This window comes from Urocampus carinirostris, chromosome 19 (assembly GCF_059441175.1).
Source record: "Urocampus carinirostris isolate Australia breed hairy pipefish chromosome 19, RoL_Ucar_1.0, whole genome shotgun sequence".
In the NCBI taxonomy this organism is placed as follows: domain Eukaryota; kingdom Metazoa; phylum Chordata; class Actinopteri; order Syngnathiformes; family Syngnathidae; genus Urocampus; species Urocampus carinirostris.
This window is the reverse complement of record NC_142367.1, coordinates 5,128,484-5,360,048: the sequence shown is the minus strand read 5'-3', so window position 1 is coordinate 5,360,048 and position 231,565 is coordinate 5,128,484. Positions and strand designations below refer to the sequence as shown.

The following is a 231,565-nucleotide window of genomic DNA, read 5'->3' as shown; positions in this document are numbered from 1 at the left end:
GTCTAGCATTAAAAGTTTGCAGCTGGTTCAGAATGCGGCAGCTAGACTTTTGACTAAGACTAAAAAGTTTGAGCATATTACACCTGTATTGGCCAACTTGCACTGGCTCCCAGTCCACTTAAGATGTGACTTTAAGGTTCTCTTATTAACATATAAATGTTTGCATGGGCTTGCACCCTCTTATCTCTCTGATTTGATTTCCCCCTATGTTCCTGCACGGAGTCTGCGCTCGGAAAATGCCGGTCTACTTGTGACTCCGAGAGCCAAGAAGTCTGCGGGCTCGAGAGCGTTCTCCATCCGGGCCCCGGTGTTATGGAACGCCCTGCCTCTGGAGATAAGATCTGCAACCTCAACGGAAGTTTTTAAATTGAGGCTTAAGACACACTTCTATTCCAAAGCATATGATTGATGCCCACCTCGTATTCTGTTTTGTCCTGTCTTTTTCTGAGGCCTGCCTGGCTGATACGAAGGAGAAGGATGATTTGGGATGGGTCAGCGGACCGGGGTCTGACCTGCAGCATGTCAACCCCTGCATTTACCAGCTGGCGTCGTCGTTGATGTCATGCTCTTTCCGGACATTTTCAACATCTTACCTAGTGTTTACTATTCTGTGTACAGTAATGCTAATTGTAATTCACCCTGTTCAATCCTGGAAGGGGGATTACCACATGTGAGGTCCTTTCTCAAGGTTTCTCTTTTCTCCTCACACTGAGGTTTTTGAGTTTTTCCTTGCCCGCATGCTGGTTTGCTAGTTTAAGATCAGGTAATTGTGTAATTTTGTAACTGTAATCCTGTGCAGTCCTTTGAGACATTTTTGTGATTAAGGGCTATATAAATAAATTTGACTTGACTTGACTATGATAAAAATGTACGATACCTGATGTATTTAACGTAAAAATTGGGCAAACGTCAAAAGGAAAATCCCAAAATAGTTTATGAAGATAAATGAAATAGAACTTTAACATTGAGTGTAACTTTAAAATACATCATAACCTGTATTATTTGTATAAGGCATTTTGAGTGAGCTGTATTTTTATTTTGGATTGCAACCACAATTGTCACGTCTTAAGAGATTAAAGACAAGTCCGGAAACCTGATCATTTTTATTGGAACTTTATTTGTAATTTCAAGATGTAAAATGTATTCTTAGCAGTCCATCAAACCACAAGGAAGCAAGTCTGATGCATTTTCAAATTTGGAAAGACCCCCTAGCTTAGGAAGCTATGTCTAGAAAGTCATTTTCATGATTGAAAGAGGGAAACACTTGAACCTATTCAGAGCTAAGCTAGTGAGCTTTTCTAATGTTTATATTAGTTCTTAAAGTTTTTATTTTACTAAAAGCATTTATTTTATGTAAAAGAAAAAAACGTGTTTTCCCATCTACTGCCGTAACACCAGTGTCTGAGACTCATGACAAAAAGTTACCGGACACCAGGGCAGACAACTCTGAAAAGTTGCCTGCCCCATTTTTCACAACTTGGAACCCAATAAGACTAATCGCAAAAAAACCCTGTTGTTGCAAAGTATTGAGGATTGATAATCAGACTATATAACAGAGTAGCACTTTAAAATTAAATTTGTTATAAATCTAATAACATTCATTGCATGTATATGACATCACTTTTTTCCATCTGCCATCAGTATGTAGCTGTATTTACTCATCTTCTTTCATGCAATGTTTGTGTGGCGTCGTCTGCTACAAGCCACGTGAACTCTTATTTCCAAGATGCTTCTAAGGTACGTTTACATTTTGTGGCGTCATAAATTTAGTTAGCTTCTTTTGAATATTTCTTCTGGGGCTGAGGTTTTGCCTTGATTCCTCAACACTTATCCATTTTTCTTGTGTTCTCTGTCTACTATGGAAAATGTATTGCAAATGCACGACATAACGCTCAGGAAAGTCCGGAGGCACAAAGTTATTTGATGCCACGTATGCAAATTGCCAAACGAACCGAAATTTCCAAACCGAACTAAGATTTCGAAATCTGAATAAAGCAAACGTTTTATTTGAAAAAAAAAAAAAAAATAAATAAAAATTTTATATATATATATATATATATATATATATATATTTATTTATTTATTTATTTATTTTTTTCCAACGAAAAAGTTGTCGGCCACCCGGGCGGAGACGTTTTGTAAGTTGTACGCCCAAAGTAAAAGATGCACACCCCGGGCAGACGTTATTTCAGACACTGGTAACATTTTTATTTTCTGCTTTGGAAAAAAGATATTGTGCTGTACAAAATTGTAATTGGATGGAACTTCGTTTTATTACAGATGCTGCCCTACTTACAAATGAGATTCCGGACAATGGTTCGTAAGTTGAATTTGTAAGTTGCTCCAGTGCTATATTTTGTATGTAATGTATGTTTAAGGTTTATATAAGTATATTAAAGGCATTTATAAGTAACCTATGTTGTTTTGAAACTGAAAAATAACTGTTTAATAAAATAATATCCTATAATATAACATTACAAAGCAGGCTGAATGATAAAGCATAGTACTTGAAAAACAAAGCTACACATTAGGCGATGACATTCTGTGGTCTGTGAAACCCTTTGAGACTCCTTGTGATTAAAGGCTATACAAATAAACATGACTTAATTTGACTATGAAGATAAAGTTAAGTTTAACTTACTTTTGGAAGAGTTATGCAACTTCCTCCTCCGTGGTAAAAAGTGGACCAAAAAAAAAGATCCAACCATTTTCTCAACCGTATCATGCTTTCTTATTCCACTTTCATTTCAAAAGAAACATCTCGCCTCATCTTTACACTTTACACCAACCATACTGAATGGATGCACAAGATAGCAAACAATAAAAATGTCAAAGTTCTTAGAGTTGGAGATACATTATAGAATGTTTACACACGAACTAGGAAGAGAAAGTGGATTTCTTCTTCACGGGGGATGCTGGGTGACCTCTCATACCACCAAACGCCGGTAGCGGTGGAAAGAAGCACTACAGCACTGTCCTCTACTCCGATAAAGGTGGACACAATTCAAAATCGATCTTACAGCAATATTCGGATATTTTCCGACATCCCGAAAATTGTTTTCGCATCTACCGTTTTTCGTAAGTCGAATGGTCGTAAGTAGGGGAGCGTCTGTATTACATTATAAGACTGTTCCTAATGTCAAGTCAAGTCATTTTTATTTGTTTAGCCCTAAATCACGAAGAGTCTCAAAGGGCTTCACAGATTATTACACTATATTACACAGACTATTTTTCAGCCGACGAGAAGAGTAGGTTATTCATATGCTATGGAGTAGAAGTGAGTTTTAAGCTTAGATTAAAACATTTCCACTGAGGTTGCAGATCGGATCTCAGGGGGAAGAGCATTCCACAGCACCGGTGCCCGGATGGAGAACGCTCTCGAACCAGCAGAACACTTCTTTGCTCTTGGGATCACCAGAAGACCGGCACTCTCAGATCGTAGGGACATAGGGGGAAATCAGATCTGAAAGATAAGAGGGAGCAAGTCCATGTATGATTTTGTATAATACTAAGAGAACCTTGAAATCACATCTAAGGCTAACTGGGAGCCAATGCAGGTTAGCCAAAATCGGTGTTATGTGATCGCACTTTTTTGTCCTAGTTAAAAGCCTCGCTGCGGCATTTTGTACCAGCTGAAGAGACTTGATTCTAGACTTCGGGAGACCAGAGAGTAGTGCATTACAGTAATCGAGACAGGAGGTAACAAACGCATGAATTATAATTTCCGCATCCGACTGAGACAGTATTGAACGGATTTTAGCAATGTTACGAAGATGGAAGAAAGCGGTTCTAATACAGGTCAGTTTTTTTTTTGAAACCTTATGAAAATGAGCAGCCCAGTTGCCTGCAATATAGACGTAGGAGCATCAGACATCTTCCCTGAATCCTTGGATTTCATTTCTCAAGATTTATGGTGAGCCACCAATTTTGAGGCTGAAACCCTAGTAGTGCTAGTATATATCTTTTCTGAATTCCCTAGACTGTGAATAGACCGCCAACTGGATTTTTAATGCGGCTTACAATGTTTAACTTCTCATACTGTACTGTTCTTTACTTTTATTTACATTTACGTTTTTTTCTGCTGCTGTCTTTATTCTTAATCTCTTATTTTATATTCTAGTGTTTCCATCCAGAGGCCATGGGCTGCCATTGTCACGATTGCTGATTGCCCTCACCTGGGCCCGCTCGTTTGGCGCCATCTGCTGCTCATTTCCTGATTGGCCCCCCCTCCTATTTAAACTCAGTTCTCCCATTCACTCCTTGTCATTACGTCAACGGACCTCTGCACTTGCAAGACGTGTATTTTGACTCTGTCCTGTATCCTGCTTGTGTATCCAGTATCCGGTATCGATCCTGCCTGTCCCGTCCTGTCCAGTATCATGCTCCAGTATCCGGTATCAATCCCGTCTGTCCCGTTCTGTCCGGTATCTTGCTCCAGTATCCGGTATCTATCCCATCTGTCCCATCCTGTCCGGTATCTTGCTCGTGTATCCAGTATTGATCTTGTCTTTCCCGTCCTGTATCTTGCTCCAGTATCCGGTATCGATCCAGTCTTTCCCGTCCTGTACGGTATCTTGCTCGTGTAACCGGTGTTGATCCTGTCTGTCTCGTCCTGTATCTTGCTCCAGTATCCGGTATCGATCCCTTCTTTCCCGTCCTGTCTGGTATCTTGCTCGTGTATCCAGTATCAGGTATCGATTCTGTCTGTCCTGTCCTGTCCGGTAATGTGCTCATGTATCCAGTACCAAGTATCTATCCTGTCTGTCCTGTCCGGTTTCGATCTCGTCTGTCTCTGGCTTCCTTTTTTCCCGGGCCTGACTTCTCTGTCTCATTTCTTCCGCCCAGCGATCGCCGAATCACTGGCGTTTGTCTTCACGCGCATGACTGCCCCATTTACGTAAAATAACGCTTGTGTGAAAACGTTACGCATCTGGGTCTGCCGTCTGTTTGGGTTCTGACAGCCATCGCTGTCAGATTGGATAAGCCTCCCTACGGTCCCTTTCCTCACATGGCTGGGCCGTGCCTTGCCGTAATATTTTATTTCCATCACTACTTAATTAGTTTCAATGTTATTTTAATAATTTTGTGTGCATATGTATGAGTTGTTTTGGTGGGGAGGTTACTGTCTTGTTGAATGCTAAATGTTTTACTTATCCTTTGTCGAGGGTAACTGGCCGTTACCAGCTAACAAGCTTCTTGTTGATCGTGAAGACTAACCTCTTCTGTGATGGATGAGCCTGCAGTTGGTGTTTTTTGTGTGTGTGTGTGCAGTAAAGGCCCCACAGGAAGGGACTTGGGACCAGCTGGATAGGGGATACATCCGTCACCCCACTTCAATTGACACTTCACGTTTGACATTGCAGACGTAAGAAATTTCTCGCATGTCTGTTTTTGCTGCAATTTATTATTTATTTATCACCTATAATCACTTGAAGCAATGCGTAAACCTAATTTACATACGCACGATTACACTCAAACACAATAAAATGTGCACAGACAGACTTAGAAATATTACACACTTAACTAAACTGACTAATTGACAATACACACGGTGTGTTTGACGCTTGTCTGGAGATGAAAGTTGCTTCAATAGGGGTGTTGCCCCTTTAAGAGGCTGCAGGCAGAGGGGTGGGGGAATCGTTGCATCCATAAAAGCAGACTTGATTTCTGCGGCTTGTCTCGACAGCCGCACTGAATGAATCCAGCTGGCATGAAGAGGATGGAGAGACCATGAAGAGCATGGCGGCCGGAGCGGCGTGAAAGACGACGGGAAGGAGGGAGCTTACCCCGGAATGGGCAACTCGTCATTCCCAGGCATGTAGCCGTCCGCCGAAGGTACTGTAAACTTTGACGCTGTGTCGGACTTTCCCGCTTTCACGTGCGCGCTCACGTGCGCGCCTCCGCCACCCGCGGATCGTTGCGGTGGAAAGTAAAGCCCCCGGCGCCGCTTCATTTACCGCGCGTTAATTCCCTTTCCTCCAGCCTCGGGGTAATAATACAGAGGTACCCATTTGTACGAGCTTAATTCGTGCTCGTAGCTCAAATTGCTCTTGTATCGAGCGGAATTTCCAGATACGAAATAATTAAAAACGAGTTGGTCCGTTCCTGTCCTCCCAAAAGCATCCAAGTGAATCCCAAATAGCTATAGAAAGCTTCTTGATCACTGAAAACACATTCAGATAGTAAACATATAAAATGCAGTAATGATACAAAAATGAAATGGGAGTTTATTAAGACGAATGTGTGTACATGGTACTGAGTAGGACTGCACGATTTTTTGTGAAAAAAAAATTGCGATCTTTCTGACCAGTATTGCAATTTCGATGGGATTTTCAATTTTTAAACGAAATGATCTGCATTTATATAGCGCTTTTTAAGTCATGACTTCCCAAAGCGTTGTACAGTGTGCTTCACATTTCCCAATAGCGGCCGTGCTGCCATATAAGGCGCTAACCTGCTTATTGGGGGTATTAGGGGTTCAGAGTCTTACCCAAGGACACTTCGACGTGTAACACGGAGGAGCCGGGATTCGAACTGCGATCTCTTGATCTATTAACGAGCGCTCTACCTCCTGAGCCTCAAAGTAAATTTTCTGTGTTAATTGTTTTTATGTGAGTACCCTTTGATGGATGATCTACCAGTCCGCACATCTTCCATGAGTGGGGTTGAAAATTATTGGGGGAAATTGTGGACGCCAAATAACTTGTTTTTTATATGGGAAAAAAAATAAACTCCCATTTCGATTCTAATCCGGACTCTTCAGTGACTGGTAGCAGACGACAACGTCACCGTAGACTGCTAATGTTGTTGCGGTATTCATTATAGTCTTGCTGTGAATAAATAGGAGCCACTTTGTGTTATAAGGGATATTGTATTGGAGCAGAGAAACCTCCAAAAACAAAGGACATGCAGCCCTCATGGACCGAGTGGCCCACCTCTGATCAATACGGTTGCTAGACCAGACCAGACCATGTGTCCATGTCCACAGGACAAACCGGTACTGTTGAATGTGCTTGCTGGGCTTTGTGATGGGAGGGCGCTGGGAAGACCATTATCCTGCCTTTATGTGATGAGCTGGCATCTTTTGCTGGTGGCGGCCATCTTTTTTGAGCACACAGCGAAATTTGTGACAATTTTTTGGAATGGTTTCAATTTGTGTGTGTGTGTTCTTCAGTACAACTCTTCATAAGACTTTGGCCATTCCCGTGTAATTTCGACTACTAGCTGACTCAAGTAGTCAGGAAACCTGCATAGGTTAATTTTAGATGTCGCAGTGTGATACCAGACTCCATCATCATTATCAACTTAGCATTCTGAAAGACAAGCGCAAAAAATGCAAGGGGCAGAAGTGGTTGGTCAGTGGAGCATGAAGTAGTCTTCTTCTTCTACTTCAAGTTTAATGGCGGTTGGCACCATCATAAAAGTGCATTACAGTCCCAGCATGTAATCTTCACCTGGTTTGTCATCAGATGCAATGTTTCATCGAGGTCAGTTCCTCTCTTTTAAAACTAAGAGGAATGAGAACGAGATTAGCCGAGGCATATCGTTAACCATAAAGACCCGTATTATCTAAGTTAGTGGTCGACAACGTTTTTGTACCACTGACCAGTTTAATGTCTGAATATATTCTCACTGGTCGGCCAAATAATAACATTAGTAATAATAACAACAACAATAATAACAATCCCAAACCCAATGTGTAATTACTTGAACACTATGGATGTAGATGACATAGGAAAAGGCTTTACATTGTCTTTCATCACACTGTATAGTCACAGTAGCAATGTTGTACGTGTTTTGGCTCAACTCTTTCCCATAATGCTCTTTACCGTAATTCTCATTATACGAGGTTATACAACATAGTGAGTGGGTGGGTGGGTGCTTGGATCCCTTAACCCAGGGTTCTTAAACTTGCGGCTCGGGGGCCAATTGCGGCCGCCAGTATGATAGTTTAATACCCTGCCTTAATATGAAATTTAAACGGACGGTGTGCATTATTTTCCCCACTAGATGTTGCTGTATTCTGTCGTGCCCCCGAAAGCAAGTGCTAAAAGCACAATGTAAGAAAACATAATACAGAATCACAAAGTGACCAAAATGCACCTTACTACTTTTGAAAATAAAAGAAAAAAGGAAAGAAAAAAGGAAAACAAATGAAAAATTTGAGAAAATTGAGTTTTTTTTTCATTTGTCTTTTTTCTCTTTAATTCCTTTTTTTCCTAATTTCTTTTTCTCAGTGTTCATTTTTGCTTTCCTTTCCCCTACATTTCTTTTTATTCTAGTTTTGCCCTTTTTTGTTTCTTCTTACCTATTTTTCATTCTTTTAAAAAAATGTTTTTTTTCTTCTTTTTGTCTTTAAGAAAGGCTGGGCAAACATTGGACGAAAAGGGGGCTTTTGGAGTAATAGCCTTACATATGAATGGTACCTGCCAATATCCCAAATCCTATCGTTCTATTACATATTGTTCTCTTCGTTGTGTGGAGTTCAAGTTTCTTCTGCAGATCAGTAAAAGAAAACTCCAAAAATCCGAGTGTGTGTGTGTTTGGATCAAAGCTGAACTATCAAAAATAGTAAAAATATATCACTGAAAAATAATTGACTAAAATTGCTATGTAGTCAATCCTTCAAATTATGAGACTAAAAAGTGTTTTAAATTCTGTTTCCTTGTTATACTTATATAAAATCAAATGTGGTCCTCCAAAAAGGCAACACAAGTTGAAAAAGAAAATAAACTCTGCTCTTTCATTTAATTGGTCAGCCTAGTGGTTAGGATTTTGCCCTTTCACCGCCACGATCCAGGTTCAATTCCTGTTGCAAATGAGGTCAACCCGTAAAATACTACTGTAAAACCTTGGTACTACTCGCACCCATACTTTAAGGTTTTTTTGGGGTGAAAGAAGTACCTCTAACGCCAATGTATACGGAATATGCAATAACTAGAGAAAATTATTTTTCTTTCGGTGCCGCCGGTGCCAAACGACCCGCGGCTTGCTACAGGTTTTTGGCCTGTGGTTGTCGACTACTGGGCTAAGTCACAAGTGTCAAACTTATGGCCCGCAGACCAAATGTGGCCTGCCACATCATTCTATGTGACTTCTGAGACAATGCTGAGAAAAGCACAGGAGAAAAATCAACGTTGTATGCTGACTTCCATTTTGGATGTCACCAAACCTGTGCGCCACTCACATTAATCAACTGACTACTGTTAATCAACCCGAGAACTGTCAAAGCCACAACATATGGTAGACCCAAACGCGTAATGTTTCACACGAAAGTTTGTTGAATAATTGAGGAAGTCAGGTGCGGGGAAACAAACGCCAGCGATTCGGTACTCGCTGGGCAGGAGGAGCAAGGAGCTCACGGGATCCGAGCATGGTCAAAATGCGGAAACTAGTAGTTTCCGAGGCGGGAGATTGGAGCATGGTCGACATGCAAAAGGAGTCAAGTAGCCGGGGCGGGAGATCGGAGCTTGGTCAATGGGCAAAACGGGTCGAGTAGCCGGAGCGGCAGATCGGAGCATGGTTGGTGGGCAAAAAAAAGTCGCTAGCCGGAGCGGGAGATCAGAGCGTTGTCGAAGGAATGGAAAAGACAGGGAGCCAGAGTCGATCGGAAGATCTGGGACAGATGAGCAGGATAAAGGATAAGGACAGGACAGACGGGAGCCAGAGTCAAAGTGCTTGCCTTGCGTATACAGAGGTTCGCGGATGGACTGACAAGGAGTTACTGGAGTACTGGATTAGGGGAATCAATCAGGCAACGAGCAGCAGCTGGCGCCAAACGAGCGGGCACAGGTGAGGGTAATGTGTAATTATAACAGAGAAGAGTGAAGAAACCTGTTCCAATAATATTTTACCTAAACATCTCAGATGCCCTGTTTAAGGCAATATGAAAAATAGAAAACAAAAAAATACAGAAGTTTAACAAGCACAGTTGATAAACACTACACAAAGGTTTTAGTGAAACAATAAAAATACTGAAGAAGAAAACCCTTCAACAATTGAATCCTAATCTAATTGTGAGCCTTTGAAAGATCTCCAGCCCTCCAGTTTTTTATTCCATTAATTTGCTAGTTTTGCCCATTTGAGAGTGTTTTTCTACCACGAGGCCCCCCAAGCTAAATCAATTTGACACACCCGGTAATCGTGGTGAGACAAACATGCAAGAACACCATGTCAAAGGTGCAGAATCTTCAACCTAACCAACTCCGAGGCCCTGGTATAGCACTGGGGCATGCCAATGCCACTTCCGAGTGCACCGCCAGCCCTGAGAAGACCACCCCCATGTGCCTACTCTTACCTTACCTCCTGGCACCGGCCTCTACAATACCATTATCAATACACCCAGCTATGCCAAAAACCCCCGACCCTCTCGCTCATGTATTTTTGCTAATTATTTAAATCACTATTCTTTTTTTAACGAATGACATTTTTTCATCACGAGGAGGCACTGAACAATAATAAAAATAATAATTATAATTATAACACTGTCGCTTTAAGTGAAGCCTTAGTTGATTATGAATAAATTTGTTACTGATTGATTTAAAAAAAAAAATACAATTCTAAATATTTTTGTAAATTTTCCAATATATTTGAATGGAATGGAATGTTTTTATCCAAACTTTTTTATGTGGAAAACCCAATTTGGCCCAACCTTACCCAGACTCTAGTGCCAACGGCCTCCACGTAAATTCAGTGCAAGAGCCCTGCCATAAACAAATTAATCTGTAGATTATTTAGTGCACCATTTTAGTCTTTTAAAGATGTATAACTTGATTAGGTTTTTCAGACTTTCTTGTCATAAACATTCCTACTTCTCAATTTATACGTTTTCCCAGTATTTTATACATTTGATGATCATTTCAAATTGTGTACACTGTATGAAAATATTTGAACAGAATTTCTTTTGTAAAACCGTTTGTCTCGCCCATTTTGGTTCTGATCCCAAGAGCAAAGTAATTATGTTATTAACAAAATAAAATGTGAGTTTATTATGCGCATTTACGGACATACCACTCTGAGAAAGCTTGATTTTGGGAAGCTAAGCTGGGCCGGGCCTGGTTAGTACTGGGATGGGTGACCGTCTGGGAATACCAGGTGCTGTTGATCGCTGCTTTAACGCACGACCCTCGTTGACAGCACTGACTGTACCCTGCTAGTACAGTCAGTGAAAATAAATTTTACTTAGAGGGTCAAATGAAGACGACAATTTCATTGTGGATTGCTAATGCTGTTGCAATATTCTACAGTTTTGTTGCGAGTAAATAGGTGATACGTTATGTTAATAGGCTTTATTATCGCTTGCTAAAGGGAATTGCAATCATTCATAAGAGAAGCGATTGGCTGAGGAAGGCACTGCGACATCTTTCAAGACAGCGAGGGAGCGCCAATGTGGAGGGAAGGGGGGAGTGCTTGCGGGGGAGGGCACATGTGCAGCGCCCAGATAGCGAAGTAAAAGGGAGGAGAAAGGAGTAGGAAAAGTGGCACGGGCGATAGAAGCGCTTCATTCTCCGCCAGAGAGGATTAAAGAGGCTGGGAGGAGGGGAGGGCAGAGCCAAGGAGCACATGACCAAAACGCTCATCCAGCAGGGGGGGCCCCCACCCCATCCAGACCGCCTACCAGGTACGCCCCCGTTTCTCCTCCCTGGTGAGCCGCCAAGGGGTGAGACCGTGTCTAAAAAGTCCGACCCAGGCCCGCGGGTATTAAAGCCCTACTTTATTTTCAGGTAGCATTTCCCTTTTTGGCTGGGTCATCCACCTTTAGAGTAACCTACCTGAATGTTTGTAAACGAGTGTGATCCTGGCCAAACTTGAGAGACCCGAGAGAGTAAAATGTATTTTTGAGAAAGCTGATTTGTCAGCAAAACCAAATATTCCAAGTAAGCTTTTTTGGGCACTTTTCACATCTGGGAGGAGTTATCTGACTCCCTGTAAAATATAGTGTTGAGGTTCATTGTCATTCTGGTCTGGAAGAGTGGAATGTCTTTCTGTGAAACATTCTAAATCAGCAATACCAAAAATACATAGTCAACCTTGTTTTGACATCTTTCGCACCTAGGTCAACCCTTTTAACCTTGCAAGACATTGTGTTGAAATTGAAGGTCATTCTGGTCTATAAGAGGGGAATGTTTCTGGACTAACTGATATGTCCTCAGTAGTAAAAATTCATTTTAACCTCTAGCGTGATCTATCTGATTGATTGCGAAAGTTTGTGATCCTGGCCTAACTGGGAAAGCTTTTGAAACAGCAAAACCCAAATGCTGAGTCAGCTTTTTTGTGCACTTTTCACATCTGGGGTAACCTTACCTGACTGACTTTGAAAGATGGTGATCACATCTAAACTCCCTTCCGCTTTTCTTGACTGACACACAAAACAGATGTGTGTGTGTGTGTGTGTGTGTGTGTGTATATATATATATATATATATATATATATAAATTCATCATCATCGCTTTGCGCACGGGTATCTAAGACGGTATTTAAAGCCTCTGTGTTTAAAATGTAGCAAAAAAGCAGCGGCTGCTGGTCCAAAAATTTACTTTTATTTTATTTTATGCAGTTTTGGTGTTTATTCCATACCCAAAATCTGTACATTTTGTTTCACATTAGGGCGCCGCCAGCCGGATTAAGACATAAAAGCTAACGAATAGCGGCTGTCTCCGGCAGAAAAACACACACACGTAGAGTGTGGACGTTTGGCCTTGAGTAGCTGTGAAATACGAGTCACACTGAGTAATCGTCTCGCAAGAAGATGAAACATCCGTCATGACACCAGCTGACATCTTTATATGAGCGTGCGCGCCAGTCTGCACTTTAATTTCAACTCTGTGAACAGATGAAAGTCTCACACACCTATGAGAGGTCGTTTGAGAAGTAAATCAAACTTGCTCTCATATAACATCATACTCTTACACATGCGCAACCAAAATCTTATACAGTCATACCAATGCACAAACACTACTCTTTTACGCATTACTATACTGTACTCTCATACACTATAATGCTGTCACTTACTTACCACTATACTCTCACATACTGTATACTACTATACTCTCTAACACATACTACTATACTGTCATTAACACATCTTACTATACTCCCATACACACAATACAATGTTGTCGCAAACATACTACTGTACTCTCATACACACACACTACTATACTGTCTCACACACACCACCAAAACACTACTCTCTCACGTATGCGACTATACTCTCATGCAAACATTGCTTTACGCTCACACGTACTACTATACTCTCCTACACACATTATTATACTCTCTTAACAAAACCAGTATAATCTCATACATGGACAATTATAATGTGCAGTATAAAACAAGAAGTTGGTTTGGTGTATACACTGTATCTAGTAATAGCAATTTCATGGCATGTAAGAAAGAACAGTAGTGCGTGTGTGTGTGTGTACAATAGTGTGTGAGTCTGCAGAGGTGTGTGTTTGGAAGTATAGTAGTGTGTGTGAGAGAGTATAATATTTTATATGTGAAAGCATGGTAGAGAATGAGAGAATAGAAGTATTAGGATATAGTAGTGGGTGTATTACATTATATTATGTGTTACAGAGTATAGTACCGCGACCCTACAGAGGATAAGCGGTGAAGATAATGAATGAATGAATGAGTATAGTAGAGGGGTCTCCAACCTTTTTCACGCTGAGAGCTACTTTTTGTTACTAATCAGCGCAAAGGGCACCCAGTTCTATATGCATTTCTAAAACAACAACTTATCTTAAGTTTTCTCTATATGTTTACTTTGTTGTTACCGGTGTCTGAAACTCATGACAAAAAGTTACTGGACACCAGGGCAGACAACTCTGAAAAGTTGCCTGCCCAGCCATAAAGTTGCCTGCCCCATTTTTCACAACTTGAAACACAAGTCGACTAATCGCAAAAAAAAACCCATTCTTGCAAAGTATTAAGGATTGAAAATCAGAATATATAACAGAACAACACTTTAAGATTAAGTTTATTATATATCTACTTATAACATTCATTGCGTGCATAGGACATTGCTGTTTTCCATCTGCCATTAGTATGTACCTATATTTACTCATCTTCATTCACGCAATGTTTGCGTTGTGTCGTCTGCCACAAGCCACGTGAACTCCTCTTTCCCCGATGCTTTTAAAGTACGTTTACATTTTGTAGCGTCAGATTTTGTTAGCTTCTTTTGAATATTTCTTCTGGGGCTGAGGTTTTGGCTTGATTCCTAACCACTTCTCCATTTTTCTTATGTTTTCTGTAATTCTACTTTGGAAAATGATATGCAAATGCACGACGTTATAATGCTCGGAAAAGTCTGGAAGCACGAAGTTATTCAATGCAGGTTTCTGATTGGCTGCCGATTATGCAAATTGCCAAATGAACCGAAATTCAGAAATTTCCAAACTGAACGAAGATTTTGAAATCAGAATAAATCAAACGCTTGATGTGACATTTTTTTTTTTTTTCGTTTTTTTTTTTTTTTTTTTTCTGGAAAAAGTTGTCGGCCACCCGGGCGGAGACGTTTTGTAAGTTGTACGCCCTTTGTAAAAGATGCACGGGCGTCTGGGCAGACGTTATTTCAGACACTTATTACGAAATTATTTATTACAACTAGGGTTAAATAGACTCAGTTAACCACTAAAAAATTATTTTACTAGAAAGTCGCAATGACCCAGTACTGGTGGGCTATTTTCAGTACAGGTTTGTGGGCACCTCAGCTGTTTTAGGGGGCATCCTGGTGCCCGCCGGAAACAAGTTGGAGACCCCTGTTATCGTAGTATGCATGGGAAATTATCGTTGGTTTTGTGCATGGGTATGACTGTCTTTTTGAGAGTATGATGTTACATTTGGGAGCAGTTATAGACATAAAAACTAGAGCAAGGCTATCTGAGGGTCATGTGGCGCTCTGATTGGTCGGTTACTCCAGTAAACACATTATGAGTGTGTGTGTTTGTGTGTTGGTATCCGTGTGCCCCCGTCGGCTGCATTTTGCCAGGCAACACGCTCGATACTTGTAAATCGGGAGTCCTCCCCCACACATAAAAAAATGAGGTATTTTTGGATTTTCCGTATCAAAGGGTTCCTCAACCTTTATTTATTAGCGCCATATTTTAAACAAAATTTCCTCAACATAGTCAGGGGTTGATGCTCGTATTAGTTTGCAAAAGCGATCACACGAAAAAGATATCGTTAGACACGGAAGTCATGGTAAATATGAAGTCTAACCAATGGATATCTTAAAGGAACAGCGTGTATGTAGCATTAAGAGCCTCCTAGTGGTGGAAAAAATATTGATATAAACACTAAGCAAAAGTACCTGAACCTTCAAACGAACATAATTTTTTTTAAATACTTATAGGTCGAAAAGTTAAAAAAAGCAACATTTAACATTGAGTTATAAAACAAGGTGACTTTTGGACACCTTGAGTATTCTTTCTTGTGCATTTTAGCACTCATTTTCAGTTGCACCACACTCTAGTGCACAGGTGTCAAACAGGCGGCCCGTGGGCCAGATCAGGCCCGCTAAGGGTTGAATCCGGCCTGCGAGACAACAGAAAAACAAGCTGCAGGTTAAAATATGTCAACTTGATGTTGCCAAAGCTAGGTGCCTCTCACAAAGACACTATACTTGTATGTTTCTCTCTCTTTCTCTCTCTCCCTCACCCTTTTTCTCCCACTCTGTCTCTCTCTCTTCATACCCTTCGCGCTTTCTTTTCTCTTTTCTCTCCTGTCTTTCTATTTCTCTTTGGATTTCTTTCTTCGTCTCCCTTTTTTCCCCTCTCACGACTTTTTATCTTTTGTTTCTCATGCTCTCTACCTCTCTCTCTTTTTCTTTCTTTGTCCTGCCCTCTCTCCCTTTCCCTCCCTCTTTCTCTTATTTCTTTATCCCTCTTTTTCTTTCTCTTTAATCTACTAGTCCGGCCCCCGACAGAATGTTTGTTCTATTGTGTGGCCCCCGAGTTAAAATGAGTTTGACACCCCTGCTCTAGTGTGACATCTATTCGTCAACTAATCCATGCTATCTCCTTGCAACATATTTTTGTATGATCTTACGCTCGTCCAAACTTGACGTTTGGAAATTTCTGTAGAAAAGGGGTCACCAACGTGTTGCCTGCGGGCATCAGGGTGGCCTTTAAGAACAGCTGAGGTTGCCGCGGACTTGTTCTGAAAATAGCCTACCAGTACTGGGTCATTGTGACTCTCTAGTAAAAAAAATGTTTTTTTGGTTGAGTGAGTCTAGTTAACCCTGCTTCATCTGGTAATAACACAGTAAAGACATAGTAGTAACATGATAAGTTTTTATTTTAGAAATGGAAATCAAAGTGGGTGCCGTTTGCACTAATTAGTACCAAAAAGTTGCTCCCATCGTAAAAAAAGGTTGAAGACCCATGTCTTAGAATGAAAAATGAGAAGCGAAATCCATCTAGTATCCATTTTAAAACTTAAATTTGGTGTAAAGATGGCGTTGAAGTTGCCCAAAACTCCGCTATCGACCAATCACAGTTGACCTGCTTAATTAAGCTCAGCCATGATTGGACATTTGCCGAGCATTCTCAAAATTGATTTTTTTCTACTCACATTTTGAAAACGTAATAAATCAAAATGCCATGTTTACATCAAAAGGACCCAGACACAAAAAATGTAAGGAAATTTCACTTCTCATCTCATCTCATTAGCTGCACCGCTTATCCTCAGTAGGGTCGCGGGAAATTTCACTTCTATAAGACTAGTTTTGGCTACAGTCCAAATCCAGATGTACTGTTTTTTTGCAACAATGTCACCATGATAGGCTACAAAAAAGTAGTACCCTAGCCATTTTAGTCATTAGGTGACCAAACCCCCCAATTCCAACCCTTAATGCCGAGCGCCAAGCAGGGAGGCAATGAGTACCAATGTTGTAAGTCTTAGGTATAACTCGGCCGAGGCTTGAACCAGCGACCTCCCAGTCTCGGAGCGGGTGCCTTACCATCTAGGCTACCGAGCTATCGTTATGGGTTTTAACGCACAAAAATTGCGTTTATTTGAGGAATCAACTCCTTGCCCTGCAGAATTCTCGTGCCGACGTGATGAGGATGCAGAGCCAGAGCTAAGGTCAAGGCTAAGCGGCAAGCGGCGTTATAAGCCTTCGGTACCGTCTGTATTCATGATAAATGTGAACTACCAAATAAGACCGACGAACTGGTACTCGTGAAAAACATCAAAGCGTACAGGGAGTCCAGTTTGCTGTGTTTTACGGAAACATGGCTGACGCCTAGCAATCCCGGACGCTAAGGTGGAGCTACCCGGATTCAGCGCTGTTACGAGAGACACAACAGCCTGCGGGAAGCGGAGAGGAGGTGGACTCGCTATCTACGTGAACACGAGGTGGTGTAACCCTGGGCACAAAGATGTCCATCTGTTGCAGGGATGTCGAACTTTTGGCCTAGCGTGTGACGTCATCCACTCCGCTGTTGCTAAACTACTACACAGCACCCTTCGGCCATCCTGTTAATCTTTTAATAAACAACAAAAGGATACTGCTGAACACATGCACATTGAAGCAATCCAAACGCAAATATTTATCCATATCAGGCGTCTCCAACTCGTTGCTAATGGACGTTGGAAAGACCGTGAAAAAGAAAGTTTGAGATTGAGCTACCTATTCTTCAATTGTGATCTTGGCCTAACTTGTTCTGGCCTTGGAGAAAGAATAACTTTCTGGGAAAGCTTTTGAGTCAGCAAAACCAAAAATACCGAGTCAGCTTCTTGTGTACACTTTTTACATCTAGGGTAACCCACCCGTCGGCTCTAGTCTGCATGCCGTTTGTTTGACTAATTACAATTTTCTTATTTTTTTGTTGTTGTAAAGTAACAAACTATTTTGGGGGGAAATAAAGACTAAAATGCTTCATTTAATTTAAATATAAATGGAATGTGGTTGAGGGCAGTGTAAAGACCCTCAATCATGCGCAACATAAGGGTTCATGGTCACTCTGTTTATTGCCTGCATTCAGTAAACAAAACAATACAAAAGTCAGGGCATCTGTTCACGACTGCAATCATCTTCAGCGCGATGCTATTTAGCTGACGCTTCGGCAAGCAGACAACATGCGAGCACATTATTAGTGAAACTTTGATAATAACAATGAACATAGCTTTCCCACGTACCTGCATTCAGTAAACAAAACAATACAAAAGTCAGGGCATCTGCTTACGACTGCAATCATCTAAAACATTAAAAATACAAAAATGTGACATCACTCAACAGGCCGCACCTCGTGGCGTGTTTGCATCAAAACATGTTGCATCATCGTTTCAAGCTGCATTACTTTACTTTTAATTTAGTGCTTTTTTATATACATCATTTAGCACAACTTATATATCTTTATATACAAAAATGATTTGTGAAAGCAGCTCCTATATCTAGCAAAATATGCATTTTTTTCATCCAACTGATATTGGGCATATCTTACCTTCAGCGCGATGCGATTTAGCTGAAGCTACGGCAAGCGCTGAAGCCCATAAAGTGCCAAATGAAAAAGACAGTCGCAGACGCCCATGACCTAACAATTTAATGAGGTACTGGAATTTTATAACAGTAATACAACAAAAACACAGATTTTTTTGAGAATTCAAAAAATATTCAAAACAATCAAATTTCAACTTTGTTACACCAGCATGGCGGCGCAGTTGTTAGCGCGTGTGCCGCACAGTTCTGAGGTCGTGCATCAAACCTTCTGTTTGGAGGTTGCATGTTCTCCCCGTGCTTGCCTGGGTTTACTCCGGGCACTCCGGTTTCCTCCCACATTCCAAAAACATGCATGTCAGATGAATTGGCCGGTCCAAATTGTCCCTAGGTGTTAATGAGAGAGTGAATTGTCTGTCCCTGTGTGCGACTGGCTGGCAACCAGTTCAGGGTGTCCCCTGCCCACTGCCTGAAGATAGCACCCCCGTCACCCTACTGCGGATAAGGGGTGCAGATAATGGATGGATGGATGGAATGCGGTTGAGTAAATGTGATTTAAAAACTAGCAAATGCAACAGAAAGGTTCAAGTCACATTTATTTTCGGGTTCCCATAGGTCCTTGAAAAGTCTTAAAAGGCATTGGATTCCTTATTTTAAAAACAAGACCTTAATTGGCAATAAAATGTCCAATTTTGAAAGTCTTAAAAAAGGTGAACACACCAAAATGATTTATATCTAGTGACATTATCAATTGTCTTTTTAAATAATTCGCTTTTTTACTGTCGTCACAGCATCGCGTGGAATCGAAGAGAAAATTGAAATTCTGCAACCGAAGGCAGATGATTTTCACTAATGTGCTAGTCTCAATGATTTAATCATTACAGGACTAAAATACCAACCCAAACCAAAACAGGAAAACAGTGGCTCTACAGGTAATTTTTAAACTCAGAAATTTCAACATAACAGTAAATAAAGACTTTGTTGACCTCTGTTTTGCCTCGGGTTTCCAACCCATTGGACGAGTGTGCGATTTTGAAGCAAGGACCTAAAGGGTCGAAAAGTCTACATCCGCAAAAGTCTCCCCATTCTGAACGCTGACAGACAGCAACTGGACGGCAATTTTTATGTTTTTGTTAAGACAAAAGGAAGTCTCTGATCAAATTAAAACGCGACTGATCTAGAGGATTGAAGACCTGGACAAATTCGTAAACAACTGAACACAAATTATGTTCGAATATCTCTTTTACTTATATGAGTGATTGAAGGAGCGTCCGAAGCGTTTTTGGGGATGTGTGTCATCCCTTGCTTCTTTTCAGGTGTTTTGTTCATTCTGTGATGGGATGTTTGTAGCAATATGGCCCAAAAATAAAAAATAAATGAGAAATACAAATAAATACAATAACTTGACGATCAGAACATGATGTAGTTTCAGTCAGGCCTTATTAAGCAGGCACATTTCTTATGTCCACCCGCAATACACGTAGCAACTTCGGACAGAGACGTTTATTTTGGAGCATGGTAAAGAGTAGATTTAATAAGAAGTGGCAGTCCCACGAACACTTTTTGTCATAGCTAAAAGCTATGCTAGGTAATGTGTACGAATTTTGTGCAAGAATTTGTTTTTCTTTGGCAATTCGGTCTTAAAGTTGAAGTCAAAATGCTTTAAAAATTCTCATAAAGTCTTCAGTTGAAATTGCCTTAAGCTGAACTAGGAACCCTGTTATTTGTATAGCCCTTAATCACAAAAAGTCTCAAAAAGGCTCCACATGGGGATTCAAATGTTTCCATAATGGTGGCTCCAGCGGCTATTATTAATACCCAACCCATCTGGCTTCCCGTGTAGGCCGCGAGAAGAGAAAGAATCCCATGATATCCACCAGCGATGCCGAATTCCCGCGAGATTACCTCTCGCCAGCCAGATCCCGGCGGGGACTGCGTTTCGCCTCCAATGGGAGATCCGCGTCGGCGTCCCCATCGCCGGACCGGCGTCGTGCCGGCAGTTCCGACAACTTGAACGGCATCCAAGAATCGGAGCGGCCGAGGGACGCCGGGAACGAGATGAAGCTAGGTGGCACTGCTCAAGGACGGCAGGTACGCTAACCGTTAACGCACTTGATGGAAGCAACAAAATGCAGCTGTTTTGTTAAGTTCTGTAAATAAAGTCATTAAAATACGTCATTGTAAATTCTGTATTACAAGCTGCTATTAATTTGCTACATTTTGAACACTGCACAGTTAGCTACGGTTCAGCTTATTCTTTTTTTATGTGGCGGGAGAAACATTTTGCCCAGCAACAATAAACCAAGAAAATGAATGAGAGGTCCAAATAAATCTGGTAAGCCACCTTCTCCCAGAGGGCGCCAACCGGGTTTAGAACTGCACACACCTAAGCCCGATCACCTTTCACCTTACCCTAATTATACCAAGCCTTTAATTCGAATGTTGGGACAGAACACTATCTTTTGTAACTCAGGTTTGGCTTTTTGTTTCAGTGTTGGACACCTTGAAAAAAAGAGAAAGAAAAAAGGGATTGCCATAGGTAGTGAGAAATAGAGAGAAAGAGAAGGGACGAATGGGAAAAAACAGAAAAAGAGAAAGAAAAAAGAGTAAAGATGAAACGAAAGGAAACAAGACAAAAAGAAAGAGAGATGAGAGAGGGGAAAGAAGAGGGATGAAAGAGAAAAAAGAGATGAGAGTGAAAAGAGAGACAAGTGAGAGAATCAGAGAAGAGAAATCAGAGAAAGTATGAGAGAAGAGAAAAATGAGAACAATTGAGAGAAAAGAAAAAGACGGGGAGACGAGAGAGGGAGGGAGAGAGAAAGCTCAAGTTAAAGAAAGAAAAAAAAAGAGAACGTAAGAAAGACAGAAAGAAATACAGTACCAGTTGCTTAGTGAGTGGCAACCGACTTTGGCACCACCCAGTGGACATATTTCAAACTGCAAGTCATTTTTCTCTTGTGCTTCTCTCAGCTAGCTCCTGCTATCCGGTTTAAAACCCTTGCCCAGCTTATCCCCTGCACTCACTGAACAGGGATTTTCGATAAGCTCCTGATAACCAGACGAAAGAAAGTCACAAGTGACTTCTTTATGCTACGAGTCGCAAAGTACATGCTAATAGTGTAGATTTCCCATGTGTAGTACTCTTAGCGTGAAACATGCCAAGGTTTTTGCGTGAATTCCACCTTAAAAAGACAATGAGCAGTGTTAGGCATGTTAATGAAAAACAGTAGTTAGGTACTTCAAAGTATTTCAGTTACCCCCTCATTACTGACTGCCCCTTGATTTCAGTAATTTGTTTCATAGTTGTGAATTTGTTTTAGAATAAAATGTATAGTAAAGAGAATATCTCCGTGAGGTAAAATTCAGCGTTCTCGTGCCCTGTGCTTTATTCAGTTATACTTTGTCGGTAAAGATAAAAAGGACCAACTTTCAAGGAATTTGGCTGGAGGATTGAGGGTTTTATGTGACAACATAAGTGCAATGGGAGTAAATAGCAGTCAGAGGACTCTAATCATTGCTGTATGTTTAAAAAGCGGAATAACGCAGTAACACAGTGTATTAAAATAAAGTTACAACACATTATCTCGTAATGGAACTCTCGCTACCGAAAAAGTACAGTCCCTCGTTTTTCGCATAGGTTGCGTTAAAAAAATATCCTCCGACAGTCGAAACCTGCTTGGTAGAAATATTTATTTATTTATTAAATGTATTATTCAAAAACAAACCCAGTTAAAAGGCTCTAGCATTTGACAAATAAAAATTTCGGGTTTTTCGAAGTTTTTTTCTAAACGTATATAATAACTTCACTTTTATTGTACGACTAGTATGGGATATGATGAACCAGTCAACTTTACAAGATACTTTGCTGCCTTCATGTGGCTCTTATGGAAAACCTGGCTCCAGAGCAAGTTTAGCGGGTGTACAGGTGTAAGTTTGTTGACGATAGAAAGCGTCTCTCTGTTTAGCCAGTCAAAATGCAGAACACATTGCAAGATGAAAAGTAAATGATAAGTAAACCGTGATACAGCAAGGGATTACTGTCATTTTCTAACATGTTAATCCCATCACTGACAATGAGCGCAATGAACTTCCCAACACATGATTGGGTATTGTCATCGATTAGTGTCGCTTAACCGGTATTACTCCAAGGTGCGTTGTTGTTAGCCGCATTACGGGACCGACGTTGCGTTAAATTGCGTTGGCGTGATGCGATTGGTCGGAATCGTTGGGGGGGGGGGGGGGTGGGGGTGTAGGAGGTTGGCGGGGCTTTTTTGTCAGGGGATGAGAAACGGTGACAGACAGCTGAGAGAGCGCGAGAGGAGGGGCAGGGGGTGCCAGAGCGGGATGCGGATCGCCTCCAAGGTGTCGCCGCCGTAGAGACGTGCGGGGAGGAACTCCGCCACGGGGGAAAAAAAATGGAGGTAGAGGAAGAGGTAGGACGAAGGAGGCAGCAGGCGCGATCGCCGAGTAACCACGGTAACCGTCTCCGCTCTGTTCATCATCCTGGAAGGATGCTTCTCTGTGGCGTGGTTTGGATGACGTTCCTATGTACGTGTGAAAACATTACACTTGCGCGTCCGGTTGTGTGCATGGTCATGTCTGCGTGTTCGTGCGTGTTTGGCCGCAGAGGAAAAGAAAGGGTGTGTACCAAGATGGCCGCTCGTGTTGTGAGGGTTTGTGGTCAGAATGATGTCACTTCCTGGCGTGGATGCAATAAAACTAACAAAACAGGGAGGAATATCTCCTTTACAGTCAGCCATATGTGACTCTTTTGATGCATACATATGGCTTGGACATAAAATTGTACTCATGCTATTCGCATCTGTAGTGTTCTAAATCTCATGTGCTCAAAGTCAAATCTATTGCGCTCTTAGCTGATGTAGCGCTAGTTTTTATAACATTTGGGTCCAGTATGTAAAGAGCATATGCTCTACTACAGTTTACAGTCAAGGTGTCACATCAACAAACCCCTGACACTTCATGAAAACCCCCAAAAAACCTGTAGACAGCCAGAAATGCCAGCCTACCACACAGAGCAATTTAATTGGGTGAGCGGTAGGAGTGGGTGGAGCTATCCACACTGCCCACTCCTGTCTGCACCAAAGGCAAATACATCATTATCCTCGTTTTTAGTGTTTACAAAAGTACTCCGCTTGCACCTTGTTTTGAAATCATTTGTGGAAAAAAATGAAGGTCAAAATGAGCCTCAACGACATTTAAAGTGGTATATTTGTCAATATGGGACACAGGTTCTGGCATTATACTTATTTCATTCATTTTATTTATTTGTTCAACGTCACACAGTGAAATATAATGCTCTAAAAAAATTGATTTAGTCTGGAAAACGAGTGTGGCAGTTTTGCTGAAATTTGTCTTAAAATATGTGGTATGGCTCTCTCCCTCCCAAAAAAAAAAATCTAAATATTTTGCTATTACGGCTCTTTGGGTCAAAAAGGTTCCCAATCCCTCATTTATATACTGTATATTTATTCACAAGGTTATGGCCTGGCTTTAACGGGCCAGTAAAAGATCGCTTTCGGCTGCTTGGAGTGGTACAGCGGCTCAGTTCTGAGGTCATGAGATTGAACCTTCATGTATGGAGTTTGCATGTTCTCCCCGTGCTTGCGTGGGTTTCCTCCGGGCACTCCGGTTTCGTCCCAAATTCCAAAGACATGCTGATTAGGTTAATTGGCCAGGTCCAAATTGCCCCTAGGTGTGAATGAGCGAATGAGTTCTCCGTCTTGTCCTGCGATTGACTGGCAACCAGTTCAGGGTGTCCCCTGCCCACTGCCCGAAGATAGCTTGGATGGGTTCATGCACCCCCGCGACCCTACTGAGGATAAGTGGTGCGGATAATGGATGGATTTGGATGAGTTAGATCAGATTTAGATCGATGGACTATTTTACAATGAAGCCAAAGAACAAACCCTATTTTCGGGATTTAAGCACTTGTTTTTATTCGATTTAGAGTAAATTACATTTCGAAAGATTAGACTGGATAGTTAATTATACATTAACACCAAAGAACAAACTCTATTTACAGGCTCAAGCATTTGTTCTAAATACATTCAGACATTCAGGAGGTAGAGCGCTCTTCTTGGGATCAAGAGATCGCAGGTTGGGCAAGACACTGAATCCCTAATGCCCCCAATAAGCAGGTCGGCGCCTTGCATGGCTGCATGACCGCTTTTGGTGTGTGGGTGTGTAAGTGTGTGTGAAGCACATTGTAAAGCGCTTTGGGAGGTCTTCATTGACATGAATAGCGCTATGTAAATGCAGACCATTTATCATTTAGATAATTAGATTACAAACTCTAATGTTCTTTAAAACCAAAGAACAAACCCTTTATCGAGGCTCAAGCATTTGTTTTGATTAGATTTTAAATACATAATATTAGATTTAGATTAGATTTAGAGAAATTAGATAAAATATTCTCTTATACTTCGAAACCAAGGAACGAACCCTGTTTACTAGTTTCAAAGTCGTAACTGAAGACACGCACCTAACATCGATTAAAGGACAAAAGATAGCTTACTTTTGATCATGTTTAACAAAACATTCGACTGATAACTTGTTTGTAACAACTTACCTGAAACATGCTGTGCAAAGATGAAGGCACTAGCAGTGTTAAGATTATCGATACCAAGCAAGTACTCGATCGGATCGATACTAATATCTTAGAATTGATACTTCGCCCGGCCACTAATTTTTTCAAAGCGCCGCTTTTCAATGTGGACTGAGCAGCCAATTTCTCTCTCACCCAGTGCCCTTGCCAGAGTTTGTGTTTGACAGGCACAACTTTTAGCACCTCTTCCTACCAGGCCTGCTGCTGCGTTCTGTCTGCCAGGCAGAAGAGAGGGTCTAATGATGTGCACACCAGCAACCAAAAGCTAAAAATAAGGCAAACAAGAAGCACAGAATAGTTCAAACAACAGAAAAGGACAATACTAGGTGTGATTCCTGCGGTAAAGTGATTTGCTCCTTGGGCAAATTTACACAAACACATGAACAAAGTTCACTCTACAGAGGGCATCGAGCTGCAACCAAGATGTAAACATTTTACTGTTCCTGAACAAAACTGTAATTCCATTATCACAATGGCAACAAATTCAAAAGTTCTTCTTTGTTACATAGCTGATTTTTTGGGGGGTTTGGCTCTCTTGGTTTTTTGTTCTGAAACGGTTGTAATTTTAAATATAAAGTTGAAATTGTAGTTCTTTAATAAATGCATTTTTATTGTCCGAAAACGTTGTGGCGTATTTATATTAAAAATAAGCTAACTTGGGGGGAGGGTTCAATTATTCAATGATCATGACATTTCTAAGAAGATTTATCATAATTGTCCATTGGATCAATACCAATATTCAATATTTTTGAGAAAGACAGTGTAAACCCTGTGTAAAGTCTATTTTTTTTTCACTAACAAGGGGAGATCATTATGTACCCTTTTACAGGGTTCTTATGGGTCCTTGAAATCCTTGAAAATGCTTTAATTTGAATGTTGAGTTTTCAAGCATTGAAAAATGCTTACATTTTGGGTGAAGTGCTTGTAAATGCTTGAAATATTGCAATGTTTCTAAACAAGTCTGCTAAAAATGACACAGACACTACTCTCTGGTGGCTTCGCTTTGCGATTGCATTTCTTATTCCCTCATTTATAACTGCAGCTGGAATTAGTTTGTACGGCATTGTTCTATGAAGCGTCATCGCCCCCTTCGGGTCGTACCTAAGAGGACGGGTGCATGCTACATCTAAACGGGTAATTAAAAATGTCTATTGGTGCAAAGATTAAATATCAATCATGTACATCTATTATGGGCCATGCAAAAAATTAGGCTAGTGTTTCCTTGTGGTAAATTGTAATGGGAGGAACTTCCTGCAACTGAAAATATAAGCTACATATTACTATAATTTTTACATTATTATTCACAATTTACTCAAGAGCTCAAAATAAAATGCCCTAATAAATCCACAGATAAGATAAAAACTCTCATATGTAAATCGCAACTATATTTGTAGCTCTGCAAAATACATGATTCACACTGAATTCTTTCTTTAAATGGTACTGGAGAACCTGGAAAATAGTTTGTGAAAGTCCTTAAAAAGTGCTTGAATTTGGCCTTGAAAAAGGTATTACGAACCAGATGAGTTCAAAGAAATATTGTGTAGCAGCAGTCTTCACAAGTCTTCAATCGGTTGGTGAAACATTATACTTTGATTTAAATTTCATTCTATAAACTTGCCTTTGTTTGGAGCATGTTGCTAGGAAAATTCTCTGACTAAGTGTTCCGTGTTCTTCTTGTTCCTCAGCAACAAGCTAACTACTGGAGCTTCAAGGTCAGCAGTCTTTTTCTTAATTCATCATCTTTATGACATTGTCCATTTGTTTTAACTTAAATAATTAATTAAAATCATGTAAACATGTTTTATGCCTGTCACCCAGGTGTGTCAAAACTGTTTGACCTCAGTGGCCACATGGTAGAAAAAAAGCACTCTTGCAGGGGCCGGACTAATAGATGGGAGAGGAAGAGAGAAAAGTGGGGGGAAGAGAGAACGAGGACAAAAAAATAGGAAAAAAAAAGAAATTTAAAGAGAGAAAAAAAAGAAAGAGATGAAGAATGAAAGAAAGAGAAATACAGATGAAAAGGGAAATGAGAGGGAAAGAAAAGGAGAGAGACGGACAGCGATATAGTAAGATAGTGAAAAGGAGAAAGAGAAAGAGAGAAATATAAAGATGGGGGAATGGGAAGAGAGAGAGAGAGAGAGAGAAGGAAAGGAGAGAAAGACATAAAAAGACTAGGAGAGACAGAGAAATATATAGGGAGAGAGAAAGAAAGAAAGAAATACAGACAAAATAATTTGAAAGAGAGATGGGCAATGAGAGGCAGAGGAAGAGAGAGAGAAAAAAAAGAGATGGGGAGAGAGGATGGACTGAAAAAGGGAGAGAAACAAAGAAAATAGAGAAAGACATGTAGGAGGAAAAAGTGAGAGGCAATGAGATAAAGAGATAAAAAAGAGAGAGTACATTAGTGAGAAAGATAAAAAGAGTGAATGAGAGAGAGAGGAACCAAGGGAGATTTGGGAAAGAGAGAGCAAAATAAAGAAAATGAGAGGGAGAGAAAGAAAAAGTGACAATGGAAGAGAGAGAGGGGGGAGAAAGTAGGGGTGGGCTAGAGAGAGAGAAAGAGAGAAGGAACCAACCATTCCATCAAAGAAGCTCTCTGATTCAAATGTGTGCAATCACCCGGTGATCTTGTGATGGCTCCAGGCCTCCTCCCAGTGCAGATTTATAGACATGCTCGTGCGGACGCTGGACCGCAACCATTTCGGTTGCGGTTGCAGGAGGAAAGAGCCCGACTTATCGGTCCCAGCGAGCCGGCTCTCGGATTTAAGGATTTGGAGTCCTTCGAGCTGCCCTCGAGCTGATATCTGCTCGCTTTGTATTGTGAATTGCTATTCTCGTGTTGGAAGCTGGGATATCGTCCATTAGCCTTTGCATGAAGGTCGCGGACAAGAACACGCCATAGCATCGTTTTTCCATGTGTTTATGGCTGACCATGAGAAGCCGTTTGAGAATTATGTCAAACTTGCTCTCACATATAACCTCATACTCTCACGCTTACACAACTATACAGACACATACGGACACAATCACACACACTATACACCCTACTATACTCTTATACATGCGTGCAGTTGTCCATCGAAGGCTACTTCTAGCAGTGAGTTATTTGGTGACTATCGAGTCCTATCCTGGACACATGTCCTACATACAACTGTGCTATCATACTAATACTCACACACATACCACTATACTCTCATAGACACACTGTTATACTTTCATACACACTACTATACTCTCTTACACATACTACTATACTCTCATAAACACTGGCGCGGCCCCCCGGGCCTGGTTTTACCCATAACCTTGTCCCGGACCAGGGCCGCACCGCCACTAGCCCACTGGCGGCAAATCACAACCAGCTCGGTAGCCTAGATGGTAGGACGCCCGCTTCGGGACTGGAAGGTCGCTGGTTCAAGCCTCGGCTGAGTCATACCTAAGACTTACAACATTGGTACTCATTGCCTCCCTACTTGGCGCTCGGCATTAAGGGTTGAAATTGGGGGGTTTGGTCACTTAATGACTCCCAACACAGTAGTTGGGTCTAAAAACACGGCGCCGATCGATTTTCCTGTATATATCATGTTTATGGTTTATACTGGCTGAATAAATACAAAATACAACAATACAATACAAAATACTACTCTCTCACATGTACTACTATACTCTCATACACACACTAGTAGACTCTCTCAATTCTACCATATTCTCATACACAAACAACCATACTCTGAACATATATTACTATTTTCATATACATATTACTATGTTGTCACACATAAATTACTGTACTCTTTCACTACATTACTATACTCTCTCATACCTGCTTGCAGTTTTCCATCGAAGACTCAAACTTGTACGACTATACTCTCATAAGCACACTACTCTCATACATACTACTACGCTCTCTTACACTTACTACTATACTCTCATAAACACTACTCCCTCACATGTACTACTATACTCTCATACACACACTAGTAGACTCTCACATGATTCTACCATACTCTCAAACACAACCATACTCTTAACATATATTACTATTTTCATATACACATTACTATGTTGTCACACATAAATTACTATAATCTTTCACTATACTACTATACTCATACATGCTTGCAGTTGTCCATCGATGACTCGAACTTGTACTACTATACTCGCATACACACACTACTATAGTTTTTCACTCATTCCATCATTCTCACATACACACTACTATACTCACAAACATTACTACTGTATAGTCTCATACACACTTCTATTCTGTCGTACATATATTACTATGTTCTCTCACTTACACCACTATATTTTCTCACACGTACTACTATACTCTCATATTCACTACTATACTCCTTCACACACAACACTATACTCTCATCAACACTCATCTCTCACACTACTATACCCTCATAAACACACTACTATACCCTCACTCACATATTCCACCATACTCTCATACACACACTACTATACTCGCACACATGTCACCATACTCTCAAACAAAAATGACTATACTTTCCCATTTCCTACCAGACTCTCATACATACAACTATCTTTGGAGCAACTCCAGTTTGACATCGAACTGTACAACATTAACACACGGTTCAGTGTGCATCGCCATGGTACTCAAGGTTAAACAACAACAATTAGTATGGTGATCATTACACTCGGTGTGAAAAAACTATTGTAATAGCAATTTTCATGGTGTGTGAGAACGAATAATGGTGTGTGTGAGAGAAAGTGTAGTAGTGTGTGTATGGGATTATAGTATTGTGTAGAGAGAGTATAATATTGTGTGTGACAGTCTGTAGTAGCATGTGTGTGAGAGAGTAAAGTGGTGTGTATAAAAGGGGTATTGTACGTGGGTATGACTGTGCCTGTATGAGAGTGTGGTTGTGCATATGTGAGAGTTTGGTGTTATATGTTAAAACAAGTATGATTTACTTCTCAAACAGCCTCTCATAGCTGACAGGTTTGCCAATCTTGCATTCATTCCTACTCACTCGCCATTTTACATTTCCACAAACAACCTATCAGGGTTAACCATAATTTTTTCTTTCATTTCTTTCTTTTGTTCGTTCATCCTTCCTTTCTTTCTTTCTTTCTTTATTTCTTTCATCCCTACCCTCTTTCTTCTGTCTTTTCTTTCGTCCCTCCTCTCTCTCATCACTCCTATCTTTCCATTTTTCCTTACTTCCCTCCATCACCTCCCACCGTCTTACCTCCCCAGGGAAATTCTAAAGCATTAGTAAAGAGCTACTCTCCAATACCTAGAAAAGGTTTTCAGTTTCAGGGACTATCTTGGTCCTCTATCAAGATCCAAGTTTTGACGATAACTTGTGTTGTCGCCGCCCTCCTGGCAGAGCCGATCTCCTCGCACCAGCCACCTGAGCCCGACGCGAGGCGGCAGAGTTTTCTTCTCCTCTGCCGAGCACCTGGACACCATGTCGGACCGTGAGCTTCCCGTGGCCTTCAACCGCATGAACCGACTGCGCCAGAGTCTCCCGCTAGCTCGGACCTCCGCCGGCCAGGCCAAGATGCACACGCCAGGTCGCCCGCTCGGCAAATAAACGGCCACTGAGAAATTTCCCTGCCACCTGACTTCCTCTGTTGTTGTCTCTCGCTTTCTGGCTCCGTCCACTCCAAGTAGGGATGTTGTTCCTGCAGCTTGGCGAGGAGACTCGCCGCGTGCACCTGACGCATGAACTGAGCAGCCTGGACACACTTCGAGCGCTCATCGTCCACATGTTCCCTCAAAGGCTCAGCATGGCTACGCTCAGGTAGGAATTGAGTTGGTTCATTACCGCGGTAACTGCCAATTACAAAAACACAGACTACTTGTCACGTCTTTGTTGCAATCTGGCACTATTCTCCATCGTATTATGTTCTAGAGCTCAAATATTCAACACCACAGGGCTCTCATTCGCGTTTTCTTTGAGCGCAGGAGTAAACACGTGAATGCTCTCTTGCCATCCTAAAAGGTCACATGATCTGAAACCACCATTTGCTACCAGTGACACACAACCAAATATGAACATATAAGCTAACCTTTTGATTCCAGTATTCTATTTTATAGTTGAAAATATGGATGCAAGTATATACGGTAGGGAGAATATCTCTGCATCTGTGTTGTATTACACTGGGTATTTGTATATTGTATTCTTTTTGCTTTATTATTGTATTGTTCTCAGCTCAGGGATGCTGCTGGAAATGTGAATTTCCCTTCAGGTATGAATAAAGTATCTCTCTCTCTCTCTCTCGCTCTCTCGCGCGCGCTCTCTCGCACGCTCTCTCGCTCTCTCTCTCGCGCGCGCTCTTGCTCTCTCTCTCTCGTCTGTGTTCAAGACGGCGCCGCCATAACTGTATGCAGTTATACTTTGTGGTTAAATATAAACACCCTTTAGTACGTATGATCGTTGGATTTAGGACTAAATGTTACAATATGAGAAATGCAGGTATATTCAGCAATCAGGGGAGACCATAATTCATGATCTTCATAAAATATGTAGTTAAAATAACCCTTTAACGCACCATGTAATAATGACAGTAGAATTCCAAAATTGTATTGATATTGCGTTACAGTACTCGTTACCGAGAAAAGTATTTGTCTTCCAGAAAGGTGTTAGTCTTAACACTTTGGTCCGACCCGTGTCTGTCTTCTCGTTGACCCCAGTGGACGTGATGAAGATAGGGAGTTGAAAAATGGGCCTTAAAGACAGTCAATGTTTGGAAACATGCACTTTAGGTTTGGGGGCGGTTTTCAGGTCTCCAAGCACGGCACTTCTTATCAAGGACGAGAGCCGTAATGTGTTCTACGAACTGGAGGATCCTCGAGATGTTCGGGACCGTTGCATCATCAAAATTTACTGCAAGGAGCCCGTCTATGGGACCTACCCGGGCCAGCGACACAACTCGCATCTGCTGGCCAATGGGGACCTGAGAGTGAGTGCCGACGTTCCTACAACATTCATTAGCATATAAACATATTTTCATCCTGCACCCAAATATTTATTATTTTCTTCCTTCCATTCATCACATCTCCCTTCTTTCCTTTCTTTTAAACTTAGTTTTGTCATTTGTTCCTTCCTTCTTTTCTTCTTTCGTTCCTTCTTTCCTTCCTTTCACAAACCCCATTTCTTTCCTTCCTTCCACCCTATCATCCTTCCTTCTTTCCTTCCTCCCTATCTTCCTTCCTTTATCCTATCTTCCTTCTTTCCTTTCTTCTTCCCTTTCTGTCTTCCTTCCTTCCTTCTTTTGTTTCTTTCCTTCTCTTCCTTCTTTCCTTTCTTCTTCTCTCACTTCCCTATTTCCTTCATTCTTCCATTTCTTTCTTCCATTTTCCATTCCTTCTTTTCTTCCCTTGCTTCCTTCCTTGCATTGCTTCCTTCCTTCCCTTTTCCAGTCAAGTCACATTTATTTGTAGCCCTTAATCACAACATGTCTCAAAGGACTGCACAGGTTACAATTACATCATCCTCTGATCTCAAATCAACATGCGGACAAGGAAAAACTCAAAGTCTCAAGATGAGAAAAATACTAAACTTTGAGAAGGGGTCTCACAAGTGGTAATCCCCCTTCCAGGATGACCATAGTGGAATAGATTTGCCCAAAACATGCATGCACAAAAACAACACCTCGAAAAGTCCATGAAAGCAAAGACGCAGCTTCCCATCTCTGCCGGCCGGCCGGTCAATGCAGACGTTGACATGCTTCAGGTCCAGGCACTGGCCCGCTGACTCATATCGATACATCATTTTCCCTTATTTCACCAGCAGCCAGGCAGCCAAATGAAGTATGATCTGGGCGTCAATCATAAGCTATAGAAAATAAGTTTGTCTTAAAGCTAGATTTAAAAACTTCTATTGAGGTTGCAGACCTTATCTCCGGAGGCAAAGCATTCCACTGCACAGATGCCCAAATAGAGAATGCATTTGAGCATGCAAATATTTTCTTGGCCCTTGAAGTCACAAGTAGACCAGCATATTCTGAATGAAGGCTTTGTGCAGGAACATAGGGGGAAATCAAATCAGAGAGATAAGAGGGCGCAAGTCCATGCTAACATTTGTATGTTAATAAGAGAACCTTAAAGTTACATCTTGGAGCCGGGACAAGTTAGCTAATATAGGAGTGATATGGTCAAACTTTTTTGTCTTAGTCAAAAGTCTCCCTGCCGCATTTTCATCCAGCTTCAAACTTTTGATGCTAGACATCAGGATACCAGAAAGCAATACATTAAAGTAATCAAGAAGAAATAAACGCATGAGTTATAATCTCAGCATCTGATTGCGAAAACATTGGGCGAATCTACGCAATATTCGGAAGGTGGTAGTAAGCTATTCTAGTAATATTTTTCACATGTAACTGAAACTACAGATTATGATCAAATATAAGACCTAAATTTTTGACCGAGGCATTATGCGTGATATTACATTTGTTGAGGTTCAGAGCAGCGTTTGAGAACAAATCACAAAAATGAGCTGGACCAACAATTAACATTTCATTTTTTCTGGGTCAAGGCGCCAAAAATTAAGTGTCATTTATGTTTGTATCTCAGTAAGGCAGGCCTCAACATTTTTACAACATAACACAGTGGTTGCCTCCCGTGGCAGATACCATTGAGTGTCATCTGCATAGCAATGGAAACTAATATTATACTTGCGGATAATATCATTAAGCGGAAGCATATACATACTAATGAGAAGGGGGCCAAGTACAGACCCTGTGGAACACCACAGGTGACATCAAATTGTTCAGAGGTCAAATTGCCATAGACATTGCGTCCTATCTGACAGGTAGGACCTAAACCACAAGAGTATGGTTCCTGAGATACCAATGAATTTTTCCAGACAAACAAGCAATGTATTTGTGGTCCACAGTATCAAAAGCAGCACTGAGATCCAGCAGCAGTAGCATAGATAAGGCACCAGATACCATCGCTAAGAGAAAATCCTTGGTTACTTTAGCCAGGGCTGTCTCAATAAAGTGATTTGCTCTAAACGCTGACTGGATAGATTAAAAGATATTTTTTTCAGTCATAAAGTCCTTTATCTGCTGTGCAACAACTTTTTCAAGTCATTTTGTAGATGTGACACTGGCCTACAATAAAATAGGCTTTCCGGGTCAAGGTTAGGTCACTTAAGCATGGGTTTAATGACAGCAGTGTTGAAGGCTACCAGAGCCCGAGGAGAGCCATATATAAATCATTTTTACAAATGAAGGTCCTAAGATCTCTAACAGATCTTCACCAGGTCAACCAGGCAACCAGTTCGTTTGGCCCTACTGACCATCTTTGTAACATTTCTGATTGACCACTGACACAGACAAAGTTGCAAAATGTTTATTTAAAATTTCTTTCTGGACGAGTTGAATCTTTTTATAAAAAATACCATAAAATCATGGGCAGAAAAGGTAGAAGTATTAGGGTTAAATTGCTGTCTAGTAAGTGTCGCCATTGTGTAGAACATTTTTGATTGTTTTTATGTACAGCAATAATCTTCGAGATAAACGATGCCTTAGCAGAGGCAAGAGCTACTTTAGAATTTAGCAAACTGTCACACCGGGCTTGTCGGAAAACCTCAAGCTTTGTAGTGTGCCATTTTCGTTCAAGTTTCCAGCAACCTTGTTTGAGTGACCTGGTTTCTTCAGTAAACCAAGGCGTATGCTTCTTTTCAGATTCAGATTCAGATTCAGATTCAGATCTACTTTATTGTCATTCTAGTACACGTGTATACAGAACGAAATGTCGATGCATCTGACCCCCACAGTTTCCTTGAATGTACAGATATGAATAAAGTTGTATTGTAATTGGCTACGTATAGTATTTTACCATAGTGCCGATAGTGCAAGAAGAGTAGCTAACCAGATGTGCAAAATGGGCAGTCAGGTTAACAAGTCAGGTACACAGTAACATTAACACTGTAACAATAACGCTGTAATTACCATAGTGCAGAGAGCAATGTGCAATGAGTGGCAAGCTATAAAAAACTGCCAGTAGTGCAAAAAGACAGATTAGCAGCCGTTTAGATTTAAGTTAACTATATGTTAGATTGACCATTTAACAGTCTAATGGCCAGGGGGACTAGACTATTGCGGAGCCTGGTGGTCCTGCACCGCACACTGCAGAACCTCTTCCCAGAGGCTAGCAGAGTGAACAGTCCATGATGGGGGTGAGAGGGGTCCCCGGTAATGTTCTTAGCATGGGATAGGCAGCGCTTCTGGCCAATGTCCTGAATGGAGGGAAGTGTAGTCCCGATTATTTTCTCTGCTGTCCTCGTTACCCTCCTCACACTACCCCAGTCGGTAGCGCTGCAGCCTCCACACCACACAGAGATACAGCTGGTCAGGATACTCTCTATGGTGCCCCTGTAGAATGTGATGAGGGAGGGTGGGGGCAGGTGGGCTCTCCTCATCCTCCGCAGGAAGTACAGGCGCTGCTGTGCCCTCTTAACCAGTGATGCAGTGTTCACGGACCAGGTGAGTTTGTTTGTAAGGTGCACCCCTAGGAACTTGATACTGCTGACAACCTCCACAGCCTTGTTGTTGATGCAAAGTGGGGCATGGTTGGGAATTTTGGCATTTTGTCAAAATGTATGCTGTAGGGGTGCCACAGTGTTAAGGACGTTAACCAAAGCGGTCTTAAAGTCATTTTTTAGTGACTCAACAGGCCCAACATTCGAAGGGAAGGACTCAGTTGCCACTGGTAATAGTTCTTTTAGAGCTAATGCTGTTGCAGGGTGGATATTGTTGCTTATAAAATCTAAATTTTCCTTGTCACAGTAAACATTCAACCAGGTCTCACAAAGGCGAATTAGGTTAAGATTGTGATAACTAATAAGGTAATTGACAAGTAAAGCTTTGAAAGCAAGTGATCTAATATTCAGAAGACCAAGCTTCAGCACTGTAAACCGAGCGGAACCCTTTACCGAATTTTGAACCTTAGTGGTAACCTCCACAAGATTTTGCTGGCTGTCCAGGATCTTTTGCCTTGAATCGTGACAGATACAGCCCAGATTCGACACCCAAGAATATTGTAGACAGGCTGAGCAAAAGGAGAAATAACAGTAGAAAATAATGTTATTTCTTCTTCCTCATAACCTACCAAGTGAGAATCAGAGGTTAGGATCCCAGAAGAGGATGCTGCATACAGAAACTAGCCAGCCACCGGTTGAGTGAGACTAGTCTGCTAAACCTCTCATTATTGCCTCTCGCAGGCAAGGGGACAGAGATAATAAATTGATGCAGACTCATTTTTATGGCAAGATTACAAGTCCCAGCTATATTTTTCTTTGTAATTTCGGATTGCCTCATCCTAGTATCATTGGAGCCAACGTGAATGACTATATTGGTGTAGCTAGCCCTGTCCTGGTGTCTTGGTTTGCATGTCAGCTCCTTTAAGTTAGTCTCAATGTCCGGTGCTCTGGCCCCAGACGTACACATAACCGTGGCTGGAGTGATAAGCTTTATGATACAGGTGATGGAGTCACCTATAACTAGGGTGTGGGAGCAAGTAGACCTGGGGGAAGCTGGAGTATTTAGGAGGCTAAACTTCTTATGGTCTCGATTAGCTCACCCTGGTTAGCAGGCCGTTTAGAGCTAATGCTATCTGGACTAGCAGGTTCACTAGAATTCACGCTGACAGTGGTGTCTGTGGCCCATAACATTTTCCTTTTAAACTGCTCAAGCTCACAGACACATCCCTCTAGAAGGGCTACCTGCCTACGGTAGAGGAAAGAACCTTTAAAACAACCCATACTTACTTGTGAGGAGTCAGAAGCAGAGCAGCGTCTTAGCAGTCGAGGAGGGGTTGCTCCGATATCGGCGTTTGGCAGTGGTGCAACAATAAACAATTGTGCGTGGCACCTACCTTTTGTCAGTCTTCTAAGATACTTACCAGAGACTTTTCAAGCTGTTTGGGATGAAAAATCTCAGTCCAGAATTCTAGTAGAGCAGGAATCTAAATTGATTTTGAAGTCTTGACGACAGAGTAGCACAAAAACTGCCGCCAATTCGAAACTTTCATCCTTTTTGTCACAGTAAAAGATGTGCCGCTTCGTCTTTCCACCTCTTCAAGCTTTACAAACCTTTTTACTGCTTTTCGGTCAAGTATTTCACTATTTGCAGCCTGTAATCTGCAGAATATGATTTTCTTTTCGGGGTCATTTCGCTCAGTTTAATTTCGCTGCATCTTTCTAAAATGCGCACTTCGGCGCCAAATTTGTCATTTCGGTGCTGCACATCGAAGTGCACGCTTGATTTGTGGGACTCGGCCCCAGTAAACCCCAAGCTGTGTACTTCAGACGAAATGCACTCTGGTTTACTTCGGCGCCAAAGTAAAGCTTCAGGTTTATTTCGTGCTCGGTCCCTCAAATCAAGTTAATCGGTCGGTTTCAGCCGGGTCAGGTCGGGAACGATTTTACCTCTAATCCTGTTCATTGATTCATCCATTCCTGTTTATCTCTTCCTTAGACTATCTGTCACTTTTTGTTATCTTTCCTTCTTTTATTCTCTCCCTCTCCAACATTACATAGTCGTTCCTACACAACTTACAACTTTTCACTTTTCACTTTTCTGTTTTTTTTTCCTTCTCTATTTTTTCTGTTTCTCTTTCTCTTTTGCTCGTCCTTTGTTTTTCTCTTTATGTCTTCTTACTATGTTATCATTATAATATTACTATGAGAAGTGAGCCGTTTTCTGAACCTGTCCGTTGGATACTCAGGTTTTCCATGTTGCCGACCCTTGGTTTAGAGGGATGCTATGTTTTTTGTGGGTCCCTCTAGCGTGAGATGGTGTATGCCCCCCAAGACCCTCCCCCCAGCCGTCGCCTGGGGGCACCAGCGACGTCCTCCCAGCATCGCTCCGCCTCCTCTTCTCCGCCTCAGGGCTCCCCATCTCGGACACGACTCCTCTACAGCGGGGTCGGGGGCGGCGCCCGCCCCTCCTCATACGCCGGACCGCCACCCAACATGGTGCACCAGTCCCCCCAGGTGCCGGCCTTCGGCGCCTCCTCCAGCGCCATCCTGGAACGTCGTGACGTGAAGCCGGACGACGGCGTGATGCTTCTGCGGACAGATGAGCGTGGGGGCGGCGGCATCTATGCAGACCCCTACTCCCTGGGGCACCACTCGCCGCTTCCTGTCCGTAGTGACCCGTACGACTCATTGTACCGGAGAGGAGCCGGTGGTGCTGTCTGTTCCTTGATGGAGGGAGGCAGCCTCTACAGAACCTCTTACAATGACGCTTATACGGCATCTATGTTGGCCATGGGCTTGCGCCTGCCTCCGCCTTCTTCGCCACAGAAGATTCCGGACACCCGTGACACATATGCTAGCACGCTGCCGTCCCGCGGTTCTCCTGCCAGGAGGGAACAGCGCCGGGACTCTGTGATGTCGTCTGTGGGCGGAGACAGTCCCCGAAGTCGGGGCCTGACTTCCGAGCAACTTTGCCTGATGGCGGCGGCAGGCGACGTGGGTCGAGGAGACGAGACGGAAACAAGGTGCAGTGATGTAAGGAGGAGGAGGAGAATGTTGGTGACATAATGGTAAAGATGATGTGCACTGATGTGAAGGGAGCGCATGGAGGTGATGGAGAAGCAAATTGCAAGTCTGACAGGCCTACTGCAACGAGTCCTCAGTAGAGCACCTGAAGACCAAAGCCCGTAAGATACATCCTTCCTTCCAATGTTCATTCATTACATTCTTCATTTGTTCATTCCTTCCCTTATCGCTTTCTTTGTTACATTTGTCTTTTGTTCTTCCTTTCTTACCTTTGACATTTGGTCCTTCCTTGAATTTGTCATGTCTCCCCCCTCTTCCTTCCTTCCTTACTTTTCTTCCTACCTACCTACCTACCTACCTACCTAAAGTCCCTACCTTTCTTCTTTCCTTATATTGGTCTTGACTTCCCTCCTTCATACCTTGTTTCCTTCCTTCCATCCTAATTTTTTTTGTTCCTTTTCATCATTCCATTCCTCACTTCTCGCCTCTTTAATTTCTTCCATTCTTTCTTTCTTCCCTAATTCCTAAATCCATCCCTTCCTCCCGATGTATGACGCTAACATGCAGACCACAACCTTTGGCCTTCCCTTCATTCCTCCTGTTCTTCCTTCCCTACTGCATCCTTGGCCTCTTCCACTTGTGTTTCTGGCCAGGGACAAAATGGAGTCAGCTAGCGACGGCTCGGGAACAGGACGTAAGTAAATGGAATGGACCTGTAAGCATGTTGCCCTTGTGTGCTGCTATCTTTTAGCTGCTAATTGCTGTTAGTATGCAACTGCTCGCTTGAAAAAGCTAAAATGTACCGAGCGCACATCCTCACTGCTTACTGCTCTTGGCATGTAACTGCTGCTCATGCTTTTTGTTCTAGCTGGACCCACTAGAAAAAAGAAAGGTAAAAACTGTCATTTGGCAAGCTTATTTGCATTTGTGTTTTGTGTGAACGGGAGTGTGTACATGCTTACATTTGCACTTGTTAAAGAATGCACCTTTAGGTTGTTTTGGTGAGAGTCGCTTTGTGAATGAGGTTTTTGATTAAAATGAACTTGTTTGTCAGTTTTACTTCTAACAAAGTGGCCTGTAGCAAGGCTCAGAGTTCGGAGAACTGTGTATAGAGGGAACCTGATTCTAAGCCGCTCCCAGTACATTTTTAAAGGAAAAACCACATTGTTCATACATAAGCCGCACCTGACTTTAAGCTGCACCTGACTATAAGCTGCATGTGCCCACATTGAAATATGAGATATTTACAGAAGGAGTTTTAATAATACACGGTACCTCAACCCCAATAATGGTCAGGAGGTCACCTGACTTTTGATAAACAAATACGTGTCCGTACGATATCACCAGTCACTGAAATAACTTCATGTCACACAGCATCTCAAAATATACTCATCAAAGGCACATCAGAATCAGTAAGAAAACAAAATACCCGAAAACTATAAAGCTGGCTTACCTCACCATTACATCCCCTGGCCATCTTTAAATTTTTGAATGTCTGCTAAAATGGCTTTGTTACATCAAGGAGAATCCATAGAATTCAACCGGGTTAAACATTTACTCCAGAACACACGATAATGCTGACTGATGAATAGGAATCCGCCTTAAACAATTTTGCTTCGCTGGACGTTCGTTCTTGTAATCCGTTTGTTCTGACACATTATTTCCGTTTGAAAATAAACAAACTCTTAAAAATATTCCCAATATTGTATTGCTATTTTTATTCATGCAAAAACCGCAAAGTTACACTAAACTTTCATCTTCCTTGACACATACATTCCACCTGTCTCACTCTTACCTTTACTGCTCGGGTGCCCCTGGCAGCCGTTGAAAAAAAATTCATAAATTAGCTGAATCATTGCATAAGCCGAAGGGTTAAAAGCTTGGGAAAAAAGTTGCGGCTTATAGTTCCAACTTTATGGTAATCTCATGATCTATTTTTGGAGGGAGTTTCTCATGGCTATACAATACATTTGTAAATTCTATATAATCTTAAAAGTACAGTAATCCCTCATTTTTTGCAGAGGTTGCGTTCCATAAAAAACTTGCGATAGACAACCAGTGCAACGCAGCTGGGTTACACAATTATTATGCTCCCCTGCGTGGATGTGGATGGTGCGAGAGTCCATCATGTGACGGCTGCAACTCTGAACGCGTACAACGCCCTTCCCGCGGATCACCCCAGATGCAGCGCCATCAGGTCCCCATGTCCAGGCGGAGGCCTCGTGCAGCCGTAGCTGGAGAGATTCGCAGAAAGGGCCATTACTGCCGTCACGCGGCAACCCTGGCTGTGCATTCCTGCCCGGCGAGCAAAGCCGCCACTTTCAAATGGGGCCCAGAGCGCAATAGCCAGGGAAATCGTGCGGCCCAGGGGATCTGACTGTTGAATCAAAACAAAGCATTGCGATCTCTGCTATGAAAATGTTAAAGGGAAGAAATTCAGTAAAGTGTGAGCAAACAGCAGGAGTTACCATACCTGTCATTGCATTTTAAGACGTGTACGGCGTACAAGAAAACCTGTACAAAAAAACGCAAATTTGTCACTTATGGGTACCATCCGGTGTACACCGACTATCACGAAACGGCAAATCAATCAAGACAAACAAGTTTGCCGCAGTAGCCTCTATCTCTGTATCGTTTTTTTTTTGTTCCAAACAAAGCAAGCGGTTTGATGCTACTGTGCGCATGCGTCTGCCTCCTCGGATTTCATGTCGAGCAACTCAGTATCTCAGTAAAATATTAATTAACAATATATATGATATAACGAAACACATGGACAATATAACATGTTAAACTAAATAAATAAACACGTTTAAAAAAAATAAGGTGTAAGATTATTTTGTATTTTGTAAGGGAAAATACTACATTTTGTAAGGGCATGGAGCTCTGGAGGTTGACAGGTATGTGAGCCAATCATATTGCAGAACACAATGCCACTGTATAGCAAGGGATCACTGTACGCTGGTAAACATATTCAAATTTACATTGGGGATAGAGCATTGCACCAATGTAAAATGTAAAAAAAAATATTTGACTCGTTTTACTCTTTTTGTGCTTGTGTATGTTTGTTTTTGAGTATGTGAAAAATGTCCTTCAGTCCAAATATTGAGAATCGGTCCATAATGAAAATCAAAGTTCCATGAAGGCCTAAGACAGCTTGATATTTTGTGGCAGCGGTGACACCGTCCGGCCCTTTGGCACTGATGCCGCCACCGCTCCTGGGCGCCGATGCCAGCCACTCGCTGACCGTGTCCCGCGTGCAGATGCAGCGCCATCTGCAGGGCCTTCAGCAGAGCACCAATGTGCTACGCACGCAACTCTTGCAACTGCGCAACATGCAGGTAAGCGGCTATTATGAGTGAGTTGTAGCTGCATATGTGTGTTCAACCGAGTTGTCTTCGTGTGGTCAGCTGGAGAACCAGGATTGTGTGGTAGCGCTGCTGAGAAAGACGGAGGAGGAGCTTGGTGTGCTGATGCAGGACGCATCCCGCACTCAAGAAGATCCCCTGCAGCGGCAGCGTCTCCTGGTGGAGGAGGAGCGCCTCAAATACCTCAACCAAGAGGAGACGCTAGGGGAAAAGCTGCAGTCAGTGCATCTTCTTTCTGTCTGTTATCATAAATTTTATCCCTCTGTCTGCCTTCCTTCATTCCTTCTACTACTGCCTTCTATCAAACAATCCGTCCGACCTTCTGATTATTTCCATCTTTAAAATCCCCTTCATTCCTTCCTCAAACCCACTTTCCTTTCTTATTTCCTCCAGACAAACCCACTTCCTTGATACCTCAATGTAATGTCTCAAAAGTGAAGCAGAGTTCAGTCTGGTCCCAAATAATGTAATGATGGTCAGAGAGGATCTATACGCGGCCGCACGAGTCGAGGTGACCGTTTTAATTGGGACAAAATGAATCACAAAAAAAACGCTCCGCAAAGGGAGAGGGAAAGAGAATGGACTACACTAACACAATTCAAATATTGAATTGTCTTTATTGTCATTGATATCAAAGTTGTGAAAACATTGTATCCTCAGTGGTTAGCACATTTGTCTAACGCGCGAAAGGGCCCCGCTGCGAAACCAGGAGGAAACATTTGTTGCCCTTCCGAGGGATGTGCGCCACCAGGCTGTACTTACCTATGACACATCACAGGAAATAGTGCCCCCAAGGGATACACCCACCCATGCACTGAAGGGTAAACATGTAATAAAGACTTAAAAGAAGAAAAAAGGATTGAAGAATGTCAGGATAAGTCAGCAAAAAATAGGCACTAAGTAGTGCCTAGAGTCTGGCCTTTGTTATGATAATAGTGCAATGTTTATGAATGAAAAATGAGAGTGCATTATAACAATAGCGCAGTGCAAAACCATTTAGCAGCAACAAAAATCTTCAGGCGAGACCAACAAAAAGTCTTACTAGGGCACAGTGCAGGCATCAAAGCCTCAGAGAAGAGGCACAGACATGTGGTAATGTCAAAGATCTGACACTAGGGATCTGTCCGTGCTCTCATTATATACGGGTGGTGAAAGAGCGTGAATTGTGCTTAATCAGTTAATTAGTCTTCTGGCACCCTCTTGAGGGTGTTGTCTTGCTGGCTCCTCACTGATGGATTTTCTTGCTATTGTTTTGTAATTGGTATAAAAAAAATGCCTGACCTCCAAAGTTGGGTCAACTAGACCCAACTAGCTTCATTTGTCTTAAGTGGTTTGGTAACTCTGTGTTTTGACCAAATTTGGTTAATTTTTGATCAGGCTGCACCTTCCTATTCTTTCTTGATCTCTATTCATACTCTACAATATCCACGAATTAATACACGACAAAATACTCAACAATATCCAAGACATGATAAACGGCAATATACACGACAAAATACTCGACAATATCCACGACATAATACACGGCAATATACACGACAAAATACTCGACAATATCCCTGACATAATACACGACAAAATACTCGACAATATCCACGATATAATACACGGCAATATACACGACAAAATACTCGACAATATCCATGACATAATACACGGCAATATACACGACGAAATACTCGACAATATCACGACATAATACACTGCAATATACTCGACAATATCCACGATATAATATACGGCAATATACACGACAAAATACTCGACAATATCCTCGACATAATACTCGACAAAATACTCGACAATATCCACGATATAATACACGGCAATATACACGACAAAATACTCGACAATATCCATGACATAATACACGGCAATATACACGACAAAAGACAATATCCACGATATAATACACGGCAATATACTCGACAATATCCATGATATAATATACGGCAATATACACGACAAAATACTCGACAATATCCACAACATAATACACGACAAAATACTCGACAATATCCACGATATAATACACGGCAATATACACGACAAAATACTCGACAATATCCATGACATAATACACGGCAATATACACGACAAAATACTCGACAATATCCACGACATAATACACTGCAATATACTCGACAATATCCACGATATAATATACGGCAATATACACGACAATATACTCGACAATATCCACGACATAATACTCGACAAAATACTCGACAATATCCACGATATAATACACGGCAATATACACGACAAAATACTCGACAATATCCATTAGTTTCAGGAGTGAGCAGCAGCAAGTCAACTGCAGGAGAGAGAGTGGGAAAGGTGAGATGGCACAACATTCATTTGGACAGGTAACTTAAAATTAGTTTTATCTGGTTATATCAGTATCAGAAATATTTTATTAACACTCCACTTATTGAAACATGAATATTTTGTTTGTTTGTTTGTACATGATTCAATTGTTTGTTTGTTTGTAAATGATTCAAATTGAATCTTTTCTTCCGGCGCCGTCACGAATGGCAGCCACTCCAGCAGCTCCCGTGTTATTTTCGATTGTTCTCGATTGTTCTCAGCTCAGGGATGCTGCTGGAAATGTGAATTTCCCTTCGGGGATGAACAAAGTATCTATCTATCTATCTATCTATCTATCTATTCCATTACTTGGCCCTTCTTCTGCCTTGCCAATGTACATACGAGATAAATTTGTTCCCAGATCAAATTTGTATCTAAAATTTCTCCTATTTTGAGGGATTTTTTTTCTAATCAGAAAAAACTTAAAACCTATTAATCCATTCCTAGTCAACCAAAATCTATCCTAAATAGCTTTAAAACACGTCTTTTTGATCACTAAAAACATATTAAAATAATAATAATTGAATGTAAAAAAATAAGTAATGAAATAAACAGGATGATAATAAAATGACTTTAATAATAATAATAATAATTTCCTTGTATTGTCATTCTGTGTAACAATGTACACAGAACGAAATGTCGATTGCACCTGACCCGTTGTAGCGAGCCGATGCAGCCGCAGCCAACAGAGGGCGCCGCCGACCACTTTTTAAGTCTTAGGAATGACTCGGCCGGGGCGCGAACCACCGACCTCCCAGTCTCAAAGCGGGCGCCTTACCATCTAGGCTACTGAGCTGGCTTAACGCTTCGCCTCGCGCCAAAGGAGCGGCAAAGGTGTTGCATATCCGGTGGCTGGATTTAGGCTCCGATGTTGGTTTGCGCAGACTCGGAACGTACTAAGCAGAGATAGTACAAGATATTCTTTTTCTTTTTTTTTTTCAAAAACGAAAATGACGAGCAAAACGACTTCAAGAACTGTATATCTTCGTATAAAAGCCTACATCGCATATAAGCGACCCCCTAAAACATTGAGAAATATTTTATCATGTAGTTAATTAAGATTGATATTGTGGTAAAATGCTAAAAAAATATAACATATTAAACCAATTACTGTACTTTACAGCATTATTTCAATGGGAGACACTCTTTTTCAATCGTTTCCTTTCATACATTCTATCATTCAATCACTTTTGTCACTGTTGTTTCTTTTCCGTTATCATTATCTTTCTTGGGACTCATTTATTATTGGCAGAAAAAGGAAATAAAACCAACAAAATCACAATAAAACAAGTTGTGGTCCCTCTAAAACATGCAGATTAACTCAACAGGAAGAAAAGATCGAGCAGGGCATTATCCCATTCTACTGTTAAAGAGTGTACTCAACCCTCCGTTTTTCTTCGTCTTAGTATTATTTTGCTAAGGCAAAGACCCACAACCCACTGAAAACGGGTTTGTGACCCACTTTTGGGTCCCGACTGACCCGTTGAGATCCACTGATGTAGTAGGGCCACTTTATTTCTATGTATGTCACCGTTTTCACTGTGCACGGCAGTGATCTGGAGCAGTGGGTGGAGGAGCTTCAGAAATCGAACATGGCGACGCTCCTGGTGACCCAGCAGGACCTACGGCAGAAGACGCAAGAACTCAAAGCACTGGCTGACACTCTCGGCAACCTCAAGAGTGAGTTCCTGAGTGCCTGGAATTGAACATCTGTCTCCTGCTTTTTTCGTGTTTTCCTGCCTCCTCTTCCTTTTCTTTCTCCCCTCCTTTAACCTCTTTCCTGTCTTCCTTCTCCTTTCCTCTTGCTTTTTTCGTATTTGCCCCCCTTCCTTACTCCTGCCAGGCCAATTCCCAGGTCTTCAAAGTAAGATGCGTGTGGTCCTGCGCGTGGAGGTGGAGGCTGTGAAGTTCCTGAAGGAGGAGCCTCATCGTCTGGACGCGCTGCTGCAGCGTTGCAACAACGTCCGAGACACGCTCAGCACGCTTCGAAGGTAAGCTTCTGAATTTTTACTACACCCGTTTCACATATACTATTATTTCTTTCTTTTTTTTTTCATTTCCCTCCCTCCTTTTTTTCATTGCCTCCCTTATTTGTTCTTTATTTCCCTACATTCCTTGCTTCCTTTCTCCATCACATTTTTCTTTTGTATTTTTCTACTCTATTCTTCTTCCTTCCTTCCCTCTTTCCTTCTTTCCTTCTTTCCTTGTGTCATGTGTTCTTTCCTACCTTCCTTATATCAGTCATGCCTTCCTTCCTTTCTTTCTTACTCCCTCTCTCATTATCACCTTCCTCCTTCTCTTTTTCCTCAAATTTACTCATTTTCCTAGATTTTTGTTCCAATTTCATTATTTTGCTCTACAAATCTCCCATTTTTTTCAAATTGTCCAGTTATAAAAGTGTAATAAAAATATACAAAACTCTTTTTAAGTAAGATTTCAAATTGATTATTTCTATTTTAGTGTATCGTAAAAATTAGCTGTTTCTTTTCTTTTATATATATATATATATATATATATATATATATATATATATATATATAAAACTTTTTTTTAATTAAAATGCAAAATCTAATCCTTAAAAAAATAGCAATGAAATATAATCCTTAAAAATGACCAACAAGATCTTACATTTCAGATTATTATTTTTACTTATTTCAGTAGAAAACAACAGCAACTTCTAGTAAGATAAAAAAAAAAAAATCAAAATGATTGTTTTCTAGAAAAACAACATATTGAATAAGACAGTAATTAAAGTGGAGTAGGTATAGTTATATCTAAAATGCTTACCACAAAAATAACCAAAAAATATCTAAATATAATAAAATGTAAGAAAATTATACTTAAAATGAGAACAATTATCTGCCTTTTTATGAAAGTTGGTTATTATTCCCGTTGCTTGGACAATTTCTAACTGCAAAGACGAATAAATGCTTCGTATAACAAAAGTTCCTTCATTTGTGCATTCCTTTTTTGTCTGTCTTTCCTGCTTCCTTTTTTGTCTTCTTTTCCCCCTACCCCATCTACTTTCTTCCTTCTCTCTTGCCATTATATCTTCCTGCTCTTCTGCCCCTGTTCCAGGCAGGCAAGCGAAAAGGAGCAAGAAGATGGCAACGAGTCGCCAACAGGCTCCACCTTCAGCCTGACTGATGGGCTGACCGAGGGACGGATGTCCAGCGGCCCCGAACCGGACAAGACGCCTCCACTGAGCTTTCGAAGTCGTATTGCGGCTGAGAAAAGCCTCAATGCGCACGTGTCGGCGGATGTCACCTTGGTGAGTCCCCGCCTCTATGCCAAAAGCCCTTATGATGTGTTTGATTGATTTTCATTTATATTTTTTTTCTAATGATCATTATACCTGTATCTATCCATCTATCCTGGTCATATCCCTCGAGAGGGGTGACCGACAGCAAGACAAACACATACAAAAACAAAGAAAATAAAAAAGGGAAAAAGTAGCAAAAACACACGCACACACAAAAATGTTTGGACCCTGGCCAACCCAAACACCCAAACACCCAAACAAGTTAAGCACCTCGGCACCCAAGTTGGTCATGCTTTCGTCCCTCCAGATAAAACGGGACACAAGAAAGCGGCCATGTCACCCGGGTAAGGGTGACATAACTCACTCTTCTGTTCAACAGCAGGGCCCGACAGCTTTCACTGGTTTACCACTGTCGCATCATACAGGTGCCCTGCCCATCCCTTAGAACACGTCTAAACATACCGTTATCCTTTTATAACACCTCTCCACTCATTCCTATCACCAACAAGAGCTCTAGCTTAGACCTCTTTCCTGCGGTGCAATCATAACACCATCGTCAATCGCGGCCTTCCTCTTGGTCTCCTCCAATTCCATCCTCTCCATATGTCCAAACCAACTGAGTACTCTCTTATCCACACGCTTGCTCAGTTCCACTACTACTCCAGTTCTGTCTCTCTTTCATTTCTCAATCCATCCAATCTTGTCGCTCCTAACCTACTCCTCAAACACTTCATCTCAAAAACATTTAATTTCCTTCTCAAATCTGCGTTCAGGCTCCAAGTCCCTGCACCATACAACACGGTCGGCACAATCACACTCTCATGCAGTCCCCTCTTAACAACCATACTCATACTCTTGTTGCTCATCACTCTCCTCAGAGCACTCAAAACCTTGTTGTTTCGGCTTTGCATGTACCAAATTCAGGATGGAATCACTTATCTACTGTCCGCGTATCCTTAGAAGGATCGCGAGGGTGCTGGAGCCCATCGCAGCCATCTTCAGGCAGTGGGCATGGGACACCCTGAACCAGTTTTTAAATTGCTGCATTCTGTCCCTAAGCATTTCAGGATCGATTTTAAGTTTCTTTTACTAGTTTATAAATGTCTTAATGCTCTTAGGCCATCTGATCGACAGACTGCTGTCACTGACTTGTACCACGGACAGACTGAAGAGATCTTTTCTTCCTCATGCCATGAGGCTCTTTAACTCTACCCGGCGGAGTAAAGGCCCACATTAAACCACACCTCCTACATTGCATATTACCGTACTTTTATTGCAGTGTGTATTTAATGTAGCACTATTTAAATGTGTCCCGACGGATCACCACCTTATCGTGGTGGGGCACTTTGCGCGTCTCCATGACCCCTAGAGCTATGTTGGCGGGAGTCTCGTACTCTTGGTAGGGTTACCCAAGCCGAACAGGTCGAAGGGTAGAGTCCATACTAAGAGTGATCCCAAAAGCTGGTGGCGGCACGCTTTGAGGCGGCTTCCTACAGACCTGGATCCCGTTAGCCGCCTGCAGTTGTAGAAAGATGCCGGTCGTCTAGGGTCTCCCTTGCCACTGGGACCATCTTCTTTACAATCAAGATAGTGCCGTTGGGGAAAGCGCACCCCTTACGCCACTTTAAAAACCATCATTGCGCAGGTATCCTCTTTTACGTGAGTCTCCGACTACAATCCAGGATCGGACTGTTCAAACATCAGCAGACTCACAAATAAAAGAAGATGGTCATCATCGAATCGATGGACAACCCTAACTATTTAAATACTCTATACAACACGCTACAGTGGGTATTAGCACGTCACATTGGGTATTTGTATATTGTATTCCTTTTGCTTTATTATTGTATTGTTCTCAGCGAAGGGATGCTGCTGGAAATGTGAATTTCCCTGCGGGGATGAATAAAGTATCTATCTATCTATCTCTCTATCTCTCTATCTATCTCTCTATCTATCTCTCTCTCTCTCTATCTCTCTCTCTCTATCTCTCTCTCTATCTCTCGCGCTCTCGCGCTCTCGCGCTCTCTCGCTCTAGCTCTAGCTCTAGCTCTCTCTCTATCTATCTGCTTTTATTATATCAGCCCTTGCAGTCTGAGGTCCTCTGGCGGCGGTTTAAGTTTTTCTAGGGCAGGGCTTCTCAATTATTTTCTGTCAGCATCCACAAAGTGTGGTTTAATGGCTGCAAATCCTTCCTGAGGTTGTCTGCTGCCATCCCTGTCAGTGTGGATGAGCCTTTCTCAGAGTCCTTTCCTCACATGGTTAGTCTGTGCCCTGTCATTATTGTATTTTTTCAATTATTTCATTTTTGATCAATATTTATTTTTAAAAACATATTGCTTTATCCATTGTGTGTGTCTGTGTATTTGGTGTTCCAGACTGTTGGTTGGGGAATGTCGTGTCCTGATAAGTGCTTTACAAAAAAAAATTGTATTTGATATAATTTGATGATGATTTGGTCCCAGGCGGCGGAGCGCGACTGGGAAGAGAAACGGGCCAGCCTGACACAGTTCAGCGCTCAGGACATCAACCGACTTCTGGAAGAGACGCAGGCCGAGCTGCTCAAGGCCCTCCCAGACTTGGAATTGGCCGCAAAAAACGTCACCAAACCGGTTGTACCCCCCAAACCGCTAATGTCCTCGTCCGGGGAACCGCCAGCGCCTGGCAAAGTTCAGCTTGCAGCGCAGAAGCTCAACAACATGGAGGGCACCGCTGCCCATCGAGGCTCAGGTTAGTGACAAAAAGTAACATATTTTCACAACTATAGTTTTGCTGAGAGCATCCAAACGCAGACACATAAGTTAAGTTCAGAGCTTTATTAACAAAAAGTGCTTCAGGAATAAAAGGAATAAAATGGGCACCACAAAACTTACAGCAGATAGAATAAAGAAAGTCTTTTGTGGGCACAGGTTAACCGATTGTCAGGCGGACCGATTATCAAGCAGGCTGATTATTGGCACAGATATTTAGAATTTTGACGTATACTGGTATTGGCATTTCCATTTATTCGACGGGCCAATCTAATACATTTAAAACTGGGTTATGTTGGTTCAGATGCAGTTGAGCTTCTCTTTCACTCTTCTCTCCTTTTGTCTCAGATGCTACCCATGCCACCCCATCTGATTGTACAAGCAGCCAAGGGCAGAGCAACTGAAGCAGGAAGAATAACGTTAGAGCAGTGTAAACACTGGCAGCTCTGCTAACACCTGAGTCCCGACATGCCTGTGACTCAAGACCACTGATAATATTAAAATTTTAAAAAGTCGATGGTAGAAAAGCGTGTGTGTGATTAAGAGGTAGCATAAAGAGTGTAGTTAACTTGTTTTAGGAAAGCACTTCAGGTTGAGACTGATATATTGGCTCTTATCATAACATTAATCTGTCAATGGGCTGTTAGTGATGTCATGCTAGTCCCCGCATTTTCTTTTTTTGTGTAGAATACTACACTGCATAGAGAAATACGGCCAACTTTCAACAATCATGGAAAAGTCTGAAAGTAACAAGATGCTTACTTCAAGTACATTAGTAGGAGATAGCCATTAAATGCCTGTCCTTAATTCAAACTGGTCTTGTAACTCAGTATCAACCCTGTTAGCACCCTGAACGTATCCACAATTATCCAAAATTTCGTAGCATTTTGCTATTTTTCATAACACATGTGTTTGAGAAATCAAGTCTCCCTATTGCATTTATTATGATACAAATTACTAAGGTGTCATTTTTGTGCTCTCGCATCCTTGTCCAACATCCCAGTTTTGGTTTAACTTTTTCCTTCATGCCATTTAGCCATACCTGTTCTTTCATATAGAACGGCCACGCTTCCCCTTTAACGTTCTCATGGTGTCCTTTACTACGTCAACTTTACAACAAGACTCACACACAATAGAAGTAAGATCAAGCCCAAAACATTCAGCCAGATTCGACCCGGCATGCAGGTATCAAAGCCCGAACCAGCCCAAATCCGACCAATTTATTTCTATTTGAGGGGCATAGCTCGTAACAAACATACATTTTCAGATTTTATTTGTCAGGACAACGTGTCTGCATGCTGCGCTGCATGGATCATCCTCAGAGAAAAAGAAACATAAAATAAATGTTGGGTGGATAGTTGAAAAAAAAAATCAGCAAGTGAGAAGCCCGGCCTAATCCCAAACGTAATGATTGACATTGTAGGACCGATCTGAAAATTGGGCCAGGCTCTTTCCTCATACACACTGCTTGCTTTTATTGAAAAATAGTTTTTCAATCATTTATAATGAAAGCTTGTCACGTTATGTGCACAGTGGATGCCGGCGTGTCTCGGTGCCGCACAGACAAACCCTCCAAATCTCCGCCTCCACCGCCGCCCCGCAGGAGCTTCCCGTCTGCGCTCGTCGGTAACCGCTCTGGCGCAGACGACAAGTGCAAGGTAAGCTCTGGCACCGCCGCCGGTTTGTCGCAGCCCCGCTGTTTTAGGTAACGCCACCGTCTGCTTTTTTTTTTTTAAAGGCGGATGATGGCGAGCCACCCGCGACGCTTGTCAAGTTGAGACGGACCGGCCCTTCTGATATGCCCCGCCCTGCCTCCACGCCACCACAGGTGGCGCCAACGGGCCTTCAGGAGAACAAGGACAGAGTCGAGAAGGAGGTAGTCTCCAATTTAATACTGTGTATGTCTGTCCCAACTCAGTCAGTCTCTGATGCATGGGCGTAGTTTTGGCGTGGACAGAGGGGACGTGTTTTTAATAAATAAATAAATATATAATAAGTAATGTTCCTCCCCACAAATATGTTGCAAAATATTCCACGCGCTTGGGGACTCAAGGAATTTAGTCGCAGAGTTGACTCAACTGAGTTGTTTGTTGTAGAGCTGTGATGTCAATGAAGGAACACACCGCTTTTAAAATGGCAAATCCCATTAACACAACATGTAGGTGTGCGCATTGTGACTGTTTTGTTGGAGTTATATGCTTCGATTTCCAAAAGCTATGTGGCGTGAGTTTACCTGCTGCTCTTACAGCATGCGTTCCTTCTTTGTATTTGCCTACTATTAGGTAGGCTATTGTGGCTTTTTCCCCTTTCGCCACCTGTCGCGGTTTGTATAATATTGTTGCTTTAGCTCCCTGTAGGCGGTCTGCAGAGGACATCATGTTTTGTTTGCTCCACACAGTGCGTTGTTTGGCCACCTACCCAGCTAGCCTGCTATGTCCGCGAGTTTATTCCCTGACGGGTTTGCGTTTGTCTCTGTAGCTGTTTTTTTTGGTTTCCCGGTTAGCCTGGCTAATACTTTGATTTTTTTGTTTATGGCCAACCTCGTGTTTTTGCCTCTCATTCTTTGGTCCTGGTTAGCCCTTGTTATCTCTCGTTGTCTTATCGTTGCCAGTAAGACCCTTTTTGGTTCTCGCCCTTTGTTATACCATTACTGCATCCTCCTGCGACACAACACCTTGGCATTCTACACAAAAACTATCAAAACTTGACTCTCTCTTAACCCCTTTGACTAATTAACATGTAAAACAATATGGCAACTGGCTTGCTAGGGTGCCGGTGATCCTAAAATGACGTCACAGCTTAGGAAGAAAGGAGAGGAGAAAAAAATCATAAAAAATACTTTACTGGTTCTCTGCAGGTGGCCGGCACTTCTTCGCCCCCAGTCATTGGTCCGACAGTCGCGGCCCGCCTCAAGAATCTGGAACAAGGAAGACGCAAGTCCAAAGAGGACTTGTATGGGTATCCGGGAGGCCAGCAGCAGGTTTTCCACTTCTAGAAGCCGGCAGTGTTCGCCGGTGTGCCGTATTCTTCTCCGCCTTTTAGACGCAAACTGTCTTATTTCCTTTGTTGAGAATTAGCATATCGCTAACGTGCAATAATCTCCTTCTGACTGTGTTTGAAATGATTAAAAAAGAGGCGGGAAACTGCATATATCTTGTCTCCTAGCATTTGTTGAGACAGGAATGAAAGATAAGCACAAAAGACCGTCTTTGGCTATTCCCGCAGACAACGACGGCATTTCAACTCATTTGCATGATCAATAATTCCGTGATCATGTATTTCGTCACGGTTTTTGGCTTTTGGCGGATTATGTAACGTGGCGATGACGTCAGAGGAGAGGAGGAGCTTAGACGCCGGAACGTGTTGATGTTGTCGTGTTCTCGAAATGTAGAAAAAAACACAAATGTCATCTATGTTTTCTACTTGTTTTCTATTTTTATACGCATGTAACACATCGATTGTGTAAATGATTATTTTTATGATTTAGAGATGTTTTATTTTTTCTGACAACCATCAAGCTGCGTCGGCGATGTCGCCCGCAAATCGACTTTTTCCTCAAAGAGCTTATATGGAGTTGATGTTCTCCATCGTTACAATCATCAACAAGATCCAAGTACCGTATTTCCGCACCAGATTATAAGGCGCCCTCAAAAAGATTGTCCTTTGTCATTTTTTTTTATATACAAGGTGCACTGGACTATAAGGCGCATGGAATAAAAACTACAGTTAGAACACCTACGGTATATGTTAATGCAATGATTGATCAGTTGGAAAAAAGCTCTTACCAAAATAGCAAAATATTGCATGCAACGGGAATCAAACTCTGGTCGCTGCAGTGAGAGCGCTGAAACCTAATGACTAGACCACCAGTGGTACAGATGACGAGTTGAATAAATTGAAATTGAATTGACTTCATTGTCATCAATAACATACTTTATATAAGAGGCCTTATTTACTCACTATTTTTACACTCTGTGCCGGAAACGAATGTTAAATGTACGGGTAGGCTGATTGATTCAAAAATCTATATTATCGGTACTAACCAAATAATGATACAATCGTCCAGGGAATAGTACTCTCCTCTACACAAATTTCTTCAAAGCGCCACTTCTCTATGTAGTTAGCACAGCCCTTCTCTCTCTCGCCCAGCGCTATAGGCCATTCTCCAAGTGTTTGCCTGAGTGTGTGACAGAAAGGCACAATGTTAGCACCTCTAACTACCTGCAGCTGCATTCTGTCTGCCAGGGAGGGAAGAGAGCTACCTAAAAATGACAGATGCAAATAGGAAGCACTGCGCTGTAAGATTTTTTTTTTAACTACAGAAAAGGGCAATTCCAGGTGTAACTTGTGGTGTAAAGTGGTCTGACATTGTGGCAACACCACAAATTGACACAAACTCATGAAAAAAGAGCAACAAGCTGCAACAAAAAATCTTAACATGTGGCTGTTTCTGAACAAAAACCTGGGAATACATTGTAACTACGGCAACAGCGCCAATGAGACACAATTGGTAGTTTATTTGCATAACTGACATTATTTTAAAAATATTCTGCAATGTTGCAATGTAACGTACTTTAGTTTTCTTGTTGACATTGTCATACAGTATTTGTATTCCCAATGCCTTCTTTTTAGTTTGACTCTTGGCTTTTGTTCTAAAACAGTTTTAATATAAATATTTCTTCATATTTTTTTATACTTTTAAGGTGTAGTTATTCAATAAAAATATTTTTTTTAAAAACGCCTAAAATATTTGCGCTGCGTTTAACGAAATTGTAAACTAACTCAAGAGCGGAGGGCTCAATTATTCAATGATCATGACATTTCCAAACAAAAAGTCGGTATTAGATACTACCCTGTATTTACTTGGATTGTATCGATACCAAAATTCTCAGTGTGGCCCAGCCCTCATTAAAGAATGGAGAAAACAGAAAGTCGTCCTGAAAGATATAAATAAACGCGAAAAAGCTCAATGGGGCGAACAACTCTTTGATGTATATGATGATGAGTAGAACTTTTAAACATATATTTCAGAACAACTTGTCTTTTTCATACTCTAACATTAATCTCTGGCACTGTGAAATAGTGTGATAATGAGATGAGATCTAACGCCTTTTCATTTGACCTGTATCAATGTGGTTACGTTTTGGCGCTCACCACATCCTTACAATGTTTCGTAATTTTGGTCAGCGATTATTTTCGATTGATCTATCGTTGCAAAAATATGATGATATACCGTAAAACCTGGTGTAGTGTCGCACGGGAATAACCACTGTATGCATTTCTAATTTTATCCACATATAAGGTTATAAGGCGCACTTTTCAATTACTGACCAGTTTAGGGTTTTTAGGTGCGCCTTCTAGTCCGGTAATTACGGTAGCATGCAAACTGTAGACGTGCACGCTGACTACTTGTAACGATAAGAATTATGAAAATCATCATAGTATCAATCATAACGTCACCATATACAGTGTCAAATTTTGGATGTATCATTGAGTCCAATGTACAGCCGGATAGAATTTTATAAACGGTTATAAAAGTGGATATAAAAGCAAAAAAATTGGTGTGAAATCGTGATGCTCGCTGTGTGGGTCCCCTGTAACACGTCGCCCCCAAAAGCATTCTGATTACAGAGCCGGTAAAAAAAAACAAAAACTTGTACTTTTCTATGTTCTCGTGTTTTGTGACAATAAACGTAACCGGCTCATCTGAACGCTTGTCTGTTCTCAACTGGTCTGACTTCAGCACACACTGTCCCACCTAATCAACAGATACCACCCAAGTCAACAAAACAATTCCACTTTAAAATTTATTGATGAAAGGTTTGTGCATTTTATAACAAAGGTAACTTAATTTCCAGCAAATTTGGGAGGCGAATAAATAATTGAACAAATAATAATAAGAGTAATTGATCGACCAATTATGTTGAGAGACGAGTTCTTGCAAACTCGGCTGTCCTTTTAGGAGTACCACATAGGTTTTCTAGATATTTTTATCAGGAACACAGATGAAAAACATTTGAGTTATTCTGAAGGGTTGACAACCCAAAATGTCCTCTGTTTCCACAGACCAACGCTCACCCAGGAGCGGATTCACAAGATAATTCAATTACCATAAATAGTTGAATTCGAGTATAGTATTCAGTGCACATCTTAAATCATTTTTTTGACATTTGCAAAACAGAATTCTGACCCAACATTGAATTTCCTACAAATAATATTATTTTTAATGCCTAATTATCTGCCTTTTTTAAAATAAAATCCAGAATGCTTCACTACTTTGGCTTTTTTTTCAAGATATTAAAATATATATCTCACTTTTGTGAGCCGTGAGACCCTGCAAGGCTTTCTCTGCTAGCATTAAAAATATCTGAAGCATGTCAATTTAATTCTATTTCATTCATCCCTCATACAATAATTCCAAAATATCATCTTTCTTTCATTGCTTTTCTCCCTGGTTGTGCTTTTAAATTTAGGCATTTAACCAATCGCATTTCAGCCACTAGTTGTTGTTAGGCTTAGGAATCTACCCTGAGGCCTGCAGAAGAATATCTGCAGGCTCTCATGAGATCAAACTAATAAGAGTGAAACTGTTAATCTAGCCAATCATTTTAAGAGTTGGTATCTTCACAATTTTTAAGTCTACGGGGCGGTAATGCACCAAATTGATCGTGCCAACAGCTATTAAACAAGGAAATACACTGTTGTGTTGATTTAATATAGAAAGGTTGGACAGCTCCAAAGCCAGCAAGCTTTGTGTAAGCGGGTAGAGGTTTTGTCACCACTTTCAACCTGGAGGTAAGATCTGAATTTCGTTGAGCTTCTCTCTTGCTGACCTTTTAAAAATCTATCCTCATGTCATTCTTTTTCTGTTTATACAGTCTTGTTTAACTTGGATTTCATTACAAACGACTGTCTTTCGCAACTGTTCCTAACCACCAGTTAAGAAATATGGCTTTAAAGCACCTGCTCATACCACACAAGTAAGACCCCTTTCATGCTGCTTTTGTATCTATCTATCTATCTATCTATCTATCTATCTATCTATCTATCTCTTTCTCTTTCTCTTTCTCTTTCTTTCTCTGTCTACCTATCTATCTATCTATATCTCTATCTCTTCTTCCATCCAATCCATACCCTCTCTCTTTGCCTCTCTGTCACTGTCTCTCTCTCCACATACCTACCTACCTACATACATACACCGGAGCCGTATCCCCCTAGTGGGAGGTGGCTAGAGTCAAGAACGCATTTACTCTTTCTGAGAGAATGATAAAGAGGAAGGGATTCCCAGCTTCCTCGCTCAACCCAACTGATGTGTTGTAACATCTCGTTTGGAGTCATTAAGTGACCAAACCCCCAATTTCAACCCCTAATGCCGAGCGCCAAGCAGGGAGGCAATGGGTACCAATGTTGTAAGTCTATGGTATGACTCGGCCGAGGCTCAAACCAGCAACCTCCCAGTCTTGAGGCGGGCGCCCTACCCCTAAAGCCACCGAGCTGTTTCCGCTCTAGTCTGGCACATCTACTATTGGAATCATAACACTGGATATTGCCGGAAATTCTACTTCGAGGCCGGGATTTGCTGGCCATTGGACTCGCTCATTTGCATCCATTCGCTCTGTGCGGCGCTTCTTTCACAGCTAAGTAGGAAGCCACACTCATGCAAGCTGTTACTGGGCCGCAGAGTGATGAGACTGCCAGGCAGGATGGGTTGTTCAGCTCACAAGTTAGTAACACCAGGTCCTTTTCGGAAAAGTGGCCCTATGTCAAGTCAAGTCAAGTCAAATTTATTTATATAGCCCTTAATCACAAAAATGTCTCAAAGGACTGCACAGGATTACAGTTACAAAGTTACACAATTACACAATTACCTGATCTTAAACCAGCATGCGGGCAAGGAAAACTCAAAAACCTCAGTGTGAGGAGAAAAGAGAAACCTTGAGAAAGGACCTCACATGTGGTAATCCCCCTTCCAGGATTGACCAGGGTGAATTACAATTAGCATTACTGTACACATCATAGTAAACATAAGGTAAGATGTTGAAAATGTCCAAAAAGTGCATGACATCAACGACGCCCCCAGCCTGCAAACCAGTCCAGAAGGTCTATGACGGCCACGACGCTGCCTCCCGTCTCTGCCAGCTGGTAAATGCAGGGGTTGACATGCTGCAGGTCAGACGCCGGTCCGCTGACCCATCCCAAATCATCCTTCTCCTTCGTATCAGCCAGGCAGGCGTCGGAAAAAGACAGGACAAAACAGAATATGAGGTGGGCATCAATCATATGCTTTGGAATAGAAGTGTGTCTTAAGCCTCGATTTAAAAACTTCCGTTGAGGTTGCAGATCTTATCTCCAGAGGCAGGGCGTTCCATAACACCGGGGCCCGGATGGAGAACGCTCTCGAGCCCGCAGACTTCTTGGCTCTCGGAGTCACAAGTAGACCGGCATTTTCCGAGCGCAGACTCCGTGCAGGAACATAGGGGGAAATCAAATCGGAGAGATAAGAGGGTGCAAGCCCATGCAAACATTTATATGTTAATAAGAGAACCTTAAAGTCACATCTTAAGTGGACTGGGAGCCAGTGCAAGTTGGCCAATACAGGAGTAATATGCTCAAACTTTTTGGTCTTAGTCAAAAGTCTAGCTGCCGCATTCTGAACCAGCTGCAAACTTTTAATGCTAGACATCGGGAGACCAGAAAGCAATACATTACAGTAATCAAGCCGAGAAGTAATAAACGCATGAATTAAAATCTCTGCATCTGATTGGGACAGCATCGAACGAATCTTCGCAATATTACGGAGGTGGTAGAAAGCTATTCTAGTAATATTTTTCACGTGTAACTGAAACGACAGATTAGGATCAAATATAACACCTAGATTTTTGACCGAGTCACTATGGGTGATATTACATTTGTCTAGGTTCAGTGTAGTGTTTGAAAACAACTGACGACAGTGAGCTGGACCAATAATCAACATTTCAGTTTTTTCTGGGTTAAGGCGTAAAAAATTATTTGACATCCATCTTTGAATCTCAGTAAGGCAAGCCTCCAGATTTCTAAAACTTAAATGTCCAGTTTTTTCCAGTGGTACATACAGTTGAGTGTCATCTGCATAGCAATGGAAACTAATATTATACTTGTGGATAATGTCACCAAGCGGGATCATATAAATACTAAAAAGAAGGGGGCCAAGTACAGAGCCTTGAGGAACACCACAAGGGACATTAGATTGTATCTGCTCGGCTTGCTAACAAACCCGACAACCTCGCCCAAGGAGAATGCCCGGTAGCAAATAAAAAAATATGCACACCTTTCTGTTAGAACTGTTGTGCGAATTTGATTGTGTTAGGCTCAAACTTTCAACTGTGCAGCCCTTTAAGACTGTGCTATACAAATAAATATAACTTGTTTTAAGTCATCTACCTCTCTCTTTCTTTCTCTTTAATCGGCATTAGCTCAGGAGGTAGAGCGCTCGTCTGGGGTTCAAGAGATCGCAGGTTCGATTCCCAGCTCCTTCGTGTTATATGTATATGTATAAGTATCCTTGGGCAAGACACTGAATCCCTAATGCCCCCTATAAGCAGTTTGGCGCCTTGCATGGGTGCACGACCTCTATTGGTGTGTGAGTGAGTGTGAATGGGTAAGTGTGAAGCACATTGTAAGCGCTTTGGGAAGTCTTCATTGACTTGAAAAGCACTATATAAATGCAGATCATTTCATTTTCATTTAATAATCTACAAGTCTGGTCCACGTAAGAGTGTTTCGTCTACCTCCCCCTACGCCCCCTGACCTGAAATGAGTTCGACACCCCTGACTTACACGTTAACATCCTGCACTTAAACAACAACAACCGGGTTGTGTGTGTGCATAAACACACACATGTTACTTAGCCACTTAGTGGGAGGAAATCCCTTAAGAAGTTATCAGGGTATCTAAGCGCCAACAGGAAGTTGAGGTGCCGCCCTCGCCCACTAGAGCGCCACGTTGTCTGCCACACAAACTTAAAACTTGTTTCTTTTCTTTCACTGTTCGCGCATTCCCTCCACAACACCTCACACGTCTTGGTGTACACCTACTGCAGATAAAACGATATCCAAAGTTGATACCAATTACGATCGTTGTTTTTTGGGATCAAATTTGAATTGGTAAATGCTTTGGATAGTTACAGCTGAAATTCACTATGATAGAATTTCTCAAAACACAAATGTATAAGAAGATAAATGCTGAATAAATGGTAAATGCTCCAGAGGTGTGCTTGCTGGAGTGTTTCGGATCGTTGTCCTGCTGCACAATTAAAGAGCATTGAGTCCGAGGACACGAACTGATGACCTATGTTCACCTTCAAGATTTTTTGGTAAAAACCAGAATTTATTATTCTGTCAACCACGGGAGGTTTTCCTGGTCCTGGGGCAGCAAAGGAGCCCCAGACCATTTACGACACCGGCCAAAAACGGCATCCACTGGAGAGTTCCAAGGCAAAACCACTGCTGCCACAAAGGAAAGCCAAGTGTCCTCTCACATTTGCTAAAAAGCATCTTGATTATCCTCGAGAATTTTTGAGAAATATCCTGTGGGCTGATGAGTCAAAATTTGTTTTTTTGGGGAAGTAGTGTGGCCTGTTACATCTGGCGTAGGAATGTCACAGCATTTGACAAAAATAACTTTATGCCAAGAGTAAAGCATAGTGGTGGCAGTGGAGGCACTTCGTAAGGTGTGTCTTGTACAGCGTGACGGTGCCCATCCCTCTTCAGGCCATTTTCTTTGGTAGGGGTTAGCTACCCCACATGTATGAGATACTACTGGTTTACATGTTTACGAGTAGCAGGAGAAGCCTCGTGATCCGACTCATATACAGCTCCTTCATCATCTGTTCGCCGGTGTTCTGTGTAAAGCGTCATCCTGCTCTTCGGAAATAAGCCATACCTCGGCATTGATTGGCAGCAGCGTGTACCAATACTAATATAAGTTTATGAATCACAGAGGAAAAACTGTTGGTTTTTTTTTTAGTTATGAGTATATTACCAATGTAAAACACTTTATTTTAATCTTGGTACTTGGTGCTCGGTGGTATTCCTCACCCCCTCCTATTGTTTCTGTGTAATTCATTTTGGCTGATAACATAGAGATTCTTTTTTATGAAAAACGTGTGCTTTGGCTCAAAAAAAGGTTGAAAAACATAGATTTAGAAAACCAATCAGATGTGAGCATTCACCGGAGAGGGCCGGCCTTTCCCCACCCTCGCCTCTTTCAGATTTCTGACCCGTCCAGATGATATCATCTCTCCGTGGTGTTGTTCTGCATCTGTGCATTGAAATTCTAATGGCATCGGCAGGGTTAATTTCCATGATCATGGCTGGTAAGTTCAAATGCACATTTATCTTCAATGGAGTTTTGATACTTTTGCATGTTTTAAGAGCTGCAGCTCACTATAATTTTAGTATTCGATAAATCAGTCGATTCTTTTTTATTTATTTATTGTTTTTTTTTTTTTTAAAAACACTTTAATTAATATTGAGTTTTTGGACAAATGGTAAAATCTGCACAAAACAACAGCATATTCTATCATACAAAACTATGAAAAAAATGTAACAATAAACAAAAATACATACAAATGTATGCCATACACCTACAAATCAACTCTATTCCTACCACCTTATCCAAAGAGTATATTACATTTGGGATTATCATGCAAATCAAAAAAGAATAATGGGATATACATTTCATTTTAAGTCTAGCAAATGTTTATGTTCATAAAAAAAAAAAACAGGAATGTATACCCAACCTATAAAATGTCAAAGAATTTGTTTTTGTTTTTCAGGGGGGGTTAAATATTTCAATCTGACAAACATTCCCAATGTGCAAATGATATATAATATGCATAAGAATCTGCCCCATAGACATATCATTATTATTATTTTTCTTTTTATTTTATTAATCAATTAATTATTTTATGTTTTTAATTGTTATCTTTGTAATGCTTGACTTATTGAGCCAATTTAGTTTGTAATTATGTTATGTTCAATAAAAAATGATTTTAAAATGTGTAATACTTTTTTTAACCATAACCTTCAACATCACAAGCAAATTAAACACATTTATTTGCATTGATTTAACTTAGTTATTACATCTCGACACAAAAACTCGATGATGCAACTAGTTCCCAACGCTTTTAATAATTAATTTTATCGATTTGTTGTCACGGCCGTAATTTCTGTGTAGTTTACAATGGAATTGAATAGAATATAATATAATAATAATAATAATAATAATTTCCTTGTATTGTCAGTCTGTGTAACAATGTACACAGAACGAAATGTCGATTGCATCTGACCCGATGCAGCCGCAGCCAAGAGAGGGCGCCGCCGACCACTTTTTAAGTCTTAGGAATGACTCGGCCGGGGCGCGAACCCGAACCTCCCAGTCTACCTTTATTGTCATTGTTACAAAATGGGTTGAACATATTTTGACAACGAAATCGGACGTGGCACTCCAGTTCACATTTTACGGTGAGGATAAAAGAAAACAAAGAAGATAAAGGTTATAATTTACACAATGTTTACACAAGAAAGTGTGGGCATGTAGTTTCAGTCTGAATCGCCGAAAAGTTAAATCGTAAATAATTAAAATGTCCTTATTTATTGTTTATTTATAGCACCGAAAAGTGAATCCTTTTAATCTATATTTTATTCTTCTTTTTTTTGTGTATTTGATCTTTTGTTTGAAGTAATACAATGAGTAGGTTGTGTCTTTTTTTAGGGACCCTTCTATTTAAATGTGTTACGTATAAAAACAAACACAAAGTTTATTCTCGTGGTTGGACTAAAAATTACATATTTTGAATTTACATGTTTTAAATGGTGTGTATTTCAGGGATTCTCTCTTCATCTTTAGTTGTAAGTTTAAATTATTGAAAAGTTCATTGTAAAGTGAAAAAAACCAATTCATATTACAGTGGTATAATACAAATCAATCATGAATTCATTTTATGCATCGTGTCAAATGATATTTGGCAGTATAGTGATAATATGGATCCAAAAGTCCTGGAGTCCCCATCATCAGTATGGAGGACCAAAACTTCCCAAATTAATATATATATATATATATATATATATATATATATATATATATATATATATATATATATGCTGCTCTACGTATGAACGAGAGATAGGTTTCCTTGTAAATTGCTTCAGTGCTAAATTTTGTATGGAATGTATGTTTAAGGTTTGTATAAGTGTGTTTAAGGCTTGTATACACAGCCTGTATTGTTTTGTATTAAAAATAAATAAACATTTCATAAAATAATATGCTCCAAAAATATAAAGTTAAGTTCAATTTACCTTTGGAAGATAAACTTCAAGAATTAGGCCCTCTTCTCCGCCGTGGTAGAAAGTGGATGAAAAAAAAGCAATCCAACCATTTGTTCAACCGCATCAAGCTTTCTTATTCCACTTTCATTTCAAAAGAAACGGCTCGCCACTTCTTTACACTTTACAACCACCATATTGAAAGGATGCACAAGATATTAAACAATAAAAATGTCAAAGTTCTTAGCGCGCTGGACATTCAGGATAGAATGTTTACACACGAACTAGGAAGAGGAAGCGGATTTCTTCTTCTTCTCAAGGCGGCGGAAAGAAGCACTACAATAATGTCCTTTACTCGGAAAAACGTGCACACACTACGAAATCTAACTTACAACAATGTCCAAGTCTTTTTCGACATCCCGAAAATAATGTTCGTATCTACTGTTTTTCGTAAGTTCAACGGTCGTAAGTAGGGGAACGTCTGTATTTATATACATTGACTATACACACACACATATATATATATATATATATATATATATATATATATATATAATCACCTTATTAGCCCGTGGACTGGGTATTTGTAATTTTTGGGGAAATTTGAGATCCAACTGGGATGGGAGATCTTTGACATGATTATTATGTTTTGTTGGTCGACTGTGCTTATGTTGACCTTTTAATGATGACAATATGATAATAACATAGTAACAACTTATTTTTAACATAAGTTGCTGTTTTATAAATACTCAAACTGGTCGTTCTTCGAGCTCATCGATCACAAAAAAAAAGCAGCTCTCAGGTTAAAAAAGAATGGTGTTCCCTGTGCTAAATAATACACAATGTCACTTGAATTTTTTGGTATTCTTGTTTTTATCAGTTTGTATTTGCACTTTTATTCATTTCTGAACATTATACACGATTGTATTTTAAGGGCATATTTGGTACTCCATCTCTTTGTAGCTTTTGTGAGCGTGTGCACGGCCCAACAGACACAAGTCCAACCGACTGTACAAATCTTACTGGAGCTAAGTAAAGTATTTGCATATTTTTTCCTCTTTCCTCTTTCATTAGCTGATGTCTCATGTCTCTTTCCAGCCACCGTCCAGAATCTTTCACATCATTCGCCTGACTGGTATCGCTTAGGCACAAGTGAGTACACGCAAATTGTCGCAGTTTTGTGTGATGGGGTTCCAAGCTCAAACCTTCCTGTGTGGAGTTTGCATGTTCTCCCCGTGCACTCCAGTTTCCTCCCACATTTCAAAAACATGCATGTCGGGTTAATTGATCGGTCCAAATTCTTCATAGGTGCGAATGAGCGAGTGAGTGTTCTGTCTCTGTGTGCCCTGCAACTGGCTGGCACCCAGTTCAGGGTGTCCCCTGCCAACTGCCTGAAATTACCTGGGATGGGCTCCAGCACCCCCGTGACCCTACTGAGGATAAGGGCCGTAGATAATGGATGGATGGATGTTTTCCAAGCTTACAGATTTTGCTCTTTTAAAAAAATGAACTGCAGTTTTAAATATGTCCACTTGATGTCACTCAAGCCAGGCAACATTCGCAAAGCAACTGTAGTAATATTTATCTCTCTTTTTTCTTTTTTTGTCTTTCTTTATTCTCTCTTTCTCTCTATATTCCTCTCTTTTTTTTCTCTCACTCTCTTTTTTCTTTCTTTCGCTCTTTCCTTATTTCCTCGCTTTCTCTCTGTCCTTTACAATGCCTTTCTTTTTGCTCTCTTTCTAATGCTCACTTTTTTATCTCTCTCATTCTTTTGATCTTTCCTGCTTTCTCACTATCTTTCTCTTTCTTTCTTTTTCTTTCTCACCCCCCTTGTTTCTGTATTGTGCTTTCTCTCTCTCTCTCTCTCTCCCACCCACCCTTTATCCCTTTTTCTGCCTCTCTTACTTTCACTTACTAATCTCTCTCTCTCTCTCTCTCTCTCTCTCTTTATCTCTATCCCTCTGTCTTTTCTCCCTCTCTCTTTCTTTCTCTCTTTCTCTTAAGCCTACTATACTGGCCCCGTGAGATTTTTTTTCCTAGCACGTGACCCCCAGATAAAATGATTTCGACACGCTGTACACACAATTTTCCATTGTGTGTTTGATTGGACTGTTTCCGTAAAGTGCAGTGGTTAGCACATTCGCCTAACATGCAGAAGGTCCCCGGTTTGAGAAAAGGTGGAAACATTTGTCAGCCTGGAGAGAGATGGGTGCCACCGGGCTGTATTTACCCAAGACACACCACAAGAAATGGTGCCTCACAACCCATGTGGTAATGGGATCCAACCAACCATTTTCATTGTGCAGTCTGACTTTAATGCTTCAATGCAAAGATGTTTTGTCTCGGTTTGTCTTGAAAATTATAGTTTGTTCAATTCAATACAAAAATATTGATGACTTTCTCTTGATGTACAGTTTCTTAAAAACGTGTTTGTCTTCTTCCTGATTTCTGTGTTTTTTGCATATGTATCACTCCCAAAGGTTTCAGATCATCAAACCAATTTTAATATCACCCATAGACAACACAAGGAAACACAGGATGCAGTTTGGATATGTTGATTCCATTTAGTAAGGCACCAAACAGATGAAGTTGAGTTGTAAACTGTGAGATGTGGGCCTGTTTAGTTGAGCAAAACTATTATTCCATCGCTTGAAGGGTGACGGAAGTATGCACAGGTTCATTGTGTGAAATGTTAGTGTCTGTGTTTATGAACATCAAGTTAAGAAAGCTCTTTAATCACGAGTATCTATGTTGATGTCTCTGGCCATCTTGATGGGTTTTGTTATGTTTCTGCAGATGCAGGAATGCGAAACGCAAGCTTGTCTGAAGACGACCTGATGGGAGTGCAGCAGAAAATTGAGGAGGAAATCTTTATCACTGAAGACGATGGTCAGTATTAGCCAGGGGTCTTATACTCGCAACCCGTGGGCTGATTGCGGCCCATGAGATGATGATTTAAAGGGATAATGTGTATTATTAGTCACCTTTTGGTGTTAGAAAATTGCATCCTTTCAATCTGGACCAACCAAGTACTTGAGTCATTTTGACCCAATTTTCTGGGCTGTTTGACATAAAACGAGACAATTTTTTGGACGGTTCTAAACCAGTTGCTTCAAACTCATCGCCCAGTGGCCAGTTGAGGCCCACGAGATGATAATTTGAGGCCCTGTCTCAATATAAAAGTTAAAAGGGACAGTGTATATTATTAGTCACCTTCTAGTCGTAAAAAATGTATCCTGTCAAACGGGACAAAACTAGTACAGAACTTAGGTAATTGACCCAATTTTCTGGGTTATTTGACATAAAACTAGCCAATTTCTTAGGTGGTTCTAAACCAGGTGCTTCAAACTCATAGCACGGGGGCCAGTTGAGGCCCACGAGATGATAGTTTGAGGCGCCGCCGTAATATAAAAGTTAAAAGGGACAGTGTGTATTATTAGGAGCCTCCTGGTTCTACTAATACTAAAGAACTACAACTAAATACTATGAAATACTACTGTGGGAATACTGGAAAATACCACTATGAAGATACAAAAAAAATATTACAAAAATAATATACAAATATTACTACAGAAATACAACTACAGTAATACTTGGTTCGTTGGACCCCTTAACCACTAGTGTCGTAGGGGCACCATTGTACTGTGGTGTGTTTTGGGGAAGTACAGCCGGGTGGGACCCATCCCGCTCCAGGCCAACGTATATTTCTACCTGGTCTCGAACTGAGGATTTTTTTCTCGGCAGGTCATTATGCTCATCACTGCCCTACGGAAAAACATAATTATACTGATGACGTGCTTAAAACAAGGAGCTAATGTGCTGTCATTGTGAGTAAACCAATTTTATGAAACTATAACATGTAGCTGTTTGCATGTATTTCTATCAATAAATGAAAAAAATGGATCGACCTCTAGGATTGGCCCTTTGGCCCCATTTTTGGAACCCTCGACTCTAAATAGTTGCCCACAAATTTCTTATAATAATGTATGCAACTTCACAAAAAAGGCCAGAAATTCAGCACACTTTTACCGCAAATCTGGTGCTTATGTTTGTCCCATTGATTTTGTTGTTCCTGAATAAACCACGCCCCTTCCACACAGGTTTGCACTCCATTGGCTACTGGTGATATTAAAACAAATGCGGTAGGTGCATATAAGCTAATCCCCCGATATAAGTATTTTATTTTATATTTATGAATTGAATAATAATAATAATAATAATTTCCTTTGTATTGTCATTCTTTGTAACAATGTACACAGAACGAAATGTCGATACATCTTGGCTTGCATGTGAGTATATACGATAGGGAGAAAATCTCCATGAGGACAAATTCAGCACTCGGTGCTTGAGACGGTACCGCCATAACTATTCAGTTGTACTTTGTAGGTAAAAAAACACAGATAATGTAGTTTTCAGATTGAAGGTTTTATGTGACAACATGAGTGATTCAGTAATTCAGCACCCAATTAGTAACTGAGTAAGGCTCCATGTAGTAACAGCAGTTGAGTAATAAAATTTGATTAAAGGGACAGCGTGTATTATTTAGAGCATCCTAGTGGTAAAACAACTTCATTTATTTAAAAGAAAACAATATTGATCTGAATCATAAGCAAAAACACATAAACCATCGGATACATGATTTTAAAAGAAATTCGTATTTATTCAACATAAGATGAGGATCACCTACAGGGAGCTGACTTATTTGTAAGTTATCTTGTTGCTAAACCTGTTTTTTTTCTCTTTGCTTTCTTTTTTGCATTTTTTCTTATTATTTTTCTGCTTTTTTTCTTTCGTTTTTCTTCTTTTTTTCTTACTTTTTTCTCACTTTATTCTATTTCTTGTCTTTCTTTCATTGTTTTGTCCTCACTTTTTTCTGTACTTGTCACTTTTTCCTTCCCTTTTCTTTTTTTCTTGATTTTCTACATTTTTTTCTGTTTCCATATTTCATCTGTCTTTTCCTTTTTTCGTTCATTTTACATTTTGTTCTTTATTCTTTTTTTGTTCTGTTTTCTGTTTTTCTCCCATTTCTTTTTTTCCTGTCTTCATATTTTTCCATTTTCTATTTTCTTTTTTGCACTTCGTTTTTTTTTTATTTGTTTCCCTTTTACTTTTTTCTTATCGTTTTTCTTCCGCTTACTTCCGTATTTTATTTTCTTTATTCTGACTTTTCTATCTCTTATCTTTCTTTTATTCTCTTTGCCCTCACATTTTCCTCTTTTGTCCCTTCTTTTATTTGATTTTGAATTTTATTTCGTATTTTACCTTTTTTTCATTTTATATTTAGATATTTTTTCTTTCTGTTTTCCTTATTTTCTTCCTGATCCTTCTTTTTTTCTCTTCTTTGTCCGTCTCCTTTCTCTTTTTCTTTTCTGTTTTTTTCTGTTTCTTTCATTTTCTATTTTTTCCTTTTTCTTTTATTGATTATAGTTTTTTCTTTTCATTTTTTTTTCTTTTCCATTCACGAAAGAATGGGCAAAAAATAAATATAAGGATAAAACGATTAAATTTGGTCATTTTGATTATCTGTAGTTTGTAGTTTTCCCTGTGCGTTTTAGCACTCATTTTTCATTTTGCTACACAGTACAGCAACAAGTAGCGGTCAAATATTACTCACTGTCTCTTTAGTAACGCATTACAGTATTTGTTACTGAGAAAAGTAATTGCGTTTCAGGAACGCGTCTTTGAGTGTTTTTTCATGTTTTTGTGTGCTGGTGCAATTGACAGAAAACTTTCAGGAAGTAGAGGAGGTTGCACCAATGGGCGCGGCTTGTCGAGCTGACGTGCTAAGCGAGTTTAGCATTAGCGTTTGCGCATCTCCGTTTGAACAGCAGATGGCGACAATGGACATTGACACCCGCTGCATGCTCCAAAATGTCATCAGGTAGGAAGAAAAATCGCATGATAATGTCCCACATCATTTGATAAAAATATTTGAGTAAAATTTTTTGAAGAACACATCAGATCTAAACTTTGTAAAAAATAATTGTCAGTATATTGCCTGTTCACGCTTCACGGATCCTTTAACCCCTGAGGTCATTGGGGCACCACTTCCTGTAGTGTGTCTTGGGTAAGTACAGCCTGGCAGTGCCCATTCCTCTCCAGGTGCTCCCCCACCTGAAACGGGTATTAGTGGTTTCCATGGATACAAGTAGCAGGAGAAGCTACTTGATCTGACTCAGATACAACACCTTCATCATCTGTTTGCTATTGTTTTTCTGTCCCGCTCTTCAAAATACTACAAATATACACCAAAAATACCACGACAGTCATAGTACAAACATACCACAGAAATACAACAAGAATACCACTAATGATAATAGAAGATTACAGTAATAGAGTAATACTATAAAATACTACGAAATCCCGACAGAAATACTAGAAAAATGCCTTTAACAGGGACGTAATATATAACTCTTTGATTGTGAGTGTTTCAAAAGCAATTTGATGGAATTGGTATATTTAAAAAGAAAGATAAAAATAAATATAACATGTAGCTGTATGCATGTATCTAGTCATTGGATAGGTCCTCAGACCTGGGCCAATGGCCAAATTTTGGAACCCAAGGCAGCCCGCAACTTAAAGCCAAGGGGTTCACGGTCTGGTTTATTCTCAGGGAACTTTACTCTTTTTTATTTTCCAAAGAATCAAGTGCAATAGCACCTCCACTGCATTAAGGAGCAGTGGCATGCTCGTTGGCAGTGATTTGTTTACATTTAACATGCATATAGCACAGAGTTTAAGGGTTGAAGAAGTGGAGCAAACTCTCAAGTGACCCCATGAAAAATTAATCAACCCGGATGAGGAAACGTACTTTTTGGGAGGGCGCGAGAGGATTTCTTCTTCCGAGGGGGTGCGTGACAGAAAATAATTGAGAATCACTGCCCTGTACTAATACATTACCCAATTATCATCAAATTGTAGCCATTTAGATCTGATGTGTTTCTAAAGTTTTCAGTTTTCTGGTTCATTTTTTATCAGTGTATATAAATATTCCTCACAGTGCCTACAACCAGTTGAGCGTGTGCCTGGAGGGCCTTTCCCACTGGTGTGGCTGCTACTACCCCAACGTTGCTACCCACTCAACCTTCTTACGCGTCCACTCAAGCTTTTTCGCCCACTGTCCTGCTGGGTCGCAAGAGCAACATCTAGAGGACGCACCGCACGGCCTGGTCATGGGCTTAACTCTGGCACCTGTTGCCCTTGTCCCCGTGCTAGTCTACATTGTCGGCTATAAGCAGATAAAGAAATGCCGCTCTTGATTTATGCATCCACACTTTTATGTTGACTAAAGGTGCTTTTGGAATCACAGTTTTCAAGTCAGTTTATCTTTAACCGTTATTTTTGGGGGTGAGCGTCATGAGCGAATCATTTTTCATATAAGCAAAAAAATATACAAAATGTTCTGTTTAAAAGGGGTATTTAAGTTTTCTGTTCATTATGTGAAAACCCTTTTTTGATTAAAAATGGCAATAAAGTTAGAACATATACTTTAGATCCGTTCATTTGTTTGTAAATATTGTGACATATCCAGTAGGCGGGGCTCAGCCAGGGGTCAAAACAATACTTGCGCTAGTCAGAAGACAGAGGAAAAGAAAGCTGTAGTCTCCGCTAGTTGTCGACATATTGTGTGTTTGTGTGCCAGAATTGGGGGAAAAAAACGTTACTGATTGTAAATTGAAGCTTGACAGGATTCCAGCGGACGCTACTACCCAAAGAAAAATAAGAGGCGCTCATCAAAAATACTCAGCGTACATTTCATATCAGGTAAAATAAATTAAACCTGTATGATTGTTACTATCGAGTCCATATTACTTATTACATCGGCTAAGTTTCTTGTTATTTTCTTAGCTTCAGCTAACTGTTAGTCTGGGCAGACAATCCAAGTAATTTATTAGATACATTTAATTATTCATGTATTGTTTTTTTAAGAAAATCATCTCTTGATGGCGTTTAGGATGCACGTGAATAGTTAGCTGAGGCCAAGAAAATAGTCAGGTCAAGTTTATTTGTATAGCCCTTTATCACAAGGAGACTCAAAGGGCTGCACAGTAACATTTATGAAAATAGCTACATTAATAATTAAAATAAGCTTAAATCCACATGTGGTCACGTAGAACATTGAGATCAGCATCACACCAAAACCACATACATTATTTTCCGAAACTCTTAACCCAGGTATGTCCAAAGTCCGGCTTGGGGAGGAGTTACGGCCTGTGATCAATTTTTATAGGCCGTACCTTCGGTCATAAAATGAATAATATATGGCCCGCCAGTAATGCTAACTCAAGTATAAAATACATTTGCACTGTTTTTTTTTAATATATAAAATCAAAAATTAAATAAAATCACCATTTCACCAGATGATGGGAGTAGCCCTTTGGCCACTTTGCCCTTGGCTTTCTGTGAGAATCTTAGCCCACCCCATTACGGACATGGCGACTGTAAATAAAAAAGGAAAGTTGACTGTGGAGGCTGCTGCTTCCAGAACAAGTGGAAATTGTGAAGTTTTTTTTCACTGAAATCCGAAAGAACTGCGTCTGCCTAATTTGCCAAAGGACTGGCCGTTTTCAAAGAATATAATATCAGACAAAACATGCTGACTACAAAAAGCTAACTGAAAACTAACATTGTGAAAATGTAAAGCAACTGGAATCTGTTTTAACAGCACAGCAGTGTTTTTTTCGAGGCCCTGCAAGTCAAATGAAAATCCTACAAAGGGCGGGCTACGAGGTTGAATAGCAAGATACTTAGCGATACAATAAGTAATATGGACTCTATCTACAGCAACAGTCATAAATGTTTAATTTCTTTATACCTGATAAGAAGAGTGCGTTACAAACCCAAACACTTTTGATGAGTGCCTTCACCCAATCTTTTCTCTTTAATGCATTTAAGCGGGAGGAGTGTCTGCTGGGATCCTGTAAATCTTCAATTCATGATCACTTATGTTTTTCCTCCAATATTGGTACACAAACACACAACATGAGGACATTTTGACATTGAATTAGCACAAAAGAAAGCTTGGTTTATTTAGTGTTTTGACCAACGCGGAGTATTCTTTTGTCTCCAGCTGTGACTGTGACGTCACGTGTGACATAGGCTATGAATGAGTCTATGGATCAGTTTCAGTACAGAAACTCACAAAAAGACACATGCAAAGCTAAATAAACATGAAAAAGGCTAATAGAATAAAATGAAAACTCATTGGCAGGAAACACTCAGTCTTTGACACACAATTTATCTATGTAGAAGTATTCATTAATACAAACAATAGGGAGACAAACATATTGACCAAATAAAAACCAGTTTTCCAATTTCCAACCAATATATATTGCAAATATACGTGACATATTAGCTTAATTTACATACCAAAGTAAAAATATATATATTTTGTAAACTATTTTTACCATTAGTATTGTAATTATTTTAGTTGTAGCTGTTGTCATGTTTTCAAGTAATCTTTTAAAGGGGCACTGTGTAATATTTGACCACTAGATGTTGCTGTATTGTCTTGTGTCATCGAAAATGAGTACTACAAAGCACAAGTGACTAAATCACATGTTTTTTTCTTTAATTTTTTTACCAAGCCTTTCACAAGGTTTTTGGGGCCCCCTTTAATTGAGCTTCATGTTATATTAAATAAATACAATTTTTCCTGATCTACGGGTATTTCAAAATCAAATCATGATGTTCATGTGTTTTCACGAGGCCCTGCAAGTAGCTCAGGAGGTAGAGCGCTTGTCTTGGAATCAAGGGATCCCAGTTTGAATCCCAGCTCGTCCGTGTTACATGTCGAACTGTCCTTGGGTAAGACACTGAACCCCTAATACCCCCAATAAGCAGGTTAGCGCCTTACATGGCTGCAAGGCCGCTATTGGGAAATGTGGAGCACATTGTAAAGTGCTTTTGGGAAGTCATTGACTTGAAAAGCGCTATATAAATGAAGAACATCTCATTTAATTTCATTTCATTTTTGCTTATTAGTAAAATCTATTATTTTCTTAAGGTTGTGTTTTATTTAGCGCCTCCTAATGGGGAATTAAAAGCTACTTTCATTAAATAGTACCAGGAGTGATTTGAATAATGGGCAAAAATACATGAACTATCATATAGACATGTATTTTTTTATGATATGTCAAGAAATTAGCATACTGTATTTGTTCACCATCTTGCTGCTATAACCCAAAATACTCAAAAAGGCTTGGCAAAAAAAAGAAAAAGATTAAAAAAAGAGTACATTTTGCTCACTTTGAGTACCTGTAGTTTGCCTTTTCCTTGACGCTTTTTAGTAGATGCTTCAGCTACGCTACACAATTTAAGGGTCAAATAATATGCAGTGTACTTTTAATGAACGGTTTTGTTTACCACAAGGGAGCACCAAAAAATGCCCAATTTCCTTTCAAGACATACATTTCTAACCAACATGTTCTGTTATCATCATAGGAATCACAATTTAAAGTTGCATTTTTGTGCTCAATTTGAGACTTGAATGATAGTTGAATAGTTTTAATTTCATTGATTTATTAGCCAAGATTTGTATTTTGACCAAAAAAAAAAACATGCAGCGCATAGTCCGTTACGCAACTGCGCCCTGTCCTTCAGAAGTCTGCGATGTAGACCTGCTGAACTTAGACCCCGACAGCCTCTCCTGCCGGGCCTTCCTGCAAAGTAGCGCTTTGGCATTCCTGCGGAACTTCTCCCCGACGAAGGCGTAAAGCACTGGATTAATGCCGCTGTGCAGCAGCGCCAATGCGTTGGTAAAAACCAGCGCCGCGTTGACCGAACGCCGCGCTTCACAATTGAAGTGGACCAGGTCAGCCCTCATCAGGGTGTCGGTCATCAAAGCCAAGTGGTACGGAAGCCAGCATAGCAGGAAGGCCGCCACCACAACCGTGATGACCCGCATGGCACGGTGTTTCTGGAAACCCCGCGTGCGAAGCAGCCGTGCAACCGTCACCCCGTAACACGCTAGCATCACACTCAGCGGGATCAGAAAACCCAAAACGTGACGGAGGGCGCGGGTGGCCACCCTCCACACGGGGGCACTACCCACGTCGAAATTTTCGGCGCACATCATCCTGTCCGAGTCACCGTCGAGCCGCTTTGCGTCGTTGAAGAGCGCTGGTAGCGCCAGGGCGGTACCCAGGGCCCAAACCCCACCGCAGACCAGACGGCTGCACCTTCTCTGCGGCCGGGCGAATTCCTGGTTGGCGCGCACAATCACCAGGTAGCGGTCGATACTGATGCAAGCCAGGAACAGCACGCTGGTGTAGAAGTTAGCCTCAAAGATCAGGCTTAGCGCTTTGCACATGCCGTCACCGAAGACCCAACCGCGCGTCAGCGCCACCGTCCAGAAGGGGACAGTCAACGCCATCAGGCCATCCGCTGCCGTCAGGTGGAACAGGTAAACGTCGGACGGCGTCAGCGAACGACGGCCACGGGCGATCACCAGCGCCACGAGGAGGTTCCCGGGAATAGCCAGCAGGAAGATGGCTGACAGGAGAACGCTAAGCCCAGCCGACGTCGCCCAGCCCGCCGGTCGCAATTCGCACGAAAGTGTGTCGGGGTCCACCACAAATACTGAAACATTGGGCCGGGGGCCGTGGGAGTCTTTCAGCACGTCTGAGTAATCTTCGTAATCGAAAGTCACAATGATCGACATGGCTGTGGTGGGCGCTCAAGGATCTATACACAGGAAGTTAATTAGATACACAGGAATTTGATGAAGGCTGCACAGTGAATTGACCAGAACATAACGAGAATGAAAACATTTACACAGTAAATTGAGCAAGGCAGTAAACATTTTTGATTTGGATGAACAGGAAGTAGACAAGACATGCTCAGGAAGTTAATAACATCATTCCAGGAAATTTGGAAAGGCAGAATAAGATTTTAATTTAGATGCGCTGGAAGTTGATAATATCCGCACAGTAAATTGAATATGGCTGAAAAATAATCAAATTCAAATGCACAGTAAGTTGATCATTATGCTCGTGGTATTGATTAGGATGCACAGGAGGGTAATGAAGGCTGCTTAGTGAATTGAGTAAGACTGAACAAGATTTTAATTCGGATGAACAGGAAGTTGACAAGAGATTCACAGGAAGTTGACATATTCACAGGAAGTTGATCTGCTGAAAGATAATTTCATTTAATTGCAAAGGAAGTTGATTTGCTCAGGATATTGATTAGGTGACGATATGTACACAGTACATTGAGTGTGTCTGAAAATATTTGAATTAAAATCATAGGAAGTTATTATGCTCATGATATTAATAAGATGCACAGGAAGTTGAGGATATGTACACAGTAAATTGAGTACACCTACAAAATGATATAATTTGAATGTGCGGGAAATTACGGGAAATACAACGCAAAGGAATTGATTATTACGCACAGGAAGTAGGAAAGCAAAGGAAATTGATAACTGCTGTACAGGAAGTTGTATAGGATAGGCCGGGAGCTGATTTAGGCTGCGCTGGACGTTGTAGCAATTGTACAGGAAGTTGATTAGGACGCACGGGAAGTTCTTTACAGGTGCACAGGAAATTGTAAATGTTAAAATAGGTAGAGCAATAAGAACCTTTTTCAATGAAAGATGAATATGGTGCACTGTGTGAATTGGGTATAACAGTCAATAAAATACAAAGAAAGTTGATGGAGATCATCTTTTTGCACCTTATTGCATGAAAACCCATACATCACAATAAGTGAAGTAATGGTGAGTAAGCAATCTTTCGGCCAACCACCGAGGTAAAAATGTCACAAAATGCAGATACAAGGCCAGTTAAAAGCCAAGGAACTTAATTAAAATGGGTTGAAGCAGTTCCTTTCGACCAAAGTCGTGGTTTTTGGTCACCCTCTAAAATCTACAGGCCATTGAAACTCTTTTAGAGAGGTGTCAATGTTTTTAGTTGTAAATCAAAAAGGATCGTTTTTGGAACACATTGTTTGGGAATGCATAGATTAGCGCAAACATGAAGTTAATGTTAGTGTCAAGGGGAAGCGGATTTGGATACCAGCAGAAAAATGTGTCAACTCACCTGCTGATGGATCTTCTGAAGACGAATGTCGCCCAGGAAAGTTGGACACACGAAGCATCTTCCGACGCCTTTCCCAATTTCCTGTTGCCACGCAGCCTCTTCCTCTCTTAAGGCCCACCCAGTTCCTGTCCTGTGGCTATGGTGGCCACCTGAGCAAGTTCCCTTGGCAACAATACCATGGTTGTGATTTTGAGTTTGTTTCTCAATCGACAAACTGTTTTTTGTGCGTGGCTCAATGAATAGGCGGGAATATCTATCGTAGCGTGGCACTGGATACAGAAAATGAACGACGGAGAACACGTCTCACCTACTATTTCAGCGCAGATTTGACGTGACTGTTGGCGGCAACCACGTAAACGAGCAATCACCCTAAACTGCAGTGTTTAAAACCATTTGTTATCCACGTGTTTGGCCTGCCTCTTACTCATCCAACATTACCCAATTTACCAAAGGCCTTCAGTAAAGATAGGAGTGGGATTACTGTGGTATCTCTGCTTACAAATGCCTCTACATACAAAGGTTTCAGGTAACAAATTACCCGAACGGGAAAATATTGCCTCTACTTATAAAGGCGTTTCGGGCTACCAAGTAAAAAATACAGTGCAGTACACGTTGCTATTAGCTGCTCCCGGAGTTTCCTGAACATAAACAAACTGGCTTTCTCCCTTGTAACCCAATGGGCATGCGTGCGCCCAGCATGCTCTTCGTGTCACCGTCAGAGTTCAGAGACAAGAAGGAAGAGGGGTCCCGGCAAGATAGCGCCCAGGAGGACGCAGCCATCATTCAATCAGTCCAATTTAAAGACATTTTAGCTAAATTCAAAAAGTCTTGCAATTTTTGGAAAGGAATCAGCCAGGAAAGTGTTGACAAGTCGGGTTATCGCTATGTCTGCCTCACTGCTTTCCGACGGATTGTCAATAGCAGTCAACATTGGATCAGTTTTTCAGGAAACATGAGGGAAAAAGTTGAATTTTATTCTTTGTTGTTTTACATTATGTTCCTCTTGTTTTATGTTTATTGTGTGGTAATGTAATTTTAACATGTATTTGTTTATTTTTCTGATGCTTTTTAAAATTATTTATCAAAAATATATTGTAATTTGGTGGGCTTAAAACGGATTAGCCCATTTCCGCTCAAAATGGGTCTCTACTTGCTTTCAGGTTAAGGTTACGTAGCTACTCCTATGAACATGATAGATATGATGACAAACAGATTGGCAAACAGACTGATAGACGTGACAATAGAGAGACATGATATATAGGTAGGAAGGTGTAAACTGGTGAATTAAAAAATTTGAACAAAATAAAAATGAAAAAAAGAATACAGCCACAACTGGTCAGAAGCCAGTGTCCTACTTGCTGGTCCAGCATTGGGGGTGCCCCCTCAAGTTTGTAAAAAATGGTGACGTTACCAAATAGTCGCTTGCAGGCGCTCAGAGGCCAACTCGGAATTGTATTGCCTACACCAAAAGCTTTCTCGAAGACTGAATTTACAGTGGAATCTCTGAAAAACAAAATGTTAATTAAAATGTTTGACTTTTCAGTGCAATAACAAATAAACTATGAATACAAGAATAAACTTGAATTTTTTTATGTAAAATACATTATCCCCGGAAAACACATGAAACATAAATTTAAATATTTACAGAGCTACAAAAATATAAAATCCAAAACAGTTGTAACCTTTTTTATACTCAACAAATTTAATGTCAACAATCTAGAACCCCTGAATAAAACATGTATATTGACCAATCACAAGAGAAAAAAAACTTGGTAGGGAACCGGCTCCTGTCATTCATTTATAAAACACGACTCACCATAAAGTCAGTTCGTTCGTAAATGACACATCATTAAAGGCCATCACTGAAGGCCTAGGTATGAAATGCACGATCCGCCACTGGTTAAAAGGAATACAGTTTTAAAACGTATAAAACAGCATTTTGGGGCAACTTGATATTGACTCGGCTACAGCATGCTATAACACCAAAAACTTTCAACAGCTGAACAATCTCTAGATGACTGCACCCTTCTGATATCTGATGGGGCGGCAGTAGTTCAGGAGGTAGAGCGCTCGTCTTGGGATCAAGGGATCCCAGTTCGAATCCCGGCTTGTCCGTGTTACATGTCGAAGTGTCCTTGGGTAAGACACTGAACCCCTAATACCCCCAAAGAGCAGGTTAGCGTCCTACATGGCTACAATACAAGGCCGCTATTGGGAAATGTGAAGCACACTGTAAAGCGCTTTGGGTAGTCATTGACTTGAAAAGCGCTATATAAATGCAGATCATTTCATTTCAAGATGGACTTTCTGTTCATCATTTGACTTCTATATTCAGTATAAGGAAAATGAATAACACTAGAGAAGGGGCCGCACATGAGATAATACCCCTTCCAGGAGAACCAGGTTGTAATGGATATTGCAAGGGCATCAACAGACATCATCAAAATTAACCCTTGATGTATTGCATGTTGTTTCCAGTGAAAAATGTCATGAGTGATGTGTCTCAGTGGCCATTAAATCAAACTACAATGGTTATGGATGCATATAATGTTCATTAGGATGTAATATTGATCATATTCCTTTCTTTTAAATTGACCCGCTAACAACGGTTAGTGGTGCCAATTCCTAACACAACACGAGGGTTAAATATTGGTCGTAACAGAATAACCAGTTGACAGCTTCCTGTCCTGAAATCATGCAGCCGGATCAAGATCAGGAGTCTCAAACTCAGGGCCTGGGGGCCAATCGCAGCCCGCAGGATGATGGTTTGAGGCCCCCGCCCTAATATGTAGGGGCAAAGGGAGAGTGCATATTATTTAGTGCCTCCCAGTGGTAAAAAACAAAAAAACAAAATCAATATTTATTGAATAACTAAGCCAACATGCAGTTATTTGACATAACACGAGACTCGCCTAGAGGGAGCTGGAATCATTGTCGGCCATCTTGCTGCTAAGGGTACCCCCAAAACCGTCTATTTCTTTCTTTTTTTTTTCGTTCATTCTTTATTGTTTTTTCCGTTTATTTTTCTTCTTTGATCCTTTCTTTTCTTTTTTTAATTTTGTCTTACTTGTTTCCCTTTTTTTGGCTTTATTCTTTTCTCTTTTCTGTCAGTGGAAATGTTTAAATCCAAGCTTAAAACACACTGCTACTCTATAGCATATGAATAACCTATATTTTTTGTTGACAATATCTGTGCATTATTTGTTATTGCAACATCCATTGCAGCCTGGTCATTCTGGAAGGGGGATTAACACATGTGCGGTCCCTTCTCAAGGTTTCTTCATTTTCCTCTTATTGAGGTTTTTGAGTTTTTCCTTGCCCTCATGTAGGTTTTAGAACAGGGGATGGTATAATAATAGTCTGTAATAATAGTCCGTGGTTTACAATAACCTGAGCTTTGAGACTCTTTGTGATTAAGGGCTATACAAATAGAAATAACTTGACTTGACTTTCCCCTTTTTCTACTTTTTTCCTTTCGTTTGTCCTTTTTTCTTTTAATTTTCCCTTTGTTCTATTTTCTTTACTTTTTCATTGATTTATTTCCTTTATTTATTTTTTCCCCTTTTGTCTTTCTTTTCCATTTTTCTTCTTTTTTCACAAACAACTGGGCAAACACATAAATGGTCCGCATTTATATAGGGCTTTTCAAGTCACGTTTTGGTCACTCAGTACTTTGTGTTCTCCCATGTGCTTTTTGGCACTCATTTTCGTATGCAATAAACATATTGCATACATTGACATTGAGTGGTCAAACAATACACATGGTCATGTTAATTTAAGTGCAGTGAATGCAAATATGGATTCCTTAATTACAGATTGAGTGATTTTCATATTAATTCTCAATTGGTTTTTTTTTACATTTCCAGATCTTATTTTGTGAAGGAAAATAAGATACTATATTTGGGAGTAGTGAAATGTTTTTAATCAGAGATTTTCTTGCGGAAAACCAGCCTCGACCACACCCTAGCTCCGGCGTCCCCTGAGTAAATTGAGTTTGAGAATAACTGTAATAGATAACGGCATGCCTCGGGTCCCGGTGCCGGTCCGATGCCTCAAAACGCATGTACCATCAAACATCCGACTCATTCTTCTCCCTCAAGGACAAGAAAATAAAAAAGGTCAACATCCCTCATAAGCTGATTAAACACTTCCACTGAAAAATCTCTTTTGCACTTGGTAAATATTAACAAAATCATCATTTCCTCCCATTCAATTTAACAGAAACAACTTATAAATCAAATTGTGATATGATAAGCGTTACTGGATGCCAGTGAGACTAAATCGCTAGAGCAGCATGATGCAGAAAGGCCTGCCTATTTGACAATCCTTCATTTTTAAATGCTCAGACATTATAGAAAGCAAGCTTTAATCTTGCATTTATAGGGACGCTGAGTAATGTTCGACCACTACATGTCACTCTATTATTTAGTGTCACCAAAACAAGTGCTAAAAGCTCAAGCAAGTTTACAAAATACGGAAAATCAAAGTGACCAAATTGCAACATGTTTTTGTCTAGCCTTTAACAAGATTTTTGTTTTTCGTGTCATGAACCAGAATGGAATCTCGGACCCAATTGCGTTTGTTTTAAAGGAATCTTTATTGGATTGAGCTGACAGAGCTTGCTTTGGAAGCCGATGGTTGTCGGTCGCTAGCAGCGTTGGACGGAATGGCAGTTCTGTGACAGGTCGGCAGAATCGATACGGCTTAGTGGGCAGGTCGATGGCCAGGGCAGGAGAGCAGGTCAGAAACGTGGGGCAGAAACAGGTCAAAACAGAAGGCAGGCAGGGTTCAAACAGGAGAGATCTTTGGTACTGGAAACTGGCAAAACATACAGAGAGACACAACTATGGTCTGACACTCTCCCCTGGGCGCTGACAGCTTAAGAGGAGAGTGCCAGCCAATCAGAGAGCGCGCTCCTGCGCGCCGAACAATTGCCCCAGGTGTCTTCATTTTGGCAATCATGACATTTTGGGGGAAAAGGGCCAGCAAATATGTCAGCTCTTTTTAGATGAGGCTCATGTTAAGTAAAATAAATGTAAATTTTCCGCATATGAATACCTTAAAATAGGCATGTTTATGATGGTTCATGTATTATTACTTGTAATTTAAACCATCCATCCATCCATCCATCCATTGTCTGCACCGCTTATCCTCACTAGGGTCGCGGGGGTGCTATCCTTGGGCAGTGGGGAGGGGACACCCTGAACTGGTTGCCAGCCAGTTGCAGGGCACAGAGGGACAGACAACTCACTCGCTTATTCACACCTAGGGACAATTTGGACCGGCCAATTACCCTGACATTCATGTTTTTGGAATTTTCGAGGAAAACCGAGGGCCCACGCAAGCACGTGGAGAACTTGCAAACTCCGCACAAGAAGGCTGGTTGCTGGATTCGATCCCATGACCTTTTTTAATGAATTAAGTTTTTTTTTTACCACTAAATAATAATAATAATAATAATAATTTCCTTGTATTGTCATTCTGTGTAACAATGTACACACTGTCAAGTCAAGTGACATTTATTGTTCATTTCATTACATTTATTGTTATATCTCTTAATCACAGAATGTCTTAAAGGACGGAACTGGTCACAATGACACTATCCCCTGATCTGAAACCGGCATACAGGCAAGGAAAAACTCAAAAACTTCAGCATGAGGAAAATAAAAAACCTTTGAAGGGGCCACAAAAGAGGTAATCCCCCTTCTTGGATGTGATAGATGTTGCATTGGGTAACAATACTCAAATAAACAATAAAAACCCTAGGAAATATGTAAAATTGATCAACAAATCCAAGACAGAAATGGCGCAGCTTACCATTACAGCCAGCTGGTTCATGCAGATGATGATATGCTTTCAGTCCGAGAGTGTGGGTCTCCTGACTCACCCAAATTTGTCCTTCTTCCTCATTTCGCCACTAGTTGGCAGCCAGAAATGACAGGAAAATAAGAGTATGAGATTGGCATCAGTCAAAAGCTGTGGAATAATGGTGTGTTTTAAGACTGGATTTAAACACTTACACTGAGGTTGCATATTTTATCTCAGGGGGGCAGAGTATTCCACAGCACCATGGCCAGGATCGAGAACGTTCCTGGCTAGCAGATTTTTTCTTGTCTCTTGGAGTTACAAGTGGACCATAATCTGAGCAGGAAGATGGGAGCAATCAAATCGGAGAAATCAGAGGGGGCAAGTGCATGCAAACTTTTACATTTTAGTAACAGAACCTTAAAATTACATTTTAAGTGGAGAGGGAGCCAGTAAAAGTTATCTAAAAGTAGAGAGACATGACAAACTTTCTTGCCGTAGTCAAACGTCTCACTTCGCTCTCATATCTCTGGGGTTAAAGTCACTGAGGTGGTTAAAAAGCTCCTCAGTGGCAAGGCCCCAGGGGTGGATGAGATCTGCCCCGAGTTCATTAAGGCTCTGCAACTTTGCATAGACATTGGGGACAGTACCTCTGGACTGGCAGACTGGGGTGTTGGTCCCCCTTTTCAAGAAGGGGGACCGGAGCGTGTGTTCCAACTACACTGGAATCACACTTCACATTCTCAATGGTGAGGTCTATACAGGGGTACTGGAGAGGAGAGTCTTTCAGGAAGTCGAATCTCGGGTCCAAGAGGAGCAGTGTGGTTTTTGTCTGGGCAGTGGAACAGAGGACCAGCTCTACACACCCCGCAGGATGCTCAAAAGTGCATGGGAGTTTGCCTGTCCAGTCGACATGTCTTTTGTGGACTTGGAGAGGCGTTTGACCGTGTCCCTCGGGGAGCCCTGCGAGGGGATGCTCTGAGACTATGGGGTACCGCATAGTCTTATCAGGGTTGTGTGGTCGCTGTATACCCGGTGCCAGAACTTTGTCCGCAATTCCGTCAGTAAGTCGCATTAGTTTCTTGAGGGAGTTGAACTCCGCCAGGGCTGCCTTTTGTCACCGATTCTGTTCATGACATGTATGGACAGAATTTCTAGGCACAGCCTTGGCGAGGAAGGGGTCTGGTTTGAAAGCCTCAGCGTTGCATGTCTGCTTTTTGCATGATGATGTTGTGCTGTTGGTTACCTCAAACCGTGATCTTTAGCTCTCACTGGATCAGTTCACAGCACAGAGTGTGAAGCAGCCAGGATGAAGATCCGCACCTCCTAGTCCGAGACCATGGTACTCAGTCGTGAAAGGGTGGCATGCACTGTCCAGCTCGGGGATGAGATTCTGCCTTAAGTGGAGGAGTTGATGTACCTTGGTGTCTTGTTCACAAGTAAGGGTAGGAAGGAACGGGAGATCGACAGACGGATCGGTGCACCGTCTGCTGTCATGCGGACCCTGTACCGGTCTGTCGTGGTGACAAAGGAGCTGAGCCGAAAAGTCAAAGTTTTCAATTACCGGTCGATCTACGTACCCTCACCTCTGGTTATGAACTGTGGGTCAGGACCGAAAGATTAATATCTCAGATACGAGCGGCTGAAATGGGTTTCCTCCGTATTGTGGCTGGGATCTCCCTTAAGGATAGGGTGAGAAGCTCGGTCATCGCGAGGGACTCAGTCTAGAGCTGCTGCTCTTCCGCAATGAGAGGAGACAGTTAAAGAAGCTCGTGTAGCTGACAAGGATACTTCCTGGATATCTTCTTTGGGAGGTGTTTTCGGGCATCTCCCACCGGCAGGAGGCCTCAAAGATGAGCCAGAACACGCTGGAGAGACTAAGTCTGCAGTCTGGCCTGCGAACAACCAGGGATCACTTTGGATGAGATGGATGAAAGTGGCTGGCAATAGGAAGGTGTGGACTTGTCCTTCTGAGGCTGCTTCTCCTGCAACTCGACCCTGGATAATGGGAACAAAATGGATGGATGGACGGTGTGTTTCAGTGTTTCTCAACGAGGGGATCGAGCTAAAAAGGTGGGCCGCGGACCCCTTTTCATTGGGTCGCAGACCCTTGCCTTGGCAACATAATGCTCGGAAAAGAAAAAATCACTGAGGATCATTTAACTCTTTACCACTAGATACCAATAGCATGCGCAAGTTGCTACCCGCCATTTCAAACCACAGAAAAAGACAGTTAATGTTTGTTTACACATGTTGAGCGTGGCCAATCACAAATAGATTGGATAATATTTGAGATATGGATTTTATTATCTTTAAGACAAAACCCCTGGAGTGAAGCGCTTTGTATTTCATTAAAAAGGCTGCTATTTGAGCATTGAAGGCAATATGATTACTTTAAGTCGTTTCAGTTTTGCTGGTCATTTCGTTTTGCTTTTTCAAATATGTGAATATGTTGTAATATCTCTGGTTTAACCCTCTTGTGTTAGGGTCGTTAACAACATGCTTTGGTTTTTAAAGGGACAGTGGTGTAGTATGTAATGCCCCCAAGTAGTACAAAAAAATGTTCATCCAGTTAAAGAAAAATACTAAGCAAGAATGTATGAACTATCATACCAATGTTAATTTTTATAAAGAACCATAGGTCGAGAAATATGCTATTATGTCGCCGCCATGTTTTTGCAGTATAGTTGCATGGTGTGGCCCTGGTTTTCGTTTGCAATAGACAGCAGTGCCATATCGTGGTCAAATATTACACACTGGGGCTTTATATGAATACAACAACCACATACATTTGTTTATTATCTTGACTTTGTAAGGAATGTCTATTTGAACAGAAACATGTTAAAATGTTTTTATCTGTACATCATAAAATGCTTTAATTAAAGTTGTTCCATTTGTATCGTTAGGGTCGGTTTTGACCCTGTTATAAATACAAGATTATAGTTAAGTTCATGCTTGTGTTCTGTGAAATATATGAAATATGAGTTTCTTAAAGGTACATGGTGTTCTTTGCAGAGGATATGGAATATGTGCATGCGGTTAGCCTGTTTTTATTTGTATCAAAAAAACACTAGTGTGTGTGCTTGAGCATCTTTTTATTAGGGGGGGGGGAAAAAACAGACAAAAGACCAATTTGTACTTTTGTGTTTTATTCAAAGTGGAGTCAGAGTTACGCCCATGTGTTGGCACTGCTTAGCTTTCAGGGGTGGAAGTGCAAGTCCCACAGCTCAACTTTCATTATGGCCTTGCCCATGGGTGACATAGTGACCTTGACATCCATCTTGCCGCTCTCAAAGGTCAGGCCACAGCCGTGGGCCTCCTGGCGCAAGAAGCCCTCCTGCTTCTTGTCTTCATACATCTGCTTGTAGAGCTTCTTGTCGGTTTCAACAGTCAGAGGAAAGATGCCCACTGCCACCCAGTTCTTGTAGAAGGTGTAGTCATAGGGCACCGAAAACATGATGGCTAGCTTGGCAGCAGCCGAGTTGCCCTCAAAGATTTCGTAGGTGAGCAAGCCCACCGCACCCGAGGTGGCGGCGTCTTTCTTGGTGAAGTTGCACACTTCGGTGCGCATGGGCCTCACGGTGGGCTGCGGCGGGCTGTGGCAGTCACCGCTATCCAGGTACACCCTGGATAGATGCAATAACCGCATTTAATGGCAAGCCCTCGGGATCAGATTGTTTCCCAAATGAATCTTTGGTGCCTGGAGGTGCAATATTCTTACTTAGGGTGCCGCAGGACAAAGCCATTGGTCAAGTTGGTAATCTCGATAGTGACGTTTCTGCGGCTCTTCTGGTTGGCTGATAAAGCCTCGGCGGTCTCCATGGTTGTACGACTGCGGCGAGCTCTGAAAATCACAATAACCACAACAAAGTGTCTTGAGATTTTATCAATTTGTCAAGATCCTGCACTTTGAGTTCTCTGCTTCTCTGTATGTTCTTTCTTCCCCCTCTTGCCCTCTTGCTCTCTTATGTTTGATCGTACCTTATTTGGTCGCTCACTACTTGGCAATTGTCTTCATCACGACTCTCCCCTGTCACTACTTGAATACTCTGTCTCTTTGGATCAGTGCTAGTTTGTTGCCTTCCATGTCACATCCCATGCACTCTCGTCTGAGTGTCTTGCCATTCCAGTGTACAGAACCCCATCCTGTCCTTCCAGATCACCAGTAGTGCCTAACAAACTTTTGGACTGTCGCCCTCACTATCTGGGCACACTGGAACACCGAACCCCTGCCTGCATCCTGGACCACGATTATCGCCTTTCGAACACTGCCAGAATAAAAGACCACTGTTTGCTGCACCAACAAGTGTTTCTGAACTTTGCTTCCGTTTCTAAGCTGTGCGCGACTTCCTTAATTGTTGCAAAGGCGGAGTCACACCTACCAAAGGGCATCTTTAGGAGTAATAGACAACAGATGGAAAAACAGAACAAGTGCAAGGATTGTCGCAGCCATGCCAAAAAACTCACAAGCACTTGGTCTGGTTTAACATAAAATATGAGGCAACTGTGCATCCTTGAAGACAAAAGCCAATTAAGAATTTAGCAGCAGATCTACAACCCTCAAATACCAAAACTTGTTTGGAGTTAGAACCTGAACCCCATCTAACAATTTCGTTAAAGCGACATCTACCATCGAAATTTTCCCCGAAAATCAGCAACAAAATCAGCTTACTTGAAAACACAGCACAGGCGCAGGCTGGTTCAGCAACTGTCGATCAGAAAAGCGCAACTCTTCCTCTGCTGTCGAGGGGGCCACATTCGACTCCGCCTGTTCTAGGGTGCGGTCGGGTTCGATGTTGCCTTGCTCCCACACTCGTAAACACACAATTAATTGTGTTGGTTTGGTTGATCCAGTCGAGACGGCATTCCTGTCGGCACCACACCTTCGTGGTCCTTTACGATGTCCCACTAGGCGTTAGACCAGCCGGATAGGGGGCATTCTTGCAATTAGGTCGCCAAAGACTGCCTCGCCTTGATTCGCATGGCAGGAAGGGGAGTATCCAGGCCAGACAATATACATATTTGACGGTTTACCTTTTCAATGAAAAGTAAAACAGAAATTGAAATGTTGGGAAACAAATACCTGCAGAGCAGGGGTCTCAAACTCAATTGAGTGGGGGGACGCCGAAGCCAGGATCCAGGTGAGGTTGAGCCAAATAGGGTTTTCCACAAAAACGTAACTGATAAAAACATTCCACTGTTCTTAGAGGGACACGGTGTTTTATATTTGTCCACTGGATGTTTTTGTAATGTGTAGGAAAACCAAAAAAAGAGTTCAAGGAAGTCTACAAACTATGGAGACTGAAAGTGAGCAAAAACAACCCCTTTTCTTATCATTTTACCCAGCCTTTCACAAGGAAAGACAAAAAGAAGGGAAAACGTTTTGTTTTTAAAGAATTAAAAAATAAGGAGGAAGGAATCAGAAAAAGAAGCAAAAAAGGAATACAGGAATAAAAATAAAAGTAGGGGAAAAGAAACAAAAAAATAAAGAAAAATGGGGGAAAATTATTAGAAAGGAAGGAAAGAAATGAAAGGAAGAAAGAAAAAAAGGCAAAAACGGGAATAAATTTGAAATTACTTCATTTTTTCCTTCTCTTATTTACTTATTTTACCCTTTGTTCCCTTTTTCTCTCAGTTTTACTTTCTGACTTGTTTCTTTTTTTTCATGTTTCTTTTTTTCCGTTTTCTTTTCTTATTTATTTTCTTTTTAAAACAAATTTTGGTCACTTTGAGTGTGCGTTTTGTCTTTTTTCCATTGTGCTTTTAGCACTCGTTTTCGGTGGCACGACAAAATACTGCGACAGCTAGTGGGAAAAGTATACACACTGTCCATTTAACTTTCATAGTAAGGCGGTGGTCTCAAACTATCATCCCGGGGGCTGGAATTGGCCCACGAGCTGCGTGTTTAAAATTCCTGCTGTAGAGAGTATGTCACATACATATGTTAATGAGATGTTTCATGACATTGTGGGTAATTTGTGTCTTGAAGTGTCTGCTATGCTTGTCACTCAATGCTTATGCATGGAACATGGTCACTGATGCTTTGAAACTGAGGTTAAAATAAAACGATACCAGTTTAAAACCCATTTCCTTACTGTATTTATTGTTTTTACTTCAGTTTAATGGGATAATAAGTTGCTGTGTTGATAGTATGTAACTACTATGCTACTAAATAATGTAAAATGTGTTGTTCAGTGACATGCAGTCAGTGGAGGCAGTTGAGGCTATGCCTTAACCTGTCGTCATGGAAATGGAAAATTACGTTTACATTTAATGGTTATATTTATACACTGTTAATGTTCTTTCCAATTCAACTAAACATGTTTTGGGTTTTCTTTTTCAAACTGGCAGAATTTCCACCTGAATTTCACTATGAATATTGTTATTACAATTAGTAAGTAACGTTTTACTATGCTGAGCATCTGCAGAGTGAGGCATGTAATTCCCTAGCCTCTTGGCAGTGATTCTTGCCTATAGGCTTATCAGACGAACTGCATGATTCAGTGTGGAGCAAGACACACCTGACCCCAATCGCCACACAACTGTCCCTAACTAGCCCAAGACTTTAATTGACTGCTCAGACAGCCCACTGCGTTGGGTCATCGCATTCCATTTCAGTCTTTGTTTCTGATGTGGATATGATCAGGTTTGTTTTTTTTGGGACGTGTTTTTTGTTTGGTGACCCATTGTTTGTTTGTTACTTTGTTCCTGGTTATGTGATGAAATAGAAGCCTTCTTTTGAGCATGCCATCCTCAGTTCTTGCTTTGGTCAAGCCAAAGAGTGTAACAGGACTTGTGTAAAGCTAGGATTTGGGTAATTTTCCACTTTCTTTTGTTTTGTTTTTGTCATTGCTCGCGGCTGTGTGTGTGTATATATATACATATATATATTTAGTACCTCCTAGTGATACAAAAAGCTTCATTCAGTATAAAAAAAACATTGATTTGAATACTAGGCAAAAATACCTGAGCTGTCATACCAATGTTATTTTTTTGGAGAGAATCTTAGGTTGTAAAATTTGTATTTCTTTCCATGGTGGAATCCCTTCCTGGGAGCCGTTGCCATGTCTGTCTGCCATTTTGCTTCGACGATGTGCTCATTGGCACTGGTTTCCGTTTGCATCAGACAATACAGTGCCATCTAGGTGTCAAATAGTACACACTGGGGTTTGACTTTAGCATTGGTTAGCTTGTTAAACTAACTAGAGAAAAGTCTGTCCTCTTTCACTTCGAAGCATCCCATGCAGTCTATGTGTTTACTATATGTTTGGTGTGTTTTTTTGCATACACAAAAAAAGAAAAAAAAACAAAGTATCATTTTGGTGCCGGTTTATTGAAACAAAGTTGGTGGCATGCAGGGTCCGGGCGGGGACTGGGCTGGTACTCAGACCCTCCTGTCGTGGATCTCCAGCTTGATGATGGCATGGCCCTCGTTGGACATGCAGGCGGCCACATCCACTTCACGGCCGCGGTGCTCTATGCCAGAACCTTCTGCCTCGTGGCGCACGAAGTCTCCGGGTTTCTCCTTGGTTACCTTGGAGTTGTACATGAAGTCGTAGAGCTCGTGGTCTGTGGCCTTGGTCTTAGGGAAGACGCCGATGGCCATCCAGTTCTTGTAGAAATTGTAGTCGAATGGCACGGAGAACATGACGGCAACCATCTCGTTGCAGTGCTTCTTATGCATGTGGAAGAGCTCGTAGGTGAGCACGCCCACGGCGCCCGAGGCCGTGTTGTCGTCTTTGGTGAAGGAGCACACCTCGCCGCGGCCCAAACGCACAGTAGGCTGAGGGGGGCTATAGGGGAATCCGCTCTCCATATGGACCCTGCATGATTTTAGTAGACATTAGCTTGAACCTTTTCACACATTTTCCAAAGATTTTTCATACCTAGACCTAAGGGTTGGTGGATGTCTTGGGATTGATACCATCTTTCCATTTTAACTATCATTATAATAATGTTGGTACTGGGTCATAAGAATATACATTACTTTCAAATTTAATCTAATCGCGTTTACACTTTCTTTCCACCACTGACCTTGTTTTTAAAATATTGTGAAATGGAATGTGTTTTAGTTGTTAAGTTGATATTGTTATGCAGTGTCACAGTCCTGCAGTCAGATTCCCTTTTTCTCTCAGTTCAGTGCCAGTTTGTTGCCTCTTTTGTCCTGTCTTAAGCCTTTTTGTCACAGCCTTGTGGTTGTCCAATGTACTGAACCCTTGCCTCATTTCCTGACCACAAGTACCGCCTGCTTAACGTTTGGACTGTTGTCCTTGCTAAAGTGAGTTCTCCAGATCACCGACCCATTGCCTGCTTCTTTTTCTGGTGATTTTGATACAGGTGCCCTATTTTCTCATACCCTCAGAGTTCACATTGTAATAATTTAATGGAAAATAGAAACTTTTGGAACCTAATATATTTGTGCTGTGTTTATTTTTATTTGAAACTAACTCTAGAAGGTAGGGGTCTAATACAAGACATTTCCTAGCAATAAAAAAAGTATAGGTATTGATCAATACTACTCTGTATTTACTTGGATCAGATTGATACTGATATTATATATTATATATATTTTTTTAAAGCAGATAATAACTTATTTTTCATTGATTAGGGTTAGGGCTGTATCTTGTTTTTACTATTTTTTTACTTTGTGCTAAAAATTGTATTACTTTGTTATTATTAGGAGTGGATATTGAGTAATTACACACACACTCATATATATATATATATATATATATATATATATATATATATATATATATATATATATATATATATATATATATATATATATAAAATTTGTCGATTATGCGTTTTAAAGACACTGGTCAATGCAGAGGTGGGCAGCCTGGTCCTTGAGGGCTGCATGTCCTTGGAAGTTTCTCCCCTTTAACTGTGGGGATTCTAATCATTGGGATCATTAACATTCTTCTGCCAGCTTCCTGACAAGCTGATGTTTGCCATAACCGATATTTTGTGTCACCTGAGTTGACCAAGAGTAACCTCTAAAAACAGGAAGGACATGCAGCCTTCGACGACCTGGTTTCCCACCTCTAAGTTAAAGCATGTTTCTGGTGAAAGCAGATGGTGGCACTCACTTGGGGTTGGTCAAGCAGAAGCCAGAGGTCAGGTTGAGGACCTCAATGGTGCAGTTGCGGTTGGTGGTCAGGTGAAAGGCATGCGACTCGGCCGTTTCAGGCATTGTTGCCTAAAAAACAGCATCATTGTCATTGTCATAAACAACAACAATTATAAGTTTACTCACTTTGATCCGGTCGCTCGACAACGACAACTGGCTAAGATGATTCGAGGCTGCAGTCTACCAAAGCTGCCTGGCGTTGCGCACCGACTCAATCTCGGAGACACGCCTTGGCCCATGAGACGGGTTTTGCCACTCCCCTCCGCAGTCAAAGACAAAAAAGCAATCAACTCCTCGGACGGGTTAAGACTCAGGTCCAACCGGTTTATCTGAGTTCAATTCATCCATATACATGTTCCTATGTCCGTGTCCATGACCCCTGAAAGGTACATATCAAATGTTTGATGATGCTACAATGGGTTTTATTTTAGCATAATGTAACAGGGATTCTGGACTGCAGAGCCCACTTGATTAAATGCTGAATGCTTGAATTTACGAACGAATGTTGTTGTTGTATGAGGCTTTTCTTACATTTCAAACTGTGTGCGCAAACCAGGTGATTTCTGAACATGTAACCTTTCAATATGGCGATAATGAAGACGAGCACGTATTTAGAGCTGCGCCGAAAGAAAACGTGAATAATTGCACCTGTGCATAAAATGTGGGCCCTATATTTCAAGACAACAGCACCCGGGCAACCATACTTTGAGGAATAGTGCCGGATTTCAACATAGACGTTTCTTTTTGTGTTGTTGTCATTTGTGGTTGCCACAAATATGGACTAATTGGCATTTTCTCATTAACTTACTTTGAGGATTACTATCTGAATGAGTTTTTCGTCATCATTAATACCGGTATGTGTTTTATAGCTTTTTAGGATTCACGTGGATGCTTTTGGGAAGATGGGAACGCACTATTTAATGGGCTAATTATACAATAATACATTATAATTTAAAGCACCTTTCAGGGCACCCAAGGTCACTGTACACAGATTAAAAAAAATAACTATGGAACGAGAACAAAACAAATGACAATAAACACATAAATAAGACAAAGCAATTTGTAGAAGGCCGGAAGGGTAGGGAGGCAAGGTTATGGATGACTTGATACGCGCACAAAAGGACGTGATTCTTTAGTTGATCGGTAGCCTGAAGGACAGGGGTGGCGGGGTGGCCAGAGGGTTTAGGTGATAATGCAAGTAGTAGAGTTCTGGACCAGCTGGAGTTTATGGAGGGACTTTAGAGGTAAGCCGTAGAGGAGGGAATTGCAATAGTCAAGGCAGGAGGTGACACTATTAGTTTTTAATTATTTCATATCGTGAAAAATCACTCATTACACAAGCAATCCTGGCTACAAACACAATCTTGGAACAAATTAAGCTTGTATGAAGAGGTACCACTCTACTTTTACTTATTAAACTGTAAAACTGTTAAACTGTAAACGGAGCCTGTAAATAGAGTTTGTTTCTTTGATTTTATCTGCGTTGTTTTCAGTTCTGCCAGCTGTTGGCGTCAAATGCCAGTTTGCAACGCTGATGTTTCTTTTTATGTTGTTGTCATTGGTGGTTGCCACGGTAATAGACCAAATTGCATTAGCTTAATATCGTTTCTCGAGGATTAAAGGAAACTTCAGCGACCTTACATTGATGCTGATGATACGGAAAGAGAAGTGCAGCATTTGTGATAGATAACTTCCACTGCTGGCCTATATGGATGTATAAATTAAGGACTTGATATGTGGGGGGAAAGTTGAAGTATTGTGAGTATGTTGTACATATTGCATAAACTTCTAACAAACCTCCCATTTTGCTCCTGTTATAAATTATGCAAATAATGTTGGAAAAACATGGACTTATTGCTCTCATCGGGCATCATAAATGCTTTCATATGCCACTGCGGCATCTGTATTGTGAAAAAGAGCAGCTCCCCGTTTACCTCTGTGCTGGCACAAATAAAAAAGTGTATTAAAAGAAGCAGTTTTTAAAATTCTCCAAAAAGAGTGTCTTTTGGGCTGGAGTTTTCAGCATTTATTGTGTAATTATTATGTAATATCAGCAATTGGGGAAAACAGCAATGTTGCTCACAGATATTTGTCAACCCCAAAAATCGAATTCCAAATGTGTCGCGGTTGTATCAATCTATATAAAATGTAAGTCTATGCTTTTACTAGCCACATACTATACTCAGCAATGGAGCTCACTTTTGAAGAATAGTGGAAACAAAAACCGTTATTTGTTGAATTTGATGGCTCACATTAATGAAATAATAATTTATTTAATGTCAAAAGTTTATTGCAGAAACATTTTTTTGGCGAAATAGTGTCTCTTGCTTTGCCCTTGTAGTTGAATATACACAATGCCATTGCTCCAGAAATTTGACTTCTGATTACAGTCAAACAATTGCCTGCAAACAAAGGTAGCTATTATAAGTAGTACGGTACTTTTTCTGTTTGGTGGGTATTTAGGATAGAATAAACTTAACTAGGTAGTATTGTTGGGCCAAACAGTAAAGCAACAGCTACCATTGTTGTATAGCTTCTAGGTGTGTCTCATCCAGGGAGTGTAACTCTGGTCTTATTGTTTCGGGGCGGGCACTTTACCACTCTTCAACCGAGCTGCAAAATTTGTTTGGATTCACACTTGTTAAAGCGTTGATTCACAAATGCAAATTCACTGGTAGAACAATCTCTTTCATCATCTGCATTAAGTAAAATAGTACATGTTGTCCAAGAAAATTTCCCCCAACCAGAAGGCCATTAACTCAGTTGGTCCCATAACGTATACAAATGTTTTTTTGTTTTATTTTAACAAACTATTATAAAGGGTTTGGTCCAGCTCATCAGTAAGTATAACGCCTCTGGGAATTATTTTATTATGATAGATTACCATTAAATGGCAGCAGTGGCTTTGATGTCCACACATTGTTTCATGTTGATTATGTCTATATATTGCAACCTCTATTGCAGCCTGGTTATCCTGAAAGGAGGATTACCTCATGTGCAGTCCCCTCTCAAGGTTTCTTCTTTTTCTTCATGCTGAGGTTTTGAGTTTTTTATTGCCCTCATGTAGGTTTTAGATCAGGGGATAGTGTAATAATAGTCTGTAGTTTGTGCGGCCATTTGAGACTTCTCGTGATTAAGGGCTATACAAATAAACATGACTTGATTTAACATCAAGGAATCCCCCACTTCTTAGTCTTGCTTCCTGTATCAAGCAATTTAAGTGTGTAGGCGGGCCCGTACGGCGAGCAAAGGTGTAGTGAAGCAGTGTGGTCAGAGCAGTGAAGATATAAGCTAAAATACAGACAGTTAACACTTCAAGCTTTTTTTAAAAAAAAAAAAAAAACAGATTACAAAGTCCCTTTGTCATCGTCCGGGCAGAGAGCGATGGAGTTTTGTGCACATCGCAGAAATGCGATTGCCATGGTGACCAGAATCATGTCACCCAAAATATCGCTGAAAAGTACTAGCAAAGTTCATGCATCAATCATGCATAAGTTCAGTGGAGTAAAAGTTTAAGGAAACCATTGTTTGGATCAGGGGTCTCAAACATAGTGCCCGTGGGTACCATGGTGCCCCCTAAGGACACCTGAGTTGCCCACAGACCTGTTCTGAAAAAAGCTCCCCGGTGCTGAGTTATTATGATTTTCTGGTCAGATGCTAGTCTTACTGGTTCACTATTTAACCCTACTTCCCATTATTAAACCGGTAGTAACATAGTAATTACTTATTCACAACATGATAAGGTATTTTAGAAATGCATATCAAAGTGAGTGACCTTTGCGTTAATTAGTAAGAAGCCCTCAGTTTGAATAAGGTTGTGGAGACCTGGTTTAGATATTGGAGGTATCACAAATGTTAGTGTGCAGCCCCACAGTGCAAAGGTCCGGGGTACAATTCCTGCTGCTGCAGCCTCCATGTGTAGTTTGCATGTTCTTCCCGTGCCTGCTTAGGTTTCCTCCAGGCACTCCAGTTTCCTCCTATATTCCAAAGACATGTATGTCAGGTTGATTGGCTGGTCCAAATTGTCCCTAGGTGTGAGTGAGCGAGTGAGATGTCGGTCACTGTGTGCCCTGCGACTTGCTGGCAACCAGTTCAGGGAGTCTCCTCCCCACTGCCGAAGATAGCTGGGACAGGCTCCAGCACCCCCTCGACCCTAGTGAGGCTAAGCGGTGCTGAAAATGGATGGATGAACGGATGGATGGATGGATACATGGATTGATGAATGGTGTCACAAACGCAAAAAAAAAAAAAAAAAAAAAAGAATCACCAAAGTGAAAATTCTGCTTGATATGCACCCTTAAAAAAGCCGTTTTTCTCAGAAGTTTTCTTGGAAACGAGTAGTTACAAGAAAATTAGTAATTTTGAACGGTTGTTAAATTGACAATGGTAGAAACTAGAAACATACTTTTTTTTGGTTGTTATGTGAGCTTAATTTTGGTATGTCCTATTCCTATATGGGTAGATATCAAAGTTTGCTGTATGCCTTCAAAAATGAGTCTAAATGGCAAAAATTGGCTGCCACCGACTCTTCCCATTTCAAAGAAACGGCTCGTATTGAATGAGGTAAAACTAATCAATATATATATATTTTTTAAATCGGTTATTTTAATGTAACTTATGATTTTCCCACCGGCTTATTTGTTTAATTACATTTTATTTTAATTTGTATTGTTGGTATGTTCCTAATGTAAACGCAAGATTGTTTATCTGCGTTTTGTTCAATAAACCACGGAAAGGACAACGCTGCTTCCTACTGGTCAATGTCAGGTACTTGCTCTAATTTAAAGTTTGATCTGAAAGAAAATGTTTTCCAAATCGTCATTCCTTTTTTACAATTAGGATTTAATTAATATATGAATACTGATTATCTCCCGCAACAAACGCAAAAAAAATACAATCATGAGTTCCGTTTTGTTTAATGTTACGTTTTTATTACAAGTCCATGTATGTCAACTTTTTTGACATTAAATGGCTGTAGACGTGGGACACAACCCGTCTAAATATTATTAAACAAACAAACAAATAACATGTGCTAGTTTATAACTGGAAGTGGCTAACATTGACCAATACGGAAACCTCATGCGATCGTGAGAGTGGTTTATTCACGCGCAAATACTACAAGATAAAATAGCCCTAGACTGAAATACTAGTCTAGAGTCAAGCTTCTTTTTGTGTGTTGGGGGCAGGGAGGTGGTCAACGTAGATTTTCTTATTAATCCCATCACCTGGAACCTTCTGCATCTACCGGCCAGTTCAGAATGAAAGTTTCGTCATTAATGTCCTGTGGACTTTTGCACAATTTCAGTTGTTGATGTCAACTATGTGTTGTCTAGTGGTGTCCACTCAACATCCATTGCAGCCCGGTTCTCCAGGAAGGGGGATTACCTCACGTGTGGCCCCAAGGTTTATAATTTTTCCTCATGTTGGGTTTTTTAAGTTTTTTTCATTGCATTTATGAGGGTTGTTTTAACTACCTCAATTTCATGCTTGTGCAGCCCTATGAGGTTGTCTGTGATTAAGGACTATACAAATACATGTGACTTGGTTCACGGTTCCAGATCCTTTAACCGCCTGGGTCGTCGGGGGCACCAATGAGGATGCAGCTTTGGACAGCCTTCTCCACTGAAGATGGTTCTGGCTTGTTCTTGGGTCATGGAGAAGGTGGCACAATTCCTTAATGTTGTCGGCCCCGTTCTTTTTCGGTCTTTCTCTCTTACTAGCCCTCTGGACTGGACTGGACTGGAGAATTATCTTGGTCAGTCCTGATAATCTTGCGACGTGACCATACTACTGAAGTTTCCGTCTGTGCACATTTGACAACAGTTCTTTCTAAGGTCCAATGTGCCCTCTGATGGTGTTGCGCACCATTTCGTTTGTAGGTGATGCATAGACGTTTTCTATTGCATCACATTCCATGGCCTGGATTTCCAATTTTGCTGTGAAAGTCCATGTCTCACAAGCGTAGAGGAAGATGGAAGTGACCAGCACTCGCATGAGTCTGATCTTTGACTTTACTGCTATGTTAATGTCCCCTCCAGATGGGTTTAAGTCTGGTAAGTGCGGCTGTTGTTAGTGCTATCCTGTCCATGATTTATGAATCTGCTTCCTCTTCTGATATAACATCTCCAAGATATTTTAATTTGATGACAGTTTCTAGCTCTTTGTGGTTGATGGTGCGGTTTGTGGTGATACCTTGAGGGTTGTTGGTCATTAATTTTGTACCTATGTTGTATTTAATATGTTCACATGTTACTTGACTTGACATAAATGGGAACGGGCCTGAGTCACGGCCAAGGATTGATTCTCTGACCTCCAAGTTTTAGGGCAAACATTTCAACTTCCGGACACCAAGCAGCTTTCTTAGAAGTATGTTGCAACATGCAACAAGCAAAAAAGCTTGTGTGTCCATCATTATTTTGGTTGCATCCATGGAGTAGCGCAGGTTAATTTTTTTAGGTGTATATAGGTATGAACGTTTTGTTGTCAGACATGTGTCCTACTCAAAGGGGCAAAGGGCTTTGACCGCCTAGCTAAACGCAAAAGCGTATTCTTCTTGTCCCTTTGGCTCATGTGAAGGGTGGGCGGGGAGTAGTTGGATGATGCGATACCCATGGGGATATTTTTCGATCTACACTTAAACTTTTACCCATGGGCATAACCTGCCTGTTCCTGGGGGTGCTCAAGCATCCCCAAATTCAACCCAAGCACCCCTAAAATCATGTCATTTTAAAAACTCTTTTCCATAATGAAGCACCGGATCGGCTTAAATATTATAAAAATGGCTAGATTAGAGGAAAACAAGGAAAACAAAACAAACATGTGAACAACACAGCGTCAGAAATACTCCACTGCCTTGAAATGGCTGAGTCCATTTGATTCCCAGCACTGCTCTGGAGCTAAGTTCCGGGTGAAACTGGGCCAAATCAGGTTTTCCAAAGGAAAAGCTCCGATTTTTTCTCAAATACATTTTAAATTTGCAACAACAAAAATCCAAAGAAAAACAAATAAGAATTATTGTGAAACTATAAATGAATTAATGTGAAAAGGTACAAATTAATATGTAATTTGTATAGGAATTACGCGCATTAAAAGGACAAAGTGTATTATTTGACCACTAGATGTTTCTGTATTGTGTAATGCAACCAAAAACTTGTTCAAGGAAGAAAACAAACTATGGAGACTTAAAGTGACAAATGCACAATTTACCTCCCATTTTCTTGCCAAGCCTTTTTGAGGTTTTTAGTTACCTGTAGCAGCAAGATTGCAAACAATCAGCTTATGTTATGTCAAATAAACGCGTAAGGACACTTTAGTAGTTCCGAATGGTACAGAGCTCCTTTAACAGGACCCATTCTTTTTATAAATAACAACTGAAGTTGAATGGGTTTTAATCTTTTATTATTTTGATGTTTAAAAACCCAAAAGTTCATTGAAAATGTGCTGTATGACTGATTTATTCAATCTTATAAATTGAAAATGGTGCTAAATTCTTGTCAATAAAAGTGTTGAAAAACAACATTTTATTCAACATAAATCTGTTTTTTCCTACTTGAAGTGTGTTGAAATGGGCATTGTAGAGGTACATGTTGGCCAAGGTAACATTTCTATGCCTGTGTGTCTCCACCCTGGCTGTCAGATGCCAGCATGCTGCCTAATCCATGCTCTGTAGTTGCGGACATTGGCGTAGACACCAGTCCGCCGCTGCCGAGCGCATCCCTCACCCCAGCTGACCACACCCACAGCCTGAAAACGTCCATCCACTTGGCAGGCCAGAGGACCACCCGAGTCGCCCTGATCACAACATGACAAAATTGTAAACTAAAAAATCTCCCTGTTGGGATTGTAAACAACTCTGTTCTCAACTTGAGCTCTCGGTCTCTATGCCCTAAAATCTAGGCACTTTTTTATTGTTGGTTACCTCACAAGCATCCTGTGTCCAGTCATCCCGGCCAGCGCACAACATGTTCATGGTGATCTTGTCCCCGTAGTAGTCAGTGCGGGAACACACACCAGGGTCCAGCAGGTTGACATGTGCCCGCCGCAAGGACTGTGAGTGGTACCACAAACCTTGCTTCTCCTTGCCGAAGCCAGCAATCTCACACGGGAGGCCTGCGGGATAGTCCTGGCCCTCCTCAGGCAGGCACACCCTGCGCACGCCCCGACTCTCTCTGGCACAGCGACCGTTTTGTTTGGGCTTCAGCTTTAGCAGGGCTAAGTCAGGTATAAGGGACTGTTTCCTAAACTGAGTGGACGGCTAGGTAGACTGTTGGTAAAAATGCTTACCGATGTCATTGTCGTAGTTTCCTTCTTGGTTGTTGAAATCTGGGTGAAGGATGATTTTGTCCACGCGGAACATCTGCTCGAGGGCATCACTCTGGTTGAGAACGCTCTTCCCGAGGCTCACTATAAAGCGCCGCTCGTTGACACGGGCTCTGCAGGATAAGTTTCTTTCATTTGGGTTCTAACAGAAAGTGACACAGCTGTTGTCCTACCCATCAGGGAAGCAGTGAGCAGCGGTGAGAACCCAGCAGGTGGCGATCAAGCTCCCCCCACAGCGGAAGACCTTCTCTTTGGATCTGCCGCGCCATAGAATAGCTGCCACCCACGGGTGCGTCTCCACCGGCGCCAAAGCCCCGCCCACGATCCGCATCTGCTTCCGCCACGAACGACGCCCGCATGATGCCATTGGTTCTGAGACAAGTAGAGATGTAGGAGTTGAATAAAAATACTTAATGTTCATGCTTCCAGAAAATTGAGTGAGGTGTGGACTTACTTAAGGTGGTTGTCTGTGGTGGTTGAGTGGATGTTGGCACTACAAAATATACATTTTCTCAACGATACTATGGACCTTTTTAGCAACAGGTGTGAGTGCAGAACTTACCTGTTGCTCTGGTGTACTCGCCATTGGTGGGCTGTGGCACTATGAATGGTTGGGCTATGGGTGCACAAGTGTTTTTACACCAAAATAATTTTCACAGACATTTGGAATTTCCAGTTACAAGTGTGCTTAAACAAAACACATACATAACTCAGAGAGACACTGAGGGATTTTACAATATTCCCATTGCAGCCGGTTATCCTTCCAAACGTTACACCAGGGACGACGCTTGAAGCGAATGTTTCTGTTGGTTCACAACACCAGTGATAATTTGATAACAAAGTAAGGATAATTTTAATCCTCTGAAGCAATCAAGAATGTATGTCTAGTTTGCTGCAGTGTCCTTCTGACCAGCAAGATATGGGTACCTGCAGAAGTTGTGTCTGCCAGCATGCACGTCCAAGGTCAGGTAGCGTTCCCTGCTGTCATCGTTCCAAGGCTCACAGCGATGACCGCTCTCAGACTTAGACTGGAACCCTCGGTAGTAAAGTCCGACGCCCTCATAGCAGTCTGAGACGATAGCTGAGAGGAGAAACTAAATTTCAGACAATGACAGTGTTTCTAAAGCCTAATCCAGTCCGTCTCAGGTCTGTGGCAGTTTAACTGCTTAGGCGTCAGCTTCTCCCTAACCATGCCTCGTAAACATTACTACCAGTTGGAAGCAACTGTGGACAGGTAGTAATCCAATTATTCATAAGGTGCTGCAGGGCAAAGGAAAAGCACAGACGCGCAGGAAAAGCACCGCACATATGCCAGACTGCATAATTTCTGGATGCAGTGTGTTTTAAGCATGAGAAAGAGCAACATGCAAGACAGTTTGGAAATTTGGCAAAGTTTGGACAGAAGGAGGTATTGTGTCTATTGTGGACAACATATATCCAACCCAATTTGGTTTTCAATTTAGAATTGTTTTAGCTTAGTGTTTGTTTGTTAGTTTATTCAACCAATAATCTTCACATAAAAATCATCAGAAATTGTCTCGTTGTCTCGCCTCAGTGAGAATTTTAAAATTTAACAACATTCAACATTTATAATATAAAACGAAAAACAGAAATTACAATTTACAATTATTAAAGATTCGGACAGCACTCGGGTAAAAACTGTTTGTAAACCTTTTAGTACCCTTGAATGACTTCAAGCGTCTACCGCTCCGTAACTGATGAAAATGATCATTACCAGGATGACTCTCATCCTTAAGAATATTTGAGGTATTTTTCAAAACTCTATCATTGTTTATAGATTCCAGGGATGGCAGACCGGTGCCCACAATCTTTTCCGCCGTGCGGATTACAGAATTGAACTTCGACAGATCTTTCTTTGTGATTCGACCAACCCAAACAATAATAGAATTTGCTAAAACACTTTCAATAATCGCACGATAAAAATTTACTAGGACTTAGTGGTCGAGACAATTGCTTTCCATTCTGTCCTCAAGTCCTTTTGACATCGGCAAATGTCTAAAGGTGAAGACCAAAAGAGCAAAAATAAACGTAAGACTTGGATGTTGTTGTCGTTTGTTGTGTTGTCACCTCTTTCACAGAAGGTTCCCTCAAAACCGTCCAGACACATGCAGAACATGTGTGTGCCCGTCACCAGACTAGGGACAGACGTTCCTCCATTTCGGCAGATTCCTGTTCATGGATTACAGCACATAGTTAATTTGAATAATGAAGGCTTTCCTGTCCCCATCCACTTTGTAGCAACCTGGGACATTCCCAGACAGATAGACAGTCTCTCCAGCTGTCATGGCCAGCATGGTCGCCGTGGCGACCGGCTGGCCACGCCCCCTGGGCACCAGCTGAAGCAGATCAGCTAATTGCGTGTGTGCTACTTAAGGCTGGGTTGTGGGTTTTGCGGGTGCTGGCTCATTACACATTTTCCCTTCTGTTATGCCCTGTCCTGTCTAGTTTGAGTCGGAGGAAACCTGTACTTGCCCATTCTGAGTGTAAGAATGTTTTTGTTCTGTTTTGTCCCGGCGTTTTCGACCACTTTTATTTTGTTAAATAAAAGTTTTGATCGTCACCGCAATTGAGTTCTCTCTTCCTGCCTCCTGCCTCCGTTCTGGTCCGGTCCACCCTCGTGACACCAGCAAGTCTTGGGTTGTCTTTGTGTTCTCGTTTCGGCTCGGGATTTTATACCTGTGGGCCAGGTTGGGTCACGAGTTTTTAGATCCGGTCGTACCTTAGTTCTCTTTTAAGGGCACGTGTCCTGAACATTTCTCCAGGAGGCATCTGGACCAGATACCCACTGTTACCCCTACTGTATGAGAGAGCAATAAGAGAGCAAAGGAACCCTATCCGACTGAAAATCACTCGCAAAACCTTTCAGTAAGTTGTTGTTATTGTCTTAAAGAGTAGACGAACTGAAGGTTTGACCGGGAAAATTCCCGAGTTGTTTTTCTTGCTACCTTACAAAATGTTTATTTTAATTAGGGAATACATGATTCAGTAAGTTCTTGAATGCTTTAAGTTCAAACAAATTTCACTCTTCTGCTGATGAGCAGCAGACATATCTTGGTCTTGACCTCTCAACCAAATGCCATGGAATCAGAGCATTTTCAATGAAAGACTTGAACTGGTATTTTGGTCCATTGGTCATCTGGGGAACAAACGCTTACTCAAAAAACAATGTTTGGAAAAAACTACTTTTTTGGGGTATAGGACAGATCCAGGCAACCCAGTCCTCAAGGGTCGCATGTCCTGCATGTTGATGAAGGTTTTTCAGCAGGAGTGTTAACGACCTCCTTAATGCTTGCTTATGAGCTGATAATTTGTATTACCTCAGTTAAAAAAAGAGAAACCTTCAAAAACATGCAGGACGTGAGACCCTCGAGAAATTGTGTTGCACACCTTTAGTAGAGGATTGACTGAACTGAAAATCATGTGTAGGAGTGGAATCTAAAACCCACGCACTCAAACAGGATAAAATCGTTCCGCTAAAAAAATAAACGATCTTTGAATCATAATCTGACAGGACAAGGTTTGTATCCAGTCGTGTTTTATAAATTACACAGGTCGTTGAAGGACAGTATATTACCGCCCATTGCCCATTTTGACGTTGGACATGTTGACATGGTGCTCTTGTGGTAAGTAAAACAAAATGAATATATGGCTGAAGTTAAAAAACTTCTTTGTATAGAAGATTCTTCAAGCTAAACCCAATATGTAGCCTTTGTGACACGTAACAAACCTCAGACCACCACCAACTATTTACTGGACAGTTCCATAGAGCCCCAAGACAGTCCATGGCTTCCAATCCATGGCTGAGTGTCTTGGTGTGTATACTAGACCTTGAAGTGTTTGGTGTTGTCACCTATTTCGCAGAAGGTTCCTTCAAAACCGTCCACACATATGCAGAACATGTGTTTTCCCGTCGCCAGACTAGGGACGGACGTTCCTCCATTTTGGCAGATTCCTGTTTATGGATCATAGCACATTAGATGCAACCCGTGGGGCTCATACCTGCTCAAACGCGTCCCGACTTGAGGCCGACCCACCTGAACTCCACGACGATGAAAAAACTGTCTGCCGTTGCGGTCGTTTTTTCCAAAGGGACTGATTTTGAGGGTAGGACAAAAAGCAAATGTTATTAAAAATCTGGACAACCAGCGACCAGAGGACCGACCCAAGCTGCTTACGCTGGTGCCACCTATGGACGAGGAGCAAGACGTCTGCGCCAAAAGGACTAACGCCACAGCTCGCAGCATCGTTTCTTCCATATCCAAGGATCGTGTGGGTGGGGAAATGAGAAGGGGGCCTCCCAGGAAGTTGAAAAACACACTCAAAGACACAAAGACATAAATGTTTGTTAGTAGACCATAATGTACCTCTCAACCCTGACTGACTAAAATGTGCAAATATAAAGCTAAAGAAAATCTAATTTCTAACCCCAAATAGTTTTTTTATTGAAAATAGAAGCTTCCCCTCTTGAAAAGGTTTAAAGGTTTATAATTTTGGTGACTTTGAGTGTCTGTAGGTTTTATTGTTTGTTGTGCTTTGTAGCACTCATTTTTGGTTGCACTACTCCAATATTTACCATATTTTAATGTTTTTCACCTTTAAAAGAGTAAGTCCCTGGTGAGACTCAAATGTGCATTAGTCTAGGGTATGCATGTTTTGTGTCCCTTAAGGGCTTTTCTCATTCTTTGCGCACGCACACACACACACAGTGTCCCCAAAACTTGTTTGTAAGGAAATACTGGAGATTAGAGCCATTGCTGTCCTTGTTTTCAGGTAGCTCCCTAAGAACAACTGAGTAGCCCGCGTACAAGTTCTGAAAATAACTCATTGTCATTTTCTAGTTAATTTGATTTATAACTGAAATTATGTTTTTGTTGTTGACTTACATTTTAATAATTAACCTGGTGATAACATAGTAACAAAATAATAATAATAAATTGTTATAATGAATGTATATCAAAGGGGTAGCCTAGTCATGCCAATCAATAACAAAAGCTAGCTCTCAGCTTCAAAAAGGCTGGTGACCCTTTCTCTACACAATAAAGCGACATCAAGTGGTCAAATGATACACACTATACCATCCAAATTTGTGTCAACAATTTTACATTGTACAAACTCAACATTTATTTGAGATAACATGAGCCTCACTTAAAGGAAAATGATATAATTGTCTGCCATCTTGCTGCTATGGGTCCCCCAAAACCTTAAAAAGGCTGGGGTAAAAAAGAGAAGTAAAATTGTGTGTGTTTTGGTCATTTTGAGTCTCTGTTTATTGTATTCTTCCTTCGTTTTCAGTTGCGCTACCCGATACAGCAAGCTCTTGTGGTTAAATAATACACACTGTCCCTTTAAAAGCTCGGTTGATTGAATTTGCAATCTGCGGAAAACACTAATCATTAAACAAAATATACAGTGCTCAGTGAAATTATTGCCCCCCAATAACTATTAGTCATTTTGCCACATTTCAGGCTTCAAAGATCAAAAGTTCTATTTTCTAAGAATCAACACGAGAGACAAGATTGTTAAGTGGATCCAAATTATTTCAAGGGCTTTCTCCTTGACATTCTTCCACAATGGACATTGTCCCACCTCAGCTGTGTATGCCTGCAGGTCACCCAGTGTGATCATGTGTCTCTTGGTTGCTTCTCTGATTAGTTTTCTCATTATTTGGGCCAAAGGTTTAGCAGGACAGCCAGGTATTGGTAGGTTTGGAGTGATTTTATGCTTCCTTTCTTGAGATATTGTTGCCATCACAGAAAACTGGAAGATTTGTAAAGATGGAAAAATCTTCTTATATCCAATTCCTGCTTGGAACTTTTACTTTACTTTTTAAACATTATTCAATATGTGCCTAGTGTGTTCTTTGGTCTTCACAATGGTGTCTGTTCTGTAGCATCTCATTTCACAGACCCCTGAGTCCATCACAGAGCAGTTGCAGGATAATGAAATGAAATGATCTGCATTTATATAGCGCTTTTCAAGTCATTGAAGACTTCCCAAAGCGCTTTACAATGTGCTTCACATTTTGCCCATTCACACACACAGTCACACACCAATAGCGGCCGTGCAGCCATGCAAGGCGCCAACCTGCTTATTGGGGGCATTAGGGATTCAGAGTCTTACCCAAGGACACTTCGATATGTAAAACGGAGGAGCCGGGATTCGAACTGCGATCTCATGATCCTGAGCTGCTGCTGCATTTTCATTGTTAGTCATTAAGGTCGACATTGTAACATTCAGAAGTCATTTGGCCGAGCTGACTGGTCAAGTTGGCCGAGCTGAAAGAACAGGGGGGCAATATTTTTGCAACACCTTGTTTTCAGTTTTTCGTTATAAAAATAATATGAAATATTGAATTTGTGTGGTTGGTCCTTTTAATATTACATCCTACACAGTTTTTTTCCAACAAAGATTGAAAAAACAGTAATGTCTGTTTTTACCAATTGCATTAAACTAGGATTACAAGATACTTGTGATTCTGAATTTTTTCATCTTTAGCTGAGGAATTTTGGCTTCATTGTGCCGTGTCTTAAAAAACAGATGGGGAAAAAAATATACAAATTCGATCCCGGAAGCTTACACCTGAGATCCTGCTCCTGGCAAGTGATGCCTTCATAGACAGTCAGAATTCAGACCGTCCACATTTGACACATAATAAACACCAAAGTTGATACATGTGACTTTTTTTTGGTCACTTAGAATATTTTATGTTTTTATATTTATTAAGAATTTTTTGAGTCCAATTTAAAGTATAGAAGAAAATAAGTACGTTCCTTTAAATAAATTGACTTAAGTGATTCCAATTACGGTGACCTCAAATTGTGTGGGCAATTCCCTGCAGTTTGTACGAAAAAACTTCAAAATCCCCAGTCACAATGAGGATAAGCGATTCGGTTTAGCTAAAAAAGTAGGGGGAAAAAACACATCAGGTAACGTCAACAATTTTTGTCCGGGCAAACCCTGAACGCCTCCTCATCACCGGTCTGGACTGTCTGTCAGTTGTTAAACGTGCGAGATTCTAGTTCGCGAACTGGAATCGATAGCGCCTTGAAATGGGAAGCGGCGACAGTAAACTTCACTTCAGAAAAGCTGTTATCCAGCTGACCAGCACAACGCAGGTCAGAAAAACACGCATCGGAACCGGAATAGTTTCAGTTAGAGTCGTGGGTTGCAAACAGCTGTCAAATCATGACGCGCGAAGCTGCACATTTTTTGCTTGCGAGACTTAAAAAAAACTTGTGATCAACTAGCAATTGTGAGAAAAGCCAGTTGACTACAAGTATATTTTACTGACAGACTTGCAAGTTGGGCAACTGTATGTTTCTTGACGGAAGCACTTGACACGTAACGTGACTACAGGGTCCGTACGGGTGCTTGAAATCTTTTAAAATTCCTACATTTTAATGATGTATTTTCAAGGATTGAAAACTGCTTGAACTATGATTGAAGTGGTTGTAGTTGCTTGAAATTGTTGCCATGTTCTTATAACCAGTCTGCCGACTGATGACACCAACCCTACTCTCTGGTGGTTTGCTTTGCAATTGCATTTCTTCCTTCATGATTAAAGGAGGTGTGTGTGAGAGTAGGTATAGTGTGTGAGGGTGGGTTTCACATAAATCAGCTGATGTTTGCAGATGACAATGCTTTGGTGGCTGACTCTGCAGAAGGACTGAGTGTTTTGGTTGTGGAGTTTGATAGTGTCTAAGAGAAGGAAGCTTAAGGTGAATGCTGATAAAGGCTTGCATGGCACAGCAACTTACCCCTTGTTGGGCTATGTCAGATTGGGAAGAGCGAATTGTAGTGAATGTTTGGTAAACGTGTTTTTTACTCTAACAACTTTCCCTTAGGGGGATATTGCTTCGGTATATTGATTGATAATTAATGGCAGCAGTCATTAGTTTGTCTGGCATTGTCCAATGAAGCATCGTCATGCTACACCTAAACAAGGCATTGATGCTAGGTCCTTAGCTTGGCCTTCCAAGCCAGGACCTTAACTTGGCTTTTATTGCTAGGACCTTAATTTGGCAACGGCATCTACTTCACGGCCAGAAACTTCTGGCCGTAGCAAGGCTTTGATGCCAGGTCCTTAGCTTGGCCTTGAAGCTAGGTCCTTAGCTTGGCCTTGCTTTGATGCTAGGTCCTTAGCTTGGCCTTTGATTTTTGCATTCCGGAGATGGAATAAGAGCTTGCTCTGTCCACTCCACGCATCGGCCCGGTATTGCAGTACCTCCGGGAACGGTGCATTCGCAATGATCGCAGCAAGGCTTTTGGGCTAGGACCTTAGCTTGGCCTTTTGGCTGAGAGTAAGTGTCCCGGCTCCTAGGCTTTGTAGCGTATTATGAACTGACCGATAACGGATAATGGATAATGAATAACGAAGATAGATCAATAACCCTTTAAAAAAAAACACACCTAAACAAGGTACTATGAAATGTGTATCAGTGCAAGGATAATGTGTAAATTATGGACATTTAATATGGACGATGCAAAAATAAGATCACGTTTCTCAGTGGTAAATTGTATTGGGATCTTACTGCAACTGAAAATGTAAGCTACCCAACAGTTATATGGGAGGAGATTTGTCTCTAAAATATTTGTACACATATTGATATACTGTATTTGCAATTTACCCAAGCTCCCCAAAACATATGTCTTGATAAAGAAACATGCAAGGTTAAAAATTCTAAATATAAAAACACAATTATGTTTCAAGATCTGCAAAATACACCGGGATCATACCGGACTTCTTCTTTTAATGGTACTGGAGAAATTGAAAAAGGTCTTTGAAAGTTGTTAAATAGGGCTTGAATTTGGCCATGAAAAAGGTATATGAACCCTTTGGCTAGAATGTCCCTGTCAGTCATTTTCAAATTGGACTTTTGTGTTTATTTTATGTTGCACTTGTCGGCTACCTGTAAAATTTCTGACGGCCTTCAGCACCCCCACAACCCTACTTAGGATAAGCGGTGCAGATTATGTATGGAGTCATATCTTTGTTGATAAAAATTGCATTTTTTTCGCTTTCCGTATTGGAAAACAAACACATTTTTTGCCAAATCTTTGTCTACATTAACTTTGTATTCAACAATTCAAATGTATAAACACACTCTAAAGCATGCAAAATATGAAAAAATAGAACATGTTTTGGCATAAAATCGCTCTTTATTCAGGGCTAAAAAAGAATGTTTCACATAGGGCCAAAACGCCAACCCGAGCTCCCAAAAAGATGGGAAAACAATGACATGTACGTGCATGATTTCAGCCAGAAGATGGCATGAACACCCCCTTCTAAGAATATTTGTGTCATGTTTATCCTCATACAGTAACCATATCATTTTCCATTTTTAAACATTTTTTAAAAAGTGTCAGAGAGCCACTAGGAAGCGCCAAAGTGCTGTTTGCGGATCCAGAGCCGCTTTTTGAACATTATTGTTGGTGTTGTGTCACAGGTGGATGTAGTAATGTTAGAACAAATAGTGAGCAGCCAAAATGCAGCTAACTGGTTAAAATTACACACAGGGGGCTAACTGGGGCTACCTGGGACGGTTGATAAAAGGCGGCTTCAGCCTCGGCAGAAAACCGCGTGGCTGGTCGACAAAGGCACGCAGCAAGCAGCCATGCTAATGTAGAACCAACAACGAAAAACTGCAATGACAACAAACACCAAAAGACCAATGGACACGGCAGGCTAGGCGGTTAGCCGGCCAAAGAACTCTGCGCAGTAAGTGGGGGTTAAGCTGCAGCAAACAAAACAAGAAGCCTTCGGCAGTCCTGAAAATAACAGGGAACCGAGAGACTCGCGCCTAAAAAGATAAAACACAATTGCACCCCTAAAAGAAGGAGAAGTCAAATAAGGAACATACACTGTAATAGCGGCAGGTTAACTAACCTTAAGCAGCTTTTTGAAGCAAGTAACTCTGACAAAATAGTCACAAGGCCCTTAGCACCAGGTTAAGTAAAGTTCTAATGCAATTGCTGTTCACTGCAATCACCGTCTGTTTTGGGGCTGCCTTATATGTTGTGTTAATGGAATTCACCATTTTAAAAGTCTTGTGTTCATTCGATGACATCGCAGCTCTAGAGGATATAAGCCAAATGGTCAACTTTGAGACTAAATATTCCCCGTGTTGGAATATTTTGCAACATGCAAGCACGATTAACAGACCGAAAAAGAACTGGGCTGACAACATTAAGGAATGGACTGGACCAAAACAGGCCAGGATTTGTCATCAGTGGAGAAGGCTGTCCAGAGTTGCGTCCTCATTGGTGCCCCGACGACCCATGGGGTTAAGTGAGCCGTGAACCATGAATCTGCGTGATTGTAGGGGGTAACACTACACGCTCTGTGATTAAATCAAAGCAAAATATTTCAGAATACCTTTAAACCAATTAGAGGAATTGAAACTTCGTGTTGAGGAAGAGATTTTTATTCCCTACCCCCCAAAAAAAGAAAAACTAGAGTTGTCTGATACTATGTTATACCAGTTCTATATTGATACCTAAACCTCGATTAGCCATTGATACCAATACCAGGTAATGATACTATAACAACCGTTGCTATTGTTGTAAAATAGTCCAAAATAGTCCCAAACAGCAACGAAACCTTGAGCCTGTAAAACTGGCCGGAATATTGTTGAGAAAATTATATTTAATTTTAATTATAGTTTACTTGACAAAATTCAGGAGAGAAGACATCAATTAATGTTGAACTTGCAAAATGAACAGTCAAGTCACATTTATATGTGTAGCTCTTAATCTCAAGATGTCTCAAAGGACTGCACAGGTTACAATTACACCATCCCTTGATGTTAAACCAACATGCGGGCAAGGAAAAACTCAAAACCTCAACATTAAGAAAGTAAGAAACCTTGAGAAGGGGCTTCACAAGTGGGTGAAAACCACTTCAGATAAGAAATGGCCCTAAAGGTCCTCTCTTTGAGCCCTATCTTTTGGTTACATAAGCAGATCCAACCTAAAGGGCATGGGAACCAAAGAACAGTAACATTATTGGCCTATAGTGACAATGATGCAAACAGTGCATAATAGTCCAAAGAACAGTGCGCAATAATAGTCAAAATAACTAAATGGCATCCTATGCAATCTCCCTTGCAGGTGTTCAACATTAAAAACAGAACAAACATATGATTATAAAAAAAGAATGATTTTGACATTAAACTTTCCCTCAACTGTTATTTTCCTGATCTGTGACTGCACTCTGCTCAACCAGCAAATACGAAAATGTGGCCCCTGACTGAAATGAGTTTGACACAACCCATCTAGAGCCATCGTCTAACTTTCCAAGTTTATGTGTTTGTGCACAGCCCGTGGAAGCGTCTGACGATGTTTTCTGGGAGCAGTTTTGGTTTGAGCCATCAATGTCAATCCAGGATGTCTTCGCCTTAGTTCCGGCGGCCGAGATCCGAGCTCTGAGGGAGGAGTCACCGTCAAACCTGGCAACCTTGTGCTACAAGGTGTGTGCAGATTTAAGTTTGAAAATCCCAATACAGTAATGCCTCTTTATACGAGCACCTCTAAATACATGAATTTCATATGCAATCTTGCTCGCTATATACGAACAAAAAAATCAAATTTACAAGCAATCTCGGAGCCTGCTACTTGAGACGGCTCTAGACCGTTGATCGCTTGTGACGGCTCACTGCCAGCATCAGCTTGTCCAGTTTGTGCATGCAAACTACTGCAGGCAAAAACAAAGTGCAGTGGATTTTTGTGTGTGTGTAAATTCATTTAAAGTTAGAGTAACTTTAATTTTAGGTGTACAGTATCACGTACCATCAACAGTCTCTCAATCTTGTTCCTGTCAACTTTTGCCAATTGCTTCCCTTAATAATGATTGCAAATGCTCCTATTAAGTGATGATGAACCATACACACACAATGCGGCACCTATTTACTCACAGCAATATTATTATAAATCTATAATGACATCGTTGTCTGCTACCAGTGACCAAGATGATTAGAGCCAAAATGGGCAAGACAAGATCAATATTTATATATGTATATATATGTATATATATATATATATATATATATATACACACACACAGTGTTCATTTTACCTCTGAAAAGTGATGGGTCCCGGGGACTCGCATGCTCAAAAATCTATGGGTCCCAACAGAGATCTGTGGGTCCCAAAAATTTAGTGTTATTGAGGTTGAAATTGTAAATCGGTGACAAATATATATAATAAAAATCTATATATTCATTCAGTTTTAAACATCAAATCATTAATTCATTTTCTGCATCAAATTATTGTTGGTAATATACCGATTAAAGGGATGACCACAAACCTGTCTTTTTTTCATTTTCTCCTTTTATACTTCCTTTTTTTCTTAAATTCTTTATACAACATAATAATTCGTAATATAATGCATCAAAGCAAGTGAGCCGTTTGAAAGCCGACTCTCTTGAATGAGTTGAACCGAAAAAGCCAGTTCTCTAAAAAGAGACGGACTTTTCACTACACAACTCGAGATCGGCGTGCAGACGAAAACTTGAACCGTGAGACCAAAACAACATCTGCCGGATCTGCCTGACAAAAAGTTTGGAGTGCGGTAAATCTTTGTTTAAAAATAAGTAATCGGGTCATAATGACAATTTTTTGTCCGAAAAGTTGCGTCCTGGGGAGCACGTTGATTTGAGACTATGCGTCCCCTGCAAAGATGATGTGTCTAGGACGCAGGGACACGGGCAAATGAGAACACTGTGTGTATATATATATATATATATATATATATATATATATACTTTTTTTTATTTTATTTTTTTTTTTTTTTTTTATTGTATTTTCAGGTAAAATAATTGTTTTTTTGGCATTAACAAATTGAAATGATCAAAAACCATATCAAATATGGAGAACACGTATAAACAGGTAAGCGATATCTGTCACTCTCCCTCGCAAACGGCTCAGCTGCCATTCCCTTCCCTGCCCCTTTCTTTGCACCACACGCAAACCTTCATTAAAGCGACTGACTCCGGGGTAGGTGTCCATAATAAACTCACATTTTATTTTGTTAATTTCATCTTATTCATCTTATTGCTGTATTTTGTTTTATGTTTAATTACCGTTTGAATGTGTTTTTAGTGATCAGGAAGATGTGTTTTCTATTTAGGATGAACTGGGATGCTTTCAGGAGGCCAGGAACGCCCAATTAGATATTAAACGTTTCATATCGGGAAAATTCGGTAGTTACACGGGCAATTCGAGCTACAAGCACAATACTGGAACAAATTGAGCTCGCATGAGGAGGTACCACTGTAATCAAGTTTCGGACTGGTTGAGTACAAAGTCTGACATCACTTTCTGTGGCAGCTGGTGGAGAAGTTGTCACAGGCGGCGGGCACCCGGTGCCCGTCAGAACGCGAACGGATGACCGCATTAAACTGTGTGCGCTTGTTGACACGGGTACTTCCCTTCATTTTCGAAGACGCCGATTGGCGAGGCTTCTTGTGGGCCGGCCTGCCCCCCGCTCAACAGAATGTAAGCCCCTTTCTACCCTTTTTCTGTCTGTTATCTCTTACCAATGTTGAGTGTGTTACTGAGAAATAGTAATATGTTACATTTGCTTGTTAGTTCATTTGACAAGTAACTCAGTTACCACCCAGTTACTGAGAGCAAAAAGTAGCTCATTACTCTGAAAGTAAAGATCCAGTTACAAATTACCGTGTATACAGAAACCGACCCCTCTAATACTGCTTTAAAATAGCCACATAATAAAAATTATCTATTTATGTATGTACATGTATAATTACCTTTGGAAGCATTGAACTGTTTATATTCCTTAGCTTGTAAAATCTTGACAGCTTGCAAACAAACACTTAGCTGAGACACTCCATAACTGTTTTGTCTCTGGGCTTTAAACCACTCAAAGATCTCCTTCTCCATTTTTGGATGGTTTCAAATACTTTTGGTGTATTGCAAAGATAATTGTAGAAATAAACGGAAAAAATAGAGCACACTTTTACTGTAAATCATGTTTACCCCATTAAATGATTTTTTTTTGTTCCTGTATAAGCCACACACCCTCCCCACATGCAGCCTATCATGCGCATTAAAGCTGGCTCCCTGATTTCAGTATTTTATAGTTGTAAATTTGGCTTAGACCCAAGTCTAAACGTTAGGAAGAATATCTACATGAGGAGAAATTCAGCGTCTACGTACTCGGTGCTTGAGCCGGCACCACCATGACTGTATCAAGTTTTAGTATTTAGGTAGATATAAATACGCCCACCCATTCTACATTGTTGCTGGTGGATTGAGGGTTGTTTATGACAAAATAAATGTGGGATTGTTAAGCAGCCGAGGAGAACATAGCAATTTTTGGTCTGCATTTAATGGGTAACGCTTCATATGGTAAGAACAGTTACTGAATTCTAACACTACTTGTTACTGAGAAGGTTTCTTGCTTTCCAGGAACCCGTTCCTTTTTCAAGCGTTGGTCCCAACACTTTGCTTAGACTTTTCTAGACCCCTATCAAAAAACCTTTCTCTTATTTAAAACACCATATTCACTCCTTGTTCTCCGTTTACCTACTTGGGGGAGGCACAGCCCAAACACAGTTTGTTTTGTTCACCCAAGACTACAAATCCTACCCTATGGAACCGTCTTTGTACGAATGAATTCTTTCTTTCACAAGTAATGGTTGTTCAATCACAGTATCCTGTTTCTGTATGCTTTGTGTTTCCTGCAACTTCGCCAGGATGACGAGGGGGGCCCACAGGCAGGTCGGCCCCTGGCAGAATCGCTCCTCCTGGCCATCGCAGACCTCCTTTTCTGTCCCAATCTCACCGTCCAAGGCCGCAAGCGTGTTGGACAGGTAAATAGTTCTGTTATTTATAATGCACTTCAAACAAGAAGCTAGGCTCAGGGTTCATACGAGTGCTTGAAATCCTTAAAAATGCTTATATGTTATGTTGTGTTTTCAAGGATTAAAAAGTGGTGACATTTTGGGTGAAGTTATAGTAAATGCTTGGAATTGTTGCCAGGTCTCTCAACAAGTCTGGTTAAAAATGACACTGACACTGCTCTCTGGTGGCTTAGCTTTTCCATTACATTTATTCTTCTCTAATGATTAACGCCAGCTGGCAATAGTTTGTACGACATGATTCTATAAAGGTTATTAGCTCTCTTCCTGTTGTGCCGAAGAGGACGGATGCATGCTACACCTAAAAAGGGCAATATGAAATGTGTATTAGCGAAGGATTACTTATCAATCATTGACGTTCATAATGGGCCATGCAAAAATTTAAGTTTGCGTCTCCCATTGATAAACTGTAACGGAAAGAACTTCCTGAAACTGAAAATGTAGGCTTTCATTTTTGCCCAACATCTACATGGAGAGAGATTTGTCTCAAAAATATTTACAAGCTTATAGTTTGGATCCATATTTACGTATTACTCAAGATCTAAAAATCATATGTTTTGATGAATGCACGTGCAAGAATAAAAATGTCCTTTGTGAATCTGCAATATACATGATTTACAACAGATTTAGTTTCTTAATGGTACTAGAGAGTTTGTAAAATCAGCTTTAAAAGTCTTAAAAATGCTTTTAATGGGCCATGGAAAAGATGTGCGAAACCTGTAGGCTAACCATCAGGCAAAACATTGCTAGTTTCCACTGTTTATTTTGTGTTAGCCCTGCAGCTAAAGCTAACAAGGTGTGTTGTTTGCTCACACTGTTAAACTACATATTAGTTTATGGAAGGGGTGTCAAACTCATTTTAGCTTAGTGGCTACGTGGTAGAAAAACATTCTCACTTGAAAATTATTTGCAAAAAAATTGTGCTTTAGCTGGAGGGCTGGGGAACTTTCAGAGGCTCACAAATAAATTAGGATAATGAATCAGGGGTGTAACATTTGATTATGAAATTATTATTGTTTTTTTTCCTTGATAGTTTTTCCTTGACTAAAATGTAAAAATCTCTTGTTGTCCATATCAAATGTACATTTGTCATGTAAGTAAGAAACATATGAGTTATTTCGATCACAATTTATTTAACTCTGACAAACTAATGCAACGTAAAAGTGACAAATTAGCACACAAACACTACTTTAAGTCCAAATGTTTTACAGGATTGATTTAATGATACAAAAGTCCTTTCTACTTTTAATTAATTTTTTCATGAAAGTCTCTACCTACATTTGGGATTTTTGCGGTTTACATTTATTGTAGAAAGAAGATAAGGTTTTAACTTCTGGAAAGACACCCAGGTGAAATCTTTTAATTATTAATCCAGATGCTAATTCATTTTGCAATGACTGAGGATACAAAGTGTAGTTTAGTAGCAAATGAGTTTAAGAAATACATCCATGCACCACATGTCAGTGCAATCGTACTGCCTTAAATTGTGAATCCGTGTCTAGGTAAAATAACATTCGGATGGTTTGTTTCCTCAAATGTTTTCTGGTTGATAAATGTTAGTCAGCAATTACAGCTACAGTGGGTGCTTTGATTTAGTAATAGCGCCCAACTTTGGCAACAACCAGTGCACATATTTAAAACTGCAAGTCATTGTGTGACGTGATTAGGGCTGCAACAAACAACTACTGATTAAATTAGTTGGCGGGCCTTTTCTGGCCCACGGACCGTATGTTTGACATGACTGGTCTATAAGCTTTTTAGCTAAGCGCTTTCGGTGGTTAGGAATCCCTGTTTGACAATCAGGCGGAAATCCTGGACAACCTGAGCAAACATGTTAAGAGCCCAGGGTAGGTGGGCTGGACTTGTCTGCCATCACTCCTGCCACCACCTCCATCCTAGTCCATGTAGTTGAGATAACACTAAAAATAAATAACACTGAAAATAAACTCACAGTGCCAAAACATTCCTCTGATAGCACAACAAATAACACATAGATCAACAAACAATGTTATGCTTTTGGATCTTTTTTTTTCTTAAGAGCCTGCAACTATATTGTCTTAGTGGTTTGTTTACTTCCATGCACATTTATTAAACATGAAAAAGATGATATTATTGTTATAACTCAATACAATAGAAGTTATTTCAACGTTGTCCATAGGTGGGCAAACATATGGCCCATGGGAGGGATCTAGCTCTCCAACAGCTGCCTAAACTGAAAAGCACAAGAGAAAAATGAGCAGTTCACGTCAAACTATGACATGCAGTTTTGAATATGTCCATTGGATGTTGCCAAAGCTAGAACCACTCCCAAAGCTGTATTTTCTGACTACCATTTAACCAGAGTACAGTTTATGAAACAAACAATCCCAAAGTTATATAACTTAAAATAGGAGTCATGGACGTGCTGTTTAAGGCAAAGAGATTGCAAGTCAAGTAGAGTCAAGTCAAGTCATGTTTATTTGTATAGACCTTTATATTGCCTGGATGTGTTTGCAGAAGATAAAAGAAGGTTTAGCTTCTTTCTATAATAGATATGAAATCCAAGAACAAAGGTTCCAAATTCATTAAAAAGAAAAAGAAGAGCAGAAAGACTTTTACAGGGACAATGTGTAATATTTAGTGCCTCCTAGTGGTACTTAACAACTTTCATCCAGTAAAAAAAGAAACTGAATTTTAGGCAAAAATACATGAACTATCATACCCATTTTAATTTTCATTAAAAATTATAGGTCAAGAAATTTGTATTTCTTTCACACGGTAGAATCTCCACTTAGATCGTCGCCAGGTTTGTCAGGCATCCTGCACACACATTGTGCCATGTATCTCTGGCCCTCGCTCGTACCAGACAACACAACCGCATCCATCCATCCATCTGCACTGCTTATCCTCATTTGGGTCGCGGGGGTGCTGGAGCCCATCCCAGCTATCTTCGGGCTGTGGGCAGGGGCCACCCTAAACTGGTTGACAGCCAGTCTCAGGGCACACTGAGACAGACAACTCACTCGCTCATTCACACCTATAGACAATTTGGACCAGCATGCATGTTTTTGGAATGTGGGAAGAAACCGGAGCGCCTGGGGGAAACCTACGCATGCACGGGGAGAACATGCAAAATCCGCACAGGAGGATTCAATCCCATGACCTCAGAACTGTGCTGCGGACGTGCTAACCACTCATCAGCTGTGTCGCCCACAGTCCCTGTGTGCCCTGCCAGTCGCAGGGCACAAAGGGACAGACCATTCGCACGCTCATTCACACCTAGGGACAATTTGGACCGGCCAATTAACCTGACATGTATGTTTTTGAAATGTGGGAGGAAACCGGAGTGCCCAGAGGAAACCCACGCAAGCACGGGGAGAACATCCAAACTGCACACGGGAGGTTTGATCTCATGACCTCAGAACTGTGCCGCACACGCGCTAACTACTGCGCCGCCGTGCTGCCCAAATGAATATCCGCTCCAAATATCTTTATTGGCCTCCTCTTAATACTAATAAGCTTTATTTGCCCTGAAAAACCCATAATGGTCGATCCATAGTTCAGATGTAAACTTTTAAAATAAAAAACGTGTTATTACATTCAAGACCCCTTTTCATCCTTCAAATAGAGGCGAAAATGGTAAAACATAGTATTGAAAACAAGGGTAAATATTTGGTGTTGACATTTTTTTACTGATCCGGCCCACTGGATCTGGCCGCTGAGCCAAACTGAGTTTCACATGCCTGATCTAAACCATCTCGGCCGCGGAAGGTCCCTACAGACCTGGATGGCGTGGACAGTTGTGAGTTGATCTGGGAGGCTGGGGTGGGCTTCTCCCAGTCGGCGCCGCTCAACTCCATCCACGACAGCAACAGGTAAGACGGGCGTAAGACAGACCAGCCACTTTTCTTCTCTATGCTGTCCTTCCGGCGTAAACGGCATTTGTGCGCTTTTGAGGACCGAGCTTCTCAAGCTGTTGCTGACCTGCTTCTCCGAGAGGCTTTACCTGGCGCCTGCTGATCGTCGATCCAACCCTTGGGTGCTCTTCTTCTGCTCTGCCACCAACAGGTATAGCACTCACAAACCATGTATGTGAGATTTTCTGGAGCAAGGACCGTAAATTCTGGGCTACAGAGCGCACCTGATCACTGAATTGTCATGTCCATAAGGCTCACATAAAAGTTTCAGATTGTCTTTCAATTATGCTGCGCGGCTTATTGTGCAGTGCACCCTCTGTGTGATGTAAAGCGGCTTATGTAGCTGAGGACACGGTGAGGCTGCCGTTTACACTGCTTAATGCTTAATTCAGGTCTTTGTTTTGGGTGAAATCCAATGTTTTGTTGAAGTCGTCCTGTATGGTGACTTGATGCGATCTCCTGTGACTTTTATGTGTCTCCTGTGTGAACACGACAAGAGTCCTGTTTGTTCAGAAGAAGACACGTGACGTCACACGCAATGCCTCCATTCATTGCTAACGCCGTAGCGTATCTAGCATTTTTAAAGATACTATGGTATTTAAGGCTGAACAGAATTGCCCCCCCCCCCAATTTTTTTAATTAAATACAAAACCTCACTTTCCCTCCATTCTTCGTGAAAGAACATGGAAAAAACGAGCAGCCGCGAAGAAATTGAAGATTAATAAATCGATGGTTTGCAAGTGGAGGGAATCCTAAAAACGAACTCAGACAAGTTTTTATCTGTGTGTTTTACTTTGTAATCAATACTTAAATAAACCACACGCTAACTCAAGTTCGCTCCAGCTATATTATCAAATACGCACACATTTATGCTTGTCTGTGTTGTTGCAAAGCGGTCACAGCAAAGGGCACACGCGCCCTATTGTGCGGTGCACCCTGTGTATGTGTTAAATATAGAAATGGAACCAGCCAACTGTACTCTCTATGTATGAGCCGCACTGGATTTAGAGCCGCAGTCTTCAACGGCCATAGAAATGAACCCATTCACGTCTATTTCTCACATTTTACAGGTTTCGTACAGGTACTTAAAATCTTTAAAAATTCTTGAATTTTAACGTTGTGTTATCAAGGATGGAAAAGTGCTGGACTTTGAGGTGACCTGCTTGAAAATGCTTGAAATTGTTGCCATTGCTCTACTTCTTGGCGGTCTGCCACGATAGACCACACATTAAATGAAGAAAAAGAATACAAAACAAAAATGATGCCGACATGCTTGCTCTTCCCTAGTGATTATTGGCATATGCCATTACAGTAATTTGTATGTCGTTGTCCTGTAAAGCGTCACCGCCTTCAACTGGTCGCATCCATGCTACTTAAAGTCAAGCATCACAGAAAAACACTCAACAAAACCAAATGTAAAGTAAAAATATTTACTCTTGGGTGCCAAAAGTATGATATATAAAAATAAACTTAAAATTTTACTTAATTCCCTTGCTTTCATATTTTTCTATAACAACATTTGGACCTTTGCTTTTGTTACATACAGCATTGAAAGGTCTTTGTCTTGGTAAAGGATTTTGCATTTGGTATTTTTTGTAGCTATCTTCAAACTATTTATGCATTTATTTCTATGTAATTTAAAGTGAAAGATAAGATCCGTGAAAAACACATTCGATATAAATTAAAATATTTACAGACCTACAAAAAGTAAATTATAAAATAGCAGCTTTTCCACACTGAACAGATTTTAAGTCAAACAACAACACAGAATCCCTGAAAATGCAAAATAATAAATTATAAATCAAAAAATAACTTCAGTCCTGTAAATAATTAATAAATACAAGTAAAATTAACTATTTACAGTTGCATTTTAACCAATTCAGACACAGATTCTCTGAAAAACAAGCAAGAACATATAAACAAAATATGTAAAACAATAAGCAAAAGATGAGCAGTCTCTAATGGAAGATTGAATGGACTTTGTTTTGGAGCCATTAATATCATTAACATGATTCTTCATTTGGCTCATTTTCCTGCTCTTCATACATACGATACTTTCTTTATTTTCTGTCTTCCATATTGAACTTCATTTTTACCCAACACCTACTGTAGTGGAGCCCTTTCTGTAGTTGTAGACAAGAGAGATGAAGCCCATTGACAAAGATTAGAGATCATAGATAGGAACATAGGATCAAACAAGCACAAAGTATGTGCTAACAGCAAGATAGTGACTTTATTTTATTGATAAAAGTAAAAGAAAAAAAATGATTCCTTCTTGTAATGGTTTTGGTTTGAACAAATTTATTGACACTAAAAACAGAAAACAATCATGACAATCTCAACAGCAATTAAGCACATTCACAATATTATATTCCAATATTACGTTTTTAACAGCAAACACAAAGTGAGGTTTGAACAAACCTTCTCGAAAATCAAACATATTCACAATTTCATTATATAACATCTTTGTTAGTGTCAATAGATCCGTCCAGGCCAAAGTCGATTGTCCTCGGTCTGAACAAATCCACTGACACCAACAGCAGCAAAACACAGCCATCAAGCATATTCACAATTTTTTTATATTTGACAATATGACGTGACGATATGACGTTTTAACATTTTTTCCTGACATTTCCAACATCAATTAAACAATTTCAGAGTTATTTTCTTTTAACAGTAGTTAACCAGCGTGTAAAAGGCAATACTATTGTGCAAGGGCATAGCTCTGCCATCCCACCCTCCCAAGCAGCATTCTTCCAGTCCTCTGTGTAATGGTACTGGAAAAATTGGAAAATTGTCCTTGAAAGTCCTAAAAATGTGCCTGATTTTCGCCATGAAAAAGGTGTATGAACCCTGATTTTAAGCCCGGCGCACACTTCGCACCAAGGTTACCTCATGTGGAATTTGGCGTGGATGATTTTGCCAAAAGTGCTGTTCCCACACACGCACTTATTTTTAGCTGTGACATTTTTCAGTTCTGCTCCAAGTGACTTATTCGAGATAGAGATTACAAAGACCAGCACAGCTTTCAACTGCGCCTAAAGAAAACGCGAAACGAGGGTTTTTTCGCATAAAATGTGAGCACTATATTTCTAAGCGACAGCGCCAAGGCGACCCTACAGAGAAAAGTGCCAGATTGTAACACGGACATGAAAGTCGCCTTTTTGTGTTGTAATTGATGGATGCCACAAATTGCATTCGCTTGCTATCATTTCTCAAGGACTAAAGGAAACTTCAGAGACCTGACATTGAGGTAGACGATACGTGAAGAGAAGTGTAGCGTTTTTAATGCTGTTTAATTTAGATGAATAAATTGAGGAGAGCGTTCTCCATCCGGGCACCGGTGATGTGGAATGCTCTTCCCCCTGAGATCCGATCTGCAACCTCAGTGGAAATGTTTAAATCTAGGCTTAAAACTCACTTCTACTCTATAGCATACGAATAACCTAAATTTCTTATATGTAATAACTTGTGGAGCCCTTTGAGACTATTTGTGATTAAGGGCTATACAAATAAAAATGACTTGACTTGACTTGTCTGGCAGCCATAACTTAGTTCAATGAGTTCAGTCTGACAAGAAAGGGTAAATAATTGAGTCGTCGCTTCGAAAATGTGTATACATTTTTTTGGACACTGTATTATCGGTTTGCTTTGGCGCAACCGGCTTTATGCTCAAAACTATGTGAAACTAAAACGTTAATGGTTTTCGAAATGCGTACATGCTTTGGCAGACACGTGTTGCCCCTGTTCACATCGCTGCTGAACGTGGTGTGCGCCTACGACCCTTCGGGATGGGGCCTCCCCTATGACCACCTGCTGTTCTCCGACCAGCGCCGGCTCCTGGTGGAACAAGCACTTCAGGTTCTCATTGTGGCCTTGGAGCATCGCGATCCAAACGTCTCAGCCGTTGAGGATGAGACAGACGTGAGGATGACATCTTTGCTATGTTGGGAATCACTTTTTTTCAAGAAAAACGGGTGTCCAAGTCATAAATATAGAGGGTCAAATCAAAATATTTGACCAGTCTTTGAGGCAATCAGCGTAATTATTGAATATTGAAAATGAAAGAAGATGCTAATACTGTTCTAGTCGCAACCCCTAAAGCAATGCTAGACAATACTTAAGCTAACAGTTAACTGCAAAAGCTTAATATGTGCTCACTTCAAACTGATGACAGCCCATAAAAAGGAGAATACCTAAAGTAGGGAATATAGGGATTTTTGGCTGTGCTTTAGTTTTCAATTTTAAAATGTGAAGCCTATATTTCTAGACAACACCAGAGCAACCATACTGTGGAGATTAGTGCCAGATTGCAACACCTGTCTTTTTGTGGTGTTGTCATTTCCAAGGTAACAAACCATATTGCAAAGATAGCTGCTAATGTTTTGCTAATCGCAGCTAGCGACCCCTAAAGCAAGAGTTAAATGCTAAGGCTAAATATTAGCTTAGTTCATACTGACAACAACCAAAGAACAAAGAAAAATAATAACTAAAATATGAATATTTTTTTTTTGCTGTTCATTAATATGTAAATATTAATTTGTTTGTTCGTTGTTAATGCTAGCTGCTAATGCTAATACGGCTTTAGTATAAAGCTTCTTGCTAATTTTGTGCTAGTTACAGCTAGCAACCCCTAAAGCAATAACAATACAGACACTAAAGCCGAATATTTTCTTTCTTCATGAAATAATTATTTTTTTAGCGGTGTATTTTTTGCAGCTTCAATTTTTCAACTACTTCAGAAGATAGTTGCAAAAAGCTGCCTTAGCGACCCTAGCCACTATCATTCAGACGCCATCAGTAGCCTAGAATTACTATTTTAGCAAAACTGGATGAAATTGACATTCAAAGAAAAAAAATTTGATCCGCACAATGGATCTTTGGTTCGCACTCGCCATACTGCTTCTTTTCCTCCCAAGTCCTCATGAATAAAATATAAAAATTTGGATTTGCCTAGGGCTTGTTTCCTTTAAATTAAGTTAGTTGATCGGACTTGGGCTGGATTTTTTTAAGCCTGAAATTCCCACTACTAGGTGTTTGATACAATAATGTGTCAAAACCATCTCAGAGACTACAGAAAACATTCTCGCGGGTCACATTCGGTGTGCGGGCCTTGACTTTGATATTTGCGATGTTAATCATTCAATTAGAAACATCATTCTATAGAAAATCAATCATAATTCAATTAGTGAACAATTTCTAACACTGCAAAATAACAATATTAACAGGGACACCAAAGGAAGTATCTAACACAATCTTTCTTTCGCAGTCAGGGATTCCTGAGAACCAATTCGTCAACTTTCTGTCCAGGATTCACCGAGAAGAAGTGAGAAACCTCGATTCTCTTTGACCTGGCCATGCATTGTTTTTAATTTATTTTGAAATGTAATCTTCTTTTTTATCTTACTAGGACTTGAGCTTTATCCTAAAAGGTGTGAGCCGCCTCCTCAATAACCCTCTGGTGCAAACCTACCTGCCCAACTCGACCAGGAAGATACCATTCCATCAGGAGCTCCTTGTTTTCTTATGGAAACTCTGCGATTTCAACAAGGTGACACTGAACCCTTCATCAAATGTTATTTTCAATATTAACCCTAATGACAATTTAATTTAGTTTGAACAGAGTAAAAAGTCCACTAGGAAAAACCCTAGCTACTTCACGGTTCAGTTATAGCTGGTTCACTCCATCCTAAAAGACTGAATTAAAGATAATCAGACGGATGCCTCCCGCACCACCTAGGAACGTTTGAGGCAGCCAAGATTCAAGCCGGGTGGCCGTTATTTTGAGAAAAAAAAGAAAAAGATAATCCGATGAAACTTCTTGGACGGCCAAGATTCAAGCCAATTGGCTAGAACCTCTTGAGATCTGGGATGCCGATTGGCTAAGCCTAGATTATATCATATCATCTTTCATACTGTATTGTGACTTGACACCTGCTGTGCTTTCCTATCAATCTCTGCATCTCAGTAAGAACAGATTGTGTCTCGCTCCCTTCGTCATGCCAAACCCCTTGTTTTCTAGGTCGGTCAGTCAATCAGTCGCACCCACTCGCGCTCTTACTCTCCGCCTCAGTCGGCATGTCCGTTTTGATTAAGGCGCGCCCAAAAAACATTGACTAATTTGAAATACTGTTTAAGTTTATAATTGTACTGTTTTCCATTTTGTCTCTCTTTCTCCTCCTTCTCTCTTTCTCCTCTTTTCCTTAACATATCCTCATCTTTCCTGCTCTATCTCTTTCTCCCCCTCTTCCTTTTAAAATAAGTAGAATCGGCTCATTTAACATAAATATGATCATTTTGCTCATTTATTTTTGTAATCTTTCTATTTTTGTGTGTATATATATATATATATATATATATATATATATATATATATATATATATATATATATTATTTTATATTTTTTGTTTTTTTTATTTTATTAGTTTTAGCTCTAGTTTTTGTTCACATTAGTCAATACAGTGCATTCTAGTGGTCAAATATTACACACCGGGGCTTTAAGATCATACTGTACAAACCATATTTGAAATGTGAATGCTAAGGCAAATGCTAAAAGTCCAGTTATTGTACTTGTATCTCAAGACATTACTGTATTTGTCATACAAGCATATTTGCTTATGGTAGCAATAGTTATTCCTAATTGAATGGGGAATTGCAGCGAGAATGCTAATCCCATGGAGAATTGTAATGCAAATAAGAAACTGACACAAATCCACGAATGCTTACACTTACACCTCACATCCAGAAATTCCTCTTCTTCGTTCTGAAGAGCAGCGATGTTCTGGATGTGCTGGTCCCCATCCTGTTTTACCTCAACGAAGCTCGTGCCGATCCCTGTAAGTAACCGAAACAACCCCAAGGCCCGGAAACCCAAGCCGTGTTTACATCTCACGTATTTTCAGCAGCTGCTGCCGGCCTGGTCCACATGGGTATTTTCATCCTGCTGCTGCTGAGCGGCGAAAGGAACTTCGGAGTTCGCCTCAACAAACCTTTCACGCTGCGCATCCCCATGGATATCCCGGTTTTCAGTGGGACGCACGCCGACCTGCTAGTTGTGGTAATGTGTCGCATTAAATCTGTTCTGAGGATGTGGGGCTAAAACAAGTGTCGGGGGCGTTGCATAAAAACAGTATTAGTTTCAGTTACTACAGTAAATTTTGGACTATGGAGCACACCTGATTAAAAGCCACATGAATCTCAATTTCGACTTTGTACGAACCGCAAGGGATTTAAAGCTTAAACAGCCATAAAAATGAACTAAATCATCTCCATTGTTTTCCCTGGAGCTCAGTGCATCTGATCCGAGATCATTCATTATAGCAGGGGTCGGGAACCTATGGTTCTTTTTATGAGAACATGTAGGTTTTGAAATAAAATAGAACTTGAATGATTATTCACGGTATGGTTTCACCAGAAACTGATTGTCTCACATGCGAAGCAGAGACAATGCTGTCCTGAGAAAGGTCTGGTCAAAACATACAGGACACAATTTGAAGTACAGTTTGCAGTAATGGTGTCACACTAACAGACCCTGTTTTGGCTGTAAATTGCCAAATAATATTTTATATGGAAGCTCACTAAGCATTCTATGTTCATTCTTTAGACACTTTACAATGAAAAGCCACACGACAAACTTTGATCCAAAACAAACCTTTTATCCAGAAGCTCTAGCAAAGCACCTAGAGCAGTGTGAGCCATAGGTTCACAACGCCTGACCTAAAGCAATTTGATTGGGTGAGCGTAGCTATATACGTGGGTGCCATCGGTATTGTAGATAATTAAGTTAATATCCTCGACTGCTGTATTTTGTGACAGTTTTACAAAAAAACTTTTCTTGCACTTGAAAACCATAATTTAGGAGAGAAATGACAAAATGAGCCTCAACACTTTTAAGTAAATGCGGGAGGAGCCGCAATTTAAGTGCGATATTTATATTTATATGGAACACAAACTCTGGTATTATTTATTCGGTTTTATTATGTCATCAAACATCACACAGTGAAATAAAATGTGCTGAAGATTTAGCCTTTGTCTGGAGCGGGTTTGGTGATTTTGTTGAATTTTGTCTTAAAGTATATGGTGTGGCTCTCGAAAGATTTGTGGGTGTGTTTTTGTAGGTGTGAGTTGGTTGTGTAATTGTGCTCTTAAGTATATGTCTTTATAGTTCTACGACAATTCCTGCGTATCTTTGACTCTTAGCTGATTCAGGCAGACAGGAACCCACACAGTTGAATAGTAGATAAAGCATTGTCTTACCGGACTTCATCTTCATCAACTCAGCACCCGGGGACGGTAATCCCACCCCCGCCAACAGCATCCACCGGATAGCCGGCCCCAGGACCTGGAGCCATCACCACTGGGACGACCAGCACCCATCCCAGCGACGTGGCACTGGGCCAGTCAACCCCACCTGCCCCCCCACCAGCCCCAGCCCCCATCTCATCCTTTTCTTGCATTTACACTTCGCCCCCAGCGCGGGGGTAATTTCTAGACTACAACACTAAGAAAACCATGATGTGGAGAATAATGCCAGTTTGCTACACGGACGCATCTTTTTGTGTTATTGGTGGTTGCCATGATGGCGAACCAAAATTATATAAGCTTGTTATCTTTCCTCGAGGATTAAAGGAAACTTCCGCAACCTGACATTGACGCCGATGATACAGAAAGTGCTTGATAAATAACTTCCACTGCTGTTCAATTTGGATGTATAAATTGAGGACTTGGATTGTGATTAAAAAGTTGAAATATTGTGAGTATATTGTAAAAATTCCATGAAGTACTCTTAAACCTCCCGTTTTATTGTTGTATTCATGTATTGTCAAAGATATTAACTAATTTGTCTTTTAAAAGGGTGTCATAAATGTTTCCTGACCTCACCACGCTGTTATATATTTAGAGTGCATGCCGCGTGGAAAAGAAAAGCTCGCTGTTTACCTCGCTGCTGCCACGAAAAAAAGGAATAAGCTGCACCATGTTTAAAACCCTACTGTTTAAAACAAAGTAAAATAGTAGCGGCTTGTAGTCAGGAATTTACGGCAGGTAATTCATTTTAAAAGTAATTCAGAGAATGTTAGGCTTGCGAGACAGATATGGCTCTTTTCATAAGTACATCTTTATCTGAAATAAATTAAGGGCTATGGTAATTTTCTCTGTGACATTCCAAATTTAGTGTGTGTGAAGTAGATGCTTCAAAGCAAGTAGAATATCTCGACATTTTCATCAAATCTATGAAACTATAATAATGCCAGAGCCTGTGTCCCATATTTATAAACAGTACACGGTCTGCATTTATATGAGGCTTTTAAACCACTAAAGACCTCCCAATGATATACAGTACCACTTAAAATGTCTCCCTCCCTTATTTACGTCAACTGTGGTCCTGGATTTGTGAACTATCTACTGTCAATGGTGCTAGACTGTGTCGGTATGGAGGTGCATTTGCACTGATCGCTGCTTGGCTCTGTGGCTAGGACCTTGACTCTGCCTCTTGGCTGAGAGCAAGTGTCTCGGCCCCTTGACTTTGTAGTGTATTATGATTTGACCGATAACGGATAATGGATAATTGATAAAGAATATAGAACAATAAACCTTACAAAATCCACCCCCCCCTTATTTACTTCGTAGTGTCAAACCCCATTTTAACTGGCATTTTTGTCCTAAATAATGGTTTCAAAAGATAGTGCAAGCAAAGTTTTTTTTGTAAAAGTGTCACAAAATCCTGCAAACGAGAAGGATATCATCATATTTACCTTTGGCGCAGTCTGCACCGTGCAAGAGAATGAAGGGAGGGCAATGCGCTGTGCGCAGGGATCTGCCCACCTCTACAGCTCACCTAATCAAATTGTTTTGAGTGGTTTGCTGGCATTTCCTCCTGTTTACATTGTGTTTGTGGGTTTTCATCATAAAGTATCTCAACAGTGAACATACATAGTTCAATTATCTTCCATTTAAAAGGTTTCTCAGAGGCCCACTGCCAAAACTGGGTAAGTTGGTGTGACACTCTGACTGTAAACTGTAGTTGAAAAGTGCTCTATTTATAATTTACTGAATTGATGCTATGCAATGCATGTACTAGAATCTGGTCTTTCTCCCCTGACTTTGGTCTGCTGCATAGAAATGATCGGTGGTTTATTTTTATTTCTGAGCCATATGTACTAATGAAAAGAGCCATATCTTTCTGACCACTGGTGCAAAGAGAATATTTGAATGAAGAGAAATTTATCGTCCTCATACTCCGTGCTTGAGACGGCTCATGTGTAAATGTATTAAGTTGTACTCTGTAGGTACCGTAAATATAAACATGCCCATCCTTTTAACAATTTTGCTGGTGCATTGAAGGTTTTATGTGACTGATTGATGCGGGAGTACTCAGCTATCAAATGACACTCATTCAAAATCTGCTTTTCAGAAGTACTGGGTGATTAACTCACTAATGCAACATGTATTAAAGACAGTTTAAATACAAACTTTGATAACGCGTTACAGTACTCGTTTACTGAGAAAAGTGAACGCGTTCCACTATAACACTGCCTATTACTGCTCCGTAATGTCTGCAGGTTTTCCACAGTTTGATGACATCAGGACATCAGAGACTGCAGCCGCTCTACGACTGCATGCTCACCATTATCGTCAACAGTGAGTGAAAGTCCTGTGAGATTCATCAGTCATTGCTGTCGTTCATTCAATCATTTAGTGCTCAATACTGTTGTCTGTGGTAGTTTCCCCATATCTCAAAAGTCTGTCCATGGTGTCGGCCAACAAGCTTCTGCACCTCCTTGAGCTTTTTTCCTGGCCATGGTTCCTGTTCTCAGCCCCGCAAAACCATCAGCTGGTCTTCTTCTTGTTGGAGGTGTTCAACAACATTATCCAGTATCAGTTTGATGGTATGGTCAGCAAACCCTCACACGTTCACCAGACACTGCCTGACCCCAACCACGTTTGCTTTGGACCTCCTTACAGGGAACAGCAACCTGGTCTACTCCTTGATTCGAATGAGGAGCCTTTTCCAGCAACTGGCCAACCTCAAAGCTGATAAGGAGTGCATCCAAAAAGCTATGTTATACAAGAAGAAGATGAAAAAGAAGAAAGTGGGTGACGGCGCTTCACACAATGACACAGAGCCCCGCCCGGAATCTCAACACGATGAGTCGTCCCGACCTCCCAATCCGAATCCTGCACCAGATCCACATCAACACTGTATGGGAAAACGTCTGTCTTTTTCTAGCTTTGCACAGGAAGGCTACTAGCATTGCCAATAAGTTTGTCCTGTTTGTTGGAAAATATTTGCGTAACATAGAGGCATGCATTATTCCAAATTTTGTAGTGGTTTAGTACCCGATTTTAGTTAATGCAAAGCCAAAATGACATTCAAAGAATTCACAATTTTGTCCCATACATACAGGGGACAATTTCAACTACAGTTTACATTTAGGCTGTCACACCCCGTTTTAGCTGTACGTTGCGAAGGAATCCTTTATATAAACGCTCACTAAACAATCTGTTCACTGTTTGGACACGTCATGATGAAAAAAACACAGAAAAAACTGTAAACACATGAAAACGTCAGCAAAGTACCCAGAGCAAATTGATTGAGTGAGCGGTAGGGATGGGTCGAGCTATGCACACATAGCGCAAGCACTCTGATCTTTCTATCGCCCAGTGCTGTCTGTACCGAATGTAAATATGTCAGTATCATTGTTTGCAGTATTTTGTGTTATTTTTACAAAAGATCTTTGGTTACAACTCGTTTTGAAATATATAGTGATATATTTACATTGATACAGGATACAGGACACAGGCTCTGGAATCATAATTATTTGATAGATTTTATCAAATCATCAAACATCACACAGTGAAATAAAATGCGCTGAAGAATTAGCTTTTGTCTGTCGAGGGGATTTGGCAGTTTTGTTGAATTTTCTCGTTGAATATACGGTGTTGCTATTTCTCCCAAACTAAAAATTCTAAAGATTTTGCTCTCATGGCTCTTTTGGGTCAAAAAGGTTCTCAACCTCTGAATTAGAAGAAGGATATTGTCAAAATTTTAAAGTCGTTTTAACCACAGTATTTCTAAAACTACCTGACAATAATTACCTTTTTTGAGAGGGATTTGTTTTTCTCGTCGAATTATTATTTGTGTCCTTTAACATTGTCTTACCTTGGGTTTGGTCGCAGGATGGCTTAATGGGGGAAGCCTGGACATGCTTGTCCCAAGCCTTTTGATATAGCTCCTTCGGCAGGATCTTGAGATATTCCCGGGACAGCCAAAAGACATAGTCTCTCCAAAGTTTCCTGTGTTGCTCTCACGGTCTACTGCTGGCAGGACAAGCTTAAACCATCTCATTAGGGTGGATTCCAGAATAATTGGCCACCTAAAATTGCTCTTCTCAATACAAAGGAGCAGCGGCTTTACTCTGAGCCCCTACCTGATGAACGAGCTTCCCACCCGATTTCTATATAAAAGCACAGACAATCAGTGGAGAAAACTCATCAACAAGCACCTACAAGCTTTCTCACGAGCTGATAAAATTGGTACGACCTAATTTGAAGAAGAGAAAACTCCAAAACATGCAGGAAATGTGGCACTCGAGGATGGGTTAAATTAACTAACTAGATGGCTGACTATATATGAAAGTCCATTGAAAAGTCCCTGGTTGGCCATCCGGGTTTAATTGGTCCCGGCCTGACTCTCAAACTTGTACTGTACTATTAAAAAAATATAATATTCTTAAATACATATAAATGTGAAGTTTATCAAACTAACCTTAAGACATCTCGTATAAAAGATCGTAAACGCTATCGTGTGCTCGCTAGCATCCTTTTTTCGTCCTCTCACTCACTTTTGGTTAATTGGTTGATTGGTTAGTAAAACAACAAAAGAAAATAAAAGCAGGAAATGTATCCTTATTTGGACTCATTTTAACTATATTAATGGTTCCAAAACATTGTCTATAATTGACAAAATAATCTAAATCAGTCCCTCAAAACACTTTTGGTTCCTAAATACCAATCTTCAGTAGAAACTAATGATATTTTTGTTTTACACATTTTCATTTAGATTTTAGCGTGCTTTTCAGAGGTTCTGTGTTTTTTCAGTCAACATTGGTTAGAAGTTGATTTGTAAAAAGTAAAAAGTTGAAGAGTTAATATTTCAATTTTTTTGCTGTTGTTGAGTTTGTTTTTCAGGGATTCTGTGTTGATAGACTCTAAAGTTGCTTGGTATAAAAAAAGTTGTAGTTAGTTAAAATTTGCCTGAATTGTGAAAAAAGGCTAGTATAAAATAGCATTGTTATATGTTTTTTATTCATTAATTTAATGCAAAATATTACGTTTTTATAGGGTTGTATTTCGGTTAAAACAACAAAAAAAGACGGTGGGCATGCCCCCCTAGATTTTCCACCCAGCTGGTTCTTACAAAATTCTATGGGGAACACTATACAACCTCACACTCCTGACTTTGAATAACTAACTAGCTTACTTAAGTTCACGGTTCATAAATCCCTTAACCGCCGGGGTCGTAAGGGCACCACTTTCTGTAGATTGTCTTGGGAAAGTACAGCCTAGTGGCGCCCAACCCTCTTCAGAAGGTTTTTTGGGATAGGGGTTTGCTCCCACACATAAAACAGATAGTCCTGGTTTAGCAAGAGATCAGACTCATCATCCGGTCATCGTTGTTTTGTGGTGTAAAATTTCATCGCGCTCTTCAAAAATGAGCCCGACTTCTGCATTGACTGGCAGCAGCATGTGACAATTGTGATACTAGATCCTAAATCACTGTGGGGAAAAAGTATTTTGTTCTGGAATTTTGAGTATCGCATCGTACAATACACAAAGCATCACTTGTGGCTTTCATATTTTTGTTGAAAACCCAACATTGCAACGATTATGTTATATCCTTTGCTTCTGTGACTAAAGTAGGGGTTTCAAACTTGCGGCCCCCAGGATGATGTTTGAGCCCCCTGCCTTAATGTGAAAGTCAAAAGGACAGTGTGTATTATTTTCACACTGGATGTCGCTGTATTCCGTCGTTTCACCAAAAATGACTGCTAAAAGAACAACAGAAGGAGACAAAATACAGAGACTCGAAAGTGACCAAAAATGCACCTTATTACTTTTGAAAAGAAGACAAATAAGAAAATAAACCGAAGAAAGAAAAAAGGAGGGCTGAATTTCCTTCTTTTTTTTTGTCTTATTTCTCCTCCTTTCCTTTCTTTATTTTTTTATTTTTTTTTGCTTTTCGCCTACTTTTCGTTTGATTCCTGTTTTCCTTTTTGCCTCTTTTTCTTATTTCTTCTTCCCTATTTTTATTCCTTTTCAAAAATTAATCTTTTTCCCTTCTTTGTCCCTTTTGAGAAAGGCTGGGTTACAATTGGAAAAACATGGGTGCTTTTTGCTAACTTTCAGTCTTAGTTTTTGGTCCTCTTTGGACTCGTTTTTAGTTACACTGCACATTACAGCGCCATCTAGTTAACAAAAATAAAACACTGTCCTTTTAAATATAGTTTTTTTAATCAGTGCTGTTTTTGTGGAAAACTCCTTTTTGCCCAAACTCAACCGTACCCTAGCTTTCGCAGCCCCCAACCCCATTTAAGTTTGAGAACCCTGTACTGAAGGCTTAAAAGCTTGTTCTTAGTATCATAACAATACGGATCGGAAGGATTAAAAAGAATAAGGAGACGACTAAAGCAAAGAAATATCCTTGCAAGTGGAAGTTTTAAAAGTTTTAAAATCACCCTCACTCTTAGTTCGCCATCTCCTCCCCTCTTGCATCTTCCTGCTACTCCACTTGACCAGCTCAACTCGATACAACAAACTAAAAAAAAATGATCTTCAAAATCTGTGGAAAAAATATTCTCTGTCTTCTCTACCGCGGTTTCTGTTTCTTGTGAACATCTCAACTTGCTACATGTTTTCACCGGATTCAGCACTTTATATTCTTGTCTGACACGTCAGCGAGAACAAGTGATGTCCGAATCCGCTCAACAGGCTAATTTTCCTGTTCACGTGACCGACACACGCTTCAAGACAGGGCTTTATTTTCCACACCTACTGCTCCTCGATGCAGGCCTCGAAGCTGCGGGTCGCTCAGTCCTAGTGCATGGCTTTAGAACTGGATGAAGTAAATAATCAATGGACTTGCCTGAAATATTTTGACGTTTGACTTCTTATCTTTCAGGCATTACCAACATCACCACCAAATCCCAAGATGGCCTAGATGAGGTGGTGACATCGGACGCTGAATGGAGCAGCTTGGGCGGAGGAAGTGACACTGAGTCCAACTTAGACAGGAATCACAAGGTCTGTGATGCCGCCCAGTGATATGTTTTGGTAGATGCTCAAAAACCCTTGTTTTTACAAAATAAAATTGAGTTTTTGTTGTTGTTTTTTACAGGACACACATATGGGGAGTCAAGCGAGTGCTATATCGGCAGCTTCGTCTTCCTGGATTGCTACATCAGACTGGGTAGGTGTCTCCTGCTGAATTAGTGAGATTGGCACAAAACATGTTCCATTGCTTTATTTTGAACGAAGGCTTAGGTTTGGTCTTGGCATTGGTGTGGACATAGCACAGTTTTTGAAGTGATCACATGTTGGTTGGGACAAATCAATGATTGCATGATATTGGTGGGGACACATCCATGCCACAACTATACCTTTTTCGACCCAAAGAGCCATTAATGCAAAATTAGTTTTCTTTTTACAGGGCTACACCTTATATTTTTAGTCAAAATTTATAGAAACAGCAAAACCCGCTCTCCAGACAATAGCTAATTCTTCAGCACAATTTTTTTCACTGTGTGACGTTTGATGATTTGATCAATCGTAAATGGTAAATGGTCTGCATTTATATAGGGCTTTTCAAGTCAATGACCTCCCAAAGCGCTTTACAATGTGCTTCACATTTACCCATTCACACACACACTCACACACCATAGCGGCCATGCAGCCATGCAAGGCGCCGACCTGCTTATTGGGGGCATTAAGGATTCAGTGTCTTGCCCAAGGACATCGTTTAAAATAATAATAATGCCTGAGCCTGTGTCCCTGTCAATATATAATACAACTTAAAATGTGTCTCCCTGCTACAGTTACTTAAGCGTGTTTAGGCTCATTTTTGTCTAAAATAAGCAGAGTTGTTTTGTAAAAATGTCTCAAAATACTGCACACGAGGATAACAACGTATTTAACTTCTATGAGACTGCACTGAGCGAGTGGAAGAAGTGCTTTGTGTGTAGCTCCGCTCACCCAATCAAACTGATTTAGGTGCTTTGCTAGAGCTTTTGGGTGTTTGAAGTTTTTATGTGGCGTTTTTTCATAAAGTGTCTCCACAATGGACATGGAATTTTTAATGAGCTTCTATATAAAGGAGTATTTTGCGATTTACAGCCAAAATGGGGTCTGTTGGTGTGGCACCTTGACTGTAAACCGTAGTTTAATTGTGTCCTTTATATTCTGGACTGATCCCTGACATGATCAGCATCGTCTCGGTTTCGGCATGCGATAGTCTGTTCACCATGTAATTATGTAATTGTATTTAAGGCTCGCGAGCTATGTTTTCCACTCCTGTTCTAGGCATAGCATTTTGCTACAATTAAAATCGAAAAGCATTGAAATACAAAACAAAATTGGAAAATAACACTCATCATCTTCTTTAATTAAAACTTTAAAGACTAGATAGACTGGTTTCATCGGGTCAAGATTAACTTTTGGCTCTTCTCGTACAAAAATATCCAACACACAATTGAGATCTGATCCAAAAAAGGGGGTATTCTCAAGTCAAACAGATTCAAAGAGTCAATGAAATTAAAGAAAAAAAAGATGATTAAAAAAATGATATCAATCACTTTACTGAAATCTACATGATTATGCTGATTTAGTTTTTTTGTGTTTCTCTTGTGAGATAAGATTTAATTTATGTTACAAAAAGTGCCTTGTTATAAAAATCTGATACATGACATGATTAATGTGAAAAGTGTTTGATTGTCAAGGAGACAGGACCAAGATAAACACCAGCTTTTTCCTGTCAGCCCTTTTTTTCTTCTGTTTTGTCAATTGTTTATTAAATTTGTTGATTTTAAATGCATTATCACCTTGCGTATGATGATAGTGGAAACATGTTGGCCTGGAGAGGAATGGGTGGCACCAGGCTATACTTGCCCAAGATACACCACAGGATACGGTGCTCCTAAGGGATCCAAGCAACCAACCAGTATGATGATCAGTGAAAAAAAATAAAAATCAATCATTGATAAGCAAAACTACACGAACTATCATATAAACAAGTATTTTATTAAATACTCTTAGGTCGAGAATTTTACACAACATTCGGTCACCTAAAGGAAGCTTACATAACTGTTTGCCATCTTGCTGCCACTGGTACCCAAAAACCCCAAAAAGGCTGGGCAAAAAAAAATTGAAAATGGTGCGTTTGGGTCACTTTGAGTTTTCCTTCAGTCTTGTGCCCCTCGTTTTTGGTTGCATTACTATACAGGGACATCTACTGGTCAAGTAATACACAGCTTGTGCTTCTGATTTCAGGTGCAGTCGTGGAAGTCCAAACTTCCACTGCAGACTATAATGAGACTCCTGCAAGTTTTGGTCCCTCAAGTTGAGAAGATTTGCATTGATAAGTAGGCAACACGTCTGTTTTTCTCCAATGTTGTACTTTGATCAGTTTTAATGTGGAAGTCATGTTCAAGTATCTCAACGCACTTTGACAAGTCTACCACAAGGTGGCGCCAAAATCCAAATTTGTGTATTTGCCTCAACATCAAAACAGCACAGATAGCATCAAAGGTCAAGTGTTTTTTTTTATACCCAGAGCATTGCTAACGTTTGTGAATTGGGTTGTAAGCATTTTCTGAGTGTGCATGATTCATTTTCCATTTGAGACATCTGCAGTCCCTTTCTTTCTCAGGCGTCTGACGGATGAGTCTGAAATCCTTAAGTTTCTCCAGCACGGCACTTTAGTGGGCCTGCTTCCCGTGCCGCACCCCATCCTGATCCGCAAGTACCATGTGAATGCCGTCACCTCCTCATGGTTCCTTATATACACGTGGAGCGTCGTCTACTTGCGGTGAGTTTTAGAGAATGTTTGGGCCCCACCCTAAGGAGTCAACGTGGATCTGAGTTTGATGTTTTGGGTCGCTGCAGCAACCTAGATCCTGCCATCTGGTATGACACAGACATCCGACTCTTTGAGATTCAGAGGATTTAAACCTGCAGCTTCACTAATTCTTCAGAACAAATTAAAAAAGTAATGACAATCATCTTCTTTTGGTGTTGCCTTCATGTTAAAGGGGCAGAGGGGTGTTGTTGGGTTGTGTCCTGAAAAAGTTGAAGGTTAAATATTTTCTCTGTTAACCCTCATGTTTTCCTTATTTTAAATACGATTTTTGTACTGTTAATAACTTACATAGAATAAAAACAACTTTTCAATTTTCTACTGTTGGGAACAATGTAGGAAAAGTCATAAAATTTAAAATTAAACAAAATATAATTAAGGGGATTTTTTTTCTATGTTTTCAACAACACAGAAGCGGGTCATTTTGACCCAAGGACAACAGGAGGGTTAAGCTTGTGTTAAAAATGCGTTAGTTCAAATAGCCCTGATGCTTTATATTCCACGGTGCTTATTTGCTTTTATCTTACTTTAACCAGAGTTGTTTGGGTTTCGGGATTCATCCAACCACCTAGCATTAGTATTGTTCCGTCAATGCGGAGCTCTGCTCATCTCTGAATGGTAGGATTAGGCTTCACACTGAAAAACAACAGTGACCAGATGATAAAGGTGCTGTATTTAAGTCAGATCAGGAGGCCTCTCCTGCTACTGGTAAACATGGAAACCAGCACTATCTGTTTCATGTGAGGGAGCAAACCCCTTCCCAAAAAAACAGCCTGGAGAGGGACAGGCACCGCCAGGTTGTACTTGCCTATGACACACCACAGGAAGGGTGCCCCTACTACCCTGGTGGTTAAGGGATCCTTGAACTGACAACCGTAGCATTAATAAGAGAAATTTATAAGAGGCCTTCTTCAAGTACAGTCCAAAAACCAACCTAAACCCCAAAATAGATGATGAAAAGATTTGATTCAAGTGAGTCTAAGAATTGCACGTACTTGTATTGTGCATTATGAATGAGCTGACTAAGGCTGCAATCATGACCTTGAGCTGTGAGATGGCGGCAGGGAGTGATAAAGTTCCGTATTCCATACAGCTTTAATTATCTGAGGAAATCATATAAAAGTACATCAAACATTATTTCACTCAAGATATGTTACATCGAAAAATGCTATAGACACTTGGGTCAGCCAAGTTGCAAGTCCATGCGCAAAATGTGCAGGTAGATTAGAATAACTTGTAAATAAGAGTCCTGTCAAAAGTAAAGGTGGTGAAAAAATGGATAAGTAAAAAAGGAAGACAAAGAAGTAAAAAATATATTTTATGGGAAACCATTAGTCAAAACACAACATTGGTTTTGTGTTTGGAAATATGGATAAATATGATGCAAATTTGAGGTTGACAATGTGCCAATTTTTGGGTATGTATGAAGTCGAAGGTGAAAAAGCAATAAGGCATGGTAATCAGAAATCACTAGAAAATATTAGTTCCAGGTCCAGGCGGAGTTCATTCCAAAAATAGAGATAAATCCAAGTTCAAGGAGGTGGTATGATTCATCGCTCACAGATGGAGATGTTTAGAAAACAAAGGAACAGCATATTGGATGGTTAAAGAAAATCGTCAAGTCAGGGCTGCAGGGAAATCTCAAGTCCTGTCTATTCCAGCACCGTCGACTGCTAAGGCTCTTTAAACTACTGACAATCTGTGAAGTTCTTGTGAAATCAGTGAAAGGAGTGAAAAGCATCCATGAAGCTGGCTTCCAATTTCACCAAGCTTGACATCAATAAGCTTATACATCATGTCTGGTCAGCTACAGTTACCCTTGTCTTCTGTGGGCAAGTAATGCACAGTTGTTAATTGTAGGGCCGAGCGGATGTAATTGAATCCAGCGCTGAAAAAGTCAACTGTAGGAGTCACAAGACAAATAATACAACCGTGCCCCAAGCAGTGGGCACACTGGAGTTGGACATCGGAACCAATGCTAACAACAAGCATTTGGGTCCACACAATTCCAGCAATGGACTAAAGTTGACGTAAGGCAGAGGAGCAGTGTGATCCAACATGAAGGCCTGGACAAATCCAGACATGCCAAAGTGGAGAATGACCTTCTGCATATCGTTCCTGTTCTGATCAGTGTATAATCAGGCTTGGGGAGAAACAGAACACATGTATCCGTGTTAATTAGGAGACAAAAAAATTGTAATTGGGTTAGAGAAAGAAAGACATAGAATACAGGTATATTTAAGAAAAAATATTACTTTGCAGGATTTTAAATTTTACTAAAAAGTATACATACAGTATGTTGCACAATTTCGGGGACAATGATAAAATCCTGTTTGCGTTGGTTTTAACTCTTTATTATTTTCCTCGTTCGCATTTGTTTTGTTTACATACCCGATGTTTGCATCACAAATTCTTCATGTGGAGGACAACAAATTAAAAAAAATAATGACAATCACTCTCTGCTGGTGCACTCACTCTTAGGTCCCAAATGCATGAGTACAAAACATTACTATGTGACCAAAACTAATAGAAACAAGCTGTCTAATGAAAGTGCAACCAACGAGACAACCTCAACCAGCAAGTATGAACATATACTGTAAATTAAAGAACATCAAATTAAACAATGCTTTTTAATGCCTGGGTGTGTGTGCAGTTTTTTACAGCGTCTTTTTAAGCATCAACTCTTTCACTTTATGCACTCATTCAAACGTATCTCACAATTTTAACATACACAATGTGCTGATACAAATTGTGCACCCCTGACATTAGAGAGACGGAGATGACAAAACATCCCAGAGTTTGTTGGAAATTTAAGAAAGTGAAAACTTGATGTGTTTGAAATGTAAACTTTAAAACAATATGTGGTTCTTAATGAGCTCTTAATGTGGAAGAAAACAACATATTCTTTCTGTCTTTTATGTCAAGAGAACGTTTTATTTCTGCTCAATGAGAGGGGGTGGGCGCCACCAGGCTGTATTTGCCCAAGACACACCACAGGAAATGGGGCCCCTGCAACCTGTGGGATTAAGGGAGTCAACACTGCACCACGTGGTTAAAATTTTGTCGGACTACAACTACCTGATCTTGGTTTCCACTTTTTGTTTTTCAATGTTACATTATTCATTTAACTCAAACGTCCATCCATCCATCCATCGTCTGCAAAGCTTAGGGTCTCGGGGGTGCTGGAGCCCATCCCAGCTACCTTCGGGCAGTTGGCAGGGGACACCCTGAACTGGTTGCCAGCCAGTCGCAGGGCACACAGAGACAGATAACTCACTCGCTCATTCATACCTAGGGACAATGTGGACCTGCCAATCAACCTGATATGCATGTTATTTGGGAATGTGGGAGGAAACTGGAGTGCCTGGAAGAAACCCACGCAAGCACGGGGAGAACATGCAAGCTCCAAACAGGAAGGTTCGATCTCATGACCTCAGAACTGCGCCACACATGCACTAACCACTGCGCTGCCGTGCTCACCCTTATCTCAAACAATATTGAGTATTTTGATTCAGAATTAGTTTATTTTGTCTTTTATATGTATTTGGTATTGGATGAATACAAAAGTAGATTGTAATCAAGTTACTATTATACCTCAATATTATGGTACTAGCATTACGTTACTGATGACATTTTTCAACAGGTAACTAGTAACTTTATCGGATTTCTAAAGTAACGCTCCTAACCCAGTTTTTAACAACCTACGATCACCATCAAACCTCCACAGATGGGGGATGAGGTAGGACACAATACTGTATACAAGATCTGTGAAGGAACTATGTTTCTCATAGTGCAAGGTTGGAAGACTTGTATAGGAGGATACACATGGCACCATGATAAGATTCTACAGACACTGGAAGAAATCTTGGAGTGCGACAGACTGAAAAAGTGGCAAAGACCAACATCAACAAAAGGTTCAGATTCAGATTCAGATTCAGATCTACTTTATTGTCATTCTAGTACACGTGTATACAGAACGAAATGTCGATGCATCTGACCCCCACAGTTTCCTTGAATGTACAGATATAAATAATGTTGTATTGTATTTTGGCTACGTATAGTATTTTACCATAGTGCCGATAGTGCAAGAAGAGTAGCTAACCAGATGTGCAAAATGGGCAGTCAGGTTAACAAGTCAGGTACACAGTAACATTAACACTGTAACAATAACGCTGTAGTTACAATAGTGCAGAGAGCAATGTGCAAGGAGTGGCAAGCTTGCAGGGAATAAAAAGTTCAAATATCAAAACCTTGCAAAGGGTTTGGTGGAACTTATAATTAAGTATCAAGCCTCTGACAACAATGTCGGTATGATAAATCACCATAGACGGTAGCAGTGGCTTTTATCAGATTTTTGTCCACACATCGAGGAGCCCCCACTTGCTAGTCTTGCCTCCTGTATCCAGCGATTGTAGTGTGTAGGCAGCCCTGTATGGCGAGTATAGGCGTAGTAAAGCAGTGTGGTCAGTGTGGATGAGTACAGAAAGTTAACGCTTCAAGCTTTTTTTCTTTCTGAAAGGGGACTGTCCCTTTGTCATCTTCTGGGTGGAGAGGTATGACGTTTTGTGCATGTTTGCAGGAATGCAATCGCCATGGTGACCGAACTCATGTGATCACATCACCGAAGACATTAGGTGCTGAAAAGAATAAGTTTAGTGTTCTTGCAATAAAATGTTTTTTTGCAAGCCAAGTGCCCTTGTGTTTAATTAAAAACCGGTTAAAAGCACACTGTAGAGCGCTTTGGGAAGTCTTGACTTGAAAAGCGCTGTAAAAATGCAGATCATTTCATTTTCATTTAATTTCATTTCATTTAAAACGGCAAAAAATATCTGGCACCGGCTATTCCCATTTAAAGAAACGTCTGGCATTGAATGAGTTAACAGAATCCTCGAAAAATATTATATTGACCAATCATCAGAGAGAAAAAAAACGTACTGTATCTCTTGGTTGGTTGGGAGGCGGCTCCCTTCGTTCACGTCCAAGAGCCGGCTATAAAGCCTTTACGTTCGCAAACTACACTACACCACCTATCGTTGGAAGACGTCTCAAGTAGAGGAATGCTCGTGGATACTTGCCTGCGGGTTTGGCACATGGTTTCGGGCTCCGCCCGCGTGACAGCCGAAAGGGCCGAAATGCTCCCCCTTTTTGGGAGTGACGTCGTCGTAAGGCGGTCGCTTCTCCGCTCTCCTCGACTCGTAAGTCAGGAAGTTAGACGAGCGGTAGACGCACCGACATGGAACCCGCGCGAGACGCACCTCGGCAACAGGACGCCGCCCCAAATGGAACCCCCCAGGAAGAACCCCTAGAACCCTCCCCGGGTAGTACTGAAGAAACCCTAAATGGAGACACCAGAGCAGAAGAAGCCCCTGAAGAGAACGTTGGTGAGGGATTTAGAAGTTATTTCTACAGATACTTCTCAGGTTCTATTACAAGTGCAGTTTTACAGACTGTTCAATTAATGAATTTTCTCACGACTCTCTGTGCATTTGCAGGGTTCGTTCTGGTGCGTGAAATCCTTGAAAATACTTAAATTTAAATTTTGTATTTTCAAGGATTAAAAAGTGTGTGGATTTTGGGCGAAAGTGCTTGTAGTTGTTGCCGTGTTTCTAAGCAAGTCTTGATAAAAATGAAACTGACAATGCTATCCGGTGGCTACGCTTTGCCTTTGCTTTTTTTTCCCTCGTGAATAACTGCAGTTGGTATTAGTTTGTATGGCATTGTCCCATGAAGCCTTTTGCCCCCTATGGGACAGGGGCATGGTACACCTGATTCGTCGCACTATGAAATGTGTATTAATGCAAGGATTACTTGTCAATTAGACACAATTATTATAAGCCATGCAAAATGTGAAGTTAGTGTTTCCCAGTGGTATATTTTAATAGGAAGAACTTCATACAACTGGAAAGGTAAGCTAAATATAACGGTCATTTTTACCCATATAGGGAGAGATTTGTCTTGGAAAAACAAATATTTTTGCAAGTTACTCGAGATTTAAAAATCATATGTCTTGATAAATGTACATGCAATATACATTTTTTAATGTAAATCGCAGGTCTATTTCCGTGAGCGGCACAATAGATAATTCACAACAGATTTTCTTTTAATGGTCCTGGAGAAATTGGAAAATAGGCTTTGAAAGTCCTTCAAAAGTGCTTGAATTTTGCCATGAAAAGGTGTGCAACCGTGATTTGTAGATCAACTATAGTAACTCACTTAAAATGGCCAAAACGTTCTCTACTTATTATGTGTTAGTGCAGATTAATTGTATAGTGTCAAGTCAAGTCATGTTTATTTGTATAGCCCTTAATCACGAAGAGTCTCAAAGGGCTGCACAGACCACATATTATTGCAAACCACAGACTATTATGACACCATCCCTGATTTCAAACCTACATGAGTGCAAATGATACACAGATACTGTCAACATAAAATATACGTTATTCATATGCTATAGAATAGAAGTGCGTTTTAGGTTTAGATTTAAACATTCCCACTGAGGTTGCAGATCGAATCTCAGGGGGAAGAGCATTCCACAGCACAGGGGCCCGAATGGAGAACGCTCTCGAACCTGTGGATCTCTTCTTGGCTCTTGGGATCACTAGTTGTGATGCCTTGCTGTATCACAGCTTGTTTATCGAGGTTTCGCTACTTAGCATATTTTCATCCTTCAGTGTGTTTTGCATTCTGATTGTCTTAATAGTGGAAGGTACTTTCTTGCATTAAACTTCTGTCTCGTTTACCATACATTGTGGATGTGGGTTGTTAACTGTGCAGTTGCCATTCATAGCTAGTGTATTTATGATTCTATAGTTTACTTGGGCACACATTTATCATAGATTTAGCTTCTTGGTTTTGCTTTAAAAATGTACCAGATCAATGCGTTTAAATTTAAAACTTACACAACTTTTTTCCGGGGGAGGCGGGGCATGTCCCTAAATGCCCAAGACTGGACCCACAGAGGTCTGACACAATTCTATGAGAAACACTGCATGTTACTTGTGGGAACAATTAAGTCCAGTTTCATGCATATGAGACCCATATGTAAATATTTGTTGGTGTTCTTGCAGAAGAGGAGGCGAAGGCACAGCAGGAGCAGGAGGAGGAGGTGGAGGAAGTGTTGGAGGAAGATGCGGTGGTGTGCGACTCCTGCATGGAGCGTCCAAAGCGGGCACTCAAATCCTGCCTGACGTGCTTGGTGTCGTACTGTGAAGCCCACCTAAGGCCGCACCTGGAGAATGCCAAATTCCACAACCACCGGTTGGTGGCGCCGCTGTGTGACATTGAGCGCCGCACCTGTGAGATCCACAAGTGGCCCCTGGAGCTTTTCTGCTGCTCAGACGCTTGCTGCATGTGCCGCGACTGCCTAGATGATGACCACCACGGCCATGAGGCCCTCAACGTAGCGGAGGCACGGCGGAAGTTCGAGGTAGGTCACACCGCCGCCACAACACTCCCAGAAGACCATATGTCACATAAACCTCTGCAATCATTTCTAGTGTTTTGTTTGTTGGACCGATCCTGCCATATGTATAAATACTTACAAATATATGCCACATACAAAACACATAAATACAGAGCTCCCGCAGATCCTAGGAAAGTCTTAAAAGGCATTAAATTCATTATTCGAAAAATAAGTCCTTAATTGGCATTAAAATGTCTTAAATCCCATTTTTGAATGTCTTAAAAAATGTGAACACCTGTCTGTCCCTGTGTGCCCTGCGACTGGGTGGCAACCAGTTCAGGGTGTCCCCTGCCCACTGCTCGAAAATAGCTGGAATGGGCTCCAGCACCCCCGCGACCCTACTAAGGATAAGCGGTGCAGATAATGGATGGATGGATGGATGAAGTAAAAAGATTTAGCAATATTTATTGATTGTCGTTTTTAATCACCGATTTACTACTGTGGCAACATTGCATGAGCTATCAAAACGTCGAAGTAGTTTCAGAGCAGACACATATCTCGGGTCTATCCACAATACAAAGAACTACTTCGGACAGAGCGGTTTATCCTGGGCCATGGGAAAGTGTCAATTTATTGAGAAGTGGTTGTCTGGCGGACATTTTGCGAGATGGCTAAAGAAATATTTGTGTTCTTTTTATTTTGTTTATGTTAATTGTGTTTTTTTGTCGACTTGGTCTTAAATTTGATTTCAAAACACATTTAAAAGTCTTGAAAATCTTGAATTCAACTTGCCTTAAGCTGTAGGGACCCTGTAAATAAATTACCATGTACCTAATTATATGATATAAATGCAATTTATTCATGTATTTATGCATTTTGTAATTTATTTCGTCGTGTATTTTATCATGTATTTTGTCACAACAAAATAATTCAAACGAGGGGGTTGGGTCAAGTTGGCTTAACCTTTACCTATTGCTTGATTGTCTACAGTATAATAATACCCAGATTGAGCCAAATTATATTTAGCTGTAAGTTTGCAGTTCCACACTGCAAATAGTCAAATGAATCCCGCAAGAAAATTGATTCCTCTGGCAGATCATTTTTGCAATTTTAAGTGTGTACAATATTTTCACCTTGAAGTAACATAAGTCATGCTTCAAATGAGCAAAATAATCCAAATGACCAATGGCAGATAATTTTGCTTTTTATTTTAAGTATATCCTATTTTCCCCTGAATAATTTGTAAAATCTTAAAATATGATAAAGTAAGTGATTGACTATGATAAAGATAGACACAATTATCTGCCAACAAGAGAGTGAAAAAAAATATGTGTATTGTACTTCATTTATTTGTTTCTATGACAAGTGGACTCATTGCAGTAATTATATATATATATATATATATATATATATATATATATATATAATGCATTTCAGGTGGATTAGCCGGTCCAAATTGTCCCTAGGTGTGAATGAGCGAGCGAGTTGTCTGTCCCTGTGTGCCCTGCGATTGGCTGGCAACCAGTTAAGGGTGTCCCAATGATTGCTGGGATGGGCTCCAGCACCCCCGCAAACCCTACTGAGGATAAGCGGTGCAGCTAATGAGATGAGATGATATATATATATATATATATATATATGTTGTTTCCCATTCCAAAAGAAAGAGTTTGATGGGCCACCAGGGTTAAATTAGTCCCACCAGAGTCTGATAGACTTGTAATATTTTAAATATAATAATAGTTTTAAATATAACAATGCATGTTTAATCAAAATAACTTTTAGATCTCTTGGTATATAAATGCTTGTTAACGCCTTAGTGTGTATTTGTGCTAAGTATCTGTCAGTCAGTTGGATTTAACATGTACAATATTTTCTTCCTCCCTGTCCATCCACCAGGGTCTCACAACATTCTTGGGAAAACACATATATATATATATATTTATATATATATATATAACACATTTAATTATTAAAATAAATATTTTACTGTATTTTTTTAATTATTTTTAAAGCTAAACGTTTTGCAGATTATTGTTAATATGTCATCAATAACATTAGCAAATTATAATTTGTGTAACAATAGTGACTCTATCATTTCCTTATTATCGTAATAAAATGAAGAAAAGCCTTTCATCATTTTTGATCATGGCCATCCTAATGCTGAAAAGAGTCTGAATAGAAGTTGATTTCTTTATCTATTTTAGACTGATCTATTCATTTTCAAGTTGATTACGATTTTGTTTTCTTGACCAGTTGATTGTTGAGATAGGCTGAGTGATTAATTGGCCACACAAGATTTTGTTCACACAACAATGCAGCACAGGCAACAAGATCAAGGTTCAGTTATTTTGGTCTCTCGGGATAGTCGTTGACCTTCATGTAGACGCGGATAACATGCAAACACATGTGAACTAGCTTAAATAAGGAATGCGCCGAAGATTTTTACCCCAGATTGTTCACCCGAGGGTGTCGTATGATTGCAGGGTGTCGGATGAAAACGTGTTAAGCTTAGGGTCTGAGATTGACTAGGACTCAAAATTATGTGAATAAAACATTTTTTTGCCATTCTTACTACAAGAAAAATGACACTAGCATGCAAATCACAATTAATATTTTGTTGTTGACACCACTGGCAGTAGGCATTCTGCTCTTGGCGTTTGTGTGCAGAGGCACTTTTTTGGAGAAAAACAGCACGGCAGCAAAAGTGTTGAGTATCAAAAATGTTTCATAATTTTGGTGCTTGGTCGGCAAATTCCTCATGTGTTCCCCAAGCTTCCCATTTCTTAATACATAACACCGAAAGTGATCTGAAAACTTTTATGACGCCCTTCTAGAGGAGAAATTAGTCGCTATTTTTGTCTACATTATTCACATAGTTCACAACAAGAGCAAATCAATGGGTTTGACTGTACTTTATTCAAGATATTTTAACTTTTTTACTCACTGATTAAATCCTTAATTTATACATCCGAATAGAACAGCAGCAGAAATTATCCATAAAAAACGCTACAATTCTCTTTTCGTATCCTCAGTGTCATTGTAAGGTCAAATTTCTTTTATCCTTGAAGAATAATATATTGCAAATGGAATTTGGTCCGTTAACCTGGCAACCACAAATACGACATCATACATCTGTGTTGCAATCTGTCACTGTTCTCTACAGTATGGTTACCCGGGGGCTGTCGTCTAGAAATATAGGGATCATTTATTTACCCGACACAGCCCTCATTCGAGTTTTCTTTCATTACTCTAGTTTTGTAATCATTATCCGACAATCTGGTAGTCACCATCTTGAATTGTCACATGATCCAAACACACGTGATGTAAACAAGTTGGAGTCGAGCTGAAAACCGCTGATAAAGACGGCATTAACCCTTTAGGCATGTGTTCCCTTTCGTGACACTATGCATGTCAGTATACATTATTTGAATGTAAACTTAAAAGTATGATAACTCAGCCATTCATGATATTTTTTTGACATCCAACCACTAAAAACGTTCAGTGGCATCATATCATACCTGTCAACCTCCACGGCTCCATGCCCGTACAAACTGTCGTATTTTCCCGTACAAAATACAAAATAATCGTACACTATATCTTTTTTTTCTGAATGATGCATGATGGGAAATCCCCAGGCGGCAGACGCATGCAATTGACAAATTTGCGTTTTTCCGTACAGATTTCCTTGTACGTCGTACTCATCTTAAAATGCATAAAAAAACTTTTTTTGTACGGCAAAACCATACAGGTTGACAGGTATGTCATATGTATCCATACATCTACAGTTTTAAATTTATTTATTTATTCGCCCCATCCCTAGGACGATATCGGTCCTAAAAGTGACTATAAAGGAAACAAACAGAAGTGTATATACATATACATAAAATGTCTGGGTGAACATTTCAGACGGCCTAAACATATTTTGGAATTAGTCAAAAAGTGGTTACAATATGTTTTTCAAGACATGCCAATACAGTAGCAGTTTCCCCAAAAACCCCACCTGTTAAAATGCCTGTGAGCTACTTTTATCACAGTTTCGGTGTCACCATCTGGTTATAGGGGTGTGAACACTTAACAAAAAGATGTACTTAGCATACAATTGACTCCACGGCGCTGAATAGAAAAATACTAACATCCAGAGAACGGCATTAAAATAAACCGTGTTTATGTTATATCAAAGATTATGAATCATAATGGATGTCTATTAGTCAAAAAAATGTACAGAGCATGTTTTGTGTATAGTATGTGGTTGGCTCCCAAAAGCAATAACATAAAACACAGCACAACGCCATTTTGAACCTCTGAAATTAAATGATCTGCATTTATGTAGGAGTTTTCAAGTCAATGAAGACTTCCCAAAGCGCTTTACAATGTGCACTCACCCATTCACACACACTCACACACCAATAGCGGCTGTGCAGCCATGCAAGGTGCCAACCTGCTTATTGGGGATTCAGTGTTTTGCCCAAGGACACTTCGACGTATAACACGGAGGAGCCGGGAATCGAACCTGTGATCTCTTGATCCCCAGATGAGCGCTCTACCTCCTGACCCAGACGAGCGCTCTACCTCCTGAGCTAATGCCGCCCCATCAACATGTTTTCACAACCCGTGGGGAATTTGAGCTCACAAATGTTTACTTTTCAATGCTCTCTTTTTGACCGAAAATACAAAAAAACATGAAAATGTGCATAATATGTACCTGCATGCCACAAGCGTTAAGTTTGTGGGGGCAAGGTGCGTTGGCGTTCTGCATCTAAAGGCATCCAAGCCACATTCCCCATGCGGTTGGCATCAGGTGTGCACCAGGCTTTATGTTCACAAATGACTAATTACATAATGTTGTTCATCACATATTAAGTGAGTACTCAAGGCTACGTGGGCCGCCAGATTATGGAACACTGAAAAACCCAAGCTTAGATATCGTTCCACTTCCAAGTGTGAACGTCTAATCAATTCCCTGTCAAATCACGTCCCTGAAACTTTCCTATGTCGTTGTTTGTGTGAGAAAAAGTGTGCTTGTGCTCCACAGAGGGAACTGAAAAACAAGCGCTGTGAGATGACCAAGACCGTGACGGCGGCGGAGAACGCCATGGAAAAGCTGCAGCTCAACACCGTTTCCATCCAGAACTCTGTGACGGAGGTGCGTGACGTCATCCGGGCCCAGTTCGAGCAGCTTCGGGCGGCCGTGGAGAAGGCAGAGAGGGAGGTGAGCGAGATCCTGGAGGCAGAGGAGAAGCAAGCCCTGGGCCAGGCTGAAGGGATCCGAGCCCACCTTGAGCAAAGGTGTGGCGAGCTGAAGAAGACCCAAGTCCAGGTGGACAAGCTCTCCAGGAACAAGAATGACGTTGACTTCCTGCAGGTGACGAATCCATATAAAAACACTTCTTCAAAACTTTTTAAAAACTTGAAAATTGTGTTACCATATATACTAGCATAACGGCCGAATTTAAAAATATGATTATACAATACTGAAATCAGGGAGTTGGCTTATAAGTGCATAACACAAAATTAACACCAGAGAGGGTGTGAGACGGGCAGAGCCACCCACTTGTTGGTTTAGCTCCACAGAAATCCATCTTGTGTCCTCATGTCCCCACGGCCGTGACGTTTGCTCTTGCTCCCTCCTCACTGATCTCTTTTTCTTGTTCAATCAGTCGGTGCCGTCCCATTGATATTTCAGTGGGACCACATCTCCCTTTGTTGTAATTTTGTGTGATATATTGCCCTTTTAAGCCCACAACATTGAGTCCCAAGAAGCTTGCTGATAAGGGGAATACAGTGACAACTATGAATAGAATAGATCAGAACACCTTTAATGTCACTGCACAAAGTGTCAATGAAATAAAAAGCTACCCCATACAGTGCACATATACACATATTTTTACCGAATACAATAATAATGTATAAGTGTTTGCTATTGAAGCGCTGCTTAAAGGTACTCTTCATGGATCCCTTAACCGCCTGAGTCGTATTGGCACCACTTCTTGTGGTGTGTCTTAGGCAAGTACAGCCTGGCAGCGCCCTTTCCTTCCTAGTTAATGTTTTGCGTTTGAAACAGAAAGTACTGGTTTCCATGGTTACCAATAGCAGGAGAAGCTTCCATGATCCGACTCAGTAACAGCAACTTCATCTGGTTACCGTGTTGTTAGTGAAGGTGAGTGGGGGCATGGCGCTGTTTGCATTCTGTACCCAAAGACGTAGATTCCAAATTCCCCACACAGTTGGCACCAGGTGTGTGCCGGGCTTGAAATGTAAGAAATGGATGTGAATTAGTAATTTTTTTATGGTTTTGTTAGCGTAAGGCTTAGTCAGGTGCGGCATGCACACAGACAAAATTGAGATATGTTCTTCAATTTTAACATGTGGCTTTTAATCAGGTGCGCTCTGTATTTATCAAAGAAAATCCAAGCATTACGGTATAGGTGGCTCTGTTTATAGACGCTACTCTGACGGTAAAAACAGATTCTTTGATAGCCTTCGTATAAGAACAAGAATTGATTTGTGTGTGTGTGTGTGTCCAGGAGTACTGTGAGTGGAAGAAAGAGGTGTCCGACATCTCTCTGCCTGGCGTGTACATTGGGCTGATGGACGGGCTTAAGTCGGTCAGTCGTGTGATCACCGAGGCCACGCAGCAGCTGTGCGACACATTAGCCACTTCCTACATGGACAAAGTCAAGGAGACGTGCAATGCTGGTGAGATCCCAGAACTTTAGCTCTCCTTAACTTAAAATTAAGAGCAAGGTGGCATGTGTTTTCAACAAACCACATAACTTTGCTGTAGTAAACGTCCTCTTAGTTATAATACTAACGACCAATGGATAAGTACCGTATTTTCCTGTCTATAATGCGTAACTGATTATAAGGCGCACCTTTCAAAATATTCCTTTGTGAAAGATTTTTTTCCACACATAAGGCGCACCGGACTATAAGATGCATGAAAGTAGAACTAAGCAAGAGTGATGTTTGCATTAAGAATTAGGTGGAATTTCCCTTTATCGGGTTATCTATCCGATTGCTTGTTGTGGCCTGAGAGAGTAGAATGTCTTTCTGGGAAAGCTACTGAGTCAGCAAAAAAAGGCAAGTCAGCTTTTGTGGCAGTTTCACACCTGGAATGGCCTACCTAAGTGCCTGTAAAATATGGTGTTGATATTCAATGTCGTTCTGGCCTGGTAGAGTTGAATGTCTTTCTGGGGGAAAATGCTGAGTCAACAAAAACTAAAGTGCCAAGTCATTTTTCACATCAATGTTAACCTATTGGACAGCCTGTGACATTTGGTGGTCCTATATAAATTCATGTCCTCTTTTCCTGTGTGGACAGATACACAAACAAACAGATATACAGTAAATACCTTAAATTCCGGACGATAGAGCGCACCTGATTAAAAGCAGCAACCAGTACATTTTTGAAGGAAAAAACATTTTGTACATACATAACTGTAATTCCTTTGTTTCGCCACATCATTTTTGTTTACAAATAAACGGACTTGTAAAAGTATTCAGAATATTCTAGACAGCGCTCCCCTTTCCATTGACACCTTTTCCAAGATGATGGTCTGTTCATGCTAATATTCTTCATGCACAAAGCGCGAAGTTACATTAAACTTGTGTCTTCCTCAACACATAAATTCCATCCGTCTCACTCTTACCTGTACTGCTCAGGCGTCCCTGCCGGCCATTGGAAAAAAAAATGCATAAATTAACAGCCTTATTGCATAAGCCGCTAGATTCAAAGCTTGTGAAAAAAGTCTCGGCTTGTATATAACATAATAATCACCACCCTTGCTTTTCTCGCAGGTGATAAAAATCATTTGAATCATCTGCCAATGGGCTGAGAAGGATTTTTTTTTGTAGTGTTTTTACTGTCGTGGGATGGTTGATGTGTGCCGTTAAACATTATGACAAAAATCAATCGACTTATTGACCTATGGAGTTCTGAAGCATAGACGTTTAGGAACAGTGTCGGCCCTAAGCTGTGCAAATGGTTACGCAGTGATGCACAGGCTTGAAGCACTGCAGGCATGTCTTTACAGGTGTGGAATGTTCCGTCTGCCTGTCAGAGGCCACGCTCAGGTGTAGAGCGTACCCATGTCCAAATATGTCTCGTCACTCAGGTGAAAAACTATCTGAAGTTTATGCCATGTATCAGCAGTCCAGGTCTCAGTCATTTGCAAACAGTTGAAAGAAAGCCAACTCTTGTTGATTGAGGAATATCAAGATTGTGTGCGACTTTTTATGAAATATTCCACCCAACAACAGAAACTTTCATTTAATTTTTGTGTTGATGTTCAAGATAAGGTAGCCCGGCAGCCTAGTGCTTAGCACAATTGATTCACAAGTTGGAGGTGGGGCGGTAAAATCCAGACCCCGCCTCTCTGTGTTGAGTGGGTGTGTTCTATGGACTCTTCAGGTTTGCTGATAGCCTATTAACTCGATTAAAGGCTTTATATTACAGAGATCTCAAACTTGCAGCAAGATGATAGTTTCAGGTCCCTGCCTTAATATGAAAGTTTAAATGAACAACGTGTATTACTAAACCCAGTGGCGGGCCATGAATTGCACACCAAGGCCTTCAGTAGTGCTATTTCTGAATCAATCCAACACTTAATAACTATTCTATGGCTATAAAAATTTACTGCAGCTACAGCTGCGACATATACAAAAAAAACATTGATAATAACCTCATAAAATTGCTATATTATTTTGAAATATAACCGCCATTTTACTCATCAAAAAGCGTTTTTATTTGTGCACAAAATCCATCCTCCTTTCATTCCTCAAGTAGATTTCAGACTTAAGTAAATTGAATTTGAGACAATTGCTTTATATCAATTTTGATCCAAGGCTTTCGATAGATCATAAACTAATGGTGATTATTATTTTCAGACGAGGTTGGAATCAAGACGACTGTGCAAGCGATCGTTGCTGTAAAACAGCATATGAGCCTTCCTGAGCCGGTCACGAGAGATGATTTCCTCCAGTGTAAGTAGCAGCAATAAGCCAGTATTGTTACGAGGTACAAACGCTCCTACACTTACGAATATTCGAGTAACAAACAAGGGTACATACGAACTTTTTTTTCGGGTGTCAAAATTATCCGGACATTTCTGTAAGTTAGACTTTGTATATTGCACCTTTTTCCGAGTACAGGACAGTACTGTAGTGCTTCTTTCTGCTGCTACTGGTGTGTGGCGCTGTGAGAGCTCACCAAGCATCCACTGGCTTCCTCTTCCTGTCACCGAGCTAAGAACTTTGACATTTTTATTGTTTAATATCTCGTGCATTAATTCAATATGGTTAGTGTAAAGTGTAATGAAGAGGCGAGCCATTTCATTTGAAATGAAAGTGGAATAAGGAAGCTTGATGCGGTTGAGAAAATGGTTGGATCGCTTTTTTTCGTCCCCTTTTTACCACGGAGGAGGATTTACCCTAACTCTTGAAGCCCATCTTTGAAAAGTAAGTTAAACATTACTTTATTGTTTTTTACCGAATACAATAATAATGTATAAGTGTTTGCTATTGAAGCGCTGCTTAAAGGTACTGTTCATGGATCCCTTAACCGCCTGAGTCGTATTGGCACCACTTCTTGAGAGCATATTATTTTATTAAATGTTTATTTTTCAGTACAAAACAATACAGGTTACTTATACAAGCTTTAAACATACTTATATAAACGTTAAACATACTTTTAGAAACCTTAAGCATCCATTCCATACAAAATAAAGCTCTGGAGACAATTACGAACAAATTCAACTTACAAACGATGGCCTAGAACGTATGTACCGTATTTTCCGCACTATAAGGCGCACCGGGTTATAGGGCGCACCCCGAAAAAATAGTTTTTGGCCCTATTTTTGACATACATAAGACGAACCGGATTATAAGGCGCTACAATGGGAACGTCGACAAAACAGTCAGATAGTTCAGTCAAACTTATTACCCCTTAACATTCCGAAAGCTTGCAAAGACACAAATACGTGTCGAGAAAACGTGCGGATGCGGTGTCCATACGATGTCACTCAAATGCATCGTTCCATCATTCGGAAGGTTAAAGTCTTGGGATTCAACACACACCGCGTACTACTTGGCGTTCGGGGGAAAATCTAGTCGGCGGCTGCAAGTTAGTTGGAAAACTTTGCGATTTAATATTGATCCATAAATAAAACGCACTGTATTAAAAGGCGCATGGTCAGCTTTTGAAAAAAATAAAGGCTTTTAGGTCCGCCTTATAGTGCGGAAAATACGGTAGTTCATAAGTAGGGGAGTGTCTCAGTCAACTTTGTTTTATCGCGGGGGTTACTATCCAAAAAGAACACGTGATAGGCAAAATTTGCAAAGTAGAAACCTTTATTTTTCACAGTTATTAAACAAGTAAATACTCTTTTATACATTGAAACCAAAGAACAAACTTTATTACAGGCCCAAGCACTCATTTAACAAATAAAAGTCCTAGTAATGAGCATTCTGGCTCTAATTTGAGAATTTTCTCATTCGACACAGCTCACTGAAAAGATGTGGCTTTTGCAGCTCCCAACCGCGCCGATTTTTTTGTTTCTGATAATATAGTACCAATAATAATGAAACATGGTAGGTAAGGGGAGAGATAAAGAGATAGAGATAATTAATATTGAGAGAGAGAGAAAAATGGAACAAAAGACAAAAAGGAAGTAAGAGAAATAGAGAGAAAGGGAGTAAGAAACAAATAGACAGGAAGAGAGCAAGAAAGGAGGGAAAGAGAGAGAGAGAAAAAGCAAGAGAAAGAAAGAAAGCGAGAGAATGAGCCCAAGAAAAAAAAGAGGTAGAAAGATAGAGTGAAAAAGAGGGAGAGAGAGAGATACAGAGGTAGGAATAAAGAGAGATAAAAAGATAACCAAAGACAGAAAGTAGAGAGAAAGACAAAGAGAGAGATAAAGATAGCAAGAAACCAAAATACGGAGATACTGTATACAGAGAAAGAGAGAGTAAGAAAAAGGGAGAAAGAGAGAGCGCAAGACAGGGAGTGCAGGAAAATGAGAGAGAGCAAGAGAAAAAGAGAGTCAAAAAGAAAGAGAGCTAGAAAGATATAACATTAAAGAGAAAAAAAGAGAGCGCTAAAATGTATAGCAAAAGAGAGAAAAAGGTGGGGGGCATTGTTTGCGAACAACATCGATACCATTTGTTTATGTATTTTTACTATTTGTATTCTTATGTTTCATAGGCCAGGATATTTTATGCACTAATGGCATCGGTATGTTTTATCTGTATCGATGACTTCAGTTGACGTAGGTATCAGTATGAGCCTGAAAAAAAACGGACATGCCACGTCGGTTCCAAATAATGATGTGTGATTTTGTGTCACTAATTAGGATGTTTTGAGGGATACTAAAAATTTAAAAAGTGAATTTTGGTTTACACTACTACTTGCAAAGGACATTTTCTTATCCAAATACCCTCTTTAGAATACTGGGGAGCATCATATTGTTTTAAGGAAACCCCTTCAATTTACTTTTGCTTTTAATAAAAGAACAAAGACCAATTGGTGAAATGTGTTTTTTAATGATTGCAACAGCTAATAAAATAGACTCGTAAAACATGCTATGTAGAAACATGATTCATCCTTGACTCAGGAATTGTCAATTAAGCACAGGGTTCGTAGGGGTGCTTAAAATCCTGGAAAATGCTTGAATTTTAATGTTGTGTTTTTAAGGCTTGAAAAGTGCGTAGTACTTTGAGTCCAGTAATTGTAAATGCTTACAATTGTTTCCATGTTTCTCAACCAGTCTGCTTTAAAATGTAGCTGACACTGTTCTTTGGTGGCTTTGTTATTGCGTTTCTTCTTCTCCCGTGATTAATTGCAGCTGCCATTAGTTTGTATAACATCGTCCTTCAAAGCGTCATCTGTGGCTCGCGCTCAAGTGGTCAGGTGCATGCTACACCTAAACAAGGCACTATGAAATATGTATTATTATGAGCCATGCAACAAATCAAGTGAGTGAATTGTAATAGAAAGAACTTCGTGTAACTAAAAATATAAGCAATATATTTGTCAATTTTGCCCAACAACTATATGGGGAAAGATTTGTCTTAAGACTAAAAAAATCTAAAAATCATGTCTTAATAAACGCACAAGATTACAAACCAAATAAGTCCCTTGCAAATACATTTGTGACATGATTCACACTGGATTTCTTCTATTATTGGTACTAGAGACATTGGAAAATTGGCTTTGAAAGTCCTTAAAAAGAGCTTGAAATTGGCCATGAAAAAGGTCTAAGAACCTTAAAAGCAGAACAATTTGAAATGACAAAATGTACTTAAGTAAAGCATCAGAAGTGATTGACATTTTCCAGCTCCAAAATAAAGCATACAATTTAGATGTCGTCATTTTTTATTTTCCTAAACTCAAAATACTGATTAACAGGGTATTAAGAAACAGAAAGTTGTCAATGTGTTTAAAAAAACATACTACATATTCAGAGAGGACTTAGGTATGTGTGTGTCCTTCCACGTAGTTCCTGTGTACATATTTGTTAGTTGTTAAAACAACACTCTAAAAATATATGCTAATGTTTTGTTAGCATTTAAATGGGCTCCGATTGACTTTTAGCACTAGCACTATGCTTGTATCATTCGTTTGTATCAGATTATGTTTTACATTTAAATTTAAAGTTCGGTTAATTCAAAATATTCTTGTTCTGTGTTTATTTCTACAACTAACTTCAATTTGAATCTTATTAAACATCTTAGAAGTTGTGGGTAATGAATACCTAACATGTAGCGCAGTAGTTCTCCAATAGTGTGGCGGGCCCTTTAGGCGGGGACGCGTGCCTCCGTCATTGGGTGCGCGTTTGACATCGGGAACTTTTTTTTTAACTGTCCTAGAATTGAGTGCAATTGCACCTCCACTATATAAGGGTGCAATGGTGCTCTCATTAGCAGAGGGTGCGCTCGGTTTGTACATGCATAGCAGAGAGAATGTGTATAAAGTGTAAACACTAACTGTTGCTAAACTTCCATTGTCCCCATTAGAATTATTTAATGGGGATGAAAAGACAGGCAGAGAGACACTGGGATAAAGAGGAAAATGAAAGCCTACCGAAAGCTAGAATGAGGAAGTTTATCAGAGCATATTTAGCAATCACCTCCACTGCGACCACTGTGATAGGTGAGGTAATACAGATATGCTTGCTATGTTTAAAAGTGTTGGCAGCGAACAGCATAAAGCCTAATAAATTGAGCTGTCAATTAAAGACATTACACTAAAATCGCGCTGATCAGACACTTGAGTTTTATGGAGGGGGCACGAGAGGCTTTCCTCTTCCGAGAGGGGGCGTGACAGACAACAAATAAGAAGCAGAGATGTAGCATACATAAGATGTGTGGCACCACTCCCATTTACCGACCAATGTTGATAACCGATCCTGCCTATGAAGCCCGATAATTACTTTTTTTTTTCAAATTGCATTCCATATTTAGAGGGGTAAGAAATGCGGAATACAGTCATTCATATGTGTGTTGATTACGACAACATTATATAGTGGCCGTGAACATGTTTACAAAAACAAAACGAGTGTTGAAGATGAGACCTTAACTTTAGCAATCAGGATATATACTTTCTTTGTTTTTACAATAATAATTATAATGTCTATAATTACAAGATGTTGTAATGAGCATCATTATACTGACATGTAGATATGGGAGTGTTGATTATGTGAAAATGAGTCACTTCTAACCATAAAACAATACTATAATAACTATCATGACTATAATAACAAGCCGTTATTATGAGCACAGTAAAACTGACATGTAGGGATCGCAGAAAGTTCACATGAATTATGGGTGTGTTCATTATGTAAAAGTATGTCATTTCTAAACATGAGACAATTGCTGCAAAACTTTCCAAATAGAAACCATCCCAAGTTAAAGTATTGCCATGCCAAGAATATGTTGTCATTTTGCCACATTTCAGGCTTCAAACTTAAAGCTAAAAACTGAAAATATTTTCAAAGAATCAACAAAAATGTGAGACACAATCCAGAACTGGAACCAAATTATCTTAACATTTTATATAATAATTACAAAGAAAAGACTGAAAAGTAGATGTTGCAAAAATATTGTCCCCCTGTTCTCTCAGCTCAGCCAACTGACTCCAGAAGTTCCCTGATGACTTCTGAATGATCTAGTGTCGAGCTAACTCATTAACAACGACTGAGTGCAATAAGTCTCAGTTTAAATGGACCTGCTCTGTGATGGGCACAGAGGTCTGTGAAAACAGACACCGGAGATTCTGGATTTTCAGCCATTGAACCACACCCTACTAGCAGTGTTCCCTCAAAGCTGCGCGTGTGCGCACTGCTCGCACATTCTCAGCGCACAAGAAAATCTAGCCAGCGCACAAAAATGAGGGCTCAAAATTACTAATTAAGAAGTGACTCAGGTCAAAGTTACAGTGCATGAAGGTAAAAATACACGGGTTCCCCTGACGTTGTGTCCTAAATGCAGTATTTTGAAGTCGAGTCGAAGGAGAACGAAGTTGAGTAAAGTTAGTAGAGTTTGTCGGGGAACCAGCTTCTTCGGCTCGGCTCACTAAAAGGAACCGGCTCTTTCGGGTCCCAAACGGCTCTTCCGGTTGTTTTTGCTTCTTTAATCCCAACAAGACCAAATATTATGTAAAATTATGCACAAAATGACCTAAAGGAAGGGGGGAATAGAACAAAAAGAAAAAAATACCAAAATTAAAAAGTAGTGAAAAGCGAGAAAAAAGGAAACAAAAGGAAGAGAAAAAAGCCAGAAAAAAAGAAAAGAAAGAAATGTAGGAAAAAATTAAATAGAGAACAAAAAGAAAAAAGTAACAGCTCGGAAAAAATAAACACTATGAGATTTTTTCTAAAGGAATTTTAAAAAAAGTAGAGAAAAAAACACGGAAAAAATAAGAAAAACTTGTTGCATTCAAATAATTTCCAATTATATCAAGTGAATCTTGTTGCCAACATTGTACTTCCACTAAAAAATGTGATTAAGTACAGTTCTGTATCTTACAACCGACTAAATAAGCACCCAAAAATGTTAATGTTATGCGACAAAATATATCAGGAAATAAAAATAAATGGATATCTTGTGAAAGAATTGTAAGAACAAACGACGTTTGTAGGCCGTACAACCTTTGCAATAGTAAGTGAGTCAATTCATTCAAAAGACAAAAATAATTTTGCATTGCCGGAAACCCAGCAAAATGTAACTTGATGTCAAGTTTTGGACATGTTTGATAATTAATTATCTTGCCACACTTGGGATTATGGTTGCTCACTGTTGTTTCAAGCGCTGCTCACCGACTGTGTGAACGCTCAGACCCGTGGAAAATTAGAGGGAACATTGCCTAATAGTGTGGTACCCCCAAGTGAGGAAACACTGAAATATGAAAATAGAAATGAAAAATAAAATCAACTGCAGAACAAAACATAAAAGCATGAAATAAAAGTGTAGTATTATACAGTAAAATAAATTAAACAGATGAAAAAAAAATGCAAATAAAAATGATCAATTAAAAAAGTGGATCTTCAGCCTCTGATGTCCTCCGGCAGACTGTTCCATAGATGAGGACCAAAGTGGCTGAATGTTGCTTTGCCGTTGGTTTTGGTCCTCACCCTGGGAACAGTCAAAGCTGCCAGAGGACATCAGGGACCTTGAGGGCTGATATGATTGAAAGCAAATAAGACAGATAGGATGGCCCAAGACCATCAAGATATTTATAAACAAGTAAAAGCACCCTAAAATTGATCCTGAAATGCGCAAGGAGCCAATGCAGTGATTTTAAAACCGTTGTAATGTGATCCCTCCCCCCGGTCCCCGTAAGTACCCGTGCTGCTGAGTTTTTCAATAGCTGCAAGCTAGCAATACTCTTTTTGAGAAGACCAGAGAGCAGGGCTTTACAGTAATCTAAACGAGAATATATAAAAGCATTTATCAGTACCTCTGTGTTTGCCTGAAAGAGAAATGGGCAGACTCTGGCTATATTCTTGAGATGATAGAAACCATTTTTAGTTATGTTTTTGATATGTGGAGTAAAATTGAGCTCGGAGTAGAAGATAACGCCAAAGTTTTGAATATAATCTAAATGGCTAAATCTTGTAGTTCTGGCAAATGTTTCCCTCGCTGACTTTCAGGACAGATGAGTAGAACCTCTGTTTTGTCCTGGTTGAGCTGTAGTAAGTTTTCTGCTATCCATGACTTAACATCTGAAATACATTTTTAAAAGGGTATCTACGGACTTGTGTCATCAGGGGACAGGGCAATGTAGAGCTAGGTGTCATCAGCCTAACTATGGAAGTTCACTCCGTGTCTCCTGATGACATCCCCAAGAAGAAGCATATACAGATTAATGCAGCTCTCGAGGACTGGGTTGGCCACCCTTGCTCTAAACTTTCAGCCGAAAAAAGGGGGAAACTAAACTTTGAGGTAGTTTACTACACCTGTTTCTAGCAAATTATGAATATGTATTTTCAATGAAAACTGAAAATTGGAGGGAAAAAATGGTCTGAAGAGTCAGGCAGGGTGGAAAAAAGCTGTTGATTTAGATTTGCTCCTTTTTTACCGATACAGTCTTGAATCCTTTACCTGTGCTTTTCTAAAAAACATTTTTCCTTTTTACGCTTTTCATTGTAAACATTTTATCCTTTCAAAAAAATAATTGAGAATTGTAGATGAGGCTTTTTAGAATAGCAGCAATATGCATGTATGAATAAACTAGGATGACTGCGCTACTAGAGCGTCACCCGTGTTGAGACCCACCTGATTGCTTCTAATATATTGTGACCCTGGCCAAACTTGTTCCGTTCTGGGAGAGTGTTTCTGGAAAAACTGCCAAGTAAGCAAATTGTATTGTATTGTATTTATTTATTCAGCCAGTATAAACCATAAACATGATATACGCAAGAAATCATTTGACACGCGAACACTCAATAATGATAAAATAATAGATTTAAAAGAATAGAGTAAAAATATCTTGTAGTGTATAATACAATGTAATAATATAGAATAATTTAAAAAGAAAGAATATGTAAATAACAAGACTACTGTAGAGTAGAATAGGTCAGAGGAACGCCGTTGGCATAATAATACTATACATAATAACCTAAATCAATTCCCGTTGAACATACGGATAGCGGAGTTAAGACGTGAAGTCTTGCTGGCAATGGAGCGAAGACGGCGACCGGATGGCAGGTAATCAAAGTACCTGCAAGCAGGGTGACTGGGATCGTCTATAATTTTTAGTGTCCGTTTTCTAGTTCGATCGATGTAGATACTTTGCAGGGACGGGAGGCCAGTACCTATTATTTCCTTTGCCGTCCTCACTACTGATTCCATCTTTGACAATTCTTTCTGATTGACGCTACCAAACCAAACTGTGATTGACCTAGTTAAAATGGATTCAATGATAGCACGATAAAAATTGACTAGAATGGTTTGATGGACTCCGAATGATTTGAGTTGACGAAGGAAGTAGAGCCTTTGTCTGGCTGACATTAGAATATCAGTAGCATTACAGTCCATATGAGGTCAGCTGACAAGTAAGTACTTAGAAACTTGAATGAATGGACCAGTTCCACCTCACTACCATTAATTGACAGTGGCACATAAATCAAAATTGCTGTGTCAGGTTTTTTTATTTTCGCACTTTCACCTCTAAATTGACCTGCCTGATTGCTTGTGAAACATTGTGATCCTGGCCAAACTTGCTGTGGTCCTAGAGCACATGTGTCAAACAGGCGGGCCAAATCAGGCCCGCGAAGGGATTGAATCCGGCCCGCGAGACAACACTCAGAGAAGCGCAAGAGAAAAACAAGCTGCAGGCTGAAATATGTCAACTTGATGTTGCCAAAGCCAGGTGCCTCTCACAGACACTGTACTTGTATTTATTTCTCTCTCTCTCTCTCTCTCTCTCTCTCTCTCTTTTTTCCACCCCTTTTCTCCCACTCTGTCTCGGTCTCTTTCACTCTCTGTGTCTTTCTTTTTCTCTTCCTTTGTTGCTCTTTGTCTTTCTCTCTCTGTCTTTTAACCTGTTTTGGTCTAACTTCCTTATTTCCCTTTCTCGCTCACCTCCAAAGTGACCTACCTGATTGCTTGTGAAAGATTGTGATCCTGGCCCAACATGTTGTGGCATGAGAGAAGGGATGTCTTTATGGGAAAGTTGCTGAGTCAGAAACAACAACATTGTCAAGTCTGCTTTTTTGGGGGGTGTGGGGGTTGGGGGAGTCAGTTTTTACATCTTGGGTAACCTACTTGATCGCATGTAAAAAGATGGTGTTGATATTCAATGTCCTTCTGGCCTGGGAGAGTTAAATCTCTTTCTAGGCAGAAACGCTGAGTCAGCCTTTTTTTTCGGGGCATTTTTCGCATCTAGGGTTACAAGTATACATTCATACCACATTTTACAATAACGTTATTCTTTATCGCGCCTTTTTCGTTTGCAGTTTTTATAACTTCTAACATTGCTTAGAAGCCCTTTCCACCTAAAATAGAACTCTTTTCTATGAATTTTTGTTCTCTTTTTCGCAGACGCCACTCACCTGAGTTTCGACGCAGACACGGCTCACGTCTTTTTGCGTCTGACCGAAGACAACCATAAGGTGACCAACACCACGCCCTGGCAGCATCCCTACCCCGACCTCCCCGAGCGCTTCGATGAATGGCGGCAGGTTTTGGGGGTGGAGAGTTTCTACCTGGGACGCCACTACTTCGAGGCAGACATCGGCGGAGAGGGCACGCACGTGGGCCTCACCTACAAGAGCATCCAACGCAAAGGCGGAGACAGCAACAGCTGCATTACCGCCAACAACTTCTCCTGGTGCCTGCATTGGAATGGGCGGACATTCTCGACCTGGCACAGCGGCGTAGAGACGCCCCTTAGTGTGGGAAAGTTCACACGAGTCGGTCTGTAAATTTAGATTGATGGATACTGTGAATTCTCGACTACGAGCCGCTACTTTTTTTAAAAACATTTTAAAGGTGGGGTGTGTCGTTTGAGGTGGCCTCATAAGTTTAAAAGAAGAATATTATCTCTAATATCTTATCCAATGCAAGACGTTTCTCTCAAATGGGACGTGCCAGCCATTTTTTTGCTATTTTGACTCATTTTTGAAGGCCCACAGAATATACAGTTTTGTAGCTATACATCGTAGAAATAGGACATATTTAAAGAAAGCTTGAACCCTCATCTTTCATTCCGAATTTTTATTTTATTTTATGTTGCTTTTACCTTTCCATCCATCCATTTTCTGCGCCACTTATCCTCACCAGGGTCCCAGGGGTGCTGGAGCCCATCCTAGCTATCTTGGGGCAGTGGCCAGGAAATGAAATAATCTGCATTTATATAGCGCTTTTCAAGTCAATGAAGAATTCCCAAAGCGCTTTACATTTACCCATACACACACACACACACACTCACACCAATAGCGGCCGTGTAGCCATGTAAGGCTGCCGACCTGCTTATTGGGGGCATTAGGGGTTCAGTGTCTTACCCAAGGACACTTTGACATGTAACACGGAGGAGCCAGGATTCGAACTGCGATCTTTTGATCCCAAGACGAGTGCTCTACCTCCTATGCTACTGCCGCCCCTAGCTCTCCTGCTCAATGAGACCTTGAAATCACACCAAGACCGATTCTGTTGAACAGCAAATAAGCTTAGATCTTCCTTGGAAAGACAAAATCCATATTTCCTTGATGTGAGGCAGGAGCCTGTAAATAAAACATTGTCTAACTTATTTGACGGACTAACCGACACCCTAAACTGGTTACCAGCAGACAGTGACGGAAACTTAATCGCTCATTAACACTTAGGGACAATTTGAACCAGCTCTAGCTTTTACCGTTGTTTAGTAAACAACAGTTGAACATTTCTTGAAAAATACTAATTTCCAAAAAAACTAAGAAAAAATGCTTTTTGTGAAAGGATGCATTTCAAGCAGAGCTTTCACTTTGCTGCTTTTTTGCATTTGTGATATCTATCAAATCTAAACAATGCTTTTTCTGAACACAAGGGCACTTAGCTTGCAAAATAACTTTTGATTGCAAGAACATTGAACCGATGCGTTAACTTTGCAAGAACTTCTTAGCGCCCTATGTTTCTGATGACATGATCTTACAGTCACCAGGGTGATCTCATTCCTGCGGACGTGCAAGAACGGTCATCCCAGTCTTTTTGTTAGCGTAGCATGAAACTAATAAAAGTAAGACGAGGCCTGTTTCAAATACAGTCCAACTGACAACCCAAACTCTCCAAAGGTAGTTTATTTGAATGTGCTAAAAAAATGCTTGATGTATGAACTGACTGAGGCTGCAATCAAGACATTAAGCCAGTAGATGGCGGCAGAGAGTAACAATTTTTCAAATTCTGGTCAATACCTTGTGAAGTCGAGTGAGTCGTTTGAGATGTCCTCAAAAAGTTAGAAGTTAAATCTTTTCTCTATTAAGAATGCCCAACTGAGTTCAAAGAGCCTTTATGCTTTATTTTCCACTGCTTTTATATTACTTTTATTAGAGCTGGGAGGAGTGCTGGAGAGTGACGTCATGCCCGTCATAGCAGGATTTTTTTTCTTATTTCTAATTGTCAGTGAAGCACAAAAATTGTAAAGGCAATAGGCAACTTCTAGTAGAGTTGTAACTCCAACCCAAACCTTAAGAAAGATGAAAAAAGAAGAGTTTATTTGAGTGCATCAAAGAAATGCACATGCTTGCACGTACGTCATGAATGAGCCAACTGAGGCTGGAATCATGACTTTAAGCCAGGAGATGGTGGTAGAACGTAACAAAGTTCCAAATTTTGTACAGCTCTTTTGAATACGGTGCGGTTTGTTCTTTTTTGTCTTTCGCAAGGCGGATGGTCGCAAGGGTGTCGACGTCGACTTTCTGTGTAAACACCTAAAAGACGTGTACGTAATTTGGAACTTTGGTACTCTATGCCATCTCCTGGCTTGTGTCATCGTTGCAGCCTTAGTCAACTCATTCATGATGCGCGTGCAAGTATGTGCATTTCTTAGACACATTCGAATTGACTTTTTTTTTTTTTATCTTTCTTTGGGTTTGGTTTGGTGTTTGGACTCTACTTGAAGCAGGCCTTTTCTTACCTTCACCATTTTCATGCTACAGTTGAAAACGTCACTCTTGACCATCCCCCGGAAACCTCATTCCTTCTACCTAGTGAGTTTGCCCCGAACAGCTCTCTAAAATTTCCCCACTTTGCCTGCAAAATAACATTTTATTGCAAGAACACTGAACTTATGCATGAACTTTGCAAGATCTTTTCAGCCCCTCATCTTTCCAGTGAACCTATCACATAATTTGAGTCGTCACAACGATCGTGGAGGTGCACGAAACGTTATCCCTCTCTGTTCCGACGATTACGAAGGCACTTAATAACTCATCTATTTAGTAAAACATAAGTGTTTTGAAGCGTCAAAAGTCTGTGCTTGTACTGTATCTTCGCTTTTATTGGCCCGCTGCCCGTACTCAACATATGGGCCGGCGCCTACACACTGGCACACGGTGTGATACGGTGGATACAGGAACAAAACTAGGCAAGTGCCACCCTCGCCATCTTTGTTGATCTATCATACTGATATCATTCATAGAGGCTTGATACTTACTGATGAGCAGCGCCAAAGACTTTAAAATAGTTTAGAAGAAAGAAAGAACATTTTACTTTTTGACTCTTGGGGACAATGCTTCTGAAAATGTATTTATATGTTATGGTACTGAATGAGTTAAATACGTACATGCGGCTTTTAATCTGATGTGCTCTGTAGTCCAGAATTTACAGTACATCTTTAAATGTTATCAATGTTGCGTTCTTAACCCTCCAATGTTATTCTGCAGGCGTGTACGTTGACTCGGCCGGAGGGCTCCTGGCTTTTTATGGCGTAGACGAAACGATGACACTCATCAACCGCTATGAGGCTGATTTCTTGGAGCCGCTCTATCCTGCCTTCTGGTTACCCAAGAAAGAGAACGTAGTAGTTTTGGTGCCGCCCGGTGAGCCTTTGCCCCTCAAGAGCCCCTCTCCACCCACATCCCCATTAAATGGCGTCCCAATGTCTTAAATGCAAAAGAGTGCTGGTCATTTTCTAGGAAGATGGTGACAGCAGAAATGTCTATTTATATACTGTCATTGCACGCACACTTCCTGTATCATTCCACTGAATTACTGAGGACAATGTGCATCTTCGGGGACAAAACATTCAACAAATAAACTCACTGTATGTACTGTATATCAGTGTTCATAAGAAGTTTTGGGCGTGTTAGTGAAAAATAGTAGTTACAGTTATGAGTTACTTCATTTAAAAAGTAACTCAATTACCCCCCAGATTACTGGCGCCCAAAACTAGCACGTTACTCAGAAAGTAACTATGGTTACAAGTTACCATATATACTCCCATAGAAGCCTACTCCATTTAACTGCTTTGAAATAGCCACACAATATAGAAATAAAGGAAAACATGTACACTAATCTGGGGAAGCAGTGAAACATTCATATTTCTTGGCTTGTGCAATATTGAAAGCTTACAAACGAGCACTTACAGTGCAATTGTTGATTTTATTTATTAAACAGGCAGTTTGTAATAGAATAACACTCCAATATGGCAGATTTGAAACGATTTTGTAAAGAAGAATGGTCCACAATTCCTCTACTTACTGCGTTGTCAAAGACTCATTACCAATTACCATGAACGTTTGATTTCTGTTATCGATGCCAAAGAGGGGGCCAAATCGCTATAAGATTACAGGGGCAATTACTTTTTCACATAGGGACAGGTGAGGTTTTGATTTTTTTTTTGTTCCTTTAATAAATGGATTCAACATTTCAAACATGCATTCTGTATTTCATTGGGTTGTCTCTGTGATATTAAAATTGCTTTGATGATCTGAAACTTCTGTGAGTGATAAATATGCAAAAGAACACAGAAATCAGGAAGGGGACAAATACTTTTTCACTACACTATAAAAGACAGATTCATTTTGTCTCTGGGCTTTAAACCACTTGAAGATCTCAATTTTATTGCACTGTCCAAGACGTTCTTATTTTCTACAGGAATGGTGTATTGCAAAAAAAAAAAATTCTACAAAACAAAAAAGACCAACATTCAGCCCACTTTTACTGTAAATTGTGTGCTTATACCCGCTCTTGTGATTTTCCCTATGGTTTGTTCTGCCTGGTTAAGCCCGGTTGCAAAAGGCTTGCTCGGAGTTGTCCGATTTTTAGCTTTAATTTAAAAAAAAAAGATGTTTCCCTCTGCAACTCGGTCTATTTAAGCTTAACGGCTATGGTTTCAATCTATTTGGTGGATTTTTGCCCCCTAGCCAATCATACTTTGTGAAACCAGTGACGTTTCCCAAGGGTGCTAGCAGGTGCTCAGACACCAACTCTGAATCTAATTGGCTAAAGCAAAAACTTTGTCAAAAACTGATATTGCACGGCATTCAAGATTTTGTGTGAAGGTCTCCGGGTAGATTTGTTACCCTAATGGGGAAAATTTGACTGGTTAAATGCTTGAGAGTGATTTCATGCACGTGTTTGTTGTTTTCATTTTTTCTAGAATGCAAATGGTGAAAATAAAATAAGGACTGCTTCAAATGTAGTCCATATGCCAAACCAAACCCCTCAAAAGATGAAAAACGAAGAGTTTATTTGAGCACATCTAAAAGATAAACACCACAGAAGCAGCTTGACAGAGGCTGCAATGGTGATTTCAGCCAGAAGAAAGCGTCAGCAAGTATAATATCTTGAATTTAAGTACACATACCTGTAAACCTGTGCAGTTTTGCCGTACAAAGTACATTTATTATGCATTTTAAGACGTGCACGACATACGAGAAAATCTTCGGAAAAAGCAAATTTGTCAATTATGGGTACCTTCCGGTTTACACCGACTATCACGAAACAGCAAATCTATCAAGTCAAACGAGTTCGCTGCGGAAGCCTCTATCGCGGTATCGTTTTTTTCGTTGCAAACAAAGCGAGCGGTTTGATGTAGTGAAAGGAAGTCCGTCTCTTTTTAAAGAACCGGCTTTTTCGGCTCAACTCATTAAAGAGAGCCGGCTCTCAAACAGTTCACTTGCTTTGATGCATTATAATATGAATTATTATGTTGTATAAAGAAGTTAAGAAAAAAAGGTAGTATAAAATGAGAAAACGAAAAACGACAGGTTTGTGGTTATCTCTTTAATCAGTATATTACCAACAATAATTTAATGCAGAAAAGGAATTCATAATTTGAATAAGAAAATGTATTATTGTACTTAATTATATTTGCATGTATTTTTTCCTTGTACAGTGAACGTCCAAGCTACTTAATTTTTGAACTTTTTTTTATAAAAAACCTCATTCAAGTCGAACAACTCAGGCTCTCACAGCAAAATGTTTATTAACAATTTATATGATATAACGAAACACATCTACAATATAACATGTTAAACTACACAAAAACACGTTTGAAAAAAAATGGTGTAAGATTATTCTGTATTTTGTAAGGGAAAATACGACAATTTGTAAGGGCATGGAGCCGTGGAGATTGACAGGTATGAGGACACCACCTTTAAATATTTACTAAGAATGACATAGAATTTTACCGTAAAATGTTATTACCTAGTAAAATATCAAGTTGTATCACATGGTCAATGTATTTTACAATAGTTGTAACATTTGATAACTCTTAAAGTCAAAATGAAGAAGAGTAATGCTGCATTCATTAAAATAGGAAATTCTGAACTTTTCCGTTCGGATGCTACAAGGTACGACCTCAAAGCGTTTAAAAAAAAGGGGGATATCAGGTTTTTCAATAACCGACCAGAAAAGTATATCTCGAATGACACTTGAAGTGGTTGGTCCTGGTCAAGAAATAGGGGTACATATCTTTTCTCCTGGTTGGAGTGGAGGTTATTAAGCGCGACTTTCCACTTTACTGAAGTACAGCATACGCTCTGCTATTTGAAATGTTGCAATGTTCAATAGACAAGCATTGAAAAATGTTAACAGTTATAAAGGAAACCGTAGACGAATTTTAATTCTGAAGTTTCCTTTTTTTTGCGATTGCTCAAATTACTCTAACGTACATCATACAAAATAATTTTTACTAGTCACGTGACATTACACGCCTGGGTCACGTGAGGATACGGATGTGTGACGTGTCCTCCAACCAGCACGTCAGCAGGAAGTGCCCGCTCGAATGTCAACATGCTAACAAGCGTAAGTTTACCTTTCGATGTTTACAAAGTCAACTTTTTGTGCCATTTCATAGATAAACAACTACTTAGTGGTGTTAATATGAATTTACTGCGAGTAATTTATCAGTGAGTCATCTATTACCGTTTTTGCTTGTCACATGTGTCTTATCTGTTAGTACATTACGTGTTTACGCCATCCTGTTAAGCCCCACTTGTATATAGCTCAATTTAAAAAAAAACTTTTCTAGCCTGTCATTTTAAAAAAAATCTATTCCAAACTACGACAAAGAAGAATAACCATGTGAAGACGTGTGAATGCATTTCATACCTACCAACCACGGCCAATTGCTCCCCTTATTAATGATTATAATTCCTCTTATAAAGACATAATAAACCTTACAAACTCTTCGTTCCCTCAGGAGGACAACGATGAAGATGTTGCTCTGTTTGACGCTGATGAAGACGCCGCACAAAGATTGTCGAAGAAGACAAACCTCAAGTCAGGAAATTTGCATATCAATAAGGGGTCGACCGATTATCAGGCGGGCTTATTACATACCTGTCAACCTGTACGGTTTTGCCGTACAAAGTACGTTTTTATGCATTTTAAGACGAGTACGACGCACAAAGAAATCTGTACGGAAAAACGCAAATTGGACAATGATGGGTACCATCCGGTATACACCGACTATCATGAAACTGCAAATCAATCAAGTCAAAGGAGTTTGCTGCGGAAGCCTCTATCTCGGTATCGTTTTTTTTCGTTGCAAACGAAGTGAGCGGTTTGATGCTACTGTGCGCATGCGTCTGCCGCCTGGGAATTTCCCATCATGCATCATTCTGAAAAAAAATATATATCGTGTACGATTATTTTGTACGAGAAAATACGACAGTTTGTACGGGCATGGAGCCGTGGAGGTTGACAGGTATGTTATTATCGGCACATAGTTGAAAAGGACGGATAGCAGGATTAACATTATTTAATTTATTTGAAGGGCAAATTACTTAGGCTCAGATGCAGCCGAGCCTCTCTCGATCTCTCTCTCTCCTTCCTTATGTCTCGGTCGCTACTCACCATGTGCCTCCCGATTGGAAAGCGACTGGGAGCGCAGCCAGTGAAGCAGAAAGAATAACGTAAGAGCAGAGTAAACAATGGTAGCTCGTAAGTCCTGACATGCCTGTGGATCAAGACCGCTAATATTGAGATTTTAAAAAGTCTGTGGCAGTAAAGTGTGTGTGTAATTAGGAGTTAGCGTAAGAAGTGTAGTTAACTTGTTTTAGGGAAGCACATTCAGGTGGGAACTGATATATTAGCTACTATAATAACATTAGTTCTTCAATGAAGCTTGTATGTTTGTGATTGAGGGAAAGTATAAAAATGCTAAAGCGGAAGGCTTTGTGATATGCATTTCCCTTCTCATCAATTTATCAATCTGGCTTTAAAACCGGAGTGGCCACACTTTTCAATTTTCCAGGTCTGTTTAGATGTTGATGAACTTTTTGGTTTAAGTTAATTTAAGTTTTGCTTGTTGTATTGACATTTGTATTTATTTATTGTAAAATATTTCTGGGAGCTACTTAAGCTTTTATGTCCTTTTATACGAGTTCCTGCTAAGACTAATTTTATTTCCTTTACTGTTTTACGGTTAAGTAAAGACAAGTCATGTTAGTTGTGTTGAAATTCAATTTTATTTACTGTAAAAGGTTTCAGACAGGTTTCAGGCATATGTATATATATATATATATATATATATATATATATATTTATTACATTATTAAAAAAAAAATACGCAATTTTTTTGAGCTTTTACAGAAAATAAATATCAGCTCCAAATATCAGCCTCTGTTTAATACTAATAACCGATAACGGCCCTGAAAAACCCATATTGGTCGATCCTTAACATCAATACGCAGAAAAGCCTTTTGCAAGATGATTGATGATGATGGTGGTGGCGGTGGTATTTGCAGGCATCCAGTGGCCTCCTTCTTCCATCTTTTCTTCAGGGTGAGCGCCATCCTGGTATACTTGCTGTGTGAGACTCTCAGCAAGGACTCCATAGGTGGTATGGTGGCCATCATTCTTCTCCTGTCCTGTGACTTCTGGACTGTGAAGGTGGGTGTATATGATTCCAAATACAGTAATCCCTCATTTTTCACAGGAGTTGCGTTCCAAAATCAAAAATCTGCGCTGTAGAGACCTTTTTTTAAAATTGAATACTCTGTTGAAGTGGTTCTCAACTGGTCGGACATCCTGACCCACCATTCCACCCTGATGACAAGCTGTGATCCAGATGAAATATAATAAATTCACTTCTCAAATCCAACCAAAGAAAGGTTTTGCAGTTCAAATCAAACATAAATACATTGATCTATTTTCAAAAAACAAAATGACCAGCAAAACCCAAACAATTTCAAGTACTGTTTATAATCGCATGTAAGCTTAAATCACATATAAGCGACGCCCTAAAAGCAGTCACATACTCAAACAAATTCAAAATATTAATAAAACTTATTCATAGACATCAAAAGTCATTATGTTGATAGAAAAAAATAATTTTCTGTTAAAAGGCTGAAAATGTAACCTGTTTAAACCATTTACTGTGCTTTCCAGCATCTCTTCTATGGCAGACACTTGTTCACCATTTCTGTATCCTCGAGGAGGGCATTGTCGCCATCTATTTTAAAGGATTGCAATTGATCCTCCATTTTTTTTTTTCTTCTTTTTAGCATTATTTTTCCAAGGTGAAGGCCCACATCCCACCATTGGTTTCCAACCCACCAGATGAGAAACACTGCTCTATAATACATTGAAACCAAAGAAAATCCCCTGTTCACATGCTCAAGCAAGGTAGTATGGCAGTGTCCTATGAAGCGTCATCTATGGGTCAAGCCAAAGAGGACAGGTGTAGTCTTTGTTTCTCCAGAAGGCTGAGCCTGCATGAGGCCATAAACCAGAGCTGGCCACGGGGCCTTTTGTTCCCATAAAGTAAACCAAAAAAGTATTCCACAACCAACTCTTCTTGGTGCAGGGTTAAATAATATTTTACTCATGACATGCTATGAAAATACTTCCTGATCATTTGAATAAGTTGCTTGTCTTGCCCCCGGGTTTGTGGATCAGTAATTTCATTATTTTTCCTGAATTTCTTTCCCCGTTCCCTTTTTCAAAGACTGCGAGGGCTTGTGTCAACAATGTCCTTTTTTCTTTTGTGTGATTCAATTTTCTTTATTTAAATTAATGTAGTTGTTAGTATCAAATCTGTTTATTATATGTTTGTGTGTCTCTAGTATTTTCCTTTTGGACTGATCAATCATTCTCCATATCAATGAACTGAAAAATCGATAATTCAAAGCTAAAATTAAAATATATTCAGAGTTTTGCTTCCTTCATAATTGCTAGACACAAGGCTATGTCGAAATAATTCAGGTGGAAAACCGTAAGCACTACTTGCTGGCCGAATGGGTAACCACCGATTTTGATTCTGAAATAAATACAAAGTATTTACACCAATTCCCGGGTGACTCTTTAGCCAATCACAATGCAGAACACAATGCCCAATGAAAATCCGTGAAGTCGTGATCCCGCGAAAAGAAATTTGCGATACAACGAGGGATTACTGTACCTATGTGCGTAAACAAACCTCTTTGCTAGTTTGTGTACAAAAGACTCCATTATTCACATCAAATCTGTTCTTATCGTTTCTTTTTGGTGCAGAACATCAGCGGGCGCTTGATGGTGGCGCTGCGCTGGTGGAACAAAGTGAACGAGGACGGACAAAGCCACTGGGTGTTTGAGTCACGCAAGGTGAGGAACCGCTACGATCGTGTTTTCCCGCTGTATTTTACAAAACGTTCTTCTTTTGTACAGGGGCCGAAGAAAAAACAAAGTTCTGACTCTGAAGCTCGGATCTTCTGGCTGGGTTTGATTGTATGTCCCATTGTGTGGACGGTCTTTGCTTTTAGCGCTCTAGTTCGGCTCAACATAAAGTGGCTGGTGAGCTTGACATTGGCTTCTTTTTACATTTTATTTCTGATTATGTGATAACATAAAGCAGGGGTATCCAAAGTCGTGACCAGGGCACCAGGTAGCTCCCTAAGAACACTTAAGTAGTTTGCGGACAGGTTCTAAAAATAGATCACCGCTGATGGGTCACTGCCAGATTTATTCATGATAAGTGCCATATATGGCTCGTGAGCCATAGGTTTCCGACCCCTGTGTCACACTGTTAACACTTTTCCTAATTGGACTATTATATTTTCTTTTAATGAAAAAAATTTGATTTATATAGGCCTAAATTGAGAAACATAGTCATCATTTAATTACATAAATTAGGAAGCATTTTTTAAATGCTTACCTGAAGCATTAGATTACATTTTTTGTGACTTGCTCATTTTGTTACTAGCCAACATGGTAATAAAGTGTGAGCACCCCTGCTGTCATGTTTGAACAACAACGTCTGACTGAAAAATGTAGGAATTGTATCATTTTTTTTTCCAAACACACCACAATTTAGGAGCTCAAAAGTCATTGGACAATTGAGCGAAATCTCAACAAAAAGGTTTGTTTTCAATATTCTGTTGCAAACTCTTCCGGGGCAATCACTGCCTGAAGTCTGGAAGCCGTGGACAACACCAAACGCTGGCTTTCACCTCCTTGATTCTTAACCAGGCTTTTAGAGCAGCAGCCTTGAGTTGTTCCCCATTTGTGGGTCTTTTTGTCTTAAGCCTTGTCTTGAGCAAGTGAAATGCATACTCGATTGGGTTGAGATCTGGAGATTGACTTGGCCGTCGCATAGTACGCCACTTATTTTCCCTTATGAATTACTGGGTTGCTTTTGCTGTATGCTTTGGGTCAATGTCCATCTGCACTGTGATTCACTGCCGCATCAACTCTGCTGCTTTTGGATGAATCTGTGCAGAAAGTATATCTCTTTATACTTCAGAATTCATGCGGCTACTTGTGTCTGTTGTAATGTTGTCGATGAACACAAGTGAACCTGTGCCCTTTTGAAGCCATGCCTGCCTATGCCATCACACAGCCTCCGGCGTGTTAACAGATGATGTGGTGTGTTTTGGATTAAGGCTTCACGATTTTGGAAGAACTAATCAAAACTATAGCAACTTTTCCAACCTGTATTGCAATTTCAATGCATTTTTTTATTTTAAGGGGAAATGTGCATTACTGTGCTCGTTTTGTTCTGGGGGAGAGCTTAAACATAGTTAGATGCAAACATACCTCGAGATGATGTCCTTAGAGACTGAGAGAATTCGACTGTAACAAAATAACAACTATAGATCTACAAATAAAAACCCAACACAGAATTGCAGTTGAATAAATGGTCTTTGTTGTCATTATACAAAAGTTGAGCCAGGTCTCTGCGATAATTAACGTAGTTCCAGGTCATCCGTTTCATGGGTAATGGATCTGGTGTTGGCAGGATACAGGCTCAGCAGGGGTGGCTTAAGAGAGTTAATAGCCTATCCATAGCAGTATGCAGGACCCAGCCCTGTGATTACCTTGTCACAACGCCACCTCAGTCGTTTCCCAGTCCCGATAACAATCCCCAGAGCACCTGCTAGTGATCATCATTTTTTCTCTTTGGACGTTCCTCGGAGTCCAATTTGATAGAGGAATTTATTTTCAACGTAACAAACTAAAATACCATCTGAGCTGTAGCCTAGCCCCGAATTTTTTTTGGGGGGTGTTGGTGGAAACATTGACATGTGGGCCCTCCCCGATGTTTGACTGACAGCTTACAGCCTATAACACAGAACACTAAAAGCCCTCCTTAACCCTACCCCTGAGAGCGCATTTGCTGTGTGATGTTTGCTCAGAACACAAAGCACGATATGTTGATATCAAAGACAATAAAGACAATTCATTTCAAAATATGTGAAGCAGTTAACCAGCAATAACCTAAGCGTAAAGTATCGAGGGGTCTCTGTATATCAAAATGGTAGTCATTTACGCCGAAGAGTAACAAAAGTTGCTCTCAGCTTCAAAATCAGTGGCAACCCCCGGTCTAACAGATGGATTTTTTCCCCTGCATGTAGCCTGTGGTGCTGATGGGTCTGGTTCTGCAAGCAGCCAACCTTTACGGGTATGTCAGATGCAAAGTGGGTGGACGGACAGAATTCAAAGATATGGCCACAAACTACTTCGGGAGACAGTTTCTAAAACAGGTGATTCTTATTCATTTTTTATTGACTTATTTTGTCTACTCATAGTTGTTGTTTGTTTGTTTGTTTTTCTTGACACATTTGACTCATGTTAGACATGTTTGTTGTGTTTACCTTTTCAGACTTTGTCCAAACAGGAGGAATCTTAAAGAGTGGTGATTTTTCTTCAAATTGGATTTCTTTATAAACTGATTGCTTTTTCCAATTGTCGATTTGGTTTGCTTGTCTTTTCAAGGGTTATTACGTGAAGATTTGTCCTCTTGACTCCAATACCTGGTTCTGTAGGATTTTGTTTAGTGGTTCAGAATATTATTTATGTCAATAAAAAAACAACTATGTGTACGTAACTTTGTGAACTTTATTATAGCGGTGTAGTCAAATATTTTTTTGAGGTGGCTTTATGGTCAAAATTAAAATTTGATTTGCTAACTGGGTTGGCACGAAGATAAAATCACAATCTCCCTTTGTCCCCCTTTCTCTACACCAGTTGTAGGGCTGCACGATTAATCAAAATCTAATCGATATTGCGTTGTGACGTAGTGCGATTGTGTAATCGCAAGACACTGCATTTTTTTCAAAGATTTATAGTTCCCCTTTGTTTTTTTTGACTGATTGAGTATTTGGCCAACTAGAATAGTCACAGTTCGGTTTTTAATGGCGTTGTCCAATCAGAGGCAAGTTTAATCGGCACTAGCCAATTAAGGCAAGACAAAGTTTCGTGTGAGTCTCGTGTAAGAAGACAACAACCCTAACAAAGCTCCCCAGAAGAGGGCGCTGTTTACTTAAGTCTAAAAAAATCTCTAGAATTAACCTTTTGAATGCTTAATTCACAGCCTGGGGGCCTAATGTGGCCCTCGGGATAATATAAGGCCCCTGCCTTAATATGAAAATTATAGGAAATAATTTATTACTTAGGGTTAATACGGGTGCCCGAAATCTTTGAAAATTCTTGAATTTTAATATTGTTTTTTTCAAGTATTGAAAAGTGCTTGAATTTTGGGTGAAATGGTTGTAATTACTTGATATTGTTGCCATGTTTTACAACAAGCCTGCTTAAAAATTAGGCCCACACTGCTCTCTTGTAGCTTTACCATTGCATTTCTTCTCCCCTTTTGATGAACGGCTTCAGGCATTAGTTTGTACAACATTGTCCTATGAAGCGTCATCACCCCCTATAAATCGCACCTAAGGGGACAGGTTTATATGACACCTAAACATGAAATGAGATGTGTATTAGTGCAAGTACGCATCAATTATAGACAATTGATATGGGCCAGGTAAAAAATTGAGCCAGCTATTTCTAGTGGTGAATTTTAATGGGAAGAATTTTTCCCAACTGAAAATGTAAGATATGTATTACTGTCATTTTTACCCAGCACCTACAATATATGAGGAGAGATTTGTCTCAAACATATTTACACATGTATTGTTCAAATCCAAATATTTTCATTATTTACTCAAGACATAAAAATCATATGTTTTGATAAATGCAAACATACGATTAAAAATCACATATGTAAATCACAGATATATTTGTGGGTCTGCAAAATACACGGTTCACAACGGATTCCATCTTTCAAAGGTACTAGAGAAATTGAAAATTTGGTTTTGAAAGTCATTAAAAAGTACTGGAATTTGACCATGAAAAAGCTACGTATATGACTGCTGATTATTTGACCACTAGTTGTCGCTGTCTACTGTCACACATCCAAAACAAATGCTAAAAAAAAATCACAAATAAGAATAAAAAGTGACCATAAAGCACAATTTTTCCTTTTTTTTTTTGCCCAGCCTTTCCCGAGGTTTGTTTTTTGAGGTCTACCAATAGCAGCAAGATGGCAGACAATCATGTCAGTTCCCTTTAGGTGAGCTTCATTCTATGTTAAAGTAATACAAAATTTTCTACCTACGAGTATTTTTTTAAAATGCACATGAGATGATAGTGCATGTATACATTTAATTGTTTGAATCAATATTTTTTATATGAATGACATTTTTACCAGTAGGAGGCACTGAATAATGCACAGTGTCCCTTTAAGTGAAACATGTATCACTTGTACATTGGGAATGTATTGTATTTGAAGATCTAAAGAAAAACTTTGATTACAAAACTTTGAAAATTACAGTAAAATTAATGAACTGTGTTACCTTTTCAATAGTTTTTTTTTGTCTATCACTACAAGACAAAAAATAATACTTACACACTTTCCCTTTAAATATATCACGTAACTCTCGTGCATTCGGAATGTATTTTATATTTAAGATTGAACGAAAAAAGCAAATATGTTGACAACATTTTGAAAAGTGAGATGACATTTTGATAACATATAATTATGTATCATATGATATTTGCAATTTTGCTCTTTCATCGTTCGTTCGCTCGAATGTCAAAACATTTCTTGTCAAGCTTTCCAAACAAATTGTTTTTATAAGACAACTTGTTTTATAATTAATCTAATAGATCAACACTTTAAATTCAACAATTAAATAGTTAGCTCCAATATCTTCTTGAACTAACAATGTATTTAATTTACGCACAGCTCATACAATACAATGTGTTATTTTACTTTGAAGTTGTAACCAGAAGCGTATTGGCTACAGCTGGTAACAATGGGAATTTCGCCTGTTTTTCGGGAACCGGCTTTTTCGGCTGGACTCACTAAAAAGAGACGGCTCTTTAGGCTTCCAGACGGCTATCCGGATTGTTTTTCTTACATTAATCCAAAACCAAAAATTAGGTAACATGATGCAGAAAAATACTTAAAAAAGGGGAACCGTACAGAAAAGAGACCAAAAGGAAATACTTAAAAGAAAAGTATGAAAAAAAATTACAGAAAAAGGGGAAGAAAAGAAAAGCTTGGGGAAAAAATTTTTTTTAAAAAAAAACTTTAAAACAAAGGAAATATAGGGGGAAAAAATACTAAAGACTAAAGAAAATGAAGTAAAAATCTAAAGAATACGAAGCAAAAGAAGATAAAATACATAAAAAAGTAAAAATATGATCACATAATACTGTTGGGGACCAGACAACAATCTTGATTTTGGTGGTAATATTTCACCCCAATCTATGCCAAATCTACGCCTTTTGGGAGATTTTTTCCCCCAAAAAATTAAAACTCAACTGCCAAACTTTTTAACACAGCAAGCACATTGGTTTGCTTGTCTCCCTCCGTGGGCGCAGTGAAGCTTATCGTTTCATACACTTCATCAAATCCCTCATCTTAGCGTTTAGGACAGGAGTCAGCAACCTTTTTGGTTTGGAGTGCCACTTTCAAATTTCCTTTTAAATCAGTGTGCCACACCAAGATCAATGACTCGTGCAACCATTTTTTTTCTATCCAACAAAGCTGTAATTTGGGGCAGCACAGCGGCGCAGTAGTTGGTGTGTGTGCGGCACAGGTCATGAGATCAAACCTTCCTGTGTGGAGTTTGCATGTTCTCCCCATGCTTGCGTAGGTTTCCTCCAGGCACTCCTGTTTCCTCCCACATTTAAAACAAAAACAGAAAAACATGTATGTCTGGATAATTGGCCAGTCCAAATTGTCCCTAGGTGTGAATGAGCAAGTGGGTCGTCTGTCCCCGTGTGCCCTGCGACTCGCTGGCAACCAGTTCAGGGTGTCCCCTGCCCACTACCCGAAGATAGCTGGGATGGGCTCCAGCACCCCCGTGACCCTACTGAGGATAAGCGGTGCAGATAATGAATGAATGAATGAGAGCTGTAACTTTACACCAGCCCGAACATAAAACATTGAATCGTATAACTGACCAATTTATCTTCCACTATCCTTGTTCGTCAATAAACTAAAAAATGTGGAAACATGTGGAAAGGCCTGTAGAGATCCATGACTTCAACTTTTTACCATAAGAATCAACCAGAATCAACCATTCGTCATCAACAATAAACTACAATCAAAAACAAGTGATATGGACAGCTACCATACCATTCATCAATGAAATCTTATTACAGAAAATATCAAAACTTGAAATAACAGCAGCAAGGCATAAGGCTACTTTAAAATGTGTGCAACAGAAATAACAGCTGATTTGGTCGCAGATATAAATGGTTTTCCGTGCTTTTCTATGAAGTGAGCAATATAACTTGCTTCAGTGGTGGTGGTTTTAGCAATAAAAAAGGTTATCAGGGTCCGTGTTTGTTTGCGTACCTGGACACAGCGCTTTTTAATGTCTCCGGCTTGTCAGTCTCATCCTTGAATTCATGTTCATGTTTCGTCTTATAATGACGATAACACTTGATGTGCAAGGTACAACACTCTTGAGGCATAATGCACATACAGCATGGTCATTTTTTACACAAAGCCCCAGTCATCTGTCCACGCTGGTTGAAAAGAAACAGATTTTTTCGCTGGAGGAGCCGTCATGATTCATTCATTTATCGCGCACCGGTGTTTCTATGGCTGGGTTAAAACAGGGATTTTTTTTCCTCCTCTGCGAGGCGCGGTGCAGACGCACGCTTACACACAAAGCAGAGAAGGAGGGGCGCTACCGTAAAGCCCCTAAACAAGACGAAACGCAACTGAAAATGTCTTAATTTTAGGTTTTTAAAAGAATAATCATAATTATTTGTATTATTTTGCCGTGCGCTCGCGTGCCACTGGTTACCCCTCGCGTGCCACTGCTGGCACGTGTGTCATAGGTTGCCGACCCCTGGTTTTGGAGGAGACTTTTATCTCTTTACCCTGTCTATGCCTGTTTCCGCATCCGTGTTAAATACTTTTTTCGTGTCTACATCTCATACTCGATGCCTATACTCTGTGATTAGTGCACTGTGTGGAGGCTAAATGTAAACAAATCACCCGGCCGATGAAAACGACACTGAACCCTAGTGTAACGGAGGTTGCACTTTTATCTTGGAAAGTTAAAAAAAAAAAAAAGTTACCCGAAGTCAAACGCGTCCACGGCCCCCCTTGATGGAGCCTCGTACCTCCCCCCGGGGTAGCTGCCCCACTATTTAGATAGATAGATAGATAGATAGATACTTTGTTCATCCCCGAAGGGAAATTCACATTTCCAGCAGCATCCCTGAGCTGAGAACAATCGAGAACAATCGAAAATAACACGGGAGCTGCTGGAGTGGCTGCCATTCGTGACGGCGCCGGAAGAAAAGATTCAATTTGAATCATGTACAAACAAACAAACAATTGAATCATGTACAAACAAACAAACAAACAAAATATTCATGTTTCAATAAGTGGAGTGTTAATAAAATGGGGGGAAAATAATTTCTGATACTGATATAACCAGGTAAAACTAATTTTAAGTTACCTGTCCAAATGAATGTTGTGCCATCTCACCTTTCCCACTCTCTCTCCTCTCACCTTTCCCACTCTCTCTCCTGCAGTTTTGAAAACCACTGCTCTATAGTCAAAGGGCTGTACGGAATGCAGACTATTATTAAAGCATCCCCAGATCGGAAACCTATATAAGGGCAAAGATAAACTTCAAAACATTTAAAACACAATATTTTTCTTCACGTAACTAACTAATGATAACATTTATTGTAATAACCATTTCGACCTTGCATTACGGTTATATTCATTTTCAGTATAACAGTTGCTACTCAATAAAAAATGTAATCATTAAAAATAATAAAAACAAGTAAACTAAAACATGGTATTTAACTCTTTTGTAAAAAGAACACTTTTAAAAAGTGTTCCGAAAGTTAAAACGGTACCTACAATTTAAAAATTAATTTCAATTTAAAAAATGAATATGTACTGTAATTAAACATGCAAAACTAGTTGATTTATATAACATGCATACTGTTTGTTTTCTACTGTTTAATTACATTTATCTGTTTCATTTTAGTGACGTTTGCGCGAGTGATGTCTGCCTTGGAACATTTCACGCGGGCGGGGTGAACATTTTTCAGCACAGCACCCCGACTCCCTCGATTACTTCCAAGAGCCGTCTCATAGAACCCTTTCGTTCGCGAAAGACACATTGCTAAACCTGAACTCTATCGGCTCCAGCTAGCTTGAGCAGCCTATTCTTTCGAGTGCTGTTCGTTAACCAAATCATGAATTTTATCAACAAGGTAACATCAATATAAATTATTTTTACCTTTTAAACCAGCAGGAAGGCTAGTCAGTGGGACTTTTGTGGGTGTCTCGTCGGCAAAATGATTCCTACCGAAGATGCTTCCGCCAGGAAACGAGAAATCGAGGAGAAACTCAAGCAGGTCGTGTGAGCTTTTTTATTCACATAAATTAAACAGGGTTCGCACGGGTGCATGAAATAATTGAATTTTGATGTCACCATGTTTCTCAAAAGGTCTGCTTAAATAGGACGCCAACAATTCTATCTGGTAGCTAATCTTTGCAATTTAATTTCTTCTTCCCTCTTTTTTTAACTGCAGTTGGCATTCGTTTGTATGGCTTTGTCCTACAAAGTGCAATTGCCCCCTACGGGACAGGTTCATGCTTCACCTAAACAGGGCACTATAAAGTGTGCATTAGTGCAAGGATTACGTATTTAGGCCACGCATATACAATGAAGTTAGTTTTTACCAGTTGTATACTTTAATGAGAACTTCCAGCAACTGAAGATATAAGCTACATATTACCGTAATTTTTACCCAACACCTAGATAAAAAAAATCATATGTCTTAATTAAATGCACACGATTACCGGCAGCGTCTGCCATCATTCGGACTCTGTACCGGTCCGTCATGGTGAAGAGGGAGCTGAGCCGATAGGCATAGCTCTCAATCTACCGGTCGATCCACGTTCCTATCCTCACCTATGGTCATGAACTGTGGGTTATGACCGAAAGAACACGATCCCGTATACAAGTGGCTGAAATGAGTTTCCTCCCTAGGGTGTCTGCGCTCTCCCTTAGAAATAAGGTGAGAAGCTCAGTCATCCGGGAGGGACTCAGTGTATAGCCACTGTTCCTCCGTATTGAGAGGAGCCAGTTGCGGTGGCTCGGGTATCTGATAAGGATGCCTCCTGGACAGCTCCCTCAGGAGGGTTTCCGGGCATGTCCCACCGGTGGGAGGCCCCGGGGGCGACCCAGGCCACGACCCAGGACATGACCCAGGACATGCTGGAGAGATTATGTCTCTAGGCTGGCCTGGGAACGACTCGGAATCCCGTCGGATGAGCTGGAGGAAGTGGTTGGGGATAGGGAACGTCTGGGACTCCCTGTTAAAGCTCGTGCCCCCGCAACCCGACCCCGGATAAGCGGAAGACGATGGATGGATGGAAGATTACAAATCGGCTTTATGAATCTCAGATATAGCTGTGGCTCTGCAACATACATAACTCAAACCGGATTTTTTCTTTTAATGGTACTGGAGAAATTGGAAAATTGGAGTTGAGGGTCATTAAATAGTGCTTGAATTTCGCCATGAAAAAGGTGTACGAATCCTGAATGAAAAAAAGCCCATTACAACTGTGGATGCTTTCACTATTATTGATATACATGCGGTGGTGTATTTGTCTGGTTTTTCATATTCCAAGCAAAACTGACGGGACCACTGGTTTCTTGTACTGCAGGAGCAAGAGACTCTGGCATTCATCCGTGAAAACCTGGAGAAGAGTGATCAGCTGACTAATGGAATGGTCAGGTGGCAAACACAAATGCACGTACACGCACAAAAATCTATGCCGTTTTTTTTTAGTACGTTTTATTGATGTAAATATCTGTATCGAGTAAAAGATTCCATTTCATATACGGAATCTCTATGATTGTATATTCCGCACTATAAGGCCCACAGGATTATAGGGCGCACCCACAAAAATAGTATTCTGTGAGGCGCATGAAATAAAGACCATGGTAAGATCTGCTGGGTTTTTTTTCTGTTTATTGAATTTGTTGTTTATTTTTACTTTTTAGTCATGTTGCAACAAACATCACACCACAGAATGAACAAATCACCTGAAAAGAAACAAGGGATGACAGGTTGAAGCCAAAGGCTTATAAGAGATCCGTCCCCAAAATAACTTTGGGTTCTTTTAAAGTTGCAATGAATAATCAATTGTTAGAAATCGCTGACCAGCATTGTTTTCAACATGATTCGATATTGCAATGTGAGTGCACGGACACTTTACTTTTCCCCTATTAATAGACCACCAGTGGTACAGACAACATATAAAAACGTGGTAGATCTTATATCATTATCACTCAATTTTTACGTTACCAGAAACTCTGATTTGCATTGCGCATTTTTTCTGCATTCTGATGGGTTAAACAGTTTTTTTTTACCTTGTCCTATGTGCACCAATAACGTTATGGTTTAAGACATATATGCATCTAAGTTTGTATAGTATTTTATTGAAAGGCTTTCTGTTTTGTTTTTTTTGCAACATTATTGCTCAAATACTGTAGTATACTGTAAAACATTGCGTAGCATTTCCAGTCTTGTCAACCCTAAGCTGTGGTATGTAAGCGTACATTAGTTCTAAGGCGCATTTTAAAATTTCTAGCCAATCAAGGATTTTTAGGTGCGCCTTATAGTCCGGAAAATTCGGTCAGTGTTAGATGACGTGTTTATCCTATAGTGCCTATCTTGTTATAAACAATGTTCTCTACGTTGTTGTCAATGACAATAAAGCAAATTCTTGTTCTTTTTTTCAATTATGGTATTTTGCCAGGTGTCTATCTTGTCATCGTTCGAAAGCCGCCTGATGCAGCTGGAAAACTCCATAATTCCTGTCCACAAACAGACAGAGAACCTGCAGCGTTTGCAAGACAACGTAGACAAGACGTTATCATGCATGGACCACGTCATCAGCTACTACCATGTGGCAAAGGACACGGACCGTATTATCAGAGAAGGGTGAGTTTATAGGCAAGTGTGGTTACAACTCAGTTTTAGTGCTAAAATCGTGACGTTTGCCTTCTAGACCGACAGGCCGCCTGGACGAGTACCTGGTGTGCATCGCCAAGATCCAGAAAGCCGTGGAGTACTTCCAAGACAATAATCCTGACAGCCCCGAACTCAATACAGTGGTAAAACACAAAGCCAAACCTTTTGTCCGCATTTCTCATTGACTGTTACTTGATGAGAAAGATTCTAAAAGTGGGGTATTGTTTGAGGTGTCCTTAAAAAGTTGAAATCTTACTTTTAGCAAAGCTGTTCGGGGCGGAACACACTAGGTAGGAGGCATGGGGCAGTTGGGGGTAAGGTGGAGCAGAATTTTATGCTTGCCCCTTTCTTTTTATTATTTCCAATATGCTAGTGAAACATTAAAATGGAGAAAGTAAGAACCCCAAGAAAGATGGCAAAAGTTTATTGGAGCATGTTTAACAAATACATGTACTTTCATGCGCAACATAAGGAGTTTGACAGAGGCTGCAATAATGACACAATCCAGGAGATGACAGAAACAAGTAAAACAGTTCCAAATGTCATACAGCTTCTTCATATAGAATACATACAGTTGCTGATGCATGCCCAATAGGGTGGTATTTTGGTTACCACAAGTGAAGAAGCTTAAAGTCCAGTAGACACTCAAAATAAGGAGAGAAGATCAATGGATTTTTAACTTTCAAGGTGGACAGAGAAAGTAGCCTTCATACAAGAAAGTCCGACCTGTTCTAACGGTCCTCCCATGAGCCATTACTTCTTATTAGATCTCCTAAGTTACAGTGACAATTATGTAGTCAAAACGACAAACAACAGAGTGCAATAATAATCGATTTGCCATCTTGTGAAATCTCCTTTCCAGGTTTCCAATATTAAAACAGAATGAATTTATCATTTATAATTTGGATTTTAATTCGGCCTGGCAAATTTTAACAATATAATAATAATATGTAAATAAAAAGGTTGACGTCTGCAAATATTTATGACGCCTTCAAAGAAAATAATTTCATGTTTTGCCGACATTACTTATACAATACATAACAGGAAGTTTGACAGTACTTTATTCAATATTTTCAATGTACTCTCAATATCTAAACTTTTATCCACAAATCAAGTCCTCAATTTATACACACGTTTGAAGAAAGCTATCTATTAAAAAGGCTACACTTTTCCTTCAGTATCATCGACCTCAATTTTAGGTATGTTTTCTTCTATCCCAGAGGAGCGATAATGAGCAAATACAATTTGTTCAATTTACTGCAGAAACACCAATGACAACAACACAAAAAGATTCGTCTCTGTTGCAATCTGGCACAATTCTCCAAAATATGGTTGCCCTGGCACTGTTGTCTAAAAAAACAGGGCTCACATTTGACCCTTTTTAGCCCTGATTCACGTATTCTTTTGACGCAGTAGTAAAAATATGCTCGTCTTTGTAATCGTCATCTTGAATAGTCACGCAATCCAAAAACACGTGACGTTAACAACTCTGATCCGAACTGAAAAATGACACGGCTAAAAATGGTGTCAGATGTGCTCGAGTATGTTTCCATTGGCTTTCAGCAGCCAAAGGCGACAAATTCACAATGCAGTTGGCCCTAGGTTTGCGCCGTGGTCAAAACGTAAGAAGTGGATGTGAATGAGTTCCTTTTTTATGTATAAGCGGCTTAAAATCCGGTGCTGCTTGTGCAAAGACGAAAATTGAGTTTCGTTCTTAAATTTGAGCATGCAACTTCTAATTGGATGCGCTCCGCAGCCCGGAATTTGAATGTAGTATATACCGGAGCCATATCCCCTTAGTGGGAGGTGGCTAGAGTCAAGAACATGCTCACATTCTTGGATTTTTGACTCTTTCTGGGAGATTGATACAGAGCCGGGGATTCCCAGCTCCCTCGCTCAACCCAACTAATGTGCCGAAACACCTGTCGTTGGGAGTCATTAGGTGACCAAACCTCCCGATTTCAACTCTGAGCGCCAAGTAGGGAGGCAACAGGTAACAATGTTGAAAGTCTTAATTATGACTCAGCCGAGGCCGAACCAGCGACCTCCCAGTCTCGGGACAGGCGCCCTACCCCCATGCTGGTTTAAGCCCCGGGTTTCAGTTATTAATGTATACTTCGGCACCACTCCCCCCATAAAAGTTTAAAGGAAAATTGTAGGAAGAATGTTACTTAAACACCTGTGTCTCTGCAGAAAGGGCTTTTTGAAAAGGGCAAGGAGCTCCTGGAGGCAGAGTTCCGCGGCCTGCTTACTCGCTATAGCAAGCCGGTGCCGCCCGTCCTGATTCTGGATGCCATTGGCATGGCGGACGACGAGCTGGAGGTCCAAGAGGACGTGGTGCTGGAGCATCTGCCCCAAGCCGTCCTCCACGACATCATATGCATCGGAGGCTGGTTGGTGGAGTACGGACGCAATCAAGGTGAGTCAATTACATTAAAGGTGAATAAATATATTGTTTTTCCACACAATACCCCTTTTTAAGTCTTGATTTTTGGCTTTTGTGTAAGAATACATCATCTAGAAAATAACAATCACTTAATTCTCAGGTATTGATTATTTGATTGCTTATTAACAAGGGTGATGCTATGCTCAAAGCCCACTGAACAGTCTGAAATCACAAACTGAAAATACCTTTGTTGAAGAATAGGCAGTTTTCATGGCAGAAAGGAGAACTGCAGATCAAATTTTTAGTCTGAGCTTACTATGTGAGAAGTTTCAATAAGACCAAAGAAACCTCTATCAAGTCGTCTTTGATTTTAAAAAGTCGTTTGACAGTGAATGTCAAGCCGCCTTGTGGGCCCCCATGTTGATGTACAACATGGCCCAGAAACTAGTTCAGACTATCTAACAGCTGTACGCCAATGCCAACAGTGGGGTACTGATCTAAAGTACCATTAGAGCGTAGTTTTAAACCACACTCGGCGTGAGACAAGCCTTCATTTTAATTCCAAATTAATTCAACTTCTTTCTGGAGAGGATCATGACCAAAGCCCTGGACCAACATAAAAGTACAGTCCGCATTGGGAATATAATGTCACTAACCTCCAGTTTCCTGAGGACATTGCCGGAGTGGCGGGAAAAGAGCTGGACCTCAGAGGTCTATCAATAGCCTGTACAAAGCATCAACCCAGTATGGGATGGAAATCAGCTCATAAAAAAACAAAAGTCATGACCAACAACGCCCAAAGTATTATCAAAAAACATCACATCAACCACCAAGTTTTCAAAATGCAATTATCTTGAAGCTTTCATATCAGAAGAAGGGTTGGGGCCAAAAATCGTGGCCGGGCTTGCTCAAACCATAGCCGCACTTGCTAGACTTAAACCCATCTGGAGAGACGAGACAATGCTGCAGGAAAATAAAAAAATCAGGCTCATGCAAACGCTGGTTACTTCCATCTTCTTCTGTGCTTGCGAGACATGGACTCTCAAGGCAAACCTCGAAGAGAAAATCCAAGCAATGGAGATGCATTGCTACAGGAAACTTCTAGGCATCAGCTACAAAGCTCGTATGACAAAGTAAATAGAGCGCAACATCTTAAGAGGGTACATTGGACCCTACTATTGTTACATAATACACCTTATGGTGCAACCTGGACACATCGCCAGTGACTCTCCCAAAGTCATTGTGTTTTTCATGTCTTAGTCAGACACCTACTTGAATTGTATAGAGGAGAAAATGTTTTGAGGTGCAGAGGGGGTGTATTGTGAAACTTCCCAAAGTAAATCAAGCAATTGAGGTGTTGTGTTTGAATTCAAATCAGTGTAGTTTGCACAAACGAGAGTACTCTATTTATTTGCACTTTTGATTTTCTTGTTATGACACTATTTTTATTCACAGTACCAGAGACTACTGTATGGAAAAAAATGGAAAAAACAAATTTGTTCTGAAAGATGTAAACGCAAAAAATCGTTGAGGGAAACGACCTTTTATGTATCTGATTATGAATCAAACTTTGAAGGACATAAAATAAATATAATGTAAATTTTATGTTGGTATTGTGTTCATAGTTGTCAATAAATTATTTGAATCATGGCCACATGTTATTGGTTAGTTCGGAACTATTTGAGTATTGATGAACAAGTTAACAGAAGTCTGTTATTCAGATATTTTTTAGGCCCCGCAGAGTCCTGATGGTCCGCCACTGCATTTTGGTATTCGGTTGTGATTGCTAAGGAGCTTTTTTTCCTGTTGTTTATCCGGCAGATTTCATGACGGTCTACTTCCAAATCCGATCGAGCCAGCTGGACCGCTCAATCAAAGGTCTGAAGGAGCACTTCCGCAAGAATAGCGCATCCTCGGGCATCCTCTACTCGCCTGCTGTGCAGGCTAAACGTAAAGACACGCCCACCAAAAGGGTTCCTAAGAGGCCTGGTAAGGACTGTCACTGCTTACTGGCTAGGCTGGTGCGATCATCTAGCGGCGATATTTGATGTGACACGTGCAGGTTGTGCATTTCATGTCCTAAGCTAAGATTCCTAGAAATATCGTGTCAATGTCACGAAAATTGCTTACAGCCACTTAACCAGAACACATTAACCCATTCAATGCCATGCTTAATTCTCCGATTGGTGTGCTGTGACCCAGCAGTTCTTCACATCCAAGATTTGACTGTTTTTTGAAGGCCTACTGAAAATTAAGTTATGCAGCTATACGTGATTGAAACCCATTAAAGTAAAGAACTAAACCTATTCTTTCACGATGGAAAAAGTACATTACTAACTACCATTTTTGAATAAATTGTTGTTGGATATTGGGTAAGATTTGTGAAAATGCTCTTTCCCAGGGAAGTGCCCTAACATGTTTCAACCAGAACTTTTGCATCATTTGAGGTTTTGTTTTTTTTGTCCTCACTGACATTTCAAATTTTTAAACATTTTATTTAATCCCTAAAGCATCAACAACATCCCCAAAATTGCACTTTGATGGCAAAATAACCAATAGTTCAAAGAAAGTCATCACTACTTGCTGCTGTTGGGATTGAAAGAGAAAGATAATAATAATAATAATAATAATAATTTCCTTTGTATTGTCATTCTTTGTAACAATGTACACAGAACGAAATGTCGATACACCTGACCCGTTGTAGCGAGCCGATGCAGCCGCAGCCAACAGAGGGCGCCGCCATTATACCAATTAGGTATGACTCGGCCGAGGCGCGAACCAGCGACCTCCCAGTCTCAAAGCGGGCACACTACCATCTAGGCTACTGAGCTGGTGACTGTGATGAAACTTTGACTAGGGCTGCAAGTAATTATTTTGATAGTCGACTAGTCACTGAGTATTGAAACAATTAGTCCAATAATCAGATAATTATCAATATTATCCTAACGTTGATTTAATTATGTGACAAATAATAATAAACACTAGAAAATTGGTACAATGAAAAATACAAATTTTATTAAACATAATGCAAATTTGTACAAAAATTAGATAAAAAAAAACTCTATCCAAAACCAATTAGGCACAATGCTCGGTCAGTGAAAACATAACTCCATAAGGGAAATAAAACAAAATGTATTTTATGAAGTGCATTCAGTGGTACCTGGAAATTCTAACAAAAGTATGTGATGATTCTCCACATTTTGAAATCAAACATTTTGTCATTTTTCACGTTTTAACAACTGATGTTAGTTTGTTCTTCAGGCTGTATGCTTTTAATTTCGAATACGTTTGTCAAGCACAGTCTATCATAACGCTCAAGCTTTTTTTTAGAGTAAAATATACACGTATAAAATACACTATGCTTGTCATCAAAACCGTATTGGCTTGAAAGTTGCGTGAATTTTACCGAGCCGAGTTTTTGTGATTTAAAAGATATAATTCTTTATGTCAATGGCATCAAGGAAGCATAAATTGCAAACATCTGTTCATGTATGTGGCACTGAATGAGCTAAAAAGGGTTGGGGCGGGTGGTTTTGTCATGGGGAAGGAATGGGCTAGTGTTCTGAACCAGTAAAAGTTGAAATGCATATGCCTGTAAGTTTCAATCATGCAATTGAAAGCCGCTCTGCTTTTCAACACCTATTGTGGCGTTGACACGATTTTATGTTATGTGCATGTTGCATGCTTTTTCTCTGTCTAAAAGTCCAACTATACTTGCAGCTCATACAAATCTTCCCTCGCTCTATTCAAATTCATACTTATACTCACGCTCTTTTGGTCAACAATGCACACACGTCCTGTGCTGATCCAGCAATAACTTAGGGTTGGAAAAAGGTCTATTGTTGGAAATGTCACTAAGCGACTAACTTTGTGATACGTTTCCGCCACAAAAGTAGAACAAGCAAAGATATATTCTCTAATTTAACCTTGACACTATTGATAAAGAAATGTACAGTGTCATGAAAAAAGTATTTTCCCCCTTCCTGATTTCTGTGTATTTTGCATATTTGCAAAGGTTTCAGATCATCAAAAACATTTTGCTTTTCGGCAAATGTCAGACGACTATTTGTGTTCTTTCCTGATAGCAGTGGCTTTCGCTTGGGAACTCTCTGATGGATGCCATTTTTGGCCTGTGATTTTCTTATTGTGGAGTCATGAACACTAACCTTAGTTGAGTCGCTTTGCTGGAGGCGAACATCCAGCCATCATTTTGTGCCCTAAAACTCAATTGCTCTTGGATCATCCAGCAGGACAACAATCAGTAACACACCAGCAAGTCCACTTCTGAATGGCTCAAAAACAAAAACAAATCAAATCAATGTCTAGATTTAAATTTAATTGAAATGCTTTGGTGTGACCTTAAATGGGCAGTTCTTGCGAGAAAACCCTCCAATATGGCAGATTTGAAACAATTTTGCAAATAAGAGTCGGCTAAAATTCCTCCCCAGTATTGTGAAAGACTCCTTACCAATTATTCCAAACTTTTGATTTAGGTTATCGCTACCAAAGGTGACCCAAATTGGATTCAGAGGGCAATTACTTAACATAGGGACAGATGTTTTTTTTTTCATTATTTATTTTTTGGGCCTTAAAAATTTGAATCAACATTTCAAAAATGTATTTTGTATTTCCTTGGGTTGTCTCTCTTTGATATTAAAATTGGTTTGATGATCTAAAACGTTTCTGAGTTTATCACTCAGATATGCAAAAACACAGAAATCAGGAAGAGGGCAAATACATTTTCATGGCACTGTATTTTCGGATGAGCCCAATTAAGTTAGATAATTAATGGCAAACTCTCACAATAGATAAATGTAATCAGAAATGTGTGTAAACAGACCAATCATGAGCACGGCTAAGGGCGAGGCAGGAGCTAATTAACCTTTGCTGCATTGCTTTCTCAAGCTTGTGTTGTCCCCTTGACTGGCTGACAATTGCTGTTGCTTACAATACAATCACCTCAGAGGTCATCCAGACAACATTATTCGTTTGTGTGCATGCATGAATATGTAAATTGTCGTCCTAAAAAACTACAGTGAACACCTTCCTGCTGTTTTTTTTTTTTTTTTTTTAAAGCAATTTAAGGAAAAGGTTGACTGTATTTTTAGTTGTGATGAAATAGTCAAGAATTGGTGCTGTGGCATGCTTTCTTACGGCATTTAGTGATCTTTGGCAAACTTTCAATCTCTCACTGCTTTGGCTGTGTTTTCTATTCTTCCTCTTCTGACTTTTGCAACTTTGCTGACCTTGCTCCTCCTCCTCCTTCCCTTGCGGTCCCAGGGACCATTCGCAAGGCTCAGAACCTTCTGAAACAGTACTCACAGCATGGGCTGGATGGCAAAAAGGGGGGTTCCACCCTGGCACCTCTGGAAGGTAACCAGTGCATGTCTTCTCTTCCTTTTCTTCTTGCGGTTTCACGGTGCACAGTGACGCGTCACAACAGCGCTCATGGCGACAAAGCATTTTGAGACTTAGATGTTAAACTCGAGACTTGGTCATGAGCCCCTTTCCCCTTCTTCCTGTAAATGTCAGTTTAACAAAACTCTATCTTGTGACGTGGTGCTAGTTAGAGATAGAGAGAGCCTCTTTATTTACCTCCTTTTTATCACTTCATCCTGTTTTTTGTTCTCTGCAATGCATGCACCTACTTGCCCTATCTTTCCTTCTCAGACCTGTGTGTTTCTCCTTCCTATTCCTACCCTACTACTTTTTCATTGAGTTCGTCAGGGTCGGGCTGTACATTTTATGTCCCTCTAGATCACAGGTGTCAAACTCACGGACCGCGGGCCACATCCGGCCCAGTGTACAATCATAACCGGCCCGTGAAATCCTTTTATATACATCTACTATAATGGCCCGGGTCTATGAAACCCTGATAACTTTCAAATTATACTGGGATACTAAAAACCACAATGGCCGAGAGCAACAATTTTTAATTCATTTAATGTTTAAGTAAAATTCATATTTATTTATTTATTTTAAAAGGAAACTGTATTCAATACATTTTCATCCTTTTCGGACCGCGACCAAAGGTGTGGTTTGAGTTCTGGCCCTCTGTATTATTACGTTTAACACCCCTGCTCTAGATATTCCAAGGCATAATGTTTTGATGTCAATGGAGAGAGCCTAAAGTCACCTAATCAAGAAACACTTCGAATTTTCTCAACCCCCTTACCATGACACAGATGAGTGGCTAGTACGTCTACCTCAAAGTTCATTGGTGCAGGGTTCAATTCCCTGCGTGGAGTTAGCATGTCCTCCCCGTGCCTGAGCTGGGTTTCTCCGTAGGCCTGCAATTAACAACTATTTTAATAGTCTGCAAATATCCAACTCTTAGTCGAACTGCGAATTCGTATGAAAAGTAAATTTAAATGCCATGTGTAAAACTAATTATGCACAGTGCTCAATAAAGAAATAAATACATTAATAAACCTCTGTCCAGTTTAGAGACAAGCAAATGAATAATAAATTAAAATCTAGTTGAAATTTTTAACCAAGGACGGGCTCATTGGCAATAGAACAGTAAATAAAACTAACATCATGTGCAATTTATGAAGAACGATGATTATTCAACTGCAAAGTCTATAACAAAAGTAGTTAATGATTGAAATCAAACGGTTTTATCATTTTTAACAACTGACAATTTTTAATAGACTGCATGCATTTATTTTCAAATACGTTTGTTGGGCACAGTCTGGCGTAACGCTCAAGCTCTCTTATAGCAAGTCATCCAAACCATATTGGCTTGAATGTTACTTGAATCTTACCAAGGCGAGTTAGACTCTGTTTGATTCAACAGTCTGACTGTTCTCTTTAAACATTCTTACATCACTGAGGTACTGCCATGATCCAAAAGTAGTCAAGTAGTCTTTTTATTGCAGGTAAAATGCTCCCAAACTTTCGAAGTTTTGGTACGTGTACTTGATGTTGACGCCGTCATTTCCATATAGTACTGTTTTCTCTTTAAACATTCTTACATCACTGAGGTACTGCCATGATCCAAAAGTAGTCAAGTAGTCTTTTTATTGCAGGTAAAATGCTCCCAAACTTTTGAAGTTTTGGTACGTGTACTTGATGTTGACGCCGTCATTTCCATATAGTACTGTTCGAGACAGGGAGGCCATTGAGAATGAGCAACTTCCAGCAGAGATTACATTCATGTAGAGATGCTTAATTCTGTTGGAAAAAACGTGTCTGGCAACAATAGATTCTAATGTTGACTATTTCTATTATCGAATTTTGTCAACAACGTCTTTGCAGCTCTAATGACCGGCTAGCTCGTCCACCTCAAAGTTCAGTGGTGCCGGGTTTAATTCCTTCCGTGGAGTTTGTGTGTTCTCCTTGTGCCTCAGTTTAGTTTCTCCTGACACTTAATTTTCCTCCCATATCCCAAAAACATGCACAGCACACATAGGTTCAAATTGTCCCTAGGAATGAGTACGTGCGTGGTTGATTGTCTCTATGTGCCCTGTGACTGGCTTGCAACAAGTCCAGGGTGATCTTAGGCCACTCCCTAAAGTCGCTAAGATGGGTCCAGCAAAACTGCGACAATTGGTTAGAAAAGGGAATTACTACATTTTCATTCGCAGTCCTCCCATCTTCATCCTCCCTCCTGTTTTCCTTCATGCTGTTTGTAGGTTGTTTTTGTTCTTCTCCCTTTTGGGGTAAGTGGAGGTGAAAGGGGCTCTAGCGGTGCGACAAAGCTGTTGTGGCGTTCTTTCACATTCGCCTTCTACTCAAACGCGGCTGGGTGCTCGGTGGTGGGCTGATTTCGAGTTTAGCTTTGCCCCCGCCTCCCATGGACCTCGTCTTGGCGCTATGGTCTGACGAGGTCCGTCTCAGCAGGTTTCGATCACGACCCACGAGTCAGACTCATCTCTGAGGCTCTGACAGACAAGCACGGCACCCCCTCAGGTGAGTGCCCCACCACCCCGCCCAGCCTTTTTAATTCCACTTCAGCAGAGGTCTCACACACACGCTAAATCAAACTTTAAGCCTTCAGGAACACTTCAGTTTGACTTTGTCATTAAAAAAAAATGTTAATTGTGAATGGCTTAGGGGTAGGGCTGCATGATTTCCGAAAAATACCTTCTTGCGATTTTTCAGACTATTTTTTCGATGCGATTTTCAATGTTAAAAAAAGTTTGTTTTTTGTGTTAGTTTTGCTTTTTGTGAGTATTTAATTATAGTGACACTTTAACCTTAAAAAAACAGCACACTCTCTTCAGGGGAGCGTGCTGCTTGCAAACTTTGCTTACCTTTATTGGCTAGTGCTGTTAAAACTTTCCTAGAATTGGCCAGCGCCGTTAAAACCCAAAGGATGACAATTCTGTTTGGCCAAACAATCCATCACTCAAATAATGAATGAGGAAATAAAACACGAACACGGAACTATAAATTCTTGAAAAAAGAGGCACTGCCTTGCGACTACACAATAGCACTACATCACGTTGCAATATTGGTCAGATTTCGGTGAATCATGCAGCCTTACTAATAGGTCACATTATTTGATAATGAAATAATTCGACAATTGGTATTTACCTATTGTATAATTTCATGTAAAACATTTATACATTTATGTTAATTGTTTCCCGAAATTCAAGCAAGCAGTTTTAAAGCTTTAACTCAAGTTAACTTCAAGTAGAAATGCTGAATCGAAATAGATCAGTGGTGCTGAAAGGCACTTGGTGTATGCAGGATTACAAACTGCATTACAAAGTAGAATCCATTCTTGAAAAATATTTCTCGTAAGTATGTAGTAAATACTTGGGAACAAACCAGTTTTGTTACTTATCGTGTATGATCTGTAAATCATTCAAAATCTTGAATTAAAATTGTGATTTTGATTGTGAAAATTTAATTTTAAATGACCCCCAAATAAGGACATGTAATTATGATTTTTTTTTTGTGCTTTAATTTCAACCCGGTGCTTTAATACTAATTATTATTTATTAAGTGAAACGATTATCTTATTTTCTTTTATAAAATTAGGCGTTCAAAAGTTTGGGATTGTTAAGAAATGTCTTTATGTTTTAAGGAAAACACTTTTAACATTAAACTAATCAGAAATGCACCCCATTATTGTTAATGCGGTAAGTATTTTAGCTGCAAATGTCTGTTTTTAATGTAATATCTACATAAGTGTATAGAGACCCAATTCCATCAAACAGCACTTGAGTGCTCTAACAGTACATAGTGTTTGCTAATAGTGTTAGAAGTATAATGGATGATTAGAAAACTCTTTTGTAATTATGTTATCGTTGCTAAAAACAGTTTAGCGGGTTTGACAAGCTAAAAAACTTACGCTTCTTTAAGGTACTCAAGTGTCTGGAGCCTCATATAGCCAGAAAAAGAACGTTCATGTGAAACTTGACAGTCATTTCTTCAAAGAAATGAAGTTTAAACCATGCAAGAAATTGCCAAGAAACTAAAGATCTCCTACAATGGGGTGTATTACTCCCTTCAGAGAACAGCACAGACAGGATCTAACCAGAGTAGAAAGAGAAGTGCAAGGTCCCACTCACTTCTCAACCAAGTAAAAGAACAAGTACATTTGAGGCTCTAGTTTTAAAAATAAATGCCTTGCAAGTACTCAACTTACAGCTATGTTAAATAGTACCCTCAGAAGACCAGTATCAATACCTTCAGTATAAAGGGGACTCTGAAAAGCCTGCCTTTCAGGGCAGAGTTACAAAGAAAAAGCGGTGTTCGTATAGTCAAAAGAACACATCAACTCATTCTATAAATAAAAGTGTAAATTTTCATGAAAAACACAACATTGTCTGATTCATCCCAAACCTTGGAACGTAATGTAAGCTGCAGAGAATTTAGAGAAACAGCAGCATCTTTAATTTGTAGTCTAGTGTAGTCTCAGACAGTCCTAGTTCTATGTTATTCAATCCATTTTGAACATCCTTAAGAAAGTTAATCTAAAAAAACACCATTCTGAGTAGGAGAAGGGCTTGTTTTGGATACAACTGCAGCTGTGCTCTCACTGTTTGTGCGGAGGCGGTTAAAGATGACCGTTTGGCAGGTAAAGACGACGGTCTGGATGCAGAGATGGACGCGTACGTGCACTGCATCAGCGCCTTTGTTAAGCTGGCCCAGAGTGAATACGCTCTGCTCAGCGAGGTCATCCCAGAACATCATCAGAAGAAAACCTTCGACTCACTCATACAGGTGCCGCAGACTTTTGCTTTTATTCAGTTTGGATCACGTACACTACTGTTCTAAGGCAATCATATACAAATGAGTAGTAAATTAAAATCAAGTCAACATTTTTTATCTACGTAAACCAGCGCTTGTCAGTTTTATTCTGTCGCGCCACCCCCTTAGTAGAAGAAATCCTTTGGACTTTTTCGGCACGTTTCCGCTGAAAAAAACCTCCAGTATCTTATCGACGTGATCGGGTTGTATTGTCTTTAAGTGGCAGCTTATTTTATTGGGCTCCATGTCCGCAGTTTTAATATCGCAAGCAATAAGGTCTTTCCTCATCTCCAACTTTGAGATCGCAATCAAGCGCCACAGTACTCAAACGCACCCGAGCACCTGTTGACAAAGCCTCCCTAGGGACGCGCGCCCCATTATTTGTGAACCACTGCTGTAAATCAAGAACAGGCTCATTAGCGTCAGTAGACAAGTAAATAAAACAGATTTTGTCCATTCAGTTGTCAACTGCAAAGTATACAAAATCACTTAACTATTCTCAACATTATCAAACTGTTTCGACAACTGACATTTGTAGTTTTTAACATTTTAACAACTGAAGTTTGTTCTTCCTTCTTATGCTTGTAATCCCAAATATGTTTGTCAGGCACAGTACAGCATAATTCTCATGCTCTCTTTCATAGTGTACGTTTATAAAATGTACAACCATGTCATCAAAACTATCGGCTCCAACGATACTTGAATCATACGGAGGCAAGTCAGGCGCAGTTTTTTTCTAATGTCTGACATGCTTTCTTTTTTCATTGAGCCACTGCCGCGATATGCAAGGTCTGATTTTGCAAACTTGGCAAGTACCGTATTTTCCGAACTATAAATCAGTTTTTTTCATAGTTTAGCCGGGGGTGCGACTTATACTCCGGTGAGATTTATCTGTTGAAATTATTAACCGGTATTGTATATCACTGCACATGTTAATTTCACATTTACCCGCTATAGGGCGCTATAGGTCTGTGTTGATATTTTCAACCTTGCCCTGTTATGCAGAAAAATGACTCCCGAGCATACGTCACTCAGGCAAACGTCACTAAAATGACTCATTTTGGGGGGAAAAGTAGCAGAAAAATCACTTTTGAGAAAGTTGAAAATCTTTACATTGGCAAAATGACAACACCTCTTATTACTAATCAGGACACAGAAGTTCAGAAGATAAGGCATTATTTTGCCAAAGTAAATAATTTCAATATGTTCAAAAGGGATTTCATTTTCATTAAAACGACTACCGTAAAATCCGGACTATAGAGCGCACCTGATTATAAGCCGCAACCACCACATTTTCAGAGGAAACCCGATTTTGTACATACACAAGCCGCACCTGTATATAAGCCGCATGCGCCCACGTTAAAAAATTGTAACACAAATATTAAATTGATCCAGACCCGACCGTAAGTCCCGCGGTTGAAATTAATGTCCTTCATTGAAGTACACGGTCCAAAAACTACAGCCGGCAAAATGAACGGAAAATGATACCGGTACCTAACGTTTGATGCAGACCTGCAGAGTTCGGGTACCCGTTGAAACTAATCCAAGGAAAAAAAGTCTATATTTCCAAAGGTAAGGGTGGGAAAAATTTATATCCACTATTGTCCGCCGCGACAACAGGTCTCACTCACCTTTACCCCACTTCCCGTCAGCCCGCGTTTGCTCCGCCCCTCTTTTTTAATTCGCAAAACATATCAGAATAAGTCTCTAAAATAGATACAAAAATATACAGTTGAAAATACATATTATACATGGTTACTCATATTTACAAAGAAAGACGGTACACCGAGTTTTCAAAGCCTTAATAATAATAATATAACTTTCATCTCAAACCATGACTGTGACAGGTAGCAACACGTTACTAGCAACACGCTCGCAAAACAGTAAACGGGTCTGTTAAAAAAATATACCATACTTTTAAAAATCGCGGTAAACCATCCTCATCTTCCTCCTTATAACTGACGCCATCAAAGTCTTCTTCCTCAATATCGGAAAGAGACTTTGTCATATAGATGTCGTCCCATGCTCCTTTATTTTAAAACGTATTCCACGCTCGCAAAGTAAAGTTTACGTGCAATAGCTGTTTCCTTCTTTATCGGATTGATCGATTGCTTTTAGCTTGAAAGCTGCTTCATGTGCCTTTCTTCTTGCAATTTGCATGATGAGGGTAAGTTAACGCTAATTTAATTTGTGCACAAGCTAAGAAGTTGCAGTCTTCCTCGGCGCATATATTCCAGCGGTCTAAATCTTACCTTTTGTACTCGAGCGCCGCTGGCGGCCGTTAGAAGAATTACATAAATTGGCCGCATTACTGAATAAGCCGCAGGGTTGAACGTTTGGGAAAAAAGTAGCGTCTTATAGTCCGGAATTTACGGTAAATAAAAATGGCACCGAGAAGAACATCGATACCTCTAAATATGTTTGGTCGTTACTGAAACTGACACGCATATCAATCATGTAATGTAATACCATATGAGCCTATTCAGCTCATTGCTCTCTTTTATTTGAAATTGCATTTCAAGAGCACATGTATGTTTTTGGTGTTGGATTTTATCAAATAAATTTCCCCTAAAAAAATTTCGGCGCGACCTATGTATGGATTTAGCTTCTTAATTAAGAATTTTTTGGCTGCGACTTATACTCCGGAGCGACTTATACTCCGGAGCGACTTATAGTCTTGGAAAATATGGTAGTTTTTTATTCCCCGTATCCAGGCTAAAATGCTCCCATGAGCGACTCTCAGTAGTAATTATATTCATGTAGATATTCCTCAGTCAAGAAAAATTTGTCTAGCGAAGATAATCGACAATGAATTCCATTGTCTACTTTTTCTTTTGTCTATTTTTGTCGGCAACATCAACTAATTGTTGCAGCCTTAGGTTGGACAAACTTAATGAGAGCAGAGAATGCAAACACATGTTAAACGTGCCGTTGCCGGGCAGGAGGCGCTGGACAACGTGATGATGGAGGGCGACAACATCGTGGGCGCTGCACGACGTGCCATCCTGCGCCACGACTACTCGGCTGTACTCGCCATCTTCCCTGTCCTCCGGCACCTCAAGATCAACAAGGCCGACTTCGACGCCACGCTGCAGGTGGGTGCTCTAAGGATCATGCAGTGAGCTTAAAACTATTCCAAAAATTTTAAACATGCAAAATGTGAGGAAATAGTGCATGTTTTTTGCACAGAATCTATATCTCCTCGGTACATATAAATTGTTTTCCGATAAATGCATTTTGAAGACAGCCTTTCGCGTCTTCGACTTCACTTTGACGTCAACACCAGCAAGCCAGTCGCCGTATTGTTTTATGTGTTGATTAGTCGAAAATGTGCAGTGTTTTGAGACAAGTTTTGGTAGTTCTTGTGGAGAATGCCGAGTTATTGTGTCGCATGTGTATACAATCATGGTACAACAAAGGCCGAGCAGCCATAAAGGGGCTTACTGGCAAAAAGTAAAACACAGAGAGCAGTTAACAGCGGGGTGACCGGTACTGATAAACGAAAGGCTGTTGCAGCCTCTGCAGAAAAACGCAGGAGCACCTAAGCTTACTAGGAACCAATGATAAAAAGCAGCGACGGCTATGGCAACTTATGTTAACCGGCCTGGAATAAACAGACCAAGGAACATGCCAAAACTGGTGCTAATGCCAGGCTAGCTGGCCAAACAACACATGGTGGGCAGCCACCGTGCGCCAACTAGGAGCAAACAACGAAAGGAAAGCCCTCGGCAGCCCAGACGCTAATGGGAGCTAGCCGGACATAATCATATCAACTAAGACACACGCGGCAAAAACAAAACAAAAGCAACGATTGCCTACTTACAAACGTATATTGTGACACATTGGTTGGTAAAGTCACTATAATTTACAAATGTTCACAATTATCACTGTTTCAGAGCTGCCTCACAGGTTAAGTGAACAGGATTCGCTATTTCGAAAGTGTTCTTTCAATGACGTCACAGCACTACACCCAAAAAACACAGACGGTTCAATTTTGACACTACATTTTTCGAGTCCCTCGGTGCGTGGAATAATATAAACATATTGGCTTAATTGTGGGGCGCAAACTACACATTCTGTACTTAATACATAAAAGAATATGTTTTATTAATTGATTGTCAGGCTTATCCGGTCTTGTCTGTTAACTTTTCAGGGTACGGCGGCAAGCACCAAGAACAAACTGCCAGCACTCATCACGTCCATGGAAAGCATCGGTGCAAAAGCGCTGGAGGAGTTTGCCGACAGCATCAAGGCATGACACGGCTTTCTCATCATCATCATTCTATTCTTTATTCTTGATTTCATTCCCATCTTCCTTTTACCTTGTCTCTTGGTTCTGTCCTTAGAATGACCCTGACAAGGAGTACAACATGCCGAAGGATGGCACCGTCCATGAGCTGACCAGCAACGTAAGTTGAGCGTTTTCCACCATCACATGGACAATTTCAACTGCCTGTAGAGATGGGGTACCAAAACTACCATATACGTTAAAATATAATCAGAATTTATTAGTCAAGTCCATCCCCTGATTTGAAATTTACATGAGGGCAAACTCAGCATAAGAAAATCAAGAAACCCTAAGAAGGGGCCGCAAAAGAGGAAATTCCCCTCCCAGGATGACCAGGCTGCAATGGAGGTTGCAAGGGCATTGACAGACAATACACAGACATCATCAGTACCAAATATAGGTAAAAACGGAAGGTCCAGTTGACAGCGTCCTGTTCCAAAATCTTGACCTATGCAGCAGGTTCTAGATGATGCCGTACATCAGATCCAAGTTCCAATCGCCTATTGTTGAATGCACAGACTTCTTGATTTCAAATGTTTCAGCTTTCATAAATATATGAAAGTAAATACACATACATGTATACAAGTATAGATACTTTTATTTTGGATATTGTCCTTTTAATTTTTTTTAATTCAAAATGAGTGAATGAGCTCTCATTTTTCATGTTAAAACTTTTTTTCCCGATTTAACTCTGTATGTGCCCATCCCACTGTATGACATCCACCAGTCTAATCTAATTTAATCGCAAAAACTTACAGAGATCATCATGGTGTCGGGTAGATTGACAAGTGTTTACCTCAAATCATTCTTTTTAATGCCCCTTCCAGCTGCAAATTTTGCAAGATTTTAGTCTCAAGTGTGTTTGAATTAATATGGGAATATGTGAATATGTGTTATTCATGTTTATAACAGAAATCAACACCTAAAAAACAAGAATATAGGTATTTATCCTTATTAAATGTAATCTGTCAATGTTTAGGTTTTTAATTATGTTCTCTGGTTCACTTGTTTTGAAATCACGATGTTCGGCTATTTGTACAATTGATAATTGAAAGATACACCATCCATCCATCCATTGTCTTCCGCCTATCCGAGGTCGGGTCGCGGGGGCAGCAGCTTTAAAAGGGAAGCCCAGACGTCCCTATCCCCAGCCACTTCCTCCAGCTCATCCGACGGGACCCCGAGGCGTTCCCAAGCCAGCCGAGAGACATAGTCTCTCCAACGTGTCCTGGGCCGCCCCCGGGGCCTCCTGCCGGTGGGACATGCCCGGAACACCTCCCGAGGGAGGCGTCCAGGAGGCATCCTTATTAGATGCCCGAGCCACCTCAACTGGCTCCTCTCAACGCGGAGGAGCAGTGGCTCTACTCCGAGTCCCTCCCGGATGACTGAGCTTCTCACCCTATCTCTAAGGGAGAACCCAGCCACCCTGCGGAGGAAACTCATTTCGGCCGCTTGTATCCAGGATCGAGTTCTTTCGGTCATGACCCAAAGTTCATGACCATAGGTGAGGGTAGGAACGTAGATCGACCGGTAGATCGAGAGCTTTGCCTTTCGGCTCAGCTTCCTCTTCAACACGACAGACCGGTACAGGGTCCGAATGACGGCAGACGCTGCACCGACCCGTCTGTCGATCTCCCGTTCCATCCTACCCTCACTCGTGAACAAGACCCCAAGATACTTGAACTCCTCCACTTGGGGCAAGACCTCCTCCCCGACACGGAGGGAGCATACCACCCTTTTCCGACTGAGAACCATGGCCTCGGACTTGGAGGTGCTGATCCCCATCCCGGCCGCTTCACACTCGGTTGCGAATCGCTCCAGCGAGAGCTAAAGATCACGGGCTGAGGAAGCCAACAGCACCACGTCATCTGCAAAAAGCAGTGACGCAATGCTGAGGCCCCCAAACCGGACTCCATCCCCGCCAAGGCTGCGCCTAGAAATTCTGTCCATAAAACTTATGAACAGAATCGGTGACAAAGGGCAGCCCTGGCGGAGCCCAACCCTCACCGGGAACGAAATCGACTTATTGCCGGCAATGCGGACCAGACTCTGGCACCGGGCATACAGGGACCGCACAGCCCGGATAAGACTGTGCGGTACCCCATACTCCCGAAGCACCCCCCACAGGGCTTCCCGAGGAACACGGTCGAATGCCTTCTCCAAGTCCACGAAACACATGTAGACCGGACAGGCAAACTCCCATGCACCCTCAAAGACCCTGAAGAGTGTATAGAGCTGGTCCAGTGTTCCACGGCCAGGACGAAAACCACACTGTTCCTCCTGAATCCGAGATTCGACTTCCTGGCGGACCCTCCTCTCCAGTACCCCTGAATAGACCTTACCAGGGAGGCTGAGACCTCCTCAATTCCACCGGCACGTCTTCCTCTGGGGAAGCAGAGCCTGAGGACTCTGGGTTGGGCTCTCGTATCACTGGGGTTGAAGTCATCGAGGTTGAAAGATACACATCACCTCTTTTTTTTGGGAGGGGCGGTATTGAACTCATTTAATGCCAGACATGTATTTATTTTTGCCATTTTTACTCATTTTTGAAGGCCTACAGAAAATTCAGTTTTGTAGCTATACAGGCATAGGACACATCAAAAGAGAACTTGAACTCTCATTTTTTTGGGAAAAAAGTATGTTTCTCGCTTCTACCATTGTTTAGTTAACAACAGTTGAACATTGCTAAGTTTCTTGAAAATACTCATCGCAAACTATTTCGAAAAACAAGTTTTCGTGAAAGGTTACACATTTCCACGCCAAAGTGCAGCACGGAAGTGCAGCGCCAAAGTGTGTTATTCAAGTAAAAGTAGTGTTACCTCAGAATACTATTACTCAAGTAGAAGTAAAAAGTAGTCATCCAAATAATTACTTCATTAAAAGTAAGTGCATGCTGTGCAGATCCTCCATGAAGAAAACCGGAATGATCGACGGGCCCAAGATCTTACCGAGCCAAACCCTTTATAAAACCGGTAATTTCTTAAAATAAAACAATAAAATTGTTTTAAGTTTTAGCACTTGGGGACAATGCTTTTGCAAATGTATTTATATGTAATGGCTTGGGTCTGGAACCATTTTGACCCAAAGACCTATAATAGCAAAATATTTTAAAAATATTTTATTTGAGAGAGCCATACTATTATTTAAGAAAATTTTCAGCAACACTGCCAAACAAGCCTTTCAGACAAAATCTATTTTTCAGCGCTTTTTGTTTCACAAGTGTGTCGTTAGGCGATTTGATAAAGTCTAGGAAATAAAAATAATGCCAAAGCCTGTGTCCCATATAAACAAGAAAGCAGAGTTATTTTGTTAAAATGTCACCAAATACTGCAAACGAGGACACTGACATATTTACCTTCAGTGCAGTCGGTGCTGGGCGGGGAGAAGTGCGTTTTGTGCAAAGCTCCACCCACCCCTATCGCTCAGCCAATCAATTTGCTCTGTGTGGTTGGCTGGTGTTTCTAGGTGTTTACAGTTTGTTTTTTGGGTTTCTACAGTGAACCTAAATTGTTTAATGAGCTTCCATATAAACGATTCTTTAGCAATGTACAGCAAAAATGGGGTCTGTTGGTGTGACATTGTGACTGTAAACTGTAGTGTGCTCTTTATTTACTGGACCGAACTGTTCTTGCTATAAGCGCTATGTTGGCTATTTCTGCACTATACTAAACTTCAAGCTTATCACAATTGGAATGCTATAGATTAATTATGCATGAGTTTAGTTTTATCTCCAACGTATACAATATGCATTATGTACTCAGGAAAGAGCCATATCTGGCTTGCGAGCCACAGGTTCCCGACCTCTGCTTAATGGCATTGAATGAGTTAACAATTTACTTGGAATGAACAAGAATTGAAAAAACAAAAATAATGTATATATTTTTGGGGGTCTTAGTGGCGAGGTGGTTTTTTTTTTTTATACAGGCGCGTTAACATTTTTTGCTACAATATCATGAGTTAGAGTACTTACTTGAATGAAAGAGGTATCCTTCCGTACCCTCCCCGCAGGCTATCCTCTTCCTGCAGCAACTGCTCGACTTCCACGAGACTGCTGGAGCCATGCTGGCCTCGCAAGGTACATAATATTTGTTTGCAATTTAGCATCCGTCCTCTCCTGCCCGCGGCTTCAACCTCCGTTTATGTCACTACACGAACGCCGGCTTCACCACGTGACTTCTGACCCTACTTCCTGCTTGGCATACCAATTTCCGCCCCTTCCCCTCACTGATGTTTCTACTTCTTGTACACTAACCTCTTCATCTTCTTCTATGCTGCTTTGGGCTCTCCCCTTTTAGTTCTGGGGGACACTTACAATATCCCTTTAGACCCGCGAGGTAAGGAGACCCCCCCAGAGGTTTCTTGTGGTTTTGCAGCATCAGAGAAAATTTGATTTTTGTTGTCATTACCATGGCAAACAACCAACCAATGCTGTTTGTGTTTCGCAGAGTCCACTTCTTCTTCCAGTAGCTACACGTCAGAGTTCAACAAACGGCTCCTCAGCACATATATCTGTATGTATTGTATGCAAATACAGTGGTACCTTATCATACAAGCAAATGTTCTTGATATAAAATTATTAAAAATGAATTGGTCTGAAAATTGTGTGTGTGTGGGGGGGGGGATTAATCTGGTGCAAGGAACAGTAGCTTACCTGTTTGGTAGATATATTTTATATAATTACAGTACACTGATAGAAAATAACTTTGCGGTTCATTTTTTTTGTTTGAGCTGTAGTTAAGTCACTATATTACATCCACGCCTTATTGTTCCTAAGTGATGGACTTCTAAGTCGGATCAAGAGGTTTCTCCTGCTACTGGTAAACACGGACGACCCTGGCAGTTAAGGGATCTGTGTACTGTAACCTTAAAATGAAAGTACAAACGTAAAAATTACCAGCACATGTTTATATGTTGTATGTTGTCCCCATATTTTATGCTTTTTTTATCTTTTCAAATAGTGTATTGTAGTATTCTGCATAGGCTGTCTTGCTGTGAATAAATAGGCGCCGTATTGATTTGCTTAATAACGAGGAGCATTTGGCGGAGTTTGACAAGTATGGGATCAAGAGACTAGACTGTTGGTGATAATTAAGCACTTACTCTACACTTAAAATTAAAGTAACTTAAATGGCTGTCATCCTGTGCAAGTTTAGTTACTAATTATTATAAAGAAATTAGCAACGGTACGGTACAAGTTATTTGTTATACGTACATTTAGATTATCAAAGGCTCTCTGACTTGTAAATGCCATTGCGTTACTTGCGTACATATCTTTGATTTCTGCACTTTCTTTAAAGCAATTTTATCCAATCTTTTATGTAGCAGCAAAACAAAATACTTACATAATGACCACAAGTAAAATAAAAATTGACAAACTTAAAACTTGTGCATAGTGCTGCGTTTGGCAATACTAAAACTGGATCCTAGATCACAGAGGAACAACTATTTTGTATAATACGTCAAGCATCACTTGTCTTCATATTTTTGTTGAAAAACAAACTTTGTTGCAATAATGCTACGTACTTTGCCCCTATGACACATTAAAGGCTCAAAAACTCTTTGTCTGGTCAAAGATCATGTATTTTGTATATTTTTGTATTTATATTAAAATTATTTATTTGTTTAACTGAATAATTAACTAGATGCAAGAAAAAATAAAATGGTTCCTCCAAAAATAAAAAATAAATAATGATTTATATAAATACAGTACACAGATAGAAAATAACTTTTTTTATTTGAGCAGGAGTTAAGTCATTATATTACATCCACGCCTTAAAGTGATGGACCTCTAAGTCAGATCAGGAGGCTTCTCCTGCTTGTGTTAACCATGGACGACCCTGGCAGTTTAGGGATCTGTGCACTGTAACCTTAAAGTGAAAGTACAAACGGAAAAATTACCAGCACATGTTTATATTTTTGCCTGGAGTAGTTTGCATGTGCAAACTGGAACAGGCTGAAGGTGACAGTAAGCAGTCACAAGTATTGAGCGGTCTCAGGCAGTAGCTTCTTGAACTGCTTGTACACTTGATTTTCTTTCGTATATACGAGCAAGATTTTTGATGCAAATATAACATGTTTACCTAAATTCTCGTGTTTAGATTCGCTCGTATAAAGAGGTAGCACTGTACACGGGACATACAAGTGAGGTCTGACGAGCTCGTGTTTGCGTTTTAGGTAAAGTCTTGGGGAACCTTCAGTTGAACCTGCTGAGCAAGTCCAAGGTGTACGAGGATTCGGCTCTGAGCGCCATCTTTCTACACAACAATTACAACTACATCCTCAAATCTCTTGAAAAGTCAGGTCTCACACACATCACAACTTTGGTTCAGGTTGTGTCCATGAATTGATGCTCATGTTTATATGCGTGTAGGTCGGAGCTGATCCAGTTAGTGACGGTCACCCAGAAGCGAGCCGAGAGTTCCTACCGAGAACTCATCGAGCAACAAATACACGTTTACCAGCGCAGGTATTCTTAACCTTCATCTGTTTCTTTATTGTCTTTTCTTACTCGTTAGGGTTAGATGAAGGTCATGATGGATTGTCAATACTTGTTTTGAGGTTTTAAAATGTTGTACAACTTAAATGCAAGATAATACGGTACACTGTGTAATTTTTGACAGTCAGATGTTGCTGTATTGTGAAACCAAAAACGAGCGCTACAACGCTAAGCAAAGAATACAAACTACAGAGAGTCAAAGGAATCAATTCGCACTAGTTTTCACTTAAAGGGACACTGCAATATTTGACCACTAGATTGTGCTGTATTCATCTCATCTCATTAGCTGCACCCCTTATCCTCAGTAGGGTCACAGGGTGCTGGAGCCCATCCCAGCAATCATCGGGCATTGGGCAGGGGACACCCTGAACTGGTTGCCAGCCAATCACAGGGCACACAGGGACAGACAACTCGTTCGCTCATTCACACCTAGGGACAATTTGGACCGGCCAATCCACCTGAAACGCATGTCTATGGAATGTGGGAGGAAACCAGAGTGCCCGGAGGAAACCCACGCAAGCACAGGGAGAACATACAAACTCCGCACAGTAAGTCCGGTAGCTGGATTTGAACCCACACAGGAGGTTCCCAAGACCTTAGAACTGTGCCGCACACGCGCTAACCACTGCCCCGCCGTGCTGCCCTTGTGCTGTATTATGTAGTGCAAACGGAAAGATTAATAATACAAACTACGGAGACTCAAAGGGACCAAACTGCATCAATTTCATTCTTTTTTTTTTGCCCAGCTTTTCACAAGGTTTGGGCTTTTTTGGGGGGCACTTGTAGCAGCAAGATGTGGGCAATTATCTCAGCTCCCTCTTGGTGAGTTATGTAAAACAAATACAAATTTCTCAACCCACATGTGTTTAATTTATATGATAGTTCATGTATTTTTTTTATTATTATTTAAATCAATATTATTTTTGTAAGTCAAATTATTTAATTATCACTACGAGCCGCTAAAAATTATTTATGACCATTAAAGAAAAATCACAATTTCCAGGCTGTGAGGTGTGTTAACCACTAGCCAACAGAATTGCAACGATCTGAGTCACTCATCGTATCACTTTTTAGATCAAGTCATGTTTATTTGTATAGCCCTTAATCACAAGAAGTTTCAAAGGGCTGTACAGACTATTATTAAGCCATTCCCTGATCTAAAACCTTCACAAGGTCAAAAACTTTAAACCTCAGCATGAGGAAAATGAATACACTTTGAGAAGGGACAGCACATGAGGTAGTCCCCCTTCCAGGATGACCAGGCTGCAATGGATTTTGCAATAACAAATAATACACAAATACTGTCAACATGAAATATAAGTCATTCATAAGCTATAGATTAGAACTGTGTTTTAAGCCTAGATTTAAACAGTTCCATTGAGGTTGTACGACGACTGTCAGGGGGCAGAGCATTCCATAGCACCGTGACCCGAATGGAGAACGCTCTCGAACTTTCGGATCGCTTCTTGAGCTCAATAGTAACCCAGCATTTTCAGAGCGAGGGCTCCGGACAGGAACATAGGGCAAATTAAATCTGAAAGATATGAGGGAGCAAGGCCATGCATGATTTTGTGTAATACCAGCAGAACCTTAAAATCACATTTTAAGCTAACAGGGAGCCAATGCAGGTTAGCTAAAATCGGTGTAAAGTGATCAAACTTTCTTGTCTTAGGTAAAGGCCTCGCTGCAGCATTTTGTACCAGCTGAAGGCTCTTGATTTTGGACTTTGGGAGACCAGAGAGTAGTGCATTACAGTAATCGAGACGGGAGGTAACAATCGCATGGATTTTAATCTCAGCATCCGACTGGGACAGCATAGGCGAATTTTAGCAGTGTTGCGAAGATGGAAAAAAGCTGTTCTAGTAATATTCTTAACGTGTCACTTTGGGTGATATTACATTTGTCAATGTTCAGAGCCGTGTAAGAGAACAAGACTGTTGCTCGTGAGGCAGTCTGAGTTACAAGTAAATGAACCTACATCATATTCATCATTGGATCGGCATTGCAATTCTTTGTCTTTTATGTCTTTATCACATTTACCCTGAAGCGTCATGTCTAATCTCTTTGCATACAATGTTTCAATTCAATTGTGCAACTGGAGAAGAGTCAAAATGACCAAACCACACCATTTATCTTCTAAATTTATTCCCCCAGCTTTTCACAAGATATTTGTTTTTGGGGGTACCCTTAGTCTCATGTTATGTAAATAAATATGAACTTTATTTTTTTAATAAATCACGTTTATTTACCATTAGGCGCCGCTAAATAATACACACTGTCCCTTTTTCAAGGTTAAATGTACACAATTCTATTCTTTTTTTTAATTTTATAAAAGCAAGTTCTCACTTTCTTTTGTTGGATTTTGTTCAGTAAAACTAAGATTTCTTGTCAGTTGGCTGAAAGTGACAGAGCACTTGATGGAGCGAAACCTTCCCGCCTTCCTGCCCGGTGCCAAGGTCTGGTTTGCATTCGGCCCCAAAAAGTCTGATTTGGCTCATGAGTCTTCATAGCAACACACTCTTTTCACTTACAGCTCAAGGACAAAGAACGCCAGTTGATCAAGGACAAGTTCAAGGTCAGCGCACTAAAATACGTGTGTGTGTGTGTGTGTGTGTGCGCGTGCGCGTGCGCGTGCGCGTGCGTGCGTGCGTGCGCGCGCGCGCAAGGGCTGCAAAGATTATCCCATGTTCTTGACAAAAATCGATTATATAAATATTCAACAATACATTGCATTGTCGAGTATTGTCGCCAAGTTACGCTTTTCTGACAGAGTGAGTCATCTTTCATGATTCTAATCTCTGAGGCGAGTCGCTCATGTGCAATTGTGTATGTCTCGAGCGGTAACATAAACATACAGAAATAGTGGCCTACCAAAACTTCTTAAGTTTGGAAGCATTTTAGCTTGGATATGGCAAATACAAATTTGTAGTGTCATTGACATGACACCGAGCTAAACCAACAAAAAAAAACGGTGACCACAATGGATGTGTAATCGATGATTTAAATTTCTTCCCTGGAAACTGCAAAACTACAAAAGAATGCATTGAGACCATGTGCCAATAACTTTATGAAGATAGAATGCATAAACTTTAAATATATCTCAAGTATTGCAAGATATATTTGATTATACATTAGTTAAACCTTTTTAGAAAATTACGACATTGCCTTGGTAATCCTCCAACATGGATGAGGATGGATTGGACAATGCAACTGTCCTTTCAGCTATTGTCTGAGTCGCTATGTTGAGCTGGCAGAACTGGAAGTTATGCGAGAAGCTTGGAAGTAGTATTATTTTGCTACGCTTTAAAATTTGAAGCTAAAATAAACACAACATATTTATGTAAAACACTTACCAATGAACTTTCATCCGTTTTAAGCCTTGTATTACATTTTAAACACACTGACTTATTTATTCTAGAAAAACACTTGCTGTAAGGGAAACACAAAAACATTGCAGTACTTCTGTGATGCATGAATATTTAAAGAGCACCTCACACAGCTGAACGAAATAAAGTCGGACTCGCCTCGGTAAGATTCAAGTAACATTCTCACCAATACAGTTTTGATGACATGCATTTACATTATATTTTTTGGTTTGAACAATTTTATTGACACTACTAACAGCAAATAAACAATGTGAGGTTTGAACAATTTTTCTCGACAATTTTAACGGCAACATTGGTTAACTGTCGTTAAAAGTGTCAATAAAAAACTTGTTAAAATCTGATATAATGAAATTGTGAATGTATATAATTGCTGTTAAAAGTGTCGATAAAAACTCATATTGTTGGGATATGATATAATGAAATTGTGTGTTTAATTGCTGTTAAAAATGTTGGAAAAATTTGTTAAAACGTCACGAAATTGTGAATATGCTTAATTGCTGTTGAGATTGTCGAGAAAAATTGTTCAAACCTCACATTGTTTATTTGCTAAAAACCAAAAAAAAACAAACCAAGAAGTATTTAATTGCTCTTAAAAGTGTCGATAAAAACTCATATTGTTGGGATATGATACAATGAAATTGTGTGTTTAATTGCTGTTAAAAATTTCGAAAAATTGTTAAAACGTCATATTGTCAGATATAACGAAATTGTGAATATGCATTTACATCATATATCAGTGTCTGAAATAATGTCTGCCCGGACGCCCGGGGCGTGCATTTTTTACGTCAGGCGTACAACACAATGCCTCTGCCCGGGTGGCCGACTACTTTTTCAAGGAAAAAAAATCTTTTTTTTTTCAAATCAAACGTTTGCTTTATTCCGATTTTGAAATATTATTTCGATATGGAAATTTCGGAATTTCGGTTCGTTAGGCAATTTGCATAGTTAATCAGAAGCCTGCATCGAATAACTTCGTGCTACCAGACTTATAAGGTCTCGCATTTGCATATAAATTTCCAAAGTAGACGCACAGAGAACACAAGAAAAATGGAGAAGTGGTTAGGAATAAAGCCAAAACCTCAGCCCTAGAAGAATGATTCGAAAGAAACTAACTAAATTTTTGACGCTACAAAACGTAAACGTACACTAAAAGCATCGTGGAAAGAGCAGTTCACTTGGCTTGTAGCAGACGACGCAACGCAAACATTGCATGAATGGAGATGAGTAAATACAGGTACATACTGCACCCCCCCGACCCTCCTGAGGATAAGCAGTGCAGATAATGGATGGATGGATGAATGGATGGAGGTACATACTGATGGCAGATGGAAAACAGCGATGTACATACATGCAATGAATGTTATAAGTACATGTATACAAAAGTGTTGTTCTGTTGTATATTCTGATTATCAATCCTTAATACTTTGCAACAACGGGTTTTTTGCGATTAGTCGTCTTATTGCATTTCAAGTTGTGAAAAATGTGGCTGGCAACTTTATGGCTGGGCAGGCAACTTTTCAGAGTTGTCTGCCCTGGTATCCGGTAACTTTTTGTCATGAGTTTCAGACACTGTATATATGCGTATATTTTGCTATAAAAAAGAGCTTAAGCGTTATGCCAGACTTTGCCTGACATTTGTATTATAAACTAAACTCATGTAGTCCGAAAAATCAACATAAGTCAAGTCATGTTTATTTGTATAGCCCTTAATCACAAGGAGTCTCAAAGGGCTGCACAGACCATGAATTATTGCAAACTACAGACTATCCGTTGTTAAAACGTCAAAATCGACAAACATCCGTTGTTAAAACCGTTAGATTTCAAACTATTTAGGTTTATTTACTTCTTTTTTACATGCTTTGCAGTTGGTCAACGAATGTTCTTCACAATATGTATTTACTGTTCAACTTGTAGCTAATGACCTTGTTCTGGGTTTGCAGGGATAAAATATGTCTTCTTGATTTTATCCCGTTAATGTTCCTACGGCCCGTGTCTGTACGATGTCACCGGTCCCTGAGATTGCCACATCTTATTGGGAAGCTTAAACTATTGGGATTCAAGACATGATGATTATTTCAAAATATACTAATCACAGAAACCTTAAGATCAGTCTGTAACAAACAATTATTCCCAATAAGGTCGTTAGCCTATAACCTGCTGATTTCACGGTCCACAGCTTCCATTAGCCTGTACGAGCCTGTTTATTAATGGTGACGCTGCTCTTGTAGCTCCGACTATCTTCATGCAGTTGTAACTAATATGAATGATGATTGAAGCATTGGTTAACCAATGAAATTCCCAGCATATGTTTCTGCCATTGGCCGTGGGCATTAATAAAAAATAAACGTGCGGAACGTAATTCCTAATTCATTTGTACGTGTCATTATTCCGCGCAAGTGTGTACAATCGTTGAATTGATTTCTGGAAAGAGAAGTCTAACATTTACAACTCTTTCACAATGTCTTGGCCAAAGTGAAATACACATTTTCAAGGGTTTTGGTGTTGCAAACTAGTCGCCTTCTTGTGTTAATTATCATTTGCCTCATCATTACATCAACTTCATGCTTAACATAAGAAAAAATGAATAATAATCGGAATATTAACTAATTGTTCCAATAGTGGGTGACTAGTCGACTATTAAAGAGCCGTTAGTCGGAGCCCTTGTGTTTTTGTGCAAATTGTGGGTTTTGTTGTGTTTAAGGGTTTTAACGAGGGCCTGGAGGAGCTTTGCAAGATCCAGAAGGGTTGGGCGGTGCCCGACAAGGAGCAGCGGGATTTCATCAGGCTGGCTCAGAAGAGAGCCGTCACGCATGCATACACTGCCTTTCTACACAGGTGCACACTTAATACTTTTTCATTGACATAGTGCTTTTAACACATTCATTGCCATAACCTACACATATGTTGTAAGAAGCATTGTCCCTGAGTGACAAAACGTAAAAACACTTTTGTGGTTGTTGTTGTTGTTGTTATTTTCTTTCTTTCTTGAATATTTGTAAGTATTTGGCACTGCTAATCAGTAAGTATCCAGCTTCTTGGGATTATTTCAGTATGAAAAATCACCCTTAGATGGCAGGAGTGGCTTTGATCAGATATTTGTCCACACATTGAGGAATCCCACTACTTCCGAGTTTTGCTTACTGAGAGTATGTAAACGGCCCCAGAGTGGTCGTAGTCAAGCAGTGTGGTGAGAAAAGGATATATATGGAAACGGTGAGAAAGTAAGGGAGAAAAAAGAGAACTATAGAAAGAGAGAGAACAGGGGAAAGAGAGACCGCAAGAGAGAAAGGAAGAAAAAAGGGAGAAAACAAGGGGGAGAGAGAGAAAGTGGGCGATAAAGAGAGAAAGGAAGAAAGGAAAAAAAGAGAATGAGAAAGCGAGAAAGAAAGTTAGAGAGAACAAGACATAAAAAAAGAAAACATAGGATGAAATAAATCAGGGAAATAGGGGAAGTAAAGAACAAGAGAGAAAAATAAAGGAAGAGGGAACAGGAGAGAGAGAAAAAGAGAGAACTGGTAAAAGAAAAAAGAAAGAAAGAGAAAGTGAGGAAGTGCAAAAATAAGGTGAGAAAGAAAGTGAGAAAAAGAGCAAAAAGAGAAAGAAAGAAGAAAAAAACAGAAGGAAAGGGGACGAGGTAAGAGAGGAAAAAAATGCCAGTGACAATGAAAGAAAGTGAAAGAAAGAAAGAAAGATAGAAACCCTGCTCCAGTTTTGCTTGGCTGTCGACATCAAGTGGACGTATTTCCAAAGTGCAGCTCGTTATTCTCTTGCGCTTCTTTCAACAATGTCTTGCGGGCCAAATTAGAACCTCTGGCGGGCTTGATACGGCCAGCTATCTTCATGTTTGACAACCCTCGATTAGGTGGTTAAATGGTCTAGAAACCAGCAAGAAACATGACTGTTTCATCCTACATTTCACTTGGCATCATAGCGCCTCCTCGCTTCAAATGTACAAATGTACACATCATTTTATATGTATGGTAGTCTTGAAAATAAATTTGTATTCTTCTTAAAAAACTATTAATGTATTAGCTTACTTTTACCTGCATATAAATGTATTTGTTTTTATTTAAATAGATTTATTTAAGCATTGTTTCTCAACTGGTGGGTGTGGACCCAAATGTAGGTCGCAGACCTATTTTCAGCGGGTCGCGGGCCTTTGCAAAATAACGCTTGGAAGAAGGGTACCACGTACTGGAGAAACATGAAAATTGTCTTTCAAAGTGCTTGAATTTGGCCATGAAAAAGGACAACAAACCCTGGGCTTAAATGAGGTGGAACGGTGTGTCCTGAAATCAGACCAGTTGAGAACTACTATATTTAAGCATGACATGTTTATGTATTCCTCATATGCTTTGTTTACTCTTTTTAAGGACGTTTTAAAACTTATTTTTGAATCACAGATGCGCCAACCTGCCATTCACCAAGAACCCCGAAAAGTACCACAAGTACCGACCGGAAGACGTGGAGGACATGATCGACAGGCTCTTCGACACATCAGCTTGACTGACAAATGGATGGATGGATGAATTGTTTTTAGCCTGCACAATAAAACAAGTAATCATCCAATGTTTTGTCCTTTTTATGGGGGCTTAATAGGACACTGTGTAATATTTGACCACTAGATGTCAAGGGTTACAAAAGCATATGGTCGATTACAAACTACAGAGAGTCAAAGTGACCAACTGCACCGTTTTCTTCCAATTGTTATCCCAGTCTGTCAGGGTTTTTGGGGGTACCTGTCCGTACAGGTGCTTGAAATCCTTGAAAAGGTTTGAAATTTAATGTGTTTTCAAGGATTGAAAAGTGCTCGAATTATCTATGAGGTGCTTGGAAATGCTTGAAATTGTTTCACAATAAGTCTGTTTAAAATGACGCCAACAATGCGTACAATGTGTACAAACCCTGCTGTAGCAGAAAAATGCCGGCCAAACATGTCAGCCCCCTCTAGATGAGGCTTATATCATGTATAACAAATACAAATTGGTCGACCTACAAGTTTTAAAAAAAATCATGTTTAAATGTGATCAGTTTAAAGTTTAACAGACACTCAAAATGAGGAGAGAGGACACCAATGAATTTTGAACTTGCAAGGACAAGCACAAACACAAAGTCACACAAAACAATTCATGTTAAACACTTTGCAAATCCATTTGTGTTTTTTGAATTCACAGCACAATTTACGCTCCATTATTTCATTGCATGGCGCAAGCATGTTATTTATTATCCATTAATCTATTAATAGATTGCAAAATAAGGGGGTTAGATCAGAGGAGAATGCGAGTACAGTACTTCGGCACGGCGGCGCAGAGGTTAGCGCGTGTGCAGGCACAGTTCTAAGGTCTTGGGAACCCCCTGTGTGGGTTCAAATCTAGCTACCGGACTTCCTGTGCGGAGTTTGTATGTTCTCCCCGTGCTTGCGTGGGTTTCCTCCGTGCACTCCGGTTTCCTGCCACATTCCAAAGACATGCATTTTGGGTGGATTGGCCGGTCCAAATTGTCCCTAGGTGTGAATGAGGGAGCGAGTTGTCTGTCCCTGTGTGCCCTGCGATTGGCTGGCAACCAATTCAGGGTGTCCCCTGCCCACTGCCCGATAATTGCTGGGATGGGCCCCGAATACCAAAGTGGATCTTCCAAAGCGGGAGATGGCGTTGTCATGGATGGAAAAACAGGTCGATAGCCGGGACGGAAGAGCAAATGTGGTCGGAATCGAAAACAGGTCAGAGCCGGAGACAAACAGGGAGATCAAGAATGGACGGGTGCAAGGCGGGAGTCAGGGTCAAAATGCTTGCCTTGTAACAACAGGTTCACTGACCGACTGACAATCGGAGAGTGACAGGACTGGGCTTAAAAAAGGACAGGGAATCAATCAGGTAGCCCGCAGCCAAATGAGCGGGCACAGGTGATACTGATCAGTAATCATGACACCAGCGTGTATTTTTTTTTTACCACTACATTGCTCTGTTTTGTATCACCGTCTTATGTGAACGAAAACCAGTGCCACAGAGCTCAGCGTATCAGCAATATGCCAGACAAAAATGGTGGTGACCTTAGGTAGAGATTCCACTAAGTAAAATAAATACACATTTCTCTACCTATGAATGATTATACAATTAACAATGGTATGAGAGTTAATGTATTTTTAGTATTCAAATCAAGTTTTTTTTTTGTTACTGAATGAAACTTTTGTTCCACTAGGAGGCACTAAATATTACACACTGTCCTTTCAACCCAGTGGTCTCAGACTCAAATTTTTCGTGGGCCAACATAACAAGTGTTGAGGTTGAGCCGACACCTGTTTAGGCACAAGAATACAAACTTCGGAGACTTGAATTAACCATAAAGCACAATTTTTATTATTTTGCCCAGTCTTTCGCAAAGAAAAAAAATGATTTCATAAAAAGGAAAACGTGGAAAAAAAGAAAAATGGAAAAAAGAGAGGAAAAAGAAAAGAAAAAGAAGGAAAATAACAAAAAGAAAAAAAGAAAGAAAATTAAAAGTTGAAAAAGAAAAGTTGAAAAAGAAAATAATAGAATAATAAAGAGAGAGAAAAGAAAAAAAGGCAAGAAAAAGATCAAACATAAAAAAAAGTCTACGAAAAAAAACCAAGAAAAAAAGGAAAAAGGAAAGATGAAAAATATTGGAAAACTAGAAGAAAACAGAAAGAGGGGAATTTCAAGGTTTTTGGTGTTTAGGTTAACCGTAACAGAGATGGCGGACAACCAGGTCAGCTACCTCTAAGCGAGACTCGTGTTGTGTAAAATAAATTGAGATTTCTCAACATTGGAGTATTTTAAAACATGCACGTTTATATCATAGTTCATGTATCAAGGCAAATATCTCAAACTATCATCTTGAGGGCTGCAATTGGCCCGAACCGTGAGTTTAAGACCCCTGCTTTAACCTGTCTTTGTCTCTACTTTTAATTTCATTAAAAAGAAAAAAATAATCCTCATGTGCTTCGAATTTCACACTCTTTTGTCGCTTTGGCAGAATGTCAAGGAAGAAAATGTCTCAGAAGAATTAAGAGACGTCGTTATTTAGCGCCCTCTCCTGGCAAGGAAAGGAAACGGTCAGTGAGTTTGTGCACCTGCGCCTGGGAAAGGAAATAAACAGGATCTGAACAGCTAACAACATCCTTTGAAGACACACTCATCACACGCACGCACAATAACACAATAACAACAAAAAACGACACACAAGTGAGCATTCCCGTCCAATAATATCCTTTGGTCACTTCCGGCTTCCTTCCGTCACTCAAATAGCTGCCAACAAAAACAGAAAAAAATGCTGAGTCAGCCTATTGACGTATTTTACCCCTCCTTTTTGTCTTCAGGGGAGCCCATTAATGCATCTGGAATCATGTCCCTTTATCAAATCTTGTTTTAACGTTTGTTTAATTCACCGCCTGCAAATAACTTTTGATGCTTGGATATGATGAAAGGTTCTACAAACTTTTCCACTAAAAGTGGTCAAATTAGTGTCTTGTCTAAGTTTAGCGGTTGATGGTGGACGCATCAGGATAGCACTGCTCGTTCTATGCGTTTATACTGTCATTGGCGTCGGTTTTAAGAGTATTGTTAATTATTAATTTTACAATTCTAACCATTTTAACATAGTTAGAAGTAAAGCAGCCGAGTCCTGCCATGGCCGGGCATTATACCGGCGGGCGGAGACGTTACTGCGTGAGATTCTTGCTCAAAGATGTTGTGGCAATTTCGGAGGGAATGTCAAGGACGGATTTTATTAACAAGTTTGTTGAAAAGATTCTGAAGTTTAAAAAGGAAGAGGTACATGCTGTCATAAAAATGACTTCTGGCAAAGGCTTTGATGTGAGTTTTGAAACGGCAGCTCTTTATCAAGAGTTTTGGAATCGCTTTGAGGGAGTGAGGTCCCAGTTTTCAGGATTTACAGTGGAGAAGCTGACTGATAATGCTAACAAGATTGTCGTTGTTAGAATGTTTAGTGAAATAATCAGTGCTGATGACGTCTGTTATTGGTTGAGTAGATACTGCTCAGTAAAAGGCCAGGCTATGAAGGTGAGGTGTGAGAAAGGCTATTGGAATGGTGCCTGGAGGGTACCAGTCCAACTACGGCAAGATCCTCAGGGCTTTCAGGGACTGAAACAAATTCCGTCGACTATATTCCTGGGGGAAAACCGTGGCTTTATCCACTATCAAGGGCAACCGAAACTCTGTCGCAAATGTGGTGAGCATGGGCATCTGGCTGAGGTATGTGATCGAATTTTTTGTGGAAAGTGCAGAACAATTGGACATTCCTTTGAGGAATGTAGCAATAGCAGAAAATGCAATCTCTGTGGAGAAACGAATCACCTCTTTAGAAACTGCCCGAATTCGTTTGCTAACAAATTGAAAGCTAGGAAGGCAGTTAACAAAGACAACAAAGACAATGAAATGATGTCAGACAACATAGATAATGAAATGAATAAATGTCACAAAGACAATGAAGTGAATGAAGATAACAAAGACAATGAAATTAATAAAGTCATGGAAATACAAAATGAAAATGAACAAGAAATTAATGAAGTTATAGAAATACCCAATGAAGATAAACAGGAAATGAATAAAGTTATGGAAATACCCAATGAAATTGATCAAGAAATGCACAAAGAAATTGGACAAGACAAACAAATTGAAAAAACAGATGTACCTACCAAAACCCCTGGAGCAGAGACCAGAGAATCAAAATTGAAACAGGAAGAACCTGGAAATTCTGATTCGATTTCTCATAAAATACCTGAATTTGGACATGACAAACGAATAGAAAAAGCAACTGCCACTCCGAAAACACATATTAATCAGGAAGGGCCTGGAAGAGAGTTCAAATTAGCAAATTTGTTTGCTACGCCATTGCCGGGATTTGGAGAAGACAAACAAATCGAAAAGGCGAATGACTCTCCAAAAACCCATACGGGCACTGGAAAGAGGAGTAAAAGTAAGACAAAATTGGGAGTGGTGAAAAAACCAGAAACAAAGATAAGAGATTTAGAAGAAAGCCGATTGCCGGTGAATAAGCCCACAAGGGAACTGTATGAAGTTGAGACGGAGGAAGTCGGGGAGGGAAAAAATCTGACCCTTAGTGGGCAAGGAAGTAAGAGACCCCTTGATAGGTCCTCTGGCTCACCCCCTAACCCAGAAAAAAGGGGAAGACCTGGAACCACAGACAGAGAGTCAGAGGGTCCCAGAGTTTTCCCCGGTGAGTCTCAAAATGAGGTACTACTCTTAAGTGATGTGTCTGACACAGGTGACACTCTCGATGATCTCGATGATCACCAAAGAATGGACTCAGATCCCCCGGTTTTGTCTAACTAGTTTAAATACTTTAACAACTATTATGAACATTACATTCTCTACTATCAATGTGAGAAGTGTGAGATCAAAGGTTAAGGCTCACAGTGTTTTATCGTTCTTAAAAACTATCAGAACAGATGTGTTTTTACTACAGGAATGCTGCATCCCCTTTCTAAAAAATTATAAACAGTGGGAAGAGATTTGGCCATATCCGTCATTATGAAGTGGCTCGAATGAAAACCGTAACGATGGGGTAGCCATTTTAATAAACAACCCTCAACTCATCATAAAGGGGAGTACTGTGATGAGAGACGGACGCGCAATCTTAGCAAGACTTTCTTATATAGGGAATGATTTTAACCTCATTAACATATACGGCCATGCCGACAGACAACTCAGGTACGAACTTTTAGAGGACATCCAGTCGCATATGCTAGGCCATCAACCACTAATCGTGGGAGGAGATTTTAATTGCATCCTAAGTAGGAAGGATAGAAAGAGGAACGATGAGGAGTTTAAAGTAGATAAAACATCAACTTTTTTACAAGACATGTGCCGGACATTTAAACTGGTGGACTGTTTCAAATCCATACATCCAGGAGAGGAGGGCTTCACCTGGTTCAGTAGTGACAATGCCAGAGCCTCTCGAATAGACTACATATTTACGAGGGGTTTAGCACAGAGTGATGCAAGATTAATTCCAGTTTTTTTTTTCGGATCACTTGCTACTGTCCTGCTCTTTCTCATTTCCTTCAGGTATGACTGTTGGGAAGGGTTTGTGGAAGTTAAACTGCTCCCTGCTGGAGGATGAGGCTCTAGCCGCACAATACAGGGAGCTGTACAAAGACTGGCAGACCCTTCAAGACTCGTATGATTCACGAGCACAATGGTGGGAAATGACAAAGAAACGAACACAGACCTTTTTTAAAAATGCAGGGAAAAACAAGAAACTCAAAGAGATGAAACGCATGTCGGGACTACAAAGAAGACTCCAACGCTATTTCATCCTAACAGAAAAGGGGATGGACTTTAATGATGAAATCAAAGAGACCAAACAAGAACTAAACGCTTTGGCGGAAATAAAGAGCAAAGGCATCATAATAAGAAGCAGAGAAAGAGAAATAGAAGAAGGGGAAAAATGTACACGCTACTTTTTAAAAAAAAATTATGGGCAAAAATGAGGGGATTTTTAAACTTCAAAACGAAAACGGGCAAATAACAAAGGAAAGTAGTGAAATAACCAGATTGGTCGAAGACTACTACAAAAAATTATTTGAAAAGAAAGAAACATATGAGAATGAAATGGGGCATGTATTAGATCATATTTCAAGATCAGTGCGTCAAGACCCCTTTTTAACATCGGACTTTACCCAAGACCAACTGAATGATTGCATAAAGACTATGAAAAAAGGCAAATCACCCGGGGAGGACGGACTCAACCTCGAATTTTACCGGACTTTTTGGGAGATTTTAGCACCAGATCTGTTAACTGTTTTTAACGAATTTTCCAGGCGAGACCATATGCCAGACAGTTTCAGAATCGGGATAGTTACTCTATTGCACAAAAAAGGAGACAAAATTGACTTAAAAAACTGGCGACCCATAACGCTTTTAAACGTGGACTGTAAAATTTTCAGCAAGCTTCTAGCAACACGAATGTCTGTTGTCTTGGGAGACTTGGTTGATCCAGACCAAACCTGTGCCATTGTGGGAAGGAAGATCAGCGACAGTCTCATGCTGATCCGTGACACCATTTGTTATGCAAGAGACAGAAACATGCGACTAGCGGTCCTAAACCTAGACTTTGAAAAAGCCTTTGATCGAGTCTCGCACCAATACCTCTTCAGGGTATTGCAAAAATGTGGTTTTCCCCAAAAATACATCAATTGGGTAGGACTGCTATACCGAGACATCTACAGCAAATTCATGATTAACGGGAATTTATCGGAAGCAATCGAGATCAACTGCGGTGTACGTCAAGGTTGCCCTATGTCTCCCCTTCTCTATGTTCTTTGCATTGAACCTTTGGCACAAATGTTAAGAAAAGATAGATTTGTCGAAGGCATCAATATCCCAGGAAGTGGGGGACAAATTACCAAGTGTGTTTTGTACATGGATGATTTTAATATTTTGTGTACTGACTGCGCATCTGTTGAAAGAGCCCTTGACTTGACTGACCTGTTTGGGAGGGCGTCTGGGTCAAGGCTAAATAGAGAAAAATCACAAGTGAAGTTTTATGGAATGTGGAAAGAGACAGAAAAGGCAGGACTCCCGCTGACAGTGTTAAAGACAGACCAGAAAATCCTAGGGATAAAATTCAATGCGGATGGAGGAGGCGGGACCAACTGGGATGACGTGACAAGGAAAGTTAAGCAAAGACTTGTTTTTTGGTCACTAAGAAAACTGACAATAGAGGGGAAGGTCCTAATCATCAAAGCGATCATCCTCCCAATGCTTTTGTCAATCAGTTTAATTTTTATGCCTAAAAGAAACGTGCTGTTACAACTGGACCGAGCCATCTTTCGCTTTGTCTGGGGCTCAAAGTGGGAAAGGATAAAAAGAGATACAATGAAAAAGAAAAAGGAAAAAGGGGGGAAAGGAGTGCCTGACCTCCAGCTTTTCCTGGGAAGCAAATATGTCTCTCTCCACTTCCAAAACGCTGTGGGCCCACCCAACAACCCGAAAAGTCAAGCAATGACCCGTTTTTGGATGGGCTCATATTTGCGGAAGCTAAAGCTTGTACCAGACAATCGTTTGATTCCAGTTTCGTTTAACTTGCCACCAACACATCTCTTTATTCGGGATTTTTTGAAGAAGTTTGATTTGGAAACACAAGAATGTCACACTTTACAAAACCACAGGGCCCTTATTGCTATTGTGCAAGAGCGAGCTACAGTAACCCCTGTGCGGGGGCTTGCGTTTGGCGAATCCACAACGGTTTGGAGCAACGTCAATCATCCTGCCCTCCCAAACAGACTACGAGACTTGTCATGGATGGTGGCTCATGAAGTTCTCCCAGTCAGAGCTGTAATGCACCACCGAGGAATGTCAGCGACTTCGACGTGCCCTCGACCTGGCTGTGGTGCCCAGGAGTCGGTGAGGCACCTTTTTTGTGAGTGCAGCGCTGCCAAGGTCTTGTGGACAATGGCCGAACAACTAGGAAAGTTCCCGGACTTGCCAGCAGGAGAGGTCCCTGATGCACAGTACGTGCTTTACGGGGTGAGTCGGTCGAGGAGGCATCGGAACGACTTTGCCAGGGACTGGCTCACTCTCGCCGCCATCAAGGACGCCATCTGGACCTCCAGAAACCTGCTGGTATGGAGGTGCAGGCAGATCCCCCCCGTGGCTGTGCTCCAAATGGCTGCAGATACCATACAATCTGCGAGCGGCGGGCCTAGGACGCAGCCATAAAGAAGACTCGTCTGCACCCACCCGGAGGGGGGAGCCGGAGCTACACTGTGGGAGTCCCGGCAGCAACGGCCTGGGTTGTGGAACCCAGAAGGGAGAGGACCCACGCAGAAGGGAAAGGACCCACACAGAGGACTGGAAGAATGCTGCTTGGGAGGGTGGGATGGCAGAGCTATGCCCTTGCACAATAGTAGATAGATAGATAGATAGATAGATACTTTATTCATCCCCTAAGGGAAATTCACATTTCCAGCAGCATCCCTGAGCTGAGAACAATACAATAATAAAGCCAAAAGAAAACAATATACAAATACCCAGTGTGACGTGCAAATGCCCACTTTAGCATGTATTGCCTTTTACACGCTGGTTAACTACTGTTAAAAGAAAATAACTCTGAAATTGTTTAATTGATGTTGAAAATGTCAGGAAAAAATGTTAAAACGTCATATCGTAACGTCATATTGTCAAATATAAAAAAATTGTGAATATGCTTGATGGCTGTGTTTTGCTGCTGTTGGTGTCGGTGGATTTGTTCAGACCGAGGACAATCGACTTTGGCCTGGACGGATCTATTGACACTAACAAAGATGTTATATAATGAAATTGTGAATATGTTTGATTTTCGAGAAGGTTTGTTCAAACCTCACTTTGTGTTTGCTGTTAAAAACGTAATATTGGAATATAATATTGTGAATGTGCTTAATTGCTGTTGAGATTGTCATGATTGTTTTCTGTTTTTAGTGTCAATAAATTTGTTCAAACCAAAAAACAAAGATGTTATATAATGAAATTGTGAATATGCTTGATTGCTATTAAGATTTTCGAGAAGGGTTGTTCAAACCTCACATTGTGCTTGCTGTTAAAAAAGTCATATTGAAATATAATATTGTGAATGTGCTTAATTGCTGTTTGAGATTGTCATGATTGTTTTTTCTGTTATTAGTGTCAATAAATTTGTTCAAACCAAAAAAGTCAAGAATTCACCCAACCTAAAATAAGTGTAGCATGGTTGATTAACTCTCCTCTTGTGTTAGGGTCCCTTAAATATCTTTTTTGGATTTTAAATGCATACAAAAACCACATACATTTATTAATTGCATTAAAACGTCTTGACTTTGTAAGGAAGGTCTATTTTAACAAGACAAACTGAAATGAAAATGTATCTGTACATTTGTCTTATTAAGGTCGGTTTTGACCCGTTAATGAAAATAAAAATTAGAACACTAACTACCAAACATGATGTACTGTATATTATTAACATGATTAAAACTAAAACATATCAGTATAACCATTCAGTAATAGTTAGGTATTAGAAACCCCTTTTATTGATATAATTATCTTGAGGTTCAGTTAAAAAAAAACATATTTTTTTTAATCGTTAGCAAGCTGATGTTTAAATTCTGCGATTCAAAATATGAGTTTATTTCCGATACATGTTCTTCGCAGAGGATAGGGAATATGTGCGTGCTGTTAGCATGTTTTTTTTTGTGTTATTTGGCAAATCTTAAATGCTAGTTCAGGGACAACTAATTAAAAAGGTCTTGAGTTTCTCGTTTTTCTCAAATAAATGCTGTTCTTCGCAGAGGATAAAGAATGAGTGAATGATAGCTGTGTTAGTATGTTTTTAATTGAGTGATTTAACCAATCCTAGAGCAGCACGGCAGTGCTGTGGTTAGCGCATGTGTGTCACAGTTCTGAGGTCATGAGATTGAACCTTCCTGTGTGGAGTTTGCAGGTTCTCCTCGTGCTTGTGTGGGTTTCCTCCGGGCACTACCGTTTTCTCAAACATTCTCTGTGTATTACTTCTCTCCTTTCTTTGTTCTCTAGTTTTCTATTTCTCTCGCTGTCCCTCTTTTTCTGTTCCTCCCTCTCTTTCCCTCTTTTTTTTTTTGTCAAAACGTGGTTGGGGTCAAAAAAACAGGTCGTAGCAGGAGACAAACGATCGAAATCAGGAACGGAGAAGTGGAAAACGGGTGACAAAAACGGGATCGACGGGAGTCAGAGTCAAAAACGCTTGCCTTGTGAAAACAGAGGTTCGCTGACGGACTGACCAAGGGCGATTGAGAGCACTGAGCTTAAATAGGAGGGGGAACCAATCAGATAACCAGCAGCAGCTGGCGCCAAACGAGGGGGCACAGGTGAGTATAATGAGTAATCATGACAAAATGTGGGGTGCGTGGTTTGAGGTGTCATTAGAAAGTTTAAAGTTAAATATATTCTCTATAAAGTATGTGTTGACAATGTCCAATTGATTCAACTGAGTTTGGTCCCTACTCCAACCTGTTGATAGACCTAACGGGGTGGATTTATTTAGCTAATCTAGCTGTAGTTCTTTAGCTGATCAATTTACAACAGATTAACTTTAATAACTAAATCTTATATGATTTGTTTTAATTGTACTTAGTAATAAAATTCCATGAGTTTCCATAAGAGAGTGAAACTTTAAGAGTGACTTTTTCGAGTACCACATATTTAAAATAATAAGAAGTAAGGAGAGTACAGTACTGTATAGTTAAATAATAAATACAAATACATTTTACAGATACACTACATACATAAAAATGGCCAATATGAAAAAGTGCTTAAATGCTAAATACAAATACACTAATTACATTCATACCCTTCCCCCAACTCTCAATCACAACAAACGGTCAAGACCAGTGTTCCCTCTAAAATGCGCGCGTGCGCAATTGCTGGCACATTCTCAGCGCTCAAGAAAATCTAGCCAGCGCACAAAAATGAGGGCTTAAAATTACTAATTAAGAAGCGACTTAAGTCAAAGTTACAGTGCACAAAGGTAAAAATACACGAGTTCCCCTGACGTTGTGTCCTAAATGCGGTATTTTGAAGTCAACGTCGAACGAAGTTGAAAAGTAAAGTTAGTAGAGTTTGTCGAGAACCGGCTTCTTCGGCTCGGCTCACTAAAAGGAACCAGCTCTTTCGGGTCCTAAACGGCTCTTCTTCTTTAATCCCAACATGACCAAATATTATGTAAAACTATTCACAAAATGTCTTAAAAGAAGGGGGAATAGAACAAAAAAGAAAAAAATACCAAAATGAAAAAGTAGTGAAAAGCTGGGAAAAAAAGAAACAAAAGGAAGAGAAAAAAGAAGGAAAGGTTTAGAAAAATGCCAGAAAAAAAGAAAGAAACATAGGAAAAAAGTAAATGGAGAACAAAAAGAAAAAAGTAACAGCTCGGAAAAAATAAACACAATGAGACTTTTTTTTTAAAGCAATTTAAAAAAAAACACGGAAAAAATAGGTAAAAGTTTGTGTTGTATTCAAATAATTTCCCATTGTATCAAGTGAATCTTGTTGCCAACATTGTACATCCACTAAAAAAATGTGACTAAGTACAGTTCTGTATCTTGCAACCGACTAAATAAGCCCCCAAAAATGTTAATATTATGCGACAAAATATCTCATCTCATTTCATTAGCCGTACCGCTTATCCTCATTAGGGTCGCGGGGGGGCTGGAGCCCATCCCAGCCATCTCCGGGCAGTGGGCAGGGGACACCCTGAACTGGATGCCAGCCAATCGCAGGGCACACAGGGACAGACAACTCATTCGCTCATTCACACCTAGGGACAATTTGGACCGGCCAATTCACCTGAAATGCATGTTTTTGGAATGTGGGAGGAAACCGGAGTGCCCGGAGGAAACCCACGCAAGCACGGGGAGAACATACAAACTCCGCACAGGAAGTCTGGAGCTGGATTTGAACCCACGACAGGTTCCCATGACATGAACTGTGCCGCACAAGCGCTAACCACTGCGCCGCCGTGCTGCCCGCGACAAAATATATCAGGAAAAAAAAAATGGATATCTTGTGAAAGAATTGTAAGAACAAACGACGTTTGTAGGCCATACAACCTTTGCAATAGTACATGAGTCAATTCATTCAAAAGAGAAAAATAATTTTGCATTGCCGGAAACTCAGCAAAATGTAACTTGATGTCAAATTTTGGACATGTTTGATAATTAATTATCTTGCCACACTTGGGATTATGGTTGCTCACTGTTGTTTCAAGCGTTGCTCACGACTTTGTGTGAACGCTCAGACCCGTGGGAATTAGAGGGAACATTGGTCAAGACTAAACCAATACACCTGAGTGACCGCATAATCGATTTCGTATCACATATTTTATTTATTTCTCACATTTCAGGAAACTGCGCAGAAGTTGGCCTATATTTTCAAAGCTATGAATCAGGGGTCAGCAACCTTTTTGGTGTGGAGTGCCACTTTCAAATGTCCTTGTAAACCAGTGTGCCACACCAAGATCAATGACTCTCACAACATTTTTTTTAATATCCAACAGAGCTGTCATTTTACACCAGTCCAAATATACAACATGGATATACATTTTAATCGTGTTTTTCAACCCTTTTTGAACCAAGGTACACTTTTATTTATAAAAAAGTTCCGAGGCAGACCGTCCGTCGAAAATGTTTGAAAATGAAGTTATGTCAAATATTTCACTGTACTACCTCATAAGCAGATAATTAGTTTTTGAAAGGAAGAAAATAATACTTAAAATAAAAAAGAAAGATGTTTTAAACAAATTAAGTTATTAAATGTACTGTGTTACATCAAGAGCAGATAATTAGTACATAAAAGCATATAAAATCTACTGCCACCTACTAATATGGATGACTATTACAGTTCCTCGTCTGAAGATTGCAAAAATACTGAATAATGGCCTGATTTTTGGGAAAAATAAAAGTGGGCAAATTCCAGCGGCACACTAGACAAGGTCTCACGGCACACTAGTGTGCCCCGGCACACTGGTTGAAAAACACTGGTATAACTGACCAATTTATCTTCCACTATTCTTGTTCATCACTTAACTAAACAATGAATGTGAATAACAAATGGAAAGGCCTGTAGCCATCCATGACTTCAATTTTTTGCCACAAGAATTAACCAGAATCAACCATTCTTCATTAACAATGAACTACAATCAAAAAACAAGTGATATGGACAGCTACTATACCATTCATCAATGATATCTTGTTGCAGAAAATATCAAAACTTGAAATAACAGCAGCAAAGCAAAAGGCACGCGCGCACACACCCACACACACGCGCACACACGCGCACACACGCGCACACACGCGCACACACACGCACACACACGCTTCTTAAAAATATTAGCCATCAGTAAAGGTTTCCTGTGCTTTGCTATGCAGTGAACAATGTGACAGCTTGTGTTTTAGCTGTGAGAAAAGGTTTTCAGGCTCTGTGTTTGTTTACCGCGCATTTTAATGTCCCCGCCTCGAATTCATGTTCATGTTTCGTCTCGTAATGACGTTTAACACTTGCCGTGCGAGGTACAACGCTCTCGAGGCATAATGCACAAAACAGCACGGTCATTTTTGGCACAAAGCCTCATTCGTCAGGCCACGCTGGCTGGAAAGAACGAGATGTTTTCGCTCGAGGAGCCGTCATGATATGTTCATTTATCGCGCGTGTGTTTCGTTGGCTGCATTAAAATACGGAGCTCTCCTCTGCGAGGCGCAGCGCAGACATGCACTCACACTCAAAATTGAAAAGGAGGGGCGCGACCGTAAACACGGCCCGCAACTGAAAATGTCGAAATATCAGGTAAAAATGCGCTTTAAACAAAAAACATTATTATTTGTATTATTGTGCCGTGCGCTCGCGTTCCACTGGTTAACCCCTCGCGTGCCACTGCTGGCATGCGTGTCATAGGTTGCTGACCCCTGCTATAAATTATATGCGTTATTTGGAAGAGAGGAGCCGTCAACTAATTATTTTATGTATAGTAAAACAGTGAATCCTCCCCCTTGCAATTCATTTTGAGAGACCCAGTCAGAGGTGAACTGTCCCCCTTGTGCCCTTCTCCTAGGCTTTTCCTTGTCTCATTGTCGGTCTCTCTGCACACCTTCGCAGCAAGCAGGGGCGTCAAAGCTGCAATGAAAGGGCATCCATTTGACAAGAGGCAAAGTCATACGGTGTTCGGTGATATAAAACCGTTTTGTGGCGCACATCTATTATTATTTTTATTTTTACTTTTGGGGAAGCTCTCATGCCGCCACCCATGTGTCATAGTATAAATGCCGCCCCTGGTGGCTGCCCGCCTCAACCATGCCTAAAACCGCGACGGCATTTCTTTACCAAAAAACATTGAAATGCCAAACGTTACACACAAAAACGTATCTTCACAGGCTGTGAATTTTTTAGGTCATTCCAACCAAAAATATTGGCCTGCAAAATGGGGTAAAACATTTTAAAACACCCTGTACTAGAAGTAAGATCTTGGGCCCGAACCCAACCCCAACCATGCCCGAAATTCGGGCTTAAAATGTCACCATTAAGTCGGGCCGATCGGGCTTCTCTCTTGCATTTCTTTTCCCATCCTGGCGAAACTACACAGCATGCACTTACTTTGACACTTAATCCAAATAAATTTTCCTCCTCTGTGTTGGGATAAAAGATCGAGCATGTGTGTCACCAAAAAGTTATCTAGAATACAAAATATAATTTGAAGTTGTTTCATTTGGGGTTGAATGATTGAAAACACTCAAAGTCAAGTCAAGTCAAGTCATTTTTATTTGTATAGCCCTTAATCACAAAGAGTCTCAAAGGGCTTCACAGGTTATTACACAGACTATTTTTTCAGACTATTATTACACCATCCCCTGATCTGGAACCAACATTATGGCAAGGAAAAACTCAAAAACCTCAACATGAGGAAAAATGAAGAAACCTTGAGAAGTGGCATCCCCCTTTCAGGATGTTGCAATCACAAATAATACAGAGATATTGTCCAAGAAAAGTATAGGTTATTCATATGCTATAGAGTAGAAGTGTGTTTTAAGCTTGGATTTAAACATTTCCACTGAGGTTGCAGAACGGATCTCAGGGGGAAGAACATTCCACAGCACCGGTGCTCGGATGGAGAACGCTCTCGAACCAGCGGAACACTTCTTGGCTCTTGGGATCACCAGAAGAACGGTGCTCTCAGAACGAAGGCTTCGGACCGGAACATAGGGGGATATCAGATCTGAAAGATATGAGGGAGCAAGTCCATGTCTGATTTTGTATAATACTAAGAGAACCTTGAAATAACATCTTAGGCTAACAGGGAGCCAATGCAGGTTAGCCAAAATCGACGTGATGTGATCGGACTTTTTAGTCCTAGTTAAAAGCCTCGCTGCAGCATTTTGTACCAGCTGAAGACTCTTGATTCTGGATTTCGGGAGACCGTAGAGTAGTGCATTACAGTAATCGAGACGGGAGGTAACAAACGCGTGAATTATTATCTCCGCATCCGACTGAGACAGCATAGAACGAATTTTGGCAAGGTTGCGAAGATGGAAAAAAAGCAGTTCTAGTAATATTCTTAACTTGTGTTTGAAAGGACAGATCGGGGACAAATATGACACCTAAATTTCTGTGTGATGTGACATTTGTCAATGTTCACAGCAGTTTTTGAGGATAAGTCACGGCATTTAAATGGACCAATAACTAACATTTCGGTCTTTTCAGAGTTAAGACGCAAAAAATTGAGTGACATCCACTCTTTTATCTCAGTGAGGCAAGCCTCCAAATTTCCACAATTTAGTGTGGCAGATTCCTCTAACGGAAGATATAGTTGAGTGTCATCTGCGT

The 231,565-nt window shown here is 40.3% G+C and overlaps 10 protein-coding genes and 1 pseudogene across 22 annotated transcripts; 7 read left to right on the top strand and 4 right to left on the bottom strand.

Annotated features, from left to right (window-relative positions):
• Positions 1–5,271: 5,271 nt before the first annotated feature.
• LOC148346971 (SRC kinase signaling inhibitor 1-like) lies at positions 5,272–56,018 on the top strand. Of its 5 annotated transcripts, XM_088322946.1 has the most exons (20): positions 5,272–5,365; positions 5,687–5,814; positions 20,289–20,536; positions 26,756–26,782; positions 30,434–30,620; positions 30,721–30,850; positions 31,835–32,012; positions 37,847–38,562; positions 38,635–38,724; positions 39,217–39,257; positions 39,432–39,455; positions 41,735–41,901; positions 41,971–42,146; positions 45,851–45,978; positions 46,142–46,289; positions 47,377–47,569; positions 50,023–50,287; positions 51,841–51,965; positions 52,046–52,183; positions 53,165–56,018. In XM_088322946.1, the coding sequence occupies exons 2-20, from the start codon at positions 5,793–5,795 to the stop codon at positions 53,300–53,302; spliced, it is 3,141 nt and encodes a 1,046-aa protein (XP_088179072.1). In that variant the 5' UTR covers positions 5,272–5,365; positions 5,687–5,792; the 3' UTR covers positions 53,303–56,018. The 5 variants fall into 5 exon arrangements, with proteins under 5 accessions (XP_088179072.1, XP_088179073.1, XP_088179074.1 ...); XM_088322948.1 differs by lacking the exon at positions 5,272–5,365 and having other exon boundaries at positions 5,676–5,835; XM_088322947.1 differs by lacking the exons at positions 5,272–5,365; positions 39,432–39,455 and having other exon boundaries at positions 5,666–5,814.
• Positions 56,019–61,565: 5,547 nt separating this feature from the next.
• LOC148346970 (uncharacterized) lies at positions 61,566–70,919 on the top strand. Its single transcript, XM_088323843.1, has 6 exons — positions 61,566–61,660; positions 64,575–64,643; positions 64,710–64,763; positions 66,408–66,500; positions 69,336–69,492; positions 70,612–70,919. The coding sequence occupies exons 1-6, from the start codon at positions 61,573–61,575 to the stop codon at positions 70,868–70,870; spliced, it is 720 nt and encodes a 239-aa protein (XP_088179969.1). The 5' UTR covers positions 61,566–61,572; the 3' UTR covers positions 70,871–70,919.
• A 3,068-nt stretch (positions 70,920–73,987) lies between these two features.
• LOC148346969 (C-X-C chemokine receptor type 1-like) lies at positions 73,988–76,723 on the bottom strand. Its single transcript, XM_088323444.1, has 2 exons — positions 76,655–76,723; positions 73,988–75,296 (listed from the first exon to the last, which is right to left on the bottom strand). The coding sequence occupies exon 2, from the start codon at positions 75,271–75,273 to the stop codon at positions 74,188–74,190; it is 1,086 nt and encodes a 361-aa protein (XP_088179570.1). The 5' UTR covers positions 75,274–75,296; positions 76,655–76,723; the 3' UTR covers positions 73,988–74,187.
• Positions 76,724–85,591: 8,868 nt separating this feature from the next.
• Positions 85,592–87,342, bottom strand: LOC148346968 (DELTA-sagatoxin-Srs1a-like). Its single transcript, XM_088323494.1, has 3 exons — positions 87,132–87,342; positions 86,181–86,303; positions 85,592–86,085 (listed from the first exon to the last, which is right to left on the bottom strand). Exons 2-3 carry the CDS (start codon positions 86,279–86,281, stop codon positions 85,659–85,661), a joined length of 528 nt encoding a protein of 175 aa, XP_088179620.1. The 5' UTR covers positions 86,282–86,303; positions 87,132–87,342; the 3' UTR covers positions 85,592–85,658.
• A 2,431-nt stretch (positions 87,343–89,773) lies between these two features.
• LOC148346967 (uncharacterized) lies at positions 89,774–91,861 on the bottom strand. The gene is made up of 3 exons (XM_088323228.1): positions 91,722–91,861; positions 91,555–91,664; positions 89,774–90,282 (listed from the first exon to the last, which is right to left on the bottom strand). Exons 2-3 carry the CDS (start codon positions 91,656–91,658, stop codon positions 89,844–89,846), a joined length of 543 nt encoding a protein of 180 aa, XP_088179354.1. The 5' UTR covers positions 91,659–91,664; positions 91,722–91,861; the 3' UTR covers positions 89,774–89,843.
• A 7,366-nt stretch (positions 91,862–99,227) lies between these two features.
• On the bottom strand, positions 99,228–104,191 carry LOC148346966 (urokinase-type plasminogen activator-like). The gene is made up of 10 exons (XM_088323227.1): positions 104,111–104,191; positions 103,970–104,027; positions 103,786–103,887; positions 100,842–100,995; positions 100,620–100,717; positions 100,369–100,407; positions 100,088–100,286; positions 99,879–100,027; positions 99,514–99,806; positions 99,228–99,386 (listed from the first exon to the last, which is right to left on the bottom strand). The coding sequence occupies exons 1-10, from the start codon at positions 104,189–104,191 to the stop codon at positions 99,228–99,230; spliced, it is 1,332 nt and encodes a 443-aa protein (XP_088179353.1).
• Positions 104,192–106,872: 2,681 nt separating this feature from the next.
• On the top strand, positions 106,873–136,983 carry LOC148346964 (protein HID1-like). Of its 2 annotated transcripts, none has more exons than XM_088323396.1 (19): positions 106,873–107,050; positions 111,254–111,403; positions 113,262–113,429; positions 114,650–114,766; positions 118,565–118,668; positions 118,751–118,861; positions 122,442–122,634; positions 123,980–124,036; positions 124,121–124,261; positions 125,457–125,547; positions 125,617–125,768; positions 129,271–129,349; positions 129,433–129,597; positions 129,674–129,910; positions 133,890–134,011; positions 134,106–134,177; positions 136,253–136,344; positions 136,632–136,790; positions 136,868–136,983. In XM_088323396.1, the coding sequence occupies exons 1-19, from the start codon at positions 106,985–106,987 to the stop codon at positions 136,929–136,931; spliced, it is 2,340 nt and encodes a 779-aa protein (XP_088179522.1). In that variant the 5' UTR covers positions 106,873–106,984; the 3' UTR covers positions 136,932–136,983. The 2 variants fall into 2 exon arrangements, with proteins under 2 accessions (XP_088179522.1, XP_088179521.1); XM_088323395.1 differs by having other exon boundaries at positions 125,614–125,768.
• Positions 108,044–108,181, top strand: LOC148346965 (U2 spliceosomal RNA; annotated as a pseudogene).
• Positions 136,984–141,808: 4,825 nt separating the features above from the next.
• On the top strand, positions 141,809–166,483 carry trim16 (tripartite motif containing 16). The gene is made up of 7 exons (XM_088323770.1): positions 141,809–142,219; positions 143,906–144,264; positions 149,273–149,602; positions 150,765–150,936; positions 153,127–153,222; positions 162,775–163,149; positions 166,092–166,483. The coding sequence occupies exons 1-7, from the start codon at positions 142,072–142,074 to the stop codon at positions 166,313–166,315; spliced, it is 1,704 nt and encodes a 567-aa protein (XP_088179896.1). The 5' UTR covers positions 141,809–142,071; the 3' UTR covers positions 166,316–166,483.
• Positions 166,484–169,344: 2,861 nt separating this feature from the next.
• Positions 169,345–175,963, top strand: tvp23b (trans-golgi network vesicle protein 23 homolog B (S. cerevisiae)). Of its 3 annotated transcripts, none has more exons than XM_088323773.1 (7): positions 169,345–169,458; positions 169,856–169,935; positions 171,441–171,549; positions 173,152–173,241; positions 173,305–173,430; positions 175,491–175,619; positions 175,739–175,963. In XM_088323773.1, exons 1-7 carry the CDS (start codon positions 169,447–169,449, stop codon positions 175,763–175,765), a joined length of 573 nt encoding a protein of 190 aa, XP_088179899.1. In that variant the 5' UTR covers positions 169,345–169,446; the 3' UTR covers positions 175,766–175,963. The 3 variants fall into 3 exon arrangements, with proteins under 3 accessions (XP_088179899.1, XP_088179898.1, XP_088179897.1); XM_088323772.1 differs by having other exon boundaries at positions 171,405–171,549; XM_088323771.1 differs by having other exon boundaries at positions 171,405–171,549; positions 173,152–173,430.
• Positions 175,964–181,528: 5,565 nt separating this feature from the next.
• exoc7 (exocyst complex component 7) lies at positions 181,529–215,777 on the top strand. 6 transcript variants are annotated; one of them, XM_088323896.1, is made up of 21 exons: positions 181,529–181,815; positions 183,134–183,199; positions 184,232–184,416; positions 184,484–184,589; positions 186,640–186,865; positions 188,654–188,821; positions 192,113–192,205; positions 194,678–194,746; positions 196,866–197,011; positions 199,981–200,133; positions 201,192–201,290; positions 201,385–201,447; positions 205,335–205,401; positions 205,622–205,660; positions 205,772–205,837; positions 207,501–207,621; positions 207,697–207,792; positions 210,215–210,278; positions 210,356–210,397; positions 213,910–214,043; positions 215,612–215,777. In XM_088323896.1, exons 1-21 carry the CDS (start codon positions 181,756–181,758, stop codon positions 215,712–215,714), a joined length of 2,166 nt encoding a protein of 721 aa, XP_088180022.1. In that variant the 5' UTR covers positions 181,529–181,755; the 3' UTR covers positions 215,715–215,777. The 6 variants fall into 6 exon arrangements, with proteins under 6 accessions (XP_088180022.1, XP_088180024.1, XP_088180023.1 ...); XM_088323898.1 differs by lacking the exon at positions 194,678–194,746 and having other exon boundaries at positions 181,530–181,815; XM_088323897.1 differs by lacking the exon at positions 205,622–205,660 and having other exon boundaries at positions 181,530–181,815.
• The last annotated feature ends 15,788 nt before the right edge of the window (positions 215,778–231,565 follow it).

Excerpts from the sequence above, each read along its gene's own strand:
- LOC148346971 (XM_088322946.1), top strand. The coding sequence starts at position 5,793 with ATGGGCAACTCGTCATTCCCAG. Across the intron at positions 20,537-26,755 it reads GCACTGCTCAAGGACGGCAG|CAACAAGCTAACTACTGGAG; the intron begins GTACGCTAACCG and ends CTTGTTCCTCAG. Across the intron at positions 26,783-30,433 it reads CTAACTACTGGAGCTTCAAG|AGCCGATCTCCTCGCACCAG; the intron begins GTCAGCAGTCTT and ends CCCTCCTGGCAG.
- LOC148346969 (XM_088323444.1), bottom strand. The coding sequence starts at position 75,273 with ATGTCGATCATTGTGACTTTCGATTACGAAGATTACTCAGACGTGCTG.
- LOC148346966 (XM_088323227.1), bottom strand. The coding sequence starts at position 104,191 with ATGGAAGAAACGATGCTGCGAGCTGTGGCGTTAGTCCTTTTGGCGCAG. Across the intron at positions 104,028-104,110 it reads CGTCCATAGGTGGCACCAGC|TCCCTTTGGAAAAAACGACC; the intron begins GTAAGCAGCTTG and ends CCTCAAAATCAG. Across the intron at positions 100,996-103,785 it reads AGGAACCTTCTGCGAAATAG|CTATCGTCTCAGACTGCTAT; the intron begins GTGACAACACCA and ends TTCTCCTCTCAG.
- tvp23b (XM_088323771.1), top strand. Across the intron at positions 169,936-171,404 it reads TCGAAGAAGACAAACCTCAA|GCATCCAGTGGCCTCCTTCT; the intron begins GTCAGGAAATTT and ends TGGTATTTGCAG. Across the intron at positions 173,431-175,490 it reads GGCTCAACATAAAGTGGCTG|CCTGTGGTGCTGATGGGTCT; the intron begins GTGAGCTTGACA and ends CCCTGCATGTAG.
- LOC148346967 (XM_088323228.1), bottom strand. The coding sequence starts at position 91,658 with ATGCCTGAAACGGCCGAGTCGCATGCCTTTCACCTGACCACCAACCGC. Across the intron at positions 90,283-91,554 it reads TTCTGCTTGACCAACCCCAA|GGTCCATATGGAGAGCGGAT; the intron begins GTGAGTGCCACC and ends AAAATCATGCAG.
- LOC148346970 (XM_088323843.1), top strand. The coding sequence starts at position 61,573 with ATGATATCATCTCTCCGTGGTGTTGTTCTGCATCTGTGCATTGAAATT. Across the intron at positions 61,661-64,574 it reads AATTTCCATGATCATGGCTG|CTTTTGTGAGCGTGTGCACG; the intron begins GTAAGTTCAAAT and ends ATCTCTTTGTAG. Across the intron at positions 64,764-66,407 it reads CTGGTATCGCTTAGGCACAA|ATGCAGGAATGCGAAACGCA; the intron begins GTGAGTACACGC and ends ATGTTTCTGCAG.
- exoc7 (XM_088323896.1), top strand. The coding sequence starts at position 181,756 with ATGATTCCTACCGAAGATGCTTCCGCCAGGAAACGAGAAATCGAGGAG. Across the intron at positions 186,866-188,653 it reads GGAGTACGGACGCAATCAAG|ATTTCATGACGGTCTACTTC; the intron begins GTGAGTCAATTA and ends TTTATCCGGCAG. Across the intron at positions 200,134-201,191 it reads ACTTCGACGCCACGCTGCAG|GGTACGGCGGCAAGCACCAA; the intron begins GTGGGTGCTCTA and ends TTAACTTTTCAG.
- trim16 (XM_088323770.1), top strand. The coding sequence starts at position 142,072 with ATGGAACCCGCGCGAGACGCACCTCGGCAACAGGACGCCGCCCCAAAT. Across the intron at positions 142,220-143,905 it reads AGCCCCTGAAGAGAACGTTG|AAGAGGAGGCGAAGGCACAG; the intron begins GTGAGGGATTTA and ends GTGTTCTTGCAG. Across the intron at positions 163,150-166,091 it reads GGGAAAGTTCACACGAGTCG|GCGTGTACGTTGACTCGGCC; the intron begins GTCTGTAAATTT and ends GTTATTCTGCAG.
- LOC148346964 (XM_088323395.1), top strand. The coding sequence starts at position 106,985 with ATGGGAAGCGGCGACAGTAAACTTCACTTCAGAAAAGCTGTTATCCAG. Across the intron at positions 113,430-114,649 it reads TGCCCCCCGCTCAACAGAAT|GATGACGAGGGGGGCCCACA; the intron begins GTAAGCCCCTTT and ends CAACTTCGCCAG. Across the intron at positions 118,669-118,750 it reads TCCATCCACGACAGCAACAG|GACCGAGCTTCTCAAGCTGT; the intron begins GTAAGACGGGCG and ends TGCGCTTTTGAG.
- LOC148346968 (XM_088323494.1), bottom strand. The coding sequence starts at position 86,281 with ATGGAGACCGCCGAGGCTTTATCAGCCAACCAGAAGAGCCGCAGAAAC. Across the intron at positions 86,086-86,180 it reads TTTGTCCTGCGGCACCCTAA|GGTGTACCTGGATAGCGGTG; the intron begins GTAAGAATATTG and ends GCATCTATCCAG.